At 40.4% G+C, this 288,358-nt stretch overlaps 1 protein-coding gene and 1 long non-coding RNA gene across 8 annotated transcripts; both read right to left on the bottom strand.

The window, feature by feature from the left end:
• Positions 1 to 51,203: 51,203 nt before the first annotated feature.
• On the bottom strand, positions 51,204 to 202,553 carry RAD18 (RAD18 E3 ubiquitin protein ligase). 7 transcript variants are annotated; one of them, XM_083351693.1, is made up of 15 exons: positions 202,119 to 202,553; positions 198,173 to 198,254; positions 188,545 to 188,610; positions 183,262 to 183,328; positions 166,391 to 166,728; positions 163,057 to 163,156; positions 147,545 to 147,729; positions 140,688 to 140,764; positions 138,481 to 138,541; positions 123,652 to 123,702; positions 122,528 to 122,671; positions 115,469 to 115,601; positions 97,972 to 98,034; positions 67,446 to 67,502; positions 51,204 to 51,977 (listed from the first exon to the last, which is right to left on the bottom strand). In XM_083351693.1, the coding sequence occupies exons 2-14, from the start codon at positions 198,198 to 198,200 to the stop codon at positions 67,490 to 67,492; spliced, it is 1,326 nt and encodes a 441-aa protein (XP_083207819.1). In that variant the 5' UTR covers positions 198,201 to 198,254; positions 202,119 to 202,553; the 3' UTR covers positions 51,204 to 51,977; positions 67,446 to 67,489. The 7 variants fall into 7 exon arrangements, 5 of the variants coding, with proteins under 5 accessions (XP_083207819.1, XP_083207816.1, XP_083207818.1 ...); XM_083351690.1 differs by lacking the exon at positions 67,446 to 67,502; XM_083351692.1 differs by lacking the exons at positions 67,446 to 67,502; positions 202,119 to 202,553 and adding an exon at positions 184,101 to 184,204 and having other exon boundaries at positions 183,262 to 183,332; positions 188,549 to 188,610; positions 198,173 to 198,230.
• On the bottom strand, positions 195,885 to 196,854 carry LOC310633804. Its single transcript, XR_014491093.1, has 2 exons — positions 196,360 to 196,854; positions 195,885 to 196,299 (listed from the first exon to the last, which is right to left on the bottom strand). It is a non-coding gene; the product is annotated as an uncharacterized lncRNA (long non-coding RNA).
• Positions 202,554 to 288,358: the final 85,805 nt, after the last annotated feature.

Here is a 288,358-nt window from a genome sequence, read left to right on the forward strand (position 1 = left end):
GTCGGGCGTCCTTGAACAGGGCCAGCTGTGGGTCATCATCCTCCGCACTCTCGGGCTCACACAGCTGAGAAGAGGTTCCCGGCTGAGGACTCTGCAAAGTCTCCAAATCATCATCAGCCGGTTCGTTTCCCTCCTCCCCCACATCTGAGTCCTCCGATACATCGGACCCGGCTGTCGGACCCACAGGCTGGCCCTGAGTCACAACAGATGCGTCATGCCGAAACCGCACCCAACCCATTGCTGTCAATGGGAAAAAAGTTACGATATGTCACAACATGTCATGTGACATTGCAAGTTTGACACCCCTGCAGTAGAGGATGCGGAAGGGGCTTGTATGGATGGTACAGGGGGCCGCAGAGAGTCAAACATGACTTAGGGACTGTGCAGCAACAAATGGCCAGTTAAGAAACAACTTCTGTAGATGTACTTGTACCCTAAAAACAAAGGCACAATCCACACTGAGTGAAATATCAGAGCCTAACTTTTGGAAAGAGCATAACCTAGAGACTTCAGTAAGGGGAGGGGGAAGGAGGAAGAGGCTGAACAAATGTCTGTTCCTTTTTGCAAACATCTCATGTCCAATGTTTGCAACCCAGATCTCATAATCCCATTCAAAGGGCCATGAACGCTATTCTAGAAAGGCTGTGTTTGTACTGCAGAGCTCAGTTCAAGTTAACTGTAGTACTTACATCCTGGAATCTAAATCTCTGAAAGAAAGCTTCTCTTTACACCAGATTAGGAAGCATTTTTCCATATACTTTAAATCAGGGGTCTTCAAACTTGGCCCTTTTATGACTTTTGGACTTCAACTCCCAGAATTCCTCAGCCAGCATGCCTGGCTGAGGAATTCTGGGAGTTGAAGTCCACAAGTTATAAAAGGGCCAAGTTTGAAGACCCCTGCTTTAAATCAATTTTAGGATCCTTTGGAAAAGTTCTATGGAATAATAGGATAGGATGTGATTGTGCCTCCTTTATTGGGATGCTGTCATTCTATCCTTTGACACTTGCCCCTGTAGAGTTTATACCACCACAGGACCGTTTAAAAACCAGCAAACAATGTATACATACCTTGCGTTGCTCAAGGTGCTCTGAAGGCCCATGTGCCTTTCCATAAAGCTTCTTCCTTGAATCATAACAACTCTATGCACATTAAAAGAATCAACATAAAATTAATAAACAATAAGATTCTAGTACATATGATGTCACGTGGAATGATTAGCAAAACAATTAGCTAATATCCTCATGTTTTAAATCTGTAGTGCTCCCTTACTCTTTCCCATTATTGTAAACAAAATACTCCTCTTAGGAGGAGTAGGAGTAGATTAGCAAACAGAAAATATGGGAATGTGTTTGATTGGCACCTACACACACACACAATGAGTGTATCATTTGTCTGCAGGAATTCCACTATTCTCTGGAGGAAATTCCTGCAGTGTGCACTATTAACAATAAATGTTGCAGAGAGCCTTGATTGTTGGTTGTCAGTCCTACATTTGAGTCCACATTATTTTGCACCAGCAAAAGAACATTAAAAAAGGGAAACTAAACTTGTTTTGATAGCTATTTACTTGTTGATATATATGACAAATAATATAAAGCCGCTAAACTATTTTAAATTCCTACCCCATGATATGAAACTACTTCTTTGTAATGTAAATTACCTGTCTTGTGTTGTTTTAATGGTAAGTGTTATTCATAATGATTCATGACATGAGAATATAATGGGAAACTATCTGTAGCATATCTTATAGTAAAGCTTTGAATCTAATAGTTTGGCATCCTTCCATATCTTTTCTTCTCCCAAAGGATTTGAATTTCAGTCATGCATAACATTTGTGTGAATGCTTCTATTTAACATTTTAAGGAATGCTTGCCTGAACAAAATTCAGTCACATTACATTTGATGTATTTGCTTCCAGCCCCACAACTAGGCATTCCAATTAGAAAATTCTTGTCAGCATACATATCATTTTCTTGGAAATGCAACCAACTATCAAGTCCCAAATATTTCATTCCAAATAATAACACTCTGTTGTTACCCAGGAAAGGCTACTTCCTCAAAGCAAAAATTGAGGGGCTCTAAATCTTATTAAGTATTGTCTAGTTGCAGATCTGGGACAAACTGCATAGTTCCTCAATGGTTCCCAGTTCCCTGTCTGGGATATCCACAGGAGGAAAAAGAGAGGGAAAGGTTTAGGGGAAAATTTTTTGTCTGAAATTCTGGCAAACTCTGGTGCTATAAATGTCTCAGACAAGATGGACTAAACCACACAGTTAAGTTTCAAGGTGGAACCTAGTATAGAAACAGCCTTGGTATGCTTGTAAATGATCTATAGCAGGAGTGTCAAGCTGCCGGCCCATGGGCCAGATGTGTCACCAGAAAACCATGCTCACCCCATTGCCGGCAATGGTGAAAAAACTCTGATATGTTGCACATCATGTGACGTTGCGAGTTTTACATGTCTGATGTATAATGAAGCCGTGATGGAAATGGTACATCTCTTAGTGACTTTCAGCACTGTCAACCATGGTCTCCTTCTCAACCAGCTTGAGGGGGTGGGGTTCAGGATGGGGACACTGTTCTACAGCGGTTCCATTCCTTGGGAGCCAATCCAGTTGGAGCTGGAAAGGTTGTTCCCTAGGAATACCTCCTTTGTGGAAAACCACAAAGCTTGATTCCCTCTCTCCTTTTATTCAACATCTCTATAAAATTGCTGGGTGAAATCATCTGCTAGCTTGGTGTTCAGTATCATCAAAATGCTAATGTTATCCTTCAACCCCAAGCCAGCCAAGTGAGGCTGTTGGATTCTGTCTCAATGCCTGGAGGCTATAAAGATTTGATGGAAGAACTGGCTCTGATTTAATCCTATCAAGAGTGAATGTTAAGGACACCTAGATCTGTTTTATTCCATCTTCAACTTTGGATGGAGTCACACTTTCCCATTGGAGAGTAGTTTACAATCTGGAGTTCTTCTTGGACCAACATCTCCTGCTCAATAAGCATGTAGCAGCTGTTGCCTGGAAAAACTTGGCACAGCTTTATCTGTTGCACTGATTGTTTCCTTTCATAGATGAGAAGGCCCTTTAGACACTCGCTCAGGCCCTGTTCACCTCATCGCTCAACTGTTTCAATGTGCTCTTGAAGACCACTCAGAAGGTTCACCTAATCAGAATGCAGCAGCATGGGCAATGATAGGCATATCTCAATATGTCTATGTGATAACTCTGCTACACCGCTGCTCCGTGAGCTGCATTGGTTGCCAGTTGTCTTCCAGGTGAGATTCAAGGTACTGGTAACGGTGTTCAAAGCCCTCCATGGCATGGGGCCGGAGTACCTTAGGGAACATCTGCTGCCGGCATCAAGCTCCCTGCGCCCTGTGCGTTCCCACAGAGAGGGCCTCCTCAGGGTGCCACCGATCAGAGAATGTTGATTGGTGGCCCCCAGGGGGAGATCCTTCTCTGTGGGCGCTCCGGAGCTATGGAACCAGCTACCGGTAGAGCTCCGGATGGCGCCCGATCTTCGCTCCTTTCGTCGCGATCTCAAGACCTTTCTGTTTGTACAAGCCGGCCTAGCCTGATGGGGATTGGTGGGGTTTTTTATTTTTGGTGGTTTAGTTTTTAACTTGGTGTTTTAGAATTCTATTTTAACTGTTTTAATATGGGCAACTATTTAATCTCTTTTTAACGTTTGTATTTAGTATTTTATTCTGCCCTGTGAACCGCCCTGAGTCCTCAGGGAGAAGGGCGGTATATAAATATTATTAAATTAAATTAAAAAATTAAATGAGTTGCACTGTGTGTTCCAGGTGTGATACAATTTACTTGTAATTATAACTCCCTATAAAGCCTTAAATGGCATAGGGCCTAGTTATTTGAGGACTGCCTTTCTTTTGAAAGGTATGAGCTGATAGGGTTGGAACACTAAACAATATTGTCTGTTAGGACCCAGAGACTCTGTCTTGGGGAGAAATGAGGTTCTCCCTAAGACTTTCCATCTGATGGCATTACAGGAAGACTTAAAGACTGGCTGTTCTCCCAGGCATTGGACTGGGACAATTGGAGTTGGATCAGTTCTTATTCTTGTTCTTTATTCCTTTCTTATTTCTTTTTTTTTAAATCATTATTGTATTATATTTTCTATTCTCTCTGATTTTATTGTATACCTCTTAAAGTCAATTGGGCAGTGCCTACATTGTATAAATTAAAATTAAATTAATAACTTGTCTGAACTATTGGAGGATGTCAAAATCTGGAGGATGACAAGCATGAAGTCACTATCAAAGTACAGCCCCTTTTGTACATGCACATACAAAAGGATAGGAGTTCAATAATGACATCTGCACTGTGTCCTCCATTTTGTGCCCTCCATTTTGACATGCAGCCCTGGTGCTAATGAATGAGCCTAACAAGATGTTTGAAAGCCCCATAGCAAGAAAGCAAGAAAGCCCCTTATCCATAGCAAGACAGCATAAAATAACATCCCGCAAACCATCACCGCTATAGGAGATAAAAGGAAATTACAGGTTTCCAGTACTACTGACAGTCACATTTGAAATGGATTCTCTATTTGAAATAAATGATTTAAATTGAAATCATCGTTGAAAGGAATAATGAAAAAGCATTCAATATAAAGGCAAAATTTTCTTCAGAAGAAAGACAGTCTAAACTCACTCTTGGCTGTGAACCTTTTTCTTCGTTCTGCCCAAAAGTTGTATTAAATATTTAATGATGCAAAAGCAGCTGTTCAGAACAAATGAGCCCAAGGATTGTTATAGAAACAACTTGAACAGAAAATATAATAGCCTGTTCCATTGGCCCATTCTTTCTGTGGAACATAATTTAATCAAATTGTCCCATCGGTACCACTGTATTAAACAACACAAGGTTGGTTCCCACCCCACCCCTCCATGGCTTTTCCTTGAATTCATTACCCAGTTGCTAATTCAGTACACATGTTATAGCTCAATAAGATCATGTTTACCTCTGAGCATTTTCCTACTGGTTTCAGAAAGGCTATGTCAAAAGTAACTGCATATAGGGTAGCTCTCTCTCTGTCTCTTTTTTTTATTTTATTTTTTTGTACATGAGCATCTCAGTACAATCCCAGAAAAAGCGAAGAAATAATGCTGGATAACTATGCAGCTATAATCATTATAAATGATTTTAAAATGCCAAAACTGTTCATCAACTGGAAACTGGACTAAGAAGATGAATAGAGACAATTCTATATTCAGAATACTGCGATCTAGGACAAGGAGGAAGTCAGCTTGTTCAAGAATTGTGCGGGTGGGTGGGTGGGTTTAATTCCATAAGCGCACATGCTTTCCATCAGTATGAAACCAGCATTCTGGTCTACAAGTGTGTTGAAAGAAAGATGATTTGGAGAGAGGTTAAGGAGGAAAAAAGAATACAATGAGGAGAGTTGCTGCTGCCAATTATTAAGTTTGGAAGCTAAGCAAGGTCAGACCTATAAAATAGGTGGAGGGGAAGCTATCAGAAAATCCCAAGAGTGTACACTAGCAAACCAGCTCTACATTGCTGCCCAAAACAGCCCTCTTGGTTTATGGTCTATGAAATCACCAGGGATTTCCATAAACATTACCTTTTACTAGAAGGAAGCTTTGTAAAAATTGTTCAATAAAAGCAGATGTATCTCTTCTCCCTAGTAGATAAACGTTGTGTGTGCTGAATATGAATCTATATTAGGAAGTGGAAGATGTTGAGATGAGAGAGGGGTCATGTGAAGAGAAACAGATTTGGGAGGGGGTGAAACCCCAGAGGGGGCCACATTTAAAATAGTTTATGGAATAAAGCTGGCCATTGTAGTTTTTTGTTTAAGAACACCAATTCTTTGGGGAGGCAATTAAAATGTTTCATAACCTCCAGACTAATGAAGGAATTGATCACAAGCCTATAGAGATGAAGGAAAATAATACATTCACAAAATGTAACACAAGAAGTCACATAAAAAGAGACATAAAACGGAATGTGTGCCTGAGCTAAACCTGGAAGCATCAATGCCAAAATGGCAAACTTTCAGTGCCTATATAATTAGGTACTCAAAGACAGGTGGTATTACATACCAGGACAACTTAATAGCATGCATATTTATCCTGTAATGATTAATATGTTCCAATTTTATCTCTTGGAAACCTGCTTATCCTAGGCATAATGATTTTTTGTTTGGTTATGGCTTTATGCCATATGTGTGATTCCAGCTGATATGATTTGTAAACTATGATTTATGGATTAGGAGTATATGTAAAGCGTACTGTATCATGATCACTTGATGCTATGTAATTATATCTAACCTAACATTAATACAATTTGACAAAGACACTCTCAAATCATGACAAAGGACTTAGGCAAAATATCTAAGTAAAGTAATGATTGACCATACCATACTAAGGAACATATGCTATCTTGCAAAATTTCTGACTAGTTTGCCATCACATTATCAGCTGGAAACTGTTCTTCACTGTTTTAGAGAGAGCATTCCCATCATGAGCTGCTGTTTTGCAGAGGTGAGTAATGTGCAAACCTAGATATGTACCTCAACTCTGGCCATGCTGGTTTGTACAAACTCTGGTTTGTGTCAGGGCTGATATGTGTCAGAGTTGACAAGATTGAAAGATCACAGATTATGCTTTAACTGGAGATGTTTAAATAAACCTGCCACTTTCTTCCTGCAAAACATTTGCTCTGCCATGGATCTGTAGCTCCTCCGCACAGTCACGAGCAGAGGTATCTCATGATTTCATGTGGAACAATTCCCATAAGTTAATTGCCAGATCACATGGGAATAGCCATCCCAACAGAATTAAACTCTCCTTAAACTTGAGCCCACAAATTGGCTGGAAAGTGCAGTCACATTTAATTTTAGAAGGGATTTTTCAAAAAGTGAGGGGCTTAGTCAGTGAAGTTAAATGCTTTCAACAACTTTGGCTGTTATTTAAAACCATTATAATAGAAGCACAGATAAAGTGTGGGTCATGGATGAGATAGGGCACAGGTCATTCCAAGAGACTGCCTCAGTGGTTAAATAAAAATGTCCAGAATGCCATAAATGGTAATAATAATCCTCCAGTTCCAATGCAAAATACTTGTCCATTACTAAGTTAACAATAATAATAATTCTTCATACTTTGGCAAAATAAATACAAGTGGCTAAAAAACAACAGAATCAAAGAAAGAGGTTGAGGGGCGCAAAAGCAAGCAATTTATTTTAATTCCATTTATATCCCGCCCTTCTCCGAAGACTCAGGGCGGCTTACAAGCTTAGCAGTAGCCTTCATTCTATGTATATGCAATAAATATTTCCCATCTAAATGCATCATTTAACATCGTGGCATAATTAACTATAAGCAGATAAAGAGAAGGCAGCATATGATCAGTTCTCTGACCCATGCTGAATTCCTATATACTATACCTAAAAAATGTAGTTTACTTGGTTTTGGCTTAGTATGTGGCATGAACCCAATCATCATTGCTTGTTAATAATTTCTGATGTTTTAGAGCAGTGTTTTTTCAAACTTGGCAGCTTTAAGATGTGTGGACTTTGACTCCCAGAATTCCCCAGCCAGACATTTTCATCAGGCTGTCATCGCACAGATAATGCAAATGATGTAATTTTTGCAAGTCAGTTCTACTGCTGATGCACATTATATTGTTTTGGGCATTTGTGCAATGAGATTATGATGAATGCATTGTCACTATGACCTGTACCAGATGCCCATGTTCTCAGCTAATGGGTCAATCAAGCTAAGGTCAAATACTATTGAATAATGAGCTTGCTTTTTCTGCCTTCTCCATCACAATTCACTTTAGTTTATAGATTTTCATGTGAACAGACCTGGTTTGATAGAAGTTACATGGGCTAATAAAAAGTAAAAACAGAATATGGCTGATTCACAAACTGGACTATGCCATGATTTGTTTAACCATGGTTTGTGAATAATCCACAATTGGCTAGATTAAACAATTGACTAAGCACAATGACTGATTCATACGTGTTAAGTCAAATGTATGTATATTACCATATTTGCAGAAGCACCTTTGGGCTGTTGCCTTTTGTCCAGGGGTGGCACCTAACTGACTTGATCCAGTTGATGAGAGCCAGTTGTTTTTCTTTCTTTTTTTCTCCCAGGACAGGAGAGGACATTTCTTCTCTCTACCTTCAGCAGGACACAGTGGACAACAACACAAAAGAGCCAAGGGATACAGCACTTCTTCCCCCCACCCCCAGATGCCTGGCAATGTCAGCCACAATGCACCGGAGACAGAAGATGCTCTGCCATTTGCAGATGGCTTGTGATGGGTAGCCATTTCTACATGTAAGAGTCCCAACAGCCTTGCCTCCTGACCTGCCTTGCCCCCCCTTTTTTTTTTCCTCAGGAACTGAGTTGTTGCCTAATTTAGAAAAATTCCCTGGTCTTGCTTTATTTTATTTTTATTTTATTTTAATTCCATTTATATCCCGCCCTTCTCCGAAGACTCAGGGCGGCTTACAAGCTTAGCAGTAGCCTTCATTCTATGTATATGTCTGCTTATTAGGGCTTTCACACACACCCCAAGCGGCATTATTACAAAGTCAGCTTATTGCCCCCAACAATCTGGGTCCTCATTTTACCTACCTCGGAAGGATGGAAGGCTGAGTCAACCTTGAGCCTGGTGGGATGCCAACCTGCACTAATTGCAGGCAGCTGGTGTTACTTAAGGAGGCATTAGCCCACTGCTCCACCAAGGCTAGATTGCAGTCTACTTCCCTGGAAGACTTACATTCAGCTAGAGAGGATTTGCTAAGGCCAATTTGTATCATTTTTGCCACATTTTAAATGTTCAGGTTCTGCCTCTTGCTCTTTGGTCATGCCTTGCCTTTTGTTTCGCAGTGGATGACTACTTTTAATAATGAGAACTGATCTATCTTGTTTTCTGTGTTTTGTAAACAAATTGGGGGGTGTTAACTAAAGAAAGCAGCAGCTGACTTTTAAAAAACCTACTATTAGCCTAAAGACACATCAACAAAGTGACAGATAGGAATTGACAGGGCTTTTTTTTCTCATAGAACGCTCAGAACGGAGTTCCGGCACCTTTTTTGGATGGAACCTTGTAGGGTAGGCAAGGCGGGTTATATGACATGTGTGAGTTCCGGCACCTTTTTCTTTTACAAAAAAAGCACTGGGAATTGATATCCATTTAAAACTGTACATGACTGCACAGAAGTGCTTTGAATGTTCCTAACAGAGCATTTTCCTCTACCCCCTAACCAAAATAGTTCTCCAAAGTTACCTCTCCAGTTGCTGGTGATTCCAGTGGGACATTCATGTTATTTTCTTGGCAACAATCTAAAAGTGGTTTTCCACTGCCACCCTCTGGGATGTCCTGGCTTTCCTCATTGGTGCTAAAGCCTGGGATTCCCTGGTGTTCAAGGACTATCCTTGAGGGGGCTTGTGAATTAGCCAAATCAATTAACCAGGTCTGATTTTTTTGGGGGGAGGGGGAGAATTAGCCAAATCAGCTACATGCTAACATCTTCTGTGGGACCAATTGGATAATTGGAGTGCCAAAAATTTTAAGGAGGCAGCTGCAACTGTACAATTATAGCCTCAACCAATTGTCTGTGTGTGTGTGTCCTGCACACTTGGTGCATGTAAAAAAGAAGTGGGGCTTCAATTGCATGACTGAAGCTGCCACCTTGATGTTTTCAACTCTGTACTCAGACACCCCGATACTCCTTGTGCCATTTTTTCCCCTTAACAATAACTGTGAGAGTGTAATTGCTTCATGGCTAGAAACAGATCTCAAGCAGAATCTCTCCCGACCTAATCCAGCATCCTAACTATTCTTCCAGAGTGGGGACCCTTTCTTTAGCTACAGATTGCCATGTCCCTGGGGTTCCTATCTTGATTCTGCTCCACTTTGTGTCACTGTCTTTGCTCTCATCCTTCTTCCCCCACCTGGAACCATTCACTTCCCCCAGAGATTAGAAGTAATGGCTTGTTGCAGTTTGTGAGATTATGCCAAGGACAGGATAGATTTGGGCCACCAATGTTTACATTGGTGGCCTGAGATGCCACATATTCAGGATCATAGGCCTATATTTAAACTACTCCCAGATGGACCAATTTTAGATAAATTGCAGCTTGTAAGGTTTCCTGTCTGCTTCAGAACAGCTGTAGGCTTAACACAGGTTCTTTTTCATTGCCTATAAGCCAACTGACAGCCCTCCAAATCATTTTAATGCCTCCTGTGGTATCAGGCTACACTTTGCTTTCCATAAAACCACTATATAGTTTTCAAAAATAGACTTTAAATGTTTCTCTGGAACTCATTGTGTTTTGCTAAAACACTTAATCCCACCATTATGACTCTCAAAATGCATCTTGGAAGCAGATACACTCTCTATCCTGTGAGCTAGGCACAAATATTAGCAAATGTATATCAACGTCAATCCATTGGCATCCATTCCAAATGTGTCTTAGGGGTAAAAGAAGTGGGCTGTTTCCTCTCCCATGATAGGTCAGGAGTCCTGCAATTAATTCACCAAAATGGACTTTCTTGAATTAGCAGCTGCTGAAACTGCTGTGGTGCTTTGGCTGCTACTGCTCTGTAAACCCAAGCATAATGCTGTTGCCTAGCTTTTTGAATAATCAGGGTCGTGTTTTCCTTCATCCAGACAGGAACTAAGGTGGGAGACTGGAGAGAAGGCAAAATAAGCCAGGACCTGTTTTGACAGATGTGCTTCCCACTGAAGTAGCAAAAGTCACACAAAACTCATGGAGAGAAAAATAGAATTTCTTGATTGTTATGTTGAATATGTTCTCTGGAGGGAAAAAATGTAATTAAAATACACAGTTGGAGGGTTATGCATGGTATAGTTCTTTTCATATGAATTTCTCAAATTTGGGATGATTAATTGAGAAGCAGGAATACAAAGAGAGAGAGAGAGAGAGAGAGAGAGAGAGAGAGAGAGAGAGAGAGAGAGAGAGAGAGGAGAGGAGAGAGAGAGAGAGAGAGAGAGAGAGAGAGAGAGAGAGAGAGAGAGAGAGAGAGAGAGAGAGAGAGAGAGAGAGAGAGAGAGAGAGAGAGAGAGAGGAATCACTATAGCCTTAGTACAAATTTCATTAATTCCCTACTCTGGTGCTTTCAGATGAGGTGTCTCCAGATTGAGTTTGAACTTTATTAGTCCCCCCAATAGACCATCTTTTTATCCTTCTATTTGTATTAGTGATGCATGATTAAGTCAAATACAGATGCAATATGCATTCATGTGTGAGAGTAGCAGGTTGATGTGATGGAGATGGCATCATCTCTTTGCACCTACTGAATGACTTGCTTTGACCACAAAATAATGAGTCTGAAATGAGAAGAAAGGTCTCCACGCATTGTTCTTCTGTCAGTTTCTCACCTGGTGTTTTGTTATCTAAATTAATCTCCTGTTAAGTGACAACATACACAACCTCTCCCCTCCTCCCTCTCCATATGATGTTGGTTAGTTAGAAGTCAATCACTGTACATTACTTAATGGATATACTCAGCTATAATGAATGTCTGTTAGTATTTATTGACAGGCTACATCCATATTCAACGTTCAAGATAACTATATTATGAGTCATAGTGGCACAGTGGTTAGAATGCAGTATTTCAGGCTAACTCTGCTTACTGCCAGGAGTTTGATTCCTGCGATCATGACCGGCTCAAGGTTGACTCAGCCTTCCATCTTTCTGAGATCAGTAAAATGAGGACCCAGATTGTTGGGGGCAATAAGCTGACTTTGTAAAAAAGGGGTGCCAAACTGCAATTCATTTTTTCCAGTCAAATATTCTGCTTATGTTCATAAACTCATCCTACTAAGTCACCTCTCAAACAAAATAACACCCTTCTAGGAACTTAAAAGTTATCTTCATCATTCCCCTAACACACTTTGTCTGAATTTTCCATTGCATTTCTCAGGCTTCTATACCCAACTAGCTTCCAAGATAACCAACAGCCTGGAGTGAAATAAATGAAGAGGTCACAACATGAAAAAAGAAACCTCGCTGGCATCACAAATATTATCACTACCTACTTGTTTGTGTATTCTGGGATTAATTTCCATTAATCAATAATCAAATGTGCTTGGAATTTGCAAAAATCTCTTTGTCAACATGATGGATGGACTGTGTGGAACTCACAAGTGCAAGCTGACAAAAAACAACACTCAGCCAAAAATACAAACAAGGGGCATGTTTAGCTATCACTGGCTTTTGACCTTTGCTTGGAAAGAAAATAAACCATCAATCCATTGACGGCTCTTTGGTCAAGAAGACATTTCTGCCATTCCAATTCCAGACATCTTATTTACAAACCTGCAGGCTGTGAGAGCAGATTGCCTAAAGTCACCTCTAAAAGTCATGGCTGAGTGCGAGATTGTGCATTATTTTCCCCAACATTTCAAAAGTTATCTTACAGAGGACATTTAAGTTTGTAGGAAACTAATGTTAAAATGCTCGAAAGCATCAGGGATCAGATTCTGCTGGAGTTTCAGCACTGGAATTAAAGCAGGATATGCCTGTCAACAGTTGACTGATATGTAATTTAAAATAATATAGCAAGTCAGCTAGTAAATAAGAAATATATCTTTGACATTTGATGGCTGGTGCGTAAATAAGACGATGCATTTCAGCAGACAATATTAGCAAATTGCAAGCACTGCTGTTATTTGAAAATATGGCTGCGTCCACACATGTTGCGATCAGAGGTGCGGAAAAATCCGCACAATTGACTGGGCTCTCATGTTGCAGACCAGAATAGCTGGTTTTCTACAATCTGCTAAGCCAAAACCAAGCAAGCCATATTCATTCTATGCAGCACATGTGCAGAGCCATTTTGTGTGTCACACTTCTGTGACAACAATATCTCCCTATCAACTATTACTGCCAAATGCAATGTTAGCTGCTCAAGATAGTCCAAACAAGAAGCTGGGTCGTTATTTATTTTATACATTAATTTATTTATCACGTTAAACAGAAACTTGCAAAACTGAAAATGTTTCTCCCTTCCTCTCCTTTTATTTATTTTTATTTATTTGTGTATGTATTTATTCATTTATTCATCAAGTTTATGGGCCGCCCCTCTTACCCCAGGGTAACTCTGGACTGCTTACAATATTAAAAGATAAAACTATATAAATGAAATGCTACAAAAATATACAAATACAAAAATAAAAATACAATGGCTAATAAGATGAGGAGGGAAGGAGTAGGATGAGCAGGGAGGGAGGTGGGATCTAATATTAATCTGTCAACTACCTTCAACAGGAAGCCCCTCCTTTGGCACCCCAAACCAATTGTCTCAGCCAGGTCTTTAAGCTCTTATGGAAGGTCAGGAGGTTAGGAGTGAACCTCACTCCAGAGGGCAAGATGTTTCAGAGGGCAGGTGCAATGGCTGAGAAGGCCCTTCTCTTGGGCCTTGCAAGCTGGAATTCCCTGGCTGATGGGGCCTGGAGCATGCCTTCTCTGCTGGTATCCTTGGGTGGGCCAATCCCAATGGGATGAGACAGTCCCTGGCCATGAAGGGCTTTAAAGATGAATACCAATTCCTTGAATTGCACCTGAAAGCAGTCAGTCCCCTGAAAACCAAGAAGAGTCCCTTCCGAAACAATTCCCAAGCTTATCCCCCACCTGCAGACTGAGCTAGACTGCTGCTTAGGCTGAATGTCTTCCTCCTGTCTCCCAAAGAGATTCCCACACACCCTCACATACAATTCTTAGAAGCATATAGAAATAGAAATCTAGGAAGAAATTCATTTCAGTGAAGGCCACAGTTCAAGGTTTTGGTTTACCATCTGTATCTTTATTGCAGATCAAAAGAAAGGGACCCTAGAAAACGAGGCATGATGGTTCTGAAATCCCATGGCTGAGGAACAACAGTAAAAATGGGCTATTGTGCTCATGCCCCATTAAAGGGATTCTTAGAGCAGTTTGTCTCAACCTAAGCCATTTTGGGATATGTGGATTTCAGCTCCCAGAAATCCCCAATGCTGGCTGTGGTATTCTGGGCATTGAATTTGGGGCATCTTACAATGGTGAAGGTTGAGAATAACTGTCCTAGAAGCATTTAGCTGATCTCTAAAGTAAATCACTGGATTCTGAAGTCTTGGGTCTGATTCAGCATGGCTCTTCCTACCTTCTTGTATTCAAACTCTTCATTATAAATATTTTAATGAAGAGTTTTTGAAGGAAGCAGAATTAAAAAAAAAAAGTTAAATGGCTTATGGCCAAAGGAGCAAAGAGGCCATATCCAAAGGTCTGGGAGAGACAGGGATTGGTCTTATACAAGGCCACTGACCTGTCTTGTTGAAGTGCCTTCATTCCAGTAATTTACAGAGGCTAATAAAAATTAGAACAGGTTATGGCTGATGCACTTATAATCAGGGCTCATGAATAATCCACAATTGGCTAGATTAAACCATTGACTAAGCCCAATGGCTGATTCATACCTGTTAAATCAAATGTAGGTATATCACCCATATTTGGAGAAGCACCCTTGGGTTGTTGCCTTTTGTCCAGAGGTGGCACTTGGCTGGCTTGGTCCAGTTCACGAGAACCGGTTGTTCTTATGCTCCATGCCTGCTGGCAGCCCCTCTGCCTGGGTGGCAACACAGCAGGGAACTTTCTTCTTCTTTGTGAGAGTGATTAGCACACCAGAGGGCTCTGTGATCCTGTCTAGGGCCTCTCCCAAAGAGCAATAGACATTGTGAGTTAAGAAACCACCCTTCCTAGCCATTATTGTCTGAGCGGCTTTGACCAGGGTCACCACCCAAATTAGATTGCTAGATAACATTTGAACGGCACAAAGAAAAACATGGGCACAATTCAATCACTCCTTCCATTGGTAACAAAAACTGAAATCTGAAAGTAATTATCAAATATAAACCTGAACTGGCTCAGGCTGGCAAGGTCGGTGGCCCTGCCTGATCCAGAGTGGGCTTTGCCATCCCCTTTCCCTATCCACCCCCCCTCCCCCAAAGTGAGGAAATGGCTATTGCTAACAGGAGCTTCAGTCAAGGCAGAGCTGACTTCACCGTAATATCGTGGCCATAAGCCAGCTACTCAGCAGGTTACTGGAGCTCCTTTCCAAAGTCTCTGACCAGCTTCTAAGCAAGCTGTCATCGCCTGAGTCAGCTGCAGAGTAAAGTGTACATTGGGTGGCTTCTCCAGACCACAGCACTGCTGGGAACGGAAGGAAAACAATCATACAGTAGAATTCTCTGAATGGCTAAAAGGGCAAATCAAATGCAGCATTAACTCACCACAGTTAAATTGCAGTCCAGTTTGTAGAGAAATACAGCAAGCACTTAGCTCTTTCAAATGTCTCCAGGCATTCATGAAAACGGGATTGCTACGCCTTGTAGGGAATTTCAGTACCAGTGGCATTCTGCATTTATCTGGTAACCATACAAAAGAACCTGGATTTTGAAAATGAATTGGTAGAGAATCTGCAACAACGTCTTCCTGTGCTTCCAACGCTTGAAAGCAAATCCACAGCCTTTGGGAGTTTTTATCCTGTAGCAATCTAGTTCCATAACTCCTTTTAAAAATAATGCCTGTATGAAGTGGCAATGATAAATGGTGAAAATGACTCATATATTAAATTGCTGCAATTTTGGATCTAGATCTATATTCAATTCAATTCAATGTGTTTATTGTTTTGACCTCTAATTGCAACAAATACAACAAATGTAAGCACTCTCTCTCATATATACACACATAAACACACACACACACACACACACACACAGAGAGAGAGAGAGAGAGAGAGAGAGAGAGAGAGAGAGAGAGAGAGAGAGAGAGAGAGAGAGAGAGAGATTATTTGTTGTCACAAGTGGTGGGTAGAATCGAGCTGGTGGGAGGCCTGCTGTGCCATTTTGTCCTTTCCTTTCTTCTTTATCAGTGAGGGCAAATGAAATGCACAGCAGTACAGAAACATCAGTCTTAGTTGGACAACAGTATCACACTAGAAGTAATTCAAAATTCCTGCATGCCTGTTAGAAAATACTGGTTACAATTCTTAATTTTATGCTTTACCAGTCTTCATCCCCCTCCCCCCAAAGTCCTGCTTTGCTGCCTTCTTCTGGTGATGATGAGTGTTCCCAAGAAGGATGAGCAAAAAAATGCCAGCTATGGGTCAAAGGGGCAAAGTCATCCCAACTATCCAGGAATCTATTCTGGACAGCAGTGATGCAGGAAGATGTTGGAGGCAGATGGTCACTTTAGTGATAATGGCATAGGCATCAGTTCATACTGTGCAAGAGATGACAGTGGTATTTTACCAAGAAAGTCACATGGATAGACAAAATACAATCTTTGAGAATATCATGGTAGATGATGGGTTGCTCAGCTGATACTCCATATACTACTGAGGATCTTTAGAGTATTAATGATGGAATGTCATAGAGTACAGTAATAATTCTGTTTATGATGTGGGTAGAATAAAACTTTCTGGATATCTAGTTGCTGACGTTGGCATCTGGAGAGGGAGGGGAATCCAAAATTGAAATAATAAAATTAAGTTAGGAACCTGGGACATAAGAAGCATGAACATGGGGAAGTTCAACATAGTAAAAAATGAAATGAATCAGCCACACATTGACATTTGAGGGTTGTGGGGGATAAGTATTCTATCCCCAAAATCCAGAGTGCCGTCTGATTTTGATAATGGACAAAGCAGACAAACTGATGACCCTGGAATGAAGATGAATAGCAATAACACTTAGACTTATATACTTCTTCACAGTGCTTTACAGCCCCCTCTAACTGGTTTACAGAGTCAGCATATTGACCCCATCAATCTGGGTCCTCATTTTACCAACCTCAGAAAGATGGATGGCTGAGTCAATCCTGAGCCGCTGAGATTCGAACTGCCAAACTGTTGTCAGCCAGCAATCAGCAGAAGTAGCCTACAGTACTGCATTTTGACCACTGCACCACCACGTTGTTTTCTGTAATGTAAAGAGAATCGATATACGGGTCTATATATAGAGAGAGAGAGATAGACCATGGTTTTTGTTGGAAGGTGCTTAAGTGACAGTAGGAAGGGCAGGCTTGAAGCCTCCTTAGGGAAGCAGAATAGTAGCCCTGCCAAGTCAGCTCATAGTAAGGCCACCCCGAGCTGTTATCAGATCCTATATTCCCAAAGTAAAGGTCATGTTATAAATTGCTCTTTTATATCCAATGTGTTATATACTTAGAGGGTATATAAAAGCTGTAACCTTGTGATTATTCTGTGTTCCTTTGCCAAGGAGCCCAGTCACATGCATGCCAATAAAAGGTACTTTGTTGCATCTATCTCTTAATGCTTTGGGGTCTTACTTAAATTGGGTTTTTTTCCCCCAGAACAACTGCAACTGGACATTTTCATATTATTTATTACTCAGGACATGCAAAGGAATGGCATTCTTTTCATAGTTAGGATGGATATTACATTAAGGTAAAGGTAAAGGTCCCCCTGCACATGCGTGCTAGTCGTTTCCGACATCTCCATTTCAAAGCCAAAGAGCCAGCACTTGTCCGAGGACCTCTCCGTGGTCATGTGACCGGCATGACTAGATGCCAAAGGCGCACGGAACACTGTTACCTTCCCATCGTAGTGGTCCCTATTTTTCTACTTGCATTTTTATGTGCTTTCGAACTGCTAGGTTGGCAGAAGCTGGGACAAGTAACAGGCGCTCACTCTGCTATGCGGCACTTGGGATTTGACCCGCCAAACTATCGATCTTCTGATTGACAAGCTCAGCATCCTAACCCACTAAGCCACCGTGTCCCTTTACATTAGCCGATACCTAATGTAATGTAATAATAAGGGACGCGGTGGCTCAGTGGGTTAGGACACTGAGCTTGTCGATCAGAAGGTCAGCAGTTTGGCAGGTCGAATCCCGAGTGCCGCGTAACAGAGTGAGCGCCTGTTACACGTCCCAGCTTCTGCCAACCTTGCAGTTCGAATCATGTAAAAATGCAAGTAGAAAAATAGGGACCACTACGGTGGGAAGGTAACAGCGTTCCGTGCGCCTTTGGCGTCTAGTCATGCCGGCCACATGACCACGGAGACATCCTCGGGCAAACACTGGCTCTTCGGCTTTGAAACGGAGATGAGCACTGGCCCCTAGCGTCAGAAACGACTAGCATGCATGTGCAGGGGAACCTTTACCTTTTTTTAATGTAATAATAAAATCAGATCAATTAGACTTTGCAGGCAACTCTTTAATAAACTATTCAAGTTCATCCTCCAGCCACTGATGCAGAAGAAGAGGAAGTTGAGGAGTTTTATGGTCAAGTTCAATCAACAAAAACATGCAAGCAAATTGTGCTGCTTGCGGTTGGAGACTGGAATGACAAAGTACCAGAAATAGAAAGGAGAAAAATGTAGGGACTATATGATCTAGGAAGAGATATGAAGCAGGGGAGTGGCACCAGTTTCTTCTAATCCCGTAATTTCTTCATTGCTAAGTCATTCTTCCAACAACCAGGATGGTGCCTATTTCCCCACTGTATTTACATCACTCATATGGTGTTTTTTTTTGGGGGGGGGACAGAAACAAATTACCAATGCTCTGATCCTTCTAGTAAAATGATGACATTCTCATAACAAAAAGAAAATGGCAAATTATGAAATACATCCAATCGTTCCATCTGGATTGCTTCAAAGACCAAAGGGAGCTCGAACGACATAATATTCTGCTCGCACATTATTATACGTGTAAGTCAGGCCTCTGGTACCCAAGCAAGACACCCACTGCCATGTTCTTCTAGAAACTACACCATCTGCTATCCAGTTTGAAGCTCCTGCTTCTGTCTCATACACATATTGCTCATGAACTCTGACATTCCAAGACCGATGCTGGGGCTGAAATGCTTCCTCTTTTATGCCTGCAGCATTATTTATTTCATGATACTATTTCGGAAGATGGGAGTTTATGCCACAGGGAAAGCCAGCATCAAAAGAGGAAGTTCTGTAAAACAGGCATTTTCTAAGAATGGCAGAGAAAGGACAAACCCATACTACGTTTCTTCCTTAAACTTGTAGGATAAGTTGATCACAGAATTCTCACAGTCCTATTTTAAACACAATGTTTGTGGAAATTTTTCCTTTACCTAATTAGCAGAAAGAAAACAGAAAAGTTTTCATGATGGAAGCTTATTAACATTGGCCACTGGACCGGTTCCATAGGAGCAGATGAGAATGCTTTGGAAATAGTTTTTATCAGTTGTTAAAGGGCATAATACAAATAAACTTGGAATATACAGTGTACAAAATGGCTGAGGTACTCACATTGCAATGGATGAAATACAGATACTTTAAAAGATCTTCAGAGAAAGTTTTCTTTTGCTCTTATATCTCTGAATTTTGTTGCTGATATTGTCTTTGTGATTTGTTCCCTCAGCTGACACTGACCTATATTTTCTTTAACAACAACAACAACAACAACAACAACAACAACAACAACAATAATAATAATAATAATAATAATAATAATAATAATAATAATAATAATAATAATAATAAAGTTGGAAGGGACCTTGAAGGTCATCTAGCCCAACCCCCTGCTCAGGCAGGAAACCCTATACCATTTCAGGCAAATGACTGTCCAGTCTTTTCTTAAAAACTTCCAGTGTTGGAGCATTAAACCGCTTCTGGAGGCAGGTTGTTCCACTGGTTAATTGTTCTAACCGTCAGGTAGTTTCTCCTTAGTTCTAGGTTGCTTCTCTCCTTGATTAGTTTCCATCCATTGCTTCTTGTCCTGCCCTCAGGTGCTTTGGAAAATAGCTTGACTCCCTCTTCTTTGTGGCAGCCCCTGAGATATTGGAACACTGCTATCATGTTCCCCCTCGTCCTTCTCTTCATTAAACTAGACATACCAATTCCAGCAGCTGTTCCTTATATGTTTTAGCCTCCAGTCCCCCAATCATCTTTGTTGCTCTTCTCTGTACTCTTTCTAGAGTCTCAACATCTTTTTTACATCATGGTGACCAAAACTGGATGCAGTATTCCAGGTGTGGCCTTACCAAAGCATTGTAAAGTGGTATTAATACTTCACATGATCTTGATTCTATCCCTCTGTTAATGCAGCCTAGCACTGTGTTGGCTTTTTTGGCAGCTGCAGCACACTGCTGACTCATATTGAAGTGATTGTCCACTAGGACTCTGAGATCCCTCTCACAATTACTACTATTGAGCAAGGTACCCCCTATTCTATACCTGTACATTTGGTTTTTCTTGCCTAAATGTAGAACCTTACTTTTTTCACAACTGAATTTCATTTTGTTAGATAACGCCCAGTGTTCAAGTCTGTCCAGATCTTCCTGTATCTTAAGCCTATCTTCTGGAGTATTGGCTATTCCTTCCAGCTTGGTGTCGTCTGCAAGTTTGATGTGTTCCCCATCTATCCCCTCATCCAAATCATTGATGAAGATGTTGAAGAGCACTGGGCCCAGAGCACAGCCCTGGGGCACCCCACTACACACTTCCCTCCACGTAGATTGCGACTAAGAACCCATATTAGGTCGTATCTCGCTGCGATAAGGGTGGCGAGGTCTAATCACTTCGCTACCCTTATCGCGTCCGCAGATAATCGCCCGGCCGCCTTGTTTAGGGTGACTCGCTCCCTCCTTAATCAGGAGGTGAGGGAGGAACCCTTGCAGGGTCGTGCTGAGGAGTTTAACCAACATCTGTCGGACAAAATTGCTCGGATTCGGACCGGTTTGGACTCTGACTAGGCAGAGTCTGACGATCAGGCCACGGGCGGTCTTGTCGATATTACCTGGGAGGAGTTTGATTCTGTGACTCCGGAGGAAGTGAACAGGATTATGGGGAGCCTGAGCTCCACCACATGTTTATTGGACCCGTGCCCTTCCTGGCTGGTTTATGCAGCCCGGGAGAGGACACGCAGCTGGTTCCAGGCAGTTATCTCCACTTCTTTGAGTGAGGGTAGCTTCCCTGCAGTCTTGAAAGAGGCGGTGGTGAGGCCTCTCCTCAAGAAGCCTGCCCTGGACCCAGCTGTATTGAACAACTTTCGTCCGGTCTCCAACCTTCGCTTTCTTGCAAAGGTTGTTGAGAGTGTGGTGGAGCATCAGCTCCCTCTGGTCCTGGATGAAGTGGATTATCTAGACCCGTACCAATCGGGTTTCAGGCCCGGGCACAGCACGGAGACGGCATTGGTCGCGCTGGTGAATGATCTCTGGAGGGCTCGGGACAGGGGACATTCCTCTGTTCTAGTCCTATTAGACCTCTCAGCGGCTTTCGATACCATCGACCATGGTATCCTGCTGCGGCGTCTCAGGGGATTGGGAGTGGGAGGCACGGTCTTACAGTGGTTCTCCTCCTATCTCCAGGGACGTTCGCAGTCGGTGTTGACAGGAGGGCAGAGGTCGACCGCGAGGTCTCTCGTTTGCGGAGTTCCTCAGGGGTCGGTCCTCTCGCCTCTCCTGTTCAACATCTACATGAAACCGCTGGGTGAGATCATTCGTGGCTTTGGAGTTGGGTATCATCAGTACGCTGATGATACCCAGCTTTTTCTTTCGATCCCAAACCACCCCAGTGATGCCCTCAACGTGATGTCCCGTTGCCTGGAGGCGGTTCGGGTCTGGATGGGGAAGAACAGACTTCAACTCAACCCCGACAAGACTGAGTGGCTTTGCATACCTTCATCCCGGGTTTATTCAGATATTCCATCTCTTTCTATGGGGGGTGAATTATTGCCCCCCGTAGATAGGGCTCGCAACTTGGGAGTCCTCCTAGATTCACGGCTCACTTTGGAAGATCACATGGTGGCTGTGACTAGGGGGGCTTTCGCCCAGGTTCGCCTGGTGCGCCAGTTGCGGCCCTATCTAAGCCGGGATGATTTATGCACGGTCACTCACCGCACTCGTGACCTCTCGTCTAGACTACTGCAACGCTCTCTACAAGGGGCTTCCCTTGAGGACCACCCAGAGGCTCCAACTGGTACAGAATGAAGCCGCGAGAGTTGTGTTGGGAGTTTCCCGATACTCCCATGTCACACCTCTGCTCCGTGAGCTGCATTGGTTACCAGTTGTCTTCCGGGTGAGATTCAAGGTACTAGTAATGGTGTTTAAAGCCCTACATGGCAGGGGTCCGGAGTACCTTAGGGAACACCTGCTGCCGGCGTCAACTTCCCTCCGCCCTGTGCGTTCCCACAGAGAGGGACTCCTCAGGGTGCCACCGGTCAGAGAATGTAGATTGGTGGCCCCCAGGGGGAGATCTTTCTCTGTGGGCGCCCCGGAACTATGGAACCAGTTACCGGTTGAGCTCCGGACAGCGCCCGATCTTCGCTCCTTTCGCCACGATCTGAAAACATACCTGTTTGAACAAGCCGGCCTGGCCTGAGGGGGGATTGGTGGGGTTTTTACTATCATTTTATTGGGGTTTTTATTAATGTATCAACTGTTTTTATGGGCATGTATTTAATTACCTTTTAATTTTTGTAACTGTGTTTTATTCTTGCCCTGTACACCGCCCTGAGTCCTTCGGGAGAAGGGCGGTATAGAAATATTAATAAATTAAATTAAATTAAATTAAATTAGATGCGGTTCCATTGAGGACCACATGCTGAGTTCAGCCAGTCAGCCAGCTACGAATCCATCTGGTGATGGTGCTGTCTAACCCACATTTTTCTATCTTATCAAGTAGTAGGTTGTGATCTACTTTATCAAATGCCTTACTGAAGTCCAAGTAAATTATATCTACAGCATTCCTCTGATCCACTAATTTTGTCACTTGTCAAAGAATGCAATAAGATTAGTCTGGCATGATATGTTTTTGACAAACCATGTTGGCTTTTAGTACCAAGATTCCAGCGTATAAGACGACTTTTTAACCCATGAAAATCTTCTCAAAAGTCAGGGGTCGTCTTAGGGCTGGCTGGAAAACCTGGAGCGGATCTTCCATTTAGTCTACGCAGGGAAAGCGGGACCAATTGGAGTAGAAGCTGCAGTCTGTGAGTTTTTACAGGCTGGGGTCTGGGCTTCTTTCCTTCTAAAGTTGAAGAGCAGCTGTAGGCAGGTGGGGAATGCAAGAGCAATTTGAAAGGCAGGTGGGGAATGCGTAGCAGAGCAGCAGGAACAACGCCCCACTTCCCCGTCGTTCCACAAGAAACCGAAGGGCCCCCACCTACCAAAAGGACTACCAGTGGGCAGGTTCCGACAGAGGAGGAGAGAACGCTCCAGGGGAGGGGTAAGGGGTGTATTATATATGTAAACAGTTAAGTTAGATGTGATTAAACTGTAAACGTGAGGAAAAGCAAATCTGACAGAACAACACGCGGGAACTTTGACAGCTGTCAAAGTTCCCCCGCCGCACAGCGCAGGCGCAGCCACTGACAGCTCGCGGCTGTCAAAACACCAGACCATGCGGAAGCCTAAGCTGTCAAAGAGAGGACGACGCAGATTGGTCCGGATTGACGCGGCGCCAAAATGAACACTCCTGATTGGCCCTCGCTGACAGCTGCCGGCTATAAAAGCCGGCAAGGTTATTCTATGTTGCCTTGCTCTAAATAAAAACCTGTTAGTACTAGCCTGTCGTCCCGAGTGGTCCTTCGGCTACTTCACTGGCGACGAGGATGGGATCGCTCCGGAGCTGAAGTCACGGCCGAGGAAGAGAGTTCCCGGCAAGAGCTGTCACTGGAAGTTTTAACTTCCATAGGAGCAACCCAGGACCGGACGACATGGCAAACTTCGGGCGTGTGAGGGAATTCGATACCCGCTATCCCGAGAGATGGCAATCACACCTAGGCCAGGTCGAGGGATTCCTCCTCGTCAGTAAAATCACTGACGACAGAGCAAAGGCCGCCGCTCTACTATACATCAGCGGACCTCCAGTGTATGATGCTGCCGTGGGCCTGTTCAGCCCGGTGCCCATCACCGAGGTCTCCTACGCGGACCTGGTGGACCAGCTGAACAAGTACTATATGCCGGCTCGCTCAGAACTGTACTGGCGAGTCCAATTCGCCCAGAAGAAACAGCGGCCAGACGAGCCCGCCAACGAGTTCATCGCTGGGGTCAGACACGCCGCGCGGAACTGCTGTTTCCCCGACTTGGAGGACCGCATCAGAGACCAGGTGGTGATCGGGTTGAGGGACGAGAGACTGCAGAAGAAGCTGACATCCAAACCCGACATGAGCCTGGCAGAGCTGACCAGAGAAATCATGGCCTACGAGCATAGCCACATGAAGAAGCCAACTAACACGACCCCAGAGAGCCCGGCGACCGTCTTCCAAGAAAGCGCCTCCCTCAGCGACAGCGAAGAGTCGGTGGATTTTACCGACGGAGAAGCCCTGCAACGCCGAATGGAACGCAGGCAACCAAGGAGAGGCGACACTTCGGATCGCCGAAGGTCCAGGAACCCCCCTCCACCACCGCCGCGTTATGAGCCACGGGCCGCCTGTGCCAGTTGCGGGGGCAACCATGCCAGAGGGAACTGCCGGTTTAGGAACGCTAAGTGCCACAATTGCGGGAAGACCGGCCACATCAAACCGGTGTGCCGCAGCAAGGGCCGTGACAACATCAATGATGTGGAGGCAAATCCCCAGGTAGGCCAGCTACCCAGGCCAGCAGAGAAATACCGCCAGGGCCCCGGGTAGAAACAATTGACTGGGTAAACAGCTTAAGCTCAAAGGTTAAGATCAGGGTAAGAATTCAGGGGGTGCCCTGCCTCATGGAAGTGGATTCAGGGTCAGCAGTCTCCTTAATTTCGCTGAAAACTTATCAGGAGATCTGTCAACAGGGGAAGGAAAAAATTCCTCTAAGGCAAACCCAGGTCCACCTAGCAGACTTCCAGAAAACCCCCATTCCTCTGGAAGGGAGGGCTAAGGTTACCGTGCAGTACAAAGAGTTCAAGGGCCCCTTAGAAGTCCTAGTTACACCAGGGAACCGCACCAACTTGATAGGGTTAAACTGGTTCGGGCCGCTAGGAATCGCCATAACCGGGGTAAACACAATTCAATCGCCCAGCCTAGAAGCCGTTTGCAACAAGTATGCAGACGTCTTCGATGGCACGTTAGGGAAATACACCGGTCCCCCCATCTCCTTACAGTTAAACCCAGCAATCCAACCAATTAAGATAAGAGCGAGGAGAGTACCCTTTGCCCTTAAGGAAAAAATTGAAAACGAACTCGATCGCCTCATAGGTCTTGGGGTGCTCGAACCAACGGAAGGGGGAAGCTGGGAGACCCCTATAGTCACCCCTATTAAACCCAACGGGGAAGTGAGATTATGCGCGGACTATAAAGCGACCCTCAACCTAGCCCTCAGTCCCCACGCTTACCCGGTGCCAGCAGTGAGGGACGTATTTGCTTCTATCCGCTCTGGTGCCATTTTTGCCAAACTTGATCTTACGCAGGCGTATTTGCAACTGCCTGTCACTAATGACACGGCGGAAGCCCTGACAATTGTCACCCACCGCGGTGCATTTAAAGTGAAAAGGCTCCAATTCGGCATATCGGCTGCCCCGGGTATTTTTCAGGGTATCATGGAGAAAACCCTGAAGGGAATACCCGGGGTCTGCCCCTATTTCGACGATGTTCTCATCGCCGGAGAAAACGAAGCAAACTTAGCTGACAGGCTGTCAGCTGTGCTAAGCCGGCTCAGAGAAGCCGGCCTCAAGCTGAAACGGGAAAAGTGCTCTATTGGAGTCACATCCACAGAATTCCTAGGGTACAAAATAGACGGCCAAGGCATCCACCCCACCACAGAAAAACTAAGGGCTATTCAAACAGCACCAAGCCCAAAGAATAAGCAAGAGCTCCAAGCTTTTTTAGGATTATTAAACTTTTACCATGCCTTTCTTCCCCATAAAGCCACTATCGCGGAGCCTCTGCATAGGCTCCTGGACAAGGGAACTGCTTGGTCCTGGACCAAAATACATGAGAATAGTTTCCAATCATTAAAAAAGATTATTTGTCACAGTTCAACGATCACCCTTTTTAGAGAAGACACCCCAATATGCATCGCTTGCGATGCCTCTCCCTATGGAATCGGGGCAGTGTTAAGTCATTTATTCAAGGATGGTACACAAAAACCCATAGCCTTTTATTCACGCACTCTGTCTAAAGCAGAAAGAAATTACGCACAAATTGACAGAGAAGCCCTAGCAATAGTCGCTGGGGTTAAAAAATTTCACGACTACCTTTATGGGAGGCCCTTTACTATATTTACAGATCACAAACCCCTTCTGGGCATATTCACGTGGAATAAAACTACACCACAAATTCTCTCTCCGAGAATACTACGGTGGTCCACATTCTTATCAGCCTATTCCTATCAGTTAATACATAAACCGGGAAAAGAATTAGGACACGCAGACTGCCTCAGCAGACTGCCCATTCAAAGCAAGGACTCAGACCCAGCACCAGCTGGACTGATTCTAGCAATCTCTCAACTTCCAGATTGTCCCCTGTCTGCAAACATTATAGCCAACAATTCAACTAAAGACAAAATACTTAGCAGAATCCTCAAATGGGCCACCACAGGGTGGCCAGCACAAAACCCACACCCCCAATTCCAGCCATATTTTAGCAGGAAAAATGAAATATCCACTCATAGAGGATGCCTACTGTGGGGAAATCGGGTAATAATACCAGAAAAGAACATAAGCCAAACATTACACATTTTACATGAAGGACATCCAGGCATTGTCAAGATGAAAGCCATGGCTAGAAGCTATGTCTGGTGGCCAGGCATAGATAAGGAGATAGAAAGATATGTGGGAGGGTGCTATACCTGTCAAGCGACCCGGAACGAGCCACCCCAGGCACCAATCCACAAATGGGAAACAACAAAAAACCCATGGTCACGCATACATTTAGACTTTGCAGGACCTATCCAGGGACAGAGTTTCCTAATTGTAGTGGACAGTTATTCTAAATGGTTAGAAGTCACCCCCCTTAAGAAAACAACGTCAGGAGCCACTATACAAGCCCTAAGAAAAATATTCGCCACACACGGCCTCCCAGACACCATAGTTTCAGACAATGGCCCTCAATTCACTTCTCGTGAATTTCAGATATTCGCTATGAAGAATTGTATTAGGCTGGTCACGTCTGCACCCTTCCACCCATCAAGTAACGGGATGGCTGAAATTATGGTACGCTCCACAAAAGAAGCTTTAAAAAAGTTCGTCAAAGGGAATTGGCAAAGGCGACTCAGCCAATTCCTAATGTCACAACACGCAACTCCATGCACAACAACTGGCAAATCACCAGCGGAACTAAGCGGGTTTTCTGGAAGTCTGCTAGGTGGACCTGGGTTTGCCTTAGAGGAATTTTTTCCTTCCCCTGTTGACAGATCTCCTGATAAGTTTTCAGCGAAATTAAGGAGACTGCTGACCCTGAATCCACTTCCATGAGGCAGGGCACCCCCCTGAATTCTTACCCTGATCTTAACCTTTGAGCTTAAGCTGTTTACCCAGTCAATTGTTTCTACCCGGGGCCCTGGCGGTTTTTCTCTGCTGGCCTGGGTAGCTGGCCTACCTGGGGAGTTTGCCTCCACATCATTGATGTTGTCACGGCCCTTGCTGCGGCACACCGGTTTGATGTGGCCGGTCTTCCCGCAATTGTGGCACTTAGCGTTCCTAAACCGGCAGTTCCCTCTGGCATGGTTGCCCCCGCAACTGGCACAGGCGGCCCGTGGCTCATAACGCGGCGGTGGTGGAGGGGGGTTCCTGGACCTTCGGTGATCCGAAGTGTCGCCTCTCCTTGGTTGCCTGCGTTCCATTCGGTGTTGCAGGGCTTCTCCGTCGGTGAAATCCACCGACTCTTCGCTGTCGCTGAGGGAGGCGCTTTCTTGGAAGACGGTTGCCGGGCTCTCTGGGGTCGTGTTAGTCGGCTTCTTCTTGTGGCTATGCTCGTAGGCCATGATTTCTCTGGTCAGCTCTGCCAGGCTCATGTCGGGTTTGGATGTCAGCTTCTTCTGCAGTCTCTCGTCCCTCAACCCGATCACCACCTGGTCTCTGATGCGGTCCTCCAAGTCGGGGAAACAGCAGTTCCGCGCGGCGTGTCTGACCCCAGCGATGAACTCGTTGGCGGGCTCGTCTGGCCGCTGTTTCTTCTTGGCGAATTGGACTCGCCAGTACAGTTCTGAGCGAGCCGGCATATAGTACTTGTTCAGCTGGTCCACCAGGTCCGCGTAGGAGACCTCGGTGATGGGCACCGGGCTGAACAGGCCCACGGCAGCATCATACACTGGAGGTCCGCTGATGTATAGTAGAGCGGCGGCCTTTGCTCTGTCGTCAGTGATTTTACTGACGAGGAGGAATCCCTCGACCTGGCCTAGGTGTGATTGCCATCTCTCGGGATAGCGGGTATCGAATTCCCTCACACGCCCGAAGTTTGCCATGTCGTCCGGTCCTGGGTTGCTCCTATGGAAGTTAAAACTTCCAGTGACAGCTCTTGCCGGGAACTCTCTTCCTCGGCCGTGACTTCAGCTCCGGAGCGATCCCACCCTCGTCGCCAGTGAAGTAGCCGAAGGACCACTCGGGACGACAGGCTAGTACTAACAGGTTTTTATTTAGAGCAAGGCAACATAGAATAACCTTGCCGGCTTTTATAGCCGGCAGCTGTCAGCGAGGGCCAATCAGGAGTGTTCATTTTGGCGCCGCGTCAATCCGGACCAATCTGCGTCGTCCTCTCTTTGACAGCTTAGGCTTCCGCATGGTCCGGTGTTTTGACAGCCACGAGCTGTCAGTGGCTGCGCCTGCGCTGTGCGGCGGGGGAACTTTGACAGCTGTCAAAGTTCCCGCGTGTTGTTCTGTCAGATTTGCTTTTCCTCACGTTTACAGTTTAATCACATCTAACTTAACTGTTTACATATATAATACAAGCTGTAGGCAGGTGGGGAATGCAAGAGCAATTTGAAAGGCAGGTGGGGAATGCGTAGCAGAGCAGCAGCTTAGCTCTAAGGACACATTTGACTCAGGAACTGGGCGGGCTGGCTGGAAAACCTGGAGCGGATCTCCCATTTGGTCTTTTTTTTAATCCCATTTATATCCCACCCTTCTCCGAAGACTCAGGGCGGCTTACAATTTAAAGCACAAATCAATGTGCTTAGCAATAGCCTTCATTCTATGTATATGCCTGCCTATTAGAGCTTTCACCCCCCCCCCACAAGCAGCATTATTACAAAGTCAGCTTATTGCTCCCAACAATCTGAGTCCTCATTTTACCTACCTCGGAAGGATGGAAGGCTGACTCAACCTTGAGCCTGGTGGGATGAGAACCTGCACTAATTGCAGGCAGCTGGTGTTACATAAGGCTCTGCGCAGGGAAAGCTTTAGAGTGAATTAGGAAAAGTGAAAAAGTGAATTAGGAAAATAGGAAACGGTTGCTGGAATTGGGTATGTGTAGTTTAACGAAGAGAAGGGTGAGGGGTGACACGATAGCAGTGATCCAATATCTCAGGGGCTGCCACAAAGAAGAGGGAGCCAAGCTATTCTCCAAAGCACCTGAAAGCAGGACAAGAAGCAATGGATGGAAACTAATCAAGGAGAGAAGCAACCTAGAACTGAGGAGAAATTTCCTGACAGTTAGAACAATTAACCAGTGGAACAACCTGCCTCCATAAGTGGTGAATGCTCCAACACTGGAAGTTTTTAAGAAGAGACTGGACAGCCATTTGTCTGAAATGGTATAGGGTTTCCTGCCTTAGCAGGGGGTTGGACTAGATGACCTCCAAGGTCCCTTCCAACTTATTATTATTATTATTATTATTATTATTATTATTATTATTATTAAAGTTTAATCCACTTGCACTGTTTTATGTTTACATGTTTGATGACAAACAGCCTTATGTTTATAAGTGACAGTTTTCCTACTAAGTACCTGCATGTCATAAGCATTTGAATTAAAATTACCATATTAAAATCAAATCTGATGTTTTTTAATTTTTATTTGGTGTGCGTTGGAAGAGGGGTAGTCTTATACGGCGAGTATAGCCCAAACCCTATAATTTAACAGGAAATGTAGGGGGTCGTCTTATACGCCCAGTCGTCTTATACGCCAGAAAATACGGTAATGACTTTGTTTGCCTCTAGGTGCTCGCTGATTCGTTGTTTGATTATCTTTTCCAGAATCTTCCCAGGTATTGAGGTCAGGCTGATAGATCTGTAAGTTCCTGGATCCATTTTTTTCCCTTTTTTGAATATGGGAACTACATCATCTCTCTTCCAGTCCTCTGGTAGTTCCCCAGTGCTCCAGGATCTTTGAAAAATATAGTTTAGTGGTTCTGAGATCACATCTGCCAGTTTCTTGAGAACCATCTGGTCCTGGTGATTCGAAAGCATGTAAAAATGCAAGTAGAAAAATAGGGACCACTATGGTAGGAAGGTAACAGCGTTCCGTGCGCCTTTGGCATCTAGTCATGCCGGCCACATGACCACGGAGACGTCCTTGGACAAGCGCTGGCTCTTTGGCTTTGAAACAGAGATGAGCACCGGCCCCTACAGTTGGAAAATACTAGCACACATGTGTGGGGGAACCTTTACCTTTACCTTAGGCTGGACAGATGCTCACTTACCATTTTCTTGCCTATCTTGACTTGCGTTTCTATTCTGTTTTTTATGGCACTATTTTTGATAGGTTGGTCTGTTTTTTCCCTTTGTGTAAAGACAGATGCAAAAATCGAGTTAAATAGCTCTGCTTTCTCCCTGTTGCTTGTCACCTTCTTGCCACTTTCACCCAGTAATGGACCAAATATTTCCTTCACTTTTTTCTTGTTTTTTACATGTTGAAAGAAGCTTTTTTTGTTATTTTTGACTTTGGTCGCAAGCCTTAGTTCATTATGAGCCTTAGCTTTCCTCACTTCATCTTTGCAGGCTCGGGCTATTTGTTGATGTTCTGACTTAATTATGTGCCCCTCTTTCCCCTTTCTATACTTGTACCTTTTACCTTTCAATTTGTCAGAGTTTTTTATGCAGCCATGCTGGTTTCTTTTGAGAGCTGTTATTTGTCCTCTTTGTTGGTATTGTGCCAGACTGGGCTTTTATTATCTCACTTTTCAAAATTTCCCAAGCTTCTTGAGTTGTTTTCCCCTTGAGGATTCTCATCCATGGAATCCTTCCCAAGCCTTCTCTAAGTTTATTGAAATTAGCTATCTTAAAGTTCAAGACTCTAGTTTGACTGTATTCTATTGCTTGTGCTTCCATAATGTTGAATTCCAATATTGCATGATCACTTCCTCCCAAGGTTCCTGTGGTTTCAACACCTTCTATCATTTCATCTCTGTTAGTGAGAATTAGATCCAAAATGCCTAATTCCCTAGTTCCCTTCTCTACTTTTTGAGTGACAAAGTTGTCTGCTAGGTTTGTCAGGAATCTGTTTGATCTTCCACTTGGTGCAGAGTTTGTCTCCCAGTTGATATCATCACTATTGTGAAGTGCTCCCTACATCCCTTAGTTAGCTGACTAGCAAAAAGTTCACCTATTTCCTCTGTTTGGTTGGATGGCCTATAGTATACACCTATGGCAATGTGATGTTTCCCCCTTTTATTTTGACCCAAATGCATGAATTGCAAATGAATGCAAACTTTGTTTCACTAATGTTACACTGTTTTCCATAACTTCAATTTTATCTGTCAGTTTCATTCTTTTTTCTTTGCAATTGGAAATAACACATAAAGTTAAAAAAAGTAGTGATGTTAGGCTTAAAAAAACCTTTAAATTTAAGTGACTTAGATCTTACCAATAATGTTTTTAGTTTATATTTTATTTATTTATTTATTTATTTATTTTATTTATTTAATTAGATTTGTATACCGCCCTTTCCCGAAGGACTCAGGGCGGTTTACAGGGTAATTAAAACAAGAAATACAAAAGTTAAAAATGATTAAAAAAATTACAACAGTCCCTGAAAAAGTAAAAAAAACCCCAATTAAAATTAAAATTAAAATTCTCAGCCTGGGCCAGAGAGCTCGAAGAGCCAGGTCTTCAGGTCCCGGCGGAATGAACGGAGGTCGGGGGCAGTCCTCAGCTCCACGGGCAGCTGGTTCCAAAGGGCCGGCACAACCACAGAGAAGGCCCTCCCCCTGGGTGTTACCCGCCAGCAATCTTTTACCGGCGGCACCCTGAGAAGACCCTCCCTGTGGGAGCGCACTGGACGAAGGGAACTTGATGCTGGCAGCAGGTGTTCCCTCAGATATCCCGGACCCATGCCATTTAGGGCTTTATAGGTCATCACCAGCACCTTGAATCTCACCCGGAGGGCAACCGGAAGCCAATGCAGCTCGCTGAGTAGAGGTGTTACATGGGAGTATCGGGAAATCCCCATCACAACTCGTGCGGCTACATTCTGCACCAGCTGAAGCCTCCCCTTCCCTTAAAACTTCCTTAATAAAATTCCACCTTTTATTGGCCTGCTTCCCTTTTTCCACATTTCAAACAAAAAAATGAAATTCAGACAATTCTCAGCTTGATCCTCCTCCTCCTCCAAGTTAAGTTTTTGACTTAATTTAATATATTTGTTTTTTTTCTGAAGCTAAGTTCTTGAAACCCAGCTGCTCTTCCAATAGAAACTGCACAAGGAATTTGACTATATTATGTGGTTTGTTATTTAATAGGCATTCAAACATCCTCCATACTTTGCAATAGGTTATTTCTCCTTAAAACAGGAACTGGGCTTCTACAGACAAAGTCAAACTTGAGTGTTTTTACAAATGTACCAGCACAAACACTTCAAAAAGAGCAATGTTTGAATTGCCTTCCAACGTTTATTAAAAATAACTTTAAAATATAGCATATAAGGCACTGTATGTGGTATGTTTTATCTGCATTTGTAAATTTTCCCAAATGTTGTACCTTTTCCAATACAATTCATTCATTTTCTCAAATTTGACTGCTTGGGCAGAAAAAGACCAGCAAAAATTTCAAATTAATATGAATAAGGCAACTTAGTCTCGCTTGACTCTTGGTGACTCAGTGGAACTATCTGTGTTGTTCTCCTGACAGCAGTTTACATAACAGGCTGGTCCCTTCCTTCCTTTGCAATGTTTCTGAATCTTTCCAATCAGGTCAATAACTCAAATACTAACTAGCTCTGATCCTGCTTCACTTTGTCTAGATTGACCAATGTTGGCTAGCTATTACAAACAAAAATGAATCATTTAATGAGCATCTCTCTGGCTGTTCATATTTAGTCTGAATTTCCTTTTTTGCCCCCTTCAATATACTTTGAAACTTCATTTCTTCATTTTATTCCCTTAGCATTGTACCGTATTCGCTGCATATCAAATAATATCAAAGTTAGCTAGGTGAGGTGGACGGGGTAGACATTTAATAAATAAATAAATATGGATGATGAACAAATTCTGCTAAATAAAGCATGCACATAAAGTCAATAGCCGAGTTATTTCTGATTTCTGTTAAAAGGGCTCAGTTTAGTCAAAAACCCTTGTAGTAATGATGCCTTTTCTTTGAAATAAGAAAATTGGAGATATGAGGCATTTCTCTTCTGTAGAACTCCGTGCTACAGAGGTCTCCAAATAGTCATAGACTCCTCAGAAATGCAGCATTTTCTCCAGTGGGAAATTCCCACAGGAATACAGCAATGTCTACAACATTGAGCATGGGTTGTTTCCAATGCCCTTATGTTTTGGATTCTTCTCTTGAAAGCACATGTTTTTTCTTCTCCTGTATCTGTTTACCAAGAATGCATCATTTCAACACATTTTCCACTGTTACTCACTTTCCACGATAGATCTAATTTTAAAACAAAACAAAACAAATCAGCAACAAGGCTTGCTTTGATCATTCGCTCTGCTTAGATATAGGCTTTTACACATCTTGGAGGTTTTATATGGGTATTTTTCTTTCTTTTGTTTTGTCAGCTTATTACTGTTTCAAAATATATGGTTTAGAGGTGGTCCTTGACTTAGGGGCCCCAACTGGGAACAGGATTTCCATTGCTAAACAAAGCCATTGTTAAGTGAGTTGCATTCAATTTTATGACTTATTTTCCCCCTCACAGCTGTTAAGCAAATCACTGCTGTTTCTCAGATGCTGGCTGGGAAGGTTGCCAATGGCGATCAAGTAACTCATAGGATGCTGCAAGCGTCATGCTGCACATGCCATTTGCCAAGCACCCAAATTTTGATCAGGCACTGTAGGGATGCTGCAACAGTCATATATGTGAGGACTGGTTGTAAATGAAACCCTTGTAACTTTGAATGGCCACTAAATGAATGGTTGCAAATTGTACTTTCCATACATAAGGATCTCTCATTTCATAATCTGCTTGGTGATTATTATAAAAGTACTGATACCCTGATTCTCTTCTGACATGTTAGACCACAGGTGCTCTTCAAACCTAGTTCTTCACAGATCTTATGTTGCATTTTCCATTTTTCTCAGCCAGCAGCCCTGCATTACAGTATTATTCACCTTGAATCAACCTTGTCCTGTAATTTATTTTACTTACTGATTTGTATCACACCTTTGTTATTTTTACAAGTAACTCAAGACAATGAATATATCCAACACAGTTGTTTCTTCCTCCTATTTTCCCCACAGCAACCGTGTGAGGTGGGTTAGGCTGAGAGTCAGCCAACCAGATTTCAAGGCTAAGGTGGGACTTGAACTCACGGTGTCCCACTTTCTAGCCTGATACCTTAACCACTAGGGCTTCTGCCTTATTTCCCTTCCCTGTGATTAAAAACTATCGCTTAGTTTATTTTAGAGCAGGGGTGTCAAACTCAATTTCATTGAGGGCCGCATCAGCATTGTGGTTGCCCTCAAGGGGCCAGGTGGGTGTGGCCAGGGTGGGTGTGGCCTACTGGGTGGGCATGGCTAGAGTGCGTATGGCCTACTGGGTGGGCGTGGCCAGCTCTACATCGTTCGCATCAAGGGTGCCTATGGGGGCCTGGGCAGGAGTGGGACAGATCTGAGGGTCTCTGGCAGGAGGAGGGTCTCTGGGCCAGGACCAAGGCAGTGGAGGCCGTTCCCTCACTGTTTCCAGGATGGCTTCGCGGGCCACATGAAACCACTTCGCGGGCCGGATCTGGCCCCCGGGCCTTGTGTTTGACACGTCTGGTTTAGAGCAATTTTCCAAGGCAAGAGTTCTATCCCCTTCCAGACTTGTTTGAGTTTTTTAAAAAAACAAAAACAAAACTTTACTGCAGCTATTAAATGTGCTTAAGGCAGTTTAATAAAAATTAAAAGGGTAACAAACTCATAAATCAGAAGATTGAATATTTCAGTTAATAAAATATATTGCCAATTGCATTTTTCAGGGGGGAAAACAACCAAAACAAATGAATCAGGGGTCCTTGGTGCTCTCTGAGCTTCACTCTTTTCATGCAGATGTTTCATTATCCAAACTAGGTAACATCATCAGTGCTATTGGTCCCAGTTTATATTCTGGTGGCTTGCCCTGTCCAAAAAATCACTTTATACTTCAAGCACATGGTGTTCCCAGTCCTGTCCAACTATCCTAACCAAGTCATCCTGGGTTATAGGATTCAAGATATATATCTCATCTGCTTAGGAACCAGGTATCCAAAGAAACTTTGGGGTGTTTGTTTTCCAACACAATTACCAAGGCATATATTTTCTCCCTATCATGACTGAAAATATTTTATTTATTAGTTTGGAATAGATTTTAAACCTAATAATCTCTCTGGGGGAAATCCTCAGTAGCTCCACTTGATCTTGAGAGAAAAGTTATAGGGAAATGATTGTGAAACAGATCAAGAATCACTGGTGTCAAATAGATGGGTTGAACTCAGTAAACTTGGTGGAGCAGTGGGCTAATGCCTCCTTAAGTAACACCAGCTGCCTGCAATTAGTGCAGGTTCGCATCCCACCAGGCTCAAGGTTGACTCAGCCTTCCATCCTTCCGAGGTAGGTAAAATGAGGACCCAGATTCTTGGGGGCAATAAGCTGACTTTGTAATAATGCCGCTTGGGGGGGGGAAAGCCCTAATAAGCAGGCATATACATAGAATGAAGGCTACTGCTAAGCACATTGGTTTGTGCTTTAAATTGTAAGCCGCCCTGAGTCTTCAGAGAAGGGCGGGATATAAATGGGATTAAAATAAAAACTGAAGACAGAAGGTAAGCCAAAGGTAAATGACCTGAAATTTGTACAATTGAACATAAAATCAATGTTAGAAAAGATACAATAGGCTTAACAGACATTATGAAAGCTAAAGTAGAAAAAATGTTTTCACAAAATTTCAACGATAAAAATCCAAGTTGTTTTCAGAACAAGCTATCATGATAGACGAGGAAAAATGAAGAATGAAACAACTTTGAGGCATGAAAAGTCTGAATGATGACTGATTGTTAATGTCCAATCAGAAACAAGAAAGGACAAAAGGAAGGCATCTCAATCAAGAATGTCAACACGTCAAGAAGAAAAAAACAGTGTCAAGTTCCAAAAAACACAAGAAAATGTACAGTTAAGACAGAAATACGGAAAAAATAATCTCAGAACATGTCTGATAGAGCACAAATGAGGTTCAAGGAATTTGCAGAACTGTACTAAAATCTTTTACAAACAGAATTATAGAATGCCAAATGTACTGTGGAGAGGAAATGTATTCAGAAACTGATTCTATTGCAGAAGAAAGTGAGTGACAATAGGCACTAAGTCAGCATTCAGATAGGACAACATCAAATGCAGAACAAATAACTGCCAAACTGTTTAAAATTGCAAGAAGAGAAGCAATTGAAGAAATTAAATAAAGAATTACGGATAGTATCAGGTTAAAAACAGTAATTGGTCCTGAAATTTTTGTAACTAAGTGATGGAGGGATAATGTGTGATGTCATTGCTTAGTGACAGCAATCCAGAGTGCAGGCAGGTGCTGTGGCAGAGTTCCATGGGCAGATGCAAAAAAGCTGCAGAATGGAAGCAACTTTTCACTTCCTGTCATCTTCCCTATTGGCTTTGCTTATAGGACTATGAAGGCTACTCCATTTCTTCTGAGGGATTCTTGCCCTCAGTAGTATACCTGATGGTCATCTGAATTAAATTCACCCATTCCTGTCCATTTTAATTCGTTGATACCTAAGATGTCAATGTTCAGTCTTGTCATCTCTTGTCTGACCACGTCCAGCTTTCCTTGATTCATGGATCTTACATTCCAGGTTCCTATGGAGAAAAAATCTTTACAGCATCAGACTTTCTTTTTACCACCAGACACTTCCACAGCTGAGCGTCCTTTCAGCTTTGGCCCAGTCGCTTCATTTTTCTGGCGCTACTAGTACTAGCCCTCTGCTCTTCCCCAGTAGCATATTGGATGCCTTCCGACCTGAGGGGCTCATCTTCCAGCATCATATCGTTTTGCCTTTTGGTACTGTCTATCGGGTTTTCATGGCAAAGATACTGGAGTGGGTTGCCAATTCCTTCTCCAGTGGATCACATTTTGTCAGAACTCTCTGCTATGACCTGCCCATCTTGGGTGGCCCTGCATGGCATAGCTCATAGCTTCATTGAATTACGCAAGCCCCTTCGCCACGACAAGGCAGTAATCCATGAAGAGGATATCATCTATATCTATATCTAAGTATTGATATCTATGAGGGTACATACTTACATAAATATGACCAAAAAAGATTCACTAGAAAATGATCAAATTACAGTACCCATTGCACTAATTGCTGCACAACAAAGTTGTTATTAGGATCATAATAAGAATGCAACCATAGCTATCTATGAGGCCAAACATGGAAAAAATCCTGATCTCAGCATTATTTTATCACTTTCCAATTTTATTTTGGTTAAGAGTGTGAATCGTATTTAGCTGTATAATCCAGGCAATACTATCTTGTATGACAGGCATGTCAAACTGCCTGCCCGTGGGCCGGTTGCTTTGTACTGAAACTGTGCCCCCCCATTGCCGGCAATGGGGAAAAAGTCACGAGTTTGACCTGCCTGTTCTATAATGATATAATTGCCTTTTAGTAATTCAGTCTTTACTTGAGCATTCTTTGACCTATCCTCTTGAATTATCTGCTGGTTTTTCATCACCTCAGTTCTTGCTTAGGTTTTTGAAGATGATCTAGGGATCCTGCCAGAGAAAAATATGAATGTTTTTAGACAAGTTCCCAAATTATTTTTTCATCTGTTAGTTGCCCTGAGAAACAAAAAAATGGAATTAATTGGTCACAATCTGAGCAGTCAGAGAAAATCTCAGAATGAGATCCATTTATAAGCACTTTTATCTCTGAAAGACCAAAATATCCTCTGTTTTTTTTTAAAGAAATTAAAAGGAAGCAGAACTGCTTATGGTCTTTCTTTGAAGCATTTCCACTGCTGTGAATCTGAACAGGCCATTGCTCTTGCAGCAGTGTAATTCCTTGCTTCAGAATCATATTAGGAAACATTTATTTAAAAGATAACATCATTTGGTGCATTCAGAAATGTTATTCTGTGAGAGATATGTGGGTGACAGATTGTAGCACCAATAACAGCAGGAGAACTGTCATGAAATAACATGTGCAGTATATTCCAAATAGGCTAAGCTTAATCAACATGGTCTACAAAAAGTTAAAGAGCCTATAGCCACCAGTAGGAAGCCTACTTTTGAATTAAATTAATGCACCGTCTAGAAATTAGAGTGCAAATAATCCATTTAAGCAACTTTCTTCCTCACCTTCCTTCCTGTAACCATGCAGTCATTCTCTAACTGAACTTCATGGTCTGGAATATGCTGAAACTAATAACCTATAGCTCAGATGCTTTGTGTCCTCACTTCCATCAGATTGAGGGTTTGGCTAGCCTAAAAAAAAGAATAAATAGGGGTGACATGATTGCAGTATTCCAGTATTTGAGGGGCTGCCACAAAGAAGAGGGGGTCAGGTTATTCTCCAAACCACCAGAGGGCAGGACAAGAAACAATGGTTGGAAACTAACCAAAGAGAGAAGCAACCTGGAATTAAGGAGAAACTTCCTAACAGTGAGGACAATTAGTCAGTGGAACAGCTTGCCTTCAGAAATTGTGGACACTCCATCACTGGAGATTTTTAAGAAGAGACTGGACAGTCACTTGTCTCAGATGGTATAGGTTCTCCTGCTTCAGCAGGGGGCTGGATTAGAAGACCTCCAAGGTCCCTTCCAGCTCTATTCTATTCTATTCTATTCTATTCTATTCTGTTCTGTTCTGTTCTGTTCTGTTCTGTTCTGTTCTGTTCTGTTCTGTTCTACTCTATTCTACTCTACTCTACTCTACTCTACTCTACTCTACTCTACTCTACTCTACTCTATTCTATTCTATTCTATTCTATTCTATTCTATTCTATTCTATTCTATTCTATTCTATTCTATTCTATTCTCCTAGCTAAATGATATATAAAATATGCCATGGCACATTATTATTATTATTATTATTATTATTATTATTATTATTATTATTATTATTATTATTATTCAGCAAGATTTCAATTTCACTTTTCTGTTAGAAGTTTACATCACAACAAGCCTGTGAGAGAGGCTAAGCTAAGAAAAAGTCCTTCTCTTTTTGCATAACTGTGACCAACCTAGACCAAGCCAAATCCAAACATGCTATGGAATTTCCTGAAGCTTGGCACTCTGACATATTAACCATCAATAAACACATAGACATAAACAATGTCTATAGATCAGAGGTCCCCAACCTTTTCAGCTTGGCGGCTCAGCCGGGGGAGAGAAGGGATTTGGGCCACGCAAGTGGCAGGGCAGCATGCACACATGCAGCTCAACTTGCATGACCAGCAGGCTGGCACACATGTGTGCAGGTGCCCACTGGCCTGCCATTTGTGCACGTTGAGCTGCACATGTGTGCACACTCCAGCCAAGCACTCATGCAGCCCAATTCTGAATAGGCCATGGTCCCGTAGTGGGCCTGGCCCAGGGGTTGAGGACCCCTGCTATATACTATACAAAAGAGACAGTCAACAAGCCAAAAAGGGAACAAAAATATCTAAGCATCTCTCCACCAGCAATCAGTACCCAGATGAGCATAAATTAACTCTAAGATTAACACACCATCAATCAAGTAAACAAGATGTTAATGCTGCAAACATTGGATGTTTTGCTTTGACAATATGAGAGACAGCCTTTTACTTTAAACTGTTTTTGCTTTTGAATTAAATGAAGCTGGGGGGAGGAGAATGCTACCCCGGTTGTTTTTTAATAAGGTAAGGAATGGCGCGCTATAAAACGGAAGTGAAGCTTTGCATGTTAAATTAATTGGAGAATGGGATTTATGACATTTAAATTAAGGGAGGGAATTGTGTTTGATACAATGTGTTCAGGGGAGGAGAATTCAGATTCTGGCATCTATCCATGCCGTGCCGACGTCTTGTTCTCATTATTATAGACTTTTTAGAATAAACAATGCCTGTAGTTCATTTGAAGTGTTTCATTAGTCGGAACCATGACACAATACCCCAATCAAGAAACTGCCAAAGAAGCCAACAGTAAACAGCCCACCCAAAGACTCTCTAAGACTATCCCCACAACACTCACAGGGCAAGCCAGTGGAATCTGAGAGCAAACCCCACTCCTTACTAGCAATAATGATGTTACCTATTTAGGATAATGAAATGTCTGCAAAAAAACAACCAAGCTCAGAGATCACCAAGGACCCCTCAACTTAACCACTACTATTACACTTTTCTGCAGTGCTTTTTTTGTAAAAGAAAAAGGTGCCAGAACTCACACATGTCATACAACCCGCCTTGCCTACCCTACAAGGTTCCATCCAAAAAAGGTGCCGGAACTCCGTTCTGAGCGTTCTATGAGAAAAAAAGCCCTGCTTTTCTGTAATCATACAAAATCTAATTTATGGAATAAAATAAACTACATTAATACAACTGACGGAAAAAGCTTCGTTGCCGGAATGCAAAAATCTCCAAAGCTGTTATTCTTGGGAGAGATTCATTTTTGCATATTTACACATATATATTGTTCCAGTAAAATAAACACTGTGAAATTCAATTTATACACCAATATATTAACACAGCCATAAATAAAATTCAAATGAAAGAAAACAAAGCTACTTGCACTTTCTGAAATCAAAGGCAATTTAGTGTCAACACGTTGTAAGAAATAAACCCCAAGCACTCAGAGCTATTCCCTGTTAAATATTCATTTTTAAATACCGTACACAACCAGTTAATTTTTCAAGGATTATACATTGGACATTTGGCCTAAGTTATATATTTCCAGGAATACAAAGTCAATTAACATTCCCTGTTCAGAATAGTTGAACAAGAGAGACAACAATTTTTCCTCCCCTATTTCAATTACTGAAAAGTTTCACCCTTCTGGATCTTTTTCCATGAAGTCATCCATTGCAATTAGACTTTTATAGATTTGTCATGCTTCCTGGGACATACCTATTTTTGACATACCTATTTTTTCTTTTTCAGCTATCTTTCAATATTCCAGGATAGAGCCTCACTGAACAAGCCTAGGCTCTATTTTCATTTTTTTAAAAAAGAACAAACTAAATACTCTTTCCCAGGAACTCACATTTCCTTCTCAAACTATTTGTTTGGGGGATTTCAGGAGAAAAAGAACCAAAGCAAATATCCCCAAACCACTGTTAATTTACACTTCTTTGTTCATTGGTGAGCCTGGGAATTTTCTGGGGATTTTAAAATCCCTTCCAGCTCCCTGTCCCACTTTTTCTTTAATTTCACCACCTTAATTTGGTGTTAAATAAACTATTTCTAATTTTTTTTAAAAAAATGGCCTAAAATTTGCTAGAGTTGTAACCTGGTATCTCCTTTAAAAACAAATGAAGATTAGAATAAATCACTTTTGGGAAGTGAGGTTGGGAAATACAACTGTATTAAATGTCTAATCCTTTCATCTTGATGGTATAAGAGTTGAGATTCCTGTTCTCTTCTACCATCTGCTTCCCAGTTGCTTTCGGATTGATTAGATATTCTTCCGTTTCACAAGAAATCTGGTGACAATATTTCTCTATCTGACCCATTATTTTAACCACATTTTATTATCTTTACTATACAGCCAATGAGCTACCTTCAGTTTAAACACAATGGCTATAGTTTTAACAGACCCTAGTAAAAGTCTGTTTTCAAGCCAGTTTATCATGCCAATAGATAGAAGGCAACATTTTAGAGATGCTTCATAGACAAGCTGACAACATCTGGAGGAAAGGAAGCTTCAAAAAATTCTTCTCAAATTAAGCAATAAAAGTAAAATGTGAGTTGGTCAAGCTGCAAATAATTATTTTTGGAATTACTTTAAACAAAGTCATACATAGGGGATCAGATTGTAAAGCAGTAACAATTACTATACAAATCAACCTTGATTAACAACTGCCCTGTTTAGCAACCATTCAAAATTACAACAGTGCTGAAAAAAGTTAACTTTATGATCAGTCCTTGCATTAACAGCTATTGCATCAGTCATGCGATTGTCATTTGCGCACTTCACAATTGGCTTCCAACAAATAGAACCAGTGGAGTAGCCTGTAATAAAATTGCAACTCACAGTCAAGTGATGTCTCACTTAACAACAGTAGCAAAAGTGAAGGTGTAAGCCCATTGTAGTCATGTGATGTTTTGCTTAGCTATCGTGTCGCTTAGTGACAGAGCTGCCAACTCCAATTGCAGTTGCTAAGTGAGGACTACTTGTAATTTTGCTTCTCAACTTTGTTTTTACTTAAGCAAAAAGACAAGATGGTTCTACTATAATGGACCATAAGAGTTAAGACACCAAAAAGAAATTGCAGTTACACAACATGGTTTGTTTGTCTGTAAGGTATCCCATTTTAGAATTTAGGGCTACAAAGTAGCAGAAATAATGTGTATTCTGCTGGCTGAGAGGTTGAAGCTAGAGAACTAATGCAGCAATTCAACAGCATCTCTTTGAGAAGGTACCACCTAACTAATATCCATTTCTTTAGCACATCCTATGTGATAGACAAAATATGTTTGGTTACATTTTGTGATTCAGTGGTTCAGGCCAAACCAACTGGTGTGGTCAGTTGACAGTTCTGCGTGTCTTGGGCATCCAGGCCATTGGGTTATTTCAGCATTTTGTTAACCATGTATAAATGTACAGTGTCTGCCCAGCCTTATGACAAGAAGGTTGTATGGACAGATAAGACTGGGCAAGTATACCATGCAAGAGCATAGACAGCATTACCAGATATCCTTTGCCTAACATGACCATATAATTTGTTATGGAAATTACAATGAAGAAACAAACCTACAGATCAGATGTGTAATGCTGGAATTCAAGTGAAAAGTGAGGTGAAAAGTTCACATTAGCCACAGTAGAATGCATGACTAATTTTAAATGTTGATTTTTGTGAAGAATGTCAAGGTTAATTTCATTCTGAAAAATGCTTTCCTCCTGATCAAGGAACTCAACAGAAAGTCTCAATCTCTCTTGGATTTCACTAGAAGGGATTCCATTGCAATGTAGTGAGATGAATATCCAGAAGAGGGGATAGAAGGGGATGGGGGGGGGGAACAAGATAGAAAGAAAAGTGCTTAACGATTGCTTAGTTTTATATTCTTCAATATGCAACAGAGCTTCCAAGAGCTCCCCCAGAAGGCAATCTGTGAAATATTTATTTGAAGAATGTTCTGCCTCTTAGAATTTTACCCTACATACTTTCAGACCGATTTGAAGGGCTCATGATTACATGATTTCCTGATAGTTTAATTTTTTGGCATGGGCCAGTTGAAGATTATTTCTCCAATCAAGCGTTCACCCTATATCTTCTTCTCTTCTTTTTACTTGAAAGAACAAATCTTTTTTCCCCCAAAGTAATCAGGTAGTTGAGTTGCCTTAATTGTTATCAACACAACTTAATGGACTAGCTAGAACTACTTCTGCTAATAAAAGGCAAGCGTTGCCACAGTTGGTCCTCTATCTATCTGAGATTGTCAATGTTATCTTAAACCATTCATAAATGCTGCTCAATACCTAGGAGCGGACCAGATGGTGCAGGTGGAAAACAGCAGGAGGAACTGAGGACTGGGCTCAATTTGTTCTAGGAATGGAGCTCCTCCCGTCACAGAAATGAAATTAGTCTTTAAAGTCTATTTTATGTTTCTACTACTAATTTGGTTTTCAATATTGCCACTCTGAGGCACTTAATTTCTGCTGGGTTCATATGCATTACATTATATTTTGATTGTATTTCAGATGAAACTTTTGGGAAGCTGAATCAGGGAGACAGAAAATCCAGACAAGGGTATTCTTTTCTCAGACTGGAGAGTTATATGCTATAATGTATGATGTTAGAAGTCACCTATCTAAGAGAACATTAACATGCTAATAATGAAACTTGAGTTTGGTATAATGGAATCCATACTTCACTGCAGATCTTTTATGATTTAGAGTATCTTTCAATAATCATCGAGAAGCAAAATTTAGCAAAAGTGACAGGAATGACATTATTCTAATGTGATTGAAAATGTTTAGCCTGCCCAGCACAACTCTCTTCTCAAGTTTTTCCCCTTATTTATGATATGGAATTATCAGCCTAGAATTTATACAAACATGCAGCTCAGCAGTATATGTCCAATGGACAACAAGCTCTCCTAAATAATGTTAAGAAACTCAGTATATAACATTGTTGAATAGTACTGTGCTGGTGATACATAGAGCTGGTTATTCAGCAGTTATACCATTTCACAAATTCCAAAGTTATCCTGAATTGTCAACCTATGAGTATGCAGACTAACCAAAACTTTCCTCCACTTTATATTATAGTTGTTGGTGTGGTCTCTGGCATTATATTCTAGAGGAAGCACATCTGGATTAGAGAGGTACTGACAGGCATAATGTTGTCTGTCCACATGCATGTCAAAATACTGGCTCGCAGTGAACCTGAAGTTTCCCAGTACTACATAATTTTCTTGTGGTAGTGAGGACATTTTTTAAAAAAATGTTAGTCATGCGCACTCCATTTATACCAAAATGTTATGGGCCATGACTCCTGTGGAGCTTGGAGGCCGTTTTTTAATGGCTCCAGGCACATGGTCCATAACATTTAGGTATAATTGGAGTGCACAGGACTGACATTTTTGGCTTATATTTGGTGATGAATTAAGACCTATTTTGCTGGAGGCCCTATTCACAGTAATTCATGTCTTGTTCATCTTCCTTTTGTTTTTTGCAATGCATGCTACACGGAGTTGCCCTTAAAGAGTATTTGAAAGCTTCAACTGGTTCAAATCTGACAGCATAGGCCATCTATGCCCATGTAACACTACTGTTCAGTGAGCTGCATTGGGTATAAGTATAACTAAGTTTGTGGTCTTTGCTGGACTCTACCTTCCCATTCATCTCACCTTTGGTTGATTTGCTGAAGTCTGCACCTATTCCTCCTTCAACTTCAGTTGCCTGCTAAGCCACACTTTCTCCTGATGGCTGATCTGTTCTCTGGGCTTCAAATTCTTTTTTGCTGTATTATGCAAGAGAAATCTTCCTCCAACACAATCTCAGCCATATGCTACCAGCATTTTCCTTTTGAAATTAGAAACCAGATGTGCTCCAGTATTCCTCATGGTGAGGAAACAAAGGCAAGGAAGAGTTCATGCTGGCCACTGCAAGGCTTTCTTTGCACAGTATCTAATCCAAATATTACCTCTGAAAGCCTTTCAGATCAGCCAAAGCTTTAAAAATATTGGCTCTGGCCACTTTCTTTAGTTGGAATGCTTAGCATAACAGCATTACATAGAACTCTTACCAGCTTCCACCGAGTATCAGGCCAAAGGCACTGGTTGCTATGCGCTCTTCTGCTATATTGGCTTCTATGGAAGACAGTGTGTGTAAAGTTGTACGTGTGGCTTCACTGCTGCTCAAGAGATGGCAGAGAAAATGGCCTTGAAAGACAAAAGGAAGAGCCATTATGAAGGTAACAGTCAGATAACGGGCTTGAGCCTGGGCCAAGAAAATAACGTGAGAAAATAATGCCCTCCCTTGTTCATACCTAGATAAAGGCAGTGGGGGAAGCATCTTCAGACTTGCAAGATTCTGTTACTATAGTTATTACCATTAAAGTAGACTTGACCTATGTGGCATTGGTTTCTTAGTCTGGTCTACCTTGGACTAATGTGTGAGTGTTTATTGTAGATGACATTGTTAAAGCAGTACAGGTAGGGAGAGGGATTCATGATTATTTCAGATAACACATGCCTGAACAGAGAGCTGCAGAAGAAATGCTGTCTGAAGGGTGGGAGCAGTCTTCTCCAGCACTGCACATCGGGGAATATATGTGTTTGCCTTTTGGAAATGGTTGCATAGGCTTTTTTATACATCAGCAAATTTTAATGTTATGGTTAGAGCCAGGGCTTTTTTGTCATAGAACACTCAGAATGGAGTTCCGGCACCCTTTTTGGATGAAACCTTGTAGGGTAGGCAAGGTGGGTTGTATGACATGTGTGAGTTCCAGCACCTTTTTCTTTTACAAAAAAAGCACTGGTTAGAGCTCTCAAACAGCAAAGCACAGAACAGGAAGTAAGATCAACCAATCAGCACACAGAGTGCGCATCTCCACACAACACATAGTTGTGTCAGAAGGTGTTTGCTCATCTGTAGCCCTCTGCAACCCCTGCTTACCCATCAACCTCTTTGTGGCATAGGTATGCGGCAATGGCTATGGGACATTATGGGACAACTGTAAATCAGCCTTTAGAGGCTTCTCGTTCTAAGTTCATAGACAATTACAAATTGTCTTCTTGGTCATGATTATCAGTAGAACCCACCCAGCTTGAAAAGAAGTACCAAAAGCTTGAAAAAAATGTACTCAGTAAATAAGATGACGAGAGATGACAAGTTTTGCTGACTTTTGGTACAGCACTACCAAAATCACAAGATATCAGGGACTAATAGCATACCTCTGTATTAGCAAAAATACAATTGTCTTAGATACCATAAAAATACCTTGTATTCTATTGCTTAAAGCCTTCTTTATTTATCTGCAAGAGCTTCACTGTTAACTTTTTTTCAAGGGATGTTTTTCATTCATAGTCTTTGTATATTATTCACTTTTAATTAGATCAGGAATTGGATATATTATTCATTTAAAAGGATTGTATAGGCTTTTTTTTAAAAAAATGGCTAGATAATTGATCCTACACTTTTCCCCCGAAAACAACTGATCAAAATTAAAATAAGGCCAAGAAATTTGTTTTCTTAAATAGTTTAATAAGTCCACAGGAAATGAAAAGTAAACATTGTTCATTAAAGACTTGTGTTTCAATGGCACTTTGCTTTTAATTCAACATAAATAAACAGTCTGCTTTGTTGTAGAGACGAGACACAGTAATATATTTCATAGCCAAACTTAGTATCTGTTTTCAGGGAAACAAAATGTATTTCAGCTTTATCGCATATGGCTTCCAGATGGCACATAACCAAATGTAAAACAAATACATAACTATAAAGCAGTTGAAAAAAATGGGAAAACTCAGTAAAGTCAAAGGGCTGCTGATGGTTTACCATTAAAAAAAGCCTGTAAGAATTGTTATTGGTCATTTCAATCACGAGAGAAAAGAACAGAACCACACTGATGGTCTTCCGTAGAAGACCACACTGATGATGGTCTTCCATAGAAGACCACACTGATGATGATCTTCCATAGAACACCATGCTGATGATAGTCTTCCACCATCTGAAGAGAGTCCCAGGCTGGTAGGTCAATGAAGCTCTTTGTCCTTGCTGAAAAGGATCTGTTTTTGGCAGCTATCTCCAAGAGGCTTCTCAACTGCTTCATATGCTAAAGGCAACCATGTTTGAGAAGACAACCTCCCACCCTCAGTTCTGACACACTGAGAAAAAGAGGAGCCTAGTAAGGGAACAATAATATACAGGATGGAATTGAGCAAGGCTGGGCTACGTGACACTCTGGCTACAGTTCTCAGGCACTTCCCTTGGCACCAGTCACACTCTTCACCCATCTGACTGTAATTATTTAAAAAGGATTTAACTCTGAGAAGCTGGTGTGTTGCAAAGCAAAGTGCCAGTTTCTAGCATGTATTTACCACAGAAGTCCCCAACCTTTTGGGCATCAGGGACCAGACACGTGGAGATTTTTTTCAGACTGGAGGAGGTGTGGTTTTGTGTGCTGCCTGCATCCTGTGGATGGGGCTTTCCTTGTTTGTGCAGACTGGTTGTTGGCTCGGTACTGGTCCATGGACCAGGGCTTGGGGACCTGATTTACCAGATTGCTTTTGATGATCAAACTGACCTCAGAGGCATTTTTTAAAAAAACAACGAACACCACCCAAAATAGCCAAATGGTAGCAGCCCAGTGTTTTGTTCTTCAGGTAAGGGCTCACTGAAAAATGGAAAGCATGATGGATGCACCTTGGAGTGCCGTGGATGAAATCATCACACAGAAGTAATACAATTTTATGATACATTATAAAATAGTGCAAATAATGACCCACAGGTAGCCCTCAACGTACGAGCACAATTCAGCCCCAAATTTCCATTAATAAGCAAGACAGTTGTTGAGTTCTGCCCCATTTTACAAACTTTCTTGCCACAGTTGTTAAGTGAATTACTGCAGTTGTTAACCTAGTAGCATGGTTGTTAAAGAAATCTGGTTTCCCCATTGCCTTTGCTTGTCGGGTCACAAAAGATGGTCACTCGAATCCAGGACACTGCAACCATCATAAATACGTGCCAGTTGCCAAGTGTCTGAAGTTTGATCACAGGACCACAGGAATGCTGCAATGGCCATGATGAAAAACAGCCACAAGTCACTTCTTTCAATGCCATTGTAACTTCAAACAGTCACTAAACGAATGGTTGTAAATTGAGGACTACCTGTACCACAACATTATAATGTATTTTTGTTTTGCCTGCTGAAAAATGAATGTTTTGTGACTGATCACATAGCAGGCACTTTTAACAACCAATAGCTGCCTCTTTATTGAAATACTCAACTACATAGCTTCACAATTTCAAATTATGTCCACTTTCAATATATTCTCAAATCATATTCCTTAAACATAATTGCATTCCATGCTTCTTAATGAACTAGGAAAAGGCATCTTTTTCCTAGGACATTAGGTCATTTATATCTTGGCGTGTCCCTCTGCCTCAGCTGAATTTTGCTTCTAGAAAAATTATCCCTAAAGAATGGTTTTAAAATGCCAGTAGTATTTTTTCCCCCTTTAAGCCACAATATAAGAGATTGCTACCAAATTATTTTATTTCAAAACATACGTAGCTCAACTCCACCATTATTTCTATTAATCTCATGAAATAAAGAACGTACTTCAAAACTAGTTTTTATAACAAAAAAAATCTGCAAAACATCAACTATACACACACCTTCCGTTGGGACACAGTCCTTGATCTGCACCAGATGGAGTTCAACAAAATTACACATGCTGCAGAAATAGCCCAAATTGGAAAAAAACTTATCAGAAATGTCTGAAGAAACATCCATGAGAAACAATAAAACAAAATAAAGCAGCAACTTAAAAAAAGAGTTAAAATTCAAAGCAGCAGGGCTGACATTTACGGCATTTGATATAGTACATTGCAGGAATATATTACATTAAGAGAACCAAAAAAGAGCTCATGTTTGAGAATGTAAATAAGCTATAATTTGACAGTTATTTTTCACATAGGCTCTTGATTTTTCACATTGGCTCTTGATTTTATTAATAGGTCATAGTGATATCTTCCAAGTATAAAAATAAAAATAGTTAGCAAAAATTTGCTAAGGAAATGCCTCTATGAGTTGATATTGAAAACATAACCCTCAAGGAACTGTTTGCACATTAAGTGCAATATTTTAGCAAATTTGATAATGAAAATTAGCTGCAAAGTGACATTGAATAGGTCCAGAACTTAGCTGAAATTTTATAAGCAGTCAAAATCAAGTACACATATTAAACAAACTTTAATTCAAGCAAGGTCTTGATGTGAATGCTTACAATAGCACAAGAGATAGCCCTGCTCATGTCATCACCTTGATTGCAAGGAAAATGAAATCAGAATAATGAACTTGCCTTTGGATTTCATTTTTCATTGCAAAAATTAAAAACGAATAGTATATAACATTATTTTATGTTCAAATAATGAGTGTTAATATGTATGCTAAATCTTTAAATTATTAGAAATAGACATTGATAACGTCATTCAACTTGCCATGGTTAAAAAGTGTGCCCTAGACTCAGATCTGAAGTTTGAAGCAAACCCAACCTCCACCTTCCTACTTTGGCTTGGACTTATATTGAGCTGCTAAAGCCAAGAAGGTCTCTTCATCTGATTGTGATTCTACATTCGGAACCACCAGTAGACACAGGCAAAATCGCTGTACCCCTTCTGCCTTTCACAGCCAAGCTGAAAGTTTCCTTCCGTGCTGAAGGGGCACTTTGAGTTCAACACATTCATGGGGAATAGAGCCTGAGCACGCCTTCATATTTCATGACCAAGCTGTAGCCTTATCTGTTAACCCAAGGGCAGCTTCTACTTTCTCCTATTTCTTTAGAGCTGTAGGAAGAGAGAAAGAAGTCAGACATACACCATTCCTCTATTCAAGAAAATAAGTATAGGATAAATGTCAGAGGCAGTGAGTATGATCCTCACCCATTATCCCAAATTCATTTTCAGAGATGAAGCAGCTATGTTTCCAGATTCAGAAGTCATCCCAAAAGGCAGAAAGTCAGAAGTAGCGCTTTTTGGAAGATATAAACCATGTATAAACCGTGTATAAACCATGTTCAATACTGAATCACATGTTTGTGTGCACATATGTGTATGTATATATGAACAGAAAAATATTTATTATTAGTAGACCAGTATACTCCTGCAAATGAGTGATAGAAGCAGAATTTGTTATATAGTTTATAAGGCATGCATCCACAGGACTGAATTTTTTTTAGTACACATAACCTGAGAATGAAATCCAAAGTTGTGCCAGATGTTTTGTATAATATGATCCTAATTTTCTGTCCTCCCTTTCATATTTCTTATGCTCGCCCCCACCAACTGTTCTAGACTTCTCCCAATACTCCAAAACACATTTGGAGAGGGTGGGGGAAACAGAAAATTGGCCCTTTTCTATTTTTTTCAGCAATAAAAGTATTGGGGCTGTTGAATAATTAACAAAATTAATTAATGATTTCCAGGTCATGCAGTCTAAATCAATGCATAGGAGTGGACATTTTGTCAGCCATGTTGCTAACTTGTTTCTGTTTGGCAAAATATCAGAACCTAATTATAATCTCATATGGCATGATCTTAAAATCATTTTATCAAGAAATAGCAGAGATGAAAATATTCATGCTGGAATTAATTTCATTTGTCTGAATTTCTTTTAGTCTAGAAATTCTAATTGTTCAACAAATATAGAATCTTGCACTAAGAGTATAGATGTCAAAGAATAAATATAGTTGAAAAAAGCAATACTCTCAGAACAAATTCAACATTTTCATTTTTTACATGCATAAAATATTTCTGAGGTTTTTTTTACTGTATGAAAGAATAAACCATGGTCCAACTCAAGGGCTACAAAACATATCCAGAATAATGTGTCAATCATAGTCATAAGTGCTAAAATGGAGGTAAAGAATGAAAATTACCTCAATCAACTTTTTTCTAATTAAATAATTTGAATTAAATGGTGTCCTAGGAGCATCACTGAAGACAATAGTAATTACAGTCCATTGTACATAGATTATTAGTTAAGACAAAGTTGATCGAGTAAAACAACATATATTCTAAAAGCTGACATTCTGAATATAATACAGCACTTTCTTGCCACTCAAATATACAGCTATTAACAGGAAAAGTAGATTTATTGTGAAGCAACATTTATTGCTGGGAATCGAACATGAGTCTAGACATGCTTCCAAAATTGCAAAAGTAAAACCATTTTGGAAATTTTTGTAACAAAATAGAATGTCTGAAATGTCTGCTACTTTCTTCTTCGCTTCCTCTTGGATATTGGTGAGCTGCTCCTAGAATGTTGTGATTTTTGCTTGGTTGTTTTCACACTTCTTTTTCTAAAAGAAAAGGAGACATGTGCCAGTTAAAAACCTGATATAGGTAGGAGCAACTGAAGATACTGCATATGAATCACAAGTGTAGTATATTCTGCACCATAATCAAAAGGTCCCCACCCTCCCCTCTGCATCTTTAGCTCATATTTAACTATTTCTGGAAGTAGGAGATATGAAAGGAGCAAGGGTCTTCTGGATGACATCATTAGCTCCAGATGGGGCTAATGGGAGGGGGACTAATTTTAGGCTCTTATTTTATGGGTTGATGCTCTCTCTAATAGGACATTTAAGTGAAGCCACTGGAGAAAGATCAGTTGGCAACATAGGTAAGTTAGCTACGGATCTTAACCCTTGCTTTGCCCAAGTATATAAATTCAACTAATAAATAAATAAATAAGTAATATAGTCTAGGTTCTGTCTCAGAATTTGGAGGCTGTAGTAATCTAGATGGAACAGACCACAGAAACAAGCACAGGCTCAGCTTAGCAACACTGAATGACTGTGGGCATTATAGGGCAACCTGATCCTGCAGTTCTTCCATCTTTAGTTCTGGATAGGGCTGTACCATCTCACACAAACTGGTGTGCAGTTTAGGTGTCCTCTTTGACTTCTCTCTGCACATGGCAGCAATGGGTAGCAAAGCTTTTGGACAAATCTTATACATCAAGATAGGTGCATTTGCTGATAGTCACTCACACTTTTGTGACCTCATTTGGTCACTGCAATACATTCTAACATGGAACTGTTCTTCAAAACCACTGGAAGCTGTAGTTGGTTCAGAATGTAGCAATGCAGGTAATTATGGGTACACTTCAAGATGCCAATATAACAATGCTAATGCACAAGCTGCACTGGTTTATCATTGGTTTTTGGTTGCAGTTCAAGGTCCTGGTTATCATCTATAAAACCCTTCAGGGTTCAGAGCCAGGATATTTGAAGGACTATCCAATTATCTCTGTCCATTTAATCAGAATTGACAGAATTGCTATGCTCCAGGTCCTATCTATTAAACAGTGCTATGTCATGGAACTCCTTTCTGTTGCTATGCTTTCTGAAACTCAAATGACCGAGACCTTGCTGGCCTTTAGAAAAAGGCTGAAGATGCTCTTTCCTTGAGCACTGGGTCAAGATGCTCTGTAAGTCATCATTAAGTATTAGCTGTGTTATCTGAGTTAAGTGTTTGTGGTATTATATGCATTGATTTGTGACTCTTTCGCCCGTAGTAGACATATTTTTGGTGTTTTTTTTAACTTGCTAGCTGCCCAGAGTTGCTTAGCAAAGTGACTATATAAATTGAAAAGGTAAATGATAAAATAAATAAATATGACCACTTAAGATATTTATTAGAAGACTCAGGCTAATTTATCTCAGTTACCTGAGATTTAGCTAAAGCATTTTTTAAATAGTCAGGAAAAGAAGTTCTTATTTTATGAGTTTGAGGGTTAAACCCCCAGAAAGAATTAGAGCTTAGGGTTTTTAGCAATATTTCTAAACCATAATAATAGAGGGGGGAAATTACAAGAACATGTTGATTGCAAATATAATGATGTTTGACACTTATGACGAATAATATGACCAAGCTAATACCCCTCTTCAACAAAAGACTGGGGTTTTGAAATCTCAAACATCAAAAGGAGATTTGAACAAAATGTTCTTGTGGGAGGAAACCTTATGTTCTTACCACTACAACATGAATAGATAAATAGTGTGTGCATGTTATTATCTGACGCAGATTATTTAGAAGAGATCAAAAGCATATTATAATTTGCTTTTAAAACTCTGAACAACTAAGAAAATAGGAGAACATTGCAAAAATGCAAATGATAACCAAGAAAATAAAGATTAAAGATGGATAAGCAGAAATACTTGGCTTACACTAATTTAAAAAGATATCTTCCTGTATTGAGAGCTGCCCAGGATTGGTTAGAAGATGAGCTTAAATGAAGAACATTCATTGAAATGTTATAAATGAATAAATGCCTTCTTTGTCAGAAAAAGCAAATGCATATTCTTGCATAGATGATTTAAAAACTGGATTTGCAAATGTAAAACGCAATAACAGAATAAAGCTAATGAGAGTGGTTGATAAATAATCAAGAGAATGTAAGCGAATGTCAAGGAAAAATTCCAAAGCATCAGGTTTAAATGGTTAAACGCAACATAATCTATGTAAGTCTAATATTTTTTTCAGATAGATTTCATTTGTTTACTTTACATGCAAAATATTGTGGTTCTAGATAGTATGGAGCATTTTCAGCTATATGAGTCAGGATACTTTATCAATTTATTAAATTTTCAGAGACCAGAGTCATATGACTCTCAGTGCATAAAGAGCAAAGAACAATGAAAGCCTTGTTCCTCATAAAAGTCTGTTAGCCAATGGTGAACCATCTAAAGCAGTAGTTCTCAACCTGTGTTCCACAAGCCCCGGGGGGAGGGGGGGCTTGATGTTATCACAAAGGCTGGAGGCAGTCTAGTGCTCTAAATCTTGAGTTAAGTCTTGTGAGTCCATGCCATGATTTGTGTCCACAAAATGTATTTAAAGGGGGTCCAGAGTGAAGAAAAGGAATTACAGTTTATTGATCTGAAAGGAGAAAGAGGTTAGAAACAGCAGATGTGAGAAGACTGGTGAGAGTCAAGATAAAGCATTACTCCTAGGCTCCTAAATTAGTCTGCTTAAGCCATATTTCTCATATCTGTACAAAGCATTCTGTAAGATTTTTGTTGTTGTTGTTAGTTGCGAAGTCGTGTCCGACCCATCACAATCCCATGGACAAGGTTCCTCTAGGCCAGGGGTGTCAAACTCAATTTCATTGAGAGCCGCATCAGCGTTGCAGTTGCCCTCAGGGGGCTGGGTGGGTGTGGCCAGGTCTCTGGCAGAAGGAGGGTCTCTGGGCCAGGGCCAAGGCAGTGGCGGCCGTTCCCTCACTGTTTCCAGGATGGCTTCACGGGCCACATGAAACCACTTTGTGGGCCGGATCCACCCCCTGGGCCTTGTGTTTGACATGTCTGCTCTAGGCCTTCCTGTCCTCTACCATCTTCTGGAGTCCATTTAAGCTCAAGCCTACTGTTTCAGTGACTCCATCCACCCACGTCATTCTCTGTCGTCCCCTTCTTCTATTGCCCTCAATCTTTCCCAGCATTAGGCTCTTCTCCAGTGAGTCCTTCCTTCTCATTAGGTGGCCAAAGTATTTGATCTGTAAGATTTTATGACTACCAAATTACAGTACATGAATTGCTTTTAGGTTGGGCAGAATATAAAGCCAGTTAAGTGAATTTACAATTTCACAGTATATGGCAGAGAGAATGGTATGCAAAGAACCTTAGATTTATCACTTGATAATCCCAGAGTTTATACCAATTGATGCTATTGTAATTCTCCCATTAGATTTTTAGGCAATCCTGACAATCCAAATTTCAGCAATACTTATCATTTATTATTATAAGAACAATTATATATGAAATCATTGTTATATTTTCATATTATTCCTATATAGTATTGGAAATTGAAGATGAGAAAGAGACAAGAATATTTTTTTAAAAAAATAAAGGTACTCATTTGGATTGGAAGGAAAATGTATCACAAAACTGGGCAACTTAGGAACATGCTAACTTCTCCAAGCTAATGCCCCTTTTGATTTCTGAAAACTACAAGTTCCTGCATTGCTATGTATAACACAACACATTTGGATTGACCAGATTAGAATTTGCATATAGAATTTGCCTATATGCAAAATGTGATGCTTATTCTTGAAAAATATTTTAATGAGCTGATTATATTGAATTTTGAAACTTGCAAGCCTTTTAAGTTTCCAGGAAGCTCATGTCATGATATTGTACATCATCTCAGATCAATTAAGATTATATTGCTGTTCTACATAACCATGATGGGCAGAGCACATAAGAGCACTAACTATGTACACTCCAAGAAAGATGCTTTCTTAGTATTGTCTAATTCCTAGTACAAGTTGTCTCATCAACCACACAATACTAATTAAAACAGACAACTAATATTGGATAAAAACCGCAGAACTTCTTTTTTGCAATAGTCTCAACACTCATTTTCTCTGAGTCACAATTTAAAAATGAATGTTTATTCTTTATGTTGTTTATTAAATGAGGATAGGCATGGTGTTGTTTACACTGAAGTATACTTTGGATAATCATTATTTAGAACTATAAACTTTAATAAGAAACCAATGTGTGCACCAAAACTATGCTACTAAAATTACCCAAATCAGTAATCATGTTTTCTTTGTCAAATTCTAAAATATCCAAAAGTAAATCTGGCAATTCCTTCTTGTTAAGTCTCTTTATTTTTTATTAAAGAAATGCAAAATTCAATGTTTTCTTTTCTAGTTAGAGCAGGCTTATTATAGTGAATTTTCTTCTTGTGTTTTTTTTTCTGAGACAAAAAGAGTCCAAAAGTAATGAGATTCATCTGCTTCTCTTTTCCCAAAGCCTCCAAAGGATTTTTCCCCTGCTCTTTAGCTTACTGATGCAGAGATATCTGGTAGGCAAACTACTTAACTTTTTAAAGTCTGTAAGATGTTTATTTTCAGCAAAAGGGATGGAAAAGCAGGAATGTACAAAATCCAGGGCTTTTTTTGTCATAGAACGCTCAGAACGGAGTTCCGGCACCTTTTTTGGATGCAACCTTGTAGGGTAGGCAAGGCGGGTTGTATGACATGTGTGAGTTCCGGCACCTTTTTATTTTACAAAAAAAGCACTGACAAAATCCATTATTTCCTCTTGTGCTACTCTGCTACTTATAACACTGAATGGATGGCTGCCAACACAAATACCTCTTTTGATGGCCTGGCACATAGAACTTACTCCTTTACCAATAAATATAATGTATTCAAATATTTCATTTCTTTATTGCATCCAGTCCTGATTCTTCAAAACAATTGAAAATAATAATGAAAATACATTTAACTTTAGAAGGAGAAACAGAAATATTATATGTTACTATCCAGTCCAAAAGCATGCTGAAACAGCACCATCTTGTCTTTATGTATAATGCATACACGCTTATCGATCACACTATTCCACTTCAAAGATAAGAAATGCAAGAATGGGAATAAGATATAGCAAACAAAATAAAGTATATAATACTATCACTCAGTATGCAACTTCATACCAGCATAGCAGGCCATGCTCACTTTCATCAAGTCCCTTCACTGCTTCCTGTACTGCCTTTTGTCCTTTAAACTTCTTCCCTTTTTTTAGAACCTTGCCAAATTAATTAATCCATGATTCTCTTGAACCTTTCCTTTCTCTCAACCCCACTCGCTCTCTCTCCAAATAATATTTTCCCACTTTGATCTTAATTTATTCTCTGTTTATGTCAAAACCAGAGGTCATCCTCATTTGTGACAGCTCACATTTAACAACCAATCCTTGCATTTATGGTCAGTTCCAATTGTGGTTGCTAAACAAGGACAACCTGTGTCTCAATGTACTGTACTTCCTTCATAATCATCATCATTCATTTTTGTATTCAGCACCTAATCATTCCTGTCCCTCTTCTCTCGTTTTACCACACACTAAGTACTACATTCCAATTGCATTCAACTTTTATTTCTTTTCACATGTCTAACTCACTTCCACCACTTCATAGTAAGAACAGTACATGTTTTGCTGAGTTTTGGCCAGTATCTCGCAAGTGCAATGAAAACTGTATTTTATCCCAAGTAAACTCATGCTATTCAGTAGAGTATCTCTACTCTGTTGTCTACGTACTGTATACTCAATGTACAAATAGTATACTGATGTACATTCAGGATGGGTATCTAAAAAGAAGGAAAGAACCAACCTTATATTTCATATGGTAGATGCACCCATAAAATTTTTAGTAGACCTTAGACCTTAGTTAAAATCCATTAGCATAACAACCATTAAGACTCTACAAATTATCCATTCTTAATACACTTTCTACTGTGCCATGGCTCATAAATATGCTCAGATCGAGAACACCAAAACTAATGAAATAAGTGCTGAATTTCCGCTACTGCCATGCTAAAATTCATATTCAAATATCTCTTCCAGTGATCTATCCTGATTACATTTTCATCATCTTCCCCTAATTTTCCATGATAGGAATGTCAATGCTGCAAACATTGACATGTTTTTTGCACTGACAATATAAGAGGCAGCCTTTTGTTTAAACTGCTTCGCTTTGAATCACAGAAGGGAGGGAAATGTCAAATGGCTATTTTGAGAAGATAAGAAATAGCCACCCACAGAAAGGGAAGTGAAACTTCATATGTAAAACTAATTGGATAATGTGATTTATAACGTGTAAATAAGGGTGGGAATTGTGTATGATACATGGGCTTAGGGGAGATTTCAGATTCTGGCATCCATCCATGAGTGCTGATGCTGCGTTTCATTATTAGGACTTTTTAGATAAAAAAATGCCTGAATTTTGTTTGAACTGTCTCATTAATCGGAACCATGACATCATGCCAGAATCTCCTTTCTTTCAAAGGGGGGTCCTGAGCCCCCGCCACTGTCTCCAGTAAGAGAGATAAGCTGGCAAAGATTCAGGGAAGAATCCTCAGGATGGAAAGAGAAAGCCTGGCTGCTGGTGAAACTTCTGAAGAGGGAGTAATAGACAGCTTGCTGTGGGAAGATGAGTTTGGGCAGATTTCCAACCCTCAGCAGCTAAGTGAGCCTATCTGGTCATCAGACTGGAACCACTCCAGTGGAGACTACAGAGGCCTTGAGATTGTGCTGCCAGAGGCCTCAGAAGCAGAATGGTGGAGAGATGCCAGACCATCTGCCACTGAGAATTTGGGTGAGTGGAACATCCTATCTGAAGACCACAGCCTGCCAGCCCCAGGAGTTCCCTGCCAAGCCCTCCAGACCCACAGAGACAGAGGACCCCAGCTTGAGGCCTCTGCAGCAATGGGAGATTGGGGAACCCCCACAAGTGAAAGACCAACAACCTCTGAGCTTGCCACAGCTAATAGAGGCCTTGCAACAGCTGGGGGTGGTGCAGAAGCCTGGAGATCAGAAGCTGGTGGGAGGAACAACAGCAAGGGTGGCAGCAGCAGGGCCCAAACATGCAACTCCTAAACATACAGCAGGACCAGTGGGACCAGCAGCACTGGGGGCCCTGACAGCTGTTAAATCAACAACCAGGGTGGGGCCAGCAGCAATGGGGGGCCCAGCAACCAATGATGAGCCCACCCTTCAGAGCAACTTTCGATGGGGACCCAGAGAAACTGATTTTCTTCCTCAAACAAGTATGCTCTCACTTGAATCGCTGGGCCCATCTCTACCCGGACCCAGGTGCTATGGTCGATTGGGTCCAGCCTAGAGGGAGAAGCATGGTTGAACAATTTATATAACGAGCAAGCCCCTGACTTGGAGGACTCCTTCCTTTTCCTCCTAGGGAAAAGGGAAAGATTTGAGGGAAAGATTTGAGGACCCATCCATTGCCCTCAAAGCAGAAGAGCAAATCTACAAGATAAAACAAGCTGGCCGGCCTGCCCTCGAGTACGTGCGGGAGTTTCGAAAGATGGCCGGTCTGATAGAGAGATGGCCTGAGCAATCCATAATTCATCTTTTTAGAGAAGGGTTAGATGACTACCTTTCTCAGGCATGTATCTACTGAGCTGTGCCTGACCAGCTGCATGAATGGTACCAGGTAGTGGTGAAATTAGATGTTTAGCTCACCCGCTATAAGAAGCCTCTCCTACCTGAAGCCGAGCCGAGGTCAGAACAACCTGAATGGCAATCACCCCCAGGAAAGTCTCCAACTACTGTGATGGCTGAAAGACCCAAGCCACCTGTAGACCTGGCAAATAAGTATTTCTGGTGCGGACAGCGGGGACATCGAGCAGCGAAATGCCCAGTGCCCTTCCCCCAACAGCAAAACAGACCAGGACCAGCAGTGAGAAAGAGACCTGCACAACAGCTAATAGGAGAGAAATCCAACCGGATGACACAGGAACCTGTTGTCCAGGTCACATCCCCCACACGGGAGGACTCCGGAACACAGACTGGATCCATCCCCGTTCTACCCTCTTTCGACAGCGACGACAAAGGTCAGAATGACCCGATGGTGAGCCGACACATCCCACCTTTTTTTCTACCTGCCAAGCTCATAATCCCTAAATTGGGTACACAGGCAGATTTAAAGATGCTAGTTGATTCTGGATGCTCCCAATGCATCATTAGCTTGCCATTTGCTACAAAACTGGGCATATGAGCAAAACTGCTCTCCAAACCTGTGAAGTTCAAGCAAGCTTATGGCTCCTTGATGGGAGGGACTTCAGTCACGCAATTAACGGAACCCCTACACTTAGAAATAGGTGAGAACTGGGAATTTATTCACTTCCTGGTGGCCCCAAAAATGACTGGGACTATGATCTTAGGATTAGCCTGGTTGGACAAATGGAAACCATTTATCTGGTGGGAGAAAGGAATGAGAACTGTGAGACTACCTATAGGGCCTAATCCCCACACTGATTCAACAGATGTTACAGGGAATTTTAGCCCACCCAATGAGCAAGCACACATGGTTACCTCACGGCCACCAGGCGAGCTGCTCATCCCTAACGAGTACCATGACCTAGCAGAGGCATTTAGTGAGAAAGAATGTGATACCTTGCCTTCTCACCGGCCCAATGATTGTTCCATTAAACTGTTGCCGGGGGGTAAAATTCCACGACCAAGAATGTACGCTATGTCCCCCCCTTGAAATGGAGGAGATGCAGTGATATTTGGATACAAACCTAGCGAGAGGATTCACTGAATGGGCCAAGTCTACTATGGCAGTCCCTTTGTTGTTCAAAGGAAAAAAAGACTGGTCTCTGCGTAAACTATAAGGGCCTCAATGCTGTGAGTGTGGAAAATAAATACCCTCTCCCCCTCCTAAAAGACTTACTAACCCACCTGGCAAAGGGGAGTGTCTTCACTAGGTTAGACCTAAGAGAAGCATATTACCGGGTGAGAATAAAGGAGGGGGATGGTTGCTAACTGCCCCTTGGGAAGCTAACAATTCAAAGTCATGCCATTTGGACTGCAAGGGGCCCTAGCCGTATTTATGCAGATGATTAATGAGGTCCTGCATGATCATTTGATTAATGAGGTCCTACATGATCATACAGGAAGGCCTGGAGGAATGTTGTCCATAGGGTCGCGATGGGTCGGACACGACTTCACAGCTAACAACAACACATGATCATTTATACAAAGAGGTTCTGGTGTATCTTGATGACATTCTGATATAGAGTACGAATATGACTGACCACATAAGACTGGTCAGAGAAGTGTTAAAGAAACTATTGAATGCCAAACTTTGTCAAACTGTCGAAATGAGAATTTCACCAAACCTGATTAGATTATCTTGGCTATAGAATTTCCAATGAGGGAATCGAAATGGACCCAGCTAAAGTGAAAGCTATAATTGAATGGCAGCCCCCAAAGACTCGCAAACAGCTCCAGAGCTTCCTAGGGTTTGCCAATTTCTACTGTCAATTCGTTCCCTCTTTTGCCAAGATTGCTCTACCCCTTACAGAACTACTCAAAACAGGCAAGGGAGGGGGAAAACCGCAACCTGGCCAACCACTAACATGGATTATGAGTTGTCAGAAAGCTTTTGAGAACTTAAAAAGACTATTTGTGGCTGAACCGGTCCTAAAGCACCCCTGCCCAGGGGAGCCCTTCATAATTCAAGCAGACGCCAGTGACGTGGCAGTTGGAGTTGTGTTACTGCAAAAGAATAAAAGTGGAGTCCTGCAACCTTGTGCCTACACCTCTAAGAAATTCACTGAAAGCGAGAGGAGATGGACAGTCTGGGAGAAGGAGGCCTTCTCAACTAGGTGGGGGATATTAAACTGGCGACACTATTTAGAAGGGAGCAAGGTGCCTTTTGAAGTATGGACAGATCACGAAAATTTAGAGGCACTAAAAACTCCCCGCAAATTGTCCCCAAAGCAAGTGCAATGGGCACAGTACTTTAACTGTTTTAATTTTACTTTAAAGTACATATTGGGAAGAAAAAACTTCCTAGCTGATGTGCTATCCCAATTGCCACAGTACAAAAGTGAATGCAAAGAGGTCTACGAGGCAATTATCCCCAGTTCACAACCTGCAACACAACTCACACCTCGCAGAACCCCTAATCCAGATGACCTGGGAGTGAAGAAGATAAAATGAGAGCTCCTTGCCGATCATGGTTCAAAGATAATCAAACCTCCCTAACATGCAGGGATGGTTTGGCATACAAGGGGGGAAAATTGTATCTACCTGAAACCCTCCATCCCAATGCTCTTAGACACAGCCATGAGGTAAAACAGGCTGGACACTTCAGATATTTAAAAACTCTACACCTCATCCGCCGACAATTTTGGTGGCCGGGGCTAAAACGAGATGTGAAAAACTATGTCAGGTGTTGTACCGTATGTGCCACCATGAAAAGAATTCCAGGGAAAATCCCTTTCCCCATTGTGAGAATCATCAACCCAGTCACAGTAAAATTGAAACTCCCCAGACTTTGGGGGAAAATTCACCCAGTTTTCCATTATAGCTTACTGAAACCTTTTCGGGCCTCCACTTTAAGACCTCCCCCTAAAAAGGCACCTGGACCCCTCATAGTAGCAGGTCAGACTCATTATGAAGTGAAACGTATTCTTGACTCTAGAATCTTTAAGGGAAAATTGCAGTACCTAATACAATGGAAGGGATACCCATTGTTTGAAGCCATTTCAAATCTAGTGATTTGAAAGCTGACAGACTTATCAAAAAGTTTTATGAGAAAAACCCCAACAAACCAAAAGCCAGCTCCTAACTTGTGTTTGGTTACATTACAGGATCTGTTCTTTTTGTAAGGGGGGCTGGATATCAATGCTGCAAACATTGACATGTTTTTGCACTGACAATATAAGAGGCAGCCTTTTGTTTAAACTGCTTCGCTTTGAATCATAGAAGGGAGGGAAATGTCAAACGGCTATTTTGAGAAGATAAGAAATAGCCGGCGCACAGAAAGGGAAGTGAAACTTCACGTGTAAAACTAATTGGATAATGTGATTTTATAGTGAGTAAATAAGGGTGGGAATTGTGTATAATACGAGGGGCATAAGGGAGGAAATTTCAGATTCTGGCATCCATCCATGAGTGCTGATGCTGCGTTTCATTATTAAGACTTTTTAGATAAAAAAAAGCCTGAATGTTGTTTGAACTGTTTCATTAATCGGAACCATGACAAGGAAGTAGAACCAAGAACTTGAATTTTTTTAAAAGTTTTTTAACTACATGTTAGATTTGACAGAAAAAGCATGTACACAATAAACTGATAATTATGAGGTAAACAAGTATGAGTACAGAAAGCAAATTTCACATCTGTATAAACTAATAACAGGAGTGTCAAGTTGCCGATGGATGAGATTTTCAAGTGACTCTGAGACATTGTTTACCTTAAAAGTCCTTTATTTAGCGCTATACATCGGCAAAAGCTTGCTAGAGGAAGCTGGAATCTGAATCCCCTCCCCCTTGCAAAATATATTAAACAAAATTCTCCACCTTTCTATTTCTGTCATGAATCACATTCTCCAATTAATTTGAAGAATCAGTTTCTCTTCTGTTAGACAACCCACCAAATTCTTATCTTCTCTTATTTCAGACAGCCTTGAGGTACAATCTTCCTCCTCCCTCCAATAATCAAATTCTAGCTCTTATAGTAATACACAAGTTTAACATATGAAATAGCTGCTTCTTCATCTCTTGTCAAGCAAGAACATTCGATGTTAGCAGCATTGACAAAGAGTCAACTAAATCGTATTAAAAATAGACAGAAAATTGAATCATTATTTGTATTATTGTAGACAGTCACCTAAAAGCTAAGACAATCTTGGTTAAAAGGAGTATTTCTATATTCCATAACTGCATGTTCATGTCATAAGCAAATAACTGTTTACAAATTTATCAGAGAACAAAAATGAAAGTAGAAGCAAAAATCAACTTAGCAACAAAGGCAATCTTGATTAAAAAGGTGTTATTCCATTAAGAATCATCATTATAATGACGAAAGGATTTTATATCACACTTGTAATAAGATGATTCCCAACATAATTCATCTATAAGCTATAAATTCTATGACATTCATAGCAAATGAACCTCATAATTGAACTCTACAGCTGCCAACGTAATGTACAGTTACCATGAATTACGAGTTCAAGTATCTTTAAAAAAGTCTATTACAAAGGCATTCATGTAATATTATGATGTCAATGGACCTAGAGTTTACAAACAAAAGTTGAAGATAAAACATAATCAGTCATCTTTTATAATAGTATCTTAAATGAGTTTGGTCTACAGATTTAAAAGTCAAGAAATACCATATTTTCACATATAAAATTATAATTTCCAAGAATACACATGTTTTGCCACAACCGCTAAGGAATAAGAATCTCTTTTAGATCCTTGATTACTACAATTCCTGCTACGTGATAATTTAAGAATGCAAGATATTATTTGGAATAGAATGGAATTAAGAACAAACTGTCAGAACAATGTGCATAACTACTGAAATACAGCACAGACCAAAATTGGCAAATAGGGAAGAGCAGTCTGGCTGCTAACATCAGATGGGTATACTGCACAAAGGAAAACAACACAGAAGGATCACGTCCCATTGTTTCAGTAGGCCAGTTCACACACACACACACACAAAAAAAAAAATCAGAGAAAAAATTGTGATGTCTACTTTGGGTCTAGAAAATGATGGCATCTATATTCTGTTGAATGGAGCAGGAGCAATGCCAAGAATATTTTCAGGTGGGAGACATTATCAGAGGGGTAGGATCACACACCAAAGTAAATAAATATATTTAAAAATGGCCAAATTTTAATCTGAGAGTACAGAAATCTGGCAAAATTTTAATATTAAATAGTTCTATTATGAAACAAGCGCTTGCATTCACACTTTTCCAAAGCATCATTTGTAGAAACATATCAAACACACATTATTTTAACCTAACACTATTTGGTGGGGTAAATGAAGTGGAATATTGTAAGAGCAAAGTAAGTCAAAAAGCAGGCATTGAATTCTAGAGTTTTAAAGCTGTAACATTTTCATTTCCTGAGGAAATGCTCTTCTGCAAATTACAGATTGGTCTAGAGATGGGACATAGAATTTTCATTTGGCAAAAATACAGCTTTCTCTGTTCCTACCAAAATTTGCTCCTAGGAAAGCAGAGATTTTGGGTGCAGCATGGGGCTTTGCTATGGCCTGGAGAAATCTGGAGAAATTGTTGGTGAGTGCAAGCAGAACTGCCTTTTCAGATCACAAAGGAACCTGGACCCTAATAAATGTTACTTTTAAAAGAGCACTACATTTAAAAAGAAAACAAGCCAGGGGAAAAAGCAAAGGGTACATGGTGAACTTTTAAAAAGAAAGGAGAATATTTACATGCTCAAGATCTTCAGCAAATTTCAACGGGCAATTTCCATTTTGCCATCATGTAACTAGAATTTCATTGAAAGCTCTTCTTTGTAACAATACATGAGAAAGGACTCTTCTAAAAATTCAGTTTTTGTATGCATCTGTTTGTTCTAAAGTTCTGCAGAAATAAATCCATCTTTGTTCTAAGAGTCTATGCAAATAAATAATTAAGCTGAAGCTAAAACTCAAGTACTTTGGCCACCTAATGAGAAGGAAGGACTCCCTGGAGAAGAGCCTAATGCTGGGGAAGATCGAGGGCAATAGAAGAAGGGGACGACAGAGAATGAGGTGGCTGGATGGAGTCACTGAAGCAGTAGGCGTGAGCTTAAATGGACTCCAGAAGATGGTAGAGGACAGGAAGGCCTGGAGGAATGTTGTTGATAGGGTCGCGATGGGTCGGACACGACTTCACAGCTAACAACAACAACAAATTTAATATGTTGGTATCTATTGTACTTTTCAAATTACCAATCCATTCCAGCTTTTGTTTCTTACATAAAATGCCACTGGAGCCAAATATCTGGCATTTAGTTTTTTTTACCAAAAGGAAGAAAATATCTAATGTCATATATTAGAAGCTAAAAATAAAAGTATGAATAAATTATAAAGGTAATTGGTCCTGAATCTAAATATAAGAATTTGAACTCTGCTTAGCATGAAAAGTACATTCAACTTAAAATAACCTTCACTGAAATAATTTCAGTGGCATGACTTTCATTAAAAAAAATCCCTGAACAATGGAGGGGAATTATCAAGTAGAAGTATAAGGGAATAATACCATGAAATAACTACAAAATGATGGGCTATCAATTTATGAACATCATGAATGAGAAAAATATGCATTACAAATAGCATAATAATAAATATAAATTTACCTGGTGTTAGTTACTTTCAAAAAAGTGGAAATTTCATTCCCCCCCCCCCCGTACTAACTTTTCTTCTTGCAGTATTTTCCATGGACATTTAACAACAACAAAAAACCTCCTAATTTAATACAGGGATTCTCAAATTGTAGATAGGTATCTGTCAGCACATTTGAGGAGGGTTGGAAATTCTGTGGCAGTTTGCATAACTAATGGCTTGCTTTAGCTGGGAAAGTGCCTGCCCAGGCAGAGTAAGAATGTGGCCTATCAGTTCAAAAGCCTATCTTGCAGACCTTCACGCATTCACAGTATGCATACCCATCACTGGATTCCCTTTGTTGTCCGACCCATTGCGACCCCATGGACGTTCCTCCAGGCCTTCCCGTCTCTACCATCTTCTAGAGTCTGTTTAAGCTCAAGCCTACTGCTTCAGTGACTCCATCCAGCCATCTCATTCTCTGTCGTCCTCTTCTACTCTTGCCCTCAACCTTTCCCAGCATTAGGCTCTTCTCCAGTGAGTCCTTCCTTCTCATTAGGTGGCCAAAGTATTTGAGTTTCAACTTCAGGATCTGACCTTCTAAAGAGCAGTCAGGGTTGATCTCCTCTAGGACTGACTGGTTTTGATCGCTTTGCAGTCCAAGGGACTCGCAGGAGTCTTCTCCATAGCACCATACTTCAAAGGCCTCAATTCTTTGGCGTTCAGCCTTTCTTATGGTCCAACTTTCACAGCCATACATTGTAATTGAGAAGACCATGGCCTTGACTATAAGCCATTAAGATAGGGGATTCCCTTAAAATAGGGGAGATCATAAAGCACCATAACCCTGGGACCTAGGGAAACTGAAACTTAATTACCGAAGGTACATGGAGGATGTTTATTTCTTGCCCCATTGAAGTCATTAGGTTTGTTCACGAGGAGAGGGGGAAGGTTCCTTTTTCATTTGAGGGTGGGGGGCAATCATGGCATCCTAAAGTTTAAGAACTCCAGATTTATTTAGGCTTACTGATTCATCTTGTTGTGGTGAAAAGGGTTTCTGAAATGCCAGAACCATAATAAGTGCAGCTTGCAGGTGTAGGTGTGTTTGTGTGCCTTTTACTGCCACAACCCTGAAAGACTGATAAAAATATAGCTTTATAGAATTTACATCTTACCATACAAATCACTGGATAATCCTTCTCTTGAAGTGCTGATAATATTATGGATACCCCCTACAAAAAGATTCCAATTGGTTAAGAAATTAACACAACAAATCAATAACTATTTTCAGTGGAAAATTTAGCAGTTGAAAAATGATACATTGTATGGATAGGAAAGTGACATTATTCAAATAAAAATATCCAATTTTCTATTTTTGGCAATGAAATTTTTTTCTGCCCAATGGAAATACATAAATAACGCCGTGTCAGGAGATGTATGTTAGAAAATATGGCCTTGTTTGATAAATCAATTACCCAATGTTGCAAAGTATCAAACCAGTGTTCTATGAGGGATGGTAGGGTAACATATCTATAGTAAATTTAATAAAATAAAATACAAAAACATGTAAGAGGATGGATCTCTGTTTTTCTTAAGATACTTTTTCCTTTAAAAAACCACTTTGATCTTTTCCCACTGGATTTATACACGGTCTTGCTTGATCTTTTATTTGCAAAACATAGTAAACATGACTTTTTCATTGGTTGACAGAAATAATAATGGATATAATATTGTAGAAGCTAGTGTGCAGTAGCTTCAAAGTCATGACTGTCTCTCCAAACAGGAGAAAAAATATGCTAACTATTCTTTCAAAAAATGTCTCCTTTACAGGAAAAATAGTAACTCCACTTGTTTTCAGATGAACATGAACAGATGAACATGACCTAAATTTTCTATTTTTAGTTTTTTTCAGAGCCGCCTATAAGATTTCCTTAGAGAAAGTTCATGATTAGAACTGCATTTCAAGTAAAATTGCACCTTCTTCAATTTCCAGAGTTTTGTTCTCCCATATTTGTTCCATCCTAGTTTTAAACAAGGACAGTAATTTCTTATTTTGCATTTTTTAATATTGTATTAAACATTTGTTCATTAGATCTAGTAATCAAATCTACACTATATGTAGATAATTCCAGCAGCAAGATCTAGCTAAACAAAAAGCTTCAGTCCTCTAACTTCTGATGATGCCAATAGTCAAGATGGTAAGTGGCCTTTGGATTTGATGACATAATTTTTGCTAGTCATGGGGAAATATATCATAATATTCAATAAGCAAGCCAATGCACTCAATGTGCTGTTTTCACTTGGAAATATTGCTCCAGAAAAACTGTTGTTCACAAAATCAAAACTGCATTAGGAGCCAAAACTTCAGTTTCTGTTTCCGAGAAGCAACTTTCAACGCTGTCAGCCACAAATCACAGGGTTATTTTCACAAATTCTTGATGTGAATGTAGGTATTTATACACATACATTACCACTAATACCTAAATTCTTCTTTAAGAGTAAACTTACATAAAATAATCACGGAGAAGAAAAATAAGCAAAATCACTAAAACAACATTAAGTCAGCTTTTACCAACTTAGACCCGTCCAGATTGTCAGTTATGGGAGAAGTTAGTCCAGAATTAAATTTGGAAAGGAGGACCTGTGTATTTATAGTGGTTCTCTTTTTTTTTAACAGATGCCTCATTCATGGATCCAAAAATCAGTTCTGTTGGTGAAACACTTTTCTTTTACATTATGAGCTTGTAAGACATATTCATAATTTTCCCGTTTAGACTACTGCAACGCTCTCTACATGGGGCTGCCCTTGAGGACCACTCGGAGGCTTCAGCTGGTGCAGAATGCGGCCGCGCGAGTTGTAATGGGGGTCTCCCGATACTCCCATGTAACACCTCTACTCCGTGAGCTGCATTGGCTCCCGGTTGCCCTCCGGGTGAGATTCAAGGTGCTGGTGATGACCTATAAAGCCCTAAATGGCTTAGGTCCGGGATATCTGAGGGAACACCTGCTGCCGGCATCAAGCTCCCTTTGTCCAGTGCGCTCCCACAGGGAGGGTCTTCTCAGGGTGCCACGGGTAAGAGATTGCCGGCGGACGACACCCAGGGATAGGGCCTTCTCAGTGGGTGCGACTGCCCTTTGGAACCAGCTGCCAGTGGAGCTTAGGACTGCCCCCGACCTCCGTTCATTCCGCCGGGACCTGAAGACCTGGCTCTTCGAGCTCTCTGGCCCAGGCTGAGAATTTTAATTTAGTTTTAATTTTAATTTTAACTGGGGTTTTACTTATTTAGGGACGAATATAATTTTTTAATTTGTTTTTAACTTTTGTATTTTTGTTTTTAATCACCCTGTAAACCGCCCTGAGTCCTTCGGGAAAGGGCGGTATATAAATGTAATAAAATAAATAAATAATAAATATTTTTCAAGCCATGTAGCCAATAAATAAGATTGCTCATATTCTATTGTACCGATACTGCAATCCTATATTTCTTTAGAAATATGTCTCACTAAACACAATAAATTGTGCTGTGCGCAGCTTAGCATTGCTGTGGTTACTTCCACTTAAATTACTTCCAAGGTAAGCAATTATTTCCCAGTAAGAATTTGTTAATATACTCTCCTATGTGAATCCTTTATATGCTGTTCTTATTGAAATCCTTCCAATTCTCAGTATTCTTAAACTAACAATAGCACTATATTCTGGACCTTTTGATGAGATAAAAGTATTGTTCCAAAAATAATGTTTACGCATGTTTTCCATCTAATTCAACAAAATATCTCCCAAGTGGTACTAGTGCACTTAGAATTTTATTAGCCATCATTGTCTAGATACATTTTTAGCATCCTCTTAGCTATTACAGAGGGTATTGGATTCTGATGTAGAACTCCTGTGATGATACTGGGAAAATCAGAAGTAATACATTAACTTCATCTATTGAAAAATAAAGGGGGGAGGGGTCCATGCCCTTCCATGCTCCAAACTCAGATCTTGTAAGGAAAACCATCAAATTAACTATGTTATGTGAAACCTCCTAGAAAGAAACATTGCTCTCTCTGCCTCTCTCTGTGCTAGAAATAACTGCAAGGTAACAAGTTGCTTTAGTTCAAGTAGGAAAATTAAAAATGGGCAACATACTGTATAAAAAAATTAGAATAGAGAATTGGAATATGGTATATTATAAAAAACAATGGTCTTAAGATTTTAGGAAATGTTAAATATGTTTATGTCCTTAAAACAAATTCACAAAATTCATAAAAAAATCATGTAAAGGTCTATTGGATTCAACAAATATTTCTAATTTAGAAACTTATTTGCTGAATTAAATACTGGGATACTGGAAGGACATGTTTTGCCTGCGTTAGACTGTTGTAGGACAAGCATCAGTTTTAATGGTACTGGCATGAAAAGGAATTGGACTGTTCCCATGGATTAGTCCTTTTAAACAATGGAAAAAAGAAGAGAAGTTTGTTGTTCTGTACCAGCCTACTACCGGCCCTGCAGAAAAGGCAGGGACAACCCCTTTACAAGAAGGCAAGAGGCTGGAACTAAGCCTGCCAAATTTATGGACACAAAAGCAAACAGAGCAAAACAAAACACGAACCATGAAACAGGAGCTATTCAAACGGTTGCCTTCAGCAAACCAGCCCACCCACACATTCCCCTTTTAAACAGTTCAAGGCGTGGCTTCTCTCTGCCTCCTTCCGAGGTGCCCCATTGCCTTCCTCTGTTTACTCCTGCTTGACTGCCTCCTGCGTCAGGCGTCCTTGAACAGGGCCAGCTGTGGGTCATCTTCATCCACGCTGTCAGGGTCACACAGCTGGGTCTGCGTCGTAACCAGATGGGAGGGGCCTGGCTGAGGGCTCTGCGGAGCCTCAAGGCTATCCTCAGCAAGCTCTCCAACACTCTCCTCCTCCTCCTCTGAATCGTCCGACCCAACTGCCGAACCCACAGGCTGACCCTGAATCACAACATTTGTGTACAAAGGACTTGCAACATTGAGAGACATATGTCAAAAGATATAAAGGATCTGATGCAGGATATTATTGATGCAGTTTTACCTGCTGTAGTGATAAAAAAAGTAAAACAGGAGTATCCATCTTTATATGGATTTACCATAGAAAATGAATTTATTGTGATGCAGTGTTATCAGTTTTACATATAAAAGCATTTGTAGAACTGCAAAGGGCAAAGATGTTTTGTATTCTTGATTGATAGAGTACATACCATCAAGTTGTTTTTCAGAAAAATAATAAGGACCTTACTGTGTTTATTACATGAGAAACTTGTCTATTTTAAACAGTCTCCCTGTGGATTTGTTTCAGCACACAACATATTTTAATAAATGTCAAACATCTAAAACATTGAAAAGAGATTCAATTTTATTTGGATGATTTCATTATTGTTAAGAGTATCAGAAGAGCTTCAAAGTAACTTGCAGGCTGTACTATAGCATAGTACTGTAAATTTGATAAATGTGAATTAAAGAAAGCAAACTTTCTTCTTTTAAGGCATTTAATCTCAGGTTGCAGCTGAACATAACCATGTGGCAAATACAGAAGCACCAGTGTATTATGATGAGAAAATGATATGTTACTTTTGGGCCTTAGTTTTTCCATTACTCCATACTCCTCTCTGGTACAGTCTCTCCTCGAAAGAAAATGAACAGAAGCAGACCCAATTTTTTTCTTAAAATGTGAAATATTTCATTGTTAATAGTTCTGCATTACATTTTATTGTGCAACAGATGCTTCTTATTCTGCACTGAGAGTTGGATATGATAGAGAAGACTTAATTACCACTAACTGATGCTGAAAAAAATATTAAATGGCTGGGAAAGAAGAAAGAACTACCGTGTTTCCCTGAAAATAAGACCCGGTATATTATTTTTTTGCCTCCAAAGTAGGCACCAGGTCTTATTTTTGGGGGGTGTCTTTTCCACTCACCTCACTGCGGCAATACCAACAGCCCTGCCTAGTCAGACCATTTCTTCTGCAGTCGAAAGAGCAGCTTCATTCTGCAGCTAAGAATGGAGCTCCGGCCTGCATTTCACAGTCAGAGGCCTTTCTGGAAGGCCTCTGAAGCCAAGAACCGAACTATACATTAGCTCAGTTCTCGGCTGCAGAGGCCTTCTGGAAAGGCCTCTGACTGCAAAATGCAGGTCGGGTGACGCTGCAGAAGTGGGCCGATGAGGAGAGGCAGGTGTCAATTCATGGGAGGTAAGTGGGTACAGGACACATGGGGCAGCTCCACCCACCCCCACCCTAGCTTGATTTTTGGGCGTGCACCTCACCCCCAAACTAGGGCTTATTTTGGGGGTAGGATTTATATTAGGCCCACTCCCAAAAATCAAGCTAGGGCTTATTTTCAGGGTAGGTCTTACTTTTGGAGAAACACAGTAGCTTGGATTTGGGCCCTAGCAAAGTGGATGCTGTGCCAGTAAGCCACACCTTTAAGCCGCAAACGGAATATAAACCATATACATTACTGATTACAAAGGATATAGCATCAGTGGGAAATAATAGCAATAGCACTTAGTCTTATACCAGTGTTTTACAGACCTCTCTAAGCAGTTTACAGAGTCAGCATATTGCCCCCAACAATCTAAGTCATTTTACTGACTTCAAAAGGATGGAAAGCTGAGTCAACCTTGAGCTGCTCTGAATCGAATTCTGGCAGTTGGCAGAATTAGCCTGCAATACTGCATTCTAATCACTGTGCCACCATGGTTCATGATAGATGATTGACAAAATTATTATTTTTTCCAGTTATTAAATGAAATATCAACCAGGAACTGAAAGTATGATTGTGGAATGTTTGTTTTCACTGCCCCTATTATAATTAGAGATGACTTTGGCAAATAGTGGTATGAGGAATAGAGGCAGTTATTTCTAAAGCTTTGGCTGCAAGGTCAAGAAGTTGTAAGGTTTAGATAAGTAGGTGGCCCAAGAAGAATTCTGATGTCTCCTCAGGATTTTTAATACATGATGAACTTTCATTGGAGTGTGGGTATGTATTAAATGGAAAATAAGTTATTGGTGTCTCTGGCGCTGGCAGAGGCCTCCCTTGTCCACTCTCCTCACCCCTCTCTGACCTCACTCCATGCAATCCCTTTTTATCTCCCCCAGCTGATCCTATAAAGAAAAAAAAATCCCTTACCTCTCACTAAAAGATGTATATCAAACTCTTCCCTAACTCTCCCTCTGCCTAACTTACTCCAACGAGGGAAAGGAATTAAAACTCCCCAAACTACCCTCTCTCCCTTTTTTTGTCAGGCCTGCCTGCAACAGAAGAGAAAGAAACAATAAAACTTCACCTTTCCCCACCCCTCTCTCTCTCTTACTCTCTCTCTCTACCTGGCCTGCTTCAGGCAAACAGTTCCGGCAAGCTACTCTTACTTTGTCTCTCTCTGCCTGGCCTGCTTCCAGCAAACGGCTCCAGCAACTACTCTCACCTTCTATCCCTCCCTGCCTGGCCTACTTCAGGCAAACAGCTCCAGCAACTACTCTCACTCTCTCTATCCCTCCTCCTTTTGTCCGGCTTGCTTGTAATGAAACAAACAAAAAAAAGCAAACACGAAAACTCCAGCTTCTTACTCTTTCTTTGATCAGCTGGCTCAGAACAGCAAGCTCCACCAAGCCTTCTCTTTTCCTCCCTCCTATTGGCTTCTTCCTCCTTTTTCTTCCCTCCTCCGAGCCACGCCCCACTGCCAGACCCATGGCAGGTGTCGGAGCTCATCTTCCTGCCTAATCGGCAGGGCTCCTGCAAAGCCTCTCAGCTGGCCCCATTCTCACCCCAACTCCGCTACATTAGTATCAAAGGAATTGTTACCTACAAGTATAGATCCGACACAAGATACTCATCAAGGGTTTTGAGTATCAAACAGATATTGAGAGCTGTTTATTGCAGAAATGTGAGTCTCTAAAAGAAATATCTATAAAATCATGTGCTTCATGTCAATTCCTTGGTACATTGAGTACCTTTACATTCACTACACTATACCACTAACTCAGAAAGAGATAAGCTATATGTCACTTGGATATATTATAGGAAACAGAAATCCTGGATCACACAGTATTCATTACTTGCAAAAACTCTAATAGAAGTATTTTATGCTGTTCTTTCAAGTGATAGACATTCAAAAGTTTACAAATTAAAAGAAAAAAAACTAAATAAAAGTTTCAGCATCCTAATTGAAATTGTAATAATAATCTCCCATTGAGATTATTATTACTTTGATGTTATTGTGGGGCTTGCATACTCTAAGGAGGATGAGAGCTACTCCAGAAGGTCAAGCATACAAGACAGGTCTCATCACAGTATCCAGATGAATAGTGTCTCTCCCATAAACAATATAGTGAGATATAACTTACAGAAACCTACACTAGATCAGTTGTCAACCTGGTCAAAAAAGGACTGTGCTTTGTGTTGGAGGTCCTGGATATCAGCTGAGAAGTAGGTCTCAGAACTCAAAACTATTGACTGAGCAACAAGGACCAGTAACCACAGGACCATTGGAAGAAAAATTGTTCACTTGTTGAAAAAAAAAGAAATAATGATCTGATACTACCAATAGTAATACTGTAGGTGCCTTGGTTACAATTCCAAAATATTTGGAGCACTACTTGAACATCACTGGTATTGACAAAATCAACATCATCCAGTTGCAAAATGCAGCTTTACTTGGAACAACTTGCATCCCCTGGTATTACCTTTAATATTATTAAACCTCTTCTGCATAACTCAGATCTTGGGAAAGACTTGATAGATTAACAGAAAGGTCATATCCAGTCTAACCATCTCGCTGACCATGCAACCAACCACAATAATAATGATAAACAGTAATGGAATTGAAATACTGAATGGCCAAACCATAAAGAGCTATCAGGATGAAGCCTACAAGTATTTGGGCATTTTACAGTTGGATAACCAACGTGGATTAAAAACGTGATTAATAAAGAAAAGTGCAGAAGACAAAATTGAACAGTGGAAACACCATCAAAGCCATCAATGAAACCAGAGGTTTACTTCAAATCAAACAAACTGTCGAAGAAGAAAAATGTGCATTAGCTGATTGTGTAAAATACAGCCAGAGAAAGCACTGAGACAAGTTAAAAATGGAAATTTACTGAAATGTAGGGGGGGGGAACAAAATAGTATAACTAAAACACAATCATAATGCTGGCAAGAAAAGGTATGATATAATAATGTATATATAACACTTATAGTAATAATCTAGAATAGATTTCTAGTTGTTTAATAGTGACTTTGCCAGCCATTATTGTGTAAATGGATTAAAAATAAATTTTAAAAGTTCTTAGAGCAATACCTTTTTAAAAAGATAAGATAACCTTTATTATCATTTTTTACTATGAGCATGCTGGCCCACATTAAAAATGAAATACTGTTGCCTACTCTCAAAAGAAAGCATATATCTTACCTATTCGCATACATAACACACATATACACATGCTATATCTATACATACATACATTAATATTATATCTGGAACATATATATATCTGGAACAAAACTGTGGCTGAATCTGGATGTTCTGCTCCACGAAGCCTCCTCCCAGAAGGTAAAAAGGAAAACAGGTGATGATGAAGATGTCATCCCAGACGATCCTGCAGACCTTACTCAAGAATCACTTATATGTTATGTCCTGGGCAGAAGGAAGTGAACTGTCTGAATCTTCAAATTATGCATTCTCCATTTATTTCTAAACTTAGTTTTTGTATTCCAAAGATTTGCAATGCTATGCATAAGATTGCAGTAGACCACAGAGTATACAGGAACTTGAAGAAAAGAATTTTCTTGTATAAACCTGCTCTTTTGATATAAGCTGTATGTTACAATGCAGAATATAAATTTGATATGAAGAATCACACATTACACTGAAAGAGACCATCTGGGGAAAAGGCCATTACAGGTACGACAAATGCAATCACAAACAATGTATGTTAGTCTGTCTGTCCATCCGTCCATCCATCCATCCATCGAATATATGCCACCTGACATTCAATGATTCTAGGAAACTCACAATTAAAAAACATTTAAAGAATAAAATACAACAAGGTGACAGAAACATGACTGGGACAGAAAAAAAAGACACCTGCAGAATCCAAGGGGTTTTACTCGCACTTGTTAAAGAAAACATTCTTCTGCTTAACATAGCCTACTTTGCATTTTTCATTTATTATGGAAGAGTAATAAACTCTGTGTGATGGATATGAATACAATTCTAAATGTAATTCAATTACTGCTTTGCTTAACATATGTTCTTACCTTCTTACTATGTTAATTTATCACACATAACCTGGTTAAGTGGAAAATTAGACATTTCCTATTATTGCACAGTAAAACAAAAAGGCGTAACCTACTTGGCAGCCCATTAAAGTCATCTTGCGACAGGGCATAGTATTCTACAGATAAAAACTGCAGTTCTTCTAAATTAAAAACAATGATGTAGCTTAATTAAGCTGAAATAAAGTCATTTTGATGCCATTTCTAGTGGTTAAGGCACCAGGCTAGAAACAAACAGATGGTAAGTTCTAGTCCCACTTTAGCCATGAAAGCCAGCTAGGTTACTTTGGGCTAGTCACTCTCTTTTAGTACAATACATTTCACAGAGTTGTTGTAAGGAAAATGGGAAGAGGAAGGAACATTAGGTATATTTGGCACCATGAGTTATTTGTAAAAGCAAGAGAGGTGTGTGTGTGTGTGTGTGTGTGTATGGCTGGGAGACTCAATTTTCTGCCAGGACATATATAGGATTATTTATTAAATTATTCTACAAGGGATTTTGCTATGCTAGGAATTCAAATCAGTTAAATTCCAAACAAGTACTATTCAACTCTTGAAACTTAACATTAAGAAAACCAAGATCATGGCATCTGGGTCTCTCAATTCCTGGCAAATAGATGGGAAAGAAATGGAGGTAGTGACAGATTTTATTTTCCTAGGCTCCAAGATCACCGCAGACGGGGACTGCAGCCAAGAAATTAAAAGAACCTTGCTCCTGGGGAGGAAAGCCATGGCAAATCTAGACAGCACACTAAAAAGCAGAGACATCACCCTGTCAACAAAAGTGCGTATAGTCAAGGCCATGGTCTTCCCAGCTGCAATGTATGGCTGTGAAAGTTGGACCATAAGAAAGGCTGAGCGCCAAAGAATTGAGCCCTTTGAACTATGGTGCTGGAGAAGACTCCTGCGACTCCACTGGACTGCAAGGCGTTCAAACCGGTCAGTCCTAGAGATCAACCCTGACTGCTCTTTAGAAGGCCAGATCCTGAAGTTGAAACTCCAATACTTTGCCCACCTAATGAAAAGGAAGGACTCACTGGAGAAGAGCCTAATGCTGAGGGCAAGAGAAGAAAGACTGAGGGCAAGAGAAGAAGGGGAAGACAGAGAATGAGGTGGCTGGATGGAGTCACTGAAGCAGTAGGCGTGAGCTTAAATGGACTCCAGAAGATGGTAGAGACAGGAAGGCCTGGAGGAACCTTGTCCATGGGGTCGCGATGGGTCGGACATGACTTCGCAACTAATAACAAGAACACTTTTCAACTCAGAATAAAATCGGCATACTGAGTGACTACTCTCAAAGTTGCTTTAAAGATAGTGAACACTAGAGGAGGCTGTGAAATGCATTGAACATATCTCAACCCATGCCTTAAGCCAGGCATGTCCAAAGTCCGGCCCGCGGGCCATTTGCGGCCCGCGGGGCGGTTCAATCCGGCCCTCGAACAGCCCTCCCTGCTCTATGTAAATGTGGCCCTCCCACGGCCCTCCTGGCGTCACCGCCCAAACCTGGAAGACGAGCGGCGCAGGAGGGGTGGGAGAGGGGAGCGATTTGCCTGCAGTCTTTGTGAAGTAGCAGCTTTAGCCGCAGCTTCGCTGGAAGAAACCGACGGGCCCGCTAAAGCGCTTGGCGACCTTTGAGTGCAGGGAGGTGGGGTGAAGAAACCCGACACCGCCTCTTGTCCGGCTTCTCGGGCTCTGTCTCTCTCGAGCGGGGGGACGATCTCGCTGCGCCTCCCACTCTAAGGACCAGCCGGGCAGAGCCACGCAGGTAAGCCCTCCTCCCTCCCTGGTAAAAAAAAAGAAATGCAGCAAGGAGGTGCCTGGGGCGGACCACCTTTTCCTGGCTGGCCGAACCGCCCCGGGCTTGGCGCAGCGTCTGCCCCGGTGGCCAGGGAGAAAGGGCCTGCCACACGAGGGAGGGCGGTGAGAGGGCCAGGGAGAAAGGGCCTGCCACACGAGGGAGGGCGGTGAGAGGGCCAGGGAGAAAGGGCCTGCCACACGAGGGAGGGCGGTGAGAGGGCCGGCCAGGGAGAAAGGGCCTGCCACACGAGGGAGGGCGGTGAGAGGGCCAGGGAGAAAGGGCCTGCCACACGAGGGAGGGCGGTGAGAGGGCCAGGGAGAAAGGGCCTGCCACACGAGGGAGGGCGGTGAGAGGGCCGGCCAGGGAGAAAGGGCCTGCCACACGAGGGAGGGCGGTGAGAGGGCCGGCCAGGGAGAAAGGGCCTGCCACACGAGGGAGGGCGGTGAGAGGGCCAGGGAGAAAGGGCCTGCCACACGAGGGAGGGCGGTGAGAGGGCCGGCCAGGGAGAAAGGGCCTGCCACACGAGGGAGGGCGGTGAGAGGGCCGGCCAGGGAGAAAGGGCCTGCCACACGAGGGAGGGCGGTGAGAGGGCCGGCCAGGGAGAAAGGGCCTGCCACACGAGGGAGGGCGGTGAGAGGGCCGGCCAGGGAGAAAGGGCCTGCCACACGAGGGAGGGCGGTGAGAGGGCCGGCCAGGGAGAAAGGGCCTGCCACACGAGGGAGGGCGGTGAGAGGGCCGCATCCTGACGGCACCGCCCAAACGTGGAGGACGAGTGGCGCAGAGCGGGCGCCCCGGGCGAGCTCCGCTCGGCAGCAGCGCTGCCCGGCTGGCCGCTCCCTCGGTGCTCTTCCCTCACCGGCGCTCTTCCCTCACCAGCCGCCTCGCCCTGAGCTCACGCTCGCTTGCCGCCTCCGCTTCCCGCACCTTTTCCTGGCTGGCCGAACCGCCACGCTCCTCCCCCCGCCCCGGGCTTGGTGCGGCGTCTGTGCCGGTGCAGCGAGGCTGACGGTGCGCGCCTGGCCTGGCCAAGCGGGAGAAGGGCCTGGCGGGTGGAGTCTCTGAGCTGGCGCCAGGCAGACCTCAACGGCCTTCCCGCCCCCGGAGACGCCCCGGTGGCCAGGGAAAAAGGGCCTGCCGCGCCCTCGGATTCTCTCTGCACTGCGAGCACCGCTCGGTTGCCAGGTGGGCTCCAAGTGGCAATTTTCTTGTCCGCTGCATGGAAAGAGCTCGGCTTGAATTCTTCCCGGATGTTTCTGGTTGGTCCCCTCTCAAGTGCTAACCAGGAATGCAGGTGAAGCCCTTGGTATGTGGCAGCCGAGAAAATTGCCTTTCAGAGCCCCTTTGTGCAATGGTTCTTTTGTCAGCCAGAAACAATTGGTTGTGACCATCTACCTGGGCACCCTCTACTCTTCAGCAGCCTCAAGGCCAGGCAAGGGGTGGGCGTGCGGCGCTGGTTCTCTCCTCGGCAGGGGGGAAGGTGAGGCAGCGGCGGGGCAGAATTTGTGAAGTGGTGGAAGTGTGTGAGCTGTTACCAGAGAGTCTGACCTTGTCAAAGCAAATAACACAGTTTCCATCTTCCAAGGTCAAACAGAAAATGGCGACTATAAATAAGAAAAGGAAAGTTGACAGTGAGGGCCGCCGTTTCCAGGAAAGGTGGAAAGTGGAATTTTTTTTCACTGAAATACGGAATCGCTGTGTTTGTCTGATATGTCAAGAGACTGTGGCCGTTTATAAAGAATTTAATATCAAAAGACACTACCAGACAAAACATAGCACATATGACAAACTAACAGGGCGTGACCGCAGTGAAAAGTTGAAGCAACTTGAAGCAGTTTTAATGTCACAACAGCGATTTCTCACAAGAGCCCGTGAGTCAAATGAAAATGCCACAAAGGCAAGCTATGACGTGGCAATGTTAATTGCTAAAAATTGCAAGTCTTTTGCTGAGGGTGATTTTATTAAAGAGTGCGTTTTGAAAATGGTTGAAAATATCTGTCCCGAGAAGAAGCAAGAGTTTGCCAACATTTGCCTGGCTCGTAACACTATAGCACGGAGAATTGAAGATATTTCATCAGATATTAAGAGACAGTTGACGTCCAAAGGACAGGATTTTGACTTCTTTTCAATAGCCTGTGATGAAAGCACAGACCTATCTGACACAGCTCAGTTGCTGATTTTTTTGAGAGGGGTGGACGATGAAATAAATGTGACTGAAGAGCTACTTGACCTCCAGAGCCTTACGGACCAAACTAGAGGAAAAGATTTATTTGTTGCTGTTAGTTCCGCAATAGATGACATGAAACTGCCCTGGAACAAAATTACTGGGATTATTACTGATGGGGCACCTGCTATGGCTGGTGAACGAAGTGGCTTATCAACCCTAATCTGTAACAAGGTGATTGAAGAAGGAGGCAAAGCTATTAAACTCCATTGTATCATTCATCAACAAGTTCTCTGTGCTAAATATCTCAAATATGATCATGTTATGAAACCGGTTGTAAAGACTATTAATTTTATTCGCGCTAAAGCTCTGTACCACCGCCAGTTTAAACAGTTTCTACTGGACATCCAGGCTGAATATGAAGATGTTTTATATCACAACGATGTAAGATGGCTCAGTCGAGGGTCTGCGCTGCAGCGTTTCTACTCTCTCAGAAAGGAAATAAAAGAATTCTTGGAAACAAAGGGACAACCGATGCGAGAACTATCTGATCCTATTTGGCTGGCTGATTTGGGGTTTCTAGTTGACATAACAAAGCATCTGAATGTACTAAACACGAGTCTTCAGGGAAAAGATGCAGTGGTGAACCAGCTTTATTCACACATCAAGGCCTTTGGAACAAAGCTGCAACTTTTCCAAAGGCATTTGTCACAAACACAGCCCAATACCATACATTTCCCAGCATTGCAGGAAATAATGAACAGTTTTTCACAGGACAATATCAGTGTGCAAATGAGCAGGTATGCAGCAGACATCGCATCTCTGGCTGGAGAGTTTAAACGGCGCTTTCAAGATTTTGCAGCTATTGAAAAGGAGATCAGCCTTTTCTCCTCTCCATTCTCTGTTGACCCCGATGATGCTCCAGATCAGCTGCAGCTTGAGCTCATTGATCTGCATTGTGACAGTGAGTTACGCAGTCGTCAGCAACAGCTCTCTCTTGTGAACTTTTACCGCCAACTAGATAAGGGCAGGTTTCAGGAGATTCGGACATTTGCAAAGAAAATGCTGAGCTTGTTTGGCTCAACATATTTGTGTGAGAAGACATTCTCTACTATGAACTTTAATAAGAACCGTGTGAGGACAAGACTAAGTGACTCACATCTCCGAGACATTTTGCGTATCAAAACCACTGCCTTTGTACCAGACCGAGCCTATTTGCTGCAGTACAGATCTCAGTTTCACCCTTCACATTAGTGCAGGTAAGTTTTTTTTAAAATTTATTTAAAATACATTGTGAAAACTCAGCTGACAGTTGATCTTAATGTTATAAAATGAAAAGTATGCCATTTGCAATTAACTTGGCATAAAATAATTCATTTGCATTTAATTGCAATTGTTCAAAGAATGTTCGGAAAAATGTTCGGCCCTCCAGCATGTTCACTTCATCCAATCTGGCCCTCTTTGAAAAAAGTTTGGACACCCCTGCCTTAAGCACTTTCCAATGAAATAAAACAAGGCACTTATGACTGGTTAATTAGTTTTAGTCACTATTCAAATTATGACAGGCCTACTTGGGGGCTACCTATGACCCGGATTTGAAGTTCTTACAGTCTTTTACACACACACACACACACACACACACACACACACACACACACTGTGATTGACCTTTGGATACTTGCCAAAAAGGCCACATTTACAGCTGTTTGCAGCATCCCATGATCATGTGACCACAATTTAGAACAGTTTTGCCAAAAACTATCAGCAAAACCATGTCCATACAGAAGTAATGACTGCAGTGTTTCCTAAGCATCTGCCACAAAACAGATTGTAATAGTTTTTATGACCATCAAGATTTATGACCAGCATGGTCAGGCCGATGAGTAAGTCGAGGACTACCTGTATACATTTTAAAATAGAATAAATACCGTATATACTTGAGTATAAGCCGACTCGAGTATAAGCCGAGACCCCCAATTTCACCCCCCAAAACTGGAAAAAGTTATTGACTCGAGTATAAGCCGATCCGCCATTCTGCAAGCCTCTGCCGCCAGCAGAGGCTCGATCCGCCATTTTGCAAGCCTGAATACATAGGAATACCCTGTGTGGCCACGGCTCTCGGGGAAGCCCTGGCTGTCCGCTTCCTCGCTCCACGCTGCCATTCGGGGCCCGCGCGTTCCCCGGGCAAATCGCGGCGCCCAGCAGGCGAGGAAACACGCCCGCTCCAGTCGCCCCCCCTTCCCTCAGGAGACGCGAAGCAAGTGACCGCCCGGAGCTTACCGAGGACTTGCGCGCGGCCGAGGCTTCGGTGCTTCCAGGATCGCGCGCACCTCTCCCAAGCCGCCGCCGTCCGGAGACCTGCCGAAGTTTGGGGAGGTTTGGGGAGGTGCGCGCGCACCTCCCCAAACCTCGGCAGGTCTCCGTTCCTCCTGCCGACCTTTGGGGAGGTTTGGGCGCCTCCCCAAACCTCGGCAGGTCTCCGTTCCTCATGCCGACCTTTGGGGAGGTTTGGGCGCCTCCCCAAACCTCCCCAAACCTCGGCAGGTCTCCGTTCCTCCTGCCGACCTTTGGGGAGGTTTGGGCGCCTCCCCAAACCTCCCCAAACCTCGGCAGGTCTCCGTTCCTCCTGCCGACCTTTGGGGAGGTTTGGGCGCCTCCCCAAACCTCGGCAGGTCTCCGTTCCTCCTGCCGACCTTTGGGGAGGTTTGGGCGCCTCCCCAAACGTCGGCAGGTCTCCGTTCCTCCGCGCAGACCTGCCGACGTTTGGGGAGGTTTGGGCGCCTCCCCAAACCTCCCCAAACCTCGGCAGGTCTCCGTTCCTCCTGCCGACCTTTGGGGAGGTTTGGGCGCCTCCCCAAACCTCCCCAAACCTCGGCAGGTCTCCGTTCCTCCTGCCGACCTTTGGGGAGGTTTGGGCGCCTCCCCAAACCTCCCCAAACCTCGGCAGGTCTCCGTTCCTCCTGCCGACCATTGGGGAGGTTTGGGCGCCTCCCCAAACCTCGGCAGGTCTCCGTTCCTCCGCGCAGACCTGCCGACCTTTGGGGAGGTTTGGGCGCCTCCCCAAACCTCGGCAGGTCTCAGTTCCTCCTGCCGACCTTTGGGGAGGTTTGGGCGCCTCCCCAAACCTCCCCAAACCTCGGCAGGTCTCCGTTCCTCCTGCCGACCTTTGGGGAGGTTTGGGCGCCTCCCCAAACCTCCCCAAACCTCGGCAGGTCTCAGTTCCTCCTGCCGACCTTTGGGGAGGTTTGGGCGCCTCCCCAAACCTCCCCAAACCTCGGCAGGTCTCCGTTCCTCCTGCCGACCTTTGGGGAGGTTTGGGGAGGCGCCCAAACCTCCCCAAAGGTCGGCAGGAGGAACGGGGACCTGCCGAGGTTTGGGGAGGTTTGGGGAGGTGCCCAAACCTCCCCAAACATCGGCAGGTCTGCGCGGAGGAACGGAGACCTGCCGAGGTTTGGGGAGGTTTGGGGAGGCGCCCAAACCTCCCCAAAGGTCGGCAGGAGGAACGGAGACCTGCCGAGGTTTGGGGAGGTTTGGGGAGGCGCCCAAACCTCCCCAAAGGTCGGCAGGAGGAACGGAGACCTGCCGAGGTTTGGGGAGGCGCCCAAACCTCCCCAAAGGTCGGCAGGAGGAACGGAGACCTGCCAAGGTTTGGGGAGGTTTGGGGAGGCGCCCAAACCTCCCCAAACGTCAGCAGGTCTGCGCGGAGGAACGGAGACCTGCCGAGGTTTGGGGAGGTTTGGGGAGGCGCCCAAACCTCCCCAAAGGTCGGCAGGAGGAACGGAGACCTGCCGAGGTTTGGGGAGGTTTGGGGAGGCGCCCAAACCTCCCCAAAGGTTGGCAGGAGGAACGGAGACCTGCCGAGGTTTGGGGAGGTTTGGGGAGGCGCCCAAACCTCCCCAAAGGTCGGCAGGTCTGCGCGGAGGAACGGAGACCTGCCGAGGTTTGGGGAGGTGCCCAAACCTCCCCAAAGGTCGGCAGGAGGAACGGAGACCTGCCGAGGTTTGGGGAGGCGCCCAAACCTCCCCAAACGTCGGCAGGAGGAACGGAGACCTGCCGAGGTTTGGGGAGGTTTGGGGAGGCGCCCAAACCTCCCCAAAGGTCGGCAGGAGGAACGGAGACCTGCCGAGGTTTGGGGAGGCGCCCAAACCTCCCCAAATGTCGGCAGGTCTGCGCGGAGGAACGGAGACCTGCCGACATTTGGGGAGGTTTGGGGAGGCGCCCAAACCTCCCCAAACGTTTGCAGGTCTCCGTTCCTCCGCGGCCTGCCTGCCTGCTTCTTTCCGCTGCGGAAAGAAGCAGGCAGGCAAGGCGCGGAGGTCCGGAGACCTGCCGACGTTTGGTGAGGTTTGGGGAGGTGCGCGCGCACCTCCCCAAACCTCCCCAAACTTCGGCAGGTCTCCGGATGGCGGTGGCTTGGGAGAGGTGCGCGCGATCCCGGAAGCACCAAAGCCTCGGCCGCGCACAAGTCCTCGGTAAGTTTTTTTGTTGACTGGAGTATAAGCCGAAGTGGAATTTTTCAGCCCAAAAAGTGGGCTGAAAAATTCGGCTTATACTCAAGTATATACGGTAAATGCATTAAGCTTAGTTTAAAAAAAAAGGTTGAATTGTTCTTCATCGTCATTTATCCTCATGATGATCCAAAAATCTCTTCTCTAGTAATGACTGGAGTGAAGATCTAACTTCACTTCTAGTATTGGGGATTTTTGTTAGTAAATAACATCATTTAAGGCAGTAGGTTCTTAAACCGCTTGACCCAGTTAACTCTTTTCTGATCTTGAATAATGCCATTCTCCTCAGCAAAACAAAACACAAAAACCCATAGAATCTATTCTTTAACACAAGCATTTCGGCAACAGCAGTTTCAAACTGGATACTAGATTAATAAAGAAGCATTTACAAATTGGTCCCTAGGTCTGCCTACATTGCCCTTTTGGGGGAAATTGCCCCGTTTAAGAACTACTGATCTTGGATATTGACATGTCTGGTGTACAGAACATCAATAAACGTCTTCCATCTTTTGTTTGATCTTCTTTGAATCAATTACTGCCTGTCCATTAGTGTATTTTACAATACTAATTTAATATCAGAAACTCCCCCTGAATGTGGAGATCTTTGAGCAGCTTTTTTTCCCCATATGCATTTCCATATTTTACATCCTTACAGATGTTGTTCTAATGCTGCTCCTTGTCTCTTTTAATGTTTCATGTTTTCACTGTAATTCTTTTGCAGATTTGGATTTCTTTTTTGCAACAAAATGTCCGGGAGGTTTTACTCTACCCATGTGATAAACACTTTTAGTGCTCTGAAAGATTCTCATTTTCTTCCTCAGCAGCCTGTTGAGTGTTAACCCATCCGAGGGACCAATAATCTGCTACTATATTATCAAATACTTGTCTGTCCATGTGGTTTTCTTGATAAAATATACTAGTGAATTACCATTAACTTTTCCTGACTGGTATGAAATCTTAATTTTGCTATTGTCAATAAAATATTTATCTACCACCAGCATCATCCTGCACTGCCACTGATGTTCATGCTTTGGGTGATCCTGCTGGGATATACTCTTGACATATTTTCTTCCCAAATTTTCTTGCCACAAGTAGGCAGCAAATTGGTTTTTTATTTTTGTTTGCGTGGGACAGCTACATTTTATATGAATTAATTGTTTAAAAAGAAAAGCTGCCTTCATGTTTTGTATCCTTGCTCAAATAAAAAAGTTGAGCTATATTTGGCTGCTCTCTCTTCAATGCCTGAATAGCTTTGTTAATAAATAAAGCCCCACCATAATGGAAGAGGCAACAATATCCTTGAGGGGAGAGCTATGTTACTACTGGTACAGAATTAATAAAACTAAATTTGGCATAGAAATAAATTATTTACAATGTATGGAATAACAGTTATGCATGTCCATGACACTGTGTAAATGCCTTATTGGACTAGGCAACAGGATACATAACCCAACATGTAGTTGGCTAATGCACTCAACTATGCCTGGAAAAACTCTGCAGACCAATGTGCAAGTGCTGGATTGCTCACTCCAGAACCTAACATTCAGAGGCAGACATGTGATGGCTCCATTGATTTTGCCAGTTTGTTTCTCTAAAACAGGGATGTCAAACTGTTGGTCCATGGGCCAGATACATCATGGCGAAACCGCGCCCATTCCATTGCTGTCGATGGAAAAAAAAGTCATGATACATTGCAACACGTCATGTGACATTGTAAGTTTGACACCCCCGCTATAAAGCCTTTAGCTCAATTTTCCAGCACTGTATCCTACTAAAATTAAGTCTAAAAAGTATAATCCCATAATTATTTCCTGTTTACCACTATCTACTTTTCCCATTTGATTCAATTCTTATATTTTAAGTGGGGGCAGGGGCAGAGAACTCACATACATTGTAAAGTTAATCTAATAATGTAAGAATAATGAAAAACTGTCTGGAACCTTGGGAGATGGCCTTTATAGAAATACAAATAATAAACATAAATACATATCCATCATTCATATTCTTCTATACCGCAAGGTACCTTTTAATCTTTCAGTCTGTGCTTTATTGCATGTAAAATGTGGCATTCAAAAAATTACTAAAATTCAGCTATCATGACCATGAACTTATTTACCTAATTTGAAAGACTGGTGATTCATTGTTAAAAAATTCACAGGGGGGAAATACAATCCGACCACCAAAAATCTATTAAAACTACAGGCAGTTAATGCCAGATGTTCCATTCTATGACACAAATTAATATGACCCATCCAGGAGTAATATGAGCAAGAATTTCAATAGCAGTTATCCAAAATCTCTATAACTTCAACAAGTAGACATAAATTATTATTCATTAATAGAGATTTCTAAAATTCAGAAAATTATCCTCCAAGGTGTTTTATTTTTTATTTGTAGAGCCAAATCTGGGATTAAAAACACTGCACCGTATTTTCTGGTACAATGATTTAGGCTGTTGTGACCAGAGAGCTTAACTGCCTCTGAAACACAGCAAAATAGATCAATGTTCAGCAATAAGACCTGGGAGTCTAACCTGTATACACCTGCATAGATTTGAAGCAACACATGCATCAATACTTTGTGAGTTGTAACGGGTGCTTTACTACAAGAACAGTGTTACAATTATTATGAATATGTTAATTGCTGCAGCTAATAGTAGAAGACATATTTAGTCATCCAAAGTTCAAAAACAACCTTCAGCCATACTGACTAGGAATTGGGACTTGAATTAAGTATGTCTTAATTTATGTTTATTATACAGTATACTGTCAGAGGGAGGGTCAGGATAAGAGCCGATAGATAGATCTCCTGGATGATCTGCCATAAATCTGGTTGCTCAGGTCTTCCAACAGCATTATCACCACTGTAATAGTACACCCACGCTGCAGCTGGTCACTCTCTTTTGCTCTTTCTGTCTACTTTCCCCAATACCAGAGCTTGCTCCAGAGATAGAACAATTCAGATTTCTCTACTTTACCTATACAGTTCTTAAATCTGACTCTGATACAGCAATATGTTCTGTTCTACTTAATATTTGGAAATTGGGAATATCTAGGCTGCCTTTGCTGGGGTTTGATGATCTCTTCTGTATTTTTCACTCATTATTTTATTATTCTTAAGTAATGTAATAACTATGTTTTATTTTATGTAATGTAAATATCTCAAGTCTTAAGACAGGGTGGAATAGATTTTTTTATCTATCAATCAATCACATGGAGGGGCAGGTTTAGTTTTTTGTTTTTGTTGTGTTTTTAACTGTCTTCTTGGCTGAAACTGTATTTTTCCAGTACTGTAAGTTCTGGGTAAAAAATTTAAGTGACATGGAAAAAGGCACTAGAAAAAAACAGTTCTAACTTTAGGCTTTCCTACTAAATTTGTCCCTGGGTCCTGAAAACATTAAAAAAAATCTACTGGAGAGACTATAACTCTCTGCATGTGTCTGCAAAAACATATCAGAGAGCAGGAATCTAACCTAAGCAATTATTAGTTAACCAGGGGATTAACTAGAGCAGAAATAACATTCAGGCAAAATGTGGCACCCAGGTAAACTGCATTTCACTAGGATGAAAATCAGAAAGCAAGAATGTATGGAAGTGATACTGAAATTAACAATCTCATGAACAAGAGAAGGCAAAGTGATAGATAAAGAAGGTTCACAAAGTGCTCTCACTATTCTCTATCTACCCCCTTGTGGTCAGTATGTTGTGGTGCTAAAGTATCAGGGCCACCAAAAGTAAATTAAGAAATAGACTCGGATACAGAGCTAAAAAACCCAAATCTAATCTCCAGTAATTCCTATTAACAAAGTATTTACCTTAGGCTAACGCCTATCCAACACTGTTGAAATATTTATTTACTTTTACAGTATATGTTATGTAAGATGGCAGCGCCTGGAATGGCTGCGGCTGCATTGGCTCTTGAAGGCGAATAGTTTTGGGAGGGATAGTAAGGGCTATAGGCCACATGATCAGGAAGATTTTAATGTGTTTGAGCAACATGGTGGAACTAAGGTAACATACGACATACGACAGACAATCTTTGCTGGCCTGGCGAGTTTCTAGTTGTTTTGAAACTGTTGGTGAGACCGTTAAAAGTCGTTGGCGCTGTTTGAATTTGTTCTACCAGCAGCAAGATCTGACTGCTGGCCCAGTGATGGATTCTACTGCAAATCAGGGCTGTTTCCAGAGGAGGCAGAGGAGGAGAGGACCTGGAGCTTATGGAGCGAAGGAACTGGATGAGGCTGCCGGCAGGCCCAGAGGAAGAGAGAGAGGCTTTTGGAGGAGTTGGTGGCGGCGGCAGCAATGTGCTCCAGGGGTGAAAAGAAGCAAGGCCTCTTTAAGGAAAGGGCGGAAGAATCAGGATCAGAAAAAGGAAAGAAGGCGAGGTTGTCAGAATACAAGCTAACTTGAGGGCTAATCCACATGGAGCCCCATTTCCATCTGTCCTGCTTGCCATCGTTTACTCCCTAGAGACCAAAATGAACAATGTGAAATTTGAGCAGGCCCCGAACAAGGAGTATATATCGGAGGTGGTGACCCTTTGAGAGCTATATGCAACGAAATTTCATTTTGATGTATGCTGATTGGTGTACATTCAAAGTGACAATAAAGTTATTATCATCATACTGGGACTGATAATGTTTTTCTTTCAGCACTATTAATGGACAGATACCATAATCAATCTATCTATTAATCATTTAATCCATCCATCCACCCATCAGCCATCTGCCCAACAATGAGTTTTCCACTCTACATATTTGCAGTGTCACCTTTTTTCTATCCTTTCTATAGAGATCACAGAATTTTGAGGGCACCTATTCTATAAGGATTGCCATGTAGGAAGTTGATTTTTAGGTGTGAGATTTAGTTACAGACAATAACGTGAAAATTTTCAGAATATATTGTAGTACTTTTGCTATTGAAGCCATAAGTAATATATATATTAAATTCAAATTCAAATATAAAAACCACAGCATAATTAATTATTTTGGCAGTTAAAACTGTTAGAGGCCAACATGACTAAAGTAGCCAATTTGATAAAGGAGAGTCAATTAAAATACTAAATCTACCACCTTTAAAGTGCAGTAAGGCCAGATTCTGCATAAACCTGTGTGGATGACCCACACAGGTGGGTCACAAGAATTTTAAACATAACCCAAGTTTAAAAGAGCTTTTCTTGTACAACATCCAAAATACTTTTTTTTTTAATCTGCAGAAAATTCTTAAATTCTTCAAAGCTATAATGATTGGTTCATATAATGTGTTTGTTTGTTAAAAATGCATTTTGAAAGATTGGAAAAAACTATTAAGCTTATATTGAATATTTAACACTTCCTGTATAAAGTCTGTAAATATAATGTTCCGGGCAATGATTTAGATTACATTTTCAAATCAAATAGTAATCATTAGAAATTTAATAAATCTTACTATTTCTCATAGAGAACATGGTAAATAATCCCAAGTGCTACTTTGTACTACAAAGACTTTTCTGTTTGCCAATTTTCCTTTCAGTTGGGGATTTATTTATTTTTTTGAATCATCATCAAATCCAAGTTTGAAAGAGCTTTATCATTCAAATTGCTTTCTAGGAAATTTCTAGAGTGAGAAGAGCTTTAGAAAAGTTTTTGCTATCCAAAACTGTTGTTTTTCTTGTTTTAAAAAATGTGTTTTTCAAAAAACTAACTAAAATAGAATTGTACAAAGCTAAAAATAAAACTAGGATTTTCCCAGCACCATGGATAAATGGCAATTTGTTATACATGACCATGAAAGAAAAAAGGAGCAATCTTTCTTCACTGTTATCTCCATGGCAAAAAGCTACTGTCAGAAGATCTTGAAGTATGGGTTGTGTCCTCTTGGGAAGATAGTTGTGGAATCCAGATTTAGGTCTCTCTTTTGATATGGTAGTATTTGCACTTCCAGCATTAGCTCCTGTACAAGTCCCAAATCACTCCTGAGTATTGTCCAAGATTACCAGATTAGGATCGAATTGTTTTTGCTCAATCTTATCTTCCCCTCTTCCAAAATAGTTCTTCCCAGTCAAGGAGTCAGTGTGCGCGTGCGTACACACACACACACACACACACACACACACACACACACACACAGGTTTTCTCCCTGGCAATCTGAGCGTTGCACTCCAGGCAATCTGAGCGTTGCACCTTTTCTTCTTGAAGGAGAATGATACTGCCTGATGGGAGGCATAGTAGGAGCTGTGTCTGGGTATAGTCTGATATGTTTATTCATGGGAAAAGGGTATTCAAAGAAATTATATTAAGAGGTCAGACCACCAGAGTTTGAGAACCCTGAGTTACTCAAATGATTTCATCTGCCTAAATTAGTACATCTTCATCAACAAATCTATTATAAAATTGCGGAAGAACAGGGTAGAACAACGGCTAATGACCTTCTTTTACCGGTCTACTATAGAGAGCGTCCTCTCGTATGGTATTGTGGTTTGGTATGCTGGTCTGACAGCCGTGTACAGGAAAGTATTACAGAGGGTAGTGAGTACAGCACAAGACATTGTGGGCTGTTCCCTGACACCACTGGATGACATCGCCAGGGCTCATTGCCTTGGAAGAGTGAGGAAGATTCTCAGGGATGACTCACACCCTGGACGGTATCTCTTTACTCTCCTACCATCCGGTAGGAGATATAGGAGTATAGCCAGCCGTACCAACAGGCTGAAAAATAGCTTTTATCTGTGGGCTGTTAGGCTTTTAAATGGGACATAATCTCTGTGAACTTATGCAGAATTTACTTGGGAGGCCGGTGTGTGGTGTAGTTGGTTCACATGGTGTGGCAGGATGGAGGGTTTGTTGTCACTGTGTGTTGGGGGGGAGAGAGCACGGGGGGAGGCTCAGCTAATCTCAATGTACACATGTTGTACTTTGACAATAAAGGTTTATTATTATTTAATACAGAGGTATTACAGATTGCAGCTGTTTGGTGGACCTCTATTTTAGACCATACAAGGTGACTATATCTATACATCACACAGACCACTAAGCTGTACTTTCTTTTATCCATAGCTTATTGAAGAAATTGCAGTTAGGTTTATACGACACCTTATGCCATAATGAAATAAATCATGTTTAATGCAATATATGAACTAGGTTCATAAATTGAAAGGATTTAAAAGGCATAAACAATTTTTGTAGTAAATTTAAACTAAACAATTCAATTTAATAAGATGTCAAACTCAACTGGAACAAAGATAGATCATAGTTTTGAAACATGAATACATGAATACACACACATATACATATACACAGCATATATACATATACATATACCATTTTGTTTATATTTCTATCCTGGTGTTCGATCCTTTTTCTTTCTAATATGCACACACCCAGGATTCGTATTTTTAGTGTAATTAAATATGTATGTGTGTGTGTGTGTATACACACACACAAACACACACACAAATATATAAGCAAGAAATCCGAACACTGGGACAAGGTAAAAAACTAAAGCAGTTTTTAATAAAATCGAGCTTTTGTTGGCCAAACTGTGAACGTCATCAGGATAAAATCATTGGAGCGGTGAAACTACATTTAGATCTTTACCGCGTCTGCAGAAGCAATGGATATCCACTAAATTTTATCAGGCAATACAGCAAACCATGTGAACCTGTCCGTAACCAACATGAAAACACCTCAATGGCACGGATAACACTGCTTACATTCATGGTGTATCCGAAGCCATGGTGCGTATACTGGCCCCCTATAAAGTTAGTGTTGCCCACAAACCCGATCAGACCTTGCATGCTTGTGTCATGCGCCCAAAACATCCGCTCCCCAATGAAGAGAAGTCCTCACTCATATACAAGATGGCATGTGAGAACTGCCACTATAATTATATTGGGGAGAATGCAAAACCACTGAGGACTAGAATACATGAACACGAGCTTGCAATCAAAAGACAGGAACAACATTCACAGGTGTGGGCACACATGGCCACATACAATCACACCTTCGATCTGGCGGGGGTTAAGGCGATCGCCCGTGACAACACCAAGGGTGGATGATTGTTCAAAGAAGCCTGGTATTCCGACCACCTTTCAATCAACTCTCATATAGACCTCCCCCCTGCATACCAAGCCCTTAGGATCTGGGAAAAGGAATGGCACGGGCAACGTGAACACGGACAATGCAAACACTTACAGGGCACATCACCAAACCAGGATCAGGATTGCATAACTACACAACCCCACACCACAGAATGTGAGAAAGGGGAAGAGCAACCATTAAGATCCTTCGGTATGAGAACACATGCAATGACAAGAGCAATGGCTATGACTGATAGAACAGATAGCGATCCTCCTTGGACAGCAAACACTCAAAGACAATCGCAGCTTACAAAAACGAGTGCAAGGCGGCTTGAGAAAATACGGCCGACACAAACAAACAGACCGGTGACGCCTTCCATGAGTAGAGCGCAAAACCGCCAATGATATGAGCGGTAGTTTCACCGCTCCAATGATTTTATCCTGACGACGTTGGCAGTTTGGCCAACGAAAGCTCGATTTTACCTTGTCCCAGTGTTTGGATTTCTTGTTTCAATTTCAATATGCCTGGGACTTTGTCAGCAATCCAAATTTATTTATTTGTTTGTTTGTTTGTATGTATGTATGTATGTATGTATGTATGTATAAAACACACACACACACACACACATATTCTGAATGTGTAATAACCATATTTATGGGAGAGAATTGATTACTAACTTGCTTACGGAATAAAACTAAAACTTTCTACAACTCTAAACACTTTAAAAAACAAAATAACACACACAGCTGTATTCAGAATATAGTTCAACAGTATCTCTGGCTCTACTGTTCTATCCTCCACCAGTGACAAAATCCCAACAAGAAGATTAAAGTTTGAATTATTCTGTACAGGTAGTCCTCGATTTACAACCATTCTTTTAATAGCTGTCCCAGGTTACAATGCCACGGAAAAAAGTGTCTTATGACTGTTTTTCACTCCCCTTGGTCACATTTTAAAAATTAGGACGCTTGACAGCTTGCTCATATTTAGGATGGTTGGCAGTCTCCCGGGGTCATGTGATCACCTTTTGCGACCTTCTGACAAGCAAAGTCAATGGGTAAACCATATTCACTTAACAATTCAACCACAGACCGGTGACGCCTTCCATGAGTAGAGCGCAAAACCGCCAATGATATGAGCGGTAGTTTCACCGCTCCAATGATTTTATCCTGACGACGTTGGCAGTTTGGCCAACGAAAGCTCGATTTTACCTTGTCCCAGTGTTTGGATTTCTTGTTTCAATTTCAATATGCCTGGGACTTTGTCAGCAATCCAAATTTATTTATTTGTTTGTTTGTTTGTATGTATGTATGTATGTATGTATGTATGTATAAAACACACACACACACACACACACATATTCTGAATGTGTAATAACCATATTTATGGGAGAGAATTGATTACTAACTTGCTTACGGAATAAAACTAAAACTTTCTACAACTCTAAACACTTTAAAAAACAAAATAACACACACAGCTGTATTCAGAATATAGTTCAACAGTATCTCTGGCTCTACTGTTCTATCCTCCACCAGTGACAAAATCCCAACAAGAAGATTAAAGTTTGAATTATTCTGTACAGGTAGTCCTCGATTTACAACCATTCTTTTAATAGCTGTCCCAGGTTACAATGCCACGGAAAAAAGTGTCTTATGACTGTTTTTCACTCCCCTTGGTCACATTTTAAAAATTAGGACGCTTGACAGCTTGCTCATATTTAGGATGGTTGGCAGTCTCCCGGGGTCATGTGATCACCTTTTGCGACCTTCTGACAAGCAAAGTCAATGGGTAAACCATATTCACTTAACAATTCAACCACAGACCGGTGACGCCTTCCATGAGTAGAGCGCAAAACCGCCAATGATATGAGCGGTAGTTTCACCGCTCCAATGATTTTATCCTGACGACGTTGGCAGTTTGGCCAACGAAAGCTCGATTTTACCTTGTCCCAGTGTTTGGATTTCTTGTTTCAATTTCAATATGCCTGGGACTTTGTCAGCAATCCAAATTTATTTATTTGTTTGTTTGTTTGTATGTATGTATGTATGTATGTATGTATGTATGTATGTATGTATAAAACACACACACACACACACACACATATTCTGAATGTGTAATAACCATATTTATGGGAGAGAATTGATTACTAACTTGCTTACGGAATAAAACTAAAACTTTCTACAACTCTAAACACTTTAAAAAACAAAATAACACACACAGCTGTATTCAGAATATAGTTCAACAGTATCTCTGGCTCTACTGTTCTATCCTCCACCAGTGACAAAATCCCAACAAGAAGATTAAAGTTTGAATTATTCTGTACAGGTAGTCCTCGATTTACAACCATTCTTTTAATAGCTGTCCCAGGTTACAATGCCACGGAAAAAAGTGTCTTATGACTGTTTTTCACTCCCCTTGGTCACATTTTAAAAATTAGGACGCTTGACAGCTTGCTCATATTTAGGATGGTTGGCAGTCTCCCGGGGTCATGTGATCACCTTTTGCGACCTTCTGACAAGCAAAGTCAATGGGTAAACCATATTCACTTAACAATTCAACCACTGCAGTGATTCACTTAACAACCGTGGCAAGCAAAGTCGTAAAATGGGGCAAAACTCACTTAACAATTGTCTCCTTAGCAACGGAAATTTTAGGCTCAATTGTGGTAAATCAAGGGCTGCCCATACCGCATCTTCAACTTATATTCCACCTTTCTCCCTTTCAAAAACAATGGTGGCATGCTATGCAAGAAAGAAAGTAAACCACTTATATAGTCAGCTTCATTTTTACTATTACCAGCAGTTCTTGATTAATGATGGCAATTAGGACCAGAATTTCTGTCATTGGGCGGTAGTCATAAAATATGATGTCACACGACCACGCTGCTTAGCAAGGGCAGCTCCAGCATTTCTTGTCACTGCGTGTTTTTTTAGTTTTGCCAGCTTCGCTCATTTCTAATTGTACATCTCTTTTTGCTCTGCAACTGTGTATTATCTTATCTTGTAACCATAGTGACTCCAGCTATGTCCAGACAATGTTTTGGTTTTAAACTGTTTTGTGCGCAGGCCTAAAAAAGTTCTCACAGTTTCTGTTTTACTTTCTCCTTCTGCCTGATGAGAGAATGTAGTCAGTCTAGGTCTTTTGTTTTCTCATTAAAAGTTTTACTATAGAATATGCCTTGGATTTCTTTTCTTTGATATTGACCATGCAAATGAACCACGGTCCATCCACCTCTGGTCAGACTGTTAATTGTTCCGTGACATTTCTGTTGTTGATGTTAAGTGGATCCCCACTATTGTTCAGAGCAATGTTGCGTGGTCATCATACCTGACCTCCTGCCTGCTTCCCTATTGACTTTATTTGTTGGAAGCCAGCAATGAAGGTTTGAAAAGGAAATCGCATAACTGTGTGATGCTATGACATCAAAATTGCAAGCTGATCACCCAGCTCATGAATACATGACTGCAGGGTCATTGTGATGGCCACAACTATGAGAACCGGTCAGAAACATCACTCACCGAACAGTTGCTGAGCATGTGGTCCTTTAGTAGGAACTACCTGTAACCTCAATATGCCAAAAGGATGCAGAAAATTCATGCAATGTTTAACAGGACTCCATACACATTTTGAACAGTCTCTGCAATAACAATTTATGGATGCATTTTCTCGATTTATGCATGCTAATTTTGTTTTGTTTTAATTTACTTCCAGGAGTAAAATCTGGAAGTCTCTCTCAGTTTTTATAAACTGCCTGTCAAGATGATTTTGTTTTTCTTCTTGCTAATCATTACTTCAGGAGAAATGTCAATAGACCCATTTTAAAAAGGAAGGAGTTACTTAGTTCCTAAGAGTCAACATCTTTATCATACAAAGTTGTCTAGATTAAGACAAAAAAAAAGAAAGAAAAAAAAGCTATTTACCAAAATAATGTTATACAGGCTGGAAATATATTCTCCTCTGTCTAACCGAGCCAGACAGTGCAAAGGTATCAACGAAACCAAATATTTCAATTTCAAGCTTATCTATAAAGTTTTCTTTAGCCCCTACACTCAGACTGGACTAGGTATAAGTGCTTAATTTAGTCAAGTGGAAATTTTTGGTTCCCAGACTAGAAAGGATCTTTAGGTAAACATGTCTGAATTGCCCAAGGCCACTAAATGATAGCAGTGTTCCAATATCTCAGGGGTTGCCACAAAGAAGAGGGAGTCAAGCTATTCTCCAAAGCACCTGAAGGCAGGACACAAAGCAACGGATGGAAACTAACCAAAGAGAGAAGCAACCTAGAACTAAAGGAGAAACTTCCCGACAGTTAGAACAATTAACCAGTGGAACAACCTGCCTCCAGAAGCTGTGAATGGTCCAACGCTGGAAGTTTTTAAGAAGAGACTGGACAGCCATTTGTCCGAAATGGTATAAATAAACAAGCAAAAACTGGGTTGGCTGTCTCTTCCTTCTTTGGCAAATTCTGTTCCTGCCAAAAGCTCTATTGGAAAGGTCAGAGTACCCCTCTTAAATGGAGAGGAATATAATACAGAAGGCAGAGGAAAAGACAGGAATTGCTAACAGAAGGGAACATACTCATTCCAGATTTTTTTTCTTGTTTTTGAGCTTCCTGCACCATTTAGCATCCCAGGATGGCATTCTCACCATCAGGAGAAGCTTTTCTGCTTTCTAATGGGAAATGGAAGGAACTTGACCTTCAGGAGAAGGAAGCTCACCTGCAACCAAATCTGTTTTATATGCAGTTTTCTGAGTCCAAGCCAAAATAGTTAGCATGTTTTCCAACCACATTGGCCAAGTTTCCTGCTAGCTAAGTGACAAAAATAAATCAACGATAATTTTATGACATTGAAAACAATGATCTCATTTCACACTTACTTATCTGATGAGTTTGAACACATCCCAGCAATTTCTAAATCTCTTATGATGTCCGAACTTGAGCTGAAAGGCAAAGTAAGATCTAGTTTAGACTACTTGTTGAAAACTGTCAGATACATCAAAGAAGGAGAATATTTGTAGCTCAGGGTTGAAATCAGGGGTCCTTGGTGCTCTCTGAGCTTGCTTGTTTTCTTGCAGACGTTTCATTTCCCTAACTAGCTAACATCAAAGAACTTATTGAACATATGTATGAGCATTCAGCTAGCCAAGTCCAAAGCAAGATAGAAGCTGCGCTGACTTTATGAAATGCTGAGATTCTTCTGTCTTTTCATTTCTCCTTTATAAAGTTGATGTACTTACAATAATCATTGGGCTTTTTAAAAAATGGAGGATTATTAAGCACTTCTGGACTCACTGTGTAATTAAATAACAATAAAGAATTCTCTGCCAGAAAGCTTGAAAAAAAATCAAACCTTTTTCTTAAAAAGCGACAGAAATCTCTGTTTTTAAAGTAGTGTTATAACAATGAAGTTCGTTTTAAAAATTCTGCAAACATTTTAATAACTTTTAAATGTTTCAGAATTGTACATTGCCATTGTTTAAGAAAAAAGTAAAGCATTTTAGAATTAGTTGAAAATCAATATTAGGAATAAATAAAATAGTTTCTATGGCAAATGTTATTAATAAATAAAGTCTAAGCTATGACAAAGTCATCTGGATATCCAAATCCTGCTTCTTAAACAGATAAGTCACATTAAGAGAATTTATATTCACTGAAACTGCTACTTTTCAAACCTTCTGCATCAATCCTGAAATACTGAAACAGCAGTAAAAAGAAACAAAAGATTATTAACAATGAAATCTCATGAAACTCCCTCCTTAAAATGTCAGTGGGTGTTTATTTCATTTTAAGAACCTTGCAGGAAAGCAGCTTCTAACAATGCTGAAAAGATAAGGTGTTAACTAAAAAACTTAAGTTTTGAATATGTGGCCTGAATACAGATGGCTGAAACATAATCCACTAAGAAAGCTATGATCATGCAGCTAAGTAAATAATCTTAATTAGATACAATGCCAGGTACCTCATAATTTGGGGAGTCACAAAAAGGAAACTTTTGGATGAAATTATTCAATTATCTCCCCCCCAGTATAGTTACTTGAAAAGATTAAAAAGATTTTGATTCCCCCACCCCGGTATTTGTCTTCTATTTAAGGAAACGATTAAGGATATACTAGCGAGGCACTAAACAACAAGTGAACAAGAACTGACAGCCTTGAGAAAGAAACAAAATCTATGCAAATTCATGTCATATCTTGACCACAAGAATTACATTTTTGGAGACCAGAGTGTCTTAAAGGTCATCCATTACCTTATATGTAACTTGAGACACTTCATCTCAATTGTACCACATCTAGGAGTTGTCACGTTATAATTGCCAATGGATTAGTCAGAGACACGGAAGAAGGGGGAAGATAACCTTTTCCTTATGAAATGCTATTGATCCATAGGAAAGAAAAATCAATAAAGTTTCTGTGCCTGACAAGGGTCTGCACAAAGAAAAAGTCTCTCACTTTTTCATTCTTACAAATGAAGTCTAATGCTGCATAAAATTAAGGCTGTGTGTGACTTGAAACCTTTCAATATTTACCTAAACTTATCAAACAAGTAGGGTACTTACGGTAATGTTTTTTAGATATTTTGGAAACAAGCCATGAAGGTAAAATGACAATTATATTAAAAATGATATATCTGAATAGGTTAAAGCATTAAAGTACCTCATTTAAGTAGTCAATTCCATATGCTATTTATGATTGTAAAAAAATCACATCTCAGATTGTGTTCTATAACTACATTCTTAACTATTGTGGCAAAACTGTCCAATATTATTTTGCCTTTAAACATTATCTCCTTATCACATTTATCCATGCACTATCACTTCTAGTCTCAGATAAGTGAATTCCTTACTCCCAAATGGACAGAGTGGTGTGTAGGAATCTCATACTAGAATGTTTTAAAAATCCCAACTCTTGTTCTTTTTCTTGTTCATCGCTAATGTTAAAATCTGATGTCAGAAAACCTTTTCCTGCCATGAATGAAATTGATTGGTGCAATATCTTTGTTGTGATTATGGCATGGGTAGTAAATTCGCAGAAGTAACTGTCAACCACTGATAAATAACTCATTTGGCAGGGGGAAAAAGGGCAAAAGAACAAAATAAGTGGATGCAATTGATTGCTGCACAAAACTCAATGGCAGGAAGAACAGAACCCCTCCCCACACACAAAATTCCCAATTAAAAGAAGAGCTATGTAGATTAGAAATAAAAGCTTTCCAAGACTTTGACTTATGCAAAATTCAAATAAGAAAATTGCCAGGTATATTTTGAAGTAAAATTGTATTAAGAAAACTGTGTCACATGCAACTAAAGTTGCAATGCACAAAGTTTAATCTAATTTCAACTAATTAGAAATGCTTGCCTCAGCTCCAAAATGTGTTATGTATAAGCATGCCCTACTGCCATTTATTTGATCAGTTCACACTGCTGGAAAGACTAAATGTAGTGTCTGCAATCTATTGGACATTATCTCCATGCTTACCAAGTTTGCTGTGACCTGCTGCACAATTGTAGCAATGTATTTTTTTAAATTTAATTTTCATTGTTGTTTCCTTCCTTTCCTTCCACTTGTAACAGAAAGTCTAGAGAAAACTTATTTATAATTAGAAGAGTTTTCACTGTCCTCTCCTTCACCCCTCAAAACTTCTTGCATCTTGCCCATGATCTTGGCTGAACTTCAGGAATAAATCCATTTAATAGTACTGCTGACATGCCTGAGAGGACTATAATTTTTGAGCTGTTGGATACATATTACATTTTTTTAAAATGTATTGCTGCTGATTTCAGCTGCAGTCAAAGGTAATTGGGCTAGAGCTGGGAAATGTGGGATGAATAATTGTGGGATAACAGGAGAGGCAAGTGGGCAGATTCTTTGAAAGAGGAAATCATTTTCTTAATTCTCTAGGCTTGGTCATTTTCTTTCCAGAGGTGGAGAAACTGAAGTAACCGAGTTAAAGTCTAAACCTAAACTTCCATGGATAAATAGCAATGCTCTGGGCACTTGACCATCTTAGTGTTCATGACTACCGTAGATGTTCAGAAACATCACCAGGTATAGGACCAGTAGGTCCTTCACTAAAACTTTGCAGTATCTTCCCAAGTCTATATGCTAGCATGTAAGATAAACGTCAGAAGCCAGCAAATGAGATGTCACCTGACCTTGAACCAGGAAGAGATGAAGAACAGCCCTACGTAAGGACCTGCTTTGTAGGGGACAAAATTATTAGTTGACACCAAATAAACAAATTAAGTAACCTTTTTGGCAGTTATGGTCAAGGCCAACACAGTCCTTCAAGGTAATGCTTAAAAACTCTAGAATGATTTTATGCTTGTAAAGAAACAACCAAGGGGTGATAGTTAGAAGCTGCTCAAGACATATTCGTGCCTGCCTCAGGAGCTTGAAATCCTGCATGAAAGGTAGCATATAAAATTTAAATTTATAAATTTACCTTCATTCACGACAATATAATTTTTTACAATAAATAAAATAAAAGCTAAAAGAAGGCAAATAGTCCTATGGACAATAAACATAGAATATAGAAAGTAGTGTGGCTACTCCACTCTAAATCATGTGAAGACTAATCTAACCAATGTACTATAGATAATAAGTCCCAAAGATGCTGTTTCATGAGGCAACTGACTGGATGGTGCGGAATGGAAAGAGCTGAAGAAGCTTCTTGGATGAGAAGCGAAACATCTTCAAAGAAAAACAAGAAAGTCCAGTTGCCTCATGCAAAAGCATCTTTTGGACAACCATGACGTAGATGACTGAGAATCTCAGTCATTTACAGATAACAAGGGATGACTAGGAATAATAATAATAATAATAATAATAATAATAATAATAATAATAATAATAATAATAATAATAATAATGAGGAGGAGGAGGAGGAGGATGTTGATGATGTTGGAAAGGACCTTGGAGGTCATCTACTCCAACCCCCTGCTCAGGTAGGAAACCCTATACCATTTCAGGCAAATGGCTGTCCAGTCTCTTCTTTAAAACTTCCAGTGTTGGAGCATTCATCACTTCTGGAGGCAGGTTGTTCCACTGGTTAATTGTTCTGTCAGGAAGTTTCTCCTTAGTTCTAGGTTGCTTCTCTCCTTGACTAATTTCCATCCTTTGCTTCTTGTCCTGCTTTCAGGTGCTTTGGAGAATAGCTTGACTCCCTCTTCTTTGTGGCAGCCCCTGAGATATTGGAACACTGCTATCATGTCCCCCCTCGTCCTTCTCTTCTTTAAACTAGACATACCTAATTCCAGCAGCCGTTCTGTATATGTTTTAGTCTCCAGTCCCCTAATCATTTTTGTTGCTCTTTGTACTCTTTCTAGAGTCTCAGCATCTTTTTTACATCGTGGTGACCAAAACTGGATGCAGTATTCCAGGTGTGGCTTTACCAAGGCATTGTAAAGTGGTATTAATACTTTGGACTGCAAGGAGATCAAACCGGTCAGTCCTAGAGGAGATCAATCCTGACTGCTCTTTAGAAGGCCAGATCCTGAAGCTAAAACTCAAATATTTTTGCCACCTAATGAGAAGGAAGGACTCACTGGAGAAGAGCCTAATGCTGGGAAAGATCGAGGGCAATAGAAGAAGGGGACGACAGAGAATGAGGTGGCTGGATGGAGTCACTGAAGCAGTAGGCGTGAGCTCAAATGGACTCCAGAAGATGGTAGAGGACAGGAAGGCCTGGAGGAATGTTGTTGATAGGGTCGCGATGGGTCGGACACGACTTCGCAGCTAACAACAACAACAACAACATTAATACTTTACATGATCTTGATTCTATTTCTCTGATAATGCAGCCTAGCACCGTTGGTTTTTTTGGCAGCTGCAGCACACTGCTGGCTCATATTTAAGTGATTGTCTACGAGATCCATCTCACAGTTACTACCATTGGCAAGGTACCCCCTATACTATACCTGTGCATCTGATTTTTCCTGCCTAAATGTAGAACCTTATTTTTTTCACCACTGAATTTCATTTTGTTAGATAGCGCCCAGTATTCGAGTCTGTCCAGATCCTCCTGTATTTTAAGCCTATCTTCTGGAGTATTGGCTATTCCTGCCAGCTTGGTGTCATCTTCAAATTTGCTGTGTTCCCCATCTATCCCCTCATCTAAATCGTTGATTGAAGATGTTGAAGAGCACTGGGCCCAGAACAGAGCCCTGGGGGACCCCACTACATACTTCCATCCATGTAGATGCGGTTCCATTGAGGACCACACGCTGAGTATGGCCGGTCAGCCAGTTACAAATCCATCTGGTGGTGATTCTGTCCAACTCACATTTTTCTATCTTATCAAGTAGAAGGTTGTCATCTACTTTATCAAATGCCTTACTGAAGTCAAAGTAAATTATATCTACAGCATTCCTCTGATCCACTAATTTTGTCACTTGGTCAAAGAATATAATAAGATTTGTCTGGCATGATCTGTTTTTGACAAACCCATGTTGGCTTTTAGTAATGACTTTGTTTGCCTCTAGGTGCTCGCTGATTCGTTGTTTGATTATCTTTTCCAGAATCTTCCCACGTATTGAGGTCAGGCTGATAGGCCTGTAGTTTCCTGGATCCATTTTTTTTCCTTTTTTGAAGATGGGAACTACATCAGCTCTTTTCCAGTCCTCTGGTAGTTCCCCAGTGCTCCAGGATCTTTGAAAAATATAGTTCAGTGGTTCTGAGATCACATCTGCCAGTTGCTTGAGAACTTTGGGGTGTAATCCATCTGGTCCTGGTGATTTGAACTCGTCTAGACTGGACAAGTGCTCACTTATCATTTTCTTGCCTATCTTAACTTGTGTTTCTATTCTGTTTTTTATGGCACTATTTTTGATAGGTTGGTCTGTTTTTTCCCTTTGTGTAAAGACAGATGCAAAAAACGAGTTAAATAGTTCTGCTTTCTCCCTGTTGCTTGTCACCTTCTTGCCACTTTCACCCACTAATGGACCAATCATTTCCTTCACTTTTTTCTTGATTTTTATATGTTGAAAGTAGCTTTTTTTGTTATTTTTGACTTTGGTCGCAAGCCTTAGTTCATTTTGAGCCTTAGCTTCCCTCACTTCATCTTTACAGGCACAGGCTATTTGCTGATATTCTGCCTTAGTTATGTGCTCCTCTTTCCACTTCTTATACTTGTCCTTTTTATCTTTCAATTTATCAGAGAGCTCTTTATGCAGCCATGCTGGTTTCTTTTGAAAGCTGTTATTTTTCTTCTTTGTTGGTATTGTGCTAGAATGGGCCTTTATTATCTCACTTTTCAAAATTTCCCAAGCTTCTTGAGTTGTTTTCCCCTTTAGGATTCTCATCCATGGAATTCTTCCCAAGCCTTCTCTAAGTTTATTGAAATTAGCTCCCTTAAAGTCCAAGACTCTAGTTTGACTGTGTTCTATTGCTTGTGCTTCCAGAATGCTGAATTCCAATATTGCATGATCACTTCCCCCCAAGGTTCCTGTGGCTTCGACACTTTCTATTATTTCATCTCTGTTAGTGAGAATTCAATATGGCTAATCCCCTAGTTCCCTTCTCTACTTTTTGGGAGAGAAAATTGTCTGCTAGGTTGTCAGGAATCTGTTTGATCTTCCACTTGGTGCAGAGCTTGTCTCCCAGTTGATATCAGGGTAGTTAAAGTCCCCCATTACTATTGTGATGTGCTTCCTACATATCTTAGCTGACTAGCAAAAGGTTCATCTATTTCCTCTGCTTGGTTGGGCAGCCTATATATGGTAATGTCATTTCCCCCTTTATATTGACCCAAATGCATTCAAGACAGTTTTCATCATTGTTGTGTTCTATTTCTGTAGAGATGTAATTATTTCTTATATAGAGAGCAACTCTACCTCCTCTTTTGTTTAGTCTGTTTCTTTTAAATAATTTAAATCCCTCTAGCTTTGAGTTCCATTTGTGGGTTTCGTTCCACCATGTTTCTGTAATGGTAACAATATCATATCCGCCCTCATTTACCTGAATTTGTAGTTCACCCTGCTTACTGTTCATACTCTGTGCATTGGTGTATAGACATTTGAGTCCTTTATGACTGACCCTGTGTTTACTTGCTACATTACTTGTGTGGTACCTGACTTCCCCTATTTTCTTAGATTGCCGGGGACAGTGATGTTCTGTATAAATTAACTCACTGTCCCCGTTGTTTAGCTTAAATGTATTCACATTGTATTCACAGAAAAGCTGTGAATTTATTGCCAAGTAACTCAGTCCCTTTCTTGGATGGATGCAGACCATCTCTTTTGTGCATTTTTTCATTGGACCAGCTACAGACATTGTGACTAATATAACCAAAGCCTTCTCCTTTACACCACTCCTTTAGCCACATATTAAATTCTGCTATACACTGGCCGTTTCCCTTTTGCTCCTTATACACTGGTAAGACCTCTGAAAAAGTGAGCCTACAGCCTATTCTGCTGAGTTCCTGCCCCAAGCTCTGGAAATCATTCTGCACACAGAGTACATCCTTTTGGGACAGATCGTTAGTGCCAAGATGTACAATGGCATCCACATCACAGCCTTTGCTGGCATTGTTGACTATTTTGAAAATACGCTTCTTGTCCCTACTGGCAGTAGCACCTGGAAGACACCTGACCTCTTTTGAAACCTCTGTATCCTTTCCTAAATTTACATCCCTTATAATTGAATCACCAACCAGAAGGTGGCTTCTCTTTTTGGGTACCTTTCTTTTCTTGCATGACGGATGTGTAATACCTGACTTGCACTTCTCCCTGTCAAAAACAAGTTCATCTCGGACCATGGTCCCCTGCTTATTTGAGTTAGTGATTGATTCCTCATGCGGCTTGAATGGAACACAGCCAACCTCTATTGGTTAGTCATGAGGAGTAGTTCCAATTGCCCTTTAAAGGTAGTCCTCGACTTATGACCACATCTGAGCCAAAAATTTATGTTGCTGAGACTTTTCTTAAGTGGGTTTTGCCTCATTTTATTACTTTTCTTGCCATAGTTATTAAGTGAATCATTGTAGTTGTTAAGTTAGTAACACAGTTAAGTGAATGTGGCTTCCCCCACTGACTTTGCTTGTCAGGTTGCAAAAGCTGGCCACATGACCCCAGGACAATGCAAATGTCATGCTAATACAAATATGAACCATTTGCCAAGTGTCTAAATTTTGATCATGTGGCCATGGAGATGCTACAACGGTCATTAAGTGTGAAAAACAGTCATAAGTCAGGTTTTTTTAGTATTCCAACTTTGAACAAACTGTTGTAAGTCGAAGACTACTGTAAGGACCTGCCTAAATCAGTCCTCCCATTAAAGCAGAACTCTTGAAATGGCACCATTTCAAAAGGAACTTTTATTGGGAGATGTTGACAGCAAGAATAGCAGGCAGGATTTGAAGGTTTCCCGCATGAATCAAGTAATCAAAAGTGGTCGTAGTAACCCCACCCCAACTGTCCATCCAGACGGTTCAAACAGGCCAATCCGCAGGTGTGAAAGTGCCATGGGAACAGAATGATAAGGCGCCACTTCCAAGGCTGTTAGAGGCACATTCCATTCTCACCCCGTTAGAGAAACATCAAAGAGGATAGAGCAGAAAATAAAGCAAAGGAAATACACATCAGCACCCCAAGCTTCCCCCTCCCTCCCCGGAGTGTGGCAGAACCTGAAAAGGATAAGAAAACCCATGCCCATAGAAAGATAGGGTTCTGGTACTACCTGTATTTTTTCTTTCTCACTGACATGCTAAGTCAGAATATATTGGAAGATACCTGAAGTTATTTTCAGTATGGTGAAAAAATATTTACCAGTTTGGGACAAAAACATTTGAATGCCCTTTTTTTCCTCGTGTAACCTTAGCAGCTTATTTAAATCATCTTTACAAGCAAATGCACTAATTTATTCAACAATCACAGCAATACATTTAGACAAGCAGTGGATCTTTCCAGGAACTGTTTAGGCTGTGGAACTTTGTGTCCTCTCCAATGGCATTCCACAGCACAAATAGCCTGTCAACATTCTTCACCCAAAATTTGTGATCACAGAATCTGGGTGGATAATTTATCAGAATTTCTCCAGGGGAAGAAGAAATTCTCCAACAATTTCTCAAGGGCAAAATTCCCTCTTAGTGGTAACAGTAGTATTGCTACTGGAAAAGCTCAGTGGGAAGAATTCCCTCATGGCACTTTCTCTTGGGATTTAAATCAAATATTGGATGCCAAGAAGAGGCTACAGACTGTGGGAGAGATGGTTGTAAAATAAAATTTAAATCCTTCACAGACACCCTTTGACCACTTTATCTAATGGCAAATCCCAGTCATGAGAATTTATCCAACATTCCCTTCTTTGAAAGGATTCCTAAAGCAAATTCATCAAATAGAGTGAGAACTGGTCAAGAAAAGCAGAATTTTCTTCATTTCAACAGTGATGTGCAAAGTTATTTTAAATGTTATTGTAATGCTAATTTATTCTTAGAAAATGAAGCTTTTTTTAAGTACTTGATTTTTTGCTTTTTTTGCTTACTTGATCTGTCTATGAAAAAGCAGTAGTAAAAATGGAAATTTGGGAAATTTTGATAAAAATAAATCTAAAGGCTAACATTCATTATTTAGGGTTACCTTCCCAATGATTGGCAGTGGGCATGAATTTTATTACAAAAATAGAAAACAGAATTTGAAGTCATCTTACCTTTGTAAAATAAACTATTACAACAGAACAACAGATAACTAAGAAATGCATGCCCTTTTTCCTTCTAACCCAGCAGAACTTTTGAACGTTGTTACGTAAAAAGGGTTAGAATTTTCTGTTAAAAAAATATGTCTCCAGCAGCTAAATAGAATAGGGCCAAATTTTGGTATGGCGTAAACAAATAAATAAATAAAATAAAGATGCATTATATCTGGCCAGAGAGTACAAAGAAGAAAAAATCTCCAGTGAATCCTTACAGAAGAAACACTTAGACAATGGTTCAAATTGTTACCGATTGTTCCATTCTAAGCCCTCTCCTTTTTCCTTCCCCATCACATAAACCGTTATTTAAGGGATTGGAAAGAATTCCAGAAGCTATGCTCCTAGCAGGTTTACTATTATTAGTGCAACTAATATACAGAAAATATTAGCAGTTCATCAATATGCCGTAATCTACTCTTGAACTTTATTACATATTAACAAGTGGTAAATGTAAGCTTTCAAATCTGATCTATTTTCTTCATTTATTCCCTGGATGTTTTCAGGTACTGGATAACTTAAGTTGCTAAAACTTAAACATTTGTCAATACATCCTTGTGTCTCCGGATTCTAAAAACTGCTTTACAGCTGAAGTGCAACTAGCCATTCCTCCTCTTCAATCTTTTCAACTAGGTAACCATAAATGTTTGACAAGAATAACCAGGCATACAATCTGGAAGGGTAAACTTAGGCCCTATTCAAACATTTTGAAATCGAAATTGAATGTAAAGTCATACTAAGTCATTATACACTCAAGTCTATTAAAGTATCTGCATACCTGTTCATGCAACTTTCTTGATATATATACTATACAGAAATAGTTTATCCTTGCTTTCTTATAGAACATAGGTAGTTATTATCATTGATTTCCCAGTACGATTTCCTTTTAAACTCCATGCAAATATTAAGTCTGACCTTTAGCTTTTTTTGAAACCAGGCAAAGTCTGCTAGGTGTTACCATCTGCTTAGGAATATATGCCAGCAAGGACTGTGATGTGGAAACTATTGTACATCTTGGCACTAACGATCTGTCCCAAAAAGATGTACTCTCTGTACAGAATGATTTCCAGAGCGTGGGGCAGTAACTTAGCAGAATAGGCTGTAGGCTTACTTTCTCAGAGGTTTTACCAGTGCATAAGGAGCAAAATGGAAAAGGCCAGCGTATAGCACAATTCAATATGTGGCTAAAGGAGTGGTGTAAAGGTGAAGGCTTTGGATATATTAGTTACGATGTCTGTAGCTGGTCCAATGAAAAAAATGTACAAAAGAGATGGTTTACATCCTTCAAAGAAAGGGACTGAGTTACTCAGCTATAAATTCAAAATTTTTCTGGAGGAATATTTAAACTAAACAGCGGGGACAGTGAGTTAATTGATATAGAACATCCCTGTCCCTGACAATCTAAAAATTATAGGGAATGAAGGAAATCATTGGTCCATTAGTGGGTGAAAGTGGCAAGAAGGTGACAAGCAACAGGGAGAAAGCAGAACTATTTAACTCGTTTTTTGCATTTGTCTTTACACAAAGGGAAAAAACAGACCAACCTATCAAAAATAGTGCCATAAAAAACAGAATAGAAACACAAGTTAAGATAGGCAAGAAAATGATAAGTGAGCACTTGTCCAGTCTAGACGAGTTCAAATCACCAGGACCAGATGGATTACACCCCAAAGTTCTCAAGGAACTGGCAGACGTGATCTCAGAACTACTGAACTATATTTTTCAAAGATCCTGGAGCACTGGGGAACTACCAGAGGACTGGAAAAGAGCTGATGTAGTTCCCATCTTCAAAAAAGGGGGAAAAAATGGATCCAGGAAATTACAGGCCTATCAGCCTGACCTCAATACCTGGGAAGATTCTGGAAAAGATAATCAAACAACGAATCAGCGAGCACCTAGAGGCAAACAAAGTCATTACTAAAAGCCAACATGGGTTTGTCAAAAACAGATCATGCCAGACAAATCTTATTACATTCTTTGACCAAGTGACAAAATTAGTGGACCAGAGGAATGCTGTAGATATAATTTACTTGGACTTCAGTAAGGCATTTGATAAAGTAGATGACAACCTTCTACTTGATAAGATAGAAAAATGTGGGTTAGACAGAATCACCACCAGATGGATTCGTAACGGGCTGACCGGCCGTACTCAGCGTGTGGTCCTCAATGGAATCACATCTACATGGAGGGAAGTATGTAGTGGGGTCCCCCAGGGCTCTGTTCTGGGACCAGTGCTCTTCAACATCTTCATCAACGATTTGGACGAAGGGATAGATGGGGAACTCATCAAATTTGCAGACGACACCAAGCTGGCAGGAGTAGCCAACACTCCAGAAGACAGGCTTCAGGAGGATCTGGACAGACTGGGGAACACATCAAACTTGCAGATGACACCAAGCTGGAAGGAATAGCCAACACTCAAGAAGATACAGGAGGATCTGGACAGACTCGAACACTGGGCGCTATCCAACAAAATGAAATTCAATGGTGAAAAAAGTAAGATTCTACATTTAGGCAAGAAAAACCAAATATACAGGTATAGTATAAGGGGGGTACTTTGCTCAAATGTAGTAACTGTGAGAGGGATCTTGGAGTCCTAGTGGACAATCCAATATGAGCCCGCAGTGTGCTGCAGCTGCCAAAAAAGCCAACACAGTGCTAGGCTTCATTAACAGAGGAATAGAATCAAGATCATGTGAAGTATTAATACCACTTTACAATGCCTTGGTAAGGCCACACTTGGAATACTGCATCCAGTTTTGGTCACCACGATGTAAAAAAGATGCTGAGACTCTAGAAAGAGTACAAAGAGCAACAAAAATGATTAGGGGACTGGAGACTAAAACATATAGAGAACGGCTGCTGGAATTGGGTATGTCTAGTTTAAAGAAGAGAAGGACGAGGGGGGACATGATAGCAGTGTTCCAATATCTCAGGGGCCGCCACAAAGAAGAGGGAGTCAAGCTATTCTCCAAAGTGCCCAAAGGCAGGACAAGAAGCAATGGATGGAAACTAATCAAGGAGAGAAGCAACCTAAAACTAAGGAGAAACCTCCTGACAGTTACAACAATTAACCAGTGGAACAACCTGCCTCCAGAAGCAGTTTAATGCTCCAAGACTGGAAGTTTTTAAGAAGAGACTGGACAGCCATTTGTCCGAAATGATATAGGGTTTCCTGCCTGAGCAGGGGGTTGGACTAGATGACCTCTAAGGTCCCTTCCAACGTTTATTATTATTATTATAATTATTATTATTATTATCAAATTGCAATACAGGTAATCTTCATTTAGTAACTACCTTGTTTAGTGACCATGCAGAGTTACGATTGTGAGAAAAAGTAATGTTATGACCAATTCTTGCACACAGAACCTTTCTGGGTTTATAAAGCAAAGGAAAGCTGAAGTAAGATCATAAGCACACTTAGTTTAACTTAGCAACCACTTTGCTAAATGAGTAAGATGCCAATCCCAATTGTAATCTCTAAACAAGGACTACCTGAATCAGCCATTCATGAAATGGTTATGTTTGCTCATGACAACCATCAAGTAGCTGACTTCTCACAAGATTTTCTCTGCACTTGGATCTTTCTCACTGATCACATCCTAATCCATAAGAGAATCCATCTCAGAATCCCTTGTACAGATGCATTTCAAATCAGAAAATTTTAATTATTTCATTTATACATTTACAAAAATGTATGTAATACCCAACTTCCAAACTGTTTAGCCTTAGCTTTAGTCTTCTGAGAGAGAAAAAAGATACTATCTGCTCAATCAGATCCTTTTTCCTGTAAAAGACTTTGATTTGTTTTTAATTAAGAAAAATATATCATGCTGCCAAATACCAAGAATAAAGTGGAGAAACTATCCAATAGTTTATTATGCCAGGAAACATCTTAGGAGTTAAAAGCAAAAATGTGCTTTGGAATACACAGAAGCATTCCTGCAGCACTTTTCTACAGTTCCTTAAACCAAACAGGCCTTTTTCTCAAAACCACACTGCAGTTATGGACAGAGACATGATTCCAGAAAAAAAAGCAACCCAAACAAAATAGTTTTTAAGGAATTGTAGACAGGGTTTGGGAACATCCCCATGTGCTCTAAAGTACTTTTCTGGTTTCAAATTGGAAGGAGTGCAGTATACCCATATCACAGTCTAACATTAGAAGTATATTTATTTTAATATAAAGCTTTATTATACTTATACTATGAAGAACTGAATAAATCACAACACAAATTAAGATTTATAAAGTTCATGATTGAATATATTAACTTGACAGTTGATTTGATATATTGCTTCTTCCACCACAATTAACATTTATTTCACTGTCACACTCCTGTGCACCATTACAATCCTATCACAGAATCACAAATACTGACTTGCTTTCACTGATCCAATAGTGAGGGAAGTCAGGTCTTAATGGCTTCCGGAAGGCAAGGAAGGTAGGATAGGTCCTCTATACCTTGAGGATCTCTGTTCTACAAAGCAGGAGCAACTACAAAAAGGCTCATTTAATCAGTTCCACCAAGTGACATTTAAGAGAAGGGACCCACAGTGAATTCATCTGATTAAATCTAGTGGGACAGGTAGATATGTTACCAGTATATTATGGTCTATTATAGTATACAGGGAGTGCAGAATTATTAGGCAAATGAGTATTTTGACCACATCATCCTCTTTATGCATGTTGTCTTACTCCAAGCTGTATAGGCTCGAAAGCCTACTACCAATTAAGCATATTAGGTGATGTGCATCTCTGTAATGAGAAGGGGTGTGGTCTAATGACATCAACACACTGTATCAGGTGTGCATAATTATTAGGCAACTTCCTTTCCTTTGGCAAAATGGGTCAAAAGAAGGACTTGACAGGCTCAGAAAAGTCAAAAATAGTGAGATATCTTGCAGAGGGATGCAGCACTCTTAAAATTGCAAAGCTTCTGAAGCGTGATCATCGAACAATCAAGCGTTTCATTCAAAATAGTCAACAGGGTCGCAAGAAGCGTGTGGAGAAACCAAGGCGCAAAATAACTGCCCATGAACTGAGAAAAGTCAAGCGTGCAGCTGCCAAGATGCCACTTGCCACCAGTTTGGCCATATTTCAGAGCTGCAACATCACTGGAGTGCCCAAAAGCACAAGGTGTGCAATACTCAGAGACATGGCCAAGGTAAGAAAGGCTGAAAGACGACCACCACTGAACAAGACACACAAGCTGAAACGTCAAGACTGGGCCAAGAAATATCTCAAGACTGATTTTTCTAAGGTTTTATGGACTGATGAAATGAGAGTGAGTCTTGATGGGCCAGATGGATGGGCCCGTGGCTGGATTGGTAAAGGGCAGAGAGCTCCAGTCCGACTCAGACGCCAGCAAGGTGGAGGTGGAGTACTGGTTTGGGCTGGAATCATCAAAGATGAGCTTGTGGGGCCTTTTCGGGTTGAGGATGGAGTCAAGCTCAACTCCCAGTCCTACTGCCAGTTTCTGGAAGACACCTTCTTCAAGCAGTGGTACAGGAAGAAGTCTGCATCCTTCAAGAAAAACATGATTTGCATGCAGGACAATGCTCCATCACACGCGTCCAAGTACTCCACAGCGTGGCTGGCAAGAAAGGGTATAAAAGAAGGAAATCTAATGACATGGCCTCCTTGTTCACCTGATCTGAACCCCATTGAGAACCTGTGGTCCATCATCAAATGTGAGATTTACAAGGAGGGAAAACAGTACACCTCTCTGAACAGTGTCTGGGAGGCTGTGGTTGCTGCTGCACGCAATGTTGATGGTGAACAGATCAAAACACTGACAGAATCCATGGATGGCAGGCTTTTGAGTGTCCTTGCAAAGAAAGGTGGCTATATTGGTCACTGATTTGTTTTTGTTATGTTTTTGAATGTCAGAAATGTATATTTGTGAATGTTGAGATGTTATATTGGTTTCACTGGTAAAAATAAATAATTGAAATGGGTATATATTTGTTTTCTGTTAAGTTGCCTAATAATTATGCACAGTAATAGTCACCTGCACACACAGATATCCCCCTAAAATAGCTATAACTAAAAACAAACTAAAAACTACTTCCAAAAATATTCAGCTTTGATATTAATGAGTTTTTTGGGTTCATTGAGAACATGGTTGTTGTTCAATAAGAAAATTAATCCTCAAAAATACAACTTGCCTAATAATTCTGCACTCCCTGTATCTGCATGAATAATAGCTGTTTTTGCCTCATTCCAATCAGATAAATTTCTTCATTATACATACCTGTTTATCTGCCAACTGATAAAATAATCAGTTTTATATTTTACATAATCAAATATTATTTTATATAATATTCAAACTTGCTAAGATATTAAAGTAGAAAAAGTTGTTTGGAACATTCTCTTTTGTCCATGAAACACACAATACAAAGCTGTCTGTAGTAATCTAATCCATAATATTCAGACATGAAAATAAAGTGCACATCTTTTATACTAGTTGCTGCTAAAATGTACATAATGTAATAATGCTGTTCAATTATTTGGCTGCAATACATTGAACTAGCATTCTTCTAGCCAGAGATGCAGTAACAATGGAAAAGATCTGTTCCTTAAGTAAGCTAAACATTTACATTTTCAAAAAGTCTTTTCTCAAAACATAGCTGACACTGCCCATTTCCCTCTCCAATTTTTTTATATGCTTTACATTTTCATGTGCCTATCTGCTTAATTTTTTTTTCCTTAACCACAAACATGGCAAGGCATTTAAAAGGTCATTCCTGAAGCATGAATGAATAAGTCAGTTGACTAAGTCAACTACACCAAAAATATTTAAAGATAAAAAATAAAAACAATGGATAATTCACCAATACCACTAACTTTCTGGCATTTTTTCATTAAGAGGCTTCCAAAGGAAAGGCCATAGTTTAGTGATAGTGTTTACAGTCTGAAAGCAAAGGAGTTTTCCAGAGATGGAAAAATGCTTGTCAAAATCCCCATAGTACTCCATGCAAATAACAAAAAAATACATGAACCAATGCCTTGAACTCAATCTGAAGCATTTTTCTCTGTTTCTATGGCCATTGCATAGTGAGAAGGGGCTGTGTGGTAAGTAAAAAAAATCTGAGAAGTCAAGGCTATTTTTGTTCCCTAAAGGACAACTCAGTATGGGTTTTAGAAAACAGTATCTGAATCTGAAGAGATCTCCAAATACAGAATGCAGCTAGACAGAAAACGAATGAGAGAAAAACAGCAAAGAATCCTGTTATACATAACTATGTATGCTGCAATATATAACAATTATGCAATAATAAATCTGCAAACAGCAAAAACACTGAAATTGGAGTTAACCCTTGGAAACCGGGAGGATGGAGAAGTAGGTAACAAAGAGCTGAAATCGAAATTAACCAGATAGATGGATTATGTAAAAAAAAGAAAGAAAAAAAACAGGAAAACACTGCTCATCATATATGTCCTGCGGGTGTCACAGGACTGTGGATTTCTATGTATCAGAAAATGCAATTTGCATATTAGACTACAATTTCACACCCCGGAGATAAAATGTGCAGTTAATGGAAATGCTATATATTGTAGTTTTGGGTAACTGTTGTCAGGTTCAGAGTAATTTCAATTATATCCAAGCATTCATCCCATTCAACACTCTACTTACATTCTGGACCCACCTCTTTAATTATAAATACTGCATACATACACACGTTTACAAACCTGTTTGAAGATACAGAGGATTGACAGGCAGCAAAAAGACAGAGGTTTTCTTCACAGACTGCAGCTTCTGTTTCGAGGGACTGACTGCTGACAGAGGTCTGATCACTTTGCTCTTGAACCCTTAATTTTTCTCCTAGCAAAAGAGAAAGCAAATTGGTTGCAGCTGTGTTTCAATTGACATTTACTTCAAAATACCTATTTCCTTGGTATATAATTGAAACACGTTCAGATATTAGTTTCTATATTGCATCAAACTTTGAAAATCCATCCTTTAAAACTAATTATTGCTAAACCTTGTAGAACAGGGGTGTCAAAGTGGCGGCCCACGGGTCGGATGCATCATGCGCAGGCCACGCCCACCCCAACTCTGCAAAGGCAAAAAACATCATGATATGTCACATGACACTATCCAGTTTGACACCCATGTTGTAGAATGTTTAAGTGTATTTTGTAACTTAAAAAAAAACAACAACAACAAACCAACCATATTATACAAATCTAGACTTCAAATGATAAAAATGGTTTTCTGATTGGAAGAAAAGGAACAAGCTACAAGGGAAACGAATGAGTATTCAAAAGAAGAACTCCCCCCCCAACTTCATGGAGAGATTAGCAAACCTGGAGAAAGAAGCTGCTCCCCCTTCAGTGATGGGTGTCAACACTTCCAGAGTCACTGAGGATAAAAGTTTTCAAATCTCAAGTAAACACAACACTTTTTGATAAAGCAATTTCGGCCTTTTAATAAATAATTTAATTTAATTTAATTTAATAATTTGATTTCTATACCGCCCTTCTCCCGAAGGACTCAGGGCGGTGAACAGGGCAATACACAATAAAAATCAAATACAAAAATTAAAAAACCATTAAAAAACTATTAAACATCATGCCCATAAAATCAATACATATTAAGTTAAAAACTAATTTTAAAAACCCAACCCCATCCCGTCAGACCAGGCCAGCTTGTTCGAAAAAGAATGTTTTAAGATCGCGCCGGAAGGAGCGAAGGTTGGGGGCCGTCCGGAGCTCAACCGGTAAGCGGTTCCAGAGGTCTGGCGCGCCCACAGAGAACGCTCTCCCCCTGGGGGTCACCAATCGGCATTCTTTGATCGGCGGCACCCTGAGGAGGCCCTCTCTGTGGGAGCGCACTGGACGGAGGGAAGTTGATGCCGGTCGCAGGTGTTGCCGTAGGTAATCCGGACCCATGCCATGAAGGGCTTTGTAGGTCATAACTAACACCTTGAACCTCACCCGGAGAGCAACCGGTAGCCAATGCAGCTCGCGGAGCAGAGGTGTAACATGGGAGTATCGGGAAACTCCCAAGACAACTCGCGCGGCTGCATTCTGCACCAGCTGGAGTCTCCGGGTGGACCTCAAGGGCAGCCCCATGTAGAGAGCATTACAGTAGTCTAGACGAGAGGTCACGAGCGCATGAGTGACTGTGCGCAAGGCATCCCGGTCTAGATAGGGCCGCAACTGGCGCACCAGGCGAACCTGGGCAAAGGCCCCCCTAGTCACAGCTCCAATGTGCTCTTCCAAAGAGAGCTGTGAGTCTAGAAGGACCCCCAAGTTGCGGGCCCTATCTACGGGGGGTAATAGCTCACCCCCCATGGCCAATGATGGAATAATCGGAATTTCCCGGGATGCCGGCACGAACAGCCACTCAGTCTTGTCAGGGTTGAGTCGAAGCCTGTTCCTCCCCATCCAGACCCGGACCGCCTCCAGGCAACGAGACATCACGTCGAGGGCATCACTGGGGTGGTTTGGGGTCGAAATAAAAAGCTGGGTATCATCAGCATATTGGTGATACCCAACTCCAAAACCACGAATGATCTCACCCAGCGGCTTCATATAGATGTTGAACAGGAGAGGCGAGAGAACCGATCCCTGAGGAACTCCACAAATGAGAGGTCTCAGGGTCGATCTCTGCCCCCCTGTTAACACCGACTGCGAACGTCCCAGGAGGTAAGAGGAGAACCACTGGAGAACTGTGCCTCCGACTCCTAACCCCCTGAGACGTCGCAGCAGGATACCATGGTCGATGGTATCAAAAGCCGCTGAGAGGTCTAAAAGGACTAGGACAGAGGAACAACCCCTGTCCCGAGCCCGCCAGAGATCATTCACCAGCGCGACCAATGCCATCTCCGTGCTGTACCCGGGCCTGAAACCCGATTGGTACGGGTCTAGGTACCAATCCTAGTCCTTCTCAAGTCAGACACAATTACACACACACACACACACACACACACACACACACACACACACAGAGGTGTATATAAGTAAATAAAACTAGCACGGTGAAAATTTGACTACAAAAGGGTAGTCACATGAACAGAAGAAATTATTCTGTACGTGAACATTGAAAATAGGGTTGGACGGGAGGTCTTCTAGTCCAACCCCCTGCACAACCAGGAGACCTTATCCCAGGGGTAGGCAAAGTCGACTCTTTTATGACTCATGGACTTCAACTCCCAGAATTCCTGAGTCAGCACAGCTGACTCAGGAATTCTGGGAGTTGAAGTCCATGAGTCATAAAAGAGCCGAGGTTGCCTACCCACCTTATACCATTCTGTCCAGTCTCTAAGATTCCATAGAAGAGGTAGAAAGCAAGGAACAAAGTTGTTAAGGAAACAAAGAAAAAAAAATGTCCCCTGAAAAAGACCAAAGAAGTTGGGCCTGAGCTCAGTGAAAGCCCTCCCCTAATCCCATTAAAAACAACAGTATATAAATTGGTTACAATATATATTTTTTTCTCACCTTGCAAACCATCTTTTCAGTATGATTTTACTATTTTACCTAGAAGTATTGACCAGTCTTTCAGTGTTATGGGCTGCAAAAGGACTGCAGACTGTAAAGTTTGAAATCCTTCCACCCAATAAGGTTTCTGTCCATACAAAGGAAGAATTATTATTGTTGGATAAACTAAAAGCAAACAACTTTACTCCTGGAAGCCTTTCAGATTTAGGGGGCTTCAAGTGCTGCATAAGATGTCAATAGCAAGGTTCAAAAAACAACTTGGTATTTCTGTTTATTTTTATTCATGAGAGATTTACAAGGTCAAGATTCAGTGACAGGCCAAAAAAGCAAACTTGTTAACTTGAAAACAGTTGGGATTTAGATCCTTAAAATGAAGTGACTGCCAAGATGATAAGTGGTTTTCCATAAAAGTATAAAAAAATAAATCTGTCCATAAATAAAATTATTTTTAAAAAATTCAGACTTCAAATAAAGACACACGCACACTCACAGGTATGCCGTTCCTTTTCATTGTAAGGAAAAATATGCAAAGTTTGGAAAAACAATATTAAGCAAAAGAAATCTGATACAGGAGATAAGAAAAAAAGGAAATCTCAGTAAATCTAATTTATACCCACATAATTCATTATTATCTCCTCATCCATCATTTCCTTGTTAACCATTCTTGCTTTCACCACATTTATATAACAATTGACTCTCCTTCTCTACTTTATTTTTGTCTCTTTGGAAGGCTCTCATCAACTCCATTTAACTGACTTTCCCAGTATTCATCTTCCTGTCAATTTTCCTTCGTATGATTTATCTTCATTCATTAGCTGTGTATGGTCAAACCACTTCTCTCATATTTCTCTCATACTGATCACTCACTTATCCATTCACACACATTGATTCTTGACCATATTTGTTCTCTTTTACCATGCACACTCAAGTAATTTATTAAGGGGCTGCCCCAAAAGATCAGGCCAACCTATTCTCCAAAGCACCTGAAGGCAGAACAAGAAGCAATGGATGGAAATTAATCCAGGAGAAAACCTGGAATTAAGGAGAGATTTCCAGACAGTGAGAATTAAGTGGAATGGCTTGCTTTCGGAACTTGTAGGTGCTCCATCACTGGAGGTTTTTAAGAAGAGATTGGGCAACCATTTTTATGAAATAATATACGGTCTTCTGGTTGGGTAGGGGGTTGGATTAGAAGACCTGCAAGGTCTCTTCCAACTCTGTTATTCCCATTGTATTCAACTTAGTTTTATGTTTATTCTGATGCATTCAACTCTTATTTCGCTTAATAAACTGAGCTGTGCTAGACAGGTATTTTTGCTTCTTTTGAAATGTACTTGTTATCTTTGTATTAACATTTGCATCTATTAAATGTTTTCCATCCATTTTCTCAGCTTTAGTAAACATTTAATTAAGATACATAAAATCACGTTCTTGCTTACTGTTCCACCATAGGTGTATGACTTGCACTCATTCACTCATTGTTTTGTCGCTTTGATGTTTGCGATTTTCTTTTCACATCCATACTTTCCATTACACCTAATAAATCTAATACTGTTCATTACATACTACATTATGTATTCTTCAATATCTCTAACAAATCTAATAATTACATCTAATAATCTAACAAAGGCTGCAAATCATTCAAGTGTTCAGCAATGAAATTGTCAGCTTACAAAAGTACCTGCACATTCATGTTCCTAACTAACATGACCAATATTTGTTATATGTTTCTTGATGAATACTTTAAAAAAAACTAAGTATTCGCATATCCTTTCTTACTCTTGGCTCAGTACTGAATATTCGTATAGCATTCTATTTACTGTCACAAATGCTTTAGTTCCATGGTATATCACTTTTACAAGGAGCAACCCCTTGGCAATTCCAGATTTATATAAAATATTCCATAAGTCAAGCCTATTCATTTTATCATAAGACCTCTCCAAATTTCTCAATTATCTACTGAGGAGTAAATATGATCTTTTATTCCGAGAAAAATTAAATGGCATTGCATTTTCCAAAATTTGCTTATTGTCATTTCTTGTATCCTTTGGATCAGAATTTTGCCCAAACACTTCCCAGATATGCTAGGTAAACTATTCCCAATGGATTCCCGTATTCTTTGTCTGACAGTATTTTTTCAACTGTCAGACACAGATGCTTTCTTAATATGCACATTGATCGAATTACATGGTCACTTGTACAAACCATATCCATATTTTTCCAGTTCTATCATTTATAACTGCGGTTTTATTATTTTTCAATATTCTCAAAGCATTTATAATTTCCTTTTCATCATTTGTTCCCTTTAGAAATTAAGAAAATAAAATTCCACTAACTTCCAAAACAATTTGGTATTGCTTTGGAACAATTGTTTGGAAGTGAAATACCATTTTTTAAAATTAAAGAATATTTAAAAATCCAGAGAAGTATAAAAACTGAGAAATGACTGAATTATGACTCACTTCTAAATTTATTAGTTTATATCAAAAAGTGAATTAAATGAATTTATAATTCTTGCTCATTAACTATGCATCTTGCTCTAAATCATTTCATTCACATCCTTTTTCATCCCACTATTGTTCTGCCCAACTCATGCCCTCATACTCAAGCTTGTTCCTTATAATAAGAAATACAGTGCATTCAGAATGTATTCAGATCCCCTTCACTTTTATCAATTTTGTTCTGCTGCAGCCTGATTCTAGAGTTGTTGAAATTCATTTTTTTCGTTAATCTACACTCAGTACCCCATAAAGACAAACATGTGACAGAGATCTCCATTCACATGGATGATCAAGTTATGATCAAGTCTGAATCTCATTTTCCTGTTTGAGATGTGGAAAAAGGGAAGCAGGGCAATAATAATGGAATTTTATTAAGGAAATGTTAAGGGGAAAATATAATCTATAAACATTATTGGTAGTAGGATCCAGACCACTTAAATTTAAGGGTTTTTTTTAAGCCTGACATCACTACTATTTTATATCTTTATGTATTATTTCCAATTGCAAAGAAAAAGGATGAAAGTGACAGATAAAATTAAAGTTATGAAAAACAGAGTGTAACATTAGTGAAACAAAGTTTGCATTAATCTGCAATTCACAGTTGTAGAAAATATAGGAGCATGTCAGCTGAGGGAACAAACCACATGGGCAATATCAGCAACAAAGATGAGAGATATAACAGCAAAAGAAAACTTTGTCTGAAGATCTTTTAAAATATCTGTAGTTCATCCATTGCAATATAAGTACCATTCCATATATATTCCAAGTTATTTGTATTATGATGCCCTGTAAGAACTGATGAAAACTGTTCTTGAAGGATTGTCATCTGCTCCTATGGGACAGATCTAGTGGCTAACATTAATAAGTTTCCATCATAAATGTCAACAATATAGAATCAGGCTGCAGCATAACAAAACTGACAAAAATGAAGGAGGTTTGAATACTTTCTGAATGCATTGTAAATTAGCCAAAAGGAAAAGTCATAAGTTGAACTCAGCTGGATAGCCGAAATTCAGACCATAAGAAAAAATAACAGCAACATTAGGAATTAGAAAATACAGGAGCCAAACACTGTTTCTATTTTCATGGTACAAAATGGAGAATATATGTAGTTCAGGGTTGAACTGTGAAGTCCTTAGTGCCCTCTGAGCTTGTTTGCTTGCAAATATCTCATTATTTGGTTAGGTAAATCATCAGTACTAATCATCATCACTGACAATAGCAATAGCACTTAGACTTATATACTGCTTCTCAGTGCTTAACAGCCCTTTCTAAATGGTTTACAGAGTCAGCATATTCTCCCTAGCAATCTGGGACCTCATTTTACCAACCTCGTAAGGATGCAAGGCTGAATCAACTTTGAGCTGGTGAGACTTGAACTGCCAAACTGCAGGCAGTTGGCAGTCAGCAGAATTAGCCTGCAATACTGCATTCTAATCACTGTGCCACCACGGCTATTTTATGATGTTACCTAGTTGGGTAATGAAATGTCTGCAAGCAATAACCAAGCTCAGAGAGCACCAAGGACTCCAAGATACAATTTCCTTTTTTGTCTTTCTTTGATACATGATACAGTGTAAAATAACTGTACAAGCCATGTATCTTTATGACCTTAAAAACCTTATTAAAATGAATGCTTAAGCTTCTTGTCCAATTTTAGTAAACAAGGTAGCAAACAAACAATTCATAAACACCTTTCCATTGGATGCAATTCTATCCTCCAAAGGTAGAAATTTACAAAATAAAGGGTTTTTTTGTTTTATTAGTGAAACTATATTAATTTATCATAATTAGCACTGTATACCATTTTCAGTAGTTGCTTCTTTCTGCTCCAATCTTTCTTCTTTTTGCTCTGGTCTTTCTTCATTTATCTGTTCTTTGCTTGCATTTTTCTTTCGCTTTTTCATTTGGTCAATTAAAAGCTGAAATTCAGCTTTGTGTTTCTTGCCTGAAAAGTAAAAAAATATGTATAAAGAAGATACTTACCACATGCATAAATGTATAACAAATTACTGATTTAAAATTTTTAATATATTTTCATTGAAACTGAAGTCATTTAAACACAGCTTCAGAATAAAGTATAGGAAATGTTAGGCAGAACATATTTTGCTATTGTTGTAAACAAATAGTACTTATCCTTTCTTTTTGATGTACTGCAAATGGTTAACATGGTTAAACTGGGATAGTTAAAATATGTTTCATTGGCCAGTAATTTTAGCAGGAATTATTGTTAGGATAGGGTTAGAAGAAATAGAAATATATTCTGTTCTGAACACAGAGAAAGTTGTACCAGATCACCAGAACTTATGAAAATTGAACACACACTGAACAAGGAACAGTTAAACTTTACTTCTTGCAGTATTGTAGGGTTCTATGTATAATTATATTCTGTCAGACCTCTGGCAAACCTTGTTATCATCTAGCTTTTTTAGGTTGTTTCAATTTCATTTAACTCCCAGGGTGGCCACAGTATCACTTAGAACTATTCCTCCTGTTTGCATGGTAATTAAAATGTATTAATTGCATAATGCACTGATGCTATTATGTTTTAAGTTTATCAACTCTAAGAAGGCAAGCATGCAAGAAAGCATGTCTTGATAAAATATTTTACATCAAATCATTTAATATGCATCTTGTACAGTTCTGTCAGGAATATAGTTCTAAAAATACAAAGACTATAAATCACCAATCGAACGACAATTGCTTTGAATACAAAGCTGTGATATATAACCAGGATGAAAAAAATGCAAGCTTAATAAAATATGTTACATCAAATCATTCAACATGAATCTTGTACAATTCTGTCAGGAATATAGTTCTAAAAATACAATAAATCACTAATAAGATGATAACTGCTTTGAATGCAAGACTATGATATATAACCAGGATGAGAACAATCTGGCATTACCAGTTTAAATGCAAAATTACCTGCACTGAAATAAAACTGGGTTATTTTCTTCATATTTATGTACAACAATCCTATAAGATAGACAGACAGCTATAGATGGATGGAGAAAGTATTTGTAGGAAAGAATCATATGACAACTAGTAGATCAGGGGTGTCAAACTCAATTTCATTGAGGGCCACATCAGCATTGCAGTTGCCCTCAGGGGGCCGGGTGGGTATGGCCAGGGTGGGCGTGGCCTACTGGGTGGGCGTGGCTAGAGTGCGTATGGCCTACTGGGTGGGCATGGCCAGCTCTACATCGTTCACATCAAGGGTGCCTATGGGGGCCTGGGCAGGAGTGGGACAGATCTGAGGGTCTCTGGCAGAAGGAGGGTCTCTGGGCCAGGGCCAAGGCAGTGGGGGCCGTTCCCTCACTGTTTCCAGGATGGCTTCGCGGGCCACATGAAACCACTTCGCGGGCCGGATCTGGCCCCCGGGCCTTGTGTTTGACATGTCTGTAGTAGATAGATCAGTCTTTCACTATTCAACCAATTGTTCTTATCTTTTTCTTGCTGTTTTTTTTCAACTGACAGATTCTCAAACCAAAATGAATCCAAATAATTATATTTATAATGTTATTATAAATAATATATTAATATATTTGGCAGAAAATATACTCTTTAACTGTACCCCAAAGTTGGCTGGTACGCATCCCTTCAGATCCCAATCAGGATCGTTTCTTTAATGAAGCTCCATATTCAGGCATTATGTAATAAGACAAAAGTATTGAAAAATCTTCTTATAAAACATTATTTAATATACAGAAGAATGAATTTCACTAGCTGCTTCTCTATAATACTCTGTGAAAAGACATTTAGGCTGTGTGTACTTTTATAACAGCCTGTTAAAAAAGCAAACACAGAAGCCCACTTGCTCAATAAATAAACAGTGGCATCTAACCATCCTTTAAGATTTCTCTGACATGACTAAAAGCACATGACTAAAAGGCCAGTGCTTTGAAGAAATCCTGATATGCAGTACCTGCTGGCTTATGACCATAATAAAGATTTGATTTACTGATATGTAGTATTTTAAAATTTAAGGATGAAGACTCCAAAGACCAGTTGTCTTCAGCCATTCAGAGTTCTCACTATGTACAGTATATAACATTCAAATAAAAAAAAAGTTTTAAGGGAATATAAGCACCAAAGGAGAAAAGACCACATACTGCCCCTCCTTTGAGATATGTCCCAATCCAAACTGCCTATTGAATTCAATGTCTTATCTTGAACTCAATGACATTAAACTTCAAGGAATATATAGTAATTCCAAAAGGATACCAAACAGTCAACTGATCTTATCCCGTTCACTCCCCCCTCCCAAGAATTGGTTTCTTCTTTTCATTCATCCAAATTCTAAACCAAGGTTTAAGACTAAACTTTGATAATATCAAGGCTTTGTTTTAAAGACTTAACCCTGGATGAACAAAAGTGATTTACTACAGAATCCATCCTGTAAAGGTCCCGAATCTGACCATGGAGAACTAATAGTTTCCAACTTCAAGCCTGATAAAGCTTTCCTTCAGTCTATATCCTTATTTAGTTCAGTACACTTGTACTATGCTGTTCCTGAATTGTGAAACAATATTTTAAACTAAGACCAGCAAAAAACTCTATAGCTAGGTTCTTGGGCAATTGAAGGCCAATGATACTGCACAGCTTAATAGCTCTTGTGAGATTTAGCAGGCTTCCATCTAATCCCAAAACATTTTAGTAATATACCTAGACCAGAGGAAATAATTTGACTAGTCAGCCTTATATTTTTCAGATCCCACCCTTTTTCACTCAAGTAACAGGTTTTTTTTCTAAGCACTGAGAAATGCAGATCCTGCTTCACAAAGTTGTCGCACTTTATAGCTTCAGAACAGAATACTGAACTATTTCAAGGTATGGTGGGCATTAATAGATGAGAAGGATTTTTGAGGTGTAGCATCCAGCCTTTGCAGCTTTATCTCTAAGGAATTCTGCCTTATGTCAAACCAAAGCAAATTTCAATGCAAATGTATTTTATAAATTTGTATACATTCTCATTTTTACTCTTGCAGAACTATTTCTGCTACACTCTTCTTGAGCAATATTTTTTTTCAAACACAAGGCAGAAAATAATTCTCCTTTTCAAATATTTAGTCTCAAAGAAAAAAAATCAGAGCAGCAAAGAAAAATTTGTATTATGATCTGGAAATACATCTGGCTCTACCATTTTTCTTTGCTATTTTAAGATTTTAGAAAAGAGGGTTATTTTTGTTTCTTATAGAGCAGATAATTTATCATTCAGATAGTCCTAAAAGCTTTCTGGTCTGTGCGCTAAGCAACAAATTACAAGGCTGCTGTAAAAGAATAATGTCTACACTGAAATATTTTCCAAGCAGTTTCATCTAATCTTCAATTTATGACCAGTAGCTTAGTGATCATTCAAAGCTACCACAAACCCCCACAGGTTTCCAAGTTATGACCAGTGAAGCATTCTCACAGTGAACAAAATTCAGGCACTTGGCAATCTGCCTGCCCTTACAAGAGAAATTCTGCAGCAGCCTCTCTGCATATCTCTCCCCCATCCCACTCTCCCTGGTTACCACAGGCCTTGGGCCTTCTTCCCAGCCCGCTGGGTTCCATAACCTCATCACCACCCTCCATCACCAATCAGTCTTCAACTTTTACTACAGACCACCTTCTGCAAGGTCTGGCAATCACTTTGGGAAATGAGTGCAAGCCACTCCAGCCCTCGTCATCCCTAGGCTGTGTGGTGCCATTCTGGGAAGACATCATTTGGGAGTGGCCACAGGGGCTTGCTCTCCCTCACCAACATAACCTCCAGCGCTTCCAGAAGGAGATCTACAGAAGGTAAGTACCAATCAGTGACAGAGAGCGACGAGGAGGGTTGAGACCCAGCAGGGTAAGAAACCAAGACTGGTGGAGACCCCGGGGAGAGGATGAGAAGTGGAGCATGGGTTGCCTTAGGACAGGGCTAGGCAACCTTGGCTCTTTTATGACTCATGGACTTCAACTCCCAGAATTCTTGTGCCAGCATGGCTGGCTTAGGAATTCTGGGAGTTGAAGTCCATGAGTCATAAAAGAGCCAAGGTTGCCTACCCCTGCCTTAGGAGATGGGAGAGGCTCGGGGTAAGCTGGCCTGGGTGTGCACTACACCTCCCAGGGCTTCCCCCATTTGAGGCACCCACTGCTTGGCTTAACAACTATACAGAGAGCAGCCAGGGGGAGATCATTAAGCGAGGCAATCAAGTGGGAATTTCTCTTAACAACTGTCACAACGTGCGACTGTAATAGGCAGGCTCCATTAGGGTTTTAAGTCAAGGACGACCTGTACATCCATGATATTTCTTTATTGAAATAGCACGTCCATCTTCTTTGCCTTTAAAATTTCCAAGGCACAATTTTTTAGCTGCTTCTGTCACCAAAAAGACATTATGAGCCATAAACATCTTGTCAAAGGCAGGATATTACTACAGGCAGCTAAGTTTTTAAAATATAAATACACCTATTTCAAACTCAGTGAAAGAAATATTTCATTTCAAGACCGCACTAGATAATTGAAGGAAAATAAAGGGCAATTATTAAAATAGATTTATCTGAGTAATTTCTGGGGCTTTGGTGATTCAAAACATTCTTAGCAATTATCTTTCATGTCCATTAGGGAAGCGTTCAAAAGTACTTACTGCGTGTGATTTTCTTCTGGTGTCCTGTAAAAATAAGGTTCCTTGTCTTTGGGTTTTCCTACCTCCTTTTAAAATGATGGTTTTAAAAATGGATAAACTGCTTAGGCCAGAGGTCTTCAAACTTGGCCCTTTTGTGACTTGTGGACTTCAACTCCCAGCAATGCTGGCTGAGGAATGCTGGGAGTTGAAGTCCACAAGTCATAAAAGGGCCAAGTTTGAAGAGCCTTGCCTTAGGCAGTTTATCTCTTCTAGCATCTGTTTTTTAAAATTTCACCAAAACACAGTAGACAGATATCAAACAACGAGGAAGAGGTATTTGCAAGTCTCAGGATACAAACTTCCTGCCACTATTTTTAATTGTCTGATCAATTAAGGCAGGGGCTTCCTGAAATTCTTTCTCTGTTCACTAACTGACTGCGGGTTCCTCTCTCTCGTCTAATTGTTCCCCAGGCAGCATATCTTTCCCTTTTCACCCAAGGTCATTCACACATTCCATTACATCAAATTAGAAAAGATTGTGTAGGGTTTCTTTCTTGTAACTATTCAACAACAGGAAAAAGCAATAGACAATTCTGCTAAATAGAAAGGTTAGCTGAGAATACTGTACTATCAGATTAATCATCACCACATGCAAAGTTTATTTATTAAAACATGCCTAAATTCCACAGACTTCTAGACAGTTTCAGGAGTTAAAAAAGTGACCAATTCACATTTGAGGCTAATTCCTAAAAATAAGTTCTTAATTCTTCTCTCTTATTCCACTGACAAGCTGAAACAAGGTAACTATAAGACCATTAATTGTAATCAATTAATATAGCATTATGTCATAAAGTTGCTCAGATTCCATCAAGTCTGAAGTCTACGTGAGAAGGATCTTCTAGATATTTTCTAGGATGTCCTCTGCCACCTGTTGCCTGGATCTTTCCCCTTCCTGGTTTCTTCATGAAACTTGGAATTTTAAGTCCACAGACTTCTAGACAGTTTCAGGAGTTAAAAAAGTGACCAATTCACATTTGAGGCTAATTCCTAAAAATAAGTTCTTAATTCTTCTCTCTTATTCCACTGACAAGCTGAAACAAGGTAACTATAAGACCATTAATTGTAATCAATTAATATAGCATTATGTCATAAAGTTGCTCAGATTCCATCAAGTCTGAAGTCTACGTGAGAAGGATCTTCTAGATATTTTCTAGGATGTCCTCTGCCACCTGTTGCCTGGATCTTTCCCCTTCCTGGTTTCTTCATGAAACTTGGAATTTTAAGTAATTCCCTGGATTTAGCAGACTGCTAATAACTCCCTGAGGGAGGGTGTTGCTGGCAGCTTTAAGGGAGACCGTAGTGCTTTTTTTCTTTTCTTAAGAAGCCCTCCCAGGACCTCTGGATATTATATAACTACTGTCCAACATTCTTTTTCAAGTGAGGTTTGTTGAGAAGATACTGAGGAATCAACTACAAAGTGATCTAGGTGAAGCAGATTATTTGGATACTTGCCAATCAAGGTTAACCTTGGTCACTGGATGGAGACAGCTTTGTTTGAGCAAGAGATGTTTTTTGGTTGGGCTCCATATAAAGTAGTGTACCTGCCCTGATCCTTTCAGATTTCTCAGCAGTCTTCAATAGTATTCTGTACTATTCTGTGTTGTGGATTGGAGACAGTACTTTGAACTGCTTCCATTCCTTCCTCAATGGAAGTTCCTATAAGTGGTGGTAGGACAGGAGACTTCAGCTTGGTGGCTGCTCCCATGTGCAGGACTAAAAGAGATTATCTAGCAAGTCAAGGTTCAGTATCATCAGTATGTTTGGTATACATCTGTGTCTTGGGCCTGCTGGTGTCTACGGGCTGGATGGAAGAAAATAAGACTAAAACTGAATCCTAGCAAAACAGTATTAGTTTGTCTACCAGGGGTGTTTGTACGTCCCAGTGTCTCAAGTGTCCTGACCCAGGCCAAGCATATACAAACACACAAAGATGTACTTGCTAACTTTGCTGATAGGTTTGTAAAATAAACAATCAAGCAGCAAAGAAAATAACGAGAGAGAGAGAGAGAGAGAGAGAGAGAGAGAGAGAGAGAGAGAGAGAGAGAGAGAGAGAGAGAGAGAGAGAGAGAGTCTCAAACTATAGCAAGTTTGCCTCAAAGTAAGGTAAGGCGAATTAGTTGATAGTTGCCCTTTGCAAACCGACAGTGGCTCTGCTAGAGTTTTTCCCTACTGACCTTTTTCTCAGACAAATATCTTCATGTATATGTTTGAGCACAGAGGTTTGCTATCTAAACTATGCATCAAAATGCAAGAGGTCTCCTGAATCTGATCAAATACTACATCTAGGAAGCTTTCATGCAGAAAGGTGGCCAAGCAAAGTGCAAGGGTCAAAACACTGCAGAAGGTTTGTCAGCCAATCAAGGTACAAAATCAAAGTCACAAAATTTCAGATTGGCACACAGAGACTGGGTTAGAAGCTCAGACTCTTTATCTTCAGAGATCGGCAGCAGTTGTGTCTCCCGGTTACCACACAACCCTGCCTTCTCTGCCTGCAGCTCTTCACGGAGTGTTCATCCAGCAACTCTGGAACTGGCTGTGCGTTGTCTCCTCATCTGAATCCAAGCTTGCCGTGACATTAGGGTTATTATCCCTGAGGGAACAGCTCTGCAATTTTGGGTTGTCCTGCACTCACAATTCCTGTATGAACAGTGTCTGAAAGCCAGGCCCTTGCAACAATGACTCAATCCCTCATCACCTCTTGTTTGAATTACGACAACATATTCTATTTGTGTGCTTTAGTTGTCCAAAATGCACGGCCTGGATATTGTCCAGTATTTTTCCTAGAGGGTTCTGTGTAGAATTTAAAATGATAGTTCTAACTCAAAAAGCCCATGCTGAGAAAAGCACTTTGAGGAGATATGGAAGACCAAGGCTCAGAAGCACAGCGTATTAAAAACAGGAAAACAGTAATGAACTTCTGATAGCTTGTTGTTTAAGAAATCAGATGGGTCTTCCTTGGAGCAAAACTCCAAAGTTTAGTGCAGCTTAGTCCTTTGCCCTTACTCACTTTCTGCCTATTTTATTATTTATATTACTTTATTTCAGGTCTTGACATCTAAGAAACAATAAAACATGGCACATACAAGGACTCCAAAGAAAGATACATTTCGGTCTGGAGAAGATGGATAGATTATATTCAGAACAAATATAGGACTAAAAAGTTTCATTTAGCCTATGAGTAAATCTTAGATTGTTATTATTATTAATAGTTTATTATAGTATTTTTATTAGTTTTAAGTATACGGTATTATTATTATTTTTAGTATTAGTATTGTTTAATAACTTGGATATTGTATTAATAACTTGGATATTAATTTGTTTATGTTTACTTTTATTTTGTTTGTATTTATGCTAAAGGGGAGTTAAAGCGCATTATGAACTTGGTTATTTATATAGTTGGTTAATGTTAGTTAGATTATGATTATTATATTTGTAACCCTGTACTCAGCTCTGGGAAGTAGGGGAGGGAGGGGGGGTTGGTTTTGGGGATTTTATTGTAACTTTTATAAAACTTTTCAATTAAAAAAAGAAGGACTCCAAAGAACAACTCAGTGGGAGAAAATAATCCTTCAAATTACCTTCATCCTAAATTGTTCAGGATTTTAAACTTCCTGCAATAAAACAAAGTAGAAGCCATTGTAGGATTTCAGCGAGGATGTTACAAGCACATATACACAGCCCATATTAATAAATGGGCTACTGCATTCTGGACCAAGTACACCAATCTTATCTGTGCATTTAAACAGCACCAGGAATTCTCCTTATATTTTCAGTCTTCAGCTGTCTGCCAATAGAGACAGTTTGAGAAGAAGGGTGAAGTGATATTGATTGGGGAAACAATTAAGTAAATATTAGAAAATACAGACATCCAAGCTACATTGAGTATGACCCCAGAAGAGTTAACACCTGTCTCTATTACTGTATTTACTACATGAGTATACTACATACTGAGGACAGCTCCAGAGAATTGAGGGCAATAGATTTGGTCTCTTCCTCTCCTCATATATTCCAACTATAATAACAAGCTTGTTTTCAAGTTAATCTTGAGTGGTTTCAAAGTTAGCAATGAATTTCTTATTCTCTTGGTTCTCAAGTCACCACCTTGCTATTAATTATATTACCCGTGTGTCCTTGTTTTAGGACTTAACAGTCCAGCGGCTTAAAAGAATAGTGATTGCTTCATAAACCACAGACATATTTCAAAGGGTCTGATCTCATCCTGGGCACTTAAAAGACTCAAGTATAAACTTCACAGTTGTCTAGCAAAGACTGAGGTTAGCACTTTTAGATTTCTAAGTCCTGAAGTTTCAAAATAGATGCAAGCACAAAAAGTATATTTTTATAGAGCCAAATTATATTTCAAAATAATTTTGCTTTTCTTTGCACCCCACAGAAGTTGTACAGGTAGACAAGCTAAAATCACATAATACTGTTTTTTCTCTTGCCCTTCTAAAAATTCCTCGTGTTAAGGAAAACCAATACAATTTGGCATTTCTTGTCAACATTACACACAAATCTCTGGCTCAATCCAATGTATCTAGTTCTATACTGGACACCACACATTTACACTGACAAATATATATATTACCACATATTCTGTAAAATATCTTACTTGCAGTGTACATAAAAAGAACACTTTTTATGGTTATGATTCAATACTTCAATTTTTAAATGCACTAGTTGTTATTACTAAAATGAGAAAATCAATGCCAAATCCAACTTTCTCTCTGGGAGCCCTGAATCTCATGGCATTTGAAGAAAGACCTACTTCTTAACTTATGGAAGAAGACATCTTTAATAAGGAAAATGATTATCCCATGGCCTATCGCTCCTGTACTATCCTAAAATCATGCCAGTAAAATTCAAAAATTAGAACGAACAATTTCTATTTGGGATGTTTAATGCAATGGAATTAGAGTTGAAATGTATATGTTAACCCAGAGGTGGAGAACTATGACCCCTTATGACTTTATTACATGCTGTCTTAGGAATTCTGGGAGTTGAGGTCCACAAGTCATACAGGGGCCATAGTTCCCCACCCCTGTGCTAACCCATCACATCACCAGAAGCTTCACTTGGCTAAAGAATTTTCCAGGATGAAAAAGTTTGACCGCCCTCAATTTTTTTTATTACATTTATATCCCGCCCTTCTCCGAAGACTCAGGGCGGCTTACAAGCTTAGCAGTAGCCTTCATTCTATGTATATGCCTGCTTGTTAGGGCTTTCAATTTAGTGATGGTAGAAACATGCGCTGACTGCAAAGGTTAGATTACACTTCAGAAAACAGCACAATTTTCCTCTGAATATTGAGAGGCTCTCCCCAATCAAATCAGAGTCCAAGTTTAAATTTTGACTCAGAAACTCTCATTTCTCTTTGTGGTTTTGAAGACGCATTGATTTGCCAGTCAGACTAGACAGTACTAGACTACATAATCCAGGGAATCGTTTTGAGCAAAGCTCAGACTAGGATTTCTAGTCCTTCTTAGGCAGAGCTGTTTTTCATCATCTGATTCACATTTTAACTTGACATGCCAAGGATTAAAACTGGACATGATGATATATTGAAACATAAACCTTTCTTTCAAAAATATAGCACTCAACACACACATACTGTCCATACATACATAACAATATTCCATTCAATATTTCAGTGAAGTGATTTCAAAAAGAAACAATAAAAACTCAGTTATTATGCTAAACATTTTAAAATAAAAGCTAAAAGAAATGTCTTCTACTTGCCCAATGCCCACTTAATTCTGAAAGGAACCAAAGAATAATATATGAGGACTTATCAAAGATTGCAAAAATGCATTGTAGTACTCAGTCTCTTTGAAAAACAAGAACATTGTCACTTTGTCTCTCAGCCCAACCCACCTCACAGGGTTGTGGTTGTGGAGAAAACAGGAGGAGGAAAGAGTATTATATGTGTTCATTGCCTTGAGTTATTAATAAAAATAATAAAGGTGAGATAAAATCTAATAAATAATTAACAACCGGAGTTAACAGATGTTGCCCAGGACGAATGTCCCCTGCACAATTCTCATATATAACTGAAGCCATACTTGAGAAATTAGACCCACAAAGATTAACAATTATTGCTGTAAGTATAATGCTACTCTAAATATAAAGGCGAGGGTTCTATTTTTCTGATTATGAAAGCTGAAAGCAATAAACAATATGAATCCAAGTATAATGAAATAAAAAAACTTTTTAAAAGATTTTATATACGCACACGCATACACACACAAGAGAACATAGTTTTCTCTTAAACCATTCAAAAAAAATTCCTTTATTTTAAGATTACTTTCACTTCAGATAATTTCTAAACCCGCTTCTATTAATGCAGTCAAGAAATGAAATGAAATGAAAAGAGTAGCTGGTCATAATGTAAACTATAGTTTTCTACTTGCTGATTTACTTCCATCTCTGATCATCCATCTGAATAGGGAACAAAAAGAAAGTGAACAAGGGAACCCAGTAAAGATGTTGGATCTAAAGGTCATATTTTATGTCCAACATCATCATCATCATCATCATAACAACAACAACAACAACAACAACAAACAACAACAGTGGAGGAGGAGAAAAGGAAAACCCTATACCATTTCAGACAAATAGCTGTCCAATCTCTTCTTAAAAACTTCCAGTGTTGGAGCATTCACCGCTTCTGGAGGCAGGTTGTTCCACTGGTTAATTGTTCTAACTGTCAGGAAGTTTCTCCTTAGTTCTAGGTTGCTTCTCTCCTTGATTCGTTTCCATCTGTTGCTTCTTGTCCTGCCTTCAGGTGCTTTGGAGAATAGCTTGACTCCCTCTTCTTTGTGGCAGCCCCTGAGATATTGGAACACTGCTATCATGTCACCCCTCACCCTTCTCTTCATTAAACTACACATACCCAATTCCAGCAGCCGTTCCCTATATGTTTTACCCTCCAGTCCACTAATCACCTTTGTTGCTCTTCTCTGTACCCTTTCTAGAGTCTCAACATCTTTTTTACATTGTGGTGACCAAAACTGGATGCAGTATTCCAAGTGTGGCCTTACCAAGGCATTGTAAAGTTTACATAAATTACATAATCACATGTAAACATATATAGGTATGTATTTGAAGTATTTTGTACACTCCAAAAATTTCATATAAAGGGACAACCTTTTTCTGTGGAAAGAAAACTTTATGGATGGTAACAGGATTGTAACCATTGAGGATTCCCAGAAGCACTGAGAAAGATGGTATATGTATCAATTAAAATGAATTTATCACCCTTAAAAATTGTCGAAAGTTACATGTGCATGCTGACAAAGAAGTAACAGCAAATTAGAAGGAGAGAGAATCTAAGGGAACCTCAGTGCTTAAGTGCTTTCTGGCAATATAACACATCTGACACAGTGACCCATTAGATTGACGTATTCTGGCTCCTTCCATAAATAAGATTCATGATGAAGTTTATCCTCAGTCACAGAAGCTCACTTGGGCCAGTTACTATTTCTTAGTTTAGTCTTCTTAAAAACAACTCTTCTTGGGATAAAATGAAAATTGCATATACTACTGTGTAAGCTTCTAAAAAAAGATGGTATATATAAACCTAATGAACAAATTAAGAAGAACTATAAAGTTGCTACCATATTGTAAATGTTAATAGGATAATATCTAATACATGAAGAGTTATATTGTGACAGTATCCAATAGTTGGGTGCTCTTATTCATCCTATTAGGACATGCATGCTGTTCTTTTACATAACTGATCAGTCAGAAGAAGCGATAACACACTTTTCACACAGACAGAAACCTTCCCACACAAAAATGTGAGCTGATGTGCAGGAAAATATGAGGACAGAGCTAGAAGACTTAGGAAAAGTTGAGGAAAAGGAGAGAGAAAATGTAGCTGGCGTATCAAAACTTTACTTTGCCAGAACAAAAATAAAAAACCTAGTAATATTTGACAAGGAGCACATAAATCAAACATCTCTTTTATTGTGTCATTATCACTATTAGAAATCCTGCAAGGAAGTGAGAGAATGGGGAACAGAGAGACATATGGAAATGCCTTAGGTAAATGCCATTTGACTTAAAAAAGAATCTTAATCGGAGACATGAAAGTTCATAGACATGAAATTGAGCATCAGAAATTTTCCTTCCTTCCTTCCTTCCTTCCTTCCTTCCTTCCTTCCTTCCTTCCTTCCTTCCTTCCTATTGTGTAGTGGGTTCTGGACCGCATGGCAGACAGCAGGCAGAAGAGTACAGCATCAACTCTTTATTGTGGGTAGCACTGAACTGAACAAAGGGGGTTACCTGTACCCCTTATATACCTTGCCAGGTACACTCTTGGCCAATCCATTCATCCAAATGGAAAGCTAACCAGCCAATACGGTAACGGTACAGCGCCACCTGGTGGTAATTGTCAAGCTGTTGCTAAAGCCCCCATACATAACCCTTCCTTCCTTCCCTTTCCAGCAGGTACGTAAGTGGCTGCTGATGGGTGAAGAAGTGAGGGATTGTGGGACTGGTTAAGAAACTCACAGAAAGTTGAAAATGAAGATCATGTGACCACAGCAGCAGCATGGCAGCTGCCAGTAGCACTGAAGCAGCCACAGTTCAGGAGTCATGTGCCCTGATTTTGGACACATTCTGTAAGTTAGCCATTTGAAGCACCTTGGTTCAAAAATTGCTGCCCTATGATGCACTGTTTCATCCATTTCAAGGCCATGACAATGATAGTATGCAGATTTTCTTGGAGGATAAATCAAAGACTGTGTTTGTTACACAAACATCCAGACAGCTTTTGACAACAATCTTTCTCCAACAAAAAGTTTGTTTGACTCTGAAATGCACAAATTATAGCTATGTAGTAGCTATTCAAAATGAGACCATAACTCAAGGAAATGTTTTCTCCCTTTCCTCAAATGCCTACTGTAAAATACAAGCCAAAAGAAAAGCCTTTTACATTTTCAGAACTAATACTGTTTACAGTTCTACCAAGAGCCTAAAGAAAGGGAAAAACTTAACAGAGAAAGGCAGTACCATTCAGCCATCAGCCTATCGAATTCAAAATGTTGGGGAATAAATATAATTAAACGCAAAAATTATTAGGATCTGAGAGAAAAATGTAGATAGCAATCAATCTGCATTAGGAATTTTGGAAACCCTATTATTATCAAAACTTGGACTAGCAGATTTAGACTTAGCTATATCTTTGCTTTTGTACTTTCCAAGAACTCTTATGAGAAGCTCGGTCGTTCTTCCCATATAAATGCTACTTGTAGTAATGTATTTATAAAGTCTGATAATCCAAAATTAATAAAATCTATTCATCTGGCTTACTTTAATATCTATTTCAAGAGTTGGACATTATTTGAATTCCAATGTCAACATTAGGGCTAAGATATTTTTTTTCCTGTTGTAAGCCATCCTTTGTTGATTTATAGCCTCTGAAATATGTCTGACAACTCAATGAAGTCAAGCAGTTTTTTCTCTTTTTTTAACTCTGAAACGATATTTGATGATGAAAGACAGTTAAGCTTGGGGGGTGCTTAACGCACCAGCAACTGGAGATATATTTGGAAGTGCAGCAAGTGCACCATGTTTTAGTTGACTTCTACAAGCTTCTTCTCCTCCTCCTCCTCATTTTAGACATCTATTAAAGCAATGTGATTAAATTAAAATATTCAGAGAAAGAAGAGCCTGCCATGACTCTTGATAATTGGATCCACAAGGTTTGCTAACTCAAATGGAATGATCTTCTTGTAACTATATCTGTACTTCTAAGGAAGCTAAGGGGACGATTAAGGTGTAGGGCTTTTGTTTTACTGCCTGTTTTATTACAGTTTTATAGTCATTGGTTTTATTGTTCTGAGCCACACAGAGTTGCTTAAGATGAGGACCCATAGAAATCTTTTAAATAAATAAAAATAAATAACAAGAGCATTGATCTTGAGATATTTCTGTGTGCTGTGCTTTCAATGCTATCCTCAAATTTCTCAGTGTTAAGCATATCCACTTCCTTCAGTCTCTCTTCATGAAACTTAATTTTAATCTTCAATTATCCATATTACTAGGGGTGTACAGAATGCTTGCTGTGAACTGTTTCAAGCTTGAAATTTCATAAAGCATCCTCTCTTAAGTGCAATTTAGGCTGTTCTTAGTGAGTTGTTCCAGGCATTTGGGGAAGCTTTTGAGCTCAAAATAAAGACACCCCCCCCAATTGAAAAAAATGTCACAAGCTCAAAATGCTTCCAAAGCTTAAGGCAGACTGTTTTGTTCTCAAAGGACAGCTTTTGATTCAGAGAAGGATGTTTTATGTTTTATATTTTGAAATGAAAACATTTTGCACACCCCTACTCGTTGCCCTTCTGTGCAATTGTTTGCCTGATGAATCATTGTTAAAGTGTGGTGCCCAGTAATGAACACAAGATTTGAGATTAAGTCTGACAAATGCACAATAGATTAAAAGCATTATTTCCTTTGATTCAGAAGCAATATTTCTATTGCATATAAAATGGCTTATATGCAGACATATCACACCACTGATTCATGTGCAGATTGTCAGGACAATTTCAAGATCCAAATAGCTGTATTTTTTTCCAAACCTGGCTATCTCACTTTATAAACAGAAGCAGATATCACAGTACTAATTTTACAAATTTAAAATCAGAACTACTGACAATACCTTACTTAAGACACTATTTCTCTTCATATACAAAGTCAATGATTTTGTTTTCTATGATTAAGGCTCATGTCCATCCCTTTTCTCCTATATATATATTCCAGTTCTATGAAGTTACTTTCTCTTATACTGCATACCAAAGTCATGAGATAAATTCAAACAAACTATGTGCTTGTATTCCAAAGAGATTTACAAGCTAACTATAGAGATTGTAAACCTGTTAAGAGAAAAATTCCAAGATAAAAATATCATCTCATTCACATATTAGGCAATCAGAGACAGATAAACCTCTTTGCCTCGTGCAATTTGCAAGTGATCTCAAATAGAAGGGAAGACATGTGAATTTTTATTTTAATACAAGTTCATTTTTAACATGTACGTTTCTTAAAGAGCATATGAGTTTCTTTTCAAGCACAAATGAAATATTTTTTTTTTACTTACGATAATCTGTATGAATTTCATCTATTTCATTCTCTGTCTGGTGCTTTGTAAATATCATACTCTGCAACAGTAGCACAAAGACCATTTTTAATGATTAACAGATAAACGATATAAAATGTAGATGAAAGATTTTAAGTCATATTATCTTGTACTATAAAACAAAACTTTTCTGCCCATCAATATTGTTTTAGCATTTAATTTTTAGCTTATTTAAGGATAGGCCTTTTTTAAAAAAAAAAATCATGGAACGTTGGTGACACACATCCTGTTATTATGAGCAAAGCCCCAAAGATGCTGCTGCTACGTAATCTCAAAGTGATTTGAGATGCCTTCGGAACAGAAAATCCATATGCTGAAATTTATATTTTTGTCTGCAAGGAAAACCTTTTAGAGCAGAGGCCTCCAACCTTTTGGGCACCAGGGACCGATTCCGTGGACAGAGGTTTCTCTGCGGAATGGAAGGGACGTGGTTTTGTTTGCTACCTGCATCCCGTGGAAAGGGCTTTGCTTGTTTACACGGCCCAGTTTCTGGCGTGCCGCAGCACGGTGCCAGTCCATGGACCGGAGGTTGGGGACCCTTGTTTTAGAGAATCTTCAATGTAATATTCAAAAGGGGGGGGGGAAATCTCACCCAAAAGACTAAGTCATGGCCCCTGACACAGAAACAATATGCCAGGCTTTTCAGATTTCTAATATGGTACTGCAGAATTCAAAAATTTAAAAGGGATTGTAGAAGGGGAAGGGAGAACTGACCTACTACGGATCCATGTGGACAACAGTAGTGAAATCATTTGGGATAGGGGCACTTAGAGTACATGTATTTAAGTTTGCTCACAAAGGGGGTTCACAAAGTGCAAGACTTATTTAGTCAGAAAATATCAGTCATGGAGAAATGGGGGCTAATAGGGATAGACCAATTACTAAATACTGTTTCACAAAAACTGAACTTAATCCTCCAGTTGCTCTACTATCCTGATGTAAGGCCCAAGCAAAATGCAAATCAGCGTTGTTTCACTCTGTGTTATGCTGGATATATCATTATCATATTTTATAAAATCAGATTAGGAAGGGAGTTTAGCAGGCACCATATTACCCATTTCTGCTATAAAAGATTGGTATGTCTATCAATCACTAGCTGTTTAATTAGACAGTGGTTTATAATTAGTAAACCTTCTAAATATCAGGAGAGAGATTAGGCTAGAATTCTAAAATACAAGTACAAAATACACAGATTAAGCGAATATTCATTCATAGATATTTTTTTTCAAACTGCAATTGGCAATCTCCATCAGCACATCAATGGAATCATCAGCAGTTTGAACTTGGTAAAAACTTTCCTTTTTAGGAAGGTCAGCCATGTACAAGTCTTTTTCTTATTGTTGCTGTTGTTATTTCCTGCTGTTATATTTCTATGTTAATAAACGGCTTTACTATTTTGCATAATCTAAAAGTCTGTAGTAAATGGGCAGAACATAAATGTTTTAACTGAAAAACAAAAATACCCTCAAAGCTTTAATTTGATGGTGGCAATTAAATAGATGAAAGCAGGTTTTTCTAGCATGCAGTTCAATATTAGATGGTTTCTGACATTATTTCCCATCAATATAAACTTTAAGGATGGGCATACAATGCACATTTACCTGGCCTTTGCAGTGACATTTCAAAAGTCAACTCTTAGTGAGGAGATTATTTGGCAAGCGTATGAACAGAAAATAACACAGGCACAGATATATCAAGCAAAAGAGACACATGTATAGCAAGTATCTATGTACTGATTGCAGCACAGGCACTACAATGTGGCATGTTTTTTGTGCAGAAGGCGTACGTCTTGAGCAGAATAAGAGAGACTCCAAATGCAATCTTCACTCAAGCTTGAGTTCAACAGGCCATAGCTTCTGTTCAAAAGTATGATTATCACATGCTGAAATGCTTGGTCAGATTTGGCATCAAAATTATCCACAGATATCCACACACACGTATCTACTAATTTAGCCCCATTATTTTTTTAAAAAAGTCCACTATGATTTTCTAACAGATAGAATAACATATTTAAATTTATCTTCACCGGGACTAAAATTTATTTATTTATTTATTTATTTTAATTCCATTTATATCCCGCCCTTCTCCGAAGACTCAGGGCGGCTTACAAACTTAGCAGTAGCCTTCATTCTATGTATATGCCTGCTTATTAAAGCTTATTAACTTACATCTTCTTTGGGTTTACTGGCATCAAGTTGTGCTTGAGTCTTTTCAATGTTTTCCAATTCTTTTACAATTTCAGCAACTGTTAGAATAAATAAACACCATTAATAGCAATCTAGCACCCCAGTAACTATGACTAGATCCCAGAATAAACTCAGTATTTTCAGTTGTTACATAAAAAACTGGAATTGGTGCATGGGAAATGCATTATAAATGATTTTTACCATATGTAAATAGAGTAAAAACCAAAGACATATAGAGTAAAAGGTAAAGTAAAACAACTAACTAGGAGAGGGAAGACTGATTCAATGGAAACTCATCCTTGATGAGGCGATGTTTTTGAGCTTTAAACTTTTCTCCCCATAATCAATACAGTATTTTCTTACAAGATCCAAGACCAAAAGAGAATGATATTCCAGAAGACAGATGGATAGACAGATCTCCAAAACTGTTTATCTCCAACACTATCAGCAGCCGAAGTTCAAGGGCTAAGAAACTTGAGCACTGAAGTGTGCTGAGAGAGCTATGAACATCACCACCACATGTATTGTGGAATGACAACTTTTCTCCAAACAACACTGTCAATTTCTTGGCCACTGTGATCAATACATCTCTATCTGGGCATACTATTAAAGGTATTCTTCAGACTGTACAGCTTGAAGATTTGGATAAACTGCTTGGAAGCTTGACACACAGCACACATCCCTTTGATCCTTCTAAAATCTGTCAGGGCTTGATGGACCTTATAAGTGATTAATATTTTGAGGAGTAGCAAGATGCCTATTAATGACTTAGCAAATAATATGAGATTCCACAATATTTATTTCCATATTCTTTTAAAGTATTGAAGAATGTGTTCCCTCTCAGGCTATGCGGCAATAATGCTGATTATTCAGATTTGGTTTCAAATCCAAAGGCAACAATCCCACCAATATTACAGGAGCATAATAGTGTGAACAACTGGTATTCAAAACTAATGGCCATCGTTTTTGTAACTTATGTTCTATTAGTTCGCCTTGAGTTATTTAAAGCTTTTAGAACCAGCATGGTAATTTAATAATAATCGTTATCATAATTTATTAAATTTATACGCTTCCAGACTGACTTAGGTTGATATGACACAGGAGCCGTACAATGTTATGAAATTTAGTATTATTATGGACTGCTAAGGACAATATATTATTAGCTCTCATTATGTGGATAACTTTCAGCCAAAAAAGGGAGAACATTTCTTTATTTATTCATGATTTAACCATACCTAGGCTGAACTCCATCCTGTACACTAGACTACCTTTTCAACATAATTTGGAATCTTAATGACGTTGCCAATTAATAGCAAGTCAGATCGCACTATACTAATTATACTGGTTGTCAAAGTGACTCTGAATCCCACCTTCAGCTGTACCAACCTGCTGACACTGAGATCAATATTCAAAGGTTTTACACGTGCATCCACCGCTAAGAACAATTAGTAGCCTGTTTTTCACTGGCCACTTAGTTGTAAACCAATGGATATCTATCATATTTCATTAATATAAGCTTTCACTTCAATCCTAATGGTTCAGCTCTTTACCAGAGCCAGTTAATGATTTAGCGTTTTATTTTATTTTATTTTATATTTTATCTAATCTATTTATTGAATTTGTATAGATGACCATCTGTCAGGTGCAAGGAACCAGAATGACACTGTGAATTGGTCAATGTTACTTTCTTTAATTCTTGCATGCCTATTTATAAGAATTTTGCCAGAACATCTGCATTTTCCTGGGAATGGTCAGATAGGGCTTCAAGAGTTCTGGGGGAGGGTGAGATCTGCATCACTTCCAGCTGCGCAAGGATTCTAAGCTTGGCCCCCTCTTAAACACTTCCCCCCACTCTAGCTGTTGATTCCTCCATACATTTCCCCAAAAGCAACTGTGGGTGGTACACAAACAATTAGATAAAAATCACAAATATAAAAACAACAGATGTTAAAAATAGAGATATCTACATTAAGAAATAAATAGTATAAAAACAAATATTATGTAGGTGTAATGCAGTCTCATTTTAATCATTAATTATAACATGATCATCAATATTTGTATATTTATCATTATATTATTCTATTTTGTATTTTTACTTTTAATGTAGACCACTTTGGAAGATCCGCTCTACAAGGCAGCTTAACAATATTTTAAATCTATTACTAAGATAACAAGCCTCTCATAGCCTTTGTTTCCTGCATTAAAAGTTGCTGGAGCGGCCACTGGAAAATCCAATCTGCCAGACTATAATATTTTCTAGAAAACAGTTTCTTGAATGATTTGCATGATGGATATATTTCAGAATAACAACATAGCTTCCTCAAGGACAATTATAGCATTGTGTATTAAGTACCAAAAAGTAAGATGCAATCCTGAAAGTTCACTGAACACAAGACAAGGATGATTTACTTGCCAACAAGTTTCATTTGTTGAATTTATGTATAATGCCAGAGGGGAAGGATCAGCAACAGTAGGATCCAAGAATGTATAAACACCCTCTTCAAAGGTTCCATTGAGTACAGTGAAAATTATTGCAGGAAAATATGAACAGGATTAGTTTAATTTGGCAAGTTCAGTTTTATACCAAATCCATTAAGACGCTTGGAGTTGGCATCCACATCCAATTTGGTTACACTGAATTCTATATGCCACTTTTTATTTAGCTGTTTGTGTTTTACGTGAAACATATATTAATACCATATTCACAAAACACTGAGAAAAATAAAAAAGCAAACTTTTACTGTGTAAGTTTAAAGGGGGTTGTGATATCAAGAAAATAACTCGTATTTCAAAATCTACACAGTACTACAGTAGCATTAATGTTGCCTGTTCCAGGTTGGTATACGCTACTAGACAACCTGTGCCTCATTGGGTCATCGTTTCAGAGATATTTTCTGACCTTAAACATATCCCCTAGAAATGAGGGAGTTATGGTGCTCCACAACCCATCCAAACACAGCAGAAACATTTTCCTATCATCCACACATGTAGAGAGTATGACAAAGGACTCTAAGACACCATCTGATTAAGAACTGGTACTTCTTAATTCACTTTGGGAATCCATGTTACCCAATATATACCGGTAGTCACTAAAGAAGTAAGTGTGACAAGAGAAACACACTAAGTATGGCTAAAGTCCACCACACAGTGGGGTTGAGCCTAGCCTCTATGAATATATGACACATGCACACTTTGTGAATCACTGTAATACAGGGATTCCCAACTGGGGGTGCAAGACGATATTCCAGGTACGAAAACTTGAGTTTTCAAAATTATAGTGTCTATGCATAAGTCACTGCCGTTATTTTGAACATTTGTAAGGGGGGGGGGTGCAAGAATATATCAGAAAAGTTCTAAGGGTGTGGGGTATAGAACAGGTTGAGAGCTGATGCTGTAACAGAATAGAATCATTAGGTTCTAGAATAACTCAAGATTTAAAGTGGTCATCTAACATCAAAAATGTCATCAAAAAAGCACAACAAAGAAGGTTGTGCCAACTCAGAAAGATCAAACTGCCCAAGGAGCTGCCAATACAGTTCTACAAAGGAATGATTGAGTCTCTCATCTGCACTTCTATAACTGTCTCGTTTGGCACATCAACCAAATAAGACAGACACAGACTTCAATGAATAGTTAGAACTTCAGGAAAAACAACTGCTACCAGCCTGCCTTCCGTTGAGGACCTATATACTGCACAAGCAAGAAAGAGGGCTGTGAAAATATCTACAGACCCCTCACATCCTGGACATAAACTGTTTCAACTTCTTCCCTCAAGACGACGCTATACAGCATTGCATGCCAAAACCACCAGACACAAGGACAATTTTTTCCTCCATGCCATCACTCTGCTAAACAACTAATTTCTACAACACTGTTAAACTACTTAGTAAAGCTGTATTAGTATTATTCTCATATTTCCTATTACCTATCTCCTTATCTTATGACTATAACTTTATTTGAATCTTACAATTTATATTGTTTTATTTATTATCCTAGTATGATTTATGTTGTTTGCTTATCTAGTATCCTATGACTATCACTAAGTGTTGCATCTTATGATTTATGATGAATGTGTTGTATCTTATGATTTATGATGAAGGTATTTTTATGTTGATTATGACCATGATTTATCACTGTTGCTTGTATGTATACTGAGAGTGTATGCACCAGAGACAAATTATTTGTGTATCCAACCACACTTGGCCAATAAAGAATTCTATTAATGTGCAAGAAAGTACACATGAACCATCTTTTTCATGATTTCATAAATCATTGTTTAAAGTTGGACTCTTTCCTAAATCGTATTTATTAATATAGGAGGGAAAAGCAGCAAAAATGTGAAAAAGGGAGATAATTAATACTTATAAAGTTATACATGGATTATACAAGTTATACATGTTCACAACACTAGAATCACAAAATATCCAATGTATCCAAACAGTTATTGATTCAGCATAGAGGAATAACTTTTTCACAGTAAACAATGTAAAAACAGTAATAACTATTAACATAGACAATCTTAAAAGAGGATTAGATAAATTCATAGAGATTAAGCCTAACAATGCCTACTAGTCATATTAGCTACACGCTATTCTCAATTCTGGTTGCTAGGAAACCAAAGCAGGAAGATATAATTTCATTCATATCCTGCTTTCAGAGGCCTTTATTTGTCCTATATGAACTAGTTAGGCCTTTGGTTTCATCCCACACAGCTCTTCTTGAGTTTATATCATGTTTCTCTAGCTCTTGCTAAAATCTTAACAAATCAAATCACTTAGAACAGACTCTTCTGTTGTTGGCTCTGACTAACAGAAACAGCTTAATCACAGTTATAAGTGGTAAACTGTAAAGTGTCTCCTTTTGCTGTAGATAAATATCTGTGCCCTTTGGTCATATTTTTCTCATTGTCGCACCAAGTCACACTGAACCTTAGCAAAAAGGATTTCTTTGCTTTTAGTCATAATAGGATAAGCATTTGTCAGAACTGAGTCAGAGATTCCCCTGCTAAGTTCTCTTTAGAGAACCATCACACTTTTAAAGTGTACCTAATGATTATGTCTGCATCTTATACCAATGGAGCAACTAGTGGAATCACCTACTCCTCTATTTTTTCAGATTACCCATTTCCTATTTTACTTTTGAAACGCTGTAAAAACAGGGCTCTTCAGACAGTTATTCAGAGATGCTTGAAGATTTTGCTGCCCAAAGGTGACATTTCTAGGCCTTTGTGCTATTATGATTAGGCTGTTGATTTTCTGTGTTGTCATTTTATGTCATCATAAGCCATTCACTATCTTTTGAAATTGGTAGGCAGGTACTATAGCAGCCCCAATGAGAGAAATACAACAAATCCAAAATCAGATGCCTGAATATATTTCTACACATGTAAATAAGGGCAAGGGAACTCAGTAGCAATTAAAATCAAAGGTGAGTTTCATAATTCACAGGAGTATCACATGGACGCGGTGGCTCAGTGGGTTAGGACGCTGAGCTTGTCGATCAGAAGGTCGGCAGTTTGGCGGGTCGAATCCCGAGTGCCGTGTAACAGAGTGAGCACCTGTTACTCGTCCCAGCTTCTGCCCACCTAGCAGTTCGAAAGCACGTAAAAATGCAAGTAGAAAAATAGGGACCACTACGGTGGGAAGGTAACAGCGTTCCGTGCGCCTTTGATGTCTAGTCATGCTGGCCACATGACCACGGAGACATCCTCGGACAAGCGCTGGCTCTTCGGCTTTGAAACGGAGATGAGCACCGGCCCCTAGAGTCGGAAACGACTAGCACGCGTGTGCGGGGGAACCTTTACCTTTACCTTATCACATGGAAGTAATTTTAAGCGCTAGCTAGACAGTGTAGAGAAGTATGCTAGCTTGAGGAAAGAATGCAAGAATAATTAAGCAAACATCCACTTAGCTATGGGATGGAAGATGGAGAAACTCATCCATTGAAACCTGTCTTGATTATCCTTAGTATAAGAAATTACAGAGGGAAACTTTGAAGATTTTCTTATTATACCCTATAACAAAGAATTCCAGCAATTCAGTAGCAATAGCAATTAGACTTCTAAACCACCCCATAGTGCTTTACAGCACTCTGAGCGCTTTACAGTGTCAGCATATTGCGCCCAACAATCTGGCTTCTCATTTTACCAATCTTGGAAAGATAGAAGTCTCTATTGCATTCTAACCACTGTGCCACCAGTGCTCCAGTATCTGTTTCTTCACCTGCCCAACCTCAAAGGGCTGAATAAGCAAAGGTTTTTTGTGAGATGGCCATATAACTTTGATACCACTATATGCTTTGCCTAAATACTGTTGATATAGAGTTGTGTTTTTCAACCTTGGCAACATTAGTACATGTGGATTCAACTCCTATGCTGCTTGGAGAATTCTGGAAGTTGAAGTCCATACATCTTAAAAGTTCTCAAGGTTGAAAAAACATAAATATATAGGCATAAAAGGACTCTTTATTAATATGTGCACAAACTGCTAACAATTCAGATCTGTTGCCATGGTCATGGCAATTTTTCAGTGTTTTCAATCATGGCAGACAATTCACTGATTTAATCTTTGTTTTAACTTTTGTATAGTATTGTATTTTTATTTATATGCCCTGTGAACCGCCCTGAGTCCCCAGGGAGAAGGGCGGTATATAAATTAAATAAAACATAAAACATAAACAAACATATAAATCAAGTCTCACATAAAGCATTTCAAAGAGTAATAATTGATTGGCAATTTAAAGTTATATTAGTTCAAAATGATAATATATGTTATGAAGAAGTGTATTTTACGAAACAGCACTATTTAAAGGAAATCGCTGTCTACATTTCATTTTCCTACCTGATTTAGGATTTAGAGAATCACATTCTGAATTATACATGTGCACAAATTCTTGGTGTCTTTTAATAAGCTGTTGTTTTGTTCCCTGGGTGGACAATCCATGTTCTTTCAGTCGTTTCTTCAGATCACGGTCAGAAAGTAAACTGTAAACCAGTTTAGGCAGTGATTTTCTTTTTTGTCCAGAACTAGGAGAAAAAAATCATAGAGGAAAACATGTTAAAAATATTTTTTATAAAATAAAATGAACAATGTATATATTTTACTCAATCTATGAGGCATACATAATATATTATAGGGTACAAATGTTACAGTCTACATGTATATGCAAGTTTTTACTTTCAGATAATAAGGTGTTATTTTATTTTACTTTGTCCGTATTTATTTCATTTTCAACCTCTGCAACCATTTGCCATGTTGTCCCATTTCTAACTCAAACATCGATAATATATTATTTGATTAAATTATCGGTATTACTTCTATCCCATTTTCCTTTCAGAGAGCTTTATTTTCTTATCCTTCTAATTGCACTGTGATTTAACTTAATCCAAAAAGTCCAACATTCAAGTAAATATTTTAAAAACTAATAATCAAATATTTAATGAGGAATGGCATCCTTCTCTGCTATTATTATACAAAGCATAAGAAAGTAGCTGGTCAAACTCATTCAGGCTAACATCTCTTATTTCTCAAAAAAAATGTACCTGCTTATTTATTTCAAAAAGCAAATTCAAAAATGCTAAGAAAACATCAACAATCAGCAAGCCACAAAAATGACATATATGTAAACACTATTTATTTAGGATTACACACAGGCTCTGCTAATCAAAACTGACTTCCAGTCACATCCTCCCTCTTTAAAATGCAGCTTCCACAGTTTGCAGGAAAAAATGTGACCTTCGCTGCATTCAACAAATAGTTAAACTAGCAGACAAAGGTTTTGAACATGGAATGCAGTTGTGGAATCGCAAAAGTACTGCCATCGATTTCCACTTAATCAGATTTCCTGCCAAACAAATCATGTACTGAGTTAAATATAGAACAATCTAACGTACCTTCCACATTTCACTAGGAAAATCTACTAGAAAAGGAATTAAAAGAAAGTCCTTCAGTTTCTTTTAATATGTATTTAAAAATTATTATATCTATAAGTAAACAGGTAATTACTGAAGTTATACAATTATTATTCAATATAACATTAGCTATATTGAAACGACTAGCACGCATATGCGGGGGAACCTTTACCTTTATATATTGAAATGTTTGTGTGTGTGTGTGTGTGTGTGTGTGTGTGTGTGTGTGTGTATTCGTAGATTTTCACGGGTACAGGTATGTAGGTCTTGGCGTATTCGGGTCTTTTCCCGTGTAAGATTGACAGTGTCTTGGCGACATTTCGACGAGGTCCCACTCATCATCTTCAGGCTCGTGTCTTCGGCTTCGTGCTTGTGCGAGCAAAGCATGATCGGAGCTATCGTCTCGCTTGTGTATGTATGTATGTATGTGTGTGTGTGTGTGTGTGTGTGTATGTGTAAATTACTAACAAAGAATTAAGGGAGACTGAAATGCACTTCTAACTTATTAGTTTTCATCAGTCAGCCATACCCTTCTGAGATTCGAACCTGGGCTGATTGCACATTAGGCAGTGTTTTTACCTCTTGAGCCACAGGATCTCTCTCGTTTTGTTAGCTTCTGCAAGGGGAGATATGTGTCAAATGTTAACTATTTAGATTACCTTGCTAGGCCCCAAACATGGGGCAAATCTTTATTTCCTGTTTTCAGCCTATCTTGAAGGCCATCGAACAGTCAGTAGTCACACTGGACAGCTCATACACACACACACACACACACACACACACATACAGAGAGAGAGGGAGAGAGAGAGAGAGGGAGAGAGAGAAGGGGGGGCGGAGAGAGAGAGAGAAGCTTTTTCAAAGAGCAATTCAGAAATTGTGATGGGGACAATACAATGGACTATGAGGATAACCCTGGGAGACAGAAAGAAAAGCCTGGACAGCAATCTGACAAGAAAGAATTGAGTTGAAAGGAAAATGGGGAAGCAGACAGTGTCTTAGAAAGGACTCTCCTCCTTTTCTTCAACTGTAATGGAGGTTGGGAAAAGATGTACTTTCAGGTTTGCAAGATTGATCTTGCCCTGAGACAGAAAACCAAAACTCATGAGTACTAATATTATTTTTATTGCAACGTTACAGTAACAGAATCTTGCAAGTTGAAAAGCATTTCCTCTCTTCCTCCTCTTTAGTTTCAAAAGAACAAAGGGCGGTACATTCTGCAATGCTTTCTCTTCCTCCTCCCTCCTTTGCATTCAGTTTTCATGTGTCAGTCTGTTGCCTAGACCAGTGATGGCGAACCTTTTAGAGACCGAGTGCCCAAACTGCAACCCAAAACCCACTTATGTATTGTCGGGTGCCGGGTGGGCGTGGCCCATTGGTTGGGTGTGGCCAATTGGGTAGGCGTGGCCCATTGGGTGGGCGTGGCTGTGGTGGTAACGGCAGACTGGCTGGGACTAAAAAGTTCAATCAATCAATTCCAACTTTGCGAGATCTTTTTTTGCCCATAAGATGAAATTGATTGATTGAACCTTTTTTTTTTTTTGCAAATGGCAGCGGAGGCCTAAAGCAAAACAGTTTTATAAAACCCAGCTGAGGGCCTAGGACTGGGGCGACAGCGCGTGTGCCCACAGAGAGGGCTCTGCATGCCACCTGTGGCACATGTGCCATAGGTTCGCCACCACAGGCCTAGACTGTAGCTCATCCTTCTATCTCCCAAGGTTATTATCACAGTTCATTACAGAGCACACCTGCACTATGATCAAATTCAAACATTGAACCAAACAGACCTGCACTTCTCAGTATACTGCTACACTTTAAAACTACATTTTTCTGCTTTGTCTTAGAATCAACTCTCTACTGAGTGCAAAAAACCTGATTAAATTATCTATTACATTGCTGAGCAGCTTCTGCTGCAACACACATTCTAGAATCAGAATCTGCCTTTCTGTAACTTAAATCCATTATTCTGTATCCTGTATTGTGTGCTGACATTATCCTTGACTTTCCTTTAGTGATCTCCTTTTAAATACTCAAAAAATGCTATAATTTCCCTTCTGTGTTGGTTGAAAATTATGTGCATCCAATGAGAGCCAGCTTTGTGTAGTGGTTAAGGCATCAGAATGCAAGACCATGAGTTCCTTGAGCCAATCGCTTTCTCTCAGCCCTAGGAAGGAGGCAATGGCAAACCACTTCTGAAAAACTTTGCCAAGAAAACCACAGGGACTTGGCCAGGCAGTCTCTGAGAATTAGAAAGGATTGAACAGAAGGAAAAGAAAAAAGCATGCTACAACTAACTCAATATGTTGCTATTGAAATAAATTAGCATATAGTGCCAATGTTACATTATAACTCAACATGGCTAAATCTTTTGTGAAAATAATCTCCTTAGGTACCATTTCAAACAGTGTGATGCCTAAATAAAAATAATCCATTTGATACCAAACAACCATATTTCCAGAGGGAAAGCACATTCCACACATATATAAATCATTACACCCACAAATAATAATGAAAAACAACAAATGCTCGAAAACCTGTCAAACTAAAGATGCCAGCAATTATTCAGAGTGATAGGGAGAAATCTCTAAGGAAATAAAATTACTGGAAAACATTTGTCATTATCTTCCCATGACAAAGGACAAGCTAATAAAGCCAGTGATATTACACATTCTTAAAAGGCGCTTCTTTTAACAAAACCAAAGGTTTTAACTAGAGAAGGAAAAAGGAGAAAGAATTACAGGACTCTCAAAAAAATGAAACAAATTTATATTACATGAGTTATTCTTGTCTTCATTTTATTCTTGTAAGAATAGTACAGGTTTCAATTCAAAGATAAAGAAAAGGTTTTCCTAATATTATTTCAAGCCAGACTTGAGGAAAAAAGCTTAAAGGAGTACTAAGCTGTGGAAAGATGAGTAGAATTTATTTCTGTCCATTCATGGAAAGGAACAACTGGATGACACTGGAAATTATTTTTTTTATTAAAAGTTTTACAAAGAACACGAAAATTAATGCAAACTATTAAAGAGTATAAAAAGAAAAAAGTAAAATGCAGAAATAAAAAGAAGCTTCCAATTTCCTTTGCAGTAAATGTAAGTATAATTGCATAGTTGCAATTCTATGATCATAAAAAAAACTCACACTTTTCTATTATCCATTTTTTTCCTAATCATCAAAACCACAAATCTTAAATGCATTTTCTTCTGTTTCATGCAAGCAATCTATAAAGCATTTCCAGTCAACCATAAATGTAGATACTGGGGGTGGAGGTGGAAGGGTGTCCCTCTAAGGTAGCTCTGGCAATTAAGGAGAGTAAATGATGTTTTAACAAGTCTCCTTTCATCCAGTGACCTAAAGTTAATAGGCTCCAAAGGTTTGGGAGATCCTCCAAAACAGTGCTAAATACCATGTGAAGAATGTGAAGCACAGATCCCACTCATAGATATATCCCCTCTATTAAACAATATCATCTAACGCAGGGGTGTCAAACTCGATTTCATTGAGGGCCGCATCAGCATTGCGGTTGCCCTCAGGGGGCCAGGTGGGTATGGCCTACTGGGTGGGTGTGGCCTACTGGGTGGGCATGGCTAGAGTGCGTATAGCCTGCTGGGTGGGCGTGGCCAGCTCTACATCGTTCACATCAAGGGTGCCTATGGGGGCCTGGGCAGGAGTGGGACAGATCTGAGGGTCTCTGGCTGGAGGAGGGTCTCTGGGCCAGGGCCAAGGCAGTGGGGGCCGTTCCCTCACTGTTTCCAGGTTGGCTTCGCGGGCCGCATGAAACCACTTCGCTGGCCGGACCTGGTCCCCGGGCCTTGTGTTTGACATGTCTGATCTAACGGGACCCCTAAACGTGCCCTTTGTGTTGTAGTTCTGCCATGTTAAATGGAATACATCCTAAGATTTGGATGACCCTGACCCTGACCCTGCCAGCCTTTTATATGGCACTGAAGACTAAGTTCTTCCCCTGGGCCAGGCTGTTGGGCAAACACATTTCGATATTTGTCAATGAAGATTCTCAGTCATCCAGGTAAAATTGTCTAAAGGTTGAGTCATGGCAACTGGACTTATTTTTCTTGTTAGTTTGAGACATTTCACCGCTCATCCAAAGAGCTTCATCAGTCAGAGTAACTTAGGCACAGAATTTTCATCGACATATTGCAACACAGTTTAGGAAGGAAAACAGAGGTTGGTGCAGGAGGAGTTGGTACATTCCAATGACTCTCTGACAAACTAACTTGCTCTGACTGATGAAACTGCTTGGATAAGCAGCGAAACATCTGAAAGTAACAAGAAAAATAAGTCCAGTTGCCATGACTCAACCTTCAGACATTTTGATATTGTAGTTTACATGTTTTCTGAATCTCTCAGAATGCCATATGTTGCTTTTAAATTATTTTTTTATTATTTTAAATTATTGTTAGAGTTGTGTGTCAAATGGAGGACATATAAATAAATAAAATGTTCAAATTCTTAACACTGAAGTACAAAAATTAAAGTAAGAGTACCAGATGTCTATTCAATTTAGTTTATATTTTGCTCTTCAATTGGAAATTAATTCTATGTTAGGGTAAAATAGCAAAGTTATTGATGAAAGATTATTTTCTAATATCTATCTCTAAATTTAGCAGTTAACAAAAAATTCCTTGAGGGGAAAAAAAACTTGACTAAATCATGAGCTGCAAAAAGTATCAGGATGCATTCTTCCCTTTCCTTCCATGCAGATAAATGTTTAGCTTATCATCTCATCTAATCAACTAACTCTGTCTCTTGTTAACTGTATCTTAAATCACATCATAATTTAAACTAAATGTTTATTAATCTAACGTAATATTAATTATAGTTCCAGAGCTGAACTCAGCAAGTTGTAGATAAGTAAAAGTAAAGGCTTCCAAGCTTCCTAATTTCTTGGCAATAAGATAAGCAAGTGTGCTAACATAAAACCACTGCAATTTGTTATTACTGATAAACATTACATTCAATTATGCCCTAGCACGATATGTAAAAGAGCAGGTTACTAACAATATGTGATTGCATTCCCAAACTTACCTGGCTGCCAATTTGGCACTGGGGTACCATGTACCACAGAAATTTATCTAATCCCTTTTTAACTCGCATTTATTATTTCTAACAGTCATGAATCACTCTTCTGCCACTGGCAACACAATGCAATTTTCAGCGGACACCACAGATAGTGTTTCCTAGCAACAAGAATAGGCTCCACAGACAATTTGCAGAGTTCAATTAAAAAAAAACTTTGACACTGTTCATACTGTTTATGGTATCTATTTAAATTTCAGTGGGAGTCCTCTGATTTTTACCCCGTAAGACAGGGAAAAAAATCATTCACAACTAAACCTCATTCATGATTTTTTGGGGCTATTTAAATTGTAGCAAAGCTCTCTGTATGGCAAGAATTCAATGCTGATATCCCACCTAATCAGTAGAATTTCATTTTAGTCAGTGCCTTCACATAATCTTGCTCACATTTTCCTTTTTTAAAAAGTGGGAGAGAAAATGATACAACATACAGAAAACAAAATACAGATGTAATCCAGAATGGGACTATTTTACCCTTTATAGCCCAAACTAACTTTACAATAGCATGAATTAATAATTCAAGTATAAAATTCTAATATATTTATATGGGTCATAATAAATAAGTAAAGGCAAAACAGACTACAGCCTATCTGTTCTTTCCAAGTGACCTTCTCTGACATAATTTTTTTCTTAAAATTCCCTATTCAATTACAACTGTCCAGCCACTGTATTTTGTCAGTATAGCATAATATTGTTAGGAAAACAGGTTCAGCCTTAAAGTAATTTTCTGATTTGCTGTTTAGACTTCTCATATCAGAGATGAAACATAAAGTTTGATTGGGCAAAATGTCTACAGATGTCTGATTCAGGGAGGTACAACATTGTTCATGTCCAAATCTGGGGACAGAACAGTTGGTATCTTAGGGGTTGTGTGTATTTTTGTGTACTTTATTCCAGATACAAGACAAAATGCAGTTATTTTAGATAAAATGTTTTAGGTGTTCCATTCTTTTTGGAAGTTAAAATTGGAAGCTGTCTCTTTCCAGGGATCTATTGGCAACTCATAATTTTGCAGCTCAAGAACTTCTTTTGAATCCTGTTATTTCCCATGGCTGAAACATGCAAAAGAGTTGGGAGCACAGCTTCTTCCAAAGCACAAAACATTTGGGGTTTTGTTTCTGCTTACTGGAGGAACAATATTTTGAGTTCTGCTGCATGCATTCCTAGTCTAGAAATGTCTCCTCACACTCTTGATAGTGATATGATAGTGTTCCTTGGGAAGAGGATAGAAGTGGCTTGCTACTTATTTTTCTAAAAGGTTGACTTACTAACCTTTGTTACTCCTTTGGCATTCCTTCGCAGTACCCTCTTAAAGACTTAATCAGGCTCAAGCTCAACCCTATTCCATTTCCACCTTTAGCTCATAACCATGAGCTTATTTTTGACAGACAAGGCTATGTGACTATACTATGTCAAGGTGTTCAGTTTAATTGGTGATGTCCTATTAATTCGTAGTCTTTCTTTGTCTTTCTGTTTATTGGAGGATTCTTAGAAGAAATCTACTAGAAAGGGGTGGGGGGAAATCTTCCAGTCTGATGCCACGATGAGACAGGTGGAAGAAACCGGGGCTCCGGCTTCTTAGTCCAATTTCGTCCAGTCCGGCGACCCCAAGGGGTCAGAAAGTTGACCTGGAGGGACAACAAAGAAGAAGGGAAGTTTTGGGAGTCTGGACCAGACGGTGGTTGGTCCAGACAGACTGAAGAAGCCTTTCTAAAGGACGGAAGGCTGCCTGGTAAGCACAGGCAGCCCAAGTCATCGTCAGCCAGAAAAAAAAAAGCGAGGAGCCATGGCACTCTGCCAAACAGCTGATAGTCAACAGCATCATGAAACTGGGTGAGCCTGTTTTTTATTCCTTTTCCTTATGGACTCAGAAATACTGAACCCCTGATTGGGAAAAATCTACGAAATAAAGACCCCAGATTGACTAGGGGAGAAGAGAGTTAAAAGCGACGAGCAATTACAAGAGGGGGAAGAAATTTAAGGAACATAAAAGAATATCTAAAAATGGAACTTAAGATTGACCTAAAGAAAGACTACTTAACCTCCAGGACGTGGAAAAAATTTTTAGACTTAATTTCTAGGGTAAATAACTTACAAAGAATTTAAAATAAAACTTTGTAAAAACTTTTTAAAGCAGGATATAGACAATACAGTGTATGAGGACATCTAGTGGTGAAAGGACATACTACAGTAATAACAAATAATAAAAGAAGTTGAAAAGTGTTTGACCTTGAAACAACACCTGGTGTAAACAAAGTGCCTTTATATGACTTTGCATGAAAAAAAGACTCTCTACAATTATATCTATTGAGTATGGATATAACCAAAACAGGAATTATTTGGAGACAGCAGGCGTTTTACATTTATGATTTGACTGGAGGATTTGGATTTAGCCTAAAGTAGTTGGCTCGATTTTATGGTTGGATTTTAGCCTAAGACAGTTGGCTTGAAAAATGAGTACATCAAATCTCACAAGACTTATGAAAAAAACTTCCTCTGCACCTTCTGTTGGAACATCTAGCCCAACAAGCCAGGGATCTATTGAAACAATGTTGCAGCGTGAAAAAATAAGCACTGCTCAAACTGAGATGCAAACCACATTAAAATTAATTCAAGAATCAATACAGAGAAACCATGAAGAGACAAAATGTAATTTTGATAAATTAAACAAACAAATGTTGGATATAAAGACAGAATTTGAAGCTCATCAGCAGAGGACCTAGATTGTTGGGGGCAATAAGCTGACTTTGTAAAAATGCCACTGGGGGGGCGGCGAAAGCCCTAATAAGCAGGCATATACATAGAATGAAGGCTATTGCTAAGCACATTGATTTGTGCTTCTTAGACTGTAAGCCGCCCTGAGTCTTCGGAAAAGGGCGGGATATAAATGGGATTAAAAAATAATAATTGTTAAAAATGAACAAAGAATTCAGAAAATAGAAAATAAATCAGATGATATTGACAAAAAAAATGGAAGTACTAATGCAGGAAAATGAAAAACCAGAACAAGCAAATCAAAACCTAGAAGGAACAGTGGCAGTTTTAGAAATGGAGAAAGCGGAACAGTATTTAAGATTTCAAAATATTCCTGAAGACAGAGAAGACGACATAGCACTTGTGATAATTGATTTACTGGCAGAGGCTTTGAAAGCAGACCGAGCAGAGGTACAAATGGAAATAGATGAAGTATTTCGAATGAATTCAAGCTATGCAAGGAAATATAAACTACCCAGAGAGGTTCATGTAAGATTCATAAAGAAAACAAGAAATGAAATAAGAAAAGTTAGAGATGAACCATTACAATACAAGAATAAAGAAATTATGGTGTTAAAACCGATCCCCAAGAGAGTAAGAGACACCTGAAGACAATATCACTTCTTAACTACAAAGGTAATTGCAAAAGGTATAAACTTCAGATGGTTAATGCCAGAAGGGATCTTAATCAACTGGAATAATACAAGATACCGACTGGACTCAGTTTGGAAGGCACAAGACTTTGATGAAAGAAATCAAGCATTTTTAAATGAAAGAGTACAATATCAACAAAAGGAGAGAAAGAATCAGAAACGAACAGAAGAAGCAACTGAGGAAGCAACTAAACAAACAGAAGAACAGAAAGAGAAACTTGATCAAGAGTGTGAGGGAATAGCCAAAGAACAAAGGACTACAAGATCGACAAGACCTAAATATAAGTAATTGAAATGGAGAAAAACAGAATTTTTTTAAGTGAATATAAATGGACTGAATTCCCCATCAAAAAGAAATATTTTTTAGAAAACTACAGAAATTAAACTTAGATATAATTTGTTTCCAAGAGACACATATAAAAAGACAATAATACAAACTGTTGGAATACCCCAAAATTGGGAAACTTTACCATGCATCAGCGCAGCAGAAAAAAAGAGGTGTAGCCATATATATTAAAGATACAATAGACTCTAAAATGATTTTTCAGAGGAAGAAGGAAGAATTGTGATGGTAGAAATATTTCTACATCAAAAACAAATGTTGTTGGCAGCAATATATGCACCAAATAATAAACAGGAAGAATTTTATCAAAATCTCCATAGAAAAATAACAGAAATGGAGTATCAAAATATTTGCCTAGTAGGAGATTTCAACACAATAGTGGATGGGACATTACACTATAAAAGTAGCAAAACAGGAGAAAGTGGAAGAAAAAGATTACCTAAGACTTTTTTTAATATGATAAAGGAAACTGGGGTACAAGATGTCTGGAGGGAAATTAATCCAGGAAAATTACAATACACATTTTATTCAAATAGTCACAAATCCTGGTCCAGAATTGACATGATTTGGATGACATCTGAATTGAGGACAAGTATACAGGAGATTGAGATAGAACCAGGTACATGGGCAGACCACAACCCCTTAAAAATGACATAGAGAGGAATACAAAAAAAAATTAAGATGGACTTTAAATCAATCTATATTAAAAGAAAAAGAATTAGCAACAAAAGAAATGGAGTTTTTCTTTAAAGAAAATAAAAAGATACAACATTACAAAACGTATGTGATACAGCCAAAGAGTATTTTAGAGGTATAGCTATAACATACATGGAGGAAAAAAAATAAACAGAAAAGACAACAATACATATTATTAAGGGAAGAATTTGAAAAATTTGAATCAGAACTGTAAATGAATCCGCAAAAGAAGATTCTGAAAAGAGAAATGGAAATAATAAAACATAAATTTGTTGGAATTCAGAAAAATTGGCACAGCAAATAAAAACAGCAAAACAAAACTTTTTTGAAAATGCCAACAAGCCAGGAAGATGGTTAGCTTACAAACTTAAAAAAATGAAGAAACTGATAAATAATTTAGTAGATGAAAAAGGTTGCCTACAATTTAAGAACAAAGAAATTAAAAAGATAATTAAAAAGTACTATAAGAACCTGTATTATATAGAAGAAATTCCAAGAGAGAAAATGATTCAATATCTGGAAGAAAATAATCTTCCAAAAATTTCAGAAACTTTTAAAACTGTGCTAGAGGAAAAAATAACAATGATGGAAATAACAAAGGTTATAAGAAGACAAAAAAATGAGAAAACACCAGGGCCAGATGGACTACCAGCATAGCTATATAAATCTTTACAAGATATATTAAGTGAACAGTTGAAGGACGTGTGCAATGAACTTTTGTTGGAAGCTAAACTCCCAAATACATGGACAGATGAAAATATTACCTTAATACCAAAGGAAGATTCAGACTTGACAGATAAAAAATTATAGACCGATATCATTAAAGGTGGATTATAAAATTTTTACTTCAATAATAGCAGAGACTGAAAAGATTTTTAACTGAATTTATACATTTAGATCAAAACGGTTTTGTACCAAAGAGACAAATTAAAAATAATTTAAGAGTGATAATGGATATATTGGAATATTATGAATTACATCCAGGGAAACAATTGGCACAAATATTTTTAGATGCCCAAAAGGCATTTGATAATGTTTCCTGGCAATTTATGATTCAACAATTAAAAATAATGGACTTTGGACAAAACTTTATAAATATGATTAAAACAATATACAATAAACAAATAGCGAAAGTGATTGTGAATAGAGATTATACACAAAGATTGAGATGAGAAAAGATGCAAGGAAAGGATGTCCATTATCTCCATTGTTATTTATTTTAACATTGGAAGTTCTGAAAAGAAATATTAGACAAGATACAGAAATTAAAGGACTAGAAATAAAAGGTAAAACATACAAATTACAAGCATTTGCAGATGATTTGATATTTATTTTAGAAGAACCCTTGGAGATGATTCCTAAACTACTGGGAAAGACAGAACAGTATGGACTGAAAATAAACAGAGAAAAAAACTAAACTAATAGTTAAAAATCTTTCAGATAAAAATATATAAAAAAATAAAACTACAAATAGTTAAAAAGATTAAATACCTGGGAATATACTTAACATCAAGATGTTCAATAATAAAAGAAGATAATTATACAAAATTATCGAATCAAATAAGAGTGGATATGGAAAAAATGTAAAAGCTTGCAACTGTCAATATTAGGAAGAATTGCCACAGTCAAAATAAATATATTACCAAAAATTTTATTTCTATTTCAAACACCTATAAAACTTGAGAAAAAAATCTTTGAAGATTTAAATTCATTAATTTTGAAAATTATTTGGCAAGGAAAGAAAGCTAGAAATTAAGATGAAAATGCCTAGGAAAATGGAGGTTTTCGTTTACCAGAGTGGGTTTTATATTATCAAGCATCTGTATTAACATGGGTAAAAAAAATGGATAATTCTTAGAAACAAAAGATTGTTATATTTGGAGAGGCATGATTTACAATTGGGATGGCACGCTTTCTTATGGTACAGGAAAAATAAAATTCATAAGCACTTTCAAAATCACTATTATAAGAAATGCATTATTAACATGGGGAAAAATAAAATGTAAAATATATCTGAAAATTCCAGGGTGCCTTTCAACAATGGAAGCATTTCTACACCCAAATTTAGTTGATTTTGAAAAAATCTGGACATACAGAGATATTCTAAATTCTGAAGGGAATTTAAAATCTAAACAAGAAATGGAAAATCAGGGTATCAATTTATCATGATGGACACATTTACAAATGCAAGTTAGATATGATAAAGATGTTAAACTGTATAAACTTTGTTTGATAAGATATTATTAACTCCTGATGAGAAACTAAGAAAATTTATAATTTATTAACTTTGAAAATGGAAAGCGAACAAGTTAAAGAAACAATGATAAGTTGGGCAAAAAAATTATAAACTGACAATGCCAACCTCTTATTAAATATATATATATATATATATATATATATATATATATATATATATATATATATATATATATATATATATATATATATATATATATATATATATATATAATGTTTTATAGATGACACCTGCCATTAGCAAGACTAGCAAAAATGTTTAAAAACATGTTGGGTAGATGTTGGAAATGCAAACATAAGTCAGGCACATTACCATGTTTGGTGGACATGTGCCAAAGCAAAGTTATTGGAAAAAGATACATACTTGGCTAGAAAAGATGTTGGCAGAATATGTAGATTTTAAACCTGAACTTTTTTTATTAGGTATAATGCCAGAAAAGACTGATAAACAAAGCAGATATGTGACTTTGCATGTTACAACAGCAACAAGAATTATATTTGTGCAGTATTGGAAAAATGAAGAAATACCATCAGATGAAGAAATAATTTTTAAAAATATTAGAATGTGCGGAGATGGATAAACTGACTCTGAGGCTGAAACAAAAAGAAGAAATGAAATATTATCAAACTTGGGACTTATTTTATTGATGGCTAGAGGAAATAATGGATTAGGAACTAAATATGTATTAGCGAATGTAAACTCAGACAGCACGTATGTTTAATAAATACTATTGCATGTATGGAAAAAAATCCTTAATTTCAAAAAAAATAGAAGGGGGGAATAATCCCTCTGTAGCCTATAACAGAAGGCACAACAACAATAAGAATTAACCTAGCATCTAAAATCACTAATCTAATTTTAAAAAACCAGAAAATTCATTAAAGATAACCCTTCCTGTATTATGGATAAGTAAACATGAAGGGCAATCAAAGTAGAACCGCCCTTAGCTCTTAGCTAAGCATTAAGAGAGACTTAAAGTGTAAGGAATGTAGATACAATATAACTGGGGGGGAGGGGGAATCATCTGCATTTGATTAGATTTTGATCAAAAATATAAAGAATTTCCAGATAGGTTATAAATTGAAACACTGATGATAAAACATTTCTTTTTTAAAATAAAGAATCCCTTGCTTGTTGAGATTGCTGATTAAGTCTGCATGTATCTACTACTATTTAGGTAGTTGCCTGGATGACTGACAGTTATGTCCCATATATATTTGTTCCTCTAGACCATGGGTGTCAAACTCGCCGATTCATGTGATGCGTCGTGACATGTCATGACTTTTTTTGCATTGAATAGCCCTTGAAATAATTCAAAGCCATAACGATTAAAACTCCAGAATACAATTCACTTCTAACCTACAAAATCCATATTTTACAATATTTACAACAATAGCAAAGCAACAGGTGAGCAGTTGAGTCATGGCACGTGAAAATTCTTGCCACTGCACATCCTAGCATTGCAGAGCATGAGAAGTAAAAAAAACAACACTTTATTTCTTGCAGAACCTTTAGTGACCTCTTTCAGAACACGAGGGTTCCGCAGAATGTCAATTAAGAAAGACTGCACTATGCAATAACTTACTAAATTACTGCTCTTATTTATGTGCTCAGAAACAGTAAACTGAGAATGACTAAGGAGCTGTTTGAAATCAAATGCAAAGAATTATCGACTGGAACCAACAACCCTCTTCCTGAGATGCTCATGTTCCGATGTACAGCCCCAGCAAATATGAAAATTTGAAACAATCTGTTCTCCCCTTTCAACTAACTCTACCTATTTTTGATGCATTTGGTGAGGCTTTGCAGCAATATTGTACAACCTGCTAGCCCCATTGTATCATGTTTCATTTATTGATTACATAGCATTGATTGCTAATATTGTGGAAGAGATAAATATATGCCAATCACATTCTTCCAAAGATTCAACTGTATTGTTCTGCTATGCACAAGATGAGCAATTAATTATTCCATAATTGTATTTGGAGAACATTACAAATAGTTAACATCAGATGAAACAAAAAACAGCATCTACAAAGGACTAATAGAAAAGTGAGTAGATATCAGCTGCCTCCTTGATGGAGGTGTAGCAAAGAAAAATCATCTGCCAGAAAATATTACTGAAGAAGCCGTAACATTGTTTCAGCTATTCTCCAGATACCAATTGCTCCAGAGGGAAGACCTCCCCTTTGTCCAATAAATCCAAACAAATCTGAATAAACTGTTGCTTTATTATGTACATCAATGTACTAATATTGTTTTAGGATCCAATCTGGGTCAGTCACTGGGACCAGAGCAGTGGTGGAATTTAAATATGTGAACAACCGGTTCTCTGTTTGGATGCCGCTTCCGGAAGTTCATTCTAGGCCTGGGCAACAAAAAATTAGCTAAAATTAGCTAAAATTCTGCCGAAGTAGTGCAAACCGGCTGAATCCCACCACTGGACCAAAGTTTTTGTCTTCCGAGTTTTCGGACTAGTGCTGGAGCCCATCTTCGGGGAACTTCTAATATTGTTTTTATACCTAAAAACATTATACAAAGACCGTTAAATAAAACAAGAAAAACTGACGCAATTTGGTACTGTTTTCTTGCTAAAGTAAGTACGGATAACATTCATTAGAACTCATTACACTGAAGAACCTTACCTTCGGAGACTGTCTTTCTTCTCATCTCTTGTCAGGCAACTATCCAGGTGGTTATTTATATGTAGTTCTTGAACAGGAACCCCACAGACAGGACACTCCACTGAAACATTTAAACATGTCCGTATCAGATTGTAAATTAAATCAAAAGAACTTTCTTTGGGGGGAAGGGGAATGCTTGCTGTTGCACAGTGTGCAGACATCTAGGTGGATTCTTCTCAAGCCAGTGCCCTCCAGATGTGGTGACGGTGGAAGTAACAAGTCCGACATATCCAGAAGACACTAGGTTTGGAATGATATAATTTGAAAGTTCACCACCAAATGCCAATGAAGCCAGCATCTTACAAACAAGGCGAGACCCAGTTTTTATGATGAAACAAGTATGAACAGTTTTACCTTCATATTGTTATCATGCGTTACTAAAAAGAACAATGCAAATAGAGTTCTAGCAGCCTGAACAAAGTGAAACTGTTTTCTTGATTTTCAGTAAAAAAAAAAGAAGTGCTTATCTTGCAGCTGACATGATTACTACCTCGTTCATTTTTTTTATTATAAAGCAGTAGAATGTGAAATGCAGATTTTGCTTTTGGGTATAGCTTTACTCTGTTTCCACATATTTACACTCATAAGTCAGCAAAATTTCAATGTCAGTTTCATCTAAGCAACAACATTGCTAGAGCAAACATGGTATTCCAAATTAAATCAAGTTAGGAAAGATGCTGATGTAAGATAAAAGTATATTAAGCTATTGTTGCATTTTATGTCTATGATTCAACTTGCAATGCAGAGTGAAGAAAAATTCAGTGTTTCCTTTCCATGCATAAGGAATCACCAAACTGAAATTTCAATCTTTTAAGATGAACAAAAGTAGAGTAAGATAAATGTAAACATTCCACTATAAATAATTTAAAAGGTGGCCTCCTAATTTCCTATTGCTTTGGAACAAGAAGGCCAGCCGAGTAACAATTTCAATCAAATAGATGTTTATCAATTTTCACAGAGATTGTTAATACAAAACTACAGTAGCGTATTGCTTTTTTCCAATGATAGCGTTGTTTCTTTTTGTTAAAATTCAAAAAAAGATGAAATAAATACAAGCTCACAATTGGGACTTAAAGGTGATGGTCACCTCTAATGAATGCGCTCCTAGAATATTGAAACCAGAATTATAGTCATTTAGTCATCACAGCTAGTCACTGCAGATGGATGGATTTATACAACTCTTAAAAATCCACCTAAATTAATAGCTATGTGTGTGCATTCAGGTAGTTATTTATGCAACCTCTCCGTGCTCATGCAGTCAGAAGAAAGGTCTTCTTGCTTTACAGTAATTACACTTTGCACTATGAACAAACTGCAAGTTGAAACGTGCCAGTGTCAAACAGCAGCATGTGTAACAAGCCATCCTGATATCAAATAACAACACATGCATCGAGCCACTGAACAATTTTATAATTTGTATCAGTCATATCACAATATCTGACTCAAGTAGGTCATCATTTGCCCCCTCCCTGAAAAACCCATGATGTCAAATCAAGTTTATGAAAATACTTTTTCTTACCCATAGCTAAATCATAGCACTAAAATCTGTATAATAGCTAAAACCGCAATTCATCTAAAGCAGTGTTTTTTGAAGTGTGATCCTAAAACCCGTGGGGAGCCCCCCCCAAAATCAAAATTACTTGCCAGCCTATGTTGAAAAATAATGCAATATTAAAATCCCATTAAACAACCATGAAAAGAACGAACGGCAGTGAATGCACCAATTTTAATTTTTAATGTCGGTAAATATTGATAAATACAACCCACACAAGCAAAAGCTCTTTGGGGGTCCTCCATAACATTTAAAAATGGGAAGAGATCAGGAGAGGAAAAAAGGTTAAGAAACACTGATCAAAAAGTAAAAGGCTTCTTCCTTCTTACCATGCTTCTAAAAAAGAAGGGAAGAAGCCCAGAGAAGCTAAGATTTATCATTATATCCGAGAACGTCCCAAAAGATCATCCTATGCAGACATGGATGCTGCAAGGCTCCACAAACAATGAACCACTGGCAGAATAAAAGCAACAATTTTAAAAATGCTATTGAAGTATTTTTAATATACTCTTCAATTCTTTATCATCTGGCAGGTGTGCAGCTTCCCACCTATCAACTAGTTTTGATAAAGTTCATCTTCATTGTTGGGGGGGGGAATCAAATATCACCTAATATATGCTTGGATTCTGCAAAGGTTTTTTTCTATACACCTATATTCATCTATATAGATAGATAGGACATAGATAGAAGAAATTTTGAAAATATTGAAACATTTCATCTTCTATTTTTATCTCAATAAAATGATAAAAATCATTTTTACCTTAATTGTATGTTTTATACTTAATTAAAACTAATTTCCATAAAATCACAGTACTAGAATGCTCCTATGTTAAATTATGTTGGTCATATGTGTTTGGGTTGTTTTTTTCTGGTGGGGGGAGAGAAAATAGCTTTATGCATTTTAACTGATAGTATTGCTAATGCATTTTTAATGTTTTACCTTTGGAAGATTAGATTAGGGACAGACTATCATGGAGAAAATCTATTTGGTCATTGGGAATTGTCAACTTGATGGCACATCAATTAATCAATGTGTAATGTTTTAATTACTTTTGGTTTGTTTTTATTACTTATCCCTCGGTAAATATTCTGGTCCTTTCATCTAACTGATCCAAAGTAAAATAAATAAGCAAACAGATTTCATTTATAGTTGGCATATTTACTTTAAATATGGAAGAAATCTAGAGAAAAGTGAGTACCAATATTCTTCTAATTTCTTAACCATGTGAACTTTAGGATGTGTGTACTTTGATTCCCAGACTTCCCTATCCAGCATTCTAGACTGGCTTAGAAATTCTGGGAGTTGAAGTCCAACACATCATAAAAGTTTCCAAGGTTGAGAAACACTGCTCGTGTTTCATCCATCCCCTGAAGAGAAGCTTCTTATATGTAACAGTGAACACATAAGCTAACACAAAAATATCCAGTTAACATCAGTGTAGAAGAAACAGTATGAAAAAATAAAATGGTACATTAATATAAAGCTTCCACGAAAGAGACCTAAAACAAGATGGATCGATGACATCAGCAAGTATCACAGGCCCAATTGGCAAAAGAAAGCTCAGGACCATATTGGTTGGAAACATGGAGAACAGGCCTTCATCCTGCAGTGGGCAGACAATGGCTAAAATGATGATTAATACAAAGATGAAAATAAGAGGAACCAAATATGTGACATAAATAGCAAAGTGTAGAAAAATGAAGGTACTATTTTGATGTACGGTATACAGCAAGATGCCTTACCTTTTGTAACAAATCTTGTTGCAGATGTGGAAGGCATTTCACAATTTCTGATGCTTCCAGTAGGAGCTATATTTGCTATTTCTTTACCACCTGCCTCATAACTTTCTTCTGAGCTACAGGGCTTCTCCTCTTGCTTTATTTTAGTATTTTTGTCTTTGTCAGATGATACTAAATGTTTATTTTCGTTGACTGGAAAGATATCTGCACATTGCTTTTTCTGTTTTAAAAACAATCCATCTGGAGAGTTCAAAATATGGCCTTGGAGAGGAGCTTTCTTAGGTAACAGAGTTGGAGAAGACACAGATGGAGAATCCAAAACTGCCTGGAACAACCGCTGTCTAGGAACAAAATAGAGCTAGATCAATTTACAAAACTATTATGCCTTTTCTTTCTCAGGATTCTTTTCGACATTTGAAAGGGAACAATAGCTAAAACCCAAGCATAATGCCTTCTGGCTGAAGTCCTGCTGAAGATTAAGTGAAAGGATGATAATAAATGTAAGCATGGATGCTTACATTAATTAACTGAATACTTATCCCCTTATTTGTAACTAGCATTGGGAGTTGAGATACAAAACCCTTAAACTGCCCACTATTTATTTATATAAAGAAACAGAAAACTCATCAGTTATCCAAGAATTCTGTAACATTTTTAGAAGAGAGAGTTTGGCTACTCTAAATTCAGATCACTTGATGGAGTCATTGAAACAAGAAAAGTGTGGGGTGAGTGGGAGAGAAAAGAATTAAATACAGCTGAGTCCCATAGCAGTTTTTTCACAATCAACAATTTTAGTGCAGTATTCTGACACTAGTAAAGTGTACTTTTAATTCCAGAATTTCTATCTACAGAATACACTTTATTTTCTTCTACAGACAGTAACTCAATTACTGTCCTTCTTTTTAATGCATTTCTCCAAAATATATTTCAAACAATAGATACTGATCAGTTAATTTAGTATATTTTCAAAGCAATTAACACAGCACATCAGTTATTGGTTGAATATCTACAACTTTGTTTTCTGTTGTGCATTTTTCCTATGCATATCCCAGTACATATAATTAACCACACTCCTCTAATTATGGTAGTTCTCTAAAATCAAGAAATAATTACCATAATATAAAAACAGTCAATTTTGTTTGAGGATGATAGAAAAAGTTTGTATCTACATTCTGTGTAATTTATGAACAGATGTAAAGAAGCTACAGAACACACAAGGGCAGAGAAACACAAAATCCTTAGAGGAGAATCTGCATATATTTTAGGATGCACATAGCCTCTGGTCTATCTATTTAACACTAAATACTAGACATCTCTTATGAAAGATTTGGGCCACAAAATTCCTCCTAGGGTGGTATGTTACTTATTAATTTGAAGACTGCTGCAAATAATAATAATAATAATAATAATTTTATTTGTATACCGCCCTTCTCCCGAAGGACTCAGGGCGGTGAACAGGGCAATACATGTTAAAAGACAAAAATACAAAAATTAAAAGAGATTAAACAAGATGCCCAAAAACTATAACAATAAGTTAAAATACAGAAAAAGCGATAAAATCCAAACCCATCACCCATCAGGCCAGGCCGGCTTGTTCAAACAGGTAGGTTTTTAGATCGCGCCAGAAGGAGCGAAGGTCGGGTGCCATGCGGAGCTCAACCGGAAGATGGTTCCATAAATCCGGCACGCCCACAGAGAACGCCCTCCCCCTGTGGGCCACCAGTCGACATTCTTTGACCGGTGGCACCCTGAGGATGCCCTCTCTGTGGGAACGCACTGGGCGGAGGGAAGTTGATGCCAGCCGCAGGTGCTCCCTGAGGTATTCCGGACCCATGCCATGAAGGGCTTTGTAGGTCATTACCAGCACCTTGAATCTCACACAGAAGACAACTGGGAGCCAATGCAGCTCGCGGAGCAATATTACTGAAAGTTGATTAAAAATGCAAATGATAACAAATTCAGAACATTTTGATATAAAATGAAAGCAACATTAAAAATAATTGAATTCTATATAATTTCCACTCTTCAAACAGATCTAAAAAAATTTATGAAGCCATTATCAATGCTCATTCAGACATAATGCAGTAATTCATAGCAAAATGCTCAACCCAACTATTAGTGGCATAATAAAAGTACTTTTTGCAAAAATACAAGAACTATTACTGAACTTTAAAAGTTAATAAATCATACAGTAATACTTATTGTTGCCTAGTTACAATAAGCTAACTGGTGACATCTAGTGGACACATACTAGGTGCAATTAATTACACTTCATAATAAACCCCAAAAGTAAAAAAGTTAAGCCACAGAAGTAATTGTGGCAAATGCAATTATTTGATATATTCAATTGATCAAATTAAATGAAAAATTAAAAATAATACAGATCTTTTATGACATTTGCCAGAGCAGAGGTAAAAATCTTCAAAGACACATAGCAAGCTCTCCCATCTTTCATCTTTTTCTCTTAAGACAGGAGGCTGAAAAGCTCACAACGTTATGGATCCATAAATAAACAATGAAAATGTTCCATTGAAGCAAAATATAATTTTCCCTCATGAAAATATCGCAAGTTCAGAAAAACCAATTACAAACGTAAATCTTTTTTTTTAAAAACAAAACTCTTGACTACCAATGGACCAATTCAGTTATGACCAGAAGAGCAAATGCTGTGCTCCTTTCTCTGAATTACTTCACTAGAAAAGTAACAGCTAGTGTTATTTAATGTCTCCTTGTAACTGCTAGGTTAGGTTACTTGACAGCACAGGTCAGATGTGATCAATGCAGCAGACGATACTCTTATGGCAAGGCTCAAATCCTGACCAACCAAATGGTAATATTAAGGTCCTGTTGCAGTACCTGGAGGTTGTTGGAACCTCCATGAAGAACAGATTGAGGCTCAACCCTAGCAAGTCTGAGTGTCAGAAGAGTAAAAAACTCTATCAGAGAGTGATGAAAAACCCAAAGCATATATTCTACTATTTAACCTTTTAATTACAAAGAAAACTTGTAAAAACACAAAAAAGACTCATGGCTACTACATGTCTATCTCCCCAGAGAGCACAAAGAAGAGGAAAGAGAAAGTAACTTTTGTTTTGGACATGCACACACAGTAGTAAACTGGCTGAAACATGTGACACTCACCATGGTTACAATGATAAGTGTTCTGTACCAGCCTGCTACCGGCCCTGCAGAAAAGGCAGGGACAACCCCTTTTACAAGAAGACAAGAGGCTGGAATTAAGCCTGCCAAATTTATTGATACAAAAACAAACAAGACACGAACCAAGAAACAGGAGCTTTTCAAGCGGTTGCCTTCAGCAAACCAGCCCTCCCACGCATTCCCCTTTTATACAGTTTAGGGCGTGGCTTCTCTCTGCCTCCTTCCGAGGTGCCCCATTGCCTTCCTCTGTTTACTCCTGATTGACTGCCTCCTGCGTCGGGCGTCCTTGAACAGGGCCAGCTGTGGGTCATCTTCATCCACGCTGTCAGGCTCACACAGCTGGGTCTCCATCGTGACCAGGTGGGAGGGGCCTGGCTGAGGGCTCTCATCAGCAAGCTCTTCAACACCCCCCTCCTCCTCCTCTGAGTCGTCCGACCCAACTGCCGAACCCACAGGCTGACCCTGAATCACAACAATAAGATAACAAGACAGCTTGCAAAAGTACAAACTATAACTTGCTTTACTGAAAAAACAGAAAAAACGCAGTGACACTAAGTGACTATGAATATGTGTACTAATTGATTCCAGGGATCTTCAAACTATAGTAATGGGTAAGAAGCATTCTTCTAGGCAAATTTGGCACACAGTTTGGAAGAGTTCCAGTTCCTGCTTAACGAACATGCAGCAAGCATCTAGGAGGGCTTTGCATAGATTTGTCTTGTGTGCCAATTCCTGCATAAGGCCTTTTTCAGACACCTCACATCTGGATTACTGCAATATGCATTTCATGGGGCTACCCTTGAAGACTTATGTGGAAGTTACAACTAATCCAAAATGTAGTAGTGTAATTAGTTATGGATCCACCTGAGCCTACCTTGTAATGTAGCTACTCCATGTGCTGCTCTGATCAGTTTCAGGATTAGTTTCCAGGTGTAAATCAAGGTGCTGATGATCATCTATAAAGATCTTCATGGCACAAGACAGAGACATTTGTGAGACCGCCTTTCACCAATTGTTACCTGCCCATCCTGTAAAATCAGGCAGATCAGCATGCGATCTCAGGGAATCCAAGAAAAATGCCTTCTCTGTTGCTGCATCTGCCATTTGGAATAGCATTTCCTCATATAGCCCAACCATTATAACTTTTAGGAAGATACTAAAGATTTGGGGGTTTTGCAAGGTTCTGGATTAGGATGGGACATGGCCCAGACAAACACTGGGTATGTTTGGTGACTGATTTTCCTCCTCAGCATAGTCATCATTTTAAAGTAGACAACCTTACAAATCTCCTAAATAAATAAATATAGTTCATAATTATGCAAAGTCCACCCAGCAAATAATTACGATGGAAAACAAATCTCTTTCAACCTGCTAGATGGATCAATGGAAAAATGAAATTATGAGACTCCAAAGACACAAACACGTAATATCTTCCCATTTGTTTCACATATACATCCATGTTTTAAAACATTATTATATCATGGCACCCTTCTCAGAATGCAAAGATGCGAACAGTCCAAAGACTTGTCTAAACTGTACTATTTATGCTAGAATTTAGCCAAGGACACTCTATTGGACAGCTATTGATTTGGTTCTTCTCCAAGTCAAAAACATAGAGATTATCTGAACTCCCTGATGTGTAAGATTTATACATATCAATTAAAGAAATCAAAAACGTGAAAGATTATAATCCAATATCAAATTGGATAAGAGCAGCACTACTTGACCTTAGCAATATTAGACAAAGCTTTGGATGATAAAATAAAAGTTCTAATAAATCATCTGTCACTCAGACAACTAAGAACAAAGTACCAACTAAAATATTAATGTTGTGGGATTTAAAACATTATTTTCTAAATTATTATTGATTCTCAGGAAATAGAAGCATTTGGATTTAAACACAATTTTGTCACATTTAAAGCAAGCTTCGTATATACCTTCTAAATATAAGCCCAATTAAACAAATATATAAAACATAAATAGTTCAAAAGGATGAGAACTACTAATGGATAATAAATGCAGTAATATAATGCCTTTAGAAAGTTAACCATTTATAACTACATGAATTATGAAATATTGTTAATATATTAATGTCAAGTCAGTGTATGCATACTTGTGTCTCTTCATCTATCCATCTATAATTTATATTATATTGAACATTCCAGAAACTCTAGGCGGTTTACAAAAATTCTTTGTAAATATTGGAAATCTGAGTTATAAACAAACATCTAATGATCATGCAGAAGCCCTCATTGCTGTTTGATCAAAAAATATATTATTATACAGTGATGACTAACTGCCTAATGACCTTTGGCAAAATGCTATTAAAGAAGCAGCAAATTTCATCTCTGAGTGGAGGCCATTTTGAAATATTAAGGATATTCAATAATAATAATAAAAACACCTCTTAGTGGTAATTAATACAAAATGGTTAAATTTTGGTTGGAAGAAGCTATTCTGCTACCACTTTAGGCCCAAGTCATGGAGGGCAGGGGTGGACAAGTAGCGGGCCACGGCATGCCAGCAACTGGTCCGCACAAACAAGCAAAGCCCCATCTGCGGGATAAAGGCAGCACACAAAACCATGCACCCTCCAGTCCGCGGAAAGAACCTTTCTCCACAGAACCGGTCCCTGGTGCCCCAAAGGTTGGGAACTACTGATGTAGGGCTTTAGAAGACACCAGCAGTATTTTGAACCAGTGAATTATTGAACACTATCAATAGCTAGTGCATGGCCTGCCACTAAGTGTTATGCATTTGTGGTTGTTAATACCTGTTGTGGGTTTTGATTCTAAGAGTAATATTTGTGAGTGACGAGTTAGACTGGGTGAAGATGACTACTGATTTGGACAGCAAAAAAAGTTAAATTGTGACCCTTGGGAGAATGCCAAGCCTATATCACACTCCAGTCAAGTAGGGGGTGAGCGACTGAGAATCCCAGGGGATTCAAAGATTTAAAACAGCATACAAGAACTATTTGGTAGTAACTTGCTACATACCGTATATACTTGAGTATAAGCCGAATTTTTCAGCCCACTTTTTGGGCTGAAAAACTCCACTTCGGCTTATACTCCAGTGAACAAAAAAAAAGAACTGTCTCTTCGTTCGGAACAGGCTGCTGAGAGAAGGGAGCGGCAGAGCCTTGCAGAGCTGGCGGCAGTCCAGCGTTGTTTCTCCCCCTCGTGCGTGCATGTGTGTGTCAGACCCATGGGAATGGCTGGTAGGGAAGCGGCATTCCGGCATTCCCCCCCTTCCTGTGTGTCGAGCCCACGGGGCTTGACACACAGAGAAACGCAACTAGCCATTCCTGCGGGTCTGACACACACACACACACACACGCCACCGGGCTCGGCTCCTCGGCAGGAGGGGCAGCCCCCGCCGCGCCCCCCTCCCCTCCCGGCCCGCAGCGCCGCGCCGCCGCTGCTTCCTCCGGGCAAGTCGGGGGGGCTTGCGGGGCGAAGGCACCGGCCAGGGGGCAGGCAGGGCGGGAGGGCGGCCTCGCAGCTCAGCGCCGCCCCAAAGCCACAGCCAGCCGCCGCTCCCCCCCGCTCGCTTGCTCGCTGCCTTGCCCGCGCCGCCCCGAACTCACCGCCAGCCGCCGCTCCCCCCCCCGCTCGCCCGCTGCCTCACCCGCGCCATCCCGAACTCGCCCCGAGCCGCCGCCACTTCCCCCCCATCGCTCGCTCGCCCGCGGCCTCGCCCGCACCGTTCCGAACTCACCGCCGCCGCCGCTTCCCCCCATCGCTCGCTCGCCCGCTGCCTCGCCCGCTGCGCCCCGACCTCGCCCCAACTCACCGCCGCCGCAGCTTCCCCATCGCTCGCTCGCCCGCTGCCTTGCCCGCGCCGTTCCGAACTCGCCCCAACTCACTGCCGCCGCCGCTTCCCCCCATCGCTCGCTCGCCCACGGCCTCAACCGCGCCGTTCCGAACTCGCCCCAACTCACCGCCGCCGCCGCTTCCCCCCATCGCTCGCTCGCCCGCTGCCTCGCCCGCGCCATTCCGAACTCGCCCCAACTCACCGCCGCCGCTGCTTTCCCCCCATCGCTCGCCCGCTGCCTCGCCCGCTGCGCCCCGACCTCGCCCCAACTCACCGCCGCCACCGCTTCCCCCCCATCGCTCGCTCGCCCACTGCCTCGCCCGCGCCATTCCGAACTCGCCCCAACTCACCGCCGCCGCCGCTTCCCCCCCATCGCTCGCCCGCTGCCTCGCCCGCTGCGCCCCGAACTCGCCCCAACTCGCCGCCGCCACCGCTTCCCCCCCATCGCTCGCTCGCTGCCTCGCCCGCTGCATCCCGACCTCGCCCCAACTCACTGCCGCCGCCGCTTTCCGCCCCATCGTTCGCTCGCCCGCTGCGCCCCGACCTCGCCCCAACTCACCGCCGCCACCGCTTCCCCCCATCGCTCGCTCGCCCGCTGCCTCACCCGCGCTGTTCCGAACTCGCCCCAACTCACCGCCGCCGCCGCTTCCCCCCATCGCTCGCTCGCCCGCTGCCTCGCCCGCTGCGTCCCGATCTCGCCCCAACTCACCGCCGCCGCTTTCCCCCCCATCGCTCGCTCGCCCGCTGCCTCGCCCGGGACCAGCGGTGGCGCAGCAGCCCAGCCAGCCACGTGGAAACAACGCTTTACTGCCACACACACACACACGCACGAGGAGGGAAACAAGCTTGACTGAGGAGGGAAACAATGCTTGACTGCCACACACACACACACACACACACGCACGAGGAGGGAAACAAGCTTGACTGAGGAGGGAAACAAGCCCCCCCACACACACACACGCACGAGGAGGGAAACAAGCTTGACTGAGGAGGGAAACAACGCTTGACTGCCCCCTCCCCCCACACACACACACACACGAGGAGGGAAACAACACTTGACTGTCGCCTCCCTAGCAGACCTCCCCATTCCTGTTAGAAATGGAGCCCAGTACTTCTAATCCTGCACCAAAACAAAGACGCAGGTCATACGAAGCTGCTTTCAAACTAAAGGTTGTGTCAAGAGCAGAAAAAAGCAATAACAGTATTGCAAGTAGGGAATTTGGTGTTGATGAAAAACAAGTGAGGGAGTGGCGGAAAATGAAAGCTGAGTTGGAAAAGATTCCAAAGGCAAAAAAAGCTCGACGTGGTTTAACAACTCATATGTGGCTCTAGAGACTGAATTGCATAAATGGGTTATGGAGTGTCGTCAAAATGGTTACTGCGTAACACGCATGGGAATTCGCTTACGTGCCCTTCAAATGGCTAAAGATGACAAATTAAAAGTACCAGGCATTGAAAATTTTGTTGCGTCAGCAGGATGGTGTACTGGCTTCATGAATAGGTATGGCCTATGTTTGCGGCAAAGAACAAAGATTTCACAGAAGTTGCCAAAAGACCTTGATGAAAAAGTGATGTCATTCCATTCATTCATCATAAAACAAAGAAAGATCCATAACTATGACCTGGGAGATATTGGGAATATGGATGAAACACCTATGACCTTTGATCTTCCAAGCAACAGAACCGTGGCAAGTTTGGGAGACAAAACTGTTTTACTCAGAACCACAGGTAATGAGAAAAACCATTTTACAGTTGTTCTGTCATGTTTGGCTAATGGAACTAAGCTGCGGCCTGTCATTATTTTTAAAAGAAAGACCTTGCCTAAAAAGGTCAAATTCCCACCACGAATTACAGTGCACCCACATGTTAAAGGCTGGATGGATGAAGATGGAACAAAAAAGTGGCTGGAAGAAGTTTGGAATGGACGACCAGGAGCAGCCTTAAAGAAAAAACCATCATTGCTAGTTTGGGATATGTTCAGAGCCCACACATCTGATGACATAAAAACATTGGCAAAGTCTTCTCAAGTTACTTTAGCCGTTATTCCAGGTGGGCTTACATCTGTATTACAGCCCTTAGATGTGTGTTTAAATAAACCTTTCAAAGACCGTGTGCGAAAGATGTGGTGCGAATGGATGTCATCTGGTCAAGCCCGACTAACAAAAGGTGGAAATATGATGAAGCCTGACATAGAACTGATAGCAAAGTGGGTTCGTGATGCATGGGAAGAGATTCCAGAGGACATGGTGAAGCACGCCTTCAGGAAATGTGGCATAAGTAATGCTATGGATGGCAGTGAAGACACTGCTTTGCATGAGGAGGACAACTGTGATAGTGATGACAGCGAACTCTCTGACAATGTATATGATGATAACCTCACACCAGCTACAGCTGAAGCTCTGTTTGCAGATACAGATGAGGAGGAGGAATCCAGTTTTGAAGGATTTTGATGCTTGTGTTTTAGCTTGGTTGCTTATTGAGTTAAGGTTTTTGTACATTTAAAGTTATTGTTAATACTTTAATGTTATATATTGTTTTTGTTGAATATACTGATAATATATTGTTTTTGTTGAATATACTGATAATATATTGTTTTTGTTGACCCTCTTTTCCACATGCCTCAATTAAAGCAATTTTATTGTTATCTACCTGTATTTTTATTTTTGAAATTTACCGTGAGCTGCTGCATTTCCCAGCCTCGGCTTATACTCGAGTCAATAACTTTTTCCAGTTTTTTGGGGTAAAATTGGGGGTGTCGGCTTATACTCAAGTATATACGGTAATTATAAATTTGGCTCAACTATATAATCCAGGATTCTACTTAACACTGAGAGATGGGAAAACAGTTTTGTTGGTCCTTTTTTCACGTCATGCATTTTAAATACCACTATTACTTGCACTCTTGCCATTTTCTACAACTATCCAAATCATGACAACTTTTTCTTGAAATAAATTTTCTCCAATCCATTGATCATGAGCTTGCTTTGAGCTACATCATTTTGACTTTTCCCGTGGGCAAAATGCACATAGTATCCTATGTCCTACGTAATAATGTCAATATTCAACGTGAGCATAATTAGAGTAATTGTGTTCATAATGAATGCTGACAATTTTATTTTCAGTTCTTTTCTAAATCTTTCCCATCGCAGAAGTGATTATTTTTATAGCAGCTGAACAATGTGTTGTTTTCCACAAACTATCTACTGTAAGTTCAATATTCTTTTCCTAGTCAATCATTACTACCAGCCAGGTCCTATTAATGTGCAATGTTAATTTATTTGACCAGGATACAATTTACCCTCATGGTTTTTTTTAATGTTCACTTCCTGGCTCTGGTATCCTTTTTCAAGTCTATCCTTTTTGTTTAACTATCTGTTTATTAATGAATTAAAAACTGTTAAAACAAAAAGGATAGGCTTACAAAAGAATGACAAACCGAGGAAGATAACTGAAATCTTGAATTTAGGGACAAACATCTACCCCACCATTTCTTCATTACAGATAGATGCACATAATTCATTTGGCTCCCCTTAATTCCATTGTTTAATTTTTGCTATGTGGTAATATGCATTAAAAATATTTTAATTTTCCATATTAAACTGATACTGTATTTCAAAATACAGACCAACGTTTTTTAGTAGAAAAGGCAAATGTGCAAATAAATAGCCTCATCCACTATAGCCCTTATTTTACTAACTGGTTTCCTGCTCGGTCTATATTTAAAGAAATTCTTAAATATTAATGTTAGCTCTTAGCCTTTTATTTCACATTTGCATTCAATATCGTCTGCTTATTTAGCTCTTGTGTAGCTTTGTTTTGCTTTGCTTTTTTGTATTCATGCAGACAACATGTTCATTTTTTGTGATAACCAGTCAGCTGAATACTCCATCCAAAGGAAAGAGAACCTAACAGGCTCAGTTTTAATCTGCAGTTTCCCTCTCTCATCTGCTAATGTCAGTCTCTGTGCTATATGGGAATAGTACCTCTTCCAAATTAACCAAAGAGGTAAATTATGGAATTGTTGTGTTAGGCTTCACAGAAAAAAATAGGAATGTACTAGTGCAAAAAAAAAAATACCCGTTAATTGCCACTGTATTTTGGGCATGTCCACTGCTGGCATACAGCCAATATCTCTACTCTCAAGCTAAAAATGGCTTTCTATTTCCTTATTCTAACAGTTTCTTAGAAGTTGCGTTATACTCACACTGTGACATTTGGTTTATTTGGGTTTATCCTTCTGATCTGCAATACAAAAGCTAGATGAACTTTGAACACTGTAGGGCAATGTGACCTTTAATCACTTATTCTGGAAAACAAACATTTGTTTTCTTAAACTTCCTTTTACCACTTCTCTCTGAATTAAGATACAATTATGTTGGCTTTCCCTAGCAATTTCCCATTTACATGTAAATAAACATTGCTAACACTATGTCACCATTTTCAGTTGGTCCAGCAGCATGTGTATCTTATACTCTGCCTAAACCCATAACCAATTCTTTAAGTTCCACATTTTTGGTATCTAAAACTTTAACACTTAATGTGGAGGGCATTTTTCTACTATGTGAATAGTTAAGGTCACTTTAATTAATGACTCTAATATTTATTTTGGAAGTTCTATATTTTAGCTTGGTAATCATCTTTCAGTAATTGCCCAAAAGGAATTTGATTTCTGGTTATTTAAAGTCGCTTTTGAAATACAAAGATTATTACCCCAAAGTCCCTTTCCATCTCCATCATTTGGTCATATAAAGATGACCATATACCGTAGTACCAGTTTTTACATTCCTCTATGTTTCCATAACATGGTAGATATTCAGATAAACAAATAGAAGCTTCTTCAAGAACCACTATCCCATTTTGGTCTAAGATGTTTCCAAAATTAAAACATAAATATAAATAGAGTGCTCTTTCCAGATCATTTTCTCCTAGAAACTTTTGACTTCCCTGAAAGATTATGATAGATTACTATTTATTCATAGTTTATTTTTAGTGCATCCTATCCCATCTTGAGCAATGGGAAACATTTTCATCCCACTCATTGAACATATTTCTGTCCAAAGTAAAAACTGTTTTGAGCTCAATCTCTGTTTGATTCAAGTGCAGACTGCATTTTTCATCTATTCAGATTGTCCCTACATATTCCTCAGTGCCTAACAAATCTTTCCACCCATATTTTTATTATGTTTTCCACGAACTCATGTTTTACTATTATTATTTTTTTATTATCACATTTACTATTATTCTCATCTTTCCTATTACCTATCCTTATCTTCTTATGACTATAACTTTGTTGCTTATACCTTACATTGTTTATATCTTGTTTTATTTAGTACCCTAGTAAGATATATGCTGTTTGCTTAGTTAGTATCCTATGACTATCACTAAGTGTTGCATATTATGATTTATGATGAATATGCTGTATCTTATGATTTATGATGAATGTTTTTTATGTTGATTATGATCATGATTTATCACTATTCCGTGTATGTACCAGAGACAAATTACTTGTGTGTCCAACCACACTTGGCTAATAAAGAATTCTATTCTATTCTTCTACTACTACTTCTATTCTACCTCCAACACATCCACATATCTTTGTTTTCAAATGTCTCATGACTACATGAGCATTAAGATGGTTTGGGAACAGATATCCATCATAACCATTGACTCTTAATTCTACATTATTTATAGGACTCTCTAATTTGTACACTTTAGCTACAACCTTTCTCTAATGTTAAAGGAATCTGATATTCTTTTCATATTCCAATCGAAAAGAAGGCACATATAGAAATTTACAGATACCGAGAGTAAGGAAAATCCAGGAAGAAAAAACTTCTCTAGTACAAGTTGCAACATAGGTTTCTCTAGAACAGATCCAAAGAATCCCAAGTAAAGCAGAAAACTGATAAACCAGGAAAGGGAGATATAAAAAGCAAGGTAAAGATTAAATTTGAGGATGCCTTCCAATTCATCTCATTGACAAATGAATTACAGAGTCATAACACCCTCTTCTGGTCAAGAGGCAACAGAGCACATTGTCTGTGACAGAAGAGATGACGTTTTTAAGCTGACTTTAATTTATACATGCCCTTTAAAAAAAGAAAGATAAGAAAATGCTGAGCCATTATATTTTTTTAATTATAAGCAACCCAGAGTCATTGAATGAGGTGGACTGCTATAAAAACTGAATAAAGGGAAAGGAGTCACATGGATTTTATAATTTTATAATTCTAAGCAACCCAGTGTCATTGAATGAGATGGACCACTACAGAAATTGAATGAAGAGAAAGGAGCCACACGGATTTTATTCTGCTAGTCGTTGCCCTCCATAGAAAGCAGCGCTCATTTCCTTTTCAAGGCCATTGAACTAGCGCTGGTACCTATTTATCTACTCGCATTTGCATGTTTTTGAACTGCTAGGCTGGCAGCTGGGTTGAGGACGGGAACTTACCCTGTCGTGTGGGGCTCAGGGCTCGAACCTGCACTGCCGGCTTTCCAGCCGACAAGTCTAGCGTCTTAATCACTGAGTCACTATTCAGTCAGTTTCAAAGAAACTACAAAAGAAATCCAAGATGAAAACCCAAGACAGGATCTCCACATCATTTAGTTAGAATGGAAATCATAGTGAAATTAAAAAAAGTTTTAACTCAATTCTAATTGTAGTAATATGCCACACATACAGTATTTCTGGGGAGAATTCTACTTTGTATCATGCAAAAGGCTTAAGAAATAGTAGTCCTATCTGCAATAACAACTGTTTTACGTAGGCAGATTTCCCTCAGTATGTACTATGTATGCATGTATATATGTATGTATTTATTTTATTCAATTTATTTGCTGCCCATCTCGCCACAAGGTGAATCTAGGTGGTTCACAATGTTAAAGGTGATAAAATTGCTAATAATACAGAATACAAAATTATAATTAAAATAAAATATAAAATATTTATAATTATTCATGTCATTCCAAATCCAGGAAAGAGCTAGATTTTTTTTTGTTCTTTGACACCCTTTTCAGCACTAAAATAGTAAACATAAACAAAAACAAAAATAAGCAAAGCTAATGCTTCATAAACACCAGTCACACTTTTCTGAAATGAACGTTGTTTAGTATAGGCCATCTTTCTTTAAAACTAACTACAAAGGGGCAAAACGAATCTTGGGAAATTCCTAATTTTATGGTTCACTAGTTTTCCCTAATCTTCTTCCACTAAACACATTTTTTGACAAAACAACATTGCAACTTGTCATGCCAAAACTCAGTCTTCATAATTACAGATAAAAGAAATCCCCAAGGAGGATGTGAGAAGAAGTATGGTTTCATTGTTGTCAAAGTCCAAATTCAGTACATAGAAATTGGAGGCTGTTATCTCAAAATGAAAAAAAGCTTCAAAATATTGAGGTGTTAAACATTACAAGTTCTTCAGTTTGTATAAAAATATGCATTTTTCTAATTCACCTGAAATTTTTAAAAACTGATTCAAAGTAGATCCCAGCATTGGCAAAAGAGAAATAGATCTGAGAAAGTAATCTCAATTGTAATTGCTTTGGGAAAATGAAATATACTGTAATTCAATAGTCCCATCTTGAAAAAATGTATGGGTTTATTATTATATGTAATAAGCTTCAGATCATCAGCCTTTGAAATAATGTAGAACTATGTATGTAGTATGAAGACTTATTGTAACACTTTGAACAGATGCAGGTTTGAAATGCAAATTGTTAAATTAACAATTCAATAGAGATTTTTGTCCATTGGAACAGATCCCTGAAGACTGTTTGCATAATCTGTAACAAACTGGGTCTCATTCTACAACTTTGCCTTCATTTTTGAAGTACAATTTATTCTACACAGAAAGGTTAAAAGTCTACTGGCACTGTTGGGATAGCCAATTCTGAGTCATCTAGTGAAGAAATTATATTTTGGAGAACCAAAATACAAACCAATCAATAGTAACACAGTTTAGCTGACAGGAAATGTTCCATTTCTTGTTAAAAAAATCTATTCTTGCTTATAAACTATTCACTTACAGAATAGTCACTGCCCATACAAAAGCTTTTTTCTGCCACCAAATTAATCTCAAATCATTTCTCAAGAAGCTAGATTAGCACATCATGTCAAATAATTAAATGAAAGTCTCATTCAGACCGAATTCAACTGTTGGATACTTCATACACATGTCCATGTAGTTTTCTAAACAAAATTATAGAAGTAGCTTACCACTGCCTTCTTTTGGGATGTTTGTTAGACCTCCAAATTGGACCAACAACCTTGGAATTCCCAGAGGGTCCTCTATCTAAGTTCTAGTCAAGACTGACCCTACTTAATTTCCAAGATAATCCAAAATCTATTAGATACAGATATGAAAAAGTAAGTGCCATATTAATCTGTATGAAGGATGCTTCCTTCTTGGGAAAGCCAGATTTTTAAGTTACAGTACCAATAACTTAAATTGTTTTTATACTATTTAAAACTATATGTTTCTAAGATTGTCAGTCATCTTGCATAATTTATGTTCAGAAAGGTAGAACCTAAGTCAAAAGAAAACCAAACATTTAAAAGTGACATTTTGTCTGTTATAAAGACTATTCTTATCTCCTGTTAGGCAATTATATTCACCTTCATAAGATGACTCACTCTAGGGGGAATAGCTTCCATGAATAAAAGAGAGGAGAGAGGCAATTATTTGCAAAACACTGTCCTCCAGTCATACCTACATCATGTCAAATGCCACTATGTTTCAACCATATTGCTCTGATCTGGATTAGTGGAGAGGAATGTGAAGAAGAAAATGAGGTTTCCGTTCACAGAATGCAAGATTGGACAGACTTCATTAAATAAAGCAGGATATTTATTAGATACAATTCCATTAATTCTTCTTAACTTAGTTAACAAGGATGCCACAATGTTTTAATATAAAACAAACAGCTCACCAGAATATCACTAGCTAATAGTTCTCACAATAGTGCCAGATATATAAATCCTGCAGCCTTTCTCAGGAAAAGGGAGAATTTGAAATTTTGAGAGCTGATGAATGATATTCATAATTTTTAACCTTCAATAACAGTATTATTACAAATTAAATTTACATCACATCTTTCCTCTATGGAAGGAGTGGTAAACTCAATTTCATTGAGGGCCACATCAGCATTGTGGTTGCCCTCAGGGGGCCGGGTGGGTATGGCCAGGGTGGGTGTGGCCTACTGGGTGGGTGTGGCTAGAGTGCATATGGCCTACTGGGTGGGCGTGGCCAGCTCTACATCGTTCGCATCAAGGGTGCCTATGGGGGCCTGGGCAGGAGTGGGACAGATCTGAGGGTCTCTGGCAGAAGGAGGGTCTCTGGGCCAAGGCCAAGGCAGTGGGGGGCGTTCCTCACTGTTTCCAGGATGGCTTCACGGGCCACATGAAACCACTTCGCAAGCCTGATCCGGCCCCCGGGCCTTGTGTTTGACATGTCTGCTCTATGGAATCTCTTAGCTATGTTACTTGTCCACCTATTCTAATAGTACAAATTGTAATATTTTAATGCAGAAAACTAAACCTAGGACAGGGCACATAATAAACATTTCATGTTTTACTATATCATACTACAATTTTATTCTACTCTGCAATTCTACCTTTTCTTTCCCTTTATCCTAGAAATACGTTTCCTACCTATAACAGCATTGAATTGCAACCAGTCAATTTGATATGCTTTATCTGACAGTGTTTTGTGTGTCCAAATTTACATCTGCATATGGATAAAATACTGCATATATTACCTGCATATACTATTTCTCACACATAATCTGATACTGCATAAACATTTAGACGAATATATATAGCTAAGTATAAGTCCATGATTTTGCGTTGAATCACACATGAGTCTCAACTCTAAAATTTGCAAAATTATTCAGTACCTTGCAGAAATAAAGTTCTGTACCAGCTCATCTAATATCCGGTTATTTTTCAGATCAGGTCCTGTGGCTACCTGTAAAACAACAGAAATGTTCATGGTGGCACTTATTCACTTGGCTATAACTAGTCTCTTAAAGTCTATATACGGTAATTCCTACATAAACAGGAGATCCTACATATATTTGTTGAAAATGCTTAAACTGAAAAAAAGTGAAAATGTCTAGAGTTTAATTTATAATTAGGTTTTTTTGCATACATTTATTCTTTTATGCAAGTGATAATCATCTTCCTTGAGCTTTTAGTTGCCTTGTATAGAGCCAAACCTCTATTGTTCTTTTAAAAAAATCACAATACCTGATATTGTAAATATAAAGATAGAAACAAAGTTACTTGCTCCAGACACATACACAAAGCAATTTTCAAAACAAGCAGAGGCAATCAAGGGAGATTGAGAGCAAATATAGAGACTTCCAACTTCCCAGAAGAGTTTATAGCCAAATTCATCCATTTAGACATAGAGCTTGAAAAGAAGACGTATCTTTCCAGGGCTAATTAAAATCTTTCATACAGACTATTGTTTTAAGTACTGCATTAAAACCTAGCAATTTAGAAGCAATAACTACTCCAAAATAGTTGAATGCAACCAAAGTTTCTTTTCACTTAGTCTTTTTTAGGAATATAGTTTACATTCTACACATATAATAGATCTATTCTTTTCTTCTGAATTATTATGTCATATGTGTTATATGGTTCCTAAACATGAAACTGAATTCTAGGGAACATAAATGTTTATTAAAAAATTTAATTTTACATAACATTGAAACAATCATTGCAGAGAAACCTTAAGTTTAATGAAGAGAAGGACGAGGGGGGACATGATAGCAGTGTTCCAATATCTCAGGGGCTGCCACAAAGAAGAGGGAGTCAAGCTATTCTCCAAAGCACCTGAAAGCAGGACAAGAAGCAACGGATGGAAACTATTCAAGGAGATAAGCAACCTAGAACTAAGGAGAAACTTCCTGACAGTTAGAGCAATTAACCAGTGGAACAACCTGCCTCCAGAAGTGGTGAATGCTCCAACACTGGAAGTTTTTAAGAAGAGACTGGGCAGCCATTTGTCCAAAATGGTATAGGGTTTCCTGCCTGAGCATGGGGTTGGACTAGATGACCTCCAAGGTCTCTTCCAACTGTATTTGTATTATTATTGTTGTTGTTGTTGTTGTTGTTGTTGTTGTTGTTGTTGTTGTTATTATTATTATTATTATTATTATTATTATTATTATTATTATTATTATTATTATTATTATTATTATTAAATACCTACTTTCCTTAACCTGGGAAGAGTCTATATCTTTAGATTCCCAAATTCCAGGAATACATATCTAAGGAAACAGTCTAGATACACAGGTTGAAAAAGGGTAATTCAGAGCTAAAGCTAATTATTTGAAATTTAGACAGGAAGCCACATAAGCAGATTGGAATTTGGAAAAATGACTCCCAAACTGCATACTTCCATGGAACATTAAGAAGGAAAGGCTCCATAATTCCTCTGAAGCTGATTAAACCAATATCATTTTCTAATGTCTATAAAACAGAATAGGCCTCACATCAAATTTCAAATATTCCATATAGGACATAGAACCCAAGTCTCAGTGATGTAATTGTATATCACTCTACAAATACAAATAAGTTGACAGCAAGCTCTGCTGAACAATTAAGTTTGCCATTATTATTATGGTTGGTTACACAATCAGCCAAATGTTCAGACTCGATTGGGCATTTTTATCCACCTATCAAGTCATTCCCAAGGACCTGGGGCAGGCAGACGCCATTGTTTAATAACATATAAGCTTTTCCCAAGTAAAGCTGTCTTTTGCAACTGACTGATGGTGATTTTGTCAATGCCGATGGTGTTCAAGGGGTGTTCCAGATGTTCTGAGATTGCACCAAAGGCACCAAGTCAGTCAATTCTATTTGCAGGTCTTTGTATTTTGTGTGTGTGTGGGGGGGGGGGTTGGTTCCTTTTGGTCTTCTTGTCCTTCAGTTTCTTTTCTTTCATGTGTTCTAGCATGCTTGCATCTGAAGTTAGTATGCTGATTGTATTCTCCAACCTAATCTTCCATTTTTGTGGTATACTGTTGCCTATTTTTTTCTTGTTTGTTGGTTTTGCATTCAAGATCTTCAGCTATAACTGCAGCTGTGCAGTTGGTTAGTTTCTTACAGTAAGCTGGTACTTATATTTTGATATTACAGTGTTGGTATATTTTAATACTTGTGCCAGCTGTTTCTTTGGAACAAGCTTTAATGCAGGCCACCTTACTCTGTTGCTTTTGTGCAGTTCTAGATGCTAAATCCCTCTTATTTTTTTTTAGCTAGAGAGCTTTGTCCTTTCTGAGAAGATAGAGGAAAAGATGTCTGTTTGGGGAAAGAAAATGCTATGCTGGCTTCCTCTACTGCCGACCACCCGCCCCCCGGTTGCCTGAGTTATTTCTTTGCTCCGAGTAGACTTTGCAATTCTTCCAGTTCTGCTTCAGCAAATATTTTATTTTATATTATAAATCAGCTTTGACATGCTAGACCTTGTTCTGTTATTTCTGATTCTGGATGATGACCTTTCCAGAATTGGTACATTTAAAAAAAATATCTTCTTCTCTTTATTCGTAATAAAGTGTCCGACTCTAGGGCATCGTGCTCATCTCCTTGGCTTATTCAACATGCAGCCAGGGTTTTAAATAGTGTATATTATGCTAATTTTAAAGTGAACACTATATACAGTGATATTCAACAATCCTATGTCTCACCAATTTACCTCTGATAATATCCCACTGAAATTAAATTTAAAGAGATGTATGGGATTGTGTTTTCCAAAATACCTTTAGCTCACAAATTTGATGGGAGCTATATTTTTAAAACTTAAGTTATAAACCAAATCAATGATATTAAGTTTTATAAATTTCAGTATCCACCCTTGTGGAAAATATCATGCCTAAATATTATGGTAAAGCATGATGAAATGCGTAGGATGAATAAAGGCAGAATGTTCTCAGTCTTAACATTGAAACACTGATATTAAACAAGTTGCATTACCTTATAATTCTCTATATAATTTACAATTTCCTGGTAATTATACAGCTATTCCCGGTCATACCTTGCAGTCTAACAAATACTATGTTAACATTAAATACTCCTGAATGAAAATTATTTTCTGGACCCCTTTCAAACAGACTTGTCATTTGGCTTGGCACTAGAACTGCTTCATTCATCCTGTGGTTTGTCTTTTCCTCCAAGAAAAAAATGGGAAAAACACACAATATTGGTTCTCTTGGACTTCACAGCAGCTTTCATTACCATCAACCATGTTTACCTTCTGGAGATATAGTACAAGTTATATTGATTAAGACTATATTATTATGACCTTTATTCATACCAAAAGTTTCTTGAAAGCAGAGTTCCGTTTTCCATGTCATTTTAACATTTACATGAAACCACTAAATCAGGTCAGTCTGATTTTCATCAGTATGCAATTAGCAGTCTAACTCCCTCTTTTTTTTTCTTCCCAAACCCAGCAAAGCAGTAAACGTGTTTCAAAACACAATTTGTTTACTGTAATAATCCTGGTGAGGGTTAGCAGATCCGCAGAAAGAAATTGCTTTTAAATATGTCATTTAACCAACTGGTACAGTCTTTTTGAGTTTTATTTTCCTTCAAGGGGCGTTTATTGATAACTGATCCATATAAATAACTCCAAAACTTCAATTTGCTTGATATTGCTTGTTGGAAGCCAGTTACAAATGAGGATCACATGACTCTGGGACAATACAATTGTCATAAATACATGGCAATTGCCAAGTGTCTGAATTTTGATCACATGACCATGGGGATGTGCAATGGTCGTAAATGTGAAAATGGTCACAAATCACTTTTTCAGTGCCGCTGTATCTTTGAACAGTCACTAAATGAATGGCTGTAAGTCAAGGACTATGTTGTCCTGTGCCTGACGCTGTGGGGGTTTTTTCCTTTCTTTCCTCCTTTGCAGAGAAGAGAAACTGGAAACGCTGAAAGCAATCAGTAGCAGGAAAGGCTTAAGCACAGTATTCCAAAGAGCGAGGGAATGGTTAGGAGGCAAACAAAAGTCGAAAGTGCACAACTGCACAACTCTTATGTCTGTCTTTCCCAGCTGGACAGTACAGTCACAGTCATGTGATTTTCCACTTAGTGACCACTTAGTGATTTTAGCTGGTAATCCTAGTTAGGGTGGTTACACGAGGACTGCCTGCATACTAAACATATGAAATAGTACGGTACAACATTAGCATGGCTAAAGAGGCTGCCAAAGATTGAAAGAAATTTATTTAAGGAATTTCTAGTCAAAACTGCTGGCCTTTCCAAAGTAATGTATAAAATATCAAGCCCATAGCATCGGCATTCATAAACATCTAAATACTAAGCACATCTGATAATGAACGGTGGCGGTGCACTCCCGCGCTACCTCAGATCTCAGATCCCAAGAAGGGAGACTGAAGCCCCTCAGAACCATAATCCTGGGGGACTCCACTGCCCACCCAGACAAAGTTCAGAAGTGCAGTCAGGGATGTTGCTACATTGCAGGGAGGAAGATAAGTGACCAGCAATCCCCACTGATCTCTTTGGCTCAACTCAGAAAAAGGTCTCAACATCTGGCAATGTCTGGGGCATAGTTTATGCATCAACCCTTCAAAGTAAACCAGGTCAGGAAACACTACAAGTACAGGAATGATACTTTACTATGGTAAGGGAGCTCTTTGGTGCCCTCTGGAGTCTGGTTGTTTTCCTGCAGACGTTTCATTACCCAAACTAGGACTGATAATGTTACCTAGTTTGGGTAATGAAACATCGGCAAGAGAACAACTAAGCTCAGAGAGCACCAAGGACCCCTAATTTCAACCTTGAGCTACAAATATTCTCCTTTATTGGTATTATGGTAAGGCATAATAACAGAATCCTGAAGGGCTTCCAGTTGCCCCCTTTTTCACAAAATTTAATTTAATTTAATTTAACTTAATTAATTTAATTTATATACCGCCCTTCTCCCAAAGGACTCAGGTAGGCTCAAGGAAGAACTATTTCAAGGTCCTTTCTTACACTTTTTTCTTTCCCAGGACTAAGTTGTCTCTTACCTTGCCTTATTTTTTCCGGCATACCTTCTGCACATTCTTCTGCATTGTATCCTCAAAGGCCTAATCCAGCACAGATGGCAGTAAGAAATAGAATTAAAAACATTTTTAACATGTTAAAGAAAGGCACACCTACCATACAGCAGATAGGACACTGAGGTTTATAGGACAGCGACTTGCGAATACAGAGAGAACAATCTGTAGGAAAAAAATATACAGACAAAAACATAAGCAAAACAGAGCAATCTAACAACAGTACAAGTTATGAAATTTGATTTTCTATAGGCAAAATGTGATTTATACCTTTCAAAATGTCTTTCATTTCATTAGCACAACTTTTTAAAATCTTTCCTCTGAATCCAAATGAGTAAATATTTCTCACAATGATTATACGCACAAAGTACAGTAGAGGACATTACATACAGCAGACCAGCAAATGAAATGAATATCCTATTGATTTCAGATATTTCTTTGCTGCTTCAATCACTATTACACTACACAGCTCACAAAAGTGATATAAATTCAGCGTTAGTGTGATAATTATAAAAACAATCTTAATCATGAATCATTAACAGCAATAGCACTTAGGCTTATATACTACTCCATAATGCTTTACAGCAGGGCTTTTCAACCTTTTCACCCTTTGTACCACTTTTAGGATAAGGCAATGTCCGAGTACCACCAGTCGCCCAGCAAGGTGTCAAAAATTTGACCCAAAAAAAGAAAAAGAAAAAACAATTCACTTACTGACTGTTCAAAGTTACGACAGCACTGAAAAAAGTGACTTGTGACCATTTTTCACACCTATGACCGTTGCAGCATCCCCAGGGTCATGTGATTTACATTCGGATGCTTGGCAAACGATTCATATTTATGATGGTCACATTGTTCCAGGGTCATGTGATCACCTTTTGCAACCTTGTGACAAGCACTTAACCACCATGTTACTAATATATATCTCTCTCCCCCTCTTTTTCTCTCTCACTCTCTATTTCTCTCTCTCCCTCCCTTTCTTTCTCTCCTTCTTTACCTCTCCCTCCTTCTCCCTTTCTCTCCCTCTATTTCTTTCTCTCCCATTTTCTCTCCTTCCGTTTCTTTCTCTCTCCCTCTCTCCTTCTCTCTATTTCTCTCTCCCTCTTTCTCTCTTTCTCTCCCTCTTTCCCTGTCTATTTCTCTCCCTCTCTCTCACTGTCCCTTCCTTCCTTCCTTCCTTCCTTCCTTCCTTCCTTCCTTCCTTCCTAATCCATTTTTACCAAGAAACCTGATGCCCACTTAATTCTTTATGAAGCACCCGAGGAAAGATAGGGACGATCTATCAACGATACTCAGAGGTTGCCAGTTCATTTAATAATAAGCTTTATTCCAGCAACAGAAACACCTCGCATTCGCTCACAGTTGATCCATGCATGCCAACAATGCTGCTGTGGACCGCGGTGCAGGAAGGCGCCCTTCACACGGGATGGATGGAAGACACGCCAAAGCGCCCTTTGCCCCGCTGCCTTCTGCAGATGCAGCCAGACTCCCGGGTGGGGGGAGATCCGGGGCTGAGGCACACTCGGGGAAGCACACGGCAGCAAATCACAACCAGCTGCTCTTGGGGAACAGAGGCACAAAGCCGGCCAAACAGGGCTCGGAGCGGTTGACCGTCCCGGACCACAGCTGCGCTTCCACCTTTCCCAAGGCAACCCCTGCAGACAGAGTGCAGCGCAGGGAATACTCGCCAAAGCTTGTCCCGGAGCCTCCCACTGACAGAAGCCTGCGGCGGCGGCATAACAGGGCTTGCAAAAAGCGGGGCAGGCGGTGGTGGCTGCTCACGGCACCACCCAAAAGCAAGCAGGGCAAAAGCAAGCAGACGGAGCCTCCCGCTGCTGGAAGCCTGCTTGCAAAAAGTGGGGCGGGCGGCAGCAGCTGCTCATGGCGCCGGCCAAAACCAAGTAAGGCAAGGCCACTATCAAGCCCTGGGCACGACAATCAACCGTGTTTGGGGGGGGGAATCCGTGCAGCAACCCAGCTACCTGGCCTGCCAGCCGCTCGTTGCTCCGCCAATCAGCTGGGAGGCTGAGACTCCGGATTTGAGCCGCCAACAGAGCGCAGCATAGGGAAGACGCACCAAAGCTTGTCCCGGAGCCTCCACTGCCGGGAGCCTGCGACGGCGGCATAATGGGGCTTGCAAAAAGTGGGGCGGGCAGCGGCAGCTGTTCACAACGCCGGCCAAAAGCAAGCAGGGCTAGGCCGCTATCAAGCCCCGGGCTCGACAATCAACTGGGTGTGTGTGTGGGGGGGGGGGGGGTAATCCGTGCAGCAAACCAGCTGATCAGCAGAGCAATGAGTGGCTGGCTTTGGTGTGTCTTACCTGCGCTGCGCTCTGTCAGCAGCTCAAATCCAGAGTCTCAGCTTCCCAGCTGATCGGCAGAGCAACGAGCAGCTAGCAGGCCAGGTAGCCGGGTTGCTGCACGGATTTCCCCCCCCCCACCCGGTTGACTGTCGAGCCTGGGGCTTGATAGCAGCCTTGCCCTGCTTGCTCTTGCTCGGCGCCATGAGCAGCTGCTGCCGCCCGCCCCACTTTTTGCAAGCAGGCTTCCAGCAGCAGGAGGCTCCGGGACGAGCTTTGACGCATCTTCCCTGCGCTGCGCTCTTCGGCGGCTCAAATGCGGAGTCTCAGCCTCCCAGTTGATCGGCAGAGCAATGAGTGGCTGGCAGGCTAGGTAGCCGTATTGCTGCACAGACTCCCCCCCCCAACCCAGTTGATTGTCGAGCCCAGGGCTTGACAGCTGCTCCTGCTCGAAAGGCAGGGTTTGGCGGCCAGCGAGGCACTCGTGCGGGGCTCTCCCAGGGGTGGCGGGCCGAACGGGGACCAGCCTCGCCCTCTCCACGCTAGAGCAGCACCCGCAGAGGTGGTCAACGGCAAGCAGGGCAAGGCCACTCCTGCTCGAAAGGCAGGGTTCAGCAGCCAGCGAGGCGCTCGCATGGGGCTCTCCCGGGGCTGGTGGGCGATGGGGGAGGAGCAGGCTGACTGCCTTACCGGTACCTGGGACTCCGACGTGCCTTCCCGGCCATGTGTGCCCCAAAGAAGCGCCGATCAGAAGTCAATCCGGTTGTTGTTGTTGTTAGCTGCGAAGTCGTGTCCGACCCATCGCGATCCTATGGACAACATTCCTCCAGGCCTTCCTGTCCTCTACCATCTTCTGGAGTCCATTTAAGCTCACGCCTACTGCTTCAGTGACTCCATCCAGCCACCTCATTCTCTGTCGTCCCCTTCTTCTATTGCCCTCAATCTTTCCCAGCATTAGGCTCTTCTCCAGTGAGTCCTTCCTTCTCATTAGGTGGCCAAAGTATTTGAGTTTTAGCTTCAGGATCTGGCCTTCTAAAGAGCAGTCAGGGTTGATCTCTTCTAAGACTGACCAGTTTGATCCCCTTGCAGTCCAAGGGACTCACAGGAGTCTTCTCCAGCACCATAGTTCAAAGGCCTCAATTCTTTGGCGCTCAGCCTTTCTTATGGTCCAACTTTCACTGCCATACATTGCAATCCGGTTGCTGCACAAGTCCCTGGGGAGGGCGGGGTCTCGCTCTGCGCCTGCGCGCGCCCTCTGTAGGGTTACTGCAGGCCGCTGCCAAGCAGCATGCTTTCCAGCAGCAAGTGAGCTGCAAAGGAGCGAAGCGCGGGGGGGAGGAGGCGAGGAGGAGGCGGGGAAGGCAGGAGGAGGAAGGCGGTGCCACATACCACCAGCCAGGTGCTTGCGTACCACTAGTGGTACGCATACCACCGGTTGAAAAGCCATGCTTTACAGCACTTTCTGGGTGGTTTACAAATGTCAACATATTGTCCCCCAACAATCTGGGTCCTCCTTTTATCAACCTCAGAAGGAAGGAAGGCTGAGTCAATCTTGAGCTGGTCAGGATCGAACTCCAGACTGTGGGTAGAGTTTGCCTGCAATACTGCATTTTATACTGGGTTGTTTTATATACTGGTTTTTTTCCCTTATGTCCTCCAGCTCCATTTAATTACCTTCTCACCCACACCATTATTCCTTCATTCCTGGCCCATTCTATCTGCTTTATGGTAGTCCAGTTCCTTTCATTTCTCCATTGTTCTTTTGCCTGTCTATGCCTCTAGAGATGGCATCCAGCCCAGGCTTCACCACCTCCTTTAACATGCAACTTAATCCTCCTCCAGTCTGAAACTCAGTCCTCCTGGTGACTACTCAATCAGGTCAGCAACAAACACAAATTCACTATTCTTGGCAACTTAGGTCATCCCAACTTCTCAAAAACCAGACTCCATTTATTATCCTCCAAAAACACCTTTGCCTATGATTTTTCCAACTCTGGAATTTTTTGTCTGTCATCCTTTCAGCCAACAGTCACTCTGTCTAGCTCCAACAGCAACCAGATCATTGCAATCTCACTTATTTTTTTTCTGTCGCCCCATTTTTCTTTCATTACAAACTGTTGTTGCTGCTGCTATTATTACTACTCAACACACCTACTATCATTCTTTATAAATTCTAACTTTCTGCTGCCATCTAGAAGTTCTGATTTTTGCAGTCCAGTTTTGAAGGACTAGTTTTTATGCAACAAGTTAACCATATTTTTTTTGAGTTTTCAGACCAACACACCTAGAATGGCTGGGGAAAATCCTAATCTTTTAAAAACTGAATATCCCTAATAAACTGTACCAAAGCACAGTTTTCTGTATGAAACAAAAAACAAATCAGAATACCATGAAGAAAGTCCATGTCTCTAAAATTAGCTATTTAAAAATAATCAAATAACAGGTCATGTGTTAAAAAAATGGAGTAGTACCGTATTAATGATACAAATAATCAACATTTATAATTATCAAGAAAGCAGCATAGAATATACTTCATTTGTCAAGAGATACATTATTTTGGCCAGTAAAAATTTTGAAAAACTATTTTACAAAAAGTAATTAGCATTTAGGTCACAATTCAGCACATAACAGCCTTCAAATCAGATAGTATGCTTGTTGCCTTTGAAAATCCATTAATTTCACTGTTTTTCTCTAAGTAGATATATAATTGCTGTAAATGCAAAGCACATAGAACAAAGAATTTTAATTATATTCCTCACTAGCATAAACATTCCACAGTATTTAAGCTCTGTTCAGAAATCTTTCCACGAGTGGAGCAACTGATCACACATAATCACTCTCTATATCAACAATGAGTTGTTCTATCAATGTTTTCATCCAAGGCACAGTGGAATGCTCCAGTAGGACTTGGATTTCAAATGTGTCAATTATTTTTGTAATCAATTCTTCTAGTTTAAATCATCAATTAAGTATTTGAATCAAAAAATTATGAGTTACCTCTAATGTTTGCTACATATTTTGAAGTTATTCTTCTACACTATTACTTTTTTAGTCAGTTGCTAAATTTTGTGAGTTATATTATACTGAAGTACCATCAGGCACAAAGAATCAGAACCACCAGTTAGGTTGCAGCATAGATTTATTCAAGCCTAAACACAAGAATCTGGTCAACTAAAGTTCAACTCTAAATTAGTGCCAGATAAGGATCAATGAAACTTAGGAGAGGTTGGACTTAAGTGCTTGTGGGAATGCACAAATGTAAGTTGATGATGCATTTATCTCCATCACCACCACCCTAGGTCTGCCTGCTCTTCTCCTACTAGTACATCTTCAAGCAGACTAGAAATTTAAACACAATCTCCATTATTCTCCTGGAAGTCCTGCTATATTTCCTCATCATGATTTCTAGGAAGGATGAGCAACTAATGGTGGGGAATACATGCTAGGAGTACAGATAGTCATCCACTTACAACTGTCGCTTGGTGACCATCTGAAGTTATGACAGAACCCTTCCCAAAAAGGTAGTTAAGACCTGGTTTTGAAGTTCCAACAATTATAACCCCCTCGGTCATGTGACCACATTTTGGGCACTCAACTGACCCGCATTTATGGTGTTTGGCTAAAAACAATGTGCTTAACCACCACTGCATTTTCTTTGCAATCCTGATGTTTGCTTAATGACTTCCACAAAAAAGATTGTAAAACTGGGTCCGGTCTCATGATGACCCCCTTTACAACTGTCATGATTTACAACCATAATGGGTACCTTCCGTTATGGTATAAGTCACAGGTCTGCAACCCGCGGCTCGGGAGCCGCATGCGGCTCTTTCAGCCATCTCTTGCGGCTCCCAGTCCTCTGCCATGCGCAGTCCAAAAAAATAAAATAAGTGGGACTTAAAAAAAGTTCAACCTATCAATTCAAATATGCAGGGTAGGTGCGTATCTCGCCTTGGCCCAACTCTTCAGTCAAACCCTGTTCTGCACATGCACGCATGTACATGCATGTGCACACATTTTTTGCGGCTCCCAGTTTTCCTTTTGTGAGGCAACTGGTTCCGAGTGGCTCTTTCACTGTTTCAGGTTGCTGACCCCTGGTATAAGTCAAGGACTACTTGTATACCCAATATATAGCTCAAGCAAGCAGGCACCTCTATTGGGGAGAAGCAATATAGATGCTAGAGGCATCTTAGTGACAATACCAAAAGTATCAATTCCTACTACACAGGAGAAGGCAATAGTAAACTCACCAAGAAAACCAAATGGATAGAAAATATAAAATGACTGATGATAGTGCTGGGTGATGGGCCCCTTAGGCCAGACAGCACTCAACATGCTACTCAGAAAGAGCTGTAGATCCCTCAGTACTAATGGTGTTTATACCATGACTAGATTAAAGCCTTTGGGACATCTAGTTGCTGATATTGCCATGCAGGAAAAGAATATGTGAAGCTGCAAACAGCATTTCAGGAAGAAATTTAAGAATTTCAGACAGCTGCTAGAAGAGACAAGAGGCATTATTATACAACATCTGCAAAGACATCAAAGAGGAAAACAGACATGGAAAAACAAGGAAACTATTCCACAAGATCTCTGAATTCAGAGGGAGGTTTCAACCTTCAATTGCTATGCTAAAGGAGATGGATAGTTATTAATTGAAGCCAATGGACAGATAACAACTGATTGAAAGATCAAAGAAAGTATACGCTCACATTTTATATAGCAAAGATGCAAAAACATCCAAGATACTTTGAAAGATACTCCCTACTTACAAGACCCTGTAGTGCTAGAAGAGGAAGTTAGATCCTCTAGTCATTACCAAACTGAAGCCCATACAGTAGATAGAATATCAATAGAAATGTGGCAAGCAACAGAAGAATAATCAGTAAAGGTTTTAACTGAATTGTAGCAGCAAATGTGGAGAACAACACAATGGGCAATAGATTGGAAAAGGTCAATCTAGATCAGTGTTTTTCAACCTTTTTTGGGCAAAGGCACTTGTTTCATGAAAAAAATCACGAGGCACTCCACCGTTTTCCGCACCGTTGGACCTCCCTACGGTCGCTACACGAACGGTCGTAAGTCGAGGATGGCCTGTGTTCTCAAGGGGTTGGACTAGATGACCTCCAAGGTCCCTTCCAACTTCTTCTTCTTCTTCTTCTTCTTATTATTATTATTATTATTATTATTATTATTAGCCTCTTTATTTTATTTTATTTTATTTTGGGGCTTTTGTTTGTTTTTGCTGTGAAGGAAAAGGAAAGCTTGCATTTCTTTTTAATTTATCTTTCTGTATTTTCTTTTTTCCCTTCTTTTCTTTCTTCCTTCCTTCCCTCTCTTCCCTCCCTCTCTTTTCTTTCTTTATCTTCCTTCCTTCCTTTCTCTCTCCCACTTTCTTTCCCTCCCTCTCTCAATTTCTTGCTTTCTACTTGTTGTGGAAATTGGAAGCTACTTGCATTTCTTTTTAATTTTTCTTTCTGCATGTTTCTCCTTCATTTCTTTCTTTCTTCTTTCTTTCTTTCTTTCTTTCCTTCTTTCTTTCTTTTCTCTCTTTCTTTCTTTCTTTCTTTCTTTCTTTCTATCTTCCTTCCTTTCTTTCCTGCCTTTCTCTCTCCCACTTTCTTTCCCTCCCTCTCTCAATTTCTTGCTTTCTACTTGTTGTGGAAACTGGAAGCTACTTGCATTTCTTTTTAATTTTTCTTCCTGCTTTTTTTCCTTCCTTCCTTCCTCCCTTCCTCTCTCTCTCTCTCTCTCTTTCTTTTCTATTCTCCTTTTTTTTCTTTCTCCCTCCCTTTTCCCCTTCCCCCTTTCTCCTTTTTTCCCTTCCTTTTTTCTTTCTTTCTCACCTTTACCATCAAAAGCACTTCACTCCAGAGGGGGGGGGGGAAACCCCAAAGGTTTTTAATTGCTTTGGTCCAAAGGACATTTTATTATGCAACGTATCAAAAGGACAGGTTAAAAAAAAATCAGCCATGTAATTTTTCAGACGCAAGCGAAGCCTCCAAGAGCGAAGCGGTCAGATCCCTCTATTTCGGGCTGGGGCGAGGGGTCGCGGCGAGCAAAGAAAGAGGAGCCAGGCAGCCGACCAGGCAGGAGTCTCGCATCCTCAACCGCGCGGGGAGTAAGGAGTAAGCAGCGCGTGCTGGGGAAGAAGAGCTTTTTCGAACGTTGCAGGCAACCAACCACACGACAGCTCAGGCGAGCCGGGCTGGCCGCCCGTCTGTCCTCTTCTGATAAGCGAGCCGGTCACCTCTCCCCAGCTTCTCTCTCTTCAGCAAGAGACCCTCCGAAGCCAGAGAAGGGGGCGGAGCTATACTGCCGTGGAGCCCTGCTGCCTAGAGAGGTCGAGCCCACTTCTTTTCTCGGCCTTTTGCTTCCAGCGAAGTAGGGCCGTCAGCTTAGCCAAGGCTCCGGAGAGTCTTGCAGCGCCGCTGCGCCCGCAGCTGTTCCTCCTCCTCCTCCTCCTCCTCCTCTCACCGCTGTCTCCTAGGTCAGTGTTTTTTCAATTTTTTCCACGGCACACCAGGCAACATCTCGCGGCACACTAGTGTGCCGCGGAACAGTGGTTGAAAAACACTGATCTAGATGCCTATACCAAAGAAAGGAAACCTAACTATGCAAGCTACAATGCAGCATCCTTTATTTCATATGTCAGCAAAATAATCTTTAAGATCATTCAACACAGAATGGATCTGTAGATGGAAAGAGAGAGAAAAGTGCTAGTCACATGATTGACTTGGCTTTAAAAAGAGCTTATAACGCTATAAGACTGAGGGTAAAGCCAGTAGAAAACAAGATTTTTTCCAGTCTCCTTAACTACTCATAAAACCCATCATTTATATTCAGAAAATATTGACCGGCTGACTTTTCTTTGATATGACCCACCTCACCCTCTAACTCGCATTTACAACATGCTTTTACTATATGAACTCTCTAAGGAATTAATCTTACATTTGAGTTGAGGAACCAAAACATGTACTGTTGTTTATTTATCATCAACTATGGTAAACCTCTGAATTGCCTGGAAGGATTGAATCTGGGAAAGTTTTACTGTGGTTCCATTTTTATACTGTTTCCATGCTATTCAACATTCCCAAGAAAATGCTAGGGGAGGGGTATCAGAACTGGTATCAGTTCCAAGGAAAAAGTACACTGAGACAACCTGGGCACTGAACAGTGGTTCCCTATAAGCTTCTGTGTGTAATTCAAGATGCGTTATGCCTTTTCTGTTCTTATGAGTACTTAAGATGGCTATCAAAATTTAAGAATTAAGAAAGCTAAAAATACAGCTTAAAATAAACACTAAAATAATTCAACTACCGGTATTTAAAGGCCTGGCATTAGATATGTCTTCATCTTAGCAAAATAATGAGACACCAAACACATAATTATAAAAAAAGGCAGGAGGAAGGAAACCATTTCTTTACTTACAATTATGTGAACACTGTGGAATTATCATCGCAGTGTTGAAGTAATCAAAGCATATCCCACAGCGCAACAAGTTATCAACTTCCTGAAATACATTAAAAATTACAGTATTTATATACAGGGTAAGCCGGAAAATCATTCTGCAAAAGTACTTACTGGGAAAAATAATAAACTGAATGTAATTCCTATTCTTTTCTGTAAGAAGCTCATACTGTAAAAAAACTGCTCTAATTCTACCCATTTCCCAATGATCACAGTCAACACTGGGAATATGAGAGTGTGGTTTAATAATATCTGTAGAGCATTATGCTGCTTAAGATTATACTAGGTGAACTATTTAAGTTAATTTAAGAACAGGAATTAAATGCACAACAAAGAATGAAAAAAAACAACATGGTTATTCTACTTCTTTATTCCAGCATCCTAGAAATTCCATCTGAAAACTGAAACCGTATCAGTACCAGGGAGAACCTAATTTAGATGGCTTAAGTTTCTTCCTCTAGTCCAGTGGTTCTCAGCCTGTGGTCCACGGACTCCTGGGGGGGGGCAGCAAAGTCATCACAGGGTTAACTCAAAGTCATCTTGAGTTAAGTCTTGGTGGTCCATGGACACAAAAGGTATTTAAAAAGGGTGGTGGTGAAGAAAAGGTTGAGAACCACTGCCTTATTCTGCCGGACTTTGGTCATGCAGATTTTGTGAGTTCAGTGTGATCAAACCAAACTTCACCCTCCACACCTTGAGTCCAATCTCTTCCGCCATTTTGCAATACACCAAAATTTTAAAAATCAGATAACGAAATCTTATAGTTGATCTATCAGATTTTGAACTAATTCAGTATGGCCATAGGTAGACATTAACAATTTTCTCTAAAGTATCAATTTTTTTCATACATCTAAAGTATGAAGTTGTTGCAGCATAAGGGTTCTCAGGAGCATCCAAATATAATTTTTATTTATGACTTTCAAACTGGCACTCTTAGCAACAAAGAGCATCCCTTTACAGATATTTTCACCTGTCATTATGAATCTACACATGTTTATCCCTAACACCTGCAGTTTTAGACGATATAGTGCACGGGTGTCAAACTTGATCGCGTCACGTGATGTATCATGACATTTTTTGCCTTTGCGGAGCCAGGGTGGGCGTGGCCTGCACATGACACACCCAGCCCATGGGCCACCAGTTCAACTATCCTGATATACTGGGAAGGTCTTTAAAGAGATTTGCTTCTTTCCAACCATGCAAGAGCCTTTATCTATTCTTATGTGTGCACCAGGGTATTAAGCACAGCAGGACATGCAGCCACACAGGCAGAAATGGAAGTGTAATCAGTCTCTTTTGTTTATATGCAACATCATTGCATGTTGGAAGGAATCTACATAGGGTCACTATAGCTAAACCTAGAACTGGCACACAATCAAACAGACCAGTGGTGAGATTCAATCAGTTCTCAACACTTCAACAGAACCGATAGCTAATTTTTTGTTGCCCGGGCCCAGAATGGACTTCCAGAAGTGGCATCCACTGAGAACTGGTTGTTCACATATTTGAATCCCACCACTGAATCAGACAAATAAATATAACTAAATGCCCAGTCAGCTAAACAACTATGTATTTATTCTATTTGTATAGCCACTTGTGTCATACCAGTGACTCTTATTTAATCAAATATCAATTAATACTTCAAGAATGCTGTTGTTCAGAGGCATGGTATTGTCATTTCCTAAGTTGAAAGTAACTTGCTTCTTACTACTACAGAATTTCACACAAATCTACCACACTTCTCCCACTGACTACATGAGTAGTCTACACTGACTACAGAGAGGCATTTGCACTTCCCTTCTCTCTCTCTCTCTTTCTCTCCCTTTCTCTCATGTGTGTGCGCGCATGCGCGCACAAGTTTTATGACTCCCAGCTTTTTTTTACTCTGGGAAACAGGTCCAAGTGGCTCTTTGAGTGTTTAAGGTTGCCAACCCCTGGCTTACTCTGTAGTGCAGACATGTCAAACACAAGGCCCGGGGGCCGGATCCGGCCCACAAAATGGTTTCATGTGGCCCCCCGAAGCCATCCTGGAAAAAGTGAGGGAATGGCCCCCGCTGCCTTGGCCCTGGCCCAGAGACCATCCTTCTGCCAGAGACCCCCAGATCTGTCCCACTCCTACCCAGGCCCCAATAGGCACCCTCGATGCCAATGATGTAGAGCTGGCTATGCCCACCCAGTAGGCCATACACACTCCAGCCATGCCCACCCAGTAGGCCACGCCCACCCTGGCCATACCCACCTGGCCCGCGAGGGCAACCACAATGCTGATGTGGCCCTCAATGAAATTGAGTTTGACACCCCTGCTGTAGTGTGTTTTGACTACGATTTGGGAGAATATGAGAAGCTACTTTTTAGTATCAGCTTGTCTACTACAAATGTGATCCACCTCCTAAATCATTTAAAAAATGATGGCAATTGGAATTACTGTTGGACAAAATTACTATGTCCAACAGAGCCATGTAAAGTATTTGAAAAAAAAAATACTTCGCAAATTTCAAGTATGAACAAAAGCTCTTCTCTTTGAACTGTTCATATGCCATATCTTTTGCAAAGCTTGCAAATGCTCTAAAAGCTGTTCCCAGCTCTATCTGCATGCAAGACATGAACCAGCAGAATTTTAACTTAGCCACAAAGATTAAATTACATCAGGGGCCTAATTGCAAGGAAACATAATGTCCAACAGGGCTTGAGCTTCTTAAACCCAATTAGATCACAAGGCTATCTACAAAGACTGTAAGCCATAATCTTAAGATTTCAGACAGAAGGCTTTCTGAAGCCTGTCAGTAAATGCTAGAAAGGTATCATGAAGTTGAGCAGATAAGGTTAACTACTTCATTAAATATTTAGCATTATTAGATTCATGGCTATAATACTTCAACATTCCTCCACAGCTGCTGGAATTATGGGTATCAATCACAAAATGTACTAATAAAAACCACAATTGCCAAATATTCATCTGCAAAAGGGCAGTGTCAAAAGGCAAATAAGATATTCAGAGAGCTGCAAAAGTACAAACATTTTTTTGAAATAATACCTTAAGGCAATGATCCCTCCAAAATACTTCAGTAAAAACGTAGGGAGAATGGAGATCCAGAATGGAATAAAAAAACTGGGCAGCCAGGCTGATTTTTTGAACAGGGGAATCACCAATCAATACAAATGTGGGGCTACTTTGAGGCTGCAGATGCAATCAACTTTCATTTTTGTAATGTCTTTGGCGTAACAATTTAAACTTGGGACTTTAATTCTTGCTTTGATGCCTGATAAATCCTCCTTTTATGCTTTTAAACTATTTGCTGCTTGTTTTGACTTGATACAGGCTTCATTTACATTTTATGGTATCACACCCTGACAACTCTTTGCTATCCCCTAAGTCAGGTTATGTAACTACAGTTAATACTTTACTAAGTAGGACTAGCAGAACTAAAAAGCTGAGATGCCTAAAATTACTGTTGTACTTTAAGTGAGTGTTCAATAATTAGGATGGGAGATCATTGGTGGGGGGGGAGAGATAATACCATAGCTCCAGGCTAGTCTGGAAAAATGTAGAAGCCAACCGCTTCCAGAATATTCTCAAGCAATATTTGTTGAAAGAGATTTTGCCTTTTCCAATATCTATTCAATGAAAATATAAGCCTGCCAGACTTTCAGAAAAGACACTAATTCAGCAATACCTACGAGGGGGGGGGGATTGGTTAGTGAAGGAGTTGGAACTTGCTGAGATGGCCAAATTGACTTCTTTGATGAGAGAAAAAGAGAATATTTACATTTATTGCTGACTGAAATCCCCTTTTGGCATAAAACAGAAACAAAATGAAGTTACGATATACGGTTTTGATTATTAGACAAGATTATAAAAAGAGTCATGTTGTAACATTAGGAAAAAGAGGTAAATTTATAATGGTACTTATAATTGCTGCAAAGAAGATCAGAAGCCACTTCTTTGTATTTTTTTTCTTTCTTTTCTATTTTTCTTTTACTTTTTCCTTCTTTCTTGAGCTTTTTCTTTGGTTGCTTTCTCCTTCCTTACTTTTTTATTACTTTGTATCTTCTTTCTTAAAACTTTTAACGGAAGCGACGCTGAGGTTCTAGCTTAGCTCTTTCGGCAAAGGCGTGTACACATTGTACACATTCCCAAGTACTTTTCTCATTAAAACTATCATCCTTTCCAGGATCAGGGACACCCTCCGTACCGGTCAGGCCCTAGTCCACGTCATTAACACAGCCCGCACGTTAAATTGGGCTCCCTTCCCCTTCCACTTACTTCCAGCGGGAGAAGGTGCTTGGGCCACCGCAATTCAGCAACCGGGAAAGTCATATTGTTCAGCTATAACTGCCCAAATTTCTCCCGCCCCGCCGGGCTCGAAATTGCCCGCGCGGTCGTCTTTCAGCCTCCTGGAGGAGCGCGCGGCAGGGGAATATTTCCGGGACTATCGCTGAGGCTGTTGGGTATCGTAGTTTTTCCTTTTCCTTTCCTGATCATAAAATACGATATGACAATTCTGCATGCTTAACCCACATGTTATCATGAACTATGCTGAATATAATTGATGGCCGGTGACGTTTGAGAATAGATATAGTGTAACGATACATCAACTGCTCTGGCTTCTACAACTAATGTGCTCCTTGAATGCTTACTCATTCCATGAGTTAGCTGATAATAACTGCTGGAAGAGCTAAAGAAAAAAAAAAGCCGTGGAAGTTACTCATCTTGTTTCTTTGCCCTTCATATGGATACTGGGATTTTGGATTTGGTCTTAATTAAGATCCAAAGTCAGAGCAAACTTTGGCATCCAACTCTATCCTTTTAGAACAGGGGTGTCAAACTGTCGGCCCACAGGTCGGTTTCATCAAACCGAAGCCGCGCCCACCCCATTGTCGGCAATGCAAAAAGATACGTCTCCTTATGTGGCAAGTTTGACACCCATGTTTTAGAAGGAAAACAAGATATGATTTCTGGTTTGTACCGTAACAAAATTACAACAGGTGCTTCTATTTGCTTTGCCATTTTTAGTGGTGTGGGAAGAATCTGGAGAAAGAAATATTTTTGGGAATATGAAAAAGGCAGAATATATTTCCCCAAAGGAATAATAGAGAAAATCTTTAAAAAGGCAGAAACTTATTCCCACCCCCACCCACCCTCTGCCAGATAACTCAGCAGCAGAAACCAGCTTTTAGAAATGCAGGTGTAATAATCCATTCAGGAAGTTTGGAGCCAGGAAGCTAGAAATTAGGAAGACAAAGACACCTAAAATCTAGTACCCCCATGCAAATTCTAAGGACAGGAGACATAATAGGATTAGCCCACCAATACTCAGACACCCAGGTCAAAGTATGTGACACAGCAAATAGAAAGCCTCAAACAAGGAAATAACCTCAAGAGCCCCAGATGGTATAAAAGCCCACCACTCTGCTCCATGTGGTCAGTTTTTTTTTCCCGGAGCCATCTTTCTGTCTGGCTCTCCTCTTCAGTAAACTACAATCTTCTTTCTAAAGCAGTCTCCATGTTATTTATTCCCGGCTTCGACTGGACTGATGAAGATTTTTCTCTCAACAGTGGCAAGTGCTGCTAAGAAGAATAATGTCATTTTGTTTCTTGCTAGTAAATCTGCATTCTTTAGGTTCAGTTTCACCATAATGTGCAACAGTATTAATATGGAAATGAAAGAACTACAGGACCATAATAAATGTCTTTAATTGAATATCTTTCCCTCTACCCAGTCCTAATTGCTTTTAGAATTGTTACATCTCAGAATTATTATTTTACTTATTATGTGTTCAGTTTTTCAAAGCTGCATCCTCCTAAAGCACAACCAATGACACAACTAAATGCAACCAGATATGAACATACAAAAAACAGCATTTTCAGAAGTGAGCTAGTGAAGCCAAGTTTGAGAATTTTGGCACCAGGGATCTCTTTTTTATAGAAAAAAACAGAAATGACAGAATTCAGCTGTAGTTTTCATCAGTGCAACAGTAGAGTGGTACTATCTTAACCCTTTACACACTTGTAACATTGTCCATGTTATGTCGTGGGCTCAGGTGAGCAGGAATGAATACAGACAGTTGTTCATAAAGCAACACATCTTTATTAGTTATAACAGAGCTTAACCCGGGCCGTGCCCAGCCACTATATATATATACAGTCCAACCCTCAAGCAGCAGCCAATAGAATGGAACCATGCTTCCCGCCAAGGTAGACCAATTGCAGGCTGGAGACGGTTTTTTCTAGGTTTCAAGGGAGCCGTTGGCTCACATGGTGTGGAACCACAAGCTCAGTACATAACACTCCTTTCCCCTAAGACGAAACTAATTTTCCCAACAACTTGACAACAGCTAAGACCTATTAATCACTTCCAATAACCAACATACAACGAACAAAATACAAATAATAAGTAATGGTATTTTTTCATTCAGTGTAGGTATAACACGACCTTTGCAGACGTGACTACAATGAGATTAAAGAACAAAGGGCTTGCACCCAGACAGTTCAAACCACCCCTATTTCTGTAGGTAGTGTACACCTTTTACATACATTGTATTACACTCATTTTACAACATAATCAGATAGATATGCTGGAGGTTTGTGTACCCGGGATGAACGCCTTGGTGTTTCCCCCACTTTGTAGTCTACCAACTTACCCGACTGGCTGGGTAGACCCAGGTCCCCTTGTGCTCTGTTGTCTAGGGGAAGTGACCCGCTCTGGCTGGCCTCAGCAAGTTGGCCCACCCCAGAGTCAGCCTGTTCTGAAGCATAAGCGCAGCAATTTCTGAGATTTGGCTGGTCTGCCAGATCAGGGGATCCATGTTGCAGCTCCAAGCTACCTGGTGCATCCTCGGAACCCGTTTCTACTGATGGGGGGAAACTCTGGTGGTCTTGGTATGGGCTGGTTTGGGTGTCACTGTGAGGGCCTCTGGAGGGACTTGTGCCATGGTCCTTACTTAACGACCATTCTGGAAACCTTTTCCTTAATTGGTCAATATGTCTTCTTATATCCCCCTCCAACCCCACTACATAAGATAGGGGCCCCGACACCTTGGTTACCTTACCAGAAACCCACAATTGCCCAGGCCCATAGTTTCTGGCCCAGACCAGATCACCCATATGCAACCCCCTCGGGGGCTTTGGCCTGGAGGCTTCTGCTGCCACGCGGTCTGGATGCAATCTGTCCAGTTTAGTAATTAATCGTCTTCTCCAACGAAGCTCATCAGGACTTTTACCTGTAGCTGTGCAGGGAGTGGAGTGCTGGCAGAGCAGAAAATCAGCCAATCTGTGATGCCAGTCACCCGTGATAATACACCTGAGTGCGTCCTTAGTAGTCCTTACCATCCATTCGGGTTGTCCGTTCGATGAAGGGTGGAATGGTGCAGATGTAGCGTGTCTGATGAGGTTAGCCCTGACAAAAGCTTGAAACTCAGCAGAAGTAAATTGAGCCCCATTATCAGAAACAAGAACGTCAGGCAACCCATGGGTTGCAAAGAGTTTTCTCAGCACCTGGATGGTCCTAGCAGTAGTCATATTAGGAACTGGGGTGACCTCCAGACATTTGGAATGGCTGTCTACAACTATCAGGAAAAGTTGTCCCTGAAAAGACCCAGCGTAATCAATGTGAACCCTGGACCATGGGGTATGTGTTTCTTTCCACCTGTGAACTGGGGCCTGAGACATTTTAGGCTGAGATTGCTGACAAGTATAGCAACCATGAACTTGATCCTCTACAGCCTTATCCTGACCAGGCCACCAAAGGTAGCTTCTAGCTACAGCTTTCATCCTTACAATGCCAGGGTGGCCTTCATGTAGAGATTATAAGACTCTATCCCTCAATGAGGTGGGAATTACAACCCTGTTGCCCCATAAAATGCAGCCCTTGTGAGCAGACAGCTCATATCTCCTAACAAAGTAACTTTGGAATTCTGATCCTGGACTTTTTTCTAGCCAGCCCATGTATAAACATGACAAAACCTTGCTCAGAATTTTATCTGAGGCAGTTTCAGCAGCAATGTCCCCAGTGTGAAGGGGAAATTCTGGTAAATCCTGAATAGACAATATTTTAGCAGCAGGTGCAGGGTCAGGCTCCATTAGTGGCAGTGGCAGTCTGCTTAGGCCATCCGCATGGCCCATTTCCTTCCCTGCTTTATGAAGTAACTTAAAAGTGTATGCAGACAAAAATATGGACCACCTTAACATTCTGGGTGAAAGTATGTGAGGAGTTTGTTTGTCTGTTGTAAACAACCCCAAAAGAGGTTTGTGATCTGTGTGGACAGTGAATTCCCTGCCATATAAATAATCATGAAATTTTTTACACCTGCCACTATGGCCAAAGCTTCCTTATCAATCTGAGCATAATTACGTTCAGCAGATGATAAGGTTCTGGAATAAAAGGCAATGGGAACTTGTTTCCCATTTCTCTCAACATGGCTCAAAACTGCCCCCACCGCGTAGGGAGATGCATCACATGCAAGACAAACTGGTTTAGACTCAATGTAATGAGTGACAGTAGACTTTTCAGATAAGAGACTTTTCAAAGTTTGGAAGTTTTTTTCATGCGAGGGCAACCACTTCCATGGGGCTTTTTTTTATCAAGCAGCCTGTGTAGGGGCTCTGCTATGGCAGCCTTATGAGGTAGAAATGTGTGATAAAAATTGAGGAGGCCCAAAAACACCTGCAGCTCCCCTTTTGATTTTGGCCTTGGAGCCATTTTAATGGCCTTCACTTTTGAATCTGCAGGGTGTATTCCAGTAGCATCGATGCGGAAACCCAAAAACTCCATAGATGAAACCCCGATACTACATTTGTTTTTCTTTAATTTGAGGCCTGCATCGCAAAGCCTCTATAAAACAGCCCTGAGCCTATTGGCCAATACTTCAGTGGATTTGCCGGCAATGAGAACATCGTCAAAATAGGGGCAGACTCCCTGAATACCTTTAAGTGTGCATTCCATAACCCCTTGGAAAATACCTGGTGCCACACTGACTCCAAACTGTAAGCACTTGACTTTGAATGCTCCCCTGTGCGTTACGATTGTTTGAGCCACGGCTGTGGTCTCATCAACCAGCAATTGCTGATACGCTTGCACTAAGTCGAGCTTAGCAAAAATAGTTCCTCCTTGCAACGAAGCCAAAATATGGCTGACTACAGGAACTGCAATCTGGTTAGCGCGTAGATAGTTTTGTACTTGCGAGAGGTAATACAGCCAATCTTCTGGATGCTTGATGTCGAACTCTCTGAGTTTTCCGACCTTTGGCATCTTTCTTGATTCCGATGCTCACGGAACATGCTTCGGTGGGCTCAGGAATGCTTTCACTGAGCACGCAGCCGCTAGTGTAGCATTACTAGCCGGCCTGGAGGGGGGGAAATGCCTCTTCCTGCCAGCACGTCTTGCCGACCCCTCGCTGACTTAAGCTCTTTCAGGCAGTGAAGCAGGATCCCACCTTCGTCGCCAGTTATGTCGTGGGCTCGGGTGAGCAGGAATGAATACAGACAGTTTTTCATAAAGCAACACATCCTTTATTAGTTATGACAGAGCCTAACCCGGGCCGTGCCCAGCCACTAGATATATATACAGTCCCACCCTCTAGCAGCAGCCAATAGAATGGAACCATGCTTCCCACCAAGGTAGACCAATTGCAGGCTGGAGACGGTCTGTCTAGGTTTCAAGGGAGCCGTTGGCTCACGTAGTATGGAACCACAAGCTCAGTACATAACAGTCCACATTAAATATGTACACACCAATCTATTCCTTTTTCCTCCAAAATTGCAGGGGTTCTGCAAAAATTGAAAATTCTGCTTTCCGAGAGTATAATCCCACCATGTCAGCAATAAAAATACAATATGCTTTGACCAAAATAACTGAATAATTAATAGAAATAATTTCCCTCAACCTTTGCATCCTGTGCACATTTTCCTCTACTGATTATGCCATTAGCGACATAACAAACCCCTTCCCATTAAGCACTTAGTATGTTTTGCCGTTATTACATATCTGCTTGAGAGCATGCATTTGTCGTATCTTGTTCACCGAGTGAATATTTTCTTACACTAATATAATCCAGAGGCAGTAAATCACACCATTTAGTACATTATCTTTTTAGTCTTAAACAGCAGGGGGGAAAAATGAGTGTATTCTTATTGGACATTTAGAAATGATAGAAATAAAGGGAAGGTCTTCAAAATTTAAAGAGAAATTTAAAATTGAATTTGCTGCCGTGGAAACTTACTTCCTGGACAAACAAGCTTACCAAAACCTATAATGGCTGGGAAACAGGAAAGGATAGCATAAAGGCAGGATATAAGATAAATACGTAGGAAAAAATTAGCTGGGTGTTACAGTGGAAAAGGAAGAAGAAAAACTATAAAAACATCTATAAGAGAAAATGGCTAGCTAGGAAAACTTAACTAAAGTGAAAACAGGAAAGAAGCTATTGTTCTAAGGGGCCCAGGACTCAAAACCAACAATTGAATATGTCTAATATTTTATATTATTAATGTACATGTGATGTATGATTAAGTATGTAGCAGGAAATAGGTAGGAGGCGGTCGGAAAAAGTGTAACCTCATAGTTCCTCAGCCAATGGGGAAAGAGGCGGGATGCGGCAGCCGGGACAGGGCTATATAAAGAAGGGAATATTTTGGGTTGAAATTTTGGAGAGAACCAAGCTTTGATAGCTTCTCTCCCCGCTTATTGCAATAAATGAAGCAAATAGACTTCACTGTGTCTTGGCGGGTTATTGGTCAGGTGAGCTTGCCTCTGGTCACAAAGGAAAGTAGCCAGGAGCACATAACAGCCTTGGGGGCTCCTCCGGGATTTGCATCTGTTCTATCTTTGGCAGCCAGAGATATTCAAAAGGGGAGTGCATACCTGGGTAAGTTTTTCCCAGCCCTAAAGGTCAGATTGCCCCTGCTCAAACAAAAAGGAATCGGAAATCCCAAGATAAAAATCCAGGACCCATTGAAAACCTAGGGAAAGTCGGCTGACTCAAGGAAGAACTTCAGCTCAGCCTGACAGGTAAGATATCAGAGGGGCAGGACTTTTTTTCTCATAGAACGATCAGAACGGTGTTCCGGCACCTTTTTTGGGGGGAAAAAAACCTACCTCTGTTGGCTTTAGGAATAGGCAATCTTGGCTCTTTTTTATGACTCGTGGACTTCAACTCCCAGAAATCCTGAGCCAGCCACGCTGAGAGGAAAGAGAGAGGTTTCCAAGCTGAGCCATGCTGGTTCAGGAATTCTGGGAGTTGAAGTCATTGAGTCATAAAAGAGCCAAGGTTGCCTACCCTGCACTAGAAGAGGACATTAAAATTATTTACAAGGTTACTTCTTTAGGAACTAAACTTTTAGAATCTAAAACAGCTAATTCAAAAAAGCCAACAAGAAAGAACCTCACATTTTTCATCTGCTTCTATCTTTTGGAAGGTAAAATTTTGATAACAAAATAATCTATTTCCTATGTTAACATCTCTGCAATGAAATCAATAAAGGTAACAGGAAAGAAATGAGAAACAGTTTTCTCAGTGTAATATGTCTACTTTAGCTGATCCTAGGAAAAAAATAGTATCTTTTGTAAATACTCTTGAAAACTATTTTGAATCTATAACCATCTATTACAACTAAGCCACTTTAAACAATTCTTAAGAATGAAATATTCTTAATTTGGACTTTACTTTTACTGTTTGAACTGTTGTGTGTTTTGAAAAATAGATTATTTAGAATTTAGTTATGTTGTACTTCAGTCTTTAGTTATGTTGTACTTCAGTCTTTAAATAATTAACCTAGTATATACATAACAATATATGATTTTTTAGGGATACCTGCATACATGCAAATGCTTCTCTGGGATCAGTAACGCAGCAGGGATTGCTTTTTCCTTCCAGTAACAGATTGCGGCTTTGTTGGCCATGATCTCGTCCTGAGCTTCTGAGAACGTGAGTTTGGGTCTTGCAAACAATCTTTGTTGTAATGTTCTGTCTCTGAGACCGCAGACAAGCCGGTCTCTCAGGCGTTTCTCTAAGTTTGAAAACTTGCAGAGGTGTGCGGCCTGATGCTGTCTCTCCGGGTAGCTGTACTCTCTGATCAAACTTAAAACGCCATGCCATCTCCAATATTTTCGGCTGAAAATGTCCGGTCAGCTTCCTTTTTAGATCTGCATATGATACGGCTTCGATGGATGTTGGCATGAAAAGATTTTCAGCTAAGGCGAACGTTGCTGGTCCTCAAATGCACAGCAACGTGGCAGCTTTTAGGCCTTCCTCTGCAATCTCGTTAGCATGTAGATAGTTTTGTACTTGCGAGAGGTAATATAGCCAATCTTCTGGATGCTTGATGTCGAACTCTCTGAGTTTTCTGACCTTCAGCATCTTCCTTGATTCCTATGCTCACGGATCCTGCTTCGAGTGGCTCAGGAATGCTTTCTCTGAGCACGTGGCCACAAGTATAGTGTTACTAGCCGGCCTGCAGAGGGGGGGAAATGCCTCTTCCCTCCAGCGTGTCTTGCCGATCCCTCGCTGACTTAAGCTCTTTCAGGCAGTGAAGCAGGATCCCACCTTCGTCGCCACTGTTATGTCGTGAGCTCGGGTGAGCAGGAATGAATGCAGAGAGTTGTTCATAATGCAACACATCCTTTATTAGTTATGACAGAGCCTAACCCGGGCCATGCCCAGCCACTAGATATATATACACTCCCACCCTCTAGCAGCAGCCATTAGAATGGAACCATGCTTCCCACCAAGGTAGAACACATGCAAGGCTGGAGACGGCCTGTCTAGGTTTCAAAGGAGCCGTTGGCTCACGTGGTGTGGTACCACAAGCTCAGTACATAACAGTCCACATTTTGGCATTTCTGTAAAATCAACAACCAATGAATCCATGGGGTAATATCCCTTAGGCTGGCTTCCTGGTGGGAGAGTAGGTCCTTGTTTTGGATTCACTTGGGCACAGGTGTTACATCTCTCGGTTGCATGAGCACACAGCCAGTGAAGGCAATTAATGTACACAATATGATGGAGGGCTTCAGCTAGTGCACTCTTTCCCATGTGAGTGGTTGAATGAGCTTCTTTTACCACTGGCCTGGCTAAATTCTCAGGTACAAAAATCCTTCCATCCGGAAGTACATACCACTCACCCTGCTTGTGTCCTTGCAAGTCTACACTTGCTTGTAGTTCCTCAGTTTTGGAATATCTAGGGCTCAGTCCTCTTGGTATTTCTAATGCTACATACAGTAAGCTGTCATGTCAGGGTAAGTTTGGCTATCTCAGGTTGCTGATAACCTTGCTTCTTTGTCAGCTGCTCTATTTCCTCAGGCTACATCATCTTGTCGCTTTTGATGTCCTCTACAGTGCATGACAGCTACTCTTTTAGGTCCCCGCACAGCTGTTATGAGTCTTTCAATCAAAAGAGGATGTTTCTCTTCCTGCTGCTGTTAAGAGGCCTCTCTCTATATAGACTGCAGCATGTACATGTAATGTGAGGAATGCATATTTAGAATCTGTCCAAATGTTTATACTTTCATCCTGTGCTCTTTCCAGTGCCCGTATTAAAGCCCACAGTTCTGCTGTCTGAGCACTTGTGCCTTTTGGGAGTGGTCCACTTTCTATGACTTTATCAAGCGAGACCACTGCATTAGCCCGCATATCGTTTTCCTGCTGAGACGAAACTTGACCCGTCAGTAAACCAATTATGGTCCACGTTTTTCAATGGCACATCAATTAAATCAGGCCTACAGGAGAATTGACTTTCTATCACTTGCATAGAGTTATGTTCAACTTCAGGACCTGGTATAGGCAGTAAGGTGGCCGGATTCAGATCATTTGTCTGCTTTAATGTCACTTGAGGGTTTTGAATGAGGAGAGCTTGATACTTGTAAATTCTGGAGTTAGTCATCCATAAGTGTCCCTTTGTCGCTAATACTCCTCGAATTGCATGACTGGTATAGATTGTAGTCAGCTGTCCAAAAGTCAATTTATTAGCTTCCTCAATCAGGAGAGCTGTGGCTGCCAGAAATTTTAGACAGTGTGGCCATCCCTTTGATACTCCATCAAGTTGTTTTGACTAATAAGCTATGGGCTGTTGCCAACTTCCCTTTTCTTGAGTCAGGACTCCAATAGCCACATTACTCTTTGAGTCCACATACAAATTGAAAGGTTTCTCGAGGTTGGGAAGTCCCATGACAGGAGCTTGAGATAATGCTGATTTTAAAGTCTCAAAAGCCTGTTTTTGTTCATGCATCCAAACAAAAGGCTTCTTCTCTCCCCCCCTTTGTGGACTCATAGAGTGGTTTGGCTAGCAGGGCAAAATTCGGTATCCATATTCTATAATATCCTGCTGCTCCTAAAAAAAACCCCATAATTCTCTTCTATTAGTGGGCTCTGCAATTTGGCACACAGCTTCCTTTCTCTCATGTCCTATACATCTCTGGCCTTGACTTATAGTATACCCTAAGTACTTAACCTGGGTTTTCACTAATTGGACTTTCTTCCTTGAGGCACGGTATCCTTTGTCCATCAACAGATGAAGTAGTTGGTTTGTGTTGTTCCAACAAGTCTCCTTTGTCTGTCCAGTTATCAACACAACGAGGGACATTTCCTCCACCACGCATTTTCTAAGACACTGCCACTGACCTGCGGCACCGGACATTCCAACGGTCACCAACAGGAACTGCAATGGCTTAACCACCCACACAACTCTTGGACCTCGTTAGGATATGCTGATCCCAGACCCAGGGGGGTGATCAGGCCCCCTGTTCCACTCTCAAAACGAGTGGGGCTACAATTCCTCAATACTTGCCTGCAGGCATCTTCTTTTCCGGCTGGCATTGTGTTGTGACTTATTTTGATTCCATCCAGGTTCTTGGATCGGTCGGTTGTCCACCGAATACTCCTGCGGTGCCATCCGCCTCCTTCCAGAGAAATTGTCCGTGCCGGCTAAAGGTTCAGCGTACTGGCCCCGATGGGGCAATGGTCGGTCCATGCCGTCCTCAGCGAAATATTGCTCCAAGTCCCATCAATGGGGTGCCATAAATGTTGCAGAATCAAGAGACTCAGACCCCGGAATCAAAAGAAGTTTGTTTTATTTGTGCAAAGATTCAGAGCAAAAATAGCCGTAGCAACATCTGAACAAGTTTTCATGGAAAAGCAAGTACATATATACTCTTCAAAAGTAGCAAAACACAGAAATGTAACTTATTAGCATTGATTGGTTACCTGAATTATAGCCCCCAGCCCCCCCCCCTGTTGCTATGCTGAATTCAGCTAAATATCTTGTAACCTTTCACTGATCAAGGTCACAGGTTTCTTGCAGAAGCACCTAAGTTCCCAGCATGTGGTTAGCTGCAAGCGAGACATATGTGGTTAGATATAACTGAGCTCTGTGCTTAACAAAAAGGAGTGACAGACAGATGAACTTGTGGTTTGGCATTTTCCATTTCCTTGTTCTTTTCTAACTAATACAGACATATTCTTTATGCCTCACTTTATGTCCTGCCTTCACTTTATGTCCTGCCTCACTTTATGTCCTGCCTCACTGGAATGAACCCCCTTAGGGAGATGGGAATCCCTTAGGGAGAATGTTGAAGTATTTTAAGTCAATGCTTTAAACAAGGCATTTGAACAGAGGAAGGATGATACATTACAGCATATATCTGGCCTAAGTACATGTTTGGCCACCCAATAAATTAAATTGGGCTTCTCACCTTGGCTTAGAGCGGTGGGGTATGGATAGGCAGTGGTTAAGGTCCCCCATTACATTTCTATCAGAAACACTCCTTGTATCTCCCCACTGCCTGGAGAACAAGCTACAAGATGCCCCAAGAGAGTAAAAGTGGAAATTTAAAGGGCCACAAACCTCCAAAGGTCTGGAAATGATGGTTAAGGATCTGTGTGTTTGTGCATTTGTATTGACTCATTTCTAAAGACCTGGAGGCAGGGGAAAGACCATCTAACAGTAATATACAAAACAGCAGTTTCCAAGAGGAAATTTGGGAAATGGAGCTCATTGGCTTGTGAAAAAGCTCCTTGAAAGTAATAATGATTTTTTGCCTGGGGTGAAGTATTTGGAAATTTTTTGTATCTGGTGTAAATGCAAGAAAGGGTGAAGAAGGCTAGTTTCTTGGTAATTAGAAGGACAATAGAAGGTGTTAAAAAGAATAATCAGATGGAAGAGAGGGAGAGAGAAAGAAAGGAGCTGTGTGAAGTTGTATGCCTGGCCAGGATGAAAGGCAAGAACTTTTCTGCTATTTTGTGTGAGAGAGTTAAGTTGATAATTAATCTATAGAAACTCACAGAAAGCTAGGTATTTCTTGAGGTTCCTATAGTTTGGAAGGTGACAGGAGAGGGGAAAACCCCTCTTCAAGGGGGGGGGGAAATTGCCCCTCCCAACAGCTTTTGAAATCAAGCAATTTAGGAAAGAATTGCCCAAACTAATAGAAGATCCTATTAAAGTAGGAAAACAAGGTAGAAATGTTTTTTTAGGACCAATGGACTATTCATGGGGAGAAATGCAACCCATTTTTAACGTTTACACCACAGGAGAATGGGATGATTAAGTGAGCAGATACGGAACAGTATAAGAAAAAGATTTACAAAAGAATGAACAGGCTCAACAGGCTGTTGCAGATCCTAAGTGGGATGGTAACAGGAGTGCAGAGAGGAATGCTATGGCTGATTATAGGGGATAAAAGATATTTAAATATGCAGTGCCTCAGAGTCTTAACATTCAGGAGGCACTGTGATTAGAACAAGGAAAGGTGGAAGCATGACTGAATGGCTAGAGAGATTAAAAAGTCAACTTCAAAAGTATGAATATTTGGATCCTGGTAATCCAGGACATCAAATGATTTTGAAATATCAATTTGTACGGAAAGCACAGTGTTATGCGCTCCTGGCTACTTTCCTTCCTGACCAGAGGCAAGCTCGCCTGACCAATAACCAGCCAAGACACAGTGAAGGCCTTTTGTTTCGTTTATTGCAATAAGCGGGGAGAGAAGCTATCAAAGCTTGGTTCTCTCCAAAATTTCAAGCCAAAATATTACCTTCTTTATACATCCCTGGCCCGGCCACCACATCCCGCCTCTTTCCCCATTGGCTGTGGAACTATGAGGTTACACTCTTTCCGACCGCCTCCTACCTATTTCCTGCTACATACTAAATCATACATCCCATGTACATTAAAATTAAGAGTTAATTTATGCAAGGTGTGTCAGTTAATATTAATCAACTAATTGCACATGCTCAGTTGCCTGAGTTCTGGCCTCCTTTTTTATGACTTCTTGGAAAAATAGGTTCTTTCCTGTTTTGCTAGTTATTTTCTCTTACAGATGTTTTCACAGCTTGTCTTCTTCCTTTCCCACTCTAAGACCCAGCTAACTTTTTCCTACGTGTTTCTCTTACACCCTTTCTTTATGCTATCTTTTCCTGGTTCCCATCTTCTCCACTCAGTAAATTTCCACTGCAGCAAATTCAAATTTAAATTTCTCTTTCAATATTAAATTTCTGAAGACCTTTCCTTTACTTCTATCAATGGGAAGATTGAGAAATTAGACACATGGGAAACTAAAACAATAGAAGATTACCCGTAAGAGAGGCTCAGAAAGCTTATGCAAAGAGAGAAGAGGAGAGAGATAAACATAAGTTAAAAATGATGGCTCAATTGATGCAAAAAGGCCAGCAAAAAGGATGGGCGGGAGCAGGGCTTTTTTTCTCACAGAACGCTCAGAATGGAGTTCCGGCACCTTTTTTGGATGGAATCTTGTAGGGTAGGCAAGGCTGGTTGTATGACATATGTGAGTTCCGGCACCTTTTTCTTTTACAAAAAAAGCACTGGGCGGGAGTAATCAGGAAATCAATAAGGGGTCTTGGGAGAGGTCTGGGCTGGGGTTGAGGACAGCCATTTAGCACCAGGGGATACAAACCCCTAAGGAAAAACTTTCCCCAGTCCCTAAACCAGGGGTAGGCAACCTCGGCTCTTTTATGACTCATGGACTTCAACTCCCAGAATTCCTGAGTCAGCATGTCTCAGGAATTCTGGGAGTTGAAGTCCATGAGTCATAAAAGAGCCGAGGTTGTCTACCCCTGCCCTAAACAAACAAACAAACAAACAAACAAACTTTTGTAAGGAGGAAGGACACTCTTTTGTAAGGAGGAAGGACACTGGGAAAATGAGTGTCCTAAGAGGAAGGAGGGGGAAGAACTAGCAAATTTGGTGAATATTGAGGATTAGGGATGTCAGGGGACAAATCTGTTTTCTGGTCCAGCTTTTTAGGAACCCCTGATAAACCTTAAAGGTTGGACCCCTGGAGGAGGAAAGGGTGTACTCGGTAGATTCCGGAGCCACCAGATTTACCCTGAACTATATACCTCCAGGAATGCAAATTGGGAAAGGGAAGATTAAGGATCAGGGAACTGGGGAGATGTAGTAGAAGCAACAATATTTAAATCTGCTATGGTCCAGACAGTAGCAAAAAGGACCTGGAATATGGTGCAAGTTTGTATTGGTAGAAAGGAGCTGCAATTTGGCCAGGAGGTACTTAATTGGTAAATTGGGGATTGTTATTATTCTAGCATGTATACACTATTGAAACAGCGATGTCTACGCTGGCTTGGGGATATCATGAGAATGGCCGATGGTCGGATTCCGAAAGATCTCCTGTATGGAGAACTAGTGCAGGGAAAGCACCCCGGAGGGAGACCAGAGCTGCGATATAAGGATATCTGCAAGAGGGATCTAAAGGCCTTGGGAATGGATGTTAACAGCTGGGAAACCTTGACCTCTGATCGTTCAGCCTGGAGGCTAAAGATGCAGCATCTCCTTCTCCAATTCGAAGAGACACTTGTGTGGCAGGCTGAGACAAAGAGGCAGTCCCGGAACCAGCAAAACCTGGGGGCTGGACAGGGGACAGATTGTATCTTCCCTCAGTGTGGAAGGGACTGCCACTCTCAAATTGGCCTTTTTAGCCACACCAGATGCTGCTTTAGGACCTCTTTCCAGAGCACGATACCATAGTCTCTCGAGACTGAAGGATGCCAATGATGGGGATTGTTATTATGGGAAATAAAAGAGAAATAATTGTAAATATTATGGCCTTGAGCGAGGAAGCTCAAGGAAATGTGGACCCTCTTATATGGGCCCAAGAGGGCAATAGAAGAGGGGTACACATGGATCCTGACTTTAAAGAACCCTGGTGAAGTAATTCACCAGAAACAGTATATAACATTACATTGGAAAGGAAGAATGGGTTTAAAGCCCATGGTGGAAGGACTACTGAAGGGGGGTGAAATTTTTGAGCAATCCTTTTAAACATTTTTAGTTTGTTACTTTTTTTTAACCCAAGAATTTCTGCCTTGGAAAAGTAAGAGATGCAGAAAAAGAAAGAAAGAAAAAGGGGTGGCGAGGCAGTTTCTGTCTGCATTTTTTTTAATTTATTTTTTGTTTTGTTTTTTTAAAGAACAGAAATTGGGTAAAATTTCCTGACTGTAAGAATAATTAATCAGTGGGATAATTGTCTCCAGAAACTGTGGATGCTTCATTATTGGAGATTTTTGAGAGGAGGTTAGAAATTGATAGGGTCTGAAATGGATAAAGTTTCTTGTTTCAGTAAGGGGTTGGACTAGAGGGCCTCTAATGTCCCATCCAACTCTGATATTTTCTTTTTCTATGCGTGGCATGTTTCAGTGATTTTTCTTTGCATTTTTGTTTGAATTTATCATTAATAATGCATTTGAGGGTATTCTTGTCAAAGGAACAATCCTATGATGTTTTATTTAACATCTGATAAATATGTGTCTTTGGGACTCCTTGCTACTGCAAAAGAGATTGTTAGCAAAGTGCTTCTTGAGTTAGATCAGGAACCTACACAGGCAAAAGCGTACTGAGAATAGTAAGAGTCACACAGTAACCACACAGATACACTGAGTTGTGATAAACAGAAAAATACTTTACTATTAAGTGTAAAAACAAAAACACAATCTGAATAAACAGTCCAGGTTATACACGAATAACAACAGATAAGCAACAGCAACAGTCCAGGGAGTATCCAAAATACAATGTCTTCTTACCAGTCTGAAGGTCAAGTACACAGTTCCTAAGGTTTTACACAGTAGTAAGCCAAAAAGCAAAAACAATGAGAGCAAAGAGAGAGAAGCCACGTTCCTAGCTCCCTCTTATGGCCGTTGGAAAAACTTACCTTATACACCCATTGGCTAATTAGCATCTTAAGGTTATAACATCATGGTTTATATATTTCCAACCCAACCAGGTAGGCTATAACCATATGCCTAAAAGAGATGATTAATTGCTGCATACTGTGTGTGTTCAATTTGTTTTCCTTTTCCTTGGAGCCAAGGAGGGGAAGGGAAATATTTATAGAAAACCAGTTTAGTTTCAGGGTTATAGCCACAGGCTACAAAGTTGGAGAACTGTGAGTTCAAATCCTGCTTTGACCATGAGGAATGGCTGAGTGTCTGGGGGCTGGTTTATTTTTGTTCAGCCCCAGTAGGGAGGTTTTGGCAAGCCACATCTGTAAGTGTTATGGCAATTTTCTTTCTGTTTAATGCTTTGAGGACAGTTCTCTGAAAGCAAAAGTTTTGTATAAATTTTTACTCTAATTTGATGAATGGGGGAAGGGGGAGACAATCTTTTGTCTTCTCAGCTATCCTGTTGTTCTTTGATAAGCTGCCACAAAAGTGATTTGAATATTATCTGCCTGAAACAAAAGGCATTCCAGAAATGTTGACTCAATGCTGATCGGTAAGCCTATGTGCTTTATCTTTTAAAATCCTGAATGTGTTATTTACAATAAGTTTACTGAGTTATATTTTTTCATAAGATGGTATCTAATCAGGGTGAAAGAGGGAGGAGAAAGAAAAATTTGACAATTTTTAATAGAGCTTCCATAGACAAGTATAGTCTATCTGACTTCTTTCTAAAGCAGTCTCCATTTTGTTTACTCCAGCTTGGACTGGACCATGATGATTTTTCTTTCCACAGTATGTTTGCCACCTTAAGTAACTTATAAAAGATAATAAAATAATAAAAGTGGGATTTTAAAAATTGAATAATAATGTAGTAATAATGTCATTTTTTTCAAGTGTTAGATAGCTGGGGATGTTCCAGATTGCTTAGATAAAGAGAGGAAGTGGAATGAGCCACGTTCCACACTAACACAAGTTGAACTGGGCTACCACCTGAACAGAGAAACTGGCCAGGATGTGTTTATATGGGGGTTTAGGGCCATGGGATGGCTGCTGTTCTTACTGGCATGAGGCAGCCACTGGAATGAGTAAAAGGGGGGTTCATGTACCTATAAATAGGTTATGTTATACCTTAATTTAAAATAGCATCTGGATCTGTATTCTGTATAAAGTGTGTTTTCACAACATGAATAATTGAATCAATTCAATTCTGAGTAGCTATTTATAAAGCTTTTTCAGAATTTTTTTTAAGTTTGACTTATCTCAGAACATGTCTTGACAGTTTATTCAAATTAAACATTTTTAATTTGCTTTATACTTCCAGACATGGTTGCTGCTTTTGAATTTCAGTGACTAGACATTTTTGAATAATTAATGGTGACTCCTAAGCCACTAACTCTTTCTTATAGGAAGTTGAAGGAATCTGATGAGATTCATATTACCGTATATACTTGAGTATAAGCCGAATTTTTCAGCCCACTTTTTGGGCTGAAAAACTCCACTTCGGCTTATACTCCAGTCAACAAAAAAAAAGAACTGTCCCTTCGTTCGGAACAGGCTGCTGAGAGAAGGGAGCGGCAGAGCCTTGCAGAGCTGGCGGCAGTCCAGCGTTGTTTCTCCCCCTCGTGCGTGCGTGTGTGTGTCAGACCCACGGGAATGGCTGGTAGGGAAGCGGCATTCCGGCATTCCCCCCCTTCCTGTGTGTCGAGCCCACGGGGCTTGACACACAGAGAAACGCAACTAGCCATTCCTGCGGGTCTCACACACACACACACACACACACACACACACCGCCGGCGCTTTCCCCCCATCTCTCGCTTGCCCGCTGCCTCGCCCGCTGCGCCCCCAACTCACCGCCGCCGGCGCTTTCCCCCATCTCTCGCTTGCCCGCTGCCTCGCCCGCTGCGCCCCCAACTCACCGCCGCCGGCGCTTTCCCCCCACCGCCACTCCGTCCGGTCAAGCTTAGGAAAAACACCCGGCGCTACGATTGCGCTGCCGGGCGGGCGACCGGGCAAGCTGGGCGCAATACCTAGCTAGCCCTCAGGGTTTCCGAAAGAAAGGCGGCTGCTTACCGTAAGTAAAGGCCGGGAAGGAAAGCGAAACGTAAGCCGCTAGAGCGCATGAAGGAGGCAGGCGCGCGCCCAGTCCCAACGGGAGCCCAAGACACGTGAGGTCAGCAGTCAGCACAAAGCCATCCCGGGGCCGAGGGGGAGGGGACTAGCAGCTGCCCAGGGCTGCGCGGCGGGCGAGTGGGAAGCCAGCGCGCCTCACGCTCAGAGAAAGCCTCAGCTCAGACGCCGCCGCGCCGCTTCGCTGCCCAGAGCCCCAGCCTCCAGGTTGGGCCGTCTTCCCGGGCTCTCCCACGCCTTCGGGGGGCGATTCCCGGGACCCGCCGGAGTCCGGCCCGCCAGACTCGACGCTCGTCCTTCGCCGGTGGGGAGCCACTGCCATGTTCAGCCGGAGCTCTCGGAAGCGCTTCTCCAGCAGATCGGTGAGGGGACTTTAACCCCCCCCCACACACACACAGACTCCCCCCGGCGCTCGTTGAGGGGAGGCGCGGTGGGAGGGCCGGGTGGAATCGAGCGGCGGGGTTGCGAGGTGGCGGGGAATCAATCCCCCTTTCCTGGAGCCGCGCGTCCCGTTTGGCAGCTCGGCTCCCTTTTTCAGACCCCAGCGTTGCGTCTGGGCACCTTCGGGACAGGACGCTGCCCTGCCCTGCCCTGCCCTGCCCTTCCCCCTCCTCCCGCCCCACCAATGCCTAAAGTCATTTGGGGGGCGATTCCCGGGACCCGCCGGAGTCCGGCCCGCCAGACTCGGCGCTCGTCCTTCGCCGGTGGGGAGCCGCTGCCATGTTCAGCCGGAGCTCTCGGAAGCGCTTCTCCAGCAGATCGGTGAGGGGACTTTAACCCCCCCACACACACACACAGACTCCCCCCGGCGCTCGTTGAGGGGAGGCACGGTGGGAGGGCCGGGTGGAATCGAGCGGCGGGGTTGCGAGGTGGCGGGGAATCAATCCCCCTTTCCCGGAGCCGCGCATCCCGTTTGGCAGCTCGGCTCCCTTTTTCAGACCCCAGCGTTGCATCTGGGCACCTTCGGGACAGGACGCTGCCCTGCCCTGCCCCCTCTTCCCGCCCCGCCAATGCCTAAAGTCATTCGCTTGCTCGCCTGCTGCCTCGCCCGGGACCAGCGGTGGCGCAGCAGCCCAGCCAGCCAGCGGGCGGACGGGCGGAGAGAAGCCCGGCCCGGAGGGGAGGGGAGGGAGCGGAGTCACCGGGGGCGCAGCCCGGGGCCCACGTGGAAACAAGGCTTTACTGCCACACACACACACACACACACACACACACACACACACACACACAGACGGAGGGAAACAAGCTTGACTGAGGAGGGAAACAAGCCCCTCCCCCCCCCCCACACATGCACGAGGAGGGAAACAAGCTTGACTGAGGAGGGAAACAAGCCCCTCCCCCCCACACACACACGCACGAGGAGGGAAACAAGCTTGACTGAGGAGGGAAACAAGCCCCTCCCCCCCACACACACACGCACAAGGAGGGAAACAAGCTTGACTGAGGAGGGAAACAACGCTTGACTGCCCCCTCCCCCCCACACACACACACCCACGAGGAGGGAAACAACGCTTGACTGCTGCCTCCCTAGCAGACCTCCCCATTCCTGTTAGAAATGGAGCCCAGTACTTCTAGTACTCCTGCACCAAAACAAAGACGCAGGTCATACGAAGCTGCTTTCAAACTAAAGGTTGTGTCAAGAGCAGAAAAAAGCAATAACAGTATTGCAAGTAGGGAATTTGGTGTTGATGAAAAACAAGTGAGGGAGTGGCGGAAAATGAAAGCTGAGTTGGAAAAGATTCCAAAGGCAAAAAAAGCTCGACGTGGTTTAACAACTCATATGTGGCTCTAGAGACTGAATTGCATAAATGGGTTATGGAGTGTCGTCAAAATGGTTACTGCGTAACACGCATGGGAATTCGCTTACGTGCCCTTCAAATGGCTAAAGATGACAAATTAAAAGTACCAGGCATTGAAAATTTTGTTGCGTCAGCAGGATGGTGTACTGGCTTCATGAATAGGTATGGCCTATGTTTGCGGCAAAGAACAAAGATTTCACAGAAGTTGCCAAAAGACCTTGATGAAAAAGTGATGTCATTCCATTCATTCATCATAAAACAAAGAAAGATCCATAACTATGACCTGGGAGATATTGGGAATATGGATGAAACACCTATGACCTTTGATCTTCCAAGCAACAGAACCGTGGCAAGTTTGGGAGACAAAACTGTTTTACTCAGAACCACAGGTAATGAGAAAAACCATTTTACAGTTGTTCTGTCATGTTTGGCTAATGGAACTAAGCTGCGGCCTGTCATTATTTTTAAAAGAAAGACCTTGCCTAAAAAGGTCAAATTCCCACCACGAATTACAGTGCGCCCACATGTTAAAGGCTGGATGGATGAAGATGGAACAAAAAAGTGGCTGGAAGAAGTTTGGAATGGACGACCAGGAGCAGCCTTAAAGAAAAAACCATCATTGCTAGTTTGGGATATGTTCAGAGCCCACACATCTGATGACATAAAAACATTGGCAAAGTCTTCTCAAGTTACTTTAGCCGTTATTCCAGGTGGGCTTACATCTGTATTACAGCCCTTAGATGTGTGTTTAAATAAACCTTTCAAAGACCGTGTGCGAAAGATGTGGTGCGAATGGATGTCATCTGGTCAAGCCCGACTAACAAAAGGTGGAAATATGATGAAGCCTGACATAGAACTGATAGCAAAGTGGGTTCGTGATGCATGGGAAGAGATTCCAGAGGACATGGTGAAGCACGCCTTCAGGAAATGTGGCATAAGTAATGCTATGGATGGCAGTGAAGACACTGCTTTGCATGAGGAGGACAACTGTGATAGTGATGACAGCGAACTCTGTGACAATGTATATGATGATAACCTCACACCAGCTACAGCTGAAGCTCTGTTTGCAGATACAGATGAGGAGGAGGAATCCAGTTTTGAAGGATTTTGATGCTTGTGTTTTAGCTTGGTTGCTTATTGAGTTAAGGTTTTTGTACATTTAAAGTTATTGTTAATACTTTAATGTTATATATTGTTTTTGTTGAATATACTGATAATATATTGTTTTTGTTGAATATACTGATAATATATTGTTTTTGTTGAATATACTGATAATATATTGTTTTTGTTGACCCTCTTTTCCACATGCCTCAATTAAAGCAATTTTATTGTTATCTACCTGTATTTTTATTTTTGAAATTTACCGTGAGCTGCTGCATTTCCCAGCCTCGGCTTATACTCGAGTCACCAACTTTTTCCAATTTTTGGGGGTAAAATTAGGGGTCTCGGCTTATATTCGAGTCGGCTTATACTCAAGTATATACGGGTAATTACTTACACTATCGTACAATTACAAGTTTCAAAGTCGTGTCTGATAAATCAATAGAGTTGCACTAAATAATGTGAAATTGATTTCCTGTGATCTCAAAATGAGATCAATACAACAAAAACGTTGTTTCGTGTATACTGGATATCTCAGAGAATGCTCAAGTAAGGGTTGATTAAGGACATCCTGTTGCTGGAAATGTAATTCGTGTTGTTTGGGCCCAGTATGGTTGCATTTTGGACTGACATCAATAGGATTGTTAAACCATGAAACAATTACTATATGTCAAATATGACTATGTTTTTCCTGTCTGAACCCCTGAATTTGGAATTGAGATATCAGACTTCATGGGGTTTTCAGGAATAGGGTGTGGCTGAAAGAATTATTATACAACACTAGAAGTAGAAAACTATGCCTCATCTGCAGCAATGAACTGTTGATAAATTGTTGATACCTGCAACGTTTGAATTAGTCCTTTGTTTGATTGTTTCAAGTAAGAAACCTCTCACTATACTACACTGGCTGACTCATATATTGGCCCATAAGACAAACTGAAAGCTTCAATCAATTATTTCAGAAGACAGCAGAAACTGGCTTCTGAGGATGCTTTTCCAAATGGTAACTATAACTCTACTGTAGCCATCCCATCATCCACAAATCCACTGGTTTATGCATAAACAGACAATCCCAAGGAAATCCTTCAGATACGTTGGGAATGATCTGCAAGTCCCAGAGCTCCATATCAGATTTGGGGTTGTACCCTTCCATATCACATCTTGCATGTAATGTGTTCCCCATGTGATTAGGATCTATGATCTACCCATTAGACCCAAGGCACTAATATAAATTGTAGAAAGAATAACTGAGCTGCTTTTACAGGATTTTTCTTTAGATGTGAGGACATACAATGGAACAAGTCAGACATCCAGAAAAGTGTCTGGGCACATCTCAGCTCTAGTTTGGTTGAAAGGACAACTCCAAAAATAGCGCCCTTCAGCCTATAAACATGCATGCAAATTTAATCACATGAGTATTATCAGAATACCTACTATCCAAAAAAAAAAATTGACTTCATTTTATATAATCAATCAATCATGTGACTACTCTGCATAAATTTAATAATTTCTGCCTTTAATAATTCCTATATTCCAAAAAAAATCACTCAAGATGATTTACAGAGGAACAGCTAGGATAGAATGAGCCCCATACAGATTGAGACCACCTGTGCACAATGTAGTCTGATAGGAATGTAAACAATACCGAACTTAGAAGCCAAGCAAAATACTTTTTTTTTCATTTTTAAGTGGAATCTGAGACTAAGATCATGCAGAGAGAGAGTAATAATAAACAACTAGTTGAACCCACAAAACAAAACAAATCTTTATAAATTAACAGCAGAAACAGTAGCTTATTTTGTGGAGAGGTGGGGGAAGTCAGAACTCAGAGAAGTTGGTCAGTTGTCCTTCTCTTCTCTCTGGGAATAGTCTGTTGGGGTGTGTTGTGCAGCCAGTACGTACCCAATATTATACAACGGCAATTCGGAAACAAACCTCCGTTTGGTTATCAGTGACAGACACTCACAGATACAGAACTTTTATTATACACATTAGAAAACCACAACATTACATTACTTTTTGTCATAATCGCCATTCAAATTGAGGCAATTGTCGTAACAACTTACAAGCTATGAAATTCCTTAGTAGTAGTCGCTTGGTGCCCAGTCTGGGCTTATGGGGGGGCTAATAAAAAACATCCCAACGGAACTGCTTCAAAAGTTCTTGGGTGCGTCTAGCGGTGTGCGAGCAAGCATTATCATGAATCAACACCACACTGGAAATCAGCATGCCCCAATGCTTGTTATGGATGGCTCATCTGAGTTTTAGTAATGTTTCACAGTAGACTCCTGAATTGGTGGTCGAACCATGCTCCATGAACTTCACTAGCAGTAGTACTTTGGCATCTTCACATTTGGCAGGATTTTCTATGGCACCACTTTCTATGGCACCACTTCTGGTGTGGTGTTGGTTCACGATAATGCTCCCCCACGCACCCAAGAACTTTTGAAGCAGTTCCATTGGGATGTTTTTGATCAACACCCCCCCCCCCCCAAGATAGCCCAGATTTGATGCCAAGCAACTACTACTAAGGAATTTCAAATCTTGTAAGACATTATGGCAATTGCCTCAATTTGAATTGCAATTATGTCGAAAAGCAATGTAATGTAGTTTTCTAATGTGTAAAATAAAAGTTCTATATCTGCGAGTGTCTGTCCTTGATAACCAAACGGAGGTTTATTTCCGAATTACCCTCATAGATCAATTAGATGGTCAGTCCTCCTTCTTTACTCTGTGGGAATAGTCTGTTGAGGTGTGTTGTGCAGCCAGTATGTCTCCAATATTATAGATCGGTGACTGGAATCCAGTGACATTATCCTTAACTGTATGAAGTTGAGGTTATGGAACAGGGCGAAAAGGGTCACTCAACTCTGATTTATCTTTGGAAAGCTCAGTTTTGTGGCATAGTCATTACCAACTGAGCAAGCCAACAGTTTTACTGTTTTGTCAGTAAAGTCATCTGCTCTCAATGGTTTTGTGTGACTAGATGTCACTGATCTGTTGCTAAGCCTCAAGAGGTTCAGGTAAGTTTCAGTGAAAAGTTGTGATTCACTTTGTTTCAGATCACTATTCAATTCTGATCAAAGCTGTCTTCTCTTCTTAATGGTTTTTCTGGAAAAAAATGACCTCAGCTCTAAAAGTATCTGCTTCTTCTCATCCCCGCTATTTGATTTTTTAATTTTTTTTTTTGCTTAGCTAGGTTTCCTCAGTTCTAACTTGTTGTTTGTTCATTATTGAACTCCTCAGAAGTTTATTTATACCTCAAAAACATGTGCCATTGTGCACAATATTCAGTAAAGCATGATTACAATACTGCTAACATCAGGTGTTATTGCTTTGACAACAGATGGAAATGCATTCATTTTTCTCTTTCGCTTTTAGAGCTGATTGCTGCTAGGAGGGGGATATGGATAAGAGGCCAGTTAATCATAACAATTTCAAGTCGTGGGAATTCAAGGTTGCTGAGCCCAGAGTTGATAACGATTTGGTGGGCTGGAGAGCTGTGGAGAAAGCCCTTGTTTCAAGCTAATTGGGGAATGTGATTTATGACTGCTAGTTGGAGGAGGGAATTGTGCTTTGCTACTTTGTGCCCATGGGAGGGGAATTCAGTTTTTGGCTTCAATTATGTAGTGCCGATATCATGCTACTTGAATAAAAGATTCTTTAAGGTAAACAATGCCTGAAAGTTCTTCTGAAGAGTTTCATCTGTTGGAACCATGACACATGATTTATCGCTTACCACATTATGGAATCTTAGCCAAGGGAGGCAAAGCATATCACTCAGCCTAAAGAAAAAGCACTTTCCAACTAAGGCCAGCCAGACCTCAGGAGGTATAATGTAATGGTAACTTTTTCTATCATATTGTAACACCATGATTGACTCATGCAGGTGAGAAGCCATAAACCAAATACTGTACAAAGGAAACTCTATTGAATATTATTATGATTTCATATAAAATATGACCCAAAATATGAATGCTTAAGCAAGTTTTAAAACTTCAGTGCTTCAATTAGGAAAATTTCCAGGCTAGTTTATGAAAAAAAAGATAAAATACAGAAACAGAATTGAGCAAGAGCAAGCTTTTTGAATACATTTGAATATATTAAAAACTCTGGAAAAAATGTCAGAAGCATCTTTGCTTTTTGCCAAAAACAACAATAATGCTAGTTCCAACTAAGTATCTCTTTTCAAATGCTAACATTAAGTCACCTCTAAGTACTAAGCACTACACTTAGTGACAGATTGTCTTGAACCTACACCAATTGAGAAAACATATCCCCTCACTGGCATTACTGCACCTAAGATCAGGAGAGAAATAGTAGCATATGCCAAGAGAAAAATGAAAATGATCCTCAACATACTCTGAACAGACATATTCCCCAAGCCCACCAATTCAAATCTAGGAACATCTTTATGGCAGGAACAAACATTCTTGGGGGTAACACAAGAACAAAATTGAATTAAAAGATGGAGACATTCAAACAAGGAATTACATTAAAGGAGGAAATGGCTGAAGGATCTGATCTCCTCTATGCTACTTGGAGGAACTTAAATAGGTTGAGAATTGGAGTACCTAAATGCCATATGCTCAAGTGGAGGCTCTGTGGATAACAACCTGCTGTGTGAATGTGGAGAGAAGCAGAGCCTGGTCCATCTGCTGGTATGTTGGCTACTACCAAAAACATGTACCAATAATGACTTATTTTTGGCCAAAGACAAAGCCAAGAAGGTGGCTTCATTCTGGCAGTTTAAAAGTTTGATGTACACATGGAAGAAGAAGAATCAAGTCACCTCCATGATATTGTCCTATTAGGCTTCCTATGGCCAGTCTTTCGTCCGCCAATACAAAGGGAATACAGGCTCCCCCGCATTTCTGCAAAAGCCCCTTCTGTCTGGTCACCCCTCCATGGCAACTCTTCGGTCCTTTTAGGACCCCCCAGCAATGTGAATCTGCATGTGGAAGACAAGAGCCGTCCTCCAGACGTCCATGACGGCTGACTTGGCAAACCGGAAGCCCTAATTAGCTATGGTTAATTGTTCTCTTCTATTTCCAACTAGGGCTCACTGGAAATGATGACTACCATTTTGACACAACATTTAATTCTAGGAAAGCCACCAAACATTGTTAGACAAAGCCATAGAATACAGTAAGATGACGTACGGTCATGCTTGTTGTCCAATTAACCATTCAGAATAGCTTCCTCTATTGTGTGTAAACATATACAATGTATCATTATCAGATGACAATGATTCAGAAAACCACTAGGGTGCTGTTCAATTGCTGTCAGCTGTTTCCAGTGTGTTCAATTATCAGTTGCTACATGCCCCTTATTACCTTGCAAGTCTATACTTCATCACTGTGTTTGGATCTTTTCAGATTGCTATTTAAAATTGGAGCAATTTAACATTTGATATAACCTTCATTGTGTTGGGTTAGTGAGGTTTTTAAGTACCCAAATTTGATAGTCTATTTGATAAGAATAGGATCACAATTTGATTATGATCAAAGTTCTAAAAAAAAAGTAGATGTTAAAAACAATGGTGATGGTATACTTGGACTATAAATAACAAAAATAAAAACAGTCAGCGGCTCAGGGAGAAATTTTGCCTTCCTCCAATTCTGTGCTCCTTCTACCTACAGTAAATATTATTTATTTATTTACTTATTTACTTATTGGACTTATAAATTGCCTCATTCCTGAAGCTTTAGGTGATATATAAAAAAATCAAACAAAGTTCAAAGAAGATAAAATTGTATGCAATAACAAACAAATGTGCCATGTATCTTTTTCTACTGTAATTGCTAAACATCAAAGGCCTTCCTGAAAAGCTAGGTTTTAGCTGTTCTCTAAGAGGCCATATAAGTGGTGGCTATTCATACTTCAGGGACAACTTGATCCAGGTAAGGGGAGTCTTTTGAGGACGCCCATGCCCCCTTCCAACATACATCCTGAAGGAGAGGATCTTCAATTAATGCTCCTATTCACCTGGGTCAGATGCACAGAATTTATTTGGGATACATACCCAAATCCTAAGCTCTACAGGCTTTATAGGAAATATATAACCAGCACTTTGAACTGCACTCAGAATCAGGCTGTAACAAAAGCGGTTTCCATAGCAGCAGTGTTATGTAATAATATGATTGCCCAAGATTGAAGCACACAGACAGCTGTATCTTTCAAAAGTTGAAGTTGCCAGGTGGTCTTCAAAGGCAACCTCATGTGCAGTAAATGACAGTAATCGAAAACCAAGTATGAATAGCCATTTTCAGAGCATCCTGTCTAAGTACATCTGCACCTGATGAACCAGCCAAAACTGGGTAAAGACTTTCTGGCTTTGATGTCCACTTCTTCTTTCACCAGGAATCCAGATTATCAACCCACCTTTTCAGGGGAAAGCCAATCCCATATAAACCAACATCTGTATTACCCAGCAGTAGCTGGTTACTAACCAACCCTACTCCATCTTGTTTGAGTTGGGTCTGAGGCTGCTTCTCCTCAGTAAGTCTGACAGCCTTCAGACTAAGTCAAGATTTCCACTCTATCACCTATTCATTATATATATGTTATATTCTTTATTAGCAATTTGAATAATTTGCACAAATAATGAGCTGTCATAAGTTGACTAGTTCCTGTGGATAAGCCCTGAGTCGGGCCAAAACAGGAATGAAAGAGTTAATTAGCAAGGTCCATTCAAAAAAGCCTTGACAAATACTTAAACATACATTTGCCTTGCCTTCCAGCTAATAAAAAGGGAGAAAGAACCCGTGGCTCAGGACGTTAAAACACTGCCTGATATATATAATCAGCCCAGGTTCGAATCTCAGATAAAGGGTATGACTAACTGATGAGAACATAAAAGAGTTCGAAATGATCATCTTAGCCTCCCAAATTCTTTATTAGCAATTTGAATAATTTGCACAAATAATGAGCTGTCATAAGTTGACTAGTTCCTGTGGATAAGCCCTGAGTCCGGCCAAAACAGGAATGAAAGAGTTAATTAGCAAGGTCCATTCAAAAAAGCCTTGACAAATACTTAAACATATATATATATATATATATATATATATATATATATATATATATATATATATATACGCATATACACATATACACATACACATACACTACACACACACACACACACACACACACATATATATATATATATATACATATATATATACACACACACACACATATATATATATGTGTGTATATATATATATATATATATATATATATATATATATATATATATATATATATACATATATATACATATATATATATATGTATGTATGTATGTTAAGTATTTGTCAAGTCTTTTGAATACCTTGCTGGTTAAATCTTCTCCCATTTACTAGAAATCTATTTTTTTAAAATTGACACAGCAGTAGGCAACCTTGGCTCTTTTATGACTCGTGCACTTCAATTCCCAGTTGAAGCCACGAGTCATAAAAGAGCCAAGGTTGCTACCCCTGCCTTAGACCTTCAACATTTCAAGAGGCCATTAAAGGGACATAAAGGTACAAATTGTAGTTAAGAAGCTGTACCTCTATGGCGAAGGATAAACTAAGAAAAAAAATATAGTATTGTAATACACATATACACAAACACCCCCACATGTATAGAACACCTGATACTCCAATTCATAATATTTCTTAAAAACAAGGTCCAAACATGAGCACACTCTATGGAGTTGAAAAGCAGCAGCAAGGTAAACAAGTTTCATAAGGATGTTTCGCAAAGGTAGATTTTTGGGTAGGACCTTACTTCAAGGATTTCTTTCCTGTCCTTGTAAATATGACAGGGACTAGATCCAGTTCCTCGCTTTACATAATCCTGTCAAGCCCAAAGGAACCAATCCTGCCTTTAAAACAAGGCCCCACAATCAAAAGGGCCCAATCAAGAGCAATGAAACTGGTAAAGGGCTGCAGGGATTTAATAATAATAATAATAATAATAATAATAATAATAATAATAATAATAATAATAATAATAATAATAATAATAATAATAAGTTGGAAGGGCCTTGGAGGTCATCTAGTCCAAACCCCTGCTAAGGCAGGAAACCCTATACCATTTCAGACAAGTGGCTGGCCAGTCTCTTCTTAAAAACTTTCAGTGTTGGAGCATTCACCACTTCTGGAGGCAGGTTGTTCCACTGGTTAATTGTTCTAACTGTCAAGAAGTTTCTCCTTAGTTCTAGGTTGCTTCTCTCCTTGACTAGTTTCCATCCATTGCTTCTTGTCCTGCTTTCAGGTGCTTTGGAGAATAGCTTGACTCCCTCTTCTTTGTGGCAGCCCCTGAGATATTGGAACACTGCTATCATGTCACCCCTCACCCTTCTCTTCATTAAACTACACATACCCAATTCCAGCAACTGTTCCCTATATGTTTTAGCCTCCAGTCCGCCAATCATCTTTGTTGCTCTTCTCTGTACCCTTTCTAGAGTCTCGACATCTTTTTTACATCGTGGTGACCAAAACTGGATGCAGTATTCCAGGTGTGGCCTTACCAAGGCATTGTAAAGTGGTATTAGTACTTCACGCGATCTTGATTCTATCCCTCTGTTAATGCAGCCTAGCACTGTGTTGGCAGTTGCCTGAGGTAGACATCATCAGGGAGAAAGGCAACAATGTCACTGCACAAAATTGCAGACCTTCTATAGGCAGTTAAAGGCAGATGCTTCAATCTTATCAATGTTCCACCTCTCATTAACAAGAGACAATGACAGTTTCCAGCACTGCTACCCCCTCAGAAAATCTGGTTCTCTCCAACAGTAAAATGTTTGCCTAGATTAAGCGCAATCCAGTTTTCTTCCTGTGGTCCCAAGATGCTAACAGCAAACTGGAGCCTAGAATTTCCCATTTTGCAGTCCAAAACTCCTACAAAAGATCTTACATTTCTGTGATATCTCATTTTATTTTTATAAATAATTGTTACTTCCGCAAAATGTTTGATCTTCCACAAAAACTTTTAAGGATAGATCCTTTACCTAAGACTTTGCTGAAGATGAAAAGACGTACTGCATTATAAAGCCCTAGTAAGACCACACCTGAAATACTGCAACCAGTTTTGGTCACCATACTACAAAAAAAGATATTGAGACTGGAAAAAGTTCAGGGAACAGCAACTAAGATGATCAAAGGCCTGGAGATTAAACCATATGAAGAATGGCTGCAGGACTTGGGTTTGCCTAGTCTAAAGAAAAGAAGAAATAGGGACAACATGATAGCAGTATTCCAGTATTTGAGGGGCTGCTACAAAGAACAGGGGATCAAACTGTTCTCCAAAGCACCAGAGGGCAGGACAAGAAATCATTATTGGAAACTGATCAAAGAAAGAAGCAACCTGGAATTAAGGAGAAACTTCTTAACAGTGAGGACAATTAACCAGTGGAACAGCTTGCCTTCAGAAATCATGGGCGCTCCATCACTGGAGGTTTTTAAGAAGAGACTAGACAGTCACTCGTCTGAAATGGTATAGGTCAGTGATGGCAAAACTTTTAGAGACCAAGTGCCCAAATTGCAACCCAAAACCCACTTATGTATCATCAGATGCCGGGTGGGTGAGGCCAATTGGGTGGTCCTGGCACATTGAGTGGGTGTGCCCCATTGGGTGGGCATGGCTGTGGTGGTAATGGCAGACTGGGTGGGACTAGAAAGTTCAATCAATCGATTCCAACTTTGTGAGATCTTTTTTTTTCCCATGAGAAGTTGAAATTGATTGATTGATTGAACCTTTTTTTTTGCACACAGTGGCAGAGGCCTAAAGCAAAAAGGTTTTATAAAACCCAGCTGAAGGCCTAGGGCTGGGGCAACAGCACGCGTGCCCACAAAGAGGGCTCTGCGTGCCACCTGTGGCACGTGTGCAATAGGTTCACCACCATGGGTATAGGTTTTCCTGGTTGAGCAGGGGGCTGGACTAGAAGACTTCCAAGCTCTATTCTATTCTAAGACGTCTCCTCCAAGAGTTCTGTTTCTGAGGAGGATCTCTTTCAGTATCTTATACAAGCACATCTTTATTCAGCTATTGGCTGAGCCCACTGCATTGCTTTTCCAGATCATCTGTAGGATAGTTTATCTTTAAACTTTGTTTTACTCTCTAAGATAGAATGTCTTTATTTTTTGTTGTTTTCACTCTCTAGAACTGAGCCCAACCATTTTTTCAAAAACGTTTTACCTCTCAAGAATGCTTTTTGAGAAGGATCAGAATCTTCTAAGTCAGGGGTGTCAAACTGCCATGTTCTAAGTCAAAAGGTTCCATCTCTTCTTCCAAGAAAGAGTTCTTTACTGATATATTTGATATTTCTGCTGTTTGGCATTTGCAGTTTACAACACCATGTTGAACAACAGATAGAGGTGATAGTTCAACACTATGACCAATGCATCATTGAAGGACTACACTAAGTCACTGAATGTGGCAAATTCAAATCCATATTATCTTTTGTGAAAGTTCATTGACTACCATTTATTTCTTTGTATAGCAGATAATTGCTATGGTGACAAAAGAAGTATGAGTCTTCTTCTATATATATTGTCTCAAATAATTCAGCTATGCATGAATCATCTGTATAGTGTAAGAATGCTATAACTGATTCCGATGTCTCAAAACCTCTATTGGTACATAAGAAATATGGCTTTGTGGTTTAATAACAATAATAAAGTTGGAAGGGACCTTGGAGGTCATCTAGTCCAATCCCCTGCTCAGGCAGGAAACCCTGTACCATTTCAGACAAATGGCTGTCCAGTCTCTTCTTAAAAACTTCCAGTGTTGGAGCATTCACTGCTTCTGGAGGCAAGTTGTTCCACTGGTTAATTGTTCTAACTGTCAGGAAATTTCTCCTTAGTTCTAGGTTGCTTCTCTCTTCGGTTAGTTTCCATCCGTTGCTTCTTGTTCTGCTGGTCCTGCCTGTTTCATGCTCTGAAAGCTCCTTCTTTTATTATATTGTTCATTTTATTTCCAAAGGTCCAGAATTTGTCATAGAATATAGGTAGTCTTCAATTAACAGCTGTCTCAGATAATATCATTAAGCAAATAATAAACAGTAATCAAAAATTCATTTTCCAACAAATGTGCACATTTACAAAAGATTTTTGTGTTAAACTGATTAAGGTCTATTCAGTTTCAGGCAGTAGGTTCCAGCTGTGGGAGAGTTCTAATCAACAAATTAACATCACAGAGCTGAACTTGTTAACTTGCAGTTCTCATCTTTGAAGGATGTGCTGCATTGCAGAGAAAAACAGCTCAGGAGAAGATGGCCTGTGAGGGCGCAAAAAAAAATAAGTTAGGATTAGGACATAGTATGACAGAAATTTATCTGAATGAGAAAGCAGTAACCAGTGATCTTCGCAGCGTCTCTCTTTCTCTCTCTCTCAGCCACATGGTTCACTTAGTGACCATTTCACTACAACCAATTATAGTCACTAAATGAGGACTGCTGTTAGATTATGAACTAATGCTTCTACTTTGATCATCCATTTTTCTTCTAGGCACAATACATTTTGAATAACCTGTTCCTTCATCACTGAGGAAAATAAAAAATGAAGGAGACTTTTCTGCATTACTTTTCAAAGGTTAGGACTTTTTGTGCTACCCGGATTAGCCTCAAACACTTACAAAATAGCAATTCCCACTCAATTTACTGATCTGTATGTCTCCTTGCGTTATGACATGTTCCCATTGTACTGACGATAACAAAATGAAAATTGCTAACAAAACAATAAATTGGATTATGAGGGCTACATTCAATAGCATGCATCCATGCTTGTTCTCCTTGATTTCCCTCTCCAGCCTGTAATATGCCGTGAAAATCATCATCCCAATTTTCTAGAGCAGATTTGGGGAGCATAGGGGGCATGTTGAGAAAAGAGGGGATTCATATTTTTTTATATGAATGATAACTTGACACCCAGATTTTAATTTTCTTTATGACAGGTAACCGTAGAGGAAATCAGAATAAATAAAGAAGGTAGATTATCATTCTTTCCTACATCATGCTGCAGATGAAATATTAACACTTCTTTACACTGAAAACCTAAAGACTGAACTTCAACCAGCGGAAATCTCAATGTGTTTCAGAAGACTCCAGTTTACCCTTGGATGCCTTTTCATGAATTGCACTTATGCCACACAAACCTGTGGAGTTCTATTATTAACAGGTTGCTTGGGAAGTCTTTATTACTTTGGAGGTAAGGTGTGGTGAAGTAAGGTAAGGTGGAGCAGAGACGGGAGGGGAGTACAAGGTGAGGAAGAAAGGAGAACAGAAAAGAGTGGAGTAGAGTGGGGGGAAAGGAGAGGAGAGGAGTAATTCATTACTCCCTTACTCCTTTTAAGGACTGATTTTTAATTTCACAGTCAGTAGATGATATGTCAATTCTGACTCTTCAAAATACCTATTCGTAAACAAATGAGATTAAAAAAAATATTTTCACAAAAGGCATTTAAAGGTAAAGGTAAAGGTTCCCCCGCACATGCGTGCTAGTCGTTTCCAACTCTAGGGGCCGGTGCTCATCTCCGTTTCAAAGCCGAAGAGCCAGCACTTGTCCGAGGATGTCTCCGTGGTCATGTGGCCAGCATGACTAGACACCAAAGGCGCACGGAACGCTGTTACCTTCCCACCGTAGTGGTCCCTATTTTTCTACTTGCATTTTTACGTGCTTTCGAACTGCTAGGTTGGTAGAAGCTGGGATGAGTATTTGACCCACCGAACTGCCGACCTTCTGATCAACAAGCTCAGCGTCCTAACCCACTGAGCTACCACGTCCCTTGTAAAAGGCATTTACTGCTCCACAAATCATAAATGTGGATTGGCTTTATTTAGCTCATACATTCAGAAAAATTTAATTGCAGGAATACTAATTGTTCCACAGCCACAGAAATAGCTCTCATAAATAATTCGTTAGCCATAAACAGTGGTAAGAACATCCAAGACTGTTCCATATCCTTTGCCTGGCTCTTTCTCATCTTCTCCATTATTTTTACCCCTTCTACAGTAAATAAATCTGCTGAACCTAACTCTTGACTATTCAGTGAAAATCTCTAAAATGGATGGGGAAGCCTTGTTTCCTAAGGCTTCATTCTCATGGAAACTATGCGTTGAGGGCTTCCCTGCAGAACAAGTGAAAGGTGGGACATAGTGAAGCAAGAAGGGCTCTTTTGCCTTTTGAGGGCATCATCTTTTCTCTCTCCTGCTTTATTATATACCTTGTATTTTCTTTCTTACCTCACAAAATAGGTTGGTAGGAAGAGAGGGAATCCTTTGAAAATCAAATACTAATCTAAAATAAAATAACCACCTGTCCCCCCCCCCACCATGGCAGTCATCCATAGACGTTCCCCACAATGGAAATCAACCATGGAAGTTCCCAAAAGTTTTAAGATTTCTCATTAAAAAGCCTTCCAATGTGAGCATGCTAACGGCTGGTTAATTCTTTATAGGACAAGCTTTGGCTAGTTTGTACTGCAAACTGTTCATAACATTTCAGTTCATTGCTGAAAAACAGTGGCATGTACCACATTAAAGGATGAACAAATGGGAGGACATCATGAGGTCCAGTGATTACCTAAGCATGATGTGACTTGGCAACTCAGTATGTCTTGAGGTTTGAGTCCAGTGTCTGCATCTCTATGGTTTTATCTGTCGTTCCTGGTAGAAAGTTATGAATGAATAGCCAAGTTTTTGATATCAGAATGCATTGGAGAAAACAGTGGTGACTTTGATCAGGTTAACTGCCTGACAGTAAATGAAAGCTGGGATTCCCTTATTGAGAAAAACCATGTTTTCAGTGATGCAGAACTGCTTTAATGTAAGCAATGAAACCTAGTGCTATTGATGAAGGGAAACAGTTTCCCAGCTTTTGGCTTCATTTAAAAGATGGCACTCAGTTTCCAAGAGAGATTGAGCCCAGATTAGCTTTCTTCAGATCTAGCATTTAATTTCCCTAGGTTTACTTAATCAGCTTGTCAAAATGCATTGGAGCAAGAATAACAAATTCAGAGGATGAATCCAGGTGAAAGATACAACAATATAAAAAGAATAAAAACTGAAAAAAATGTTGGAAATATTTTTTTAAAAATGCAGTTATTTGTAAACCAGTTCTCATTTTCTAACGCTTCTGCCAGAAAAATGCACTTTGCTTTAAGGCTTATTTTTTAACAGCATGAATAAATATGGTGCTTTTATTGTGGGTCACTCTGGCCAAAATTATCAAGGGTATTTTTTTAAGAATAATCAAGTTCCTATTTGACTGAGTCAAATTGTCTGAATGAACATGTCTTCTAATATGTTTGTATCTGAACTGGAAAATCTTCAGAGGCCCTGATTCAGGTGTCTTTCCATGCAGAGGACAGTAAGTGCTGAATGGGAAAGAAATCTTTTGAGTGATAGTCTCCAGCTCTGGAATACCCTCTTGAGCGAGTGCAAATTTTGTCTTTTTGACATCAGCAAAAACATTTTATTCTCCAACACCTTTTTAATACATTTATTCATAAACACTTTCACTTTTATTCTGCAATGTAGCAGAATAAAATTTTATAATTTTATTTCTACCTTTCCTTGCTTTCATGAGTGTCTAACCCCACTACTTCCTAATTATATATAAATCCAATCCTTTCTGATTTTCTTTTTATAAGAATTTCTCCCTGTAGCTATTAAGTGGCTCTACAAATGGGGACCAGATCCTTGGGGCTAATTGAATAATGCTTCTCCATCATGCATATTTGGGTTATTGGGTTTTTTCCCCCATTCCACTCTTACTAATATTTACAAACTCCCAAAAAATGCAAATCATTACATAACCGAGAACAATGATGTCTTTTCTTGTGAACAAGATATGTTTTTGGCTGAAAGCCTCCTGTAAAGTAAACAACAATAAAAATCCTCTCCTGTGTTTGGGTTTGATTGGCAAGAGTCATTGAGCAGTGCTGAAAGTTTAATGGAGGGAAAGGAGTCGAAATCCCTTACAATTTCAACAGCACGAGGCAGTAACAACATTTGAATAACTTTTCCTCAGTCGCTGAAAATGTTTGGAGTTCTTTACACCGACTACCTCCTCCCAATTTATTTTGGCAAGTTCAAACTAATAATTGAGGGCTCAGAGAGTTTGCTTTCAGCTCTCTCTTAATATAGTAAATATCAAATGTCTATGGTATGAAAGTCTGATTATTTAATGAAACATGGTTTTTCAAACATATAGGCAAACAGTACGGTGACTATTAACTATTATGCATAATTAAGCTGCAGAATTTGCTGATAATAATATCATTATATAACCCACACTAACCAAGTGCTCCATTACCAAAGCAGCAACCTAACCTCCCATAAGAGGAGCTCTGTAAGAACATTATTCAACAAGCACAAACACACTGCAGCAACCTGGAACACCAGGAGGAAATTTATTAATGGGTCACTTTACATATGGAGCTAAACAATTGTTTCCTTATCTATGAGATGTCAACTAAGCAATAATAAGTCTAATTCACACAATTTGTTAAGTTATAAAGTATTGTTTTATAAATCACAATAAATAGGTCCATATATTATATTAAGGCAAAACCCAACATTATAGCATGGCATGTTAGAGGGAACTTGTATTCCTACTTAACAGGATACAGAACAGGATCAAGAGTAGAATCTAACCTGAACAATGATCAGTAAAGCAGATTTTATAACAATAATAAAAAATTAAGGTTAGAATTAGAATATATATTTAAACAATACATTATTGGGATAGGCAAATCCTAGCACCTGTTGACAGGTTAATGCGAACAATTTCCAGTTTGGTTTGCACCCAGAATAATCCTGTATCCAGATCAGAAGAAACACAGGCCACTTAGTACAACTAGCAAAATATAGCTTTGTATTTATATATTAACATACACAAATATAAAAAAATAATTGGCAAAAATGGGATAAAAAGTATGCAAAAGTAAGGACAGAAACATGAACAGGCAAGAATTAACATTATCTTTATAAAGATAATCAAAAAATGTCTGAAATACGTAGATAGGGCTCGCAACTTGGGAGTCCTCCTAGATTTGCGGCTCACTTTGGAAGATCATATAGTAGCTGTGACTAGGGGGGCTTTTGCCCAGGTTCGCCTGGTGCGCCAGTTGCGGCCCTATCTAGATCGGGATGCTCTGTGTACGGTCACTCATGCGCTTGTGACCTCTCGTCTGGACTACTGCAATGCTCTCTACATGGGGCTTCCCTTGAAGACCACTCGGAGGCTTCAGCTGGTACAGAATGCAGCCGCGAGAGTTGTCTTGGGAGTTTCCCGGTACTCCCATGTTACACCTTTGCTCCGCAAGCTGCATTGGTTGCCAGTTGTCTTCCGGGTGAGATTCAAGGTTTTGGTAATGGTTTTTAAGGCCCTACATGGCATGGGTCCGGAGTACCTCGGGGACCACCTGCTGCCGGCGTCAACTTCCCTCCACCCTGTGCGTTCCCACAGAGAGGGCCTCCTCAGGGTGCCTCTGGTCAGAGAATGTCGGCTGGTGGCCCCCAGGGGGAGGGCCTTCTCTGTGGGCGCTCCGGCTTTATGGAATCAGCTGCCGGTCGAGCTCCGGACGGCACCTGACCTTCGCTCCTTCTGACGCGGTCTGAAGACCCATCTATTTGTACAAGCCGGCCTGGCCTGATGGGGATATGTTGGGGTTTTAATGGGGATTTTTAATGGGGATTTTTATATTGTATATTGTTGCCGACTGTTTTAGCTGGGCTACTATTTAATTCTTTTTTAATTTTTGTATCTTGTATTTTTTATGTATGCCCTGTTCACCGCCCTGAGTCCTTCGGGAGAAGAGCGGTATACAAATACAATAAAACTAAACTAAACTAAACTAAACATTCTCAGGGTCACTGAAAGCAGTGATGCTGGTAATTATCATGGACAGATTCAAGGGCAGTGGCCTTTGATTGTTCCCATTTTAACCCATTTATATCCACAAAAGCAGCAGAATTTGAGATGGTCACTAGGCTACTCATTCTTCATTCTGCACCAATGAAAGGGAACAGTTTGATGAATAGGAGAGTGTCTCCAACAGCACCTACAAACTTCATACTACCAGGGTAGAGTCAGAGATCAAGTGTTTATGTGTGGGCATGTGTGCACCTGGGAACAAAAACAAAAGGAATAACCTTGCATTTATCCATCTCACAGACAAAAGCAGAAAGAACAATAGACAGAGGGGATCCAAATAAATCCTTAACTCTATCCATTGCCCCTTATGCTTACTAGTTTTGTAAGGAGCTGTATAGAGTCATTGCTACTGAAATTCACAGTTCTAACAGTGTGAATCTATTAGTTGGACAGAGAAAATTGTCTTTTACTAATTTGCAGTATGTTTTAACAACAACAAATATTTAAATATTATATATAGAGAAAATATTATACATATGCATGTGTATACATACTGTACATATACATACACATGCATATACATACAGTGCATATGTGAATATGTACATATATGTATGCGTATGTGTACTTTTATGTCCTCTCCCTTCCCCTCTCCCTCTGTTTCTCATTATTTAATAATGTTTGGTGGAGATAGGGAGAATCCTGAAACTTGCCATTACTTTCTAATGGTACATATAAAGCAGAATTTTGGGGAAAAGCTGCTCTTTCCTATAATATATTTCAAGTTGTGGGATTGTGCCAGGATCTCTTTTAAAAGCATAGTCTCTAAAAACAAGTGACTCAAAACATAAGATTATTATAGAGAAAGTTTGTAGCAGAAGTAAAGTGGCATGTTTTATGAATTAATTATCACTCCCCATCAGATCAGTTGTCTTGATCTGAACAATTATTTTTAAAAAGAGAGCAGAACAAATTCAGCATAAAGCTCCATGAGCAAAGACTACCATGTTGACATTTAATGACTGAAAAATACACATTTTACTTGAACATTAGAGTTCTTCTAAAACGTGTCATTTCTAAAGCATTCTGAATTGTCTTTAGATCTGTTATTCTCCAGCTGTTCTCTGCCAAGTTCACTATTCCTGTCATCAGTTGCCATCATTTAGATCCCTTTCAGGCTTTAGCTTAATTGAAAGCAAAGGGACTTCATTTGCAGTTTCTTGGAATTCATTATGAAATTCCTGTCTCCAATTCTGGTGGCAGCATCTGGCCAGCCTTCCCTGGGCTCAGAAGCTAAGCAGAATTGAGTCTGGTTAGCATTTGGATGGGAAAGCACCAGGATATTCTAGGACATAGCCTAGGTTGGAAAGTGGGAAAAGTATCCTAGTAGAATGGAAACACAAATGACTTTCTACTGTTGCCAACAAAACTCCATGGGATGCATCAATACAATTGAATTGAACTTAAATGAAAACCAGTGCTTTTTCATGCTCTTTGTAACAACTTCCATCTTCTTTTTCATGCTTCTTCATACAACTGTGTCAATGTTTTGTCTTATTCTTTAACCTCTAAACTTGCTTTTCTTTCTTTCTTCTGGTTTCCCAGCCATTAGCATTCCTTGAGGAAGTATTCCTGTCTTTCATCTAAATCAGGGGTGTCAGCTTGCTGACCCATGGGCCAGACACGTCATATGGAAGCCGTGCCCACCCCAGCTCCGGCAAGGGGGAAAAAGTCGCGATACATCATGACACATCACATGATGTGTCAAGTTTGACACCCCTGATCTAAATGATGGTCTCCTCTGATGAAGAAGTTGGAATTTTCAACAGGCTTGTATAACTTCTCTATTTTGAAAGATGCACTGCTTATCAATTGGCTTCCAGGTACAATTCAAGATGCAGTTTTCACCTTTAAAGAACTTCATAGGAAAGGATCTAGATATCTGCAGGACAATTTTCTCTCAACAACATCTCCCTGTGCCATAAGATTAAGTAGGGTAGGTTCATTACAGGTACTTAAGTACTTCCATCAATGAAGACCATAGAAACATGTTCCAGAATATCTTGTTCATTTTGTCTAGAATAGCACTGAATGTCTCCTGATTTTAGAAAGTCCATTAAAACATGGCTGTTCCATCACACCATGGGAATCAGAATGTACAGTATATACTCACCAGGTGACTCTTACTAGCTAACAACAGTTAAATCAAAGAAAAAGAAAGTGGTTAATATGGTAAGACACAATAAAGTAAAACATACAGCATAAGACATGTAATTCATATAAATATAGCAGGCTCATATAACATTCTGTCCCAATGCCTGGAGGTGAAACAAAAGATCTCTGGTTTCTTACCGGAAACAACTGAATATTATGGTGTCTCCCTCTGTTGTTTTAATTTTGGAGCCATTGACTGTAGCATTCCCAATGTTTTACTTTGGGGGGGGGAGTTATTATTATTTATATTGTTAATTGTTTGCTTCAAATTTGAACGTATGAAGATGGAAATAAACAGACAAACCTTGTAAGATATAGATAGACAGAAGATAGATAGATAGATAGATAGATAGATAGATAGATAGATAGATAGATAGATAGATAGATAGATAGATAGGCAGGCAGGCAGGCAGGCAGACAGACAGACAGACAGACAGACATAATATGGTTTTTATGTTTCAATTTTTCATTAATGATGTCATAGCTGGGACTGCTGTACATCTTAAGCCCATGGTGCTCTTGAATTAAAGCAAAACTTGTATTTTCTCCATGAAGAAATTCTGTGTGTGGTTTTTTTATAGTGCTGAGATACATTCCAGACTTGTGTTTAATCTAGTATTTGCCTGACATTTATGGGAAACACATAGAACAATCTGTACCTGTACTTTTTTGCCTTACGTTTTATCGCCCAAGGTTTAAACTATTGTTTTAAGAAACCAAAAATGTTTATAACCAAAAGAAAAACATTATGTCTAATTACAATCACGAGGTTCTGAAATTCATATTAAGATTTTCAAACATAGCAGCAGTAAGAACCAGTAATTTCATCTTTCTGAATTATCCTTGAACTGTGTTCTCGCATCTCAATGTAAAATACTCCTGTTTCTTTCCTTACTAAACAGAAATATTTGTCTTAAATGTTGTTTGTTGGTTTTGCTAGGTTGTCCCACCACAGTATGTTGTAAATAGCTTGTTAGTATTTAGAGCTGAGAAAGCAGAAATTATATCACTCAGTTTTTTTGGCTAGTTATGTTGACCTGACATTACTAGCAAGCTCATTAATTGTGTTTATTTCCTCAGCAGGTGATAAGAAGAATGAATGATGGGCAAAATAGCTGAATAATTTAATTCAAAGCTTGAAACTTGGTAGGATGATTTCCCAGCCTCCAATCCACTATTGGATTGAAGATCCAGAGTTAATGATATCCTGACTATAAAGTCATATGTACCAGTCTAATGAAAAAATGACCTGGGGTTGCTTTAGACTGCTGATACCATTCATCAGTGATTTTGGAAATTTGTTTGAAATTCATACATTTTGAGAGAAAAAATCTCTCCCTTGTTCTTTATAGTTTGCATAAAATACATTTAATAACATCTTGGACCTGGTTATTCATGGAATGTTAGAAAATTTCATGTTTACAATGCCATAGGAAAGTCACAGTGGGTTTTAAACTGATCAGATATTTGCCTATATGATATTGCTTAGTTCTGGTCAAAGATGGTAATTCACTGGAATCCTAAACTGGGGCTATGGTGGCTTGTTCAAACTTGAGATAACAGGCCTAATTTTAGATTGAGACACTCCTAACATATAGCTCATTCGGAGTGCTATGAAATGATAATCAGTTATATTATTTATTGCAAATATATTTTCACTGCCACAGAAAGGGTGTGGCCCTTTTTCAAATGCCAATATCTTGATGAGCCTTGGATCCTTGGATTATTATTTGGAAAATAACTCTAATTTCTTTATAAGGTATAGGAGTCTCCTGCCTTAGCAGAGGGTTGGACTAGAAAAGCTCCAAGGTCCCTTCCACATGTGTTATTCTCTGTTTCAGATGGCCAATCATTTTGACATGGCCTTGCAAGCACAAACAGTAGATGGTGTCTATAGAGATTAGCCCTGTGTGTTTTACTGGTATAGAATTCCTTAGCTAAGCAACAGACAAGCTTTTGAGACACGGTAGAAACTTGAAATGAAATTTGCTTTCCTTTTCTTTCTTCAGGAGGAGAAATCTTTAGCTCTGCAGAACCCTTAAACAACTTTCAGAATCTTTTACTATTGGCTATTGTGGCTGGTGATGCTGGGACTTCTCTGAACATCCTTATAAGGGCACAACATTAAGACTGCTTGGTTTGTTTAGGTTTTGTATCATTAATCATGACTTAGGGCAGCTCTCCAGGCTTGTTGGCAGGAATTTGCCAGTCCCTGATCGATTCAACTGAAACCTTCTATATGCAAAACCTGTCAATCTATGGTTCTTGGCTACTCCATCTCCAGATCACTTAAACTTAACCAGTTCAACTTACAAAATATTTGGCTTCAGGTTTAATTTTGTCAGAGGGCAAACTTCATTCTTCTCACAACTAATCAGTGTCTCATTTGCAAAGCCAAAATGTTTATCTAAGCAATAGATGCACTTCCTGACTTGATAAGCAAGAAATCTTCCTGTTCATATGAAGAAAATTGTCACTCATCTTTTCAGGCATATTTCAGATGAGAGAGATAATTTGCCATTTTGTTTTAGTGGTTGCGGCATCAGGCTAGAAAGCAGGACACCATGAGTTCAAATTCTGCCTCAGCCATGAAAGTCAGCTGGTGACTTTGGGTTAGTCCTTCTCTCTCAACCCAACTCACCTCATACGGTTGTTGCTGTGGGGAGAATAGGAGAAGGAGGATGTGTTGTATATATTCCACAGCTTTGAGTTATTTTAAAAAATAATAAAGGCAGATACAAATGAATGAATGAATGAATGAATGAATGAATGAATGAATGAATGAATGAATAAATGAATGAATGAATAAATGATGAATAACCAATCAATAGTTGCACTCTGCTGGCTGTTATGTTATTCATTGAAGAATAACAGCTAGCAATGGTAGAAATTAGTTACTAAGATGGATATTAGCACTCAAGAAACATCTTTTCATTTGAAAGATTTGATGGAATTTGTATTTTGCCACCCTGTTCATCTTCATCTCAGCTCCGCTGAACCAAATGAAGAGCAGAACATCCATTTTATGGAACAGTGATCTCTATGTAGGTATCCCAAAGAAATACATTTTGTGTTCCCTACAGAAAATGATATAAATTGGGATCCAAATGTCCTGGAATATTCCCATAAATTTAAAATACAAATAATAATAATAATAGATGATTGATGTGAAAGTGAAGAGCTCATAAAAATGTAGCTATGTCCATACAAAGGGTTTTTAATTAAAACCAGAGGTTGTTTCCAGTCTTTGGTCTCCTCTAGAAAGCAAACATGATTCACTGAACTGAACAGAAAAGGATACAACTAAGTCATTGTTGTCACAAAACAATAAAAATTCCAAAGTTGGAGATAGATTAAAAGTAAAAATGTCTTTCTGAATGGGTGTTATAACTCTGAGATATTATTTAGAGACTATTTAGAAAACAGAATAAAATCAATACCAGCCACAAATCCAGGGCTACTCTTATCTTTGTTTGCATCAACAACTCCAGCAAACTGTTTACCGTATATACTTGAGTATAAGCCGAATTTTTCAGCCCACTTTTTGGGCTGAAAAACTCCACTTCGGCTTATACTTCAGTGAACAAAAAAAACTTCCACCCCCCCAGTTTGGAGAGCTGCTGCTTTCATCAAACATGGACGAAGGCAGCAGCTCTCCAAACGGGCTGCGGCGGTTTGGAGAGCTGCGTGCGCAGCTCCGCCGCCACCTCTGCAAGCCTCCGCTGAGAGAATGGGGCGGTGGAAGCTTGCCACCCATTTTCTCGGCGAAGACTTCTTTCGGGGGATGCAGCCTCTGTCACCCCCTTCTCTCAGCTGGGCAGCTGAGAGAAAGGGGCGGCAGAGGCTGCATCCCCCGAAAGAAGTCTTTGCCGAGAAAATCTCAGCGCCCATTTTCTCGGCGAAGACTTCTTTTGGGGGATCCAGCCTCTGCCGCCCCTTTCTCTCAGCTGGGCAGCTGAGAGAAGGGGGTGACAGAGGCTGGATCCCCCGAAAGAATTCTCCACCGAGATGAGAGAACAGGGTGGCAAGCCGCCGAGAGAATGGGGCAGTGGAGCGCTCCGCCGAGAGAATGGGGCGGCTTGCTGTTTTCTCAGTGCAGCACGGCAGAGGCTGGATCTCCCGAAAGACGTCTCTGCTGAGATGAGAGAACGGGGTGGCAAGCTGCCGAGAGAATGGGGCGGCTTGCTGTTTTCTCGGTGTAGCACGGCAGAGGCTGGATCTCCCGAAAGACGTCTCTGCTGAGATGAGAGAACAGGGTGGCAAGCTGCCGAGAGAATGGGGCGGCTTGCTGTTTTCTCGGTGCAGCACGGCAGAGGCTGGATCTCCCGAAAGACATCTCTGCTGAGATGAGAGAACGGGGTGGCAAGCTGCCGAGAGAATGGGGCAGTGGAGCGCTCCGCTGAGAGAATGGGGTGGTGGAGGCTTGCTGCCCATTCTCTCGGCAGAGACTTCTTTCGCGAGATCCAGCCTCTGCCGTGCTGCACCGAGAGAACAGCAGGCCGCCCCATTCTCTCGGCGGCTTGCCACCCCGTTCTCTCATCTCAGCAGAGACGTCTTTCGGGGGATCCAGCCTCCAGCTGCTGCATTTCCCAGCCTCGGCTTATACTCGAGTCAATAACTTTTTCCAGTTTTTGGGGGTAAAATTAGGGGGTCTCGGCTTATACTCGAGTCAGCTTATACTCAAGTATATACGGGTATATGTATTTAGTCATCAGCTATGATCCAAATTAAGAAAAAAGAGTCAGGCAAGAAAATGGAAGAGATTAACTTAATTTGCTTGATAATAAATGTAGATTTGAAACAGAGTCAAAATTTATGCATACCATCCCACTGGTAACAATGTGATCATAAATGATAAAGCTCTAAAAACTACACAACCTTGTAGCTATTATGTAACTATGAACAGGTTGGCAAATTGGATTAATGTGTGTAGGACTAGGATTGAGCCCTTAGTGCATGTTGTCTCCCTCTTCTTCATTAATACTTTATCTGTTGACTAGGAAACCAAAAACATCAGCAGCTTTTGTATTCTAGAGATTCAGAGAAGACTTGATAGCTGCCAGTGTAAACAAATATCAGAAGCACAAATTATCTGAAGCATTCTGAGATATTTGTGGCACCATTTCTTCAGCTTTAATATGGCAACATAGTGGGTTGGAACTGGAAAGATTAAAAACTGATTCATTTTGCTCTATCATAGTTCAGATAATAAACTTGTATTATACTTGAGAGCCACTCTAGTGCAGTGGTCAACGCATCAACTGGAAACTGGGAGAGCATGAGTTCTAGTCCCACCTTAGGCACAAAGCCTAAGTCACTGCTTGTCAGTCCTAGGAAGGAAGCAAGAGCAAATCACTTCTGGAAACCTTGCCAAGGAAACTGCAGAGACTTGCCCACTCTCCACAAATTGAACATGATGCAATGGGGGGAAAATAGTTCAGATGGAAGGGGTCATCTTAGCACATAAGATCCACCATCTTTGCTTCTGAGTAGCACAGCCAGAATCCATAACAAATCTTACTTGCTGATATTATGTTTGAAACAGCTTAGGGAATATGCCAGCATCAAATGCCCTTCGCCCAGTGCGCTCCCACAGGGAGGGTCTGCTCAGGGTCCCACCGGTAAGAGATTGCCAGCGGGTGACACCCAGGGATAGGGCCTTCTCAGTGGGGGTGCCTGCCCTCTGGAACCAGCTGCCAGTGGAGCTGAGGACTGCCCCCGACCTCCGATCATTCCGCCGGGGGCCTGAAGTCCTGGCTCTTTGAGCTCTCGGGCCCAGGCTGAGGAGAAATTTATTTTAATTGGGGTTTTTAATTGTACAGGGTTGGTTTAATCTTTTTTAAATTGGTTTTTTAACTTTTGTATGTTTGATTTTAACTCCCTGTAAACCGCCCTGAGTCCTCAGGGAAAGGGCGGTATATAAATGCAATAAATAATAATAATAATAATAATAATAATCAGCCTGATTTTTTTAAAACCATGAAAGAAAACACTGACTGCAATTCAACTTTCTATTAAAAAAACAAAACCTAGAGCAAACTGTAAGCATGTGAGATCTGGCTAAGATGATAAGATGATAAGATAAGATAAGATAAGATAAGATAAGATAAGATAAGATAAGATAAGATAAGATAAGATAAGATAAGATAAGATAAGATAAGATAAGATAAGATAAGATAATCTTATGGACCCTGTTCAAACAACGCTTCTGTGCTATGTCCTGGATGGGAGGGAGGGAACTGCCAATGATCTTTTCGGCCATCCTCACCACTCTCTGCACCACCTTCCTGTCTGAAGCAGTGATGCTTCCAAACCAGACTGTGATGCTGTATGACAGGATGCTGTCAATCGTCCCCCCGTAGAAAGTGGTCAGGACAGGGGAAGGAAGCTTTTCTCATGTGATGCAGAAAGTGCAGGCGCTGCTGTGCCCGCTTCACCAGTTTCTCACTGTTGAGCGACCAAGCCAGCCTACTCGTTAGCTGCACACCCAGGAATTTGATGCTGGTAACCATCTCCACAGGTGAATCATTAATGCACAGAGAAGTGTGGCTGTGCCTGCCTTTTCTGAAATCGACAATGATCTCTGGTTTTTCTGGTATTTAAAACTAGGCTGTTTTCCTTTCACCAGTTCACCAACCCCTCAACCTCTTTACAGTAAGCTTCCACATTGTCATCAGGAATAAGGCCCACTACTATTGTATCATCTGCGAACTTCACAATATGGTTAGTGGCAAACCTAGCACAACAGTCGTGGGTCAACAGGGTGAACAGCAGCAGACTTAGGATGCAGCCCTGAGGAGAACCTGTGGCTACCACTAAATATTAAAATATGTATACACTTTTTTTTTAAAAGATGCATATCCTGGTGCCCACAGCCTTCAAATTTATTTATTTATTTATTTATTTATTTATTTATTTATTTATTTATTTATTTATTTATTTGTTAGATTTATATACCGCCCTTCTCCCGAGGGACTCAGGTTGGTGTACAGGGCAATTAAAATATAACATACAAAAGTTAAAAATAGATTAAATTAAATTTAGCCCCAAACAAAATAAATTAAATTATGAAATTTAAAACCCCAATCCCTCAGTCCAGGCCAGCAAGCTCGAATAACCAGGTTTTCAGGTCACGGGGAAAAGAGCGAAGGTCGGGAGCCATCCAGAGCTCCACAGGCAGCTGATTCCAAAGGGCATGCACGCCCACAGAGAATGCTCTCCCCCTGGGGGCCACCAGCCGGCACTCCCTGACCGACAGCATCCTGAGGAGACCCTCCCTGTGGGAGCGCACAGGGCAATGGGAAGTTGACGCCAGCAGCAGGTGCTCCCTAAGGTAATCCGGACCCATGCCATTTAGGGCTTTATAGGTCATCACCAGCACCTTGAATCTCACCCGGAGGACAACTGGGAGCCAATGCAGCTCGCAGAGAAGAGGTGTTACATGGGAGTATCGGAGACCCCCATCACAACTCACGCGGCCACATTCTGCACCAGCTGAAGCCTCCGAATGGTTCTCAAGGGCAGCCCCATGTAGAGAGCATTGCAGTAGTCTATTTGAGAGGTCACGAGCGCATGAGTGACTGTACGTAGGGCATCTCGGTCCAGATAGGGCCGCAACTGGCGCACCAGGCAAACCTGGGCAAAAGCCCCCCTGGCCATAGCTCCTATGTGATCTTCCAAACTCAGCTGTGAGTCAAGGAGGACGCCCAAGTTGCGAGCTCTATCTACAGGGGGTAACACCTCACCCCCCCCATAGTTAAAGATGGAATAGGCTGGATTGCCCGAGATGCCGGTATGTACAACCACTCGGTCTTGTCGGGATTAAGTCAAAGCCTGTTCTTCCCCATCCAGACCCAAACCGCCTCCAGGCAGCGGGACATCACATCAAGGGCATCACTGGGGTGGTTTAGGGTGGAGATGAAAAGCTGGGTATCATCAGCATACTGATGATACCCCACCCCAAAACCACAGATGATCTCACCCAGCAAGTTTTAACATGAGTGAATAATATTTATGGCTTTGCATTCAATACCATTCTCCTTAATGGGAACAGCACATGTATAATTTGTCATGGTTCCGACAGATGAAATTCTTCAAAAAACTTCGAGGCATTGTTTACTTTAAAGAATCTTTATTTGAGTAGCATAGCATCAGCACTAACATAAGTGAAGCCAAAAACTAAGTTCCCCTCCTCTGAGCACATAGTATCAAAGCACAATTCCCTCCTCCAGTTAACAGTCATAAATCACATTCCCAATTAGTTTAAAGCGTGGGCTTCCCCTCCAGCTCTCCAACCCGCCAATTCCTTATCATCTCTTATTTCAACAATGTTGGTTCTCACACTAGGTCCAGTGTTATTATGTCTAGCTAGACTCTCGTGCATATCCCCCCCAGCATATCTAGCTCTAAAAGCAAGAAGAAGAAAATGGCTGCATCTCCATCTGTTGTCAATGCAAAAAGTCCGATGTTAGCAGCATTGACATAATTATTCTTCCTAGACATCTGAAGAGGGTGATGAAAAGAGCATACTTTCTCACATTATTTCAGTTGAAGCTTCTTCTGTCATTACTACTGATCAAATATTTTTAGCTGCTTATTTTACTGAAATATCTGGACCAGTCTTTCTCAACCTCCACAACTTTAAGATGGAATTCTGGGAGTTGGTCCACATATTTTTTAAAGTTGCTTAGGCTGAGAAATACTTGTCTAAAATAAATAACTCCAAGGAGTGTGCAAGGATTTTAACATACATAAACAGGCTAGGGTAATCCAGCAACAACACTGCTGGATCATAAGCTGATTTAATTGATGAATTGCAATATTAAAACAATTCCTTATATTTCTTGTGGTGTAGTGTGGTACTTTAATTCATCTGTCTCGGTATTTGCTTTCCTATAATGAAGGATGTCATTTATTAAAATTTCCATGGATTGTTCCAGACATTTCCAACTTGATTTTTCAACGCATTGCATGTAATGACAGAGGAACTACAAAATTAATAGTGACATTTTAAACCCAAATTTTCCTAATGACACTAAATGTGTATTATCAAAGTGAGGTGCTATTAAGTGATTGGCATTTTTATATTAGTTGTGAAAAGAAGAAGCATTAGCAGATTTTGCCTTAACTGAAGTAAACAGAACTCTGGTGATGAGAGACTTGTTATCTACCAGGGAGGAAGATGCTTGCTTATAAAGCTTAATTTCAAGGGGTCTCTGGCCACACGAAGGATCATCATATGGCAGAGATCTATAGAGTTGTAGTAGCTGTGGTAGAGCCCTGTACCATTAAACATCTATGCTTAAGGTTGGTCTATATTGAGCAGCTTGCACCTGGGACATCATGGAACTAGTGACCATTTCTCAAGAGCAGGAAAGCAGCATTGGCCTTTACTCATAACCAGCCACAAGGAAAACTAATGCCTTCTACCAAATCTATTTGGGGGGGGGGAACCCACCAATGCGTTTAAAACTTATGCTGGCTAAGCGATGTTGCCTGATTTGCCTGCTGCTCTTATTTCTTTGTAGGTTTTTGTCTACCTCAACTGACTCCTATGTACTCTCTCAGGAACTGTCCTTCCCCCTCAGTTAATTATTATTACTCTCCACAGCCCATTGTTTTTTAAAAGTTAAATGTTAGGACAGTGGAAAGATGCCTTTTTATATTACGCTTTCAATGATGAAACACTGAAAGGGTGGACCTGGATTTGTTTTTTCCAATAAATTGACAAATGTTCTGTCACTTTCCTCCTAATTCAAGCGATTGGGAAAATGGTAAAGTTATGTGTGTATTTAAGAAGGATAAAGAAGAGAAAGCAAGACTTAGATTTAAAAAACAGAAGATTTGACCAATTAGAGGGGGCATTACACATTTAAATATTTGTTTGAATATGATTAAAAGAACAGATGACCCTTAGATATAATTAGACTTTTATAATGAAAGATATGATTTACAATTAAAATAGCATTCTTTTTTCTTTTTTGGATATGCGAAATATGAAAATAAGACGATGGCTGGTATGAATAAAACTTTTAGCTATATATTGAGAATATCATAACTGACAAAGATATTTAAATATTAATGGGAAATCAAACTTTAATAAACATAAAAAACAGGATATTGATTTATGTATTGATATTATTGTTATTAGTATAATATTAATAAAATATGATGAGAATGTTTATATCTAACTTTGTATACATCAATAGTAATAAGAATTGTAACTGTAATGAGGGGAAAATGGAAAAAATATGGGGAAGAAAGGGGGATCAGGGAAAAAATACTGGATAGTGCAGTACTGAACAGATTTATATTGAAGAAGATAAATGTTAAATCTGTGAACCTGGACATGTTGTTTACTAAGCACTAAAGATTGTAATATTTAAAAATCAATAAAATATTAAAAAAATAAGGATAAAGAAGTACAAGAGTCCACTGATCAGAGACTACAGTAAATATCACTCAGTCAGACAGCAGACAAACACTTTGACCATTACAGGAGTGAAAATCCAGAAAAGGTTTTTTTGTTTTTTTTTAAAGGGGGCGGGGCTTCAGTTCCAACCAGATTATACAGAAATGACAATCATTTTAAGACTGCAATGTAAAAAGCCACTTAATCCACCAACTTGATATTTTGCACTTTGTTTCTGGAACTGAAAATTCCAGCCAGTATGGGCAATGGCAAAGAGTGATGGGAGTTGTGGTTCTAGAGCTGATGTTGAACAAGATATGCAATTATCTATTTAGAGAAGAGAATACATGATTTTATACTGTAGATTTCCTTTAACATATCATAATCTGCCCAAAGCCTATTGTGGATGGACGTGGATGGATCATTCCAAGACCAGGCAGAAAGAAAGGTACAGAGCAGGTTGTCCAGACAAAGCCAGAGGGGATCTAATGCAGTCAAAACCTCCAGAAGCAGCCCAGCCCAGACTTACTGCTGCTGTGCTGCCCAAGGTCAGACATGCTGCTGCTTTTTGTCCTCGCCTGATTTTCCCGAACGAAGAGGAAAAGAGACAGCAAGGGTGAGAAAGTCAGTTCTCTTTTGTTTTAGAAAGAAAACTTTGATCCCTCGCTGCAAAGAATTCCGAGCGCCTCCAATATGTCAGCTTTCTTTCTTTCTTTTTTCTTTCCTTTTCTTTTGCCAAGAGTACTGTATATCAAACATTTCAACCTGACACATTTCCCAGTTGGGATCCACACATCAATATTCCCATGGCTGGAGCTTTTTTTTTTTAAAAAAAGTGTTATCCTGAAAAACATCATCTTGAGGTTCAAGGTGTTAGTGATGACTTACAAAGCCCTACATGGCATGGGTCCGGATTACCTACGGCAACACCTGCGGCCGGTGTCAACTTCCCTCCGTCCAGTGCGCTCCCACAGAGAGGGCCTCCTCAGGGTGCCTCCGATCAAGGAATGTCGATTGGTGGCCCCCAGGGGGAGAGAGTTCTCTGTGGGTGCGCCAGACCTTTGGAACCGCTTGCCGGTTGAGCTCCGAACGGCCCCCGACCTTTGCTCCTTTCGGCGCAATCTCAAAACATTTCTTTTTGAACAAGCTGGCCTGGGGCTGGGTTTTATAATCAGTTTTAACTTTTAATATGTATTAATTTATTACGGGCATTGTAGTTTAATTACTTTTTAATTTTTGTATCCTGGTTTTTATTATGTTTTGCCCTGTTCACCGCCCTGAGTCCTTCGGGAGAAGGGCGGTATACAAATTAAATTATTAAATTAAATTAAATTAAATTAAATTGATATTAATTGTTGCCCTTTGAAAGAGATTGACAAATGTATCAAGGGAAATGTTCTTTGGTGAGGGAGCTGTTAATATGGGAGTATGAATCTCCAAGAGATCAGCATTACACACACACACACACACACAGCACTAGTGAATACAGGCAAGGCATAGGAGGAAACAGGAGGGAGCAACTGGGTTCTCGTGCGCTGCCCTGACACCTGTACAGGAAAGTGACTGTTGGTAGCAGTGATGGTGCACCTTTTAGAGACTGAGTGCCCAAAGGTAAAGGTAAAGATAAAGGTTCCCCCGCACATAAATAGTCATTTCCAACTCTAGGGGCCAGTGCTCATCTTCGTTTCAAAGCCAAAGAGCCAGCGCTTGTCCGAGGACGTCTCCGTGGTCATGTGGCTGGCATGACTAGACACCAAAGGCGCATGGAACACTGTTACCTTCCCACCGTAGTGGTCCCTATTTTTCTACTTGCATTTTTACGTGTTTTTGAACTGCTAGGTTGGCAGAAGCTGGGATGAGTAACAGGTGCTCACTCTGTTACGCGGCACTCGGGATTCGACCTGCCAAACTGCCGACCTTCTGATCAACAAGTTCAGCGTCCTAACCCACTGAGCCACTGCATCCCTGAGTGCCCAAACTGCAACCCAAAACCCACTTATGTATTGTCGGGTGCCGGGTGGGCGTGGCCCATTGGGTGGGTGTGGCCCATTGGGTAGGCATGGCTGCGGTGGTAATGGCAGACTGGGTGAGACTAAAAAGTTCAATTAATCAATTCCAACATTGCGAGATCTTTTTTTTCCCCATGAGAAATTAAAATTGATTGATTGAACCATTTTTCTTTGCACACGGTGGCAGAGGCCTAAAGTGAAAAGGTTTTATAAAACCCAGCTGAAGGCCTAGGACTGGGGCGATGGTGCACGGGCCCACAGGGAGGGCTCTGCATGCCACCTGTGGCACGTGTGCCATAGCTTCGGCACCACAGGTTGGTAGCATTTCCATCAGTAGCTAATTCTGGGTGAGGGAGGAAAGAATGGAGGATTGTATTTGTATCTCGCTCCAATCTATTCAACTCTCAGTAACAGAAAAAAAAATTCACTAATGGCTGCACGGAATTTGCCCAACAACCAAAATTTTATGCCAGGAATATTCCCCAGCCTCATTGCTAGGGTATAGTAAAGTTCAACTGTGGAGACATAATCTCTAATTAATTACTATCAAAAATATATAAAAAAATAAAATATATGGTGGTGATCCAAGGGAAAAAAGAAACTACTAGAGGGTTTTTTGCTTGTTTACTGTTTATCAATTGTTTCCAGTTCTTCATGACCTGATGCAAATTATTTCACCAGGATAATCTGTCAGGAATTAATTTTCTGCATAATACTCTGGCATCCTCTGTTCCTAGCACAGAGGAGAGAATAAAGTGGGATTAGAAAATGATTGGAAATTTAAAGATTGTGCTTAAGACCATTTTAACGTATATTTCATGAGCTGGATTCTAGCTGAATAGTACCAGTGGTGACGACTAGGGTCTTGTGCTCTGAAGTGACCTGGGATTATTTTGAACCTGTGAGTCCTGAATAAGTACTGTTGATAGAACCCTTTACTGTATTAGTTCTGTCTCTTCTTAGCTGGATCCCTGATGCTTGTGACTGGTTAAGATCCCCTCTGAGAGAGTCTATGAACATTCTCAATCATCCAGGTCATGATTGTCCCTAAGGTGCTTTTCAAAAGGCAGCTGGACTTTCTTAGTTTTTTCCTTGAAAACTAAATTTTCAAGGAAAATACTAATACTCTAAAGAGTTCTATCAACAGTAAAAAACTAAGAAAGTCCAGTTGCCTTTTGAAAAGCATCTTTGACAGATCACATGGGACATGATCGAAGATGGGAGCCAAAGGGATGGCTCAGGCAGTAATCAATGCTTCTTAGAGTAAGGCAATATTGTGAAGGAGTTGACAGTTTGCTCCCTGTTGAAGAACAGAACTCCCTTCCGGAATTCAGCAACGTGGTCAAACTTTCTTGAATAGTTAAAGACATGTCTCTAATTTTCCTTTTCTTAGAAAGGTTGTAGATACTTTTCTTGGGAAGGCTGTAGAGAAAAATGTGGCTTATAGGGGTTATATAGAAGGACCCTGTAGAAAAAAGATTATTTGGATTCTTGTTAACCAAGGTTTATTCCGGGATATAGCATGGAAACTGCAGTGGTCATATTTGTGAATGACCTTGCAAGATTGGAACTATGAGGATGTAACTTTCCTGTTCCTCCTTGTTCCAATGGCATTTGATACCACTGACTATATCCTTCTAGAGTCTAGACCAGGGGTAGGCAACCTCGGCTCTTTTATGATTCATGGACTTCAACTCCCAGAATTCCTGAGTCAGCATAGCTGACTCAGGAATTCTGGGAGTTGAAGTCCATGAGTCATAAAAGAGCCGAGGTTGCCTACCCATGGTCTAGACCATCTCCTAGAGACTGGAGTGGAAATGGTTATTTTGCAGTGGTTCTCTTTCTTCCTGGAGGGTTGTTTCCAGTTGATGGTAGTAAGAAAAAAAGAGTTCTATTCAGAGTTCTCAGCTGTGCGGAGTGTCTCAAGGATCACTTTTCTTTCCACTTCATTTTCACATCTGTATGATATTACCAATGGGGGGAATCAACTGCTGGCATGAGGTTTGCTATCGTCAACCCCAGATTAAATATCTGAAATAGTGGATGTATTCTCTCCATGTCTAGAGGCTGCCAGGTCAGGATGAGGGGGAACAAATTTTGACTAAACCCCTCCAACTTTGAGTGGTTTTATGACCTGAATGATTCCAGAGAAATTCCATCTTTGATTCTGAACAGAGCTGCTGAACTCTCCTGCTCAGAAACGGTTCACTGGGGGTCCTTCTAGATTTATAGCTCCTGCTCTAAATTAGGAAGGCTTTAGCAAAGTTACAGTTAATGCCCCAATTACAGCCTTTCATGGATCAGAATGGCCTGCTCACAGTGATTCATACTCTAATCACCTCCCATTTATACTACTGAAATGTGTTGTACATCTGGTTTCCATTCAAGAAAATACAGCTGGTGCAGAACCTGGACAATTATGGGAATATTCAGTATAGTTGGATGGCCTTATTGCTTGAGAGATAGTTTGATTATTAATTCATTTCTGGTACAATTCAAATGCTATTTGTCATCTTTAAGAGCCCATATAGCTCCAGACTTGGTTATCTGAGGAACTATTTCTTCTATTCATATGCTCTTCTGGACAGATCGAAGATGGTCAACTTCCTCCAGGACTGGACTCTATTTACTAGAGATTTGGAGGCTTCCCACCCCCCTACAACTCATTTGAATTTGCTCCCAGTGAAAATTCAATCAGCCTCATCCCTTCTAGGCTTTCACAAAGTTTTAAAAACTGACCTGTTCTGATTTGCAAAGGGAGGAGTTTTCTTTGATTAGAATGTAGGTTGCTGGTTTGTTATAATTATATTTCTTGTATTTTTTGCATTTGCATTTGCATTTCTTATTTTTTATGTTTATGCTTAGATATGTATGGAGCTTCTTCTATTTTATATTATATACCTTTAAATCTATATACCTCTGCCTTTATCACTTAAAGCCTTCAGGAATGAGAAGCATACAAGCAATGTAAGTAAATAACTAAGAATTTTCATTGCATCACACTCTTCTGCTATTGCACTTGTTTTCACAAGTTAGCAGCTAGGAGGCTTCATTTATGCTTTATTATTATTTTTACTTGAAAATGATGAATTTTGATGGATGCGCACATGGATTAGTCCGGCCACTGATCATGCTTACATTATTTTAATACTCTGGGAGCTGGGATGTAATTTGAAGTCTGTGGAAAATAAGAAGACATAATCCCTGAATTATCTCCGATTTAAAGCTTTACTTCAGCTGAACCCTTCTCTTTTCCAGCATTATAGTATGGTCTGGATGGGGTTTTGTTCTGTATTAAAAAGAGTGGAATGGATTTTGAACAAATATATATATGTATATGTGTATGTGTATGTGTACGTGTATGTGTATTTGTCACTGACACTCCACATCTGCTCCATGTACATTTTTGCTCCTTTCCTTACCATCTTTGTAAATTTTAAGTCAATTTTAATATCAATATTTATTATTTCAATACTCCAATGTTTTATCTTGTTGCTTTCACTCGGTTGTAAACTTCCTAGGGTTGTCTCTTGCCAAGATGGGCAACATAAATAATTTAATATTTTTTTAAAAATTAACTTAGTAGGTACAGTATAAGTGCTGTAATAATACATACAATCTGCAATCAGGAAGTATCTGAAAACTTGAAGAAAACAAAGGATTTCTTCCAAGATTTCCTTCCTCTTAAGTTCCTCTAAATAATTTGTGGGAAGATGAATCCCAAGAGACAGTGAGGCTTCTGTCAACTGTACTTAAAAAAATGGCTAAACATCATTAAACCATTACTTATTTTTAAAAAGACCCCTGTTTCCTAATCATGCTTCAGAAACGTTGCACATATTTTCATGCTGGAGGAAGTTGACCTTTATAATTCTGATCAAGTTCCTTCCATATATGTGACATTTCATAAATAACATTGCGTTTAAACCATTTCAGATTCTCATTTCATTCCAGTCTGGAAAAACTCTTTAATCAACCAGCACTTATATTAACACACAGCTTCCTCTCTTAAGAGGCGCTTCACCTTTATTGGGTTTCCTGGATCTCTGTTTCCCTCACTCCTGAAAACCAAAAAGGAGGTCGTTTTTTCACACTATGAAATCTCTGGGCCAATTGCACTGGGGCATGTAAGAAACAGAAGGCATTTGCAAGTACTTGTTGCAGATCGCACTAGTGCAAGGAAAATTGTAAGGGGCTTGCAATGGTAGATTAGGCAGTCCCCCAATTTTTCTCAGAAACCCTTTCCTTTCTGCTTGTCCCTAGAGTCCAGAATCCATTTGGGAAGTTCTTTTGAATTCCTGTACTGAGCAGGGGATTTGACCCAATGACTTCAAAAGTGTGAATTACAGCATTCATCACTTGCAGAGAATTGGCTGTTGATGGGAATGTAAATGTTAATTGCAAAAGACTAGGGGGTGGGGGGAATCACAACATTTAGTGAGTATCTTTTATTGATTTGTCCTCTCTTATGCACAGAAGATGTTAGAATACAAATAAATAAATGCACTATGGCATTTGCAAAGCAAAGACACAAAAAATGCAAACACACGAATGTCTCAGCATGGCTGTTTTAGATATGTGCATCTGATGACTTCTTAGAAGAGGAATTATAAAAATAGTGGTACTAATACCAGTTGAGGTTGCATCTTTACACAGATGAAATGTAGTAATGACAGTTGGTAATAGCAAGTATTTAAATTGTGAACAAGCTCAGTGGGTCTGATTGTTCAGATCTGGGAAAATGGGTTGCAACAGTCAACAGTATCTTTGGATACATAACAAATCATTTATCTCTGTGCCAAACCCTCCAGAGTTGCGATTATATCCCTCAAATGCTTCCAATCAGTGCTTTTTTTGTAAAAGAAAAAGGTGCCGGAACTCACACATGTTATACAACCCGCCTTGCCTACCCTACAAGGTTCCACCCCAAAAAAGGTGCCGGAACTCCGTTCTGAGTGTTTCCTATGAGGAAAAAAAGCCCTGCTTCCAATACAGATTTAAATATTTTGTGACAAGAAAAGGGGTTTTTTTAACACTTTTCCAGATAGGATTTTTTAAAATGATATTTACCCATGGTATTTTTTTTAAAGAATCAGTGGAAGACTGGAAAGCTCCTTTGGGGATCACTAGCCCGAACAATTACAAGAATCCATAGGTACTGCGTTTATAACAGATTACCTTCCAACTTCAGTTTTAAACACAGTCAACAAGGGAAAGTACCGTACATCTCCATCCTTGGGGCAATCTCTACCATTGTGGAACAGTTATTACCAAGAAGAAATTCTTCCTGATATCTAATTAAGTTCTGTTGCTTTCTCATGTCAACCCATTATTTATTTTCTTGTTTTCTGGAAGACTGAGCACCTCTATCTCTTCTTTTGCATGACAGTTTTTCAGATACTTAAAGACAACTCTGACATCTTCCTTGGACTTTTTTTCCTTCAGGCTAAATGTACCAATTTCTCCAAATATTCCTTGTATGTTTTTTTTCTTCTTCTAGGACTCTTGGTTGCCCTTGAGCCTAGATGCTGTAGTATCACATAAATCTGGTTAATATTATTCATTATAACTCTCCCAACCTAATGTCTTCCAGAAATATTGACATAATGCCATCATCCCCTAGCCAACATGGCGGGGCTAAGCAAGTGTATAAAAAATTCATTTCAACTAACATGAATTACTAAATGTATAGCTTGCAGCAACATACATTTTTTGTAATCAGAGGAACCTTGAGCTAACTAAAACTTAATGAGGTTCTTTCCAAACATTCCTCTTAATTTGGTTCATGTTATCTGTATGGTTTTAGAAAGTTAACACACAATGGCATGAATCACACCTAGGCAATAGGCATAGCTTATTTAACCACAATGTGATCTGCTATCCATGTTGTGTCAGTTTTAGTGGACCTGAGAGTTTCTCACTGTTTCAGCTGCTCTGTATATTTCTATTGCTTTCTCTCAAAGCCAGTCCTAACCTGCCCAGAATGTCTTTGTAAAAGAATGAATGAATGATCCTTTATTGTCAAAGTACAACCATGTATACATTGAGATTGGCTGAGCCTCCCTTTGTGCCCCCACCCCCAACTTACAGTGACACAAACCCTCCATCTTATTACACCATGTGAGCTAATTGCACAACACACCAGCCTCGCAAGTCAACCATGCATAAAGTTTATAAAATTATTTCCCATTCAAAAGCCTAACAGCCCATGGATAAAAGCTGTTCTTCAGCCTGTTGGTATGGCTGGCTATACTCCTATATCTCCTACTCGATGGTAGGAGAGTAAAGAGATACCATCCAGGGTGTAAGTCATCCCTGAGAATTTTCCTCACTCTTCCAAGGCAGCGAGCCCTGGCGATGTCATCCAGTGGTGTCAGGGGACAGCCCACAATGTCTTGTGCTGTGCTCACCACCCTCTTTAATACTTTCCTATCCATGGCTATCAGACCAGTATTTGTTGTTGTTGTTAGCTGCGAAGTCGTGTCCGACCCATCGCGACCCTATGGACAACATTCCTCCAGGCCTTCCTGTCCTCTACCATCTTCTGGAGTCCATTTAAGCTCACGCCTACTGCTTCAGTGACTCCATCCAGCCACCTCATTCTCTGTCGTCCCCTTCTTCTATTGCCCTCGATCTTCCCCAGCATTAGGCTCTTCTCCAGGGAGTCCTTCCTTCTCATTAGGTGGCCAAAGTACTTGAGTTTTAGCTTCAGGATCTGGCCTTCTAAAGAGCAGTCAGGATTGATCTCCTCTAGGACTGACCGGTTTGATCGCCTTGCAGTCCAAGGGACTCGCAGGAGTCTTCTCCAGCACCACAGTTCAAAGGCCTCAATTCTTTGGCGCTCAGCCTTTCTTATGGTCCAACTTTCACTGCCATACATTGCAACTGGGAAGACCATAGCCTTGACTATACGCACTTTTGTTGACAGGGTGATGTCTCTGCTTTTTAGTGTGCTGTCTAGATTTGCCATGGCTTTCCTCCCCAGGAGCAAGCGTCTTTTAATTTCTTGGCTACAGTCCCCATCTGCAGTGATCTTGGAGCCCAGGAAAATAAAATCTGTCACTACCTCCATTTCTTCCCCATCTATTTGCCAGGAATTGAGAGGGCCAGATGCCATGATCTTGGTTTTCTTAATGTTAAGTTTCAACCCAAGTTTTGCACTCTCCTTCTTCACCTGCAACAAGAGGCTCTTTAGTTCTTCACTTTCTGCCATTAGAGTGGTATCATCTGCGTATCTTAGGTTGTTGATATTTCTTCCGGCAATCTTAATTCCAACTTCTGATTCATCTAGCCCTGCCTTTCTCATGATGTGCTCTGCATATAAGTTAAATAGGCAGGGCGACAGTATACAGCCTTGCCGGACTCCTTTCCCAATTTTGAACCAATCAGTGGTTCCGTGTCCAGTTCTCACTGTTGCTTCTTGACCCGCATATAGGTTTCTCAAGAGACCAATAAGATGGTCTGGTACTCCCATCTCTTTAAGAACTTGCCACAGTTTGTTATGATCCACACAATCAAAGGCTTTAGCATAGTCAATGAAGCAGAAGTAGATGTTTTTCTGGAACTCCCTAGCTTTCTCCATGATCCAGCGAAGGTTGGCAATTTGATCTCTAGTTCCTCTGCCTCTTCGAAATCCTGCCTGCACTTCTGGTAGTTCTCGATCCACATACTGCTGAAGTCTAGCTTGTAGGATTTTAAGCATGACTTTACTAGCATGAGAAATGAGTGCAATGGTGCGATAGTTTGAACATTCTTTGGCACTGCCTTTCTTAGGAATTGGAATGTAAACTGATCTTTTCCAATCCTGTGGCCACTGTTGAGTTTTCCAAATTTGCTGGCAAATTGAGTGTAGCACTTTTACTGCATTGTCTTTTAAGATTTTGAATAGCTCAGCTGGAATACTGTCACCTCCACTAGCTTTGTTGTTGCTCAGCTTTTCTAAGGCCCACTTCACTTCACATTCTAGGATGTCTGGCTCGAGGTCAGTGACCACCTCATTGTGATTATCAGGGACGTTAAGCTCATTCTTGTATAGTTCTTCTGTGTAATTTTGGCACCTCTTCTTAATCTCTTCTGCCTCTGTTAGGTCCCTGCCATTTTGGTCCTTTATCATGCCCATTTTTGCATTAAACGTTCCCTTCATTTCTCCAATTTTCTTGAAAAGATCTCTGGTCCTCCCTATTCTATTGTTTTCTTCTATTTCTTTGCACTGTTCATTTAAGAAGGCATTCTTATCTCTTCTAGCTATTCTCTGGAATTCTGCATTCAATTGGGTGTATCTTTCTTTTTCTCCCTTGCCTTTCGCTTCCCTCCTTTCCTCAGCTATTTGCAAAGCTTCCTCAGACAGCCATTTTGCTTTCTTGCATTTCTTTTTCTTTGGGATGGTTTTGGTTGCTACCTGTTGTACAATGTCACGAACCTCTGTCCATAGTTCTTCAGGCACTCTGTCTATCAGATCTAATTCCTTAAATCTATTTGTCACCTCTACTGTATATTCAACAGGGATATGATTTAATTCATACCTGACTGGCCTAGTGCTTTTCCCTACTTTCTTCAGTTTAAGCCTAAACTTTGCAAGGAGAAGCTCATGGTCTGAGCCACAGTCAGCTCCTGGTCTTGTTTTTACTGACTGTATAGAGCTTCTCCATCTTTGGCTGCAGAGCATATAGTCAATCTGATTTCTGTGTTGACCATCTGGTGATGTCCATGTGTAGAGCCGTCTCTTGGGTTGTTGGAAAAGAGTGTTTGCTATGACCATCGTATTCTCTTGACAGAATTCTATCAGCCTGTGCCCTGCTTCATTTTGCACTCCAAGGCCAAACTTGCCTGTTATTCCAGTTATCTTTTGGCTTCCTACTTTAGCATTCCAATCCCCCATGATGATAAGAACATCATTTTTTGGTGTTAGTTCTATAAGGTGCTGTAGTGCTTCATAGAACTGGTCAATTTCATCCTCTTCAGCACTGGTGGTTGGGGCATAGACTTGGACTACTGTGATATTGAATGGTTTCCCTTGGATTCGAACTGAGATCATTCTGTCATTTTGAGGATTGTATCCCAGTATTGCTTTTCCTACTCTTTTATTGACTATGAAGGCTACTCCATTTCTTCTGAAGGATTCTTGCCCACAGTAGTATACCTAATGGTCATCTGAATTAAATTCACCCATTCCTGTCCATTTTAGTTCGCTGATACCTAAGATGTCAATGTTCAGTCTTGTCATCTCTTGTTTGACCACGTCCAGTTTTCCTTGATTCATGGATCTTACATTCCAGGTTCCTATGGAGAAAAAATCTTTACAGCATCGGACTTTCCTTTCACCACCAGACACATCCACAGCTGAGCGTCCTTTCGGCTTTGGCCCAGTCGCTTCATTCTTTCTGGCGCTACTAGTACTAGCCCTCTGCTCTTCCCCAGTAGCATATTGGACGCCTTCCGACCTGAGGGGCTCATCTTCCAGCGTCATATCGTTTTGCCTTTTGGTACTGTCCATAGGGTTTTCATGGCAAAGATACTGGAGTGGGTTGCCATTTCCTTCTCCAGTGGATCACGTTTTGTCAGAACTCTCTGCTATGACCTGTCCGTCTTGGGTGGCCCTGCACGGCATAGCTCATAGCTTCATTGAATTACGCAAGCCCCTTCGCCGCGACAAGGCAGTAATCCATGAAGGGGATCAGACCATTATACCAAACCTCAATACCATACGAGAGGACGCTCTCTATAGTAGACCGGTAGAAGAGGGTCATAAGCCGTTGTTCTACCCTGTTCTTCTGCAAGACCCTGAGAAAGTGAAGTCTCTGTTGGCCCTTTCTGGCCAGCTGAGTTGTATTAGCTTTCCAGGTCAGATCTTTGCAGAGGTAGACTCCCAGAAATTTAAAGGAGGAAAGTCTCTCCACACAGTCCTCCCCGATGTAAAGTGGGGCAGGTTCCTCCTTTTTCCTCCGGAAGTCTAGCACCATCTCTTTTGTCTTGCTGATGTTCAGGTGCAAGTTGTTGTTACAACACCATATGGATAGTTCTTGTACCTCCGCCCTGTATGCTGTCTCATCCCCACCTGTAATAAAACCCACCACGGTAGTATCATCTGTGAACTTACTTATCGCAGTAGATGGGTTGGATGATACACAGTCATATGTGTACAAAGGGGCTAAGCACGCAGCCCTGTGGCGAGCTGGTGCAAAGCTTCAGGGGGGGTGGACAAAGCAGACCCAACCCTCACTGTTTGTAACCAGTCCCTAAGAAAGTCTTGAATCCAATCGCAGATGGAGGGGGAAAATTTCAAGTCAGTCAGCTTCTTGATGATAATGCCCGGCAAAATGGTGTTGAAAGCCAAGCTATAATCAACAAAAAGCATCCTGACATAGCTTCCAGGTTTCTCAAGATGACTTGCTACAGAGCGTAAAGCAGTAGCTATGGCATTGTCTGTCGACCTGTTCCCCTTGTAGGCAAATTGATGTTTATCAAAATCCAGTGGGAGGCATGTCCTGAGATATTGGAGAACCAGTCTTTCAAAGCATTTCATGACTACAGACATTAATGCAACAGGTCTGTAGTCATTCAGGCACTCAACTGCAGTTTTCTTGGGGACTGGGACAATGGTAGCTGCTTTCAAGCACGATGGTACACATGCCATTTGCAAGGAGATGTTAAAAATCCTTGTCAGGATCCCTGCTAATTGGTCGGCACAATTCTTAACCACTATCCCCAGCACCCCATCTGGGCCTGTGGCTTTGCTTGGATTCACAGCCTTCAATACAGTTTTAAGAAAGAAGTTTTAAGAAAAACCTTCAGGTCTCCAGAACCTAGTAATATTTTATTAGTTTTCTATGTTTACAATTCATAGGTGTTTGGTAAACAATGTGTTGTCTGGGTCCATTTGTTTTAATTAATAATATACATTAAATTCCTAATCTCTACCCCGTTTCTCCAACCATTGATAAAATACGTCCCATATTTTGAAAATATTCTTTATCTTCTTTTTCTTTAATCTTCAGCGTAAGTCTATCCATTTCTGCATAGTCCAGTATTTTACAGAATAACAGAGTTGGAAGGAACCTAGGAGTTCTTCTAATCCAAATCCCTGTCCAAGCAGGAGACCCTATGCATGTATTCCTTGACTTACAACCACCATTAAGCCCAACATTTATGTTGTTAAATGAGATGGTTGTTAAGAAAATCAGCCTGGGACACTGCAACCATCACAAGTCAGTTGCCCAGCATCCAAACTTTGATCATGTGACCATGGGAATGCTGCAGCAGTTGTGAGTCACCTTTATTGTGTGCTGTTGTAACTTTGAATGGTCACTAAACAAACTGCTGTAAGTTGAGGACTACCTGTACCATTCCAGACAAATGGCTGCACATTCAAACAATCTTGTCCCAAGGAGAAAGAATTACCCAAAGGATCTCATCTCACCGTGGGGTGTTAGAAGGAGCATTTGCCCATAGGGCCATTCCAGAACCAACTGGGATGGATGTTAAAAGCAAACGGATTCTAGATCAGGAGAAGCTGTTTAATAAAAAAAAATTATCGCTTCCTGAGTGAAAAGAGAACTTTCCCGAGCTCTGCAGTTTTCAAGGTGAAGGGGCTACAAATATTCAAAGTGGGGTCCCCTCTTGTCTGAATGCATCCACATAAATTATGTATTAAATTTGTATGCCAACTATCTCACTCTGCTTTTGTCAAACTGCATTTCAAAGAAATACCCCTTAACAACAACCAACAACAATAACGATAATGATAATAATAAAGTTGGAAGGTACCTTGGAAGTCATCTAGTCCAGGGGTCAGCAACCTGAAACAGTGAAATAGCCACTCGGAACCGGTTCCCTCACAAAAGGAAAAACTGGGAGCCACAAAAAAATGTGTGCACATGCGCATACATGCGCGCATGCGCAGAACAGGGTTTGACTGAAGAGTGCAGCCAAGGCGAGATATGCACCTACCCTGCATATTTGAATTGATTGGTTGAACTTTTTTAGTCCCACTTTTTTTTTACTGCACATGGCAGAGGACTGGGAGCTGCAGGAGACGGCTGAAAGAGCCGCATGTGGCTCCGGAGCCGCGGGTTGCAGACCTGTGATCTAGTCCAACCCACTGCTCAGGCAGGAAACTCAATATCATTTCAGACAAATGGCTGTCCAGACTCTTCTTAAAAACATCCATGTTGGAGCATTCACCACTTCTGGAGGCAGGTTGTTCCACTGATTAATTGTTCTAACTGTCAGGAAATTTCTCCTTAGTTCTAGGTTGCTTCTCTCTTTGATTAGTTTCCATCCGTTGCTTCTTGTCCTGCCTTCAGGTGCTTTGGAGAATAGCTTGACTCCCTCTTCTTTGTGAGATATTGGAACACTGTTATCATGTCCCCCCTCATCCTTCTCTTCATTAGACTAGACATACTCAATTCCAGCAACACTATACAACACTTCTGTGACGAGAGCAACACCAGGCTATTTTACAGAGCCCAGAATTAGGAAAGCATTGCTGACATACTGGATGGTGGTTTATGGCAGAGGTATCCAGCCTTGGCAGCTCCTGTTTTCTTGGTTATCTCTTCTTCAGATGGCGTTTCTTCATTTTTCCAGTACTGAGCAAATACAGTTCTTGCTGCTGTTAATACATGCAGCATTAAATATACCTTTTCTTTATCATACTTTTCTGATATTATACCCAATAAAAATAGTTCTGATTTAAAATCTACATGTTTTAACATCTTTTCTAAACCCTATCCTGTTCTTGATCAACCGTGCAGGGTTACATCCCAGCTTTTCAACTTTTATCAAGATTATCATTAACAAATACATAAACTGTTTCTTTTTCAAGTACGTTCTTGATTCTTCAAAGCATCAGTCTGTTTTCAATGCCCCAAATGTTCTATTTCAAGAGAAATTATGTATTACCATAAAAAGCCATGTACTGTACTGTACAGCATGATCCACAGATCCACCTTACAGTATATCGCCTTGAAATCCCATTCTTTCATGCCAAGTAAGATACAAAAATAAATTATAAACAAGAATTTTTACAGCACTATTAGGCAGATTAAGGTGAGGTCCTAATTTGGGATGACAGGAAAAAAAGGAAATTTTTAATTATTGAATACGTTGCTATATTTTACCTGCTAAGGAAGCACACATGGCATTGTCTGTCATGTACCTAACTTTGGTGGAAGATGCATTTACTATTTTCTTTGAAAGCAGGAGAGAATGATTTGACTGGACTTGATCTCAAAGAAATATAAACTCTTAAGTAATTTTTTCTCATTCCACATTGCTGTGCCTCCAAACGATGAAAACCATCCCCTTTAACAGCTATGCAAAATAGGACTACCAGATCTGAAAAGTAAAAATCCAGCAATCAGTGGTTAGTAGCAAAAAGTTGATTGGCTGAGCCTCTTTCTTAATACCTAGCTCACATGTATTTTCATTTGTTAATGGTATTGAGTGCCCTTGTTGAATAAAAAGGCAAGGTGTAAACCAAACAATAATAGCATTTTACTACAAAACAATAATGAATCCTTGGCTCTAAAGTAAACATTACAGCAAATATATAGTCATTACTAAAATCTGTATATTTCTTTAGAAGCATCTTATTAAATAGATAACGTTCTGAGGATGTTGGCATATGTAGCTTTGGCAGGGTGGAGAATATGGAATATTTGGCCTCCTGAACTACATGGTGTCCTATCTTTGTAATCTTCAAGAAAGCACCTTTATGTTTCACAGGGCTTTTGAGATAGCAACCATTTATTTAATAAAATATTCTACTAATGTGTTTTTCCTTTTGTTTTTATATTGCAAACTCATCCTGAGAAGGAGGTAATATATGCATTTGTATATGTTTAGATAAATAAATAACACCAACAAGTTTTGTAGATGTGGAAATCCAAAATACCACATCACAGAGTAAGATTATTTGATTTTATAGGGTGGGAGAGAACAGAAGAAGGAATGGCAGGGCTAAACAATATTTTGGATTTGATTCTAAAATGTACCTTTTGAATGCATGTCTGTTAACATTTGAATTCTTGCTATTGCTCTATCCTTTTCCAAAATCACATGGCACCTGAGGAAGGCAGACTTACAGAAGATGCAGCTGCTTTAAAGAGTTGCAACAGAAGTTACATTTCCTGTCCTGCAAGTTCTGAATTATTTTTGAACTACTATTCAGTCCTACTACATAACTATAAGAGTCGACAATAGCAGGCCTGCTGGATCCTGTAGGAAGCTCCCCCACCCCCAAATAAAATGAAATAATATCAATAAGAAACATCATAGAAAACTTGCAGAGATTTTAGCAATTGAAATGGAGACACATCTGGAGCACCATATGAAATTGATAAACATGTAATATTGATGTATTGTATAATAATCAGAAGAGATTGCTAATCCCAAACACAATGCACAGTATTAGTTTGAAGGACTATGAACCCCTTCCTATGATTTCTTTTTTTCTATTTTATTAATTGCTGTCCTTGGATATAAACTGTCCAGAGCTATCTGAAAGTCAGACAGCCTCCAAGTCTTATTAAATAAATAAACCCACCCTACAAATGCTTCACTTTTTCATGAACAACCTGCATATAAATGTAACAAAGGAAATCCAGATGTAGCTTTAAAAAGTCACTCTTGAAAACACTTGAGAATATGTTGAAATTGTCAAAGACAATTGAAGGACAACTGAAGGAAAGCACATTCGGTTCTGAATTTCAGTTAATCAATTTTATATACAGAGCTTTTATAACAAATAAGCTATGTTATGTCCAATTGTCATAAATTAATCTTTTTGCTAATATCAGTAGGTGACTGAATTGCACTGTTATTTAGGAAGAAAACAGTAGTGGCTTTTATACTTACCAGTTAATTCCTACACTCACTGGAGAAGATTTTAGTTCTTGCCAGATAATTAAAAATGAAGTCTTCAAAATTTATTGCATATTCTACTAATATTGACAATATTTTTACTTCTGCTCTGACTTGTTCTTGAATATGATCATTTTCTACTTACTAAATTCACTAGACCTGACTAGAACATTCTAGAAATATAAATTTACCTTGGTAAAGAGTTACAGCACCAGTGTGATTTATTGTCAGTTAATATGTGTCTCCTGTATCCCGTTATGGATTCTAAAGATTCCCTGCTCCATTAATCAAAAGCAGATTCAGTATGGAATATCCTTGCTATGAAGGTCATTTGCAACTGGTAACAGCAGGAGATCTTCACACAAATCCATCAGACTGAAGTGACTGGCTATAATCTGGACACTTTCACAAAGCATTTATCAAGTACACAGAGCATTTGAATTTGTACAAAATAATCCCCAATAGGGTAAAGTCATTGCACTAATATTTTCATCCTCTTCATCATCATCATTATGATCATCATCACCACCATCCTCTTCCTCCTCCTTCTTCTTGCTGAAACCTATGCATGTAACTAGAAACAAATAAAAATAAATAAGTACAGCAGATCAGTATGGTACAGATATTCTCCATCACAATTAGTTGATAAGCTTCTATTACAATAGCTTTGGTCCTGGCATCCCACCAAAAACCATTTAGACAGAGAGAAAGGATTCTACTATTATCCAGAGTGAGGACACTTAGACTTCAGAACCCATAAGAGATTAAAGGGACATGGACCTTCAGGCAGACCATCCCTGAAATAAACCCAGGACTTTGGTACTGCTTGCACCCATAGTTTCACCTGGCTACCCTCAACTTGTTGAGGTGAGCTTTTGAGTGTCAGCAAAGATATTGCTGTTTGTTTGGCATTTATTTTGCAACCCAAAGTTTGGGTTTGATCATATTCAATTTTATTTTGGGAAACTAACTACAATTTTGAGGGAAAACTTAAAACTCCCAAAGGCTATATCTCATTTGAAATACACACACACACATCCAAACATATAACTGATTTATTTCTAAAATTATAGTGCCATATCTGACATAAAAATAAATAGTGGCAATTATAATGTTTCCTTCCCACCATAAACAATACACAAAATTTCATGTATTAGGGAAAAGATGCCACCCTCATTGTATTTAGAGGGAGAGCTTGATAAATAATGTGCATACTGTCCTAGTTCTAAGTGCCTCCTCCAAGTCAAATGGCCCTGGGATGAAAAATAGATTACATTCTGCTAGGGAAAAAAATCAAGAGACCACAACAACCACACAAAATAATATATTAATCAAATGTCAAAGGTAAAATAGGAAAGCAAAACTTAAACAGGAGGTTCATCTCTACTCTTTCTCTACTACAGCATTCTTGACCAAACAGATCCATCTTTGATTCATTTTTTATTACAACCTCTTATTCTGTGAACAGCATTTCAATAACCATCTCAAATAGGAGACAGCTTTCTTGGTCTGTTTTTTTTTTCCTTTACTGATGTGGTTTGTGCCTCCATCATCTGGTTGGAGCGCTGATTGATAATAGGTGGTAATAACAAGCAATGACTACAATGCTGGTGCTGCAGAGGCTAAAATATCTTCCATTAATGGAATCATTTTAGTTGAGCTTTCCAAGTCAATCAGTGGTTTTAAGATGGAGGTTGACGTTATAGCTCAGAAATGTTTACAGTCCTTTCAATACAGACTTTTTTTCTGAACTTTTCTTTCTTAGTAATATTTTTGAAAGAAGTCCGAATGGATTATTGTTCTTGCTCCAATCCAAACCAAACTGTTTCTAAAATCCTTACCTAATACTAGTCCCTTGCATTCTCATACTTATTAAAATCTCATACTTATTAAAATGTGGTGCTTTTGTTTTGTGAGTTTACTTTATTGGAGGCCCTCCATGTTTTAGGGTTCTAAATGTCTTTGATTTTGGTTTAGTATTATTTCATTTTTATAGATCAGGGGTCTTCAAACTTGGCCTTTTTATGACTTCTGAACTTCAACTCCCAGAATTCCTCAGCCAGCATGCCTGGCTGAAGAATTCTGGGAGTTGAAGTCCACACGTCATAAAAGGGCCATGTTTGAAGACTCCTGGTATAGATTAAAGGCTTTGATTATGACCTCATTTTAGTACATCAGAGCAAGTTGGTGATTGCTGGTAGCAGGTTTTGGGACTATGGGACCTTCTGAGCTTTATGCAGACCACATGGCTATATATGACCAGGTTGTGGTTTCATCTGGCTGATTTAATATCCCTTGTCTGGCCTTCAGGTGATTTGGGACAGAAGCATACATGGCTATCACCTTGTTTTGGATGACTCCTTTAAGTCAGCAATGGCAAAAGAAGTGGGGCAATGCAGCTGAAATACCAATCAATGGTTGGCAAGATGGCATGGTGATGAGAATGAACCTGGCAAAGAGGAGCTTGGTCATACATCTCTACAAGCCGATGGTGAGTGAGATCATCATGTGGCACAAAATACCATCAGTATGCTGAATACCCAGTTCACTTCTTCACTCCAGGATAACCATGTGATGCTATGGAGGCTCTGTCTTAAGTCTTCAAGACAACCCTTGCTAGACTTACTAATTCAGGGTTTTGGGGCCCTTTTGTTCTGGGGACTTTCCAGCTCTTATCCAGAATCAGATTGCACTACCTCAAATAGATTGACTGACTAATTGATTGATTGATCATGTGCTATTGTCAACTCTTAGATTTTCTGGGTCTGGGTTGGGCTACAGTACTTAATAGGAAATTCTTATGGGGTTCATACTCTAGATTTATCTCTCTCTTTTTTCAGCCTTATATTGTCATATTTCTGTTTGGGAATCTCTACCCCCTCTACTCCTTTCAAAAGTGTTTTTTTTTTAAATCCAGCAACCTGCTGCTTCAATATTGTTTCATTCCTAAAACGAAGAGAAAGATTCCCAGCATGCAGTATGATGAGTTTAGGCAGAACCACAAGACAGCAAGAAAGCCAGGAACAGAAGCCTAAATGATGAACCAAGACATTGAAGAGCATTAGAGCTAACAGTTTGAAGTTCATCTCAGACAGCAAAATTTGTTCCCTAACACAGAGATATCTACAGGTTCCTTCTGTGAACTTATTCTTAAATTCACTTGTATAAAATAAAATTCTTTTTTTCCTCTAAATGACTAGATTGAAAGTGGGATTAGTGGGCTACATAGTATTGTAAAGCAGGCATTGCAAATGAAGACCGGCTTGGGATAATGGCTAAGGAGTTGGATTAGAAAATAGGAGAGTGTGAATTTTAGTCCCACCTTTAGTCATGGAAACCAACTGGATGACTTTCTCAGCCCAATCTACTTTACAGGGTTGTTGTGTGGGAATATGCAAAAGGGGAACATTATATACAACATCTTGAGTTGTAAAAAAAATAAAGATATCAATTTAATAATAATAGATGTAGGCCAACAGGGATCGTGAGTTGTACCACTGCACGGAAAAGAAAAATAGAAAGTGGTTACACCTAGTGTTGTCCTGACATATCACCAAGAGCAATGAATCTCCTTTGAGTTAGCAGAAAATTGTACCACCATGAAAATATTTGCTATCCTCAGGGCTGGCTCCTTTCTAACTTTGTTGCCCTTAGTAGTTTTCCCGCCACCTTGAAGGAGGTGGTGGTGAGACCCCCCTCCTCAAGAACCCTGCCCTGGACCCAGCTGTATTAAATAACTTTCGTCCAGTCTCCAACCTTCGCTTTCTTGCGAAGGTTGTTGAGAGCGTGGTGGCGCATCAGCTCCCTCTGTTCTTGGAGGAAGCTGATTATCTAGACCCGTACCAATTGGGCTTCAGGCCCGGGTACAGCACGGAGACGGCATTGGTCACGCTGGTGAATGATCTCTGGCGGGCTCGGGACAGGGGCTGTTCCTCTGTCCTAGTCCTATTAGACCTCTCAGCGGCTTTCGATACCATCGACCATGGTATCCTGCTGCGGCGCCTCAGGGGGTTGGGAGTGGGAGGCACAGTTCTTCAGTGGTTCTCCTCCTACCTTCTGGGGCGTTCGCAGTCGGTGTTGGCAGGAGGGCAGAGGTTGACCTTGAGGCCCCTTGTTTGTGGAGTTCCTCAGTGATCGGTCCTCTCGTCTCTCCTGTTCAACATCTACATGAAGCCTCTGGGTGAGATCATTCATGGTTTTGGAGTTGGTTATCATCAGTACGCTGATGATACCCAGCTTTTTATTTCAACCCCAAACCACCCCAGTGATGCCCTCGACGTGATGTCCCATTGCCTGGAGGCGGTTCGGGTCTGGATGTGGAGGAACAGGCTTCGACTCAGCCCTGACAAGACTGAGTGGCTGTACGTGCCGGCATCTCAAGATATTCAGAATATTCCATCTCTTTCTATGGGGGGTGAGCTATTACCCCCCGTAGATAGGGCTCGCAACTTGGGGGTCCTTCTAGATTCACAGCTCTCCTTAGAAGATCATATAGGAGCTGTGACTAGGGGGGCCTTCGCCCAGGTTCGCCTGGTGCGCCAGTTGCGGCCCTATCTAGACCGGGATGCCTTGCGTACAGTCACTCATGTGCTCGTGACCTCTCGTTTGGACTACTGCAACGCTCTCTACATGGGGCTGCCCTTGAGGACCACCCGGAGGCTTCAACTGGTGCAGAATGCAGCCACGCGAGTTGTGTTGGGGGTCTCCCGATACTCCCATGTTACACCTCTGCTCCGTGAGCTGCATTGGCTGCCAGTTGCCCTCCGGGTGAGATTCAAGGTGCTGGTTATGACCTATAAAGCCCTACATGGCATGGGTCCGGATTACCTACGGCAGCACCTGCTGCCGGCATCAACTTCCCTCCGTCCAGTGCGCTCCCACAGAGTGGGCCTCCTCAGGGTGCCTCCGATCAGAGAATGTCGATTGGTGGCCCCCAGGGGGAGGGCGTTCTCTGTGGGCGCGCCAGACCTGTGGAACCGCTTGCCGGTTGAGCTCCGGATGGCCCCCGACCTTTGCTCCTTCCAGCGCGATTTAAAAACTTATTTATTTGAACAATCTGGCCTGGTCTGATGGGTTTGGGGTTGGATTTAGTTTTAACACACTTTTATTATTGTATTATATTGGGCATAATTATTTAATTCTTTTTAACTCTTTTTTAACTTTTGTATTTACATTTTGATATTTATTGCCCTGTACACCGCCCTGAGTCCTTCGGGAGAAGGGCGGTATAAAAATTTAATAAATAATAATAATAATAATAATTATTCCTAGTCCCTGAAGAGGGAGACACACAGAGAGAGCCATCCAAAGTAATGGATGGCAAAACCTAATCGAGCTGGCATGCCTTGAGGTTTTCTTTAATTAGTGTCAAAATAAGTCAGGGAAACACTATTGGACTAGAGAAAAGTTGGAAGATTGTGGTAGTGTATGTGGCAATAAAAACAGATGCTGCTGTTGGTGTCCTGATTAGGTGCAAGTGAAAAAAGTCTGCAAGTACCTGATTATTTGCTACAAGAAAAGGGACCTGAAAGAACATGGCAACACACACACACACACACACACATACACACACACACACAAATCTCTAGCAAGTATGGCCTTGGCTCATTCCTTTTCCAGAGTTCCGATCTTCTCAACACTGTTTCCCCTTCTTGGCAGACCCACAGTAGGCAAGTAGGCTGAGATATCCCAGGGACAAGAAAAAAACATACCTGTAAACAAAATGTTTCTTTTATTCCAAAAAACAATGACCTGAGCAAATGGGGTCTGGCCATTCAGAAATTAGACTTGCTGCCCCTCAATCCCTGATGTACTCTTGCAGCCTTGCAAGAAGCTATTGGTACACTTTTCCACACCTTCCTGTTGCCATTGACAACAGAAGCTTCTTTTTAGGTTCAGGCTTCTTCCTCTCCTTTTTGGATTTGTCTATCAAGTTAGGTGGGATCTAACTGAGCCACTAATTTGTCTCTGAAATGACTTCTGGCTTTTTCTGCAGGAAAAAAGAATGAGGTCTGAGGGATAAGGGATAAGGGCCAATGCTGGTCAGGATTTGATCTTTATGTTTACTTTAGGCTTTCCTTTGTGTTTGGAAGCAAGGACTGTAATACGGAAACATGAAGACAATTTTATTTATTTATTTGGGATCCAGGGCTTTTTTCGTCATAGAACGCTCAGAACGGAGTTCCGGCACCTTTTTTGGATGGAACCTTGTAGGGTAGGCAAGGCGGGTTGTATGACATGTGTGAGTTCCGGCACCTTTTTCTTTTACAAAAAAAGCACTGGTAAGATCCAATCTGGATCGGACACTTGGACCAGAGGCCTAGTCTTCTGAGCTTTTGGATTTGTCCTGGAGCCCACTCTCAGAGAACGTCTCTCTACCAGAATGTCTGCTTTGGTCTGCTTTATGTATCGTATTTATGTGGTGCCTGGTTGGGGGGTGGCTTTCTATTGGTTGATTGGTGTGTTGATGGCTGGCTATTGGTTGTTGTTTTTCTCACTCTCATTAGAGTTGCCATCTTTTAATACAATACGATAAAACATTTTTTGTTTGTTTTTGTGCCTTCAAATTCTGGTGACCTAGAATATTCTTGGCAAGATTTCACTTTATCCTTGTCTCCTTTCTAGGGCTGCGAGAGAGTGACTGGCCCAAGGTCACCCAGCTGGCTTTGTGCCCAAGGTAGAACTAGAACTCCCCACTTCTTAGTTTCCAGGCCTGGTACTTTAACCAATATAACAATAAAATGCATTGTGTTATACTTATATTATAGTATCCCCTGGACTGAAACAGAAGACTGTAATGAAACAGTGCAAAACAAGACAGATGCTTCTGGCAATGCTCGAGGGCTAAACGCTCAGTGTAACAGAGCTGTTTCAGAAGTTTTTTGAAATGCCATTCAGGAACTGCGTGGATCTCCAAGAGTTCCTGAATGAAAAACCGCAACACAAAAGTTATAATCTCTGAACTTCCAGAGCTAGAAATTGGAGAGGGAGGCCGATCAGGCACCTGCAGCAGCTTCACATGATCATGCTCCTGGGCAGAGGAGACCCAATTCAGAATATTAGCATCCCATTCCTGAGGGAGCACCTTAGCAGCTATGGAAGGCTGAGCAAACGTGATCAGAATAATCATCTGGAGATGAGAGAGCAGCAACACCATAATCAAGCCGCCTCAGCACCTGGGATGATATAAAAATAGCTTCCAGTCCTTTTCCCTCTATTGCAAAGACTTGTCTGCATCAGAACCTGTGTTCCTGACACTCTTGTCTCTTGACCATCATTTGCCCTGTATGTAAGTATGTATGTATGTATGTATGTATGTATGTATGTGCTTATTAATTAATTAATTAATTAATTAATTTCTACACTGCCCATCTCATCTAAGTGGCCTGAAATCTGGATCAGCTCTTAGAATTCTCTGCATTTGAACACTGGCCTCCTGTGGCCCTGTTTCTGTTTCTGCCCCTCTCTTAACTATAGATTACTAACAGATTGCAAATTGCTATGGCTCAGGCTGCAGCAGAAGTTACAACCTCCTGGAACTTTGCAAGGCTTACGTGTTTTCTGAGCAATTACTCCTTGCTTTTATAAAAAATGTTTATGATTTGACAATACAGCCTTTCAAAATGGCATTTGCTTGTTATTCTGTTTTGCACTGGCTAGCACAGGATGAGAAAAGCCCTGCTGTTTGTTCTGTGCCTCCCTCACCATCAATAGGGGAGGCCTTCTTAGATGTTCTTACCAAAAGTTGTATTCAATCCTGGCTAAGTGGTAACTGGTGTATCCCATTGCTATAACCAGAGAGGGATTTATAGGGGATAACCAGCACTTTCAAGTCACTGGTTGCCCACAAGTCACTGGTTGCCAATTTAGCAACTTTAGGAGAGATGTTACCTTGCAATGGCAAAGCTAACCTGCCAGTACTGTTGCCTCCACATTCTACTCCAGTTGCAACTCTCTCATTATCACCAAAGCCTCTTCCATTTCAAGCATGTTTCAATAATATAAGTGGGTAGTGATGAAGGGATAAGTAACTGCCCCTAAAGTTTCCTAGTCCAGGTAGAATATCAAATGATGTATCAAAGAAAGTTGGATGAAGCGCTTGCTTCAGCAACTTACATACTAAAATTGGAACAATACAGAGAAGTCTGAGCAAGTTGGATGAAGGCCACCTGGCCACCATTTCCACCTGCTGTTTAAACAGTAATTATAAGTCCCTTGATCGAAGGGAATCTTTCATTGGGAAGCATGATCCTATTCAGACTAGTGAGATGTGATGTTCCCAGACAGATCTACAGCAACATGGTCTTGAAATGATTTTATTTTGCCTATCCAGACCTTGACAGTCTCCAGAAATGAGATCGTGTTTTTTATGACCTGCCTGATTTGGCTTGGAGTGTTAATGTACATCTGACTATCATTGACATAGGTCGGGGGTCCCCAACCCCTGGTCTGTGGACCAGTACCGGGACGCAGCATGCCAGCAACTGGTCTGCACAAGCAAAGTTCCATCCGTGGGATGCAGGCAGCACACAAAACCAGGCACTCTCAGGTCCATGGAAAACCTTTCTCCACGGAACCGGTCCCTGGTGCCCAAAAGGTTGGGGACCTCTGGCATAGGTACTAATCAACCTCATACTGAGTCACAAGCTGAACTCACCTAGCAATTCTGTATAGATGTTAAATAACATGGGGAGAACAGTGAACATATTTGTGTATTCTGCTCCATTCTGCTTCTTAAAACTTTTCCCTCTCTGCTCTGACAATATCCCAAATAAATTGCTCTACTGTTACAGATGGTTCCTTATCTCAAACAATCATTTCCACAAGCCTTTATTCATATTGAGTCTGACATTAGATAGTGATAAAATCGCCATAAAATTTGGTAGGATTTATCTAATGTCATCTGTCTCTCTGTCTGCCTGCCTGTCTGGAAACCAGCCTGTACAACAACAGATTCACAAGATCTATAGCTGCTACAAAGACATTGTATAGTTTATTTGAGATCAAATAAATTCTATCATCAGCAGTTCTTTCTGCCTTTATTTCTTTTTGGAATCCAAAACATGACTATTATTTTTTTTTAAAAAAAGCAATTTTCTCTACTGCATCTTCTGTGTCTTCAGAGGAAATATTAATGTATTTTTCCATTAATATTTTACAGTGCTTGGACAATGTGCAAACATAACTGCTGCTTTCAACAAATCCATGTATTCCCAATACTTACATGAGTAGCAGTAAAACAAAAATAAAACCCTAAAAAGACTGTAAATAGAAGTCAGTATTTTTCCTTCGTGATCTGCATGTTTACAGTTCTCAAGAATTTGGAGATACATGAATTAATTAATATACATTTGCACAAAATCAGTATGGGTCTAATATCATAGTTATACCATCCTATTAGAATTTAACTCTTGGTTCGTGGAGATTCTCTGTGTTATAAAATGAAAGTTTATAAGCAATTCCCTTGCTCTCCACACAAACACACACACACACACACACACACACACACAAACATTGACTTATCACACCTTTTCTCCAGGAAAGCTCAGGACCTGATGTAATAATAATAAAATTGGAAGGGACCTTGGAGGTCATCTAGTCTAACCCCCTATTCAGGCAGGACAAATGGCTGTCCAGTCTTTTCTTAAAAACTTGAGCAAGGTATCACCTATACTATACCTGTGCATTTGGTTTTTCTTGCCTAAGTATAGAACCTTACTTTTTCACCACTGAATTTCATTTTGTTAGATAGCGCCCAGTGTTCAAGTCTGTCCAGATCCTCCTGTATCTTAAGCCTTTCTTCTGGAGTGTTGGCTATTCCTGCCAGCTTGGTGTCATCTGCAAATTTGATGAGTTCCCCATCTATCCCCTCGTCCAAATCGTTGATGAAGATGTTGAAGAGCACTGGGCCTAGAACAGAGCCCTGGGGCACCCCACTACACACTTCCTTCCATGTAGATGCGGTTCCATTGAGGACCACATGTTGAGTACGGCCGGTCAGCCAGCTACGAATCCATCTGGTGGTGATGCTATCTAACGCACATTTTTCTATCTTATCAAGTAGTAGGTTGTGATCTACTTTATCAAATGCTTTACTGAAATCCAAGTAAATTAAATCTACAGCATTCCTCTGGTCCACTAGTTTTGTCACTTGGTCAAAGTGACCAAATGCCCAATCCATTGCCTTATTTGAATATATGGAAAGGAATATATATTCTTCAGCCAAACTCATCTGTTAGGTAAGGTAAGGTAAGCTCTTGCAAATATGAAAACCTCTGAGATTTGAGAAGAAAGCACTATCGGATGTATAGCACTGTGTGTGTCCCTAAAACTGGGCTCATACTTCACACTGTTGTTAATTGAACATACCACTTGGCTAGGTTTATCCCTCAATGAAATGGACTAAACCCAAAGCAACGAATTGCATTATAGTTTGCTATATTGTGGGAATGTGACTGAAGTGACAAGATTCTGTCATTTGTTCGGTACTAGTCCTGGCACAAATTTCTTTAGGATGATGGAAGGCTGCCTTGGAAACTACAACAGGGATAGAAGAGAAATGGACTTGAAGATGCTAGGTTCAGTGCTAAACCTCCATGTGGCCTAATCCCCAGTCCATTTCAGAAACCTCACAAAAGCAGCAAGCACAATATAGTGGCCTCCATTTTTCTAAACCGGTTTTGATTTGCAGGCTGGCAAAAAGTATTGAAAAATGAATCCTGTTACTTCAATCATGTGGTGTGCCTTCATCCCCTCAGAAAACATTCTCATCTGCAGGGGTAATTGGAAGAAAGAAGCAAAGCAGCTTAAATATTTTCCTTTAATATAAAACAGTACTGGTTCATTAGATTATCATGCAGTGAATACAGCCAAATTCTACTTTAGCAATGGGCCCTACCAGCTGTGGGGGATATAAAAACAATCTTTCTAAGTATTCCTTGGGTCAACACGCCGACTTTGCAATTCAAGTCCCATGAATAGGCCTTTCATTATTCCTTCCAACATTGCTCATTCATCAAGTTTCCAAAGCTATCGCCTTTCCCAACCACTAAATGAACCATAAGATGAGGCCGCATGAGACTAGAATAACTAGGGATTTTTAATCAAATCAAATTCTGTACTAACAGAAATCATATGTAACTAGTGGAATTATAAACCCGGCCCTCAAGTAATTTTTAAAACATTGGTGTTTTATTTGTTATTAATTCTGCTTTCATTATTGATAAGCATAATGAATATTGAATCAAGTATTATTAATTATTGTGAATGAGAGAAATGGGAAATCTTACTCGTAGCTGGGAGCCAAAACTATCATTAAGAGTCTCTGTTTAGAGAGAAAATTGATATCCTCAATTACTGACACAGCACCCAAAATGTTCCATTGAGATCATTCAAATTATGCTGGCTTGACTGAAACAGTAAGCTAGCTGAAATTCTGAGAGCTGCAAATCTCCTTTAGAACACCAGGTTGGAAAGAGTTGATGTCAATGGAAACAATGCAAGAACTGTTTTGTTGTCACAGTGTTTTGTGATGGCTGTAATGTAATGTATTTAGATTTGTCTATCCTCTGAATGGGACCCACTTCCCACATGGTGTCATGATTAAGCCATCAGGCTAGAAACCAGGAGTCTGGGAGTTCTAGTCTCACCTTAGGCACAACGCGAGCTGGGTTGCTTTGGGCCAGTCACTTTCTCCCAGGGAAAGAAGATAGAGGAGGCAAGGACAAACCACTTCTGAAAAACCTTGCCAAGAAAACTTCAGGAACTTGTCCAAGAAATCTCCAAGATTCAGACACAATTAAATGGAAGCGGGATGGGAAAGTGCTCTGGATATTACAGTCTGTTCCCAAGGATTACCGCTTTGGCATAGAGGGTTCTGTACTTAACCGGAATGAGGATTTCCAAAACGTTTGTTGTATGATTTTCTTTAGCTCTAAAATATAGGAAACAGTTACAAATAAGGGATCCTTGGTGCTCTCTGAGTTGGTTGTTTGCTTACAGACATTTCATTTCCTGGCTAAGTAACATCATCAGTGCTAGAACGGAGCGGGGTTTGTTTGTCCCAGTCACTGAAAATATTACCTAGTTAGATATCAAAAACATTTGCAAAACAAACCACCAAAGCTCAGAGAACACCAAGGATTCCAAAGGGCCACCCTGATCTTCATATATTCTTTTCTATTGAAATTACAAATGTACTTGTTGTGTAGTCGGTTTGTTGCAGGCAATAAGCGAGATGAAGATTCTAAACAGTCACAGGCTTTATTGAAGTCAAGCAGAACAGAACTGAAACAGTGGCTGCTGCACAGCTATTTATATGGTTGGCCACTAGGCAGAGGCCAATAGATTTGAAGGAAGCCATTCCAGCCCCAAATCTAACAATGATAGTCCTGGAGACAACAAGTCTGGTTTAGTCAGTAGCTGTTACACATACACTCCAATGAGCAACCATTAATGCAGCATTTAAACAGACACGTGAATCAGAACAAGCAAAAACTCCAATACATTACACCCCTCCCGCCTAGATAGCACACACACAATATTTACTAACATAATCTTGAAGATATTTTGGTGGTTTACGAGACCGTTCGGAACGCCTGGGGGTTCCGGGAAGCTCCCGGTCTACCTGCTTGTCTGCTGGGCTGGGTAGACCAGGACTCTTGGGTTTGAGAGAGTTGAATTGACTCGAGTTCCTTTGGCTGGCCATTCCTGGTTGGCCCAAACCAAAATCTACAGTGGTAGCGGGGTCCACGGGGCTGCTGCACAGTTCGGTTTGTCCTTCCTCATCTGGGGACACAATTAGGACTTCCGGACTGGGTCCGTCTACAGCCATGTTCGCATTGTAATGTCTGAAAAAATCCTCAGAGCATGTGAACTGCTCTGTTAGGCTGTTGGCTGCCGGCTTTTGTTGCGGACCCTCTGGGGAGTCCTCAGTTAGTGACTGTTCAGCAAACTGCCAATGCAGCTGATCAATATGTTGGCGAATAACAATGTTAACGGGCACCCACAAAGCCCCATGCCCATAGTTCCGAACCCACACCCTATCACCCATTTGCAACCCCCGCAGAGCCTTTGGGCATGCGGTGTCAGCTGCTACTTGGTCAGGGTGTAACCAGTCCAGTTTTGTGATTAATCTTCTTCCCCAATGAAGCTCTGCAGGGCTTTTGCCCTTGGCTGTGCATGGCGTAGTGTGCTGGCATAGCAAGAAATCAGCCAGCCTATGGTGCCAATCCAGCCTATGGTGCCAATGCGTTTTAGAGACTCTTTCATTGTATGCACCATGCGTTCTGCCTGCCCATTAATCGAGTGGTGAAAAGGAGCCGATGTGGCATGCCTTATGACGTTGCCCCTCAAGAAGGCCTGAAGACTAAGACCATGCAACCCATGTGTAGCAAAAAGCTTCCTAAGCACCTGAATGGTCCTAGCAGTAGTCATAGTAGGTATAGGAATTACTTCCAACCATTTAGAGTGGCTGTCGACCACTATCAAAAACAGCTGTCCCTGAAAGGGTACAGCGAAGTCAACGTGCATTCTTGACCACGGTGTATGAGTCTCCTCCCATTGGTGGACAGGGGCCTGTGGCATCTCTGGTCTGGACTGTTGACACGTGTAACACCCGTGTACTTGGGCCTCAATAGCCTTATCTAACCCTGGCCACCAAAGGTAGCTCCATCCCAGCGCCTTCATCCAGACGATACCCAGATGGCCCTCATACAGAGACTGGAGCACTCTGTGCCTTAATGAACTGGGGACAATAACCCTGCTTCCCCAAAGAATGCACCCGTTATGAGCTGAAAGCTCATGTCTTTGTGTTAAATAGCTCTGGAACTCTGGTCCCAGGCTATTTTCTACCCATCCGGTGTGAACTCAGGACAGCACCCTGGTTAAAATTTTGTCTGCGGCTGTTTCTGCAGTGACATCCCCTGCATGGAGAGGAAGTTCTGGCAAATCTTGAATGGACAAGATGCAAGCGGCTGGAGCCGGATCTGGCTCCACGTTTGGCAATGTCAACCTGCTAAGGCCATCTGCATGGCCCATGTCTTTGCCAGGTTTGTGGATCAGCCTGTAGCTGTAGGCTGACATAAAAATGGACCACTTTAACATCCTGGGGGCAAGTATTTGAGGCATCTGCCAGTCTGTGGTAAATAGTACCAGCAATGGCTTGTGGTCAGTAAAGATCGTGAATTTGCAGCCGTACAAATGGTCATGGAATTTTTTAACCTCAGCCATGATGGCCAAGGCCTCTTTGTCAATCTGAGCATAATTGCGCTCAGCCGAGGACAATGTCCTTGAATAGTAAGCAATAGGGAACTGAGTCCCATCATCTGACAAATGGCTTAGTATAGCCCCAACCTCATAAGGGGATGTGTCACACGCAATACAAACTGGCAAGTTTTCATTAAAGTATGAGCACTGAATTGGAAGACAGTAGTGATTTTACCACCTTAAAACTGTTTTCCTGAACCTTGGTCCATTTCCATGGGGTATTCTTGTCTAAGAGCCGCTGTAATGGCTCTGCCACTGTGGCCTTGTTAGGAAGGAATGCATGCTAAAAATTTAGGAGAGCCAGGAATGCCTGTAGCTCTCCTTTAGATCTGGGGCTTGGTGCCAGCTGAATTGCCTTCAGCTTGGATTCTGCAGGATGGATGCCTTCGGCATCGATACAGAACCCCAGGAATTCAGTGAAAGGGACCCCAATTTTGCATTTGTCCTTCCTCTGCTTGAGTCCCGCTGTGCAGAACCGCAGAAGGATGGCTTTGAGCCACCTTGCCAGGACCTCAGTGGACTCTCCGCTGATGAGTACATCATCAAAGTAGGGGCAGACCCTTGAGCATACACTCCATTACTCCCTGGAAGATTCCTGGGGCTACACTAACCCCGAATTGGAGGCACTTGACCTTAAAAAAACCCCTACGTGTCATAATTGTTTGTGTGGCCACTGTGGCCTAATCCACTGGTAACTGCTGATAGGTCTGTGCCAAATCTAACTTAGCAAACATGCTACCCCCTTGCAGCGATGCCAAAATGTGGCTAACGACTGGCACCGGGTACGCGTGCTGCTGCAGTGCCCAGTTAATGGTGCACTTGTAATCAGTGTAATCAGTGCAAATCCTGATCTCCCCATTGGCTTTAAGTGGCGTAACAATAGGAGTTTCCCACTCCCCACCATCTACAGGCTGTAGTACCTCCTGACTGACCAGCTTGTCAAGCTCTGCATCAATTTTGTGCTTTAACGCAAAAGGCACACAACTGGGCTTGACCCTAATTGGTGTTACTGAGGGATCAAGCTTAAAGGCTATCGGAGGGCCCTTGTACTCTCCCAGGCTTGTGTCAAAAACATCCATGAATTCCTTGCATACTGACGCCAAGTTCGCCACTTATGTCTGGTGAATCCCAGTTACTTAAATGCCCAGTGCATCAAACCAATCAAGCCCAATGAGGCTTGTTCTCTGGCCCTCCACCACAATGACATCTAGGAGCCCCGAAAACCCCTTGAATTTTACAGCCAAAGTGACCTCGCCCTTGATGGCTACTTGGGAATTCTGGAAATCTGTTAAAATAATATCAGACAGCTGAAGTTTGGCCCATCTCTTGCTGAGGTTGCACATGAATCAGAAAATCTCAAGGGAAATAATGGATACAGCTGAACCGGTGTCCAGTTCCATTCTGCAAGGAACACCTTGCAGCTCGACTTGTAGTTGAAGTTTTTGTTTGAGGGGGCGGCAAGCTCCAATGCGGTAGACACTCCTGCGGCTGGAGCAGAATCCTACTCTATGCTGCCCCAGGGCCCCGGTACCTTTCCTGAATGACTCATCTGGTAGGGCAGTCCTTCTGGTGACCTCTACAGATGGCTGCGATGTGGCCAGATTTTCCACAGGCCCGACATGTGGCTGTCCTGAATCTGCAGTCTGCTCATTGGTGGCGGCCGGCACAGCCCAAATATCAAAGGAAGGGAACTGCCTTGTAAAGGGGTCTCTGTTCCCTGTCTTGGTGTCATTGAATCTTGTCAACTTCATGGTCAGAATCAATGTCTTCTCATTGCTCGGTGTCCTCGTGATGGATGGTTTCTGCATGTGGTGTGCTGTTGGCAGGCTGCAACGCCTTCATGGCCCCACTGGTGGCTTCTTTCAATGCTTCTTGGAGCAAGAGAATCTCCTTCGTGAAAAGTTTTTGTTGGAGCTCTCTGCTCTTGAGTCCACAAACAAGAGGGTCACGAAGTCTTTCTTCCAAGTCCGTGAATTGACAAAGACGCGATGTTTGCCTCAATGCTGCAATGAACTCTGTGGCCGTCTTGCCAGGTTGTTGTTTTCACTGTTCAAAGACATGCCTCCATGCTATCACTGACAGCTTTGGTTGAAAATGGTTGCCGAGCCGTTTCTTCAGGTCCGCATAAGTAACGGACTCCAGCTGTGCTGGTGCAACCAAGTTCTCAGCGATGTCGAACGTTGCAGGCCCGCACACACATAGGAGTGTTGTGGCCTTCAGACCATCTTTGGTGATTTGATTTGCCCGGAGGTAGTTCTCCACCCTCGAAATGTAGGACGACCATCTCTCCAGGTGCATGACATCAAATTCTTCAAGCTTTCTGACCGTCGTCATGGTGAGAAGTCTTCGCAGCTCATGTCTCACATTGCCTCGTGCTGCTGGCTTCTTCATAGGCCCTGGGACTGATCCTCAGAGCAGGTTGGTCTCCAGCATGGCTTGCTAGGCAGATCAAGGGGGGGAATGCTGTCCCTACCAGGCGCTGTGTTGGTCTACCCCCCTAGTGACTTCAGGCTCTTACTGTATGAAGAAGCAGCATCCCACCTTCATCGCCAGTGTTGTGTAGTCAGTTCATTGCAGGCAATAAGCAAGACGAAGGTTCTAAACAGTAACAGGCTTTATTGAAGTCAAGCAGAACAGAACTGAAACAGTGGCTGCTACGCAGGTATTTATAAGGTTGGCCACTAGGCGGCAGCCAATAGATTTGAAGGAAGCCATTCCCGCCCCAAATCTACCAAGGAGAGTCCTGGAGACAACAAGTCTGGCTTAGTCAGTAGCCGTTACACATACACTCCAATGAGCAACCGTTAATGCAGCATTTAAACAGACACATGAATCAGTACAAGCAAAACCCCCGATACATTTCAGTACTCTTCTCTATTTTTGAGGCACAAGAGTTTTCATCCATGAAGTCTTCCCCTGAGTTTAGGAAGGAAACAGAAAGGAACCTCCAAAAGTAGTCAATTCTCTGGCATCGTACAAAATCTTTTGATAAAGCACTCAGGATGGTTTTCTATTGAAGCAAGTCTAACAAAGTCAATAAGCTTTTGAGGCAGGGTATATTCCACTGCCAAATAGCTCAGGCCATCAGAATTTTCTATCCCCTTTTCTTGTAATTTGATCTTGTAATCCCTGTCCTCTGGAGTAAATGAAAACACATGTGCTCTATTATCTAATGTGCGCACACTTCAGAAGTTTAAGCTTTCCTTCAGATGAAGCATTTTAGGAGTTCATGACCACAGTGGCAATTATGGACTTTACCCAAGACATCAAATGCCTGATACTTTGACAGTCACACATTAGGTGTGGTTTTTATCATGGGGCAATGGCAACAAGATCTGAATTCACAATCAAGCCGGCATTTTATTGATTTAGATTTCTCTTTACTGTTCCCCACTGCACTCGGGGAATTTCCTGAGGCTGGGCTGCACAGTTCATCTAATGCTTTTAGTTGCTTCTTGGAATGAGAGGGTGATTTTGGCCTTAAATCATAATCCCTTGCTTGTGGATCCCAGGGAATTCCTTGGTTTTCAGAAGAGCTCAAGGAGATGAAATGATAGAAGAAACACCTTGAGTGTGACTGAAGAAAGACAAGGAGCAAGATTAATTTAGGGGATTTAAGCATTTGAGCAATAGCACAAATTTATTAAGGCTAAACTCTGCCTTGGATATACTGTTGAGGTGATTGAGACATGGTGTGGCTTGGTTTTCTAACTTGTGACAAGTTTGAGCCCATAAATATGAAGGAACTGGACAGAGTCCTTGGGGCTGTAAGTGCACCTGCTGTTTATTCGATCTATATCCCTTCTGGCTGATCATTGCCTCCCAGGAGACAACATATGGATGGATTCAGTATGGATTAATTCATCCTTGAGTGAGGGGATGGCATAATTAAGTGGTTTCTCTTTCACTTACAGAGATGGTACGGTCTGTTCCTCAAGAAACCATTTTTCAAACCAATAGTTTTGGATGATTGTTGTAAATGTAAATGTGTGATTGTTTTACCCCCGATACAGGATGAGTTTTATTTCCTTACTTATATATCATGGATGCCATCAAGGTTCTGTCTCAGTGTCAGCAACTGGGTGTCTGGATGGGGATGAATAGATTTAGGTTCAACCCTAGCAAGGCCAAGTGGCTGTACAGATAGTTCATTGTTAGTTCTGGATGGGGTAGCCTTTCTCCAGACAGACTTGATGTGTAATGTCCTAGAGCACTTTCCTCCTCCTCAGCAAAATTGGATTGGCCCTGACTGTCTGGTTCTTCCTGCAGCCATTGGACCAGATATAACAATTTCAGTTGCATATCTGGCC

The sequence above is a fragment of the Vipera ursinii genome (genome assembly GCF_947247035.1).
Source record: "Vipera ursinii genome assembly, chromosome: 2".
NCBI classification, from domain to species: Eukaryota; Metazoa; Chordata; class Lepidosauria; order Squamata; family Viperidae; genus Vipera; species Vipera ursinii.

Excerpts from the sequence above, each read along its gene's own strand:
- RAD18 (XM_083351690.1), bottom strand. The coding sequence starts at position 198,200 with ATGATAATTCCACAGTGTTCACATAATT. Across the intron at positions 163,157-166,390 it reads AACAAGATTTGTTACAAAAG|TGGAGTGTCCTGTCTGTGGG; the intron begins GTAAGGCATCTT and ends TAAATGTTTCAG. Across the intron at positions 123,703-138,480 it reads TGAAATTCATACAGATTATC|GATTGTTGTACATAAATATG; the intron begins GTAAGTAAAAAA and ends TCTATCTTATAG.